General features: G+C 40.9%; 4 protein-coding genes and 1 long non-coding RNA gene across 5 annotated transcripts in view; all 5 read right to left on the bottom strand.

Annotated features, from left to right (window-relative positions):
- LOC116445983 (mucin-5AC-like) overlaps positions 1-36,730 on the bottom strand; it is a 61,627-nt gene extending 24,897 nt beyond the window's left edge. The window contains 11 exon segments of the mRNA XM_032113179.1: positions 284-394; positions 1,425-1,563; positions 2,385-2,502; positions 2,978-3,103; positions 4,035-4,251; positions 4,471-4,580; positions 5,472-5,562; positions 6,174-6,288; positions 6,695-6,956; positions 7,363-7,428; positions 36,706-36,730. Coding sequence (XP_031969070.1) covers positions 284-394; positions 1,425-1,563; positions 2,385-2,502; positions 2,978-3,103; positions 4,035-4,251; positions 4,471-4,580; positions 5,472-5,562; positions 6,174-6,288; positions 6,695-6,956; positions 7,363-7,428; positions 36,706-36,730 — 1,380 coding nt within the window.
- A 2,028-nt stretch (positions 36,731-38,758) lies between these two features.
- LOC116445982 (mucin-5AC-like) lies at positions 38,759-86,845 on the bottom strand. Its single transcript, XM_032113178.1, has 47 exons — positions 86,767-86,845; positions 86,034-86,295; positions 84,913-85,027; positions 84,365-84,455; positions 83,857-83,969; positions 83,146-83,362; positions 82,677-82,802; positions 81,973-82,090; positions 81,073-81,211; positions 79,614-79,724; positions 79,148-79,217; positions 78,235-78,372; positions 77,986-78,150; positions 77,157-77,251; positions 76,045-76,171; positions 75,221-75,476; positions 74,568-74,617; positions 73,829-73,929; positions 73,548-73,699; positions 72,907-73,045; positions 72,698-72,811; positions 72,239-72,418; positions 71,484-71,723; positions 70,744-70,900; positions 70,031-70,159; positions 69,559-69,700; positions 68,096-68,139; positions 67,795-68,001; positions 51,097-66,945; positions 50,705-50,928; positions 49,657-49,831; positions 49,230-49,480; positions 47,738-47,921; positions 47,134-47,332; positions 46,057-46,235; positions 45,756-45,825; positions 45,355-45,452; positions 44,976-45,007; positions 44,073-44,250; positions 43,295-43,399; positions 43,006-43,040; positions 42,516-42,638; positions 42,306-42,404; positions 41,524-41,652; positions 40,834-40,891; positions 40,123-40,228; positions 38,759-39,603 (listed from the first exon to the last, which is right to left on the bottom strand). The coding sequence occupies exons 1-47, from the start codon at positions 86,843-86,845 to the stop codon at positions 39,384-39,386; spliced, it is 22,191 nt and encodes a 7,396-aa protein (XP_031969069.1). The 3' UTR covers positions 38,759-39,383.
- Positions 86,846-95,972: 9,127 nt separating this feature from the next.
- On the bottom strand, positions 95,973-159,570 carry LOC116446187. Its single transcript, XR_004241078.1, has 4 exons — positions 159,439-159,570; positions 132,655-132,719; positions 97,294-97,492; positions 95,973-96,486 (listed from the first exon to the last, which is right to left on the bottom strand). It is a non-coding gene; the product is annotated as an uncharacterized LOC116446187 (long non-coding RNA).
- A 1,686-nt stretch (positions 159,571-161,256) lies between these two features.
- Positions 161,257-203,835, bottom strand: LOC116446186 (mucin-5B). The gene is made up of 48 exons (XM_032113540.1): positions 203,648-203,835; positions 201,743-201,998; positions 200,227-200,341; positions 198,816-198,903; positions 197,788-197,921; positions 197,161-197,386; positions 196,229-196,354; positions 195,403-195,520; positions 194,046-194,184; positions 193,347-193,448; positions 193,077-193,146; positions 192,714-192,851; positions 191,989-192,153; positions 191,048-191,142; positions 189,432-189,558; positions 186,147-186,399; positions 185,111-185,163; positions 184,626-184,726; positions 184,171-184,322; positions 182,282-182,420; positions 181,512-181,622; positions 180,887-181,066; positions 180,283-180,519; positions 179,262-179,418; positions 178,920-179,048; positions 178,406-178,490; positions 178,162-178,199; positions 176,910-177,065; positions 175,994-176,059; positions 175,576-175,668; positions 174,698-174,939; positions 174,007-174,184; positions 173,462-173,712; positions 172,852-173,035; positions 172,136-172,328; positions 171,304-171,482; positions 170,474-170,543; positions 170,205-170,326; positions 169,797-169,828; positions 169,189-169,366; positions 168,479-168,583; positions 167,804-167,844; positions 167,080-167,202; positions 166,068-166,163; positions 164,674-164,802; positions 163,722-163,761; positions 162,924-163,047; positions 161,257-162,361 (listed from the first exon to the last, which is right to left on the bottom strand). Exons 1-48 carry the CDS (start codon positions 203,727-203,729, stop codon positions 162,187-162,189), a joined length of 6,393 nt encoding a protein of 2,130 aa, XP_031969431.1. The 5' UTR covers positions 203,730-203,835; the 3' UTR covers positions 161,257-162,186.
- Positions 203,836-212,911: 9,076 nt separating this feature from the next.
- On the bottom strand, positions 212,912-271,978 carry MUC2 (mucin 2, oligomeric mucus/gel-forming). Its single transcript, XM_032113177.1, has 63 exons — positions 271,909-271,978; positions 270,046-270,310; positions 267,448-267,562; positions 267,210-267,300; positions 266,728-266,837; positions 266,281-266,497; positions 265,718-265,843; positions 264,914-265,031; positions 264,454-264,592; positions 263,823-263,933; positions 262,749-262,818; positions 262,249-262,386; positions 261,546-261,710; positions 260,886-260,980; positions 259,856-259,982; positions 258,930-259,185; positions 258,015-258,067; positions 257,634-257,743; positions 257,080-257,231; positions 256,509-256,647; positions 255,868-255,978; positions 255,383-255,562; positions 254,192-254,431; positions 253,117-253,273; positions 251,879-252,007; positions 249,943-250,093; positions 249,162-249,205; positions 248,378-248,593; positions 248,005-248,034; positions 247,150-247,644; positions 246,428-246,607; positions 245,216-245,371; positions 243,424-244,044; positions 242,212-242,367; positions 240,420-241,040; positions 239,208-239,363; positions 237,406-238,026; positions 236,619-236,759; positions 235,254-235,472; positions 233,761-233,904; positions 232,419-232,658; positions 231,192-231,347; positions 229,403-230,023; positions 228,573-228,752; positions 227,309-227,491; positions 225,347-226,245; positions 224,006-224,180; positions 223,197-223,444; positions 221,853-222,036; positions 221,526-221,730; positions 220,710-220,888; positions 220,010-220,079; positions 219,591-219,691; positions 219,396-219,427; positions 219,048-219,222; positions 218,349-218,453; positions 217,714-217,754; positions 216,975-217,097; positions 216,422-216,520; positions 215,638-215,766; positions 214,923-214,962; positions 214,514-214,643; positions 212,912-213,406 (listed from the first exon to the last, which is right to left on the bottom strand). Exons 1-63 carry the CDS (start codon positions 271,976-271,978, stop codon positions 213,151-213,153), a joined length of 12,006 nt encoding a protein of 4,001 aa, XP_031969068.1. The 3' UTR covers positions 212,912-213,150.
- Between the last annotated feature and the right edge of the window lie 16,380 nt (positions 271,979-288,358).

The raw sequence follows: 288,358 nt of genomic DNA, 5'->3' as shown, positions 1-288,358 counted from the left end.
ATTACTAACCTTGAAGCTCATGGGTTTTTTTCCATCTAATTGGCAGAGAAAATAGCTTTTTTCTGCTTTGTGAGTACAATATGCTTCTTAATGAAATTCCACAAAGCCAAATTTATGGCTGATCTGATTTTCATAAGGAAATCCACTTCTTTTCACTTGATTAAAAATATCATGTAGTCATCACATATGCTGAAAACCTGACAAAGAAATGAATCTCCCTGACTGATTAAGCCCTAGCTTCTTTTCTCCCCATATTTTTATTGTGCTTATTTTGCATTCTTACAGTTTGTCCTTTATTCATATTGAGGGTCACTGACTTTAAGCAGGTCTCAGTGTCAGTTAGGCCACACTTGAGTAGTTCTACCAGGATGGTAAATTTTTCATCTTTACAGTCCTGAAAAAAACCAAAGTCAAGTTATTTCACAGAAGATTAATTAAAGAAGTTTTCCCTATAACAGTTTCTCTCAATTCTGAAAACATATTTCTTTTTCTGGAGAAGATACAGACTCTAGCAAATTACAGACCTTCTTTGGCTGAAGATTCAGTTTTGCCCTGTTTAATTATTAGGAGCAAGAAATGTAGAATCTGGATTTTATTGATTGTATCCATATGGATATCAAGATGGAGATTGATATTCATATTTGGTGTTTTTATTCATGATGACTTCTAATGTTTGATTCAATTCTACTCTAACTCTCATCTTTCTGTAGCTAGTATCAATGCCAGACAAAAATTTCAGATAAGACATATTTCAGGTGAATCTTTTATTTCCTTTTACTGAATTGTGCAGATGGGGAAAAAAGAAAAAAACAACAAAGAGAAAAAGGCCCTAAAAGATCAAAATGTTTCACTTACACATGTCTGTGACTAAATATTTTAATTATAATTAATTTCCAATTTTTCTGAGTTATTTTTAAATGTTTAAAAATGTTTAAAAGCTAAAATATATCAGTTAACTTTAAGTGATTTTCTATATTTGAACTCCACAGAAATGAAAAAAAAAGTCTGTTTTATGATCTTTTTTTTTTTAAGAACAGTTAGTGTAATTTTTAGAGTTGTACCATTTGGCCAAATACCATATAATAGAGTAACGAGGCAAAAATTACGCAGCCCAGTAAGAAAGCTGGATTAGTTGTACTGAAGGTTGCACACTAAGCAAATTCTTTAAAAAGACAGTGCTCTTCAATCGCTCTCTCACAGAACTGGAAATTTTCCAGTGAGCACCACACACGGTTGCATGACATCCTAATAATTAACTGGTGACTGTCATTGGAATGGTAGCGTAGCAAATATCTGGCTAAGTGGCAGGGAATTTAATGTCTGTATATCAGAAGTCCTAAGTTTTGTAAGTGTTGGTTGAGATCATGTTTCTTTTCTATAAATGTATAAGGCTTTATGACCTAGAAGTATCTTCTGAGTCCCACCTTAGAGAGGACGTAAGTGCAGTCTCCATGGTGATCGTAATGCTTCTTATCATATGTGGAAATGTGGGAACCTCCCACTACAGAGCATGTTCCTGGGCATGACTTGTCTTGGCAACTCCACTGGCCTCCGTTACAGGTACTGGAAGGATAAAGTTAAGTGAATTCAGTCACAGTGGTCCAGAATAAGAGGATGTTCAGTGCTGTTAGATGCAGCTGCTTTGCTATTGCTTTTCCCTTCAAGCTGTGGTTTGAGATACAGAGAATCCAGGCTTAAGATTTTCCAAAATGTGGCGAACTTGTGATGCAATGCATTGAAAGCAATGACCCTGGTAACCATTATCCTTGCTTATTTAATTGTTTTCCTTCTTTGGACAGGTGAACTCTTCAAAACAGATTTTGGATAAAAAATCATTTGGGTTTTTTCAGCTAACATAAAGCACAATGACAATACCTTCTGGTTTGTTTTTCTTTGAATACAAATGTATAATTAATATATTATACATTAATATAAAAAACTGCTCCTGATGCAGACTGTGTCTATTTTCAAAGCTGATGTGGTAGAGCACAGGTACAGGATTAATAATTGTGAGCTTGTATTGTGTCATCCCTTGCTTTCTCCAGAGAAAATAAATACTTACAAATACATTAACAACTACAACTTCATTCCCTTTAGAGAATTCCAAATGTTTGAACAAAATAAACAAAGAAGAAGCATTTTAATGGACTGGTGAGAAATCTAAACATCGTAAATCCTTGCTTTGATCACCATGAGATAGAGAGCAAAGCTAGTTATGGCTGTTGCTAAATAAAACAAGTAGTGTTCTTTAGGGGTGCTTTGGAACTGTAGTGGTCAGTTAAATACACATATCAATTACCAGTGATGCAATTGCATATAATAAACTGTTAAACCAATTAAATATATGAGAGGAAATAATGAGTTAGAAAAGTAACAAAGGTTACCAGGTCTGGCATGGCTCTGAAAAAGAAGCTCCTGTAGCATAGGTTTTGCCATTGTAAATACAGGAGCACTCCTGCTGGGGAATGCAGCCAGAATTGTTGATGTCATCAAACACAGTCCCTAGATTAAAAAAAAAAAAAAAAAAAAGAAAGACAAAACCTTGATAAATTAAAGCGGCGTTTGTTGTACACCATTTTATTTGTTACAAATCCTAAATATCTTCTTAGTAAGAGACCTGCAGTTGTTGTGAGTGGACATACCAATGCTGAGGACAGCAGAACTAAGTCCGTCTGCTGAGTGAAGCATTCAACGTTTGTATGCTTAAATTCCACCTGCTCTGAAAGAGGGACCTGTTGTAGCACAGGTGGCTGGTTGAAAGATCTGTTTGCTGTTCTTTTTTCCTGCTTTCTGAATATTGCACATGTATTGGCAATTAACTCAGACATCTTTTCTCAGCTGACACATGGCAAATCCTTGTCACTTGCAGCTGTGAAAAATACAACTATATGAGGCTTAAATCCCATGGAATCTACCCAAATCCTACAGGTAAGCTCTTGTTCTTTGAGATCAGAGATGCAAGTACTTAAGAACTTGCCTGGGGGGCAGAAACAGCCATCAATACAGTGTTCTTCACAAAACAGAGATCGTTCAGGATTCCTGCATGTATCAGCGCAGGGGGAGTTGCACTCCTGGTACTGCATCTTGTAAGGACACTCCTTGGCTGAAATTTAAAGGAAGAGGTTTTTTGTTTTTCAGTCAGAAGTATTTCTAGTTCACTATACATGTAAATATTTGTATCCATTTAAGTTTTTCAGCTAGATTAAAAAAAAAACAAAAAACCAACACACCAAACTGGAAACCGACCCCTGGCTCTCAAAATTTGCAAGTTTAATTACCAGTTCCCTATTTTACAGTTGAGATGTGAATTCCATAACTCTGGCGCTGAACTTGCTAATGACTGGATTTCTGGGGACAGCAAGGTAATGACCCCAGAAAGCCAGCACGGTCTGTGTTTCTACTGAAGGCTCCCTTCCCCATGAACAGTTGTACTGCTAGTGAAATGTAAGACTTAAATTCCTAAGCTTTAGTATATTTGCATTTTGAGATACCATCAGAAGGACAAATAGTTCATCATGGACTTTTGTTTTGGAGCAAAATGCTGGTGACAGTATCAACAGCTATCCACCATAATTAAGTATATGTTTAAATCAATGCAAACTCATCAGTATCAAGCAAGAGGAGATAAATAGGTGATTAACCAGCCATACACCTGTGAAGATCCAATCAGTTAATTGAGAACAACAAATGCTGTAGCCACCACGAGGAAACATGAGTACAAGTAAGTGTGTCTGTATGTCTCATTCCTTCTTGTTTCCCTTTTATTTGCTTCCTTCACTCTACTAGTTCATTAAATTGCACTTTGACTCTTGTTAAAGTATCCATGTAAGTGTTTTGGTAGCGTTTAATTCAGTTTGCATTAAAATCCTTAGCTCTTTTGCTGAAGTCTTCATGCTGAAACTTATACATCAGAATTTTCTAAAGAATTCAATCTTGAACAGCCTGTAACTCTTCCTGCATCCTCAGTGTTATTTGAGAGCTTGTTGTTTGTTAGTTACTGAGCATAAAGTAAGGCTATCTCCAGTGATACTCACGGCAAAGTTTTGAGGTTCTCCAGTCCAGGGGCTGCCCACCAGCATGAGCACACTGCCGGGAGTACTCAGCAAAGGTGTCACAGATGCATGAGCTGTTTTTAGATTCTGCAGAGCTGCACAAGTCATTTTGGCAAGCCTTAATGTAATCTTTAACATCAACTAGGTCATTACACTCTGCAAATGCAGAGCTGGTCAATGTTTTCTGGCATATGTCATCCTTTGGAGAAAAAAAAAACCAAGTCCCAGTAAACAGAAAGAAGTTTGGGGGGTGGAGGGAGAGTTGGTATTGCTATTTTGTGTAATTATTATGTAACAGTCTTACAGCCCTCTTGAAGTTGTTATTGCCTGAGGGCTTCTTCGGTTGACCTGTATGAAGTTGTAGAAGGAAACAGATAAACTTGAAAGAAAAACAAAAGGATAATCAAAAGATCCTTACAAGATTATCAGTGCAGTTATATGTTGGGATAGAAGTGGTGTCCTCACAGCGTTCTGTTGGCCCATCCATTTTGTGCATATTCCCAAACTGCAAAGCTGTCATCTTAATATCTGTAGAAAAGAAGTTTAATAATGAAGGTTGGAGGCTTTTGTTCAAAGCAACTGCTTGTTATCTTTTTTTTCTCTCAAGAATTTGGGTGAAAACTGGCCAAGGCAGTTAGCTCCCTTAAGCCTTTGAATGTGATCATCACCCCTTCCAAAGGAAGCACTACATCACAGCCTCAATTTACTTTGTGCAGCACCCGGGAAAAAGTAAAGATTGGAAAACTATTCTCAGCCTATTACATCTAGATGCACACTAAGGTTTTTGCCAGAAAAATAACGAATTCTTTCTAGATTTAACTGAGCCAGTACAGGGCAGACGAAAAAAATCTAAACAGGGATCTGGACAATGGAGACTGCTGTAAAACAAGGTTTAGGAAAATGCTCAAGCTTGGAATAGTTAAAAGATAAGATCTTACAAAGGTTATGCAAACCAGCAAGGAAAGGTGGATTTACTGATTTTGAGAAAAAAATGAAACAAGGAATGCACTGTCTAGAAAATATAATTACCTTTTGTTTTATTTAATATATTTTTATATTTATTTATCTTATTGGTGGAAATCTGCTCATTTTTATGGAGTTACCTGATTAGTTATGCCAGCATGGTGTACAACAATGGCATACAAGAGATATGCACTCAGTTGTTAGCACCAGTACTATATTTAGTATAGTACTAAATATTATTAAATATTGTTATTAAATTTTTAAATATTGGTATGAAATATATTATTAATTCAAAGTATTAAATTACAGTCTGATCTCTACACTACACATTTTTAAAAAGGGATTGAATCATATCTTAGGTGTAAACCATTTAACAGGATGGGAAAGAGGAATGCTGATGATGTCAGAGCCTGTTGGAGACCCCATAAACCATTTTTTTAAATTTAAAACACTTACTGTTTGAAATAAACTCATTGTATATGGGAAAGCCATTGAAGTCACCACAAAGTCCACAAGTTTGATTGGCATATTTCTCATTCAATTCCAGCTAAAATAATGAATAGTAAGTTGATAGAAATTAGTATAAACATACTTAAGTATTTTCAAGACTGGAGAAAACACTTGCACCTGCTGTGTCTTAGTATTTTTTATCAGATCTGTGGAATTTTATCTAGCAATTTAATTCAAACTTGAGGGATAAAGAGTCAGCTTAGATTTGATTGCATGGTCCAAACTGTTGATACTATTGACACAGATTTCACTGTAGTATCTATATTGCTCTCAGCCACTTTCTATTGATTCTTCAGGAAGAAAAGCAAATCCACAGAAAAGCAGAAATGAAGGCCTAGGAGATTGAAATTCTACTAGAAATATATGTTTGAAGGGGTAATTGTGCCCTATAACAATACCAATATATAATGATATAGTGAAAGTGATTTTTCATCCTGTTTTAAGCAAGTGTTTGCTATCCATTGAGTATAAATCCATGTAAATTTTTTTAGGACTACCTGGATACAAGCCTTCTTAATTCTAAGAAAGAATTCCTCAACAGTATGAAATAAGAAGGCAGCAGCAGCCCCCTAAACAGGTAGGGACAGGCCTAATCAAATATTAGCTCTGGTCTCTGGAGGTGTAGGTGGGTTCAGGAGCAGCTCTTACCAGGATGCTGTCCTTTTCATTCCACAATAACACAACACCGATTTTGCTGCCAACTTTCACATAAATACTACTCTTCTCTGTTGTAATACCAGATTGACTATATGGCAGTTGAACTCTGGGAAAAAGCAGAAAAAATGCCAGTTAATTTCCGATCCACATGTTTGATAAGAAGAATGGAAAGTCTTGTGGTATCGGACATCTGTAGAGATTTTAAAATAGTTCCTTTTTGGGAAAGAGAAGCAATTACAAAATAAGATGGTCCAACATTATCAAATACAGCTCTAAATTTGGATGCAAGTTCTCAGAACATTCCATCCAAATTTTATTTTTGAGGCAATCCTTAAGGGAAGGATTGATTTTCTGTGACAGGATTTAATAGCATTTTATTAATTATTTGTGTTGGTAAAATTGTCAGATTTATTGAAGAACACATAATTGTTTCCCCCCAAACACACCAAAGTACTTGGCAAGTTTGGAAAAAAAGTCTGTGGATACCAAAGAAGTGTCATGAATGAACTTACCTATTGCCATCGATCATGACAGCATCCTTTGTTAGTTCCACCACGACACCTTCGAGTTTTATCATGATGCGGTTGATTGTTGGAGTGTTTTCCACCACTTCACGCCTAATCTGGATGTTGAAGTCCTCATAGGGAGCGTTGCAGTGGGAGGCAAAAACATAATTACAGAGCCCAGGGAAGGTGAATATGTCTCCATCAAAGGTCTTAAAGTGGAAGTTGCCCCATGTGCTGCACACACGGCCATTGTGAGCAGGATTGGAAGCTGTGAATTAAAACTGGCTGTTAAACAATGACTTAAAATCCCCAGCATTCGCATGGGGAGAATTAACTCATCCAAAGCTCCATTTTCTCACTGAATGTATTTTGCCTGCCTACCTCCGTTTGTTGTTTTCTGTCTAACCATGATATAGCTGTGTATTCATTCATCATTCATCTTTTATCTGTTACTCATATACCGCTATAAATGGTTAAAGTTATGTTCAGCTAGAGCTTAATTAGTCACCTTCATTTCAGCTAAGACAACATGTTTATTTCTTAATCGCCCTGTTTCTCCTCTGAATTATCCATGACTTCCTTTACCAGTGTCTTTCCCCAATTGTATTAAAGTCTTCTATCTATATCCCCTTAAACTGAACACTTACTGAACACATTTCATTTCCTTTACTTACGTGTTATTGCTAGATTTGTCAGCAGTGGTGGGATGATGTTCAAGTTAGCTGAAATTCTGAAAGAAGCTAGAAAAAAATAACAAATCAAAAACTAGTATAATAACACCAAAATTTGCAGCTAGGATAGACCCAGGAAGGACTAGTGTGTTAATATGCCAGATTCAAGGAAACAATGTTAAGCCTGTTTTATTTTACACTGGTTAGAAGTGCATACTAAAATTTGAACTCTGGATAGTTAAGTCATAATAAATTACTTTCAGCTGTGATGATCTGAATTTTTTACATTTTAATTTTGACCTTTTTATGAAACTGTGTTTCATTAGGATATTGGAATTCTTCAGAGACACTGAACAATACAAAGGGCTAAGCTGTACTAAATTAGCCTCTTACTGGTACAAAAACATAGTTACTTTCTCATTACACCTCCTCTTTCTAAGGAAGGAATAAAAAACTTAATTATCATCTTTTCTCTGTTTCATATTTTTCTCTTAAGGGGCTGAAACCCCTTCAAAGTGGCCACGAATTGGTTGTACAGGACACATACAAATCATTACATGGTAAAAGTCAGTGAGGATGGATGGTAACCTTGATTTCCCAACATCAGCCACTGATTTCACAGCAGGCCAAAGTGGTCTCACTTCCTCTTTTAAAAGGAACCAAACATCACTTTGGTTTTATATATACATGTTCATGCACATATGCATACAGTCTCTACAAACACATCTGTTTTCTTAGTTAACTATTATTATATAAATATAACCATACTCTGTGTGTACTTAGTAACTGGTGTCTAGTAAATGCATTACTATTCTTACAGAGAGATGCTTGTTAATACACATTTCTTTTTACCTGACACTACTGACAATATGCTAAGAAGGAGTTTGTTAAGGCATTTTTATTGTTCAGTATAGATGTAGCAAATAAATACAAAAATACAGTATAAACAAATGTACCATTTTGTTTCTGTAGAAGACCCCCAGAGAACTGACTTCCTATTTGGATTCCAATCTGACCTCCTGTGAGAAAAATGTGAAAAGCATTAAGGGTAATATCCTGTATCTGAACTTATAAAGCAAAGCACCCAGATCAAAGGACCCAGATACGTGTCTGTAAAACAAAGGGGGGAGTCCTTTAACATATCAGAGAAAATGAAACAGGCTCCCCAACAAAGCTAAAATGTAATTCTAGAAAGAGACGTTCTATTACAAATACATGAAGTTTGTAATCCAAATAACATACGTATATCTGCTTTCTTTGTTTCTCTCAAAATTCACTGCAAGAAATTCTAAAGACTGGATAACAGCCCTTACTTCACTGCTGCACTAGATCCCACTAATATGTGAAAAAATGCAGGAGGAATTCACAAAATGCAGGCAAGTCATTTATTAAAATTGTTGTGTAGAAGCTACGTTATAACAAAAGGCATGGAAGTGGTTAAAAGAATCAAGGCACTTCAAGGTTGATCCAACAATGGCTGCAGATATTTATGGCAGTTTCTTTAGTGTCTAAGCATAGCGCCTTTTCTCAGGCAGCAGATGGGAAGCCTCAATAAGGGATCTAGATTTGCTTTACCACTGGATACAAAAGGTACCTCTGAGGGACAGTACAAGGGCCATAGCCTGAGCAGTCACCCAGAAGTAACCAGATGAACCAGGTTCACTGTTCTACACATCTACTCACTCAGAGATGGTTCAAACTTACATCTTCTCAGCAGAAAACCTTAAGCATCATACTGTAAGTCTATTTGAGCAAGGGTTCTTACTGAAACACCTGAAGCAAAGACTTCTGAGAGACAAAAAATACTCTCCTGAATGCTTTGATTCCTAGAAAAAGACTGACCCTGATCTCCTGGGCTGACATTTTAAGGTCTTGGATTTTAGAAGTAAATATGTCAGGCACTTCCTGTAAAAGTTGAAGGGCTACAACTTTATTTTGTGAAGGACTGAATCCAGTTAGGATGTGGTAACTGTGCTTGTAACACATTGACTAATATGTACGTATAACCTGCCAAGTCTAAATCCTCCCAGGATTTAAGTGATGAAATTACTAGTATCCTTATCTGGATTATGTGAATGAGCACTGTAGGCATCTAGAGAATTTCTCAGTCGAAGCAGAACTGCCTATGGAGCTTACCCTAAGTTAGGCCCCTTTTTCCTTATACAATAGGTGAGAAGAGTTCACCAAGTCAGAACTGGATCCGTAAGACCCAACTCACTGAACTGAGAGCCGTATTGGTGGAAGAGGGGGAAATGCTGAAGTCAGGGATGTGCCATAAGCCCCAGCCCCCTTTGGTGCTTACATTCCCTGCTGAGCATTTTCTCCACTGAAGAACCTCAGCCCGTGTACCTTCATGAAAGCTGAACAACTGTCTTTGCCTTTAAAATAATTGGATTAGGAGCACCTTTTTTAAAAATATATATTTTTTAAATATAACGTCTGGCTGTACGCCGTGTAAGCAGATTTATTACTTGATCCCAGAGCTAAAGAATTCAAGTCCCCTATCCCAAAGAGGACCCCAAGAGACTGGCTTTGGAGGAGAGGGTTCTGGGCAGCCCCACCATGGGTAGAAGTTGCTGCAGTGTCTGCAGTTTCTTTCAGCTCTAAGGTTTTAATTCTTTTCCCATTTAACTTTGTGCTTGACTGCTAGTGATGTGCAAAGAAGCGATGCGGGACAGAGTTTAACCATTTTCCATATCCTTCTCATCTTTGAGCACCATAGATAATAACATGAAATAAAGGTATTCACGTCATTATAATTTATACTGATTATAATTGATGAAAATATAATTGGTGAAAAAAATTGATACTGATCAGGTTAGAGAAATGCCTCTTTAACTCTACATAATAGGCTGAACTTTGCTTTCACATCCATAGGAATCTCAGCAGGCACAGAATCATAGAAGGTTTGTTTATTCTAGTGTGGGAACCTTGGTAGCAGAGCAAAATAGATCTATACATGTATTTTGTTCTGTTAATTTTTCTCAAGGAAACAGCAGGAGCTTCTGTTTACTTAGCAAATACATCATTCCCAAGGAAATTCTACCTGCATTGGTTTGTTTAGCAATTACACAATGCCACGTTGTTTACTATTATAAAAATAAGTATCTCTCAGTTGTAAGATAATGTAGTATTTGATAATTTGGAAACTAATTAAATTATTAAGAATATTTGGATGTATTCTGCAAAGTCCATATCCAGCTGGTAATTATTGTTGTCATCAGTCTATAAAAGTTAATATTTGACACGAAATATAAAGGCAGGCACACAATGTTTGTGGAGATGGCATGGGATAGGACTAATATTCTTTAGTCTAGATATAGAAAATATTTTCCACAGGGTGTGATTCAAATAAAGAGGTGTTTGCTGAACACTGACTAATTACCACTCATTTTTCAAAACAGTTTATCAGATTAGCACTGCACAGGAGAAATAACTTTCTTGTTCCATGAATGGCTGAAAGCGCTTCTGACCAACATTGAGTAACTCTGGGCATAAGTTTATATTCTACAAGACCGTTGTGTTTTCAAGTACAATATAGATCAACTGGCCAGTGTTTTAGTGTTTATTTCGCAAACTATAAAGCAGCCTAAAATTATATTTGCACTTCTCAATGTTTTGAAAATGATATGCAAGATAAATTTACCTAGGCAATCTGCAGATTTTAAAATGTTAGCTGACAGGCCAGAAATTACTGTACATGAATGAGACCGACTTATCAAGCTGGTACTCCTGCAAGTAGTTCCAGTTTGATTAGTTCCATCAACTTAACAGGGTTACTTATACTAATAAAAACTGCCAAGACCAGCCCTGATGGATATAATATTGACAGGTGAAAAAACCCCATCCAAAATAATGCATTGTAGTGTCACACAAATCTCCCTGTCCTGTTCATACTCAATATCTGTAACTTATATAAATATTTTGCTTAGGGTATTATAAATGCTGCACAATTAGTTACTGAAAATCCTTGCCATACGAATATTCCCTCCCTGTTCCTTTTGCAAAAGAAGTTGCAAGAAATGTTGAGGAATCAGGAATTAGCCCCTGGTAGGTGATGAAATACTGAAAAAGATTGACCAGTGGTCTGATCTAGCAACTGGAAAATGTAGTGGTTTAGATTTCATAATAACCATAACATTCATAATGAATTCTAATACAAAATGCAACAGGAATAAAATGCTTTTTTAAGGCATAAGCAATACTGAGAAACTGACATTTTAAGACATGAATAAGAGTTCTTTTGGATTTGATCTTCATGGCTACTTTCCTTATGTAGTAACATACAGAAATTTGAGGCAATATTAAATTAAAACTGTCCAGTTAATAGACAGACACTTAATATTCCATGAAAATATATAAAGAAATCTTGTCAACCACCTCTTATATGAATCAATTAGTATAATTGTTTAAAATACATTACTAGGTCTAAACAGAGTATTTTTTCTTTTCCCAATAAAAAACTTCTTACCTATTTGATGGACACAGCAAACTGTTAACAGGAAAGCCCATTCTGGTAGCCATATCCCCCTGCCAAACCCCATCTTGAGTGGAGTTTGGCACAAGGATGTTGGGTCTAAACTTGATCAGGACCATAGTTCATATGTGCTTTGTCTCTCTTATATAGTCGGTGACTTTGGCTTCAATCCCAGATTGATTCAGAGAGCATAGAAAGGTGAGGTTTGGGGGATTTTAGCTAATGAACAGGTAAACAGAGGATGCTCTTCCTTCCTCAGAAACTGCCCAATGGTATTTGCATTTTGGGAGGAGTAAATACATTTACGTATGTACATTTTAAGGTTCAAACTAGTAAAGAAACGTAACATGATTGCAAAGAAAACGCAACTCCTCCTCCACAAATAACAGGTCCTGGAACAAATTTAATTTGGTGTTGCTTTACAGTTATGCAGATGGCTTGCAAGTTACTGTTCTAAGTTTTTCTGTACTGTAATTAATGCCAGGCAGGTCTTCTCATAGAAAATATCAGGAGTAATTTCAGCCAGCCAGCCAGTCTTATACCAGCTTTCTAGGACTATAAAGATTGATTATAGTCTGTGATCATTATGACATTGTTTCAGAATCATTCCTATTTAATTCCATTCACATCCACAGAGTTATGAGAACTACAAGTTAGAGAAACAGGCAATGAATCAAGTGTATAAGGCTTGCCAGTAAAGGTTTAACAGACCTTTTTTCCTCTGAACATTGGCTTTTTTGCAGTTTTACTGGATAATAATTTCAAAAGCAGGAACAAATGCATACTACAATAAGCACAGACAGTATTGCTACTTCTTGTCACTTTATCTTTTTTAGCTTGACACTGGAGGTAGGTAGGATGAGTTGCTCTGGGCAGATTTCTGTCTATTTCCTAGGTCAATAGATCTTACTTTAATATAGTAAAAGATGGACAAAACTATTCAATGTTAGTGAAACCATTCTTTTAAAACTGCTAGGTTTGGCAAAACCAATTCCCAGTCCAGCCCTTGGTATATACATCATTTTCCCTCAGCTCACCCTCAGTTTTAGCCTCCTCACAGTTTACCGGAGTGCAGGTAGCTGATGGATTAAAAAAAATCTCCATATAAAAAATGGAATGAAAGCTGTTGCTCTAGTGGGGGATTTAGCCAGAGGGACCTGGGAGATATAATCGGGGTAGGGGAGCCTCAGGAGTAAGGAGCAAAAAGCCCACAAAAACTGCAATGTGTGGAGAGGCAGAAAGGACTTTCTTTGGGTAAAACAGGACAGTTTTACATTCTATGTGTCTGTAAGATTCAGTTCAGCAGTCTCTGCTTGTGTTTATAATTTCTGCTGAAGTAGGGGAAGGATACCAATTCGGGAAGGTGTTCTAATTGTAAAATGGGATCACAGCCATAACCTAAGTCCCTTGGGTTCTTACCAAAATCCTACCCTGCAATTATACATTTTAAAATATTTCCGTAAAAGAGTAGGAGAGTATAATACAATATTCCATTCAGGTGTTACTGAACTGAATGGTGTCATTTTCTTTCATTATTTTTCCAGTTCAGCCCCTATTTCCACTTTCGTTTAGCTCTAAAGAGATGAGATCCTCACGCATTTAGTGTTATAAAATAAATTTGAAATAGTTTCTTTAAGGAGTGTTATCTGGATTTGATTTCTGGATTGAAATCGATGGAACCTTGCTATGGCAATATTGGGGTACTTAAGTCAACATTTTGGCCTGCTATAGCATGAAACATGTTCTCTGTCAAAATGTCCAGGATGTTTAATGAAGTTACATCTTCCTAATCAGTAGTAAGCTGTTTACACACTCTAGATCTGTATCTTTATGCTTCAGCAAACCAGGAGAAAAGAAAATACTGCATTTCCTGCCCATAGAACATTGTTTTATTCTGTGTCAGTACTCATATTGAATATAAATTCAACTGTACACAGAGAAGGCAAATGATTTCTTGTTTACGTGACGAGTTAGCTGCATTAAACAAATATACTCTAGTCTCACTTAAACAATTAGACGAGCCACCCAACAAACCTGGTTTTCAGCAGCCAACGTGCATATACCTTTAACAACAGGCTGTTTGTGATGGTTAGAAGGAGCAGAGGTTGCTTCACTCCTCAGTTACACCCCCCCTTGTATGAGGGGCATAACAGAAAGTCAGGATCTTCTTGTGCTACTTTGAAACATTTGGAGAGAGTTTCTTGTTTTCCCCTGGGTGTGTTAGAGCAAGGGAATACTGATAAAGGGATGAGCTTGCTGAGGGGCAATCAATGCTTTTCGTACTCATCTGGTAAAGGTGAGGAGGGTGTCTATACCTAGGATGACTAGGTGTGTCACTGGGGTCAATGCTGCTTTTCCTTTGTCTTGTCTCTTTTACTGGGATTGTTGCTAACAGAGTGCTAATATCAAACACTTCCATTTTCTTCTATGATAGTTTTTAATTTTCACTCTCATAACTCTTTGTGACCAAAGTAATGTGTGTTAGACTTGAATATGTTGTTCCACTAAGCATTTAGCAGTGCACAGAGAAGGCTGTCCCAGTTGTACTCAAAGGTGTTCTTGAAAAGATATTGCCCATGTACTTTTATCAAACCTTTTCATGTTCTGGAGTTCTTATGATTGCTGCTGCTCAGACTGAGATTTTTGATCCCTAGGGATGGTCAGACAGGTTCCAGTATTTAGCTTATCCAACCTTACAGCCTCTGTCTTCCCCCCTCTCCATGCCAAGGAGTGGATGAAATTGTTAATAACATAACAAGTGCAGAAGAAATTCAGGTCACTTGGTTAGGTGGCTTATGAAATTTTGAAAGCTATCAAGTTCTTTTTTTTTTTTTACTGGCTGCCAGGGGAATCAGGTCTGTAGATGAAAGCATCACAAAAATACAAGGGTTTAAGCAAACATATTCTTTGGTCACAAGAATGGTTGCTTCAAGTGGTTCATGTAGATAAAAGAAGTAGTTCAAGGACTTTTCAGTTTCCCAGACAATACAGTGAAAAGAGCTTCTTACATAGGTAGGGAGGAGCAAGCTCTCACCTACAGTTGTATGAGGGGAAAGAAACCCCAGAAGCAAGTTTTGCAGTGTTTTAATAATAGAAACTTAGCATACTGTTAATGTACATCAGGAATATGCTAAGGGACCACAGTTTTTGGTACTGGCTGGTACTAAAACAAAGCACTTTCATTTCCAAGAGGGAATTTTCAGGGAAATGTCAAAGGCATTATTTATTTCTTTCCTGCATTTTTGTCTGTTTTTCTCAGTTTTAATGTGTGTGAAAACCAGAATATTGTTATCTCAGCATCAACTCTAACTAATGGAAATTAATTCAGGATAGATCTGTAGAGATGACAGATACAAGTTATTGGAAAGTTATTGGAAGTCACTGGAAGTTAATTGCAACAGCCAAGGATATGGCTGACAAGCATTCTTCTCTCATTCTGATCTTGTATCAAAAATCTGTACCAATGGATTGATCACTCTTGTAACAGTGAACCACATAATTCTGAGGATGGATATAATACTTCCAATTTTACCTTTTTTTCTTGGTTTCTTTCACAGAAGTAGGGGCAAAACTTGAGACATTGATAATACTGGTTTAATCTAAAATTTCAAACACCAGATTAAATGTCAATATCATATATACTATAAATATCATCGTTTCAACCTGTAAGTAGATCATATAATATGAGGGTGGCAAAGCTAAGCATTCAGAATACCATTTAGGTAATGGTAGTAGTAAGCCTCTTAATGGAAGCCAAGTTCATTGGCCTTCTGGGTTGAAATTACAAGAGTAGAGTTAAGAACTTGTACTTCCTCACAAGTGTGATAAACCAGAGATAGCTGGGAGCTGGGTTTTGTGCCTGGGTTGGGTTTGTGCCCAGGCATTGTGCCTCAGATCTGTGAAGTCATTGCTTGCCATGTCAACTGGCAAAATGAAAGAATTGGATTGGTCAGAGAAGAGGCTATTGTGGTGTGGAAAGAAACATAACATAATGGCAGCCTGCAATTAACGTCAATGAAGTTGGTTTTAACTTAAGCAGAGGATCCGGCACACCCTTTCACCAAGCTCTGTAAAGGTTTAGTTCCTCTCCTCAGCTTGTCCTGCTCAAGCTTTTCTTGCCTGTCTCTGATAGCCTCAGTCATTCTTTCTTTCCATCAGTCTACAGGTTACTCCCCAGGGTTTTACTTTCCAGCCCTACCCAGGGATTCACTCTCCACCCTTTCTTTCAATGGCCTGTTAACTTCCCCACAATAAATTTATGCACTGCCACTGTGGAAGAGAATGGTGGATGTTCTCTGGCCATGGGCTCCTTTCCCTGGTTCTCATAATAGATGATACAGTCTGGATTTTTTAGTATAACCTGTCACACCACTTGAGATATCTCATAGAGGTTTCTCCAGGGAAAACAAGGCTGAAAATCATGTGGAGAGAAAGTTAAGCTCTAACAGTGAATGGCGGATGAGCTGTGTTATATATTGTTATCACTTTTTACTTTATTACAGTAATTTTAGAACTGGTTATGCAAGATACTCTGGAATGTGGAAGAAGACTGTCTATGGAGATTAGATTGTCTAAATGGGAAAAAAAGGTGAGAGCTAAGAGCAGTGCAGGTTAGAAGTAATGAAGTAACTTGCCTCATTTGTCAGCAGTATTAGTCAACATTCCGTAATTACAGAGTGACACATTAAGTGTGTGGTTGTGTTAAAGATCATCTAGTTCCAACCCCTCTGCTGTGGGACACCTTCCACTAGGCCAGGTTGTTCAAATCCCCATCCAACCTGGTTTTGAACACTTACACGGATGGCACATCCACAGATTCTCTCAGCAACCTGTTCCAGTGTTTTACCACCCTCACAGTAAAGAATTTCTTCCCTATATCTAGTCTAAACCTGCCCTCTTTCAGTCTGAAGCCATTCCCCCTCATCCTATCTCTTTCTGCCCTAGTAAAAGTCCCACTCCAGCTTTCTTGTAGGTCCATTTTAGGGACCAAAAGGCTTCTCTAAGATCTCTCCAGAGCCTTCTCTTCTCCAGGCTGAACAACCCCAGCTCTCTCGGTCTTTTCTCACAGCAGAAGTGCTCCAGCTTTCTGATCATCTTTGTAGCCCTTCCCTTGACCCATTCCAACAGGTCCATGTTCTTCTTATGCTGGAAGTCCCAGAGCTGGATGCAGTGCTCCAGATGAATCCCCTCCTTCGACCTGCTGGCCATGCTGCTTTTGATGCAGCCCAGGATACCATTGGCTTGACATCTGGAATGTCATCTGCCAACATCCCAAGTCCTTCTCCTCAGGGCTACTCTTGATCCACTGTCTGCCCAGAGATGTGGTGAATCACTTTTGCCATGTTGAATGTCCTTAAATTCATCATTGTATTGGTTTTGTGTGGCAAGGTTTTCATAGCAGGGGGACTGTAGGGGTGACTTCCCCTGCATTCCATAGAGCCAGTGCCAGCCAGCTCCAAGAAGGGCCTGCTGCTGGCCAAAACTGAGCCCATTGGTGATGGTGGTAATGACTTTGGAATGATGTATTTAAGAAGTGGAAATAAATTACTCCACAGAAGCAACAGCAGCCAGAGGAGTGAGAATATGTGAAACAGCTCTGCGGGAACCCAGGTCAGTGCAGAAGGAGGGGGGAGAAGTTGCTGGAGCAGAGATTCCCCTGTAGGCCGTGATGCAACCCAGGGTGAGGCATCTGTGCCCCTGCAGCCCATGGAAGTCCATGGAGGAGCAGAGATCCACCTGCAGCCCATGGAAGACCCCACACCAGAGCAGGTGGATGCCCAAAAAAGGCTGTGATCCTGTGGAAAACCTGTGCTGAAGGAGTCTCCTGGCAGGACCTGTGGAAGCATGTAGAGAAGAGTCCACAGTGGGGGAGGGATGAGCACGTGGCATACAGCCACAGCCAAGCCAGCACAATAGGGCACTTAATTCAGCTGAAAGCATCACTTTTCCATTGTATATGCTGCATGAAAGCTGGTAGATTTTTCACCCTCAGTATTTGCTTGGTTCTCACAGGATGTTAGAATGATGGTTATAGCTCTCATTTGGTTTGTCTGGCTGGATTTCAGATTTCAGTGTTCCTCATCTGCATAGTGCTGAGTACACCTTTCTGGACTAATATCACCACTAATGCTTTGTTATCTGTTTGGCACTATTGCGGGTTTGCCTTGCCTGTGCGTCTTTTCTTTGTATCATAAATTATTCTGTTGTATACTAATAACATACACTAGCTAAATCTGACCTTTTGAATCCATGGGGGGAGACTAAACACAATTTTTTTTTTTTTTTTCTTCTGTTTTTCTTCTCCACCATCTTGGCATAATTATTTCTTCTGTCCCAGTAATTGCATGTAGCCCCTCATTTTAATTACTTTTTATTTTCCCAAACCGGTCTTGAGTTTTTATTTGCATTTCTTTGCCTGCTTCAGGATCTGCTGTTGAACACATTTTAGTGTATTTTTCCTTGTGAGGCTTTTTCAGTGACACTTGATGAGTCACTTCTGCACATGTTCTTTGTAAAACTGTTCAGATCTGAACTTGCTCATTAGTAGTGCACGTATCCTCAAAGCTTGACAGACAAAGATTATGCCCATATTTGCTAGTAACTTTTATTTCAGTCTGAAGATTCAGGCTCTAAGTTTAATTCTTATCTGCAGTGCTGACTGAATTTAGAGGCTCAGCTGAACTTCTGTCTAAGGAGCCAAGCTTATCACACTGTATCTCCTTGGCAGTGGATGTCCTGGCTCCAAAATTTCATCACCCTTTTGTGCAAGATTATCCACCATGAGTTTAATTATTTTCTATAGTTTTGGAAAAAAAATTATATATGGTTTATGATTTTGATTCCTTCAAATTCTCGGGTACATGAACTGAAAACATACAATTTACAGATGACATATTTGTGGCTTGAAATTTTTTGGGGGGAGCTTTTAAGTCTTCATACAAGTCCTCATCTTGTAACACATCTAAATGCTGCAGTACCAGCCTTTTACTACTAATTCTGTTTCCATCTTTGTTTTCCTAACTCATTCCTATTTAAATTTCAGAGAACCTCTTTAGTTGTTAAAAATCACCATGAGACTGTTAAATGTGCTTCTTCCTGTTCAGGAACAAGGAATAAGAGTTCTAGTTTAATTCCCTTTCTTATATGTAGTCATCTTTCATCAAATACTTGCTAAAAGTAGGATTTCCCAAATCCCTAGGCATTGTCATGGACATAAGACATCACAAGAGCTGCCACTTCCATGAAGGAGAGGGACTGTGAGCTGTGGCTGTACTGCTCTGTTACAATGCTCTCCTTATTTTATCTGTCAAAACACTGGTGACTACCAGACATTGAGAAGGGAGCCCAGCCTGGCGCTGAGTACACCACCTGCTCTCTGAGGGTGTTCTGCACCCAGCAAACAGAGCAAGAGAGGCAAAGCAGGAATAGGGGTAAGCAAGCTTCTGCTTTCCACAGTTCATGGCATCAGCCTTTATTTTAAGACGAATCACAGGACAGCAAATTGCTGCCTGCCACTGCTGGGGTAAATAAAGCAGTTGAACTGATTTTTGAATAACTTACAACTCATTTAAAGTACTTGGTAAACAAAATCTGGTTATTTCTGCCTGTGGCTGAGTATGAACATGGATAGGACACAATTCAAAGTAAGAATCTTGGTGTTTCTTTGACTGCACTGCTTGTCTAATTTTAGTTGCAACACGAGGTTTCAGAGCAATAGATCTGTACAGATTGCTGTTATTATTTTACTGCTGAGGTGAGTTGCAATTTTAAGTATTGCTCTTTACAAACAGAAAGAACATGCAAAGCAACTCACACTTGGTTTAAATTGTCATTCTGCATATGGTATTTAGGGGCCAGTAAAAGCAGAATGTTGATTGATCTCAGGCAGTCAGTTTATTGTAGCTGAAATAACTACTTAAACCTCTTAACTCTATTCTTTTGAGCATCTAAAAAATGAGAAATATCAAGGTAGCTTATTAAATTGCATTGCATGTAGAAGTGTTGGAAATTTTCTATCTTAATGAAAAAAGGAAGATACAAATCTCTTCATTACAGTTTTCTTAGGGTATCTAAGACCATACTACATATTACCCATAGCTACAATGAGATAGTGTAGCTCATTGTCTATGTAGAGCATAGTATTTAAATTCATATACCCAGTGCCTTGCACTAAGATAAAGTGATTTAGGCAACTTGTTGTGCTCTACAAACTCATCTCCTGATGGGGTAGGGAAAGCAGTTGAACTGTTTCAAACCACTTGCAACTCGTTTGAAATACTTAGGAAATGAAAACTGAGCATTTCTGTTTATGTCCGAGTCTGGACATGGACGCAATTTACAGTAAGAATCTTGATGCATAATGCGAGAAATTTTAACAGAAAAACTATCAAAATAAATTTGCTTTAATTCAGAATCAAAGTAAAGGCGTTATCACTAGTGGGAATCTGGTAGGACTTTCGTCTCTTACAGAGGTGGATATGGCAGTCTGCTGACAGTCAGGAGTCCTTGGATTTGCTATCAACTTCATGATGTAGAATGCCAATGTGCAAAATTTCTCCATGTGTCTGATTTCCATCTCTAGCCCTGGCTAAATAATTTTATTATAAATGTGTGAAGAAGAAACTAACAAATTCTACATTTACATCCTGTTCTGACAGGAAATCAATGCTGGTTGCTCCTAGAGTAAAAAGACCTAATTATTGAAAATTTATAATTTTAAATGCAAACCCCTTTCCCCATATTTTGGTCTGCTGAGGGTGGGAATGGGGTCTTCTGCCTGCAATGACTTTGTTATACCCTGCCACTAGGAACAAAATAAAGTACAATTCATTTTGTCCTAATCTGAGCAAAGTAAGTAAAGCTCTCTTGTTTCACTCATGGAAGAGAAGTGTTTCACCTCTTGTGTTTCACTTCTTATGTTTCACCTCTTGGGACTCTTTTATTTAATAAAAGATATTTTTGGTTTAAAATAAACCCACCTTAATTGCGAAGGGTAAGGTGGTCTCAACCACAGACCTTGCTGTATACACACCTGGACAATCTAGTGGGTTTTTCCATTTAGTGCTACTTATTTCCTAACAAAATCCTGTACATATCAAGATCAAAGACAAGTAAGACTTTGGGAAAGAATTTCCAGTTTGGCCAGTCATGAAAGAACTGAACAAGCTCATTCTGTACATAAGAGACATTAGCTGTACCCAAAAAGATATCTGGCTCTAGAATTATTTACTAGGGTATTTGTGGATCAAACACATATGAAAGTTCTGAATGGAGCAAAACCTTTGGCATGCTATATTTTGAAACCAAGGAGAATTGAATAGAATGTCAAGAAACTCTCATGGTTGTTCTTTTGGGCGTACCTGCTAATTAGTCACTATTCTAGCTAATATTTGCTCAGAAAGTGAAAGGAATGTAAGTATATTTATGCATGTGTTTTAGTCAGTTCTACACCAAAACTTATTTTAAAAATAATTTTCCTCAGATCATTTTTTATTCAAAGGCCCTTGAAAGCTAATGCAGGAATGTTATTCCTATGGGCTTACAGGCAGGAAGATTATCTGAATTGTTTTAATGAATAATGCCTTAGGAGAAGAACTGCCTTTGGGTATTTTTTCTGTGGTCCAGAAATCCAGATAACAAAAGTCATGACAAAGTTCCATGCAAATTTATATTTTTCTTAAATTGTGCTAATTTGCTACAACATAAGAATTTGTAGTTGTATTTTAGTGATTAACCTCCTAGCTCTCTTCTATCGTCTATTCTCCACAGCTGGGTAAGAATTCAAGATATGCAGAACATTATTCACCTCCCACCGAAATCAATAATGAGACTTCTATGGAAGCTCATATAAATTTCATTAATCCCTTAATAATGTATATTTTGATAATGATTGTATCCTCTCCCATGCTGCCTTACTAAGTGGGCAAAGTGCTTCCTATCCCAAGGCAATGCATAATGCAATGTATAATCACAGCAGCTGAATGACTTCATATCTACTGCTATGAGTTAATATCTTGAACCAGCAGTTATACATTAGCTTGAACATAACTGACTCCATTTTTTATTTGCTCCTGAGTATTTCTTATATCTTCACTTCATAGCACTGCCAGATGCGATTACACAACATTTTCCATGCAAAGGCCCTCTTTCCAACTGTGAAGACTTTGTCAAAATTTTAAGACATTTTTAATGTTTTAAGTTGAAAATTTATAGATTTTTGATCCACTTGCGCGAAGTGTTTTTTGCAGGAGGAGGTGGAAATACTTTAATGAGAATGTAGCAAGAGTATAAATTGCTTGATATATCACATATTGCATCATCATGGAATTTGGTGGGGACTTGCTTATGTTTGAAAATCATGCCTTGCCAACTACATTTGAAAAGCCAAACACTTTTCCATTAGAACTGACCAGAAATCAAGTTATTCATACGACCGCTGATGCCATCCTAGGGTGTTACATTTAGCCCAGAGGGATCCTGGTATTTCTATTGTGTGGTAAAGCATTTAATGGATGCCAAATCAAACTCTTAACCTTTCTGTAATTCAGCAGGAAAGTAAACTAGACACTGGGAAACAGAATCAAACCCTTCTGATAAACATGTTTGCTTTGCTAATAAGTTTGAAGGGTTTTTTTTGCCCCAACACTAATGTAAGACAAGAACAGTAAGTAAGTTGATGTTGGTTTTAACCAGATGAGAACTTCTTCCACCCTGATCATTTAGTATAAGCATGACCATGGGGTACGTGAGAGAAAACGTCCATCCAAACCAATACCCCATCTGTGGCCATTCCAACATAGAATGCCAAGGAAAGAGCTAAGCAGGCACAAAATGATAATTCTGATGAATACCCTTGAATGCTCCACACACATGTGACTCAGGGGAGCTTGATCCTTTGAGACCACTGTCTCTATGGATTTCTTGTTGTTGGTTTTGTTGTTGTTATTGTTTTGTTTGTTGTTATAAAGGACATATGGATCATGGTTGCAGTCAGTAGAGAAGAAGCAAACAAAATGGAACTTAGAAGACCTTTAACTTCCCATAAAAGTTCTTTGGACTGACCAATTTCGTGCTCTTCATTACTTTCTGTCGCAGCTCAGCTGTTGCCAGCACACGAGTTCTCACTGCCCTTTTTTTTTTGTCTTTGCTATTGCTGTGTGCCAGCTTCCTCTTAGACAAGCAAAGGAGAGGTGGGAAGTGCAGCACTGCCTGGGAGAGAGGGGAAAAGAAGAAAGTGGGCCTTGGGGATCATACAGGGAGAATAGCTGGAATGAATGAGTGAGGAGGCAGAATGCAGAAAGGTGTCAGAGGGAAGTGGATACATGTGGATGAGTGAGAAAGCTGAGATTATGTGTGAGGTAGGAAATGAAAAAATGAATGAGATATATCACTATTTGGACCTCCAGATCCTGGAGACAAACTAAATGAAACACAATTAAAGATACTGGCTGGCCTTTGTGACTAAAAGAGTTAAACAACTTGGTATAAAGAATTCCTTTCTGTGCTGTTCTGGGCAAGCCATGAAAAGGACGTCATGCTTCTGAATTTTATTTGTCTTGGAGGTGGTGCACGGACATCCTTGTATCTCAGAATCTCCTTTAGGTGACATTGCTTGCTGGAGTGTAAGAAAAGTTTCTGTCACCAGTCAGCTTTGATCCCTCCCTCTCTTTGATGACTACTGTTCCCTCCATGAAAACTGTGACTACTGTCTGAAAACTAGCAGAGCAGGGAGAACATTACAGAAATAATTAGCAAAATCCTGGTTTTAAGCAGTTGTCTGTTTCCTTTAAGCTTCATAAACAGCACAGGTAACACTAGATGCTTATTACTGTTCCCTCTCTCCTCTCTTCCGTGTCTTTATGTTACCTTTTATCTCTAAGAATTCTCACGTTTCTTGTTTGTACAGTACAGCAGAGAGTAATTCTATGCTCTTCTTCTACAGGCACCACCATGGCTTAATAAATATCTGAATAAATAAAAATAGGACAATGCAGAGAGATGTAAACAAAATTAAACTCTAATCTAGTTTGGCAAAGCATGCATGTGCATATTTCAAAGAATTGAATCAGAGCATAGGATATTATGCTGCCTAGCATAGGAAAATCCTGGTCCATGTGAACGGAGTTCTTAGCTGTTACGGTAAAGCTAATGCCAAGCATGCAGTTAGTTTATTCTGAAAAGCCTGTGTTCTTAAATTACCTTTTTGAACAATATGTGGAATGGAATTGAGTTTTAAATAGAATCTGTCTTTACAGACATCAGTAATCCCAGTTGTTCCAACACAGCAATTCGTGAACTTAGAGTTTCATAAATTCTCAAGAATGTTGCTGTGTTGATACCTAAGAACCAGTACCCCACAGCCACGAAATGGTAATGTTCTTAATGAAATACAATCAGAAAACTATAAAAAAATACAACAGACAAGGGAGGGAGAAAAAAAGAAAAACAAAGAGGGAGAGAGAGTAGACAGACTAGGACTGCTGTTTCCTTGTTACTCATTCCTTCCTCTAAAGAAACGTTTCTCATGCTGCTGCATGATTTTCGCAGAAATACTTCAACTAAAACTCTGAATCCTTGTTCAGTTTCTATAGCCTTCACATGGCTTCCAGACAGACAGTCTTGATTACTTTTATTGATCTTTTCATCAAAGAGTACATTTTTGATGAGGATTTACTTTATCTACTAACAATTATTTTACAGGGCTCTGATCTGTCAGCATGTGCATTGTGTTGGGGTAGAGTCAAGACCATGCTTCAAGGATGTTTTTAGGCACCAAACGAAGGTAATACAACTCACCCACAATGGCAGTCTCTGTCTGACTGTTTGCTCTGTATAGATTCAGTTTGTGTGACGCTGTTAAATATCCAAGCCTTTGTCAAAATGAATAGGAGATTTATTACCAGAGATAAAATGACAACTACTCTCAACCTCTGCAGAACTCAAGGGCAAAGAAGGTTTTCCAGTTAGAAGGACTTTGTCCACTACCAGCAGCTAATGACATTACATGCTTGGATAAAAGTGGAGGACCCTGAAAACTCCTGCCATGAAACCTGATTCAGTAAAACAAGCAACCATCACAGCCCCAAACACACTAATGTTAGTAGCAGAGGGACCAATCTTTTCTGCTGGGAACAAGCTCTCGAGATCCAGGTCCCTTGCGGTTTACAGGTGAAATGCTGACCGCTTGTTTAGAGCTTTACTTGATTGTTGGCATATGTGCCTTATATGCAGTGCAGTGAAATGTACATGTAACACTACAGGAATTAAAAAACAGCTGTTGTACCTGGACAGTGAGTGGAAGTGAGTCCTACATGTCCCTTGTACATTTAGCAACATATATGTATGTCACAGTAGTAATATTGATTGTTTAGGCTGTTTATAGTGGAACAGAAGCCCAGGGAGAAAGCCAGACTTCAAACATATTTCTAAAATAATACAGGATTTTTCTTCAAGTGTCAATGATGCTAATGTTTTCCTGGAGCTGACTGTGGGCCAGATTTTGCCCTGTCTGTGCAAATCAAGTCTTCTGGCTTCAGCTGAACAGGCTAGGAGAGCAGGATTTGGTTGGATTACACCATTTCCTGAGGTAGATATACCTAAGAAATAACTCTCTCTAAACTGACTGGAGGTCTCCTGTGCCAAAAAGCTCGCATAATTTTTCTAATTATGCCAGCTGAGCCAATAAAACATTGCTTCTTCCTATAAACCTTATATTACGTCTGACTTTGATTTTAAGGGGCAGGGCTAGATAGATTTCAGTGCAGTAGGGGTACAATTAGCTCCACTGATAGTAAGAGAAAGAAACCTGTTTGAAATAAAAACAACAATAGACAACAAATCTGCATTTTCCCTGTAGATCTTTTCCCTTTTGGGACCCTTGGGCACTAACTGCAGAAAGTATTCTCAGTATGACAGATTATATATATATAAATGCAGATTGCTTAACACAGCTGAAGAATCTGAGTCACATCCTAGATGACACACAACCTTTTGGGAGAAAGGAACAAAATAACCTCTTGCCTCAAGCAAAACTCTCTGTTTGCTATTGCATTGTATAGAAGCTTAAGGTTGACAAGATAGACCAATGATCTTCTATGCAACTGCTGATCGGGGAATAAATCAAATGCACAGCTGTGAAAATTCCTATGTGATTCTGAAAGCAGCTCTTTGTATTTCCTGGAGACTAATAATGAAATTCCTTCAGAAAAGTGAAAGCTTATTAATTTAATTTAAAATATAAACACACACTCTGATTAAAAAAAAAAAAGTTTAAAATAGGTATTTCAAAACTTTAAAAAGTTGTATGTCAATAATCAGAATTAAAGTCGGTAGCCTACATGATGTAACAGAAGAAAGGCAATATAATCATAAGTACAAATATGCATTAAGATACATGATACAATGGATATTAAGAATGAAACAAAGAATAAATAACAAGACAGACATAGCCTCAAGGAATACAAGCTGGCATAGAATTGTTCTTTCAGTAGGGTGGAAAACAGGCTGTCCTTGTGTATGTTCTGTTGTTTCCTTACAAGCGACATGTTTGATCCTGACAGTCATTACTTTTCCAGTCAGGATACCTGAGTTCATTGGTATGACACATCAGATTCTCAGCACTGCCAGAATACAGTTTGGCACACTCTGTGGAGAGGAATACGTGCAGCTTTGAGTCTTTCCTGTATTGTCCTGACTCAGCCCACCATATAAACTAACAGAATCCTCAGGTTTGCCTGAAGATCCTGTGAACAGAGCAGGGATGTGCTCGCAGCAGAGACCAGGAGAGCATCTGCTAAGACACAAGTGGCTGTGAAAAGCAGCACCAATGCAACCAGGCAACCAGGGTCCACCAGCAAAACTTGCTGATGAAAACAAAGGGGTTGGAAAAACTACATACTTTCAAAAACCAGCTGGTTACATTTTTCTTTTTCTTCTCTTTTAACCTTTTAAGAAGATAAACCCATACCAAATCCTAGTGACGTTAGAAACTTGACTTTATGGAGAATGGTGGAGTAGTTTGCTTTGTTCACCTGTGTATAAATACCATGTGTATACCACCTGTATAAATACTGCATGGTGTGTGCTTTGCCACAGGGGATATGGGATGGAAAAAGGGCATTTCCATGCCCCGTCTGCAGGGGCTGACCCCAGGGCTGCAGCAGGGCCAGCACACCCCTCTTGGGGCCTCAGCGGTGTTGGGGATCTGTTTGCCAGCAGCACTTTTCAACCCTTTACATGTAATCTTGGGCAGGAGTCAGCAGGTTACCTCACTGAGGTGGATTAACCTGTGCTCCACTAAGTTATTTTGAGGTGGAAAACTTGTGATTTCATTTGCAGTGCCTGTTTGCAGTAGGGGATGGGCTCGTTCTGATCCAAATTCCTGTCTGGAAAAAAAAAAGGAAGGAACTATTAAAAGAAAGGCAAAAGCAAAGTCCCAGCCCTTTCAGGCACAATCTTGGTTGTTGTCCCAGTAGCAGAATTGCAGCAGAGTTGCCAAGTCCTCTCAGAAGGGGTTTCCCAAAGAAAAGGGTTTCCCATGCTGCAGGTAGATACCTTGCTGCCTTTTCCCTGGAGAAGAAGGGATGCTGGTGAATTGCTGTCCTTGGAGCAGTACGTGCCCTGTGTGTGTGGCACAGGTGCTGACAGCCCCCCTCTGCACGGGGGTGTACTGACAGAAATCACACTTGGCAGCCCCTTTCTCTGGGAGTCAGGCAACACCTCGCATTGGAGTAGACATTATCCTTAGGGGCTCTACCAGGAGCAAGGTTTTTCCTGCTACTGGTGCCCACATCCAGCAGGGTCCTGTGGGGTTAATCGGCTGTACCTGAAAATGCCCTGGTGAAGGGGGTCCTCCTCCTTATGTATTTCTCAATATTTCTTGGGAGGACACTCCTGGAGCTCAGTTAGTTTTGGGTTAGGCCCTGGGAAGGACACAACCTCCTTCTTCCTGGCCTCTCACAGCTCCTGTACTACCAATTTTTTTGCAGCATCTTCAACAGTTTGTGATAGCCATGGGGGTGTTTTGAGTGGGAAAAGCTCTCAGAAGAGTGGTTGTTCTCTTTCTTCCCTCCCAAAAAGCTCTTTCAGCATGGATGAACTGGTTGTGGCACATTCAGATAAATTTGTTTCATCCCATACTGATTACTCTGAGTCCTTGTAAAAGGAGCTTTCGAAGAGCAGTGTGGGGCACAATGTGGCTAGATTCTTTATTACTTAATGGTATTTGTGACTGAATTGTGTATGAGAAATTATTTGTAATGTATTACATTAATTATATCTTTGATACAAGCTTTTAAAAACCATAGTTTCCAGGATTGAAGTAATTTGCTACTGGGTGACTTTCTCATGGGCATATTATTTCTGAATCCTTAGCTTGGCCACATCAACAGATCAGATGAATCTCAATTAGCCTAAAGTGAATTGGCAACTGAAAGAAATAAACCTGACTTTAGAAAAATGGCTCTCTCTTTATCTTCTCTATCATAAATGCAAGAAAGATTGTGGTTCTCATGCTGTGCTTTGTGTGTAACTTCCAGCATACGAAGGCCTGGTGATCTTGTCACATGTGCTGGAAAAATCATGTAATAACACCAGCATGACCATACCAGAATGAATGAACCAAGGGTAAATTCTCTACATCTCTGGTAGTTTTTAACCCTTGTATGTTCCTCAGATGTGCTTCCTCAGTGGGGTGAGGTGTCCTTACTGAGGCATCTGGGATGCTCAGTGACTTTTTCAGTTGGGTGGATGAACTGTAAAAAAGAGTCTCTAAGCCATTTTTGTAGTTTCCTGGAAGTCTCAGAGATTAGTCACAGTGCATATTTGTATTTTTTCTGTCAGGTAAATCGAGATCCTGCTAGCATCATGTCCACTGTAGTTACATCAGTGTAATGCTGACAAGTTTTATCATGTGTCTTGCAGTGCAGGCTGGCCTTGATGGCCTTGTGGCTTAGGATCGCTGTTTTGTGTGAAATTCTGCTTCAGGAGCACTCCTTTGGTTCTGCAAAGCGCTTCTTTGGTACTGAGGAAGAAGAGCTCATGAGCTTTGTGAAGTTTGCAGGAGCTGAGTGGACTCAAACTGTTCTTTGCCCTTTCTCTGCAGTGTACTCCGAGCCTGGAGAGCTAAGAAGTGGCAGAGGAGAGTAGATCACATAATCTTTTAATCAGCTGAAGTCTTCCTTGTGCCAAATAAGTGACTGATGATTTAAAGCTCTTTTATAGTGCAGTTGTGTCAGAGGAGAATATAGCCCATACTGCTTACTACAAAAAACATCAACTCTATCCCAGCCAAAACCAGCACACAGTGACTAACAAACTTTACAATATTTTATTTTATAAAAGCCCAGATAATATTGGAAATCCAAATGTTGTTTAGGTTGAAAATTTACTTATGATGGAATCTCAACTGGGATTGAAATACTGTTTATTGAAATACTGTTCGGTAAAATCCTGTATAGTATTACTGAGGGATGGATAACATTGTTCCCATAGCTTCCTTGCTAAATGTAATGGTTAGGTCAAGTGTACTGTGACAACTTTATTATGAATGCTATAAAACTACTCCTTGCCATGAGGTATGTGAGGTAATGTTTTGCATTATCTTCAGTTGACCAAATTCAGTGCAATTACAATGCTCACTTCCTGCAAAATAGCAGATATCTGAATAATGGACCTTAATTACCATCAGAATGAGGTCATAAAGCACAAAACACTGATAGCAGAGCAAATGATAAAACTACATCAGGTAGAATAATCTCGTTCTCCAGAATACAGAGCAAACAGCAATTAATGTGAATAAGAAATTCAGTTCTGTTGTGGCAGGAGGTCATTCCCTGAAGGTGTTTATCATGCCTTTTCTGCAGATTTTCATGTTATGGCTGTGTTGCAGTTGGCAGCCGTGTGCTTCAGTAGCTGTGACATTGAGTAATGATAGAAAGCTCTGGTTTGGCCCTACAGCTCTCTAGAGATCAGTTAAACTGGAGTGAGAGTTTTTCATTGACTCCTTGCTGAGTGAGGGAACAGCTGCAGAGTTCAGAGAATCTGATATTCTCTGAAACAAAAGCCAGTTTCAAATTTGCCTTGGAATCATGCTTCTCTCAAATATTTTGGACTTTTTTTTCTTTTTTTTTTTTTTTTTTTTTTTTTTTTAGTCAGTGAATCCCAGTAACAATCTTGAAGATATCCTTGTAGATAGACTGGTGCAAATGCAGAAGCAGTGGTTAGTTTCAGAACTGGCTACTAAGACTCAAGCATTTTCATTTTGTGAGATTAAGTGTGCGAGATATCCATAATTACGCTATTTAAGAGCTCCATTTTTGACTGCCTGGACAGTCTTTTGCTTTCTTAAAACAGAAGGAGGCAAAAGTGGGATTTCATTTGTATGTATGGTTGTAACAGGAGGAGAGTAGTTAGAGGCAGGCAGAAAAAGTTTCTGTCTATTTAAGAAAACCCAAACCCAGTTATTTTAATAGTGGAAACATTTGCTGGTTACTTATTATCAAATTGTTGCAATAAATAGGAGTTATAATGAATGCCAAAAGAAATCTGAGACTCAAGAAGGAAGATAATTTTTGAAACAGTAAGGAGAAAAGGAAAATTTGACAATAATGACCACTGCATCCTCTGCAAAAATGTACTTCCTGTACATTTATAATTGTTTTATTCTTACATTAATAATGTTTGAATAGAATTAGTCTCCTTTTCTGTTGTAAAACTCTGTCTTAATCTGGCTTGTTGCAAGAGGGTGGCTTTTTGCAATGATTAGAACAAAACCTACTGAAGAAGTAAAAAGCTTCCTTCTTAGAGTTGGGTTTTACTATTATAAAGGGTGGCTTCCATTCTTGAGTTCTCTATTATCAGCCCAGCTCCTGAATTGTGCCACAAACAACCCTAAGTCCTTTGATAGCTGTTTTCAGAACATGATGTCGTTTAAACACTGTCTTGCTTTAAGAGGCAAATGAACTACTTGAAGTGGATTCCTAGCTGGAATCTGAATAGACATATAATTTCAGGTCAGAGTTTATATGTTGCTGATAATTACAAAGCATAATTGAAAAGTGATTATTAGTCATTTGTTATTTACACTGCAGAGTTTTAATTGTTGTGTGAAGAAGGAATAATTATAAGCTGGTAATGGAATAATTGAGCTACTTAACAAGAGACCTGAGTGGACAGCAAAGGCATGAATGCCCATTAATTCAATATTGAAATTAGATGCTAAACCTTTGAATGCTGGTGAGTTTTTTCAGCTGGAATAACTTCTAAGTGAATGATTTCTCTGCTGCAACTTATTTGTGTTCCAAAGATGATCAGGTAAGAAAAAATAATCAAGCAATATATGAACCAGTCTTGTTATGTTACGTGGAATGGATGCTTGTAGATTCAGCAGTTAAGTCAAGGGCAAAGTTCATCATCAGGATCTGAAAGTAAGGAATAGTTGTGTGGCTCACTTTGAAGTGCCTGGAAAGAAACCCTTTTGACAGCAAACCTGTTCATCCAGGCCTGTAAACTGTGAGCCCAGAGCCCTCTGGTGTTGCTGTCGGTGTAACAAACATTAACCATCTACACCAGCACAGTTCAGGGTGACCTGCAGGTGTTCTGACCTGTGTCAGGAAAGACCTGCCAAGCCAATCACTTTCTCCCACCCAATCATTTATTGACTCTATTATTTATCTATGGTTTTAAAAAATGATTAGTTATTTTTCAGAAGGGTAAGTGGTTTCATCTACCCTAATTTTTAGGGAGGTTTACTTTGGTGCTGTTACCCAGTCTGTGTCAGCAACAACTCAGAGCAAAGATAGGTCCTGTGTAAAGGAAAATTTAGGAAGACTGAAAGGCTGCTCAACTACATCCGTTGCAGTCCTCTGGTTTTCATTTACTCCATGTCTTGTTTCAACACCTTTCATTTTGTCCTTAATGCCCAAAGCATGTTGTCCCTCTGTCCTCCTTTTGAATTGAGGGTTCCCATTTGCTCTTTCCTAGCACTGGGACTGCATCTGTGCTAGAAATCCTTTCTTCTCCAAGGGTCTGCAGTACTTCCTGAGCCACAGGTTTGGTGTGCCTCCACAATTTACCTTGGCTTATGTGTCCCTTGCTTCCCGTCTCCCCATGCCAGGACTGAAGCCTGTCAATTCCCTTGCTTCTATTTCTGATTTTTCTTTTCTTCTTATGCCATCAAACTCTTCTGTCCCTGCCATTATCATGACATTATCACCTCTCAGTCTTCCCATGTGCCACATCTTCCCTTCTATTCTTCCTCATTGTGTTAGTTTTTTCTCTTTCCTGTATGAAGTAGCTGATGGTACAGACATATTACACAGAGAGATCTGCAGGAAAGAGGATATCCTCTGGAATGTTGAGATACAGGCTTTGTATGGAAAAACAACTAATGATCTTCAAGCTTTAAATTTATCATCACAATCAGGTGTATATTGATTGACAAATCTTTTTTCTGTATGCTTATGTTCTTTTATCATTTTTACGTTAGGTGTTAGTAAAGTAAGTTTCCCAATGCTACATGGTCCACATTTATGGTTTGATGGAATGGCAGGCCAAACTCTATCTCCGCAAATGAAAAAGTCTCCTCGTGGTAATTGTAAAGGAACATGGTTGGGTGCTGTCTGTAAGACTGAGGTGAAATTGCACCAAGATGTCACATTTTTGTATAATGCATGATTTGGAGTGACATGTCTGATTTTGTTTTTAATTCTGTTTTGAACTGGAGAATCAAATATTATGCAAAAATCCATTCTTACTGAGCCAAGGATTTCCAATTCTTGAGGTTCATAGGGTGTCTTAGGGAGAAATTTAGTCCACACCCCCCATTCCACTGCAGGATTCATGACGAATCGTGAAAGATCTGAAGAGACATTTTTCGGTATTGGCCAATTGTCTACTGATAAACCAACCACGCAGGTTGAAAATGGCTTTTCTGGACTTGAGTAAGTCAAACAAATGGTATCCAAGCCTGAGGCATTGGCTAAGGTTACCCAAACATTTTTGGTTGACTCCCGGGCAGGATCACGTTACTTAAGGCAAACAGTGAAATAATAGGGTACAAGTAGGATACCTGAAGTAGTTCCATGTTTTTCTTTGGTTTCTTTTCCCAGTCTCGTTTTGAGACAAGCCAATCATAAGGCACAAAAATTATTTCTTTTGCATTCAAGTCTGCAAATTTGGACCTCTGGATTCTCTTTAAAGTTCTCTCCAATTACTGTGGAGACGAGGACTATTTCCTCCTTTGTGACCTAATATAATTCTGAATCATAACATGTTCCACACCATGCACTTGTCAACAAGGCTTTACGATACCAACAATTCCCACACTACTATACCGGCACAAACCCCAAAGTTCACAGCTTCTGCATGTGGGACGAAAGATGTTTATCATCAGCTGCGGTCTTTTTTGCAGTTCCCGTCTATGTGCTTGCTTCTGTGCTTCCAGGGGCATCTGGGTATTCCTGTAGTTTGTAGGGCTTCATGTTTTTTGAAGGAATCCACTTTGGACCAGCACCTGTAGAGACACAAGCGTACCCTTTGCCCCAGGTTATTAGTGAGAATGGGCCTTCAGTTTTCCTGGTCTCTGGATTTCTGATCAAAACTAAAGGGTTTTCCTTTAACTTTGCTTGTGTGGTGTTGGAAAAATGTCTGATTATTGGCGGATTTGGTTCTGCAAAAGAGCTGTTTAAAAAATTTAAAACGTAGAGCGCTTTATTCAAGCGCGTTTGAGGAGTAGCCTCTGCCTCCCCCCTTTTTTGTTTATCCAAAAGGGATTTTAAAGTTTGCTGTGTTTTTTCAATGATTGCTTGCCCTGTAGGAGAATGAGGAACACCAAAGGAGTGACGTACACCCCAATTCATTAGGAATTTATGTAGCTCCTTTGCTATGTAAGCTGGACCATTGTCTGTTTTCATTTCTTGAGGCACATCTAATGATGCAAATGCTTGCAGGAAATGCTGACGTGCATGTTTCGCTGTTTCTCCTGTGTGCAAGGAAGTAAAAACTGCATTGGAAACCAAGAATTCTTGTTCGGACTCAGTTATTTATTATATCTTATCAGTAATACAGCTGCACAGGCTGTATTAATTACAGGCAAGGTAACAGGGTGGAAAATGGCCGTGAGTTCTAACTTCCAAGGCTTTTTAAAGTCTAAATTAACCAATGTCTTGGTTTGAAAGACAGGTGTCTGCTAAGGAAGGCAGGAGCCTCCCTTGGAATGGCAGATGCGACCCCCCTTCCCTCCAAGTTAATTTTGAAATCAAGGGGCTTTTAGGCAAAGATGTGGGAAATAGGAATAACAGTTCTTTACTATTATAACCAGTCAAACAAACAACAACAACTATGGCAGTAACAGCAAACAATCACAAACGCAGTCCCAGCCTTCTCGGCTGTCGGGCCCTTTCCCCTCGGGTGCAGTTCCGCTCGCAGCCGGCAGGGGCGCTGGCGGCTCCCGGTGAGCAGGGCAGGTGCGATGGTTCCCCCGCGGCTGCAGGGGGCGCTCCGGAGCGAGCTCGGGACACACGCGGCACCGGTGCCCCGGGATCCCGGGAAGGGATGGGACAAAGGCTTCACAAACCCCTGGGCAGCCAATCCCGGTGTCCGGCCAGACCCTCAGGAAGAGCAGGCTGGAACGGCAGGGACGAGTACAAATCCCGGATGGCAGATGAGATGTGTCCAAACGAGGAAACCCCCCGGAGGTCTGGGCAGGCAGGGTGAGTAGGGTTACAACGTAGCAAAGGCTCAAAACAGCGGCGGGAGCAGGGCAGCCATGGCCCAGCTCCCACCGGGGTAGGGAAGGCGGGCTTGGGATCCCAGGGTTTTCTCCAGCAGAAGAAAAAGCAGCCGACGAAACAGCCTCTCTCTCTGTCCAAGCGCTGGGGACCAACTGCCCACACACCCTGGTGAAACAAAAGAGTAGCCAGATGCACCCCACCACCATAACCACCCCTTTTGTCTTCTGAAGTACCCAGCCATTTGTCCCCCTAGCAACACGTATGGGGAAAATTCCTTTAACAGAAAAAAGATAACAAACCAGGAGAGCTCCTAAAACCCCAACAACCAATGATGAAATACCAAGTAATATGTTTTTATTTATAATCCAATTACTAACTTTTCATGTCCCGCAGTGCGGGACTTTTGACCCAATAGCATAAACCCTAGATTTTTGAAGAAGAAGGAGAAAGGGGAAAGGAAGGAGATCCACACCCAAATTCCTCCATATTGTAACCTATATCCCCTAAACCTAATTTTCTACATCTCTACATATTCCACCCAGTGATATAAGTTTTAATTACACAGCAACAACCTCAGTGTTATCACACAATTTAGGGAGCTTTTCCCAAGGTTTTGGGTCGAATACAGTGTACTTCTGAGGATCACTGCTTGTCAGCACTGAAAGGCTGAAATTCTCAGAATGCAGGGTTCCAACAAAGGAGTCCTCACGGAGCCCCGCCCCCCCTCCCCCTGGTCCACCTCTCATCTATCTCCTGGACAGCCTCAGGAACCCAATCATTCACTTGAGGCCAAAGGGAGCTGGTTACCGAAACTGGGTGAGGCATGCCTCCAGCTCCTCTTGCTGCGTGCTGAATCCAGACAGTGCAAGGATCCCAGACGAGTTCCCAATTTTCAGGAAAATTCATGTCCAAAAAAGGAGGCAGAGGAGTCCTGCTGCTTTATTCGAATAAAGGGAGAGAGTCCACTGGGGCACATGCCTGCAGGATTTCTCTCTTGCGCTCTTGGAGGGCGCAGGCCCTTTTTATCCCAAACTCCCGGCCGCATCTCACCCTCTTCCTTTCCCCAGTGGCTGAGGTACAGGGAAGGTACCCTGTTGGGGTTCTGCTACAGTGGGGATACTGTAACACACATACCAAACAAGGAGTCCTGTGGAAAAGAAATATATATGGACAGATTCTTGGTAGATGTTTCAGAGATGTTTATTTCTCCAGCCGCATGGCCGGGGCTCTGCCGAGGAACTCTCTCAATCACCGGACCCGAGGGTCCTTGCCCGCGCAGGGAAACACAAAACAACCAATGGGGAACGAGGCTGACCAGGGCCAGGGAAACCCCGTTTCTCCCGCCCCAGGGCCCCTCTCCCAGGGCTACATGGCAGGGGGAGGGACCCTGACAGGGTTCCTCCCCCCTGGTGTGGGGTCTGGGGGGAGGGGGACCCTGGGGTGGAGGCACGGGGTTTCCCTACTCCCTGGTCAGCCTCGTTCCCCATTGGTTGTTTCGTGTTTCCCTGCCCAGGAAGGACCCTGCTGGTCTGGTGATTGCCACAGTTCTTTGGCAGTCCCCGGCCATGCAGCTGGAAAAGAGACATCTCTGAAAAACATCTATCAAGAATTGGTCCTTGTATTTTTTCATGGGCCTTGTTGTCTTACGCATGTTACAAAAATCCCCACTGCAACAATGGTGGAGAATGTGGGCATAACAATCCCTTGGAGACAGTGCCTGTGAAATAACTAAACTTCTGAAGATCCCTGAAAATTCGTGAGTAAAAAACACTCAAGATCTCTCTTCTCGCCTTGGCTTGGCTGTTCTCTCTGGACTATGGAGGAATCGTGGGAAATGTGGCTGTCTAAGCTGCAGAAAGAAATGTATCTACAAGTTAAAGGAACCCTGGCACAACAAAACAGGAAACTTGCTCCGCGAGATCTAGAACATCTTTTTGACTGGCTTTTCAAAAATTTCTTTGATATTTCTTGAGACTTACTTTTTGATATTAATCCTCCTGGAATTGGTAACTTGAATTTTTGGTCTGAGATCTTGGGTGAGATAATAGCTCAATCAAAACATGCACTAGTGATAGAACTTCTCTGTGCATCTCCTGTAATCAGTGAAGCTCTTCAGGAGCATTTGCATGGTCCCATTACCTCTGTGGTGGAAGATGACCGTCATCACACGGCTGAGACTGCGCAGCGGCCATCCCAGGGGTGCGTGACTGCAGCCACAGGGTCTCCTCTACCCGTGCCAGTGGAGGTGCCTGCGCTGGATGTGCCCGGCCCCCTTGGGAGCCCGCACCTTATCGCGGACCCCATCCCTGACTTGGGGTCCCTGGCTGCGCGACCGCGAGTGAGGGAGCGACGCCGCAGGCGCTGTGGGTGCCGTGGGCCACGTGCAGCAGAGGGGCGGCCCCCACGAGCAGCCAGGAACCGGGGGTCGGCGTGGAAGCCCGCTCTGAGCACACGGCTCGGAGAGCTCTGTGGAGGGAGAAGCGGCGGTTTCCACAGCGACACGAGAAGCCGCGCAGCGCAGCACCGAGCCGAAGCAGTGCCGCTCAGAGGGCGCGGAGCAGCAGCAACGTGGGGGTCTGACTGAGACGTTGGAGTCGGCGAGGCAGCGGCTGCGCAGGACCAGCAGCCACGACACAGACACAAGCACGTAATAGAAGTTTTAGCTACGAACATCACAGGAACTGTGAAATGGTACAATGTCAAAAACAACTATGGATGTGACAACCAGGAAGATGTATTCATCCATAGAACTGCCATTAAAAGGAATAGGCCTGAAAAATACCTCCAAAGTGTAGGAGATGGAGAAGTTGTACAATTAGATATTGTCCAAGGAAGAAAAGGCCCACAGGCGGCCCACGTGACAGGGCCTGGGGGTATTCCAGTCAAAGGCAGCCGTTATGCACAAAATTATAAACAATATCCATCCCAGCAACCTCCCTACCTGCAGCCTTCTTTCCCCTTTTACCTATACCCAATATGAACCCTTTCCTAAGTTTACCCCATCTCCAATTTATCCCTAATCCATTTTTCACCCCATGGCTTCCCTATACAATTCCCTTTCCCCACAACTCCAATGCTGGGGGGGGGGGTGAAAAAGGGGAGGGAAGAAATTAACTATTTTTGTTTAGAGTTGCAACAGGTACAAATGGAAGAAACCCTCTCCTGCCTCAGTTTCCCCACAAAGCATGCTCAGAGAGTCTGGCCTCCCTTCTGCCAACCTTAAGATGTTCCAGAAAAAAAAAAAATCTGTTTGGACATTTAGAGACTCAGGAGGGTAGCTTGTTTTCTTTTGAAATTATTCTTGTTATCTTATGTTTATACAGTTGTTTTCAATGTTAAGTTTTAAATCTCTTTTTGTTAAGATAAAAGGGTGAAGTGTTGGGGTTCCTCGCCCCTAGCATGGGGTCCAGGGGAGGGGAACCCTGGGGTGGAGGCACAGGCTTTCCCTACTCCCTGGTTAATCTCATTCCCCATTGGTTGTTTTGTGCTCCCCTGCCCAGGAAGGACCCTGCTGGTCTGGTGATTGCCACAGTTCTTTGGCAGTCCCCAGCCATGTGGCTGGAGAAATAAACATCTCTGAAAAACATCTACCAAGCATCAGTCCTTATATTTTTTCACGGGCCGCACTGTCTTATGCATGTTGCAGAAATCCCCTCTGCAACAGTACCCCCTTCCTGAACCGCCTACTAATTGATAGCAGCTGAAGTGATGTGCTTGGAACACTCCCAAGTGTTTGCTTTTGAATGCTTTTCATTCAAAGCAGTATCAAAATGCTATAGGGGGTTAGGGACCACAGCCTACATTGACTTTTGACCTGGAACTATGTTTTATGGAGCCAGCAACTCTCACACAAGGGATTCACTCAAGAGTCAAAGCAGACATGCTGTGAAATGCTCAAAATTTATTAATCATAATTGCTTTTTTTTTCATAAGGGATAAAAATAAAATAATATTCAAAAACAAAAGAAAATATACCATACCCAGACAACATGACTAAGAAATAGGATAACATTAATTCTGAAAGAAATGACCCAAAAAAATCAGTTTCCAAAAAAAAATAATAAATAGCAGTGGTTCAACTTTTTAAAGCTTCCTAGTAAAGAATTTACATTTATTGTTATAATTATTATTATTATTATTATTATACTTCTGTTTAAAAAAATCCTTCATATGCCTGTGTTGGCAAATATATATATATATATATTTCTTCTGTAAACAGTTAACCACATAAAATAAAAAAAATCCATATTTTCATACAGCTACTATGCTGATGCTGTTATGTAAACAAAAAGTAGTGTGCAGCAGCTTCTCATAATAGGATTTTTTCCTTTTCCTCACAAAAACATGTAGGGAAGTATGTCCATCATAAATAGTTCAAAATAGTGAGGTTTATACTTTTGAAGAGATACAGCTTTCTACAGTCTAAGTTTTCCTCAACACAAAAAGAAATATATAGAAGCAGAGAGGTACAGTTTTCCTTGGGTTTTGTTTGTTTTGTGGATTTGTCTTTTGATTTTTCTCAGTGAACTGGAATGAAAATGTTATTAGAAGTCCAGAACTTCTCAGAAGACAAACAAACAGAAAATGTCAAGATGACATTCTCCTTTTACACTCAAGGTGTAAAAGAAAAGACAAAAAAAAATGAGAGATATACTGATAATGAAAACTGAAATTCTATAGACAGACATAGTGGGGATTTATGCAGAAAATATCATCTGTTCATCCAAAATTTTAGCTGCTCTTGACACTTTTGTATTTTTTGAAGTTTCTTTATTTAGTCTTACGCTCAGCCCTTTTTTGAGGGCTTCTTCCTAGTTCTAATTTTTGACATTCGCTTGTTCCTGAGAGGTCTTTATCTGCTGTGTCTCCTGCTGGGTGATGCACTCAGCATCCACACAGCTACATTTCTCCACATAGGTGTAGGAGTGATCAAGGGAGGTCCCATCACTGCATGTCAGAGTCACCTTTCTTTTGCTGGTCTTGATTTCCTGACAACACGAGCATTTGTGCACCATTGTGTTTGTAGTTTGAGAATATCTGATTGAAAAACCAATGAAAGAGAGAGATTCAGAGTTTATGTGAGAAATAACACTGCCCCTCCCACCCATTACAAAACATAACCACAAGTTGTGTGCTTGCATGTGGGACTATTACTCAATATTACCATTCTTACGGTATCGTGGCAAAATATAGCTAAATTGCTCCTCATTGTAAAAATTGATGACTCTAAGTCTTCATTAAGGCACAGAAAAAGTAAAAGAATTAATCCAGATCACATAGTGAGCCAGTCCAGTGAGAGCATAATGAGAAAAAAATAACCTCAGTTTTAAACGGGCAAAATCAAAATTTGTGTCTATTCACTGACACTGAACAGGCTGTTAAACACTGTGACTCTTGAGGTAATCAAGCTAGTACAACATCAAGTTAATTAACACAATGGAAACAGTTGACTGAGTGGATGTTGGACACACCAGAAAAACCACCTGTGATTTGCTTGATGTAACTGGTGTAAAGAGCAGAAGACAAGAGGCCACAATTATCTTTTATGCCACTTACCGTGAGTAAGCATCACAGCTACCTTCACAGTATGTTATCTCAACAGGTGCAGGAGATACACAGCCATTATAGTTGATGACAGTGGTAGTATTGTGCTTCTTACAAACTGAGGTCATCACAAAGCAAAGGAGAATAGGTTAAAATACATGTGCATATAAATAGATAGATGTGTATGGTAGTTTGTAACCAAAAACTAAGGTGGATGGAGCTGAAGTAGGAAATTCAGTCACAGCGCATTTTTCTTTTAATTGTTGAGAGCCAAATGAAGGCTCTTGCTGTTTGTGTTATCAGTGGATGAAACTTTCCCTTTTTCTTATGCAACTTGGTGCAGGATGCAGAAATAAAGAGCAGTTCTGTGGCAACTGCTCAAATCACACCCATCTCCCAGAACTGGCTTCCCTTTCCTCCTTAAAGAGGATGTATCTATGGAAATTGGAGAAGAGTCATAGCCCTCACCCTCCCACATAAAAGCCAGAATTCAACAGCAGGGGATGGGAAAGTTCACCATCTGTTTCTCAAGGACCTAAAATCCATACTGGAAACGTTCTGTTCCTTTCTTTTCCACCTGTTTCCTTTTTTACCCCAGTGAAGCAGTAAACCCAAATCTGGTCAGCTCATCTCTTCTGTCTATGTACCCATTGTGCAAAATGGGCTAATATACCTACTAAAGCACACATAATCAATACTTTTAACAAAATCATCATTACTTACGTTTTGGTATTCTTTGGCACACTAAACAGCAGCCATCTTCAGATAATCTGACATCATCCTTAAGTGGGAAAACATAAAAAGATAACTCAGGTTTCATATCTGCATACTAAAGCAGACTTTCCCTGCTTCCTAATTTTCTCTGGCACCAAAGACACTGGATTTTTTTGTATTGACATGGAATCTAATTCCAAGCAAGGCTAAATATTAAGGACACGTCACTAATATTAGTAAGTAGTAAGAGTTATTTGAAAGTTGAAATGGAGGAAACCCCTCAATTCAGTAGTATAATGCCAGCAAGCAATAAAGCTTGTGGCACATGTAGGGTAAAATATTGTGACCAAAGTCAGTACAGGTGAAGGATTATAACAGACAGGGTATCACAATTAATGAAGTAACTGACTTGCCAGAGCCTGGTTTTTGCTTCTAGGTCACTTGACACTTTTAGGAGTCCAAAATATTATGCTGTATCCTTTTCTCTAATGTCCAATACTCAGTGAGGATTGATGTATCACTCACTTTGAGTTGCTTTTCTGAGATAAAATTTGACTGGGACCAGGTTCTGAGAGGATAAAAGGAGAGCTACTTCCTGCATGATGCTTCTGCTAGTTATTTTCCTTGCACACGATGATCCTTCTATCACTGGTGTTAGGCACTGCAACCAAATATGAGAACTGGTAGAGCAGTACTTACTGGATCACACTCATCAAGGTTAATGGCAGGACAGTTTGTCTCTTTGACGACTTGAATGAACTGGTCAGCATGTTTTTCACATGTGTAAACAGTACAGTTATCACCAGATGGGTTCCAGTATTCTCCTTCCTGAAAGTAGTCAAAATTAAAGCAGATTAAAATCTTCTTATATAAAAATGAAACAAAACCCCCCCAATGTCTTATTTTTGCTGTGTATAGTAGTTTGATTATTCCAAACAACTTCCTTGAATTTCAGCTGATACTTATTTGCCATATTATCATACTGCCATTAAGTGGTTTTTATTAACCAAGTGAAGAGGGTTTATTTTTATCTGGATATAGATGTGCTTTTTGTGTGAATAGGGTAAGTACCTGGACTCATTTGCAAAGAATAATTTGCATTTCAATGGTTTTGTCATTACAATTTATGGATGTGTCAAAATGCCTCCACAGATAAAATTATCTTTTGAGCAAAATGGGTGCTACAGTTTCAGAACTGGAGGCAAACAGAAGTGCATTGCTTTCACCTGTGTATTTTCCTATGTTGATTTCTGAAAGCCATTGTTCAGTATCACGCAACAGTTGCTTCCAGAAGGCTCAGAACTGGTGTTTTGTGGCACAAGGTATTGTTTAAGCTGTGTGGAGACAGTCCAGTCCCTGCCTGAGTAAGCATTTGTCTAATATGAGAAAAGATGGAAGAAATAAATGTGACAAATAGAAGGAGAGGAAAGAATGAAAGACTAGTAGAGTTCCCCAAAAGTGAACTAAACCGGGGTAGTTACATGGAGCACGTGTGTAATGTTGTCTCCCACAGTCACTACACAAGCCGCTGCCTTGCAGGTGCCACAGCACTGTCCAGGTTCCACTGTATATTTATAGCCCTGTTTTGAAAGAAGTAGAGAGATAATGGCATTGAGTCAGGTCACTGATCCTAACTAGTAATTATTTGAGCTGAGTGGGGTAGGAGTTTCTGACAGCAGAATAGCACTCACCAGCGGGCAGTACGTGTCACAGATGACAGGCTCGCACGTGACCAGAGTGTGGTGAGGCCTTGAGGGAGAGGATTCAGAGCAGGTACATTCTTCACAGGGGCCTGATGGAATGGCAGCTCCAGGCTACAGGAAGTTGGAAAAACCCATTATTAAAAACAAGTTGCTCTATGTATGCATGTCACAGACAATACAAAGGTGACCTATGTATAGGTTAAGCTATCCATAAATACAATTTTGGTTGTTTTATTTAAGCTGAGTTTCTGGTTTGGTGATACCAATTTTAGAATAAAATTCTGCTCATATAGAAAGGAAAGCAGAAAATGCTTTTGCTTGTACAGAGGATGTTGATGTGCTAACTCTGGTTAAATAATGAATAATGTTTTATCTCAGGCCTTCCTACAAAATATGGACCATGATAGGTGTCTCAAAAACACTGCACTGTGAACTATGTGAAAGTGTATTTTTATAGTGAGCAACTCTGTGTACTTACTGCATAATAGGTTCCATTGACTTCACAGCCCTTTCCTGCAAGAAGGAAGAAGGAGGTGTAAGTTTTAAGAGGCAGAAATGCATGAAAAAACTTCTCATTTGTAGCTTTGTAGCTACAAAAAAACCCCCCAAAAACCAGTTTTGTAGGCCTGTGGCAGTGGCCTTAAAACACTCATTCACGACAAGGCCCAATATGGTAATACAGATAATTTGCATCTCTCTTATAAGGTTTTTGTAACTTAGAAAAATACAGCAGTAAATAGTACATGAAGAGGGTGCACAGTACTTACTGCATTCAAAGATAGGACAGCAGCTTCCAGGCTGCATTATTGTGATTATTTCCTGTCCCTCTAAGCACTGGGGTGTGATGTCAGGGCAGAGGCTTGTGTTGCAGTCTGTTTCAAGTAAGAATATAGAAAATATTAAGCTCAGAATTTTTAATTAAAGCAGTTTTGTTTTAAATGAACTTCTGAAGTTTTCCCATGGAGTAAATATGGTGTTTACACAAGATAGTTCAATGACTAATTCAAGCTATGTGCCCAGGTGTTTTCGATGTGAATGGGCTTTCCCATAACCTTTGTAAAACAAAACACTGGAACAGAGTGGTAATTGTTGGAAAGAGATCATTCCAAAGAGAAATTTGTACCAATGGGGAAATCTAATGACTTTCAGTGATTCTAGAACTTTCTTGAGCAACTTTTAAATATACAGGACTATTTTTTTAAAGTTAAGATAGTTTTCTTAATACTGGTCTTTGAAATAGAAAATGTTTTGAATGGTTTTTCGTATATTGTTTCAGATAGTGGAAGTATTAAAGGCTTTCAATGTTAAATTACAGATGTTCAGTTACTTTTCTGTGTCTAACTATATAAAATCTTTTAATCTTTGTATTTGTTATCTTCAGGCATTTAGTATATGCTCTGCAGCAAGAAGGCTTTAAAAAGTGGGATGAGGGAGAAAAGTATTATGACATCAATGCAAAGTATCAAAAAATGAGAAATGATTGCTGAAGTTTCCTAAAATTAATACAGCATATTCCCCATGATAAAGAACTAAGACAGCACTTACAGCACTCAGTCCTAGTACAGCATGGATCTTCTGGTATCGGTATCTGAACAGGCATGTAACCTGGTTCTTCACAAAATACTTGCTGTGCTGGAGGACATTTGTGTTTTGTACACTTCACCTTAAGAGTATTTTTGTCACAGACACATTCCTGGCAATCTTTTGTCCATTTTTCTCCTGGCTAAATAAAAAAGAAAAACATAGGCAAAGGAAAGAAAAAAATTAAAGACAAATCAAACCAAAATAACTTTATTTGCTTCTATTTGACGTATTCACGGATATAGTGATAACTGATAATATCAGCTTTTTCATATTTTAGATTTTATAAGAGACCCTCAAACTGCTTATTGGGGGAAGATATTGGAGGCCACTAAAGGTTCTGAGTTCACAAAGCTCTTACTTTCTATTTGTTAATAGTGTTAGTATGAGAGTTACAGGAGTTCTAAAGGAGAAGTGATGGAGTCTTGCATCCATTTTTGAATAAGAAATTATCATATGATATACTCATTTTCACATTAGGTTTCTGGTTTCTATGCAGCTGAGGAACTAAGAATGCAGACCATGAACATGATAAGCAACAGGTAAACTTTGTTATTCATCTCTCCCTTCATTTCTAGTAACTTTAGTGAGCCAAATTTGTGAAAATAAAATAAGCATATCTGCCTAACTTCCACTACTACCATCTCTCTCATTCTCTCTTTTTTAAAGGGTTTTTTTCTGTATGTGAGGTTATTGAAAGAATATTTTATCACTTACTGTTAAATTCCTTAGGGGTGCTCTAACACTCATTATTTTTAAGACTGAAAGTGAACAAACATTTGTGACAAAGCTTTGGTTTAGTGGAACACTAAATATCCTCTTGTTTCACTTGTCTGTGCTCATTAAGCCACACGGATTGATACTCACCCATCTAGACATTCCATTTGGTTCCCTGCAGACTGGAAAGAAAAAAACAAACGAATGGGTATTTACGCCACTGAAAACTGACAAAGTAGTACCTATGTGCAGTTTCAAATAGAAATACTGTGAAGATAAATCTAACAATAAAATGAGTATGGAGACTAATTTTGCTGAACTGTAGAGTTCTACCATCTTGGTGGGTCTCTCGTAAGGAGGATGATGGGAAAAAAGGTAATATTGATTATTATTCCATTTTTAGTTGAGGATGCTTAAAGAGGCTGATTTGCAATGGTCTGACCACATAGAAGATGACAATAGAACTCAGGCCTCCTGATTAACAATCCTGATCTCTATTTATTCCCCAAACTAGCTATGGATTACTTACAACACTCAGAGACACAGATGTTGCTCTCTGCACGCAAGAGTGTCATTCCTTCAGGACAGAAACAGCCTTCAGTTATTCCATAGCTAGGATGCTCATAGCTGGAATGGCAAGAATATAGGTGCTTGAGTATAATACTTCTGTGGTGAGGCAGAGGACAGAGCACCATATCACGTCAGATATGTGAGATACAAAACATTTGCGCTTTCTGAAGGGCAACAGGAAGCACATGTTCGTAGAGCTGATTGGTCTTTATAAATCTTGAATAAATTAGTGAAATTTGCAACACGTTTCATTATGAAATAACTCAAATTTATGAGGAAAGTAGATAGATAGTAATAGAATAAAAAAAGAGAAAAATATAATCAGGTGTTTCAGCATGGGTTTTTTTTGTTTTTCCATACCTTTGGTCACAGGTAACTGGATTAATGGGCCCACATGACTTGTATACCAAGCTTGATGGACAGCTGAATGCTATATGGAAAAAGACAAAAAAAAAAAAAAAGATTAAAAATTGACAGTTAGATGCATTTTCTTCAGCAAAAATGACTACAGCTTTGCCTTCTTCATCTGCAGCTTCTATGAGAGAGGACCCCACTGGATTTTTGTAGACAGTAACCAGGTATTAGATATAAGAAGTATTTAATGAATAAATCACTAATTTTTACAATTTATCACACGCATTTTGAGTCCTGCAATACTCACAGCATGTATTGTTGGTCTTTCCTCTCCAGTCAATGCAGACACCTCTAGCAGCACACTCTGTAGCATATATCTCCAAACTGGAACACTGCATGGATTCATCGTCTATGCGACATCCATCAAAAACACAGCCTTTGAAAAATGGTTCTGGTGGTATCACAGTATGACATGCTGCAAAAATCCTGCAGACAGTAAAGAACGCAACCCCCTTCTATATTAATGAGCCATTATATAAAGTCTGTTCCTGTCAGACAACACTTTCCAGTTAATAGCATGTGACTCTGCTTCAGAAAGGAAGGTATAATGAGAAACAAAACCCTAGTAATGGGTAATAAGCTGGGAGATACTCAGGAAAGATTAAGAAATCTGAAGTGCCTTTTTTTTTCCTAAAGAGGTTAATGGTTTTAGTATTTCTGTATGTGTACACAACTTTTTACAGTTTGACGCCAGAAATTTAGTGTGAAAGGCAACTGCACCAGATTGAGAAAAAAGGAATGAAAAAAGTAGAGATAGAAAATTCGTACATAAAATAGCTCCAAACTTACTTGATACTACAGAAAGCATGTATAAGAGGGCCTTTATAAGTAACTCATCTGAAAAAAGCTTTTGTCAGCCTACACAGGCATAGGAAATACTTCAGGAAACAAGCCTTTGCACTTTTGGAACTCCATGTTTTAGGTAAAATGTACAAAGAATGAAGGACATTTCTTGGCTGCTTGCATCTCCTCTTTTCACCTATTTGGTAACTAGGTTCTCAATGGTTTGTACTGAAAGCCCACTTCAAATTTAGAGTTCAGTCTTTGCTTAATGAGCATACTCTGGAAGTATTGCATCCAGGGAGTATTGATTTTAGTGCTTGCTGCATCCCTGATTTTCTGACTTTACCTTCCCTTGCTCAGTTATCTTTGGCATGCAAGTCATTAAGGCAGAGTAGTTTCTTTTGCAAAGGCCTTCTACTATATATATTTGGTCATTAAGCTGACATTTTCAGCTATTATCACATGCTAAGGCTATAGCTGTTATTCTTCTTGTAAGATACTGAGACAGTTTTGCCTAGAAAAAATGAATTTGTTTTCTTACTTGCTCAAGATAAGTTTGCAGAGCGGAGGCGTTTGACATTGTGGCTTTGGTGGAGGTGTGGTTATAACTGGTGGTACTGGTACTCCATGGCATGTCTTGTTGTTGTCAACAATCCAGTGATGAGCCATTTGGGGACAGGAGGAAATGATCTTACCACTTGGCAAGCGGCATTCATCTGCTTTATTATTTGTACATGTTCCTGGAAGAGACAAGCTAGGTAAGTCTCATAAGCCACATCAGAGATGTACAATACATTCCTGTGCTGATAAGTTTAGATGTGATGTGCTCATGAAATGCATATTTTGCCTTGCTTCATAGGGAGCGCTTTCTCTAGTTATATGAACTTTAGGTTATGGAAAAACAAACAAATATAAAACCCCAGCCCCAAAGCAAAAAAATAAAAAAACAAAAACCCAAACTGTTTGGTTGCTGAAATAATGAACTTTTGACATCCTACAGAAGTTAGAGCAGAAATGTACTCATTTCCATTTACTGCTGTTTAAAAATTTCTGTCAGTTGTGAGACTGCATAGCTGGAGTGAGTGAGCATAACCAAGATATGGGTGGGGAAAGAGAACTCCCTCCAATCTGTATATTCTTCTTACCACATTGTCCTTCAGTGTTGTTGCCAAATTTGCTGTGTGGGAGTTTCACAGAGAAAATCAGACCACTAAAGGTGATGACAGCACCAATTTCTTCTATTTCAACAATCATATTGATGCCAAGAGTGGAGAAAGAAATGCCATCTTTTTTGAAGCCTGGTTCAACAATCTTTTTGTTGAAGTACATCTGAATGCAGAGTTAAAAAAAAACAAAACAAAACACCACTTCAGAATAAGCACTGCTTCTGCCTGACTGTTTAAATATTTTCTAATCTTCATAATTAGGCATAACTCCATATTGTTGTGCCTCACATCCAATGCCCATTGGCATCTCAATGGCAGCATTTATTTGCATTGATATCTTGGTTTGTTATCGCTATATTGCTAAAATGCGATAATAATCTAAGTGGCCTCTACATACTGTGGTTGTGCTGATTATATGCTAATGCATAGTATTCTATGCACATAAACCCAAGTATTTTCTTTGTATCCCTCATGATTATGTGTATTGGAAACATTTTTTGTATGAAAATGGGTGGTAGTTTTCTTTAGGTACAGAAACATCCCTGCCATTATTATGTAATGACTGTGCCAGATAATCACACCATCCCTATATTACATAGTAATTGGCATTGGAAGAGCTGTCTGAATTCAAAATGAAGTCAGATGTCATTAATGCCAGTTTTATGTAGTGATCATATTTATTTGTTTATCATTTCAATTTGTAGCCAGTATCTTATATGATCTAATAAAGGTAAACATATATGCATAAATTTTTTTTTTGTCAGAAGTTATTCTGCAACTCTCTTCTCATGGAATTGGGTTAAAGCTTGAATTAAAATTGTCAGTTACTGTTTCTTTCACAGGGAATCACTGGAACCAACATGCCTTTCTGACTGAGAGTTTGGCCTGGCACTGTAAGACAAGAGTGCCTATTCTGACAAACTTTCCTCCCTTTCTATAGATTCTCTAATCAACTCATAGATTCTCCAGTGTGGGAGTGGGACTGACTTTTCATTTCCACTGGTTTGCCAACACTATTTTGGGTCATGAAGGTGAGGTGACAGTCTAAGTCACCCATTTTCTTCAGCTATACCTTTCTTCACAGTAGGAAACTGAAGGGGGAATCATGTCAGGGCTGTTTGGTGCCTGAAGTTCCCTATGCAGAGAAAGTAGTCCTTAGTCATCCAGCAGATAAGGGATACATATCCATCTTCCCCTCAAGAGAAGAATCCTGCTTGAAATTTGCATTTGTGTTTCTTCAAAACTGTGTTTGTTTACATAAGTGAATGGCACAATGTACCAGTTTTCATGAAATACGAATTTTGTTCTTAGCATCCAGGGCAATATTTCTTTTTCCTGCTAATGATACCCTCTGCCCTGATCACCTCCATGATGTTGCTATTCTAACATACTATCTAGTTCAGCATCACTAGCATCAGTAAAGCTTACAGACCCTATTTCTTTTTTGCAGAAAATAGAAAAAAAAATTTACCACATTGGTCATGACATCATTCATGAGTTGACGAGTCAGCACCACTTCTGCAGATTTGTAGAAAATAATAATGGATTTAGGGCAGGAGAGTCCATCTTTTGAATCGCAGTAATAGTTGTCAATATAAACACGGAAGTTGTCATATCTAGGGACAATCTGTTTCACCAGGACATAAGTGCAGTTTTCAAGGAAGGTATAATAGATTCCATCAAAAGTAATGTAATGAGGATCACCCCATCCACTACACACACCTGGTACAGAGAAAATATTTGGAAGATTAAGATGAGAAGTTATGTAGAAGAAAATTTAAAAACTGAAGATACTGCGATTTATAGAGTAACCCTAAGAAATGAAAATGCCCATATAATCTGTGTAAAGCTTGGCTTTTTTTCCCAAAAATGTTATTCCTGAATCTATTGGTGCTTACATTGACACTCATATCGGTAACAGCATCCATTTTCATCAGGTACCAGCACTGGTGGATATTTGTTTGCACAGGTAATTTCCTTTACAGGTGGGCAGTATGTCGGTACTACACTTATATCGTTGTCTCCATTACAGACGACTTCTGTACAGTTGGATAATTTGAATCTTTCTCCAGGCTGCAAAATGAAGAAAAAGTTTTTGTCACAAAATTCTGCTAACAGGTATAACCTTTACTCCTCTTTTTAGATTTATGATATAGTGTTTCCAGCAATGGTGGTGTTGGAAAGGAAATCAGTATGTGTTACTACTCTTCAATTTGTGGTGCTAATGATTTCTAATGGCAACTAGAGGTATTCAAAATTCTGACCATGTTATGGGGGATATAAAATGCCTAGTTTTCTAAATCTGAAAAAAAGACCAAAAGGAAAACATTCACTGATAGCAAAAAGTTGCCAATACTCTACAGGATTAATACGTTTAATGCTAAAAGAAGGTGGAAACCTTAACTAAACTTTTTTCTTATGCATGAGGAGCTCTTCTGGGGCTTGAGGGAATAAGGTTTAGGTTACAGGAAGTGATTTCCATTATGCTATGTATAGCCTATATAGTATATACTATGTGTCAACAGAGAACATGACAATAAAAAAAAAGTTTGAAGAAATATAGATAAAAGGGCAGAAGAACAGAAAAGAACACAAGCCTTCACTGTATCTTAAACACTTCTGTTTAGTGAAAAAATACGATCCACAAGAAAATTCCTTGTATTGTGTCAGTGAGAAGATACCTTACATATGCAAGGCATCAAAAAGACTCTTACTAAAAATAAAGTAACAAGAAAAGAATATTGTAACTTGCTTTATCAGTATAAAAAAGTGAAATTCCAAAAAAGGAAAATTCAAATAGTGTGTCGTACATATTGCCCATCATTAGCACAATAACTAAGATAATCAGCACAAGTAAGGTTTAAAGACTGCAAACTGTTCCAATCTGGTACCACCCAAACAATGATACTATTTCAACAGTCAAAAAATAACACAGAAAATACATACTTGTAATGGAGGATAAATAGTGGAAACACAACCATGAAAAATAGCACTTGTAGAAGTGGGAGGCAGAGGAACTGATGTTGTTACAGAAGACCACTCAGACGATGTAGTGGCTGGTGAAGTAGTGATGGTACAATTCACAGTGTATCGTTCAATACTACATGTTGGGCTACAGATGGCATAAAACCGACATCCTTCACTATCCATTCTGTTATAAATCAGGTCACCTGTGGAATAAGTAACATGTATGAATATTTAAAAAAACAAAACACCACTTTTAATAGAAGAAAGTAAAAAAAAAAAAAAAAAACAGGTAAAAAACAAAAGGAAGTGAGGAATAAAAAAAGGGGAGATATAGGAAATAAATAAAGAGGCTAAAAATCATATAAACTAACCGGGTGAAAAAACAGCATCACCAATCTTGCAGAAACAGGGAGTAGATAAAATAAGAGGCGGAGATGTGGTAAAGAAAGGTTCACTTTGGGTAATGAGGGTGGAGGTGCTGGTGGTGGTCGAGGGAATGGAGGTTACGCAGTTGTAGTTGGGGCTGCAGCAGAGCACGCGGATCTTGTAGTTGAGGCACATCTTGAATTTGCCCATCTGGTCCTCGTTCTTGCACACCAGTCCAAAGTGGACGTCGCACTGCACGACCTGTCCGACCTCTTGGATGGCAACGTCGGGGTAGTCCTCTGCCCGGCACTCGATCTGCTTTGGCTGCTGGCAGACTCGCTTGCCGGCGGCGCGGATGTGCTGGTAGGTTTCAAAGTCTCCCTGGTTGGGCCCCGAGGAGGGGAAGTCGACGTCGAACCACTCGCTCCAGCTGCACACTTCGGGTTCACAAGGGGGGGAGACGGGGGGCGTGGTGGTGGAGGATGTGGTAGGCAGCGTTGGCGTGGGGCTGGTGGTGCTGGTGGAAGTGCTGATGATTTCTGTTGAGGTGGGAGATGTAGTGCTGGAGATGTAGGGCGTGGAGGTGGAGGTGGTCACCGTGGTGGAGGACGGCATGGTTGTGCTCGTGGTGCTGTTGGTGGGGCTGGTGGTGGTCGAGGGGGTGGGGGTTACGCAGCTGTAGTTGGGGCTGCAGCAGAGCACGCGGATCTTGTAGTTGAGGCACATCTTGAATTTGCCCGTCTGGTCCTCGTTCTTGCACACCAGTCCAAAGTGGACGTCGCACTGCACGACCTGTCCGACCTCTTGGATGGCAACGTCGGGGTAGTCCTCTGCCCGGCACTCGATCTGCTTTGGCTGCTGGCAGACTCGCTTGCCGGCGGCGCGGATGTGCTGGTAGGTTTCAAAGTCTCCCTGGTTGGGCCCCGAGGAGGGGAAGTCGACGTCGAACCACTCGCTCCAGCTGCACACTTCGGGTTCACAAGGGGGGGAGACGGGGGGCGTGGTGGTGGAGGATGTGGTAGGCAGCGTTGGCGTGGGGCTGGTGGTGCTGGTGGAAGTGCTGATGATTTCTGTTGAGGTGGGAGATGTAGTGCTGGAGATGTAGGGCGTGGAGGTGGAGGTGGTCACCGTGGTGGAGGACGGCATGGTTGTGCTCGTGGTGCTGGTGGTGGGGCTGGTGGTGGTCGAGGGGGTGGGGGTTACGCAGCTGTAGTTGGGGCTGCAGCAGAGCACGCGGATCTTGTAGTTGAGGCACATCTTGAATTTGCCCGTCTGGTCCTCGTTCTTGCACACCAGTCCAAAGTGGACGTCGCACTGCACGACCTGTCCGACCTCTTGGATGGCAACGTCGGGGTAGTCCTCTGCCCGGCACTCGATCTGCTTTGGCTGCTGGCAGACTCGCTTGCCGGCGGCGCGGATGTGCTGGTAGGTTTCAAAGTCTCCCTGGTTGGGCCCCGAGGAGGGGAAGTCGACGTCGAACCACTCGCTCCAGCTGCACACTTCGGGTTCACAAGGGGGGGAGACGGGGGGCGTGGTGGTGGAGGATGTGGTAGGTGGCGTTAGCGTGGGGCTGGTGGTGCTGGTGGAAGTGCTGATGATTTCTGTTGAGGTGGGAGATGTAGTGCTGGAGATGTAGGGCGTGGAGGTGGAGGTGGTCACCGTGGTGGAGGACGGCATGGTTGTGCTCGTGGTGCTGGTGGTGGTCGAGGGGGTGGGGGTTACGCAGCTGTAGTTGGGGCTGCAGCAGAGCACGCGGATCTTGTAGTTGAGGCACATCTTGAATTTGCCCGTCTGGTCCTCGTTCTTGCACACCAGTCCAAAGTGGACGTCGCACTGCACGACCTGTCCGACCTCTTGGATGGCAACGTCGGGGTAGTCCTCTGCCCGGCACTCGATCTGCTTTGGCTGCTGGCAGACTCGCTTGCCGGCGGCGCGAATGTGCTGGTAGGTTTCAAAGTCTCCCTGGTTGGGCCCCGAGGAGGGGAAGTCGACGTCGAACCACTCGCTCCAGCTGCACACTTCGGGTTCACAAGGGGGGGAGACGGGGGGCGTGGTGGTGGAGGATGTGGTAGGCGGCGTTGGCGTGGGGCTGGTGGTGCTGGTGGAAGTGCTGATGATTTCTGTTGAGGTGGGAGATGTAGTGCTGGAGATGTAGGGCGTGGAGGTGGAAGTGGTCACCGTGGTGGAGGACGGCATGGTTGTGCTCGTGGTGCTGGTGGTGGGGCTGGTGGTGGTCGAGGGGGTGGGGGTTACGCAGCTGTAGTTGGGGCTGCAGCAGAGCACGCGGATCTTGTAGTTGAGGCACATCTTGAATTTGCCCGTCTGGTCCTCGTTCTTGCACACCAGTCCAAAGTGGACGTCGCACTGCACGACCTGTCCGACCTCTTGGATGGCAACGTCGGGGTAGTCCTCTGCCCGGCACTCGATCTGCTTTGGCTGCTGGCAGACTCGCTTGCCGGCAGCGCGGATGTGCTGGTAGGTTTCAAAGTCTCCCTGGTTGGGCCCCGAGGAGGGGAAGTCGACGTCGAACCACTCGCTCCAGCTGCACACTTCGGGTTCACAAGGGGGGGAGACGGGGGGCGTGGTGGTGGAGGATGTGGTAGGCAGCGTTGGCGTGGGGCTGGTGGTGCTGGTGGAAGTGCTGATGATTTCTGTTGAGGTGGGAGATGTAGTGCTGGAGATGTAGGGCGTGGAGGTGGAGGTGGTCACCGTGGTGGAGGACGGCATGGTTGTGCTCGTGGTGCTGGTGGTGGGGCTGGTGGGGGTCGTGGGGGTGGGGGTTACGCAGCTGTAGTTGGGGCTGCAGCAGAGCACGCGGATCTTGTAGTTGAGGCACATCTTGAATTTGCCCGTCTGGTCCTCGTTCTTGCACACCAGTCCAAAGTGGACGTCGCACTGCACGACCTGTCCGACCTCTTGGATGGCAACGTCGGGGTAGTCCTCTGCCCGGCACTCGATCTGCTTTGGCTGCTGGCAGACTCGCTTGCCGGCGGCGCGGATGTGCTGGTAGGTTTCAAAGTCTCCCTGGTTGGGCCCCGAGGAGGGGAAGTCGACGTCGAACCACTCGCTCCAGCTGCACACTTCGGGTTCACAAGGGGGGGAGACGGGGGGCGTGGTGGTGGAGGATGTGGTAGGCGGCGTTGGCGTGGGGCTGGTGGTGCTGGTGGAAGTGCTGATGATTTCTGTTGAGGTGGGAGATGTAGTGCTGGAGATGTAGGGCGTGGAGGTGGAGGTGGTCACCGTGGTGGAGGACGGCATGGTTGTGCTCGTGGTGCTGGTGGTGGGGCTGGTGGTGGTCGAGGGGGTGGGGGTTACGCAGCTGTAGTTGGGGCTGCAGCAGAGCACGCGGATCTTGTAGTTGAAGCACATCTTGAATTTGCCCGTCTGGTCCTCGTTCTTGCACACCAGTCCAAAGTGGACGTCGCACTGCACGACCTGTCCGACCTCTTGGATGGCAACGTCGGGGTAGTCCTCTGCCCGGCACTCGATCTGCTTTGGCTGCTGGCAGACTCGCTTGCCGGCGGCGCGGATGTGCTGGTAGGTTTCAAAGTCTCCCTGGTTGGGCCCCGAGGAGGGGAAGTCGACGTCGAACCACTCGCTCCAGCTGCACACTTCGGGTTCACAAGGGGGGGAGACGGGGGGCGTGGTGGTGGAGGATGTGGTAGGCGGCGTTGGCGTGGGGCTGGTGGTGCTGGTGGAAGTGCTGATGATTTCTGTTGAGGTGGGAGATGTAGTGCTGGAGATGTAGGGCGTGGAGGTGGAGGTGGTCACCGTGGTGGAGGACGGCATGGTTGTGCTCGTGGTGCTGGTGGTGGGGCTGGTGGTGGTCGAGGGGGTGGGGGTTACGCAGCTGTAGTTGGGGCTGCAGCAGAGCACGCGGATCTTGTAGTTGAGGCACATCTTGAATTTGCCCGTCTGGTCCTCGTTCTTGCACACCAGTCCAAAGTGGACGTCGCACTGCACGACCTGTCCGACCTCTTGGATGGCAACGTCGGGGTAGTCCTCTGCCCGGCACTCGATCTGCTTTGGCTGCTGGCAGACTCGCTTGCCGGCGGCGCGGATGTGCTGGTAGGTTTCAAAGTCTCCCTGGTTGGGCCCCGAGGAGGGGAAGTCGACGTCGAACCACTCGCTCCAGCTGCACACTTCGGGTTCACACGGGGGGGAGACGGGGGGCGTGGTGGTGGAGGATGTGGTAGGCGGCGTTGGCGTGGGGCTGGTGGTGCTGGTGGAAGTGCTGATGATTTCTGTTGAGGTGGGAGATGTAGTGCTGGAGATGTAGGGCGTGGAGGTGGAGGTGGTCACCGTGGTGGAGGACGGCATGGTTGTGCTCGTGGTGCTGGTGGTGGGGCGGGTGGTGGTCGTGGGGGTGGGGGTTACGCAGCTGTAGTTGGGGCTGCAGCAGAGCACGCGGATCTTGTAGTTGAGGCACATCTTGAATTTGCCCGTCTGGTCCTCGTTCTTGCACACCAGTCCAAAGTGGACGTCGCACTGCACGACCTGTCCGACCTCTTGGATGGCAACGTCGGGGTAGTCCTCTGCCCGGCACTCGATCTGCTTTGGCTGCTGGCAGACTCGCTTGCCGGCGGCGCGGATGTGCTGGTAGGTTTCAAAGTCTCCCTGGTTGGGCCCCGAGGAGGGGAAGTCGACGTCGAACCACTCGCTCCAGCTGCACACTTCGGGTTCACACGGGGGGGAGACGGGGGGCGTGGTGGTGGAGGATGTGGTAGGCGGCGTTGGCGTGGGGCTGGTGGTGCTGGTGGAAGTGCTGATGATTTCTGTTGAGGTGGGAGATGTAGTGCTGGAGATGTAGGGCGTGGAGGTGGAGGTGGTCACCGTGGTGGAGGACGGCATGGTTGTGCTCGTGGTGCTGGTGGTGGGGCTGGTGGTGGTCGAGGGGGTGGGGGTTACGCAGCTGTAGTTGGGGCTGCAGCAGAGCACGCGGATCTTGTAGTTGAGGCACATCTTGAATTTGCCCGTCTGGTCCTCGTTCTTGCACACCAGTCCAAAGTGGACGTCGCACTGCACGACCTGTCCGACCTCTTGGATGGCAACGTCGGGGTAGTCCTCTGCCCGGCACTCGATCTGCTTTGGCTGCTGGCAGACTCGCTTGCCGGCGGCGCGGATGTGCTGGTAGGTTTCAAAGTCTCCCTGGTTGGGCCCCGAGGAGGGGAAGTCGACGTCGAACCACTCGCTCCAGCTGCACACTTCGGGTTCACACGGGGGGGAGACGGGGGGCGTGGTGGTGGAGGATGTGGTAGGCGGCGTTGGCGTGGGGCTGGTGGTGCTGGTGGAAGTGCTGATGATTTCTGTTGAGGTGGGAGATGTAGTGCTGGAGATGTAGGGCGTGGAGGTGGAGGTGGTCACCGTGGTGGAGGACGGCATGGTTGTGCTCGTGGTGCTGGTGGTGGGGCTGGTGGTGGTCGAGGGGGTGGGGGTTACGCAGCTGTAGTTGGGGCTGCAGCAGAGCACGCGGATCTTGTAGTTGAGGCACATCTTGAATTTGCCCGTCTGGTCCTCGTTCTTGCACACCAGTCCAAAGTGGACGTCGCACTGCACGACCTGTCCGACCTCTTGGATGGCAACGTCGGGGTAGTCCTCTGCCCGGCACTCGATCTGCTTTGGCTGCTGGCAGACTCGCTTGCCGGCGGCGCGGATGTGCTGGTAGGTTTCAAAGTCTCCCTGGTTGGGCCCCGAGGAGGGGAAGTCGACGTCGAACCACTCGCTCCAGCTGCACACTTCGGGTTCACACGGGGGGGAGACGGGGGGCGTGGTGGTGGAGGATGTGGTAGGCGGCGTTGGCGTGGGGCTGGTGGTGCTGGTGGAAGTGCTGATGATTTCTGTTGAGGTGGGAGATGTAGTGCTGGAGATGTAGGGCGTGGAGGTGGAGGTGGTCACCGTGGTGGAGGACGGCATGGTTGTGCTCGTGGTGCTGGTGGTGGGGCTGGTGGTGGTCGAGGGGGTGGGGGTTACGCAGCTGTAGTTGGGGCTGCAGCAGAGCACGCGGATCTTGTAGTTGAGGCACATCTTGAATTTGCCCGTCTGGTCCTCGTTCTTGCACACCAGTCCAAAGTGGACGTCGCACTGCACGACCTGTCCGACCTCTTGGATGGCAACGTCGGGGTAGTCCTCTGCCCGGCACTCGATCTGCTTTGGCTGCTGGCAGACTCGCTTGCCGGCGGCGCGGATGTGCTGGTAGGTTTCAAAGTCTCCCTGGTTGGGCCCCGAGGAGGGGAAGTCGACGTCGAACCACTCGCTCCAGCTGCACACTTCGGGTTCACACGGGGGGGAGACGGGGGGCGTGGTGGTGGAGGATGTGGTAGGCGGCGTTGGCGTGGGGCTGGTGGTGCTGGTGGAAGTGCTGATGATTTCTGTTGAGGTGGGAGATGTAGTGCTGGAGATGTAGGGCGTGGAGGTGGAGGTGGTCACCGTGGTGGAGGACGGCATGGTTGTGCTCGTGGTGCTGGTGGTGGGGCTGGTGGTGGTCGTGGGGGTGGGGGTTACGCAGCTGTAGTTGGGGCTGCAGCAGAGCACGCGGATCTTGTAGTTGAGGCACATCTTGAATTTGCCCGTCTGGTCCTCGTTCTTGCACACCAGTCCAAAGTGGACGTCGCACTGCACGACCTGTCCGACCTCTTGGATGGCAACGTCGGGGTAGTCCTCTGCCCGGCACTCGATCTGCTTTGGCTGCTGGCAGACTCGCTTGCCGGCGGCGCGGATGTGCTGGTAGGTTTCAAAGTCTCCCTGGTTGGGCCCCGAGGAGGGGAAGTCGACGTCGAACCACTCGCTCCAGCTGCACACTTCGGGTTCACACGGGGGGGAGACGGGGGGCGTGGTGGTGGAGGATGTGGTAGGCGGCGTTGGCGTGGGGCTGGTGGTGCTGGTGGAAGTGCTGATGATTTCTGTTGAGGTGGGAGATGTAGTGCTGGAGATGTAGGGCGTGGAGGTGGAGGTGGTCACCGTGGTGGAGGACGGCATGGTTGTGCTCGTGGTGCTGGTGGTGGGGCTGGTGGTGGTCGAGGGGGTGGGGGTTACGCAGCTGTAGTTGGGGCTGCAGCAGAGCACGCGGATCTTGTAGTTGAGGCACATCTTGAATTTGCCCGTCTGGTCCTCGTTCTTGCACACCAGTCCAAAGTGGACGTCGCACTGCACGACCTGTCCGACCTCTTGGATGGCAACGTCGGGGTAGTCCTCTGCCCGGCACTCGATCTGCTTTGGCTGCTGGCAGACTCGCTTGCCGGCGGCGCGAATGTGCTGGTAGGTTTCAAAGTCTCCCTGGTTGGGCCCCGAGGAGGGGAAGTCGACGTCGAACCACTCGCTCCAGCTGCACACTTCGGGTTCACAAGGGGGGGAGACGGGGGGCGTGGTGGTGGAGGATGTGGTAGGCGGCGTTGGCGTGGGGCTGGTGGTGCTGGTGGAAGTGCTGATGATTTCTGTTGAGGTGGGAGATGTAGTGCTGGAGATGTAGGGCGTGGAGGGGGCGGTGGTCACGGTGGTGGAGGACGGCATGGTTGTGCTCGTGGTGCTGGTGGTGGGGCTGGTGGTGGTCGAGGGGGTGGGGGTTACGCAGCTGTAGTTGGGGCTGCAGCAGAGCACGCGGATCTTGTAGTTGAGGCACATCTTGAATTTGCCCGTCTGGTCCTCGTTCTTGCACACCAGTCCAAAGTGGACGTCGCACTGCACGACCTGTCCGACCTCTTGGATGGCAACGTCGGGGTAGTCCTCTGCCCGGCACTCGATCTGCTTTGGCTGCTGGCAGACTCGCTTGCCGGCGGCGCGGATGTGCTGGTAGGTTTCAAAGTCTCCCTGGTTGGGCCCCGAGGAGGGGAAGTCGACGTCGAACCACTCGCTCCAGCTGCACACTTCGGGTTCACAAGGGGGGGAGACGGGGGGCGTGGTGGTGGAGGATGTGGTAGGCGGCGTTGGCGTGGGGCTGGTGGTGCTGGTGGAAGTGCTGATGATTTCTGTTGAGGTGGGAGATGTAGTGCTGGAGATGTAGGGCGTGGAGGTGGAGGTGGTCACCGTGGTGGAGGACGGCATGGTTGTGCTCGTGGTGCTGGTGGTGGGGCTGGTGGTGGTCGAGGGGGTGGGGGTTACGCAGCTGTAGTTGGGGCTGCAGCAGAGCACGCGGATCTTGTAGTTGAAGCACATCTTGAATTTGCCCGTCTGGTCCTCGTTCTTGCACACCAGTCCAAAGTGGACGTCGCACTGCACGACCTGTCCGACCTCTTGGATGGCAACGTCGGGGTAGTCCTCTGCCCGGCACTCGATCTGCTTTGGCTGCTGGCAGACTCGCTTGCCGGCGGCGCGGATGTGCTGGTAGGTTTCAAAGTCTCCCTGGTTGGGCCCCGAGGAGGGGAAGTCGACGTCGAACCACTCGCTCCAGCTGCACACTTCGGGTTCACACGGGGGGGAGACGGGGGGCGTGGTGGTGGAGGATGTGGTAGGCGGCGTTGGCGTGGGGCTGGTGGTGCTGGTGGAAGTGCTGATGATTTCTGTTGAGGTGGGAGATGTAGTGCTGGAGATGTAGGGCGTGGAGGTGGAGGTGGTCACCGTGGTGGAGGACGGCATGGTTGTGCTCGTGGTGCTGGTGGGGGGGCTGGTGGTGGTCGAGGGGGTGGGGGTTACGCAGCTGTAGTTGGGGCTGCAGCAGAGCACGCGGATCTTGTAGTTGAGGCACATCTTGAATTTGCCCGTCTGGTCCTCGTTCTTGCACACCAGTCCAAAGTGGACGTCGCACTGCACGACCTGTCCGACCTCTTGGATGGCAACGTCGGGGTAGTCCTCTGCCCGGCACTCGATCTGCTTTGGCTGCTGGCAGACTCGCTTGCCGGCGGCGCGGATGTGCTGGTAGGTTTCAAAGTCTCCCTGGTTGGGCCCCGAGGAGGGGAAGTCGACGTCGAACCACTCGCTCCAGCTGCACACTTCGGGTTCACACGGGGGGGAGACGGGGGGCGTGGTGGTGGAGGATGTGGTAGGCGGCGTTGGCGTGGGGCTGGTGGTGCTGGTGGAAGTGCTGATGATTTCTGTTGAGGTGGGAGATGTAGTGCTGGAGATGTAGGGCGTGGAGGTGGAGGTGGTCACCGTGGTGGAGGACGGCATGGTTGTGCTCGTGGTGCTGGTGGTGGGGCTGGTGGTGGTCGAGGGGGTGGGGGTTACGCAGCTGTAGTTGGGGCTGCAGCAGAGCACGCGGATCTTGTAGTTGAGGCACATCTTGAATTTGCCCGTCTGGTCCTCGTTCTTGCACACCAGTCCAAAGTGGACGTCGCACTGCACGACCTGTCCGACCTCTTGGATGGCAACGTCGGGGTAGTCCTCTGCCCGGCACTCGATCTGCTTTGGCTGCTGGCAGACTCGCTTGCCGGCGGCGCGAATGTGCTGGTAGGTTTCAAAGTCTCCCTGGTTGGGCCCCGAGGAGGGGAAGTCGACGTCGAACCACTCGCTCCAGCTGCACACTTCGGGTTCACACGGGGGGGAGACGGGGGGCGTGGTGGTGGAGGATGTGGTAGGCGGCGTTGGCGTGGGGCTGGTGGTGCTGGTGGAAGTGCTGATGATTTCTGTTGAGGTGGGAGATGTAGTGCTGGAGATGTAGGGCGTGGAGGTGGAGGTGGTCACCGTGGTGGAGGACGGCATGGTTGTGCTCGTGGTGCTGGTGGTGGGGCTGGTGGTGGTCGAGGGGGTGGGGGTTACGCAGCTGTAGTTGGGGCTGCAGCAGAGCACGCGGATCTTGTAGTTGAGGCACATCTTGAATTTGCCCGTCTGGTCCTCGTTCTTGCACACCAGTCCAAAGTGGACGTCGCACTGCACGACCTGTCCGACCTCTTGGATGGCAACGTCGGGGTAGTCCTCTGCCCGGCACTCGATCTGCTTTGGCTGCTGGCAGACTCGCTTGCCGGCGGCGCGGATGTGCTGGTAGGTTTCAAAGTCTCCCTGGTTGGGCCCCGAGGAGGGGAAGTCGACGTCGAACCACTCGCTCCAGCTGCACACTTCGGGTTCACACGGGGGGGAGACGGGGGGCGTGGTGGTGGAGGATGTGGTAGGCGGCGTTGGCGTGGGGCTGGTGGTGCTGGTGGAAGTGCTGATGATTTCTGTTGAGGTGGGAGATGTAGTGCTGGAGATGTAGGGCGTGGAGGTGGAGGTGGTCACCGTGGTGGAGGACGGCATGGTTGTGCTCGTGGTGCTGGTGGTGGGGCTGGTGGTGGTCGTGGGGGTGGGGGTTACGCAGCTGTAGTTGGGGCTGCAGCAGAGCACGCGGATCTTGTAGTTGAGGCACATCTTGAATTTGCCCGTCTGGTCCTCGTTCTTGCACACCAGTCCAAAGTGGACGTCGCACTGCACGACCTGTCCGACCTCTTGGATGGCAACGTCGGGGTAGTCCTCTGCCCGGCACTCGATCTGCTTTGGCTGCTGGCAGACTCGCTTGCCGGCGGCGCGGATGTGCTGGTAGGTTTCAAAGTCTCCCTGGTTGGGCCCCGAGGAGGGGAAGTCGACGTCGAACCACTCGCTCCAGCTGCACACTTCGGGTTCACAAGGGGGGGAGACGGGGGGCGTGGTGGTGGAGGATGTGGTAGGCGGCGTTGGCGTGGGGCTGGTGGTGCTGGTGGAAGTGCTGATGATTTCTGTTGAGGTGGGAGATGTAGTGCTGGAGATGTAGGGCGTGGAGGTGGAGGTGGTCACCGTGGTGGAGGACGGCATGGTTGTGCTCGTGGTGCTGGTGGTGGGGCTGGTGGTGGTCGAGGGGGTGGGGGTTACGCAGCTGTAGTTGGGGCTGCAGCAGAGCACGCGGATCTTGTAGTTGAAGCACATCTTGAATTTGCCCGTCTGGTCCTCGTTCTTGCACACCAGTCCAAAGTGGACGTCGCACTGCACGACCTGTCCGACCTCTTGGATGGCAACGTCGGGGTAGTCCTCTGCCCGGCACTCGATCTGCTTTGGCTGCTGGCAGACTCGCTTGCCGGCGGCGCGAATGTGCTGGTAGGTTTCAAAGTCTCCCTGGTTGGGCCCCGAGGAGGGGAAGTCGACGTCGAACCACTCGCTCCAGCTGCACACTTCGGGTTCACAAGGGGGGGAGACAGGGGGCGTGGTGGTGGAGGATGTGGTAGGCGGCGTTGGCGTGGGGCTGGTGGTGCTGGTGGAAGTGCTGATGATTTCTGTTGAGGTGGGAGATGTAGTGCTGGAGATGTAGGGCGTGGAGGTGGAGGTGGTCACCGTGGTGGAGGACGGCTGGGTTGTGCTCGTGGTGCTGGTGGTGGGGCTGGTGGTGGTCGTGGGGGTGGGGGTTACGCAGCTGTAGTTGGGGCTGCAGCAGAGCACGCGGATCTTGTAGTTGAGGCACATCTTGAATTTGCCCGTCTGGTCCTCGTTCTTGCACACCAGTCCAAAGTGGACGTCGCACTGCACGACCTGTCCGACCTCTTGGATGGCAACGTCGGGGTAGTCCTCTGCCCGGCACTCGATCTGCTTTGGCTGCTGGCAGACTCGCTTGCCGGCGGCGCGGATGTGCTGGTAGGTTTCAAAGTCTCCCTGGTTGGGCCCCGAGGAGGGGAAGTCGACGTCGAACCACTCGCTCCCGCTGCACACTTCGGGTTCACACGGGGGGGAGACGGGGGGCGTGGTGGTGGAGGATGTGGTAGGCGGCGTTGGCGTGGGGCTGGTGGTGCTGGTGGAAGTGCTGATGATTTCTGTTGAGGTGGGAGATGTAGTGCTGGAGATGTAGGGCGTGGAGGTGGAGGTGGTCACCGTGGTGGAGGACGGCATGGTTGTGCTCGTGGTGCTGGTGGTGGGGCTGGTGGTGGTCGAGGGGGTGGGGGTTACGCAGCTGTAGTTGGGGCTGCAGCAGAGCACGCGGATCTTGTAGTTGAGGCACATCTTGAATTTGCCCGTCTGGTCCTCGTTCTTGCACACCAGTCCAAAGTGGACGTCGCACTGCACGACCTGTCCGACCTCTTGGATGGCAACGTCGGGGTAGTCCTCTGCCCGGCACTCGATCTGCTTTGGCTGCTGGCAGACTCGCTTGCCGGCGGCGCGGATGTGCTGGTAGGTTTCAAAGTCTCCCTGGTTGGGCCCCGAGGAGGGGAAGTCGACGTCGAACCACTCGCTCCAGCTGCACACTTCGGGTTCACAAGGGGGGGAGACGGGGGGCGTGGTGGTGGAGGATGTGGTAGGCAGCGTTGGCGTGGGGCTGGTGGTGCTGGTGGAAGTGCTGATGATTTCTGTTGAGGTGGGAGATGTAGTGCTGGAGATGTAGGGCGTGGAGGTGGAGGTGGTCACCGTGGTGGAGGACGGCATGGTTGTGCTCGTGGTGCTGGTGGTGGGGCTGGTGGTGGTCGAGGGGGTGGGGGTTACGCAGCTGTAGTTGGGGCTGCAGCAGAGCACGCGGATCTCGTAGTTGAGGCACATCTTGAATTTGCCCGTCTGGTCCTCGTTCTTGCACACCAGTCCAAAGTGGACGTCGCACTGCACGACCTGTCCGACCTCTTGGATGGCAACGTCGGGGTAGTCCTCTGCCCGGCACTCGATCTGCTTTGGCTGCTGGCAGACTCGCTTGCCGGCGGCGCGGATGTGCTGGTAGGTTTCAAAGTCTCCCTGGTTGGGCCCCGAGGAGGGGAAGTCGACGTCGAACCACTCGCTCCAGCTGCACACTTCGGGTTCACAAGGGGGGGAGACGGGGGGCGTGGTGGTGGAGGATGTGGTAGGCGGCGTTGGCGTGGGGCTGGTGGTGCTGGTGGAAGTGCTGATGATTTCTGTTGAGGTGGGAGATGTAGTGCTGGAGATGTAGGGCGTGGAGGTGGAGGTGGTCACCGTGGTGGAGGACGGCATGGTTGTGCTCGTGGTGCTGGTGGTGGGGCTGGTGGTGGTCGAGGGGGTGGGGGTTACGCAGCTGTAGTTGGGGCTGCAGCAGAGCACGCGGATCTTGTAGTTGAGGCACATCTTGAATTTGCCCGTCTGGTCCTCGTTCTTGCACACCAGTCCAAAGTGGACGTCGCACTGCACGACCTGTCCGACCTCTTGGATGGCAACGTCGGGGTAGTCCTCTGCCCGGCACTCGATCTGCTTTGGCTGCTGGCAGACTCGCTTGCCGGCGGCGCGGATGTGCTGGTAGGTTTCAAAGTCTCCCTGGTTGGGCCCCGAGGAGGGGAAGTCGACGTCGAACCACTCGCTCCAGCTGCACACTTCGGGTTCACACGGGGGGGAGACGGGGGGCGTGGTGGTGGAGGATGTGGTAGGCGGCGTTGGCGTGGGGCTGGTGGTGCTGGTGGAAGTGCTGATGATTTCTGTTGAGGTGGGAGATGTAGTGCTGGAGATGTAGGGCGTGGAGGTGGAGGTGGTCACGGTGGTGGAGGACGGCATGGTTGTGCTCGTGGTGCTGGTGGTGGGGCTGGTGGTGGTCGAGGGGGTGGGGGTTACGCAGCTGTAGTTGGGGCTGCAGCAGAGCACGCGGATCTTGTAGTTGAGGCACATCTTGAATTTGCCCGTCTGGTCCTCGTTCTTGCACACCAGTCCAAAGTGGACGTCGCACTGCACGACCTGTCCGACCTCTTGGATGGCAACGTCGGGGTAGTCCTCTGCCCGGCACTCGATCTGCTTTGGCTGCTGGCAGACTCGCTTGCCGGCGGCGCGGATGTGCTGGTAGGTTTCAAAGTCTCCCTGGTTGGGCCCCGAGGAGGGGAAGTCGACGTCGAACCACTCGCTCCAGCTGCACACTTCGGGTTCACACGGGGGGGAGACGGGGGGCGTGGTGGTGGAGGATGTGGTAGGCGGCGTTGGCGTGGGGCTGGTGGTGCTGGTGGAAGTGCTGATGATTTCTGTTGAGGTGGGAGATGTAGTGCTGGAGATGTAGGGCGTGGAGGTGGAGGTGGTCACCGTGGTGGAGGACGGCATGGTTGTGCTCGTGGTGCTGGTGGTGGGGCTGGTGGTGGTCGAGGGGGTGGGGGTTACGCAGCTGTAGTTGGGGCTGCAGCAGAGCACGCGGATCTTGTAGTTGAGGCACATCTTGAATTTGCCCGTCTGGTCCTCGTTCTTGCACACCAGTCCAAAGTGGACGTCGCACTGCACGACCTGTCCGACCTCTTGGATGGCAACGTCGGGGTAGTCCTCTGCCCGGCACTCGATCTGCTTTGGCTGCTGGCAGACTCGCTTGCCGGCAGCGCGGATGTGCTGGTAGGTTTCAAAGTCTCCCTGGTTGGGCCCCGAGGAGGGGAAGTCGACGTCGAACCACTCGCTCCAGCTGCACACTTCGGGTTCACAAGGGGGGGAGATGGGGGGCGTGGTGGTGGAGGATGTGGTAGGCGGCATTGGCGTGGGGCTGGTGGTGCTGGTGGAAGTGCTGATGATTTCTGTTGAGGTGGGAGATGTAGTGCTGGAGATGTAGGGCGTGGAGGTGGAGGTGGTCACCGTGGTGGAGGACGGCATGGTTGTGCTCGTGGTGCTGGTGGTGGGGCTGGTGGTGGTCGAGGGGGTGGGGGTTACGCAGCTGTAGTTGGGGCTGCAGCAGAGCACGCGGATCTTGTAGTTGAGGCACATCTTGAATTTGCCCGTCTGGTCCTCGTTCTTGCACACCAGTCCAAAGTGGACGTCGCACTGCACGACCTGTCCGACCTCTTGGATGGCAACGTCGGGGTAGTCCTCTGCCCGGCACTCGATCTGCTTTGGCTGCTGGCAGACTCGCTTGCCGGCGGCGCGGATGTGCTGGTAGGTTTCAAAGTCTCCCTGGTTGGGCCCCGAGGAGGGGAAGTCGACGTCGAACCACTCGCTCCAGCTGCACACTTCGGGTTCACAGGTGGTTTTTGAATATGTTGTAGTTTTTACTGTTGTGCTGCTGATCATTGTAGAAGTTGTTTCTTTTTGAGGTTTCGTAGTTGGTTTTAATGTTGTTCTTGTATGGATGTAGTCCGTTTTTGGTTGGACTGTTGATTTACTTGTTGTCTTGTGTTTTGTTTGGAGATATGGTGTCGTTGATACTGTTCTGAATGATGTACTTGAAAGCAGTGTAGTTGGTTGTGTTGTTGTACTAAGATTTTCAGTGGTTGTTCCACATGGTACTGTTTTATTTCTGCAGCATTTAAATCTTATTTCATAATTATAGCAGATGGGTGGCAGCTGATCTTTATTGTAACATTTTAACCCTTCTTCTTTGTTACACATTATGTGTTGCTCCAGTAGAGGATATGGTGTATTAGGGAACCTCACTGCTCTGCATTCCACATCCTCTCTCTTGTCGCAGACTTTGTACCCGTTTTTTTTAATGTTTTCAATCGTATCAAAATCTCCATCATTGTAACCTGATCCTGGATAACTGACATCATACCATCTTGACCAGTAACATTCTTCTTTAAAACAAGGAGGAGTTGTTAAAGGAGATGTGGTGACTGGTGCTGTCATTTTGGTTGTGGTTGTTGTTTCTTCAGTAGTTGAATGCATGAATGTTGTACTTTCAGAAGTTGTAGTAACTGAGTATGTTGTTTCAGTAGATGTTTCTGTCAGAGTTGTAGCTGGAGTTGTGACCGGGGTTGATGTGCTGAAAGGCGTTGTTGATGAGCATGGTACAAAGACACAGCAGAGGATTCTGATTTCGTAATTGTTGCACATTGTTGAAATTTGATCCTTGTTGTAACATATAAGCCCTTGTGTTGTACTGCATTCTACTTTTTGGCCAAGGTCTTTCAGTGGTATATCAGGAAACTTTTCTGCTCTGCATTCTACAGCCCGTGGGGCTTTACAGACTTCATAACCTTTCGCTCGTAAATCATCAAAAGTTTCAAAATCTCCCCCATCATAGCCAGGGGTTTGTAGACTCCCGTCATACCATTCTGACCACTCACAGACTTCATGAACACATACTGATGTAGTTGGTGACACTGAAGGAAAAAAGGAAGAGATCACAAAACTAAGAATAAATTCCTGCAGATACTATCTTGTTTTGTTATTTTAAATGGACTGACCATTTTCCTAATGTAATTTTTCTTTCATTATGGTCCTGTAGTGCATCAGTTTATTATATGTATAATTTAGTATGTTGTAGAACCAAAAATCCATCACCCAGCTATTTAATGTACTGACATGCTTGGAACTGCCATCCTCAAAGAGAATACTAATTATGTGTTACAAGGTGCTGAAATAAGGCTCGGGTCTAATTTACACACTCTGGGAAAAAAACAAGTCTCACTTGTTTTGCATTTGGTTCAGGGTATTTCCTTTGGTTGTATCTTTCTGCAGTATATACTAGTCTCACTGGAATGTATTGAAATCAGTGGAAAGAGTAATGCTTAGCATATGCATCAAGATCCGTAGCTACCTTTTTCTTCCAAATCAGTTTACTCCTCATTGCACTGTCTTTGCTCCTCTATTTCAAGCATCCCTACTCTTTCTATTTTAGCTCTCATCTTAAGAAACCATTAACTGGTTGAAGAGCTTTTGCAGGTGAACTCTCATTATGAAATAGATAGAAAATAGCTACTGAATTCCAGCAATGCTGATATTTTCTGTGATTTCAAAATTTATGTATTTCATACTGAATACTGATTTCCTAAAACAACATTTGCCCAGAATAACTAGAGATTCCCAACCTGAAGGATGCTGTACAGGAATTTAAAAAATGAAAATTTCCTTATCTCAATGCCAATATCTGAGCAATCCACTTAGTACTGTAAAATATATTTTACTCACTAATCAAGAGAATACACTCTTATGGGCTACAAAGGATATACCTGTGGAAGTAGTGGAAGGTGGTGTAGAGCTGAAGTGAAATGTCGTTGCTGTTGTGGGTGATGTTGAGACTAGACATTCATGGATAAACCTTTGAAGCGTTCCATTGGGACCACAGATTGCAACAATACACCATCCTGTTCCATCTGTCGTGTTGTAGATCACATCGTTGTAGTTGTATTTCTGCCCCTCATAAATACAGATGCATTCTGTAGATCAAAACAAGATGTTATTCCTTGCTATCTGAAACACAGAGTACCTTAAATGTGTCTTATTTATATAGAAACAACTTCATCAACGTACCATGTTCATCATATCTGCATTTTTTGCCATGAATTGTGCATTCGCTGAAAAAGAAAAGGAGATTATGAATGTGGGCATATTGGTTCGTGACATAACTTTTTTGTTTCAATTTTCCTTCTATCAATCCTTTGCTATTCATTGTGTGTTTAAATGTAAAATAACCCTAGATATTCAGTTTTGCCATACAAAATCAGGCTAGGTATCTTCACATATTTCTCTGGCAAGAAAGGTAGCTCTTCCTTGAGCCAGCATATAAAACATGCAGCATCTCTACCAGTGCTTTTGGGAACAAGGCAAAAGGTGTGAGATGGGTGATTTGAAATATTCTTATCCCATCGATAAGTCCACTTATTTTTTGGAAGGGCAGGTGCAGTAAATGTATCATTTACATTTCAAAGGATATATACAACAGATCACTACCACAGATGTTGAGGTAATCTACACAGTGAATTTCCATTAGACTTCCAAAATATGCAAGAATAAGTCTGGTTTTAAGGGCAATTTATCTATTATCTGTTAAGAACTGGATCTTGATGTATTTATTTACAGGGAATAAGGGCATCTATACACTGAACAAACTGAAATATAGATTTGCATTTAATGGGTTAGGTTTAGTGCTGCTAGACACAGACAATATAAATATAGGTACATTTCTGCATTTTAAAATGTGTTAAGACTTTAATGAAAAAATAAGGTTTGCTTCTTCTCAGAAATACAGCATAGCTCAAGAACTATTGGAATTTATCCAAAGGCTGTGTTACTTAATAATGTAATGAATCATTTGCATTAGAATTTAGTATTTAATGCTGTTAACTTTGCCTAGATGATGTAGGCAAAGGCGTCTATGAAGTACAAAACCTGCCACAGAAGTTGGTTTAGCTCCAATGGGCTTTGACTTAAGATTTTTGCTATTCAAATTGTACTGCTTACCATATTTAAGTGTAGCTACTTTAAAGGTTTCTTAAGACAACTGCTTCACAATTGGTTTTGCTAACTCTGTACTTAAGGCTTACAGAAGGCTTAGCAGCACTTGCCATCAGCAATGCATGAGAATACATGCTGACAGTTGCAACTATGCAAGTACCAGTGCAATAACAGAAACAAGCTCAAAACAATGTAGATGAGTTGGCTGCTAACTTGTAATGTAGTTTAGGTATATCTTATTAAAAATTCTCAGACTATTCCCTAACTAAAATTATTTTAGTTTGTTTTCACTTCATTTAATAATAATGATAATAACTTCAAAGTACTTTAATAAATATACAAAATAAGTAGCAAATTAATCTCTTGATGATAAAATGCTTCACCATGTTATCATTTAATTTCCTGTGAAGGGAAGAAAATGAGTCATTGTTCATCAGCCTCTGACTCGCCTAGCTGCCATTGGTAAACAACAAATTTACTGTGTGATGAATTATGTTCCACACTTTTAAACTCAATTTTTAAAAATTTCCTAATCCTACCATGATTCACAGTTCTGCTTTGAAGGCATCTCCATTCCTGGTTTGTAATTTTTTCCATCTTCATAACAACCACAATTAGAAACACAAGTCATGGTTTCTTCATCAAAATAGGGCTTATTCTTTGGACATTGTGGATAGCAGCCTGAAATAAAAAGAGAGTCAAGTTGACACTAGGCCTTTCATAAGTATAAATAACTCTACACTCATATCTGCTTCTCCCAAAATGCCCCATATGGGAAGTGGAATTTCAGACCCTCTTACTGCTATTCCTTTGATTGCACATTACGCTTTGGAGCATTTTGTCCTCATCTTCACTCCAAACAAGTACATAATCCATTAGGGAATACAATACGAATTAGAAAATTTCTTCTTATAATTTCTAGTGCAAACATGTCATACACTAATATAAATTTTGTTCATCATACTGCATCATAATCTTTCAAGTAGGAAGAGATATGCATATTATGTTTACCTTCCAAACCCCTCATCTCATGAAGGCATTTTCCACTTGGATTATTGCAGGTCTTCATACAAGGTGCTCCACATGGCTTGTAGTGCCACTCACATTCCCCTTGTGGATTGTAGTAATCACAGAACAGAGCTAGAAGAAAAAATGTCAGAAAAATATCTTTGATGTTTTAGCTCTATACTGTTTCGGTTTTGCTAGGTAAAAATCCAATGGGATCAGCATAATCACATGGGTAATGAACAATATATTTTGCAAACACCATACAATTGTTCCATTTCTAAAACCTTTTGACACCAATAAATATATTCATCGTAAAACAGCATTGCACATTAAACATGAAAAATCAGTTGATTAAATCACTGATCTTAGCTAGCATGCACTAATATTTATTTATATGGAGCCTCAAGACAGGTGGCAGTGTAATAAAATATATTTTACTGGTTGTGTATCATGATTGTCAATTTAATTAGACACTAATCACACTGCTTGTAAAGTTATTACCTGTGGTTTCATTTTACTAAGATAGATTGTCTTCCAGTGATTTACCCAACTGCTTTGTTGGGTTTTTTTGGGTTTTGTTTGTTTGTTTTTTAAGCATACAGCTGTGCCTCTTAGAAATACAATTTTATCCTTCCTTTCTTGTTCTACTTTGCTTCCTTTTTTTCCTTCTGTTTTCTTTCCCTCTGAACCCCTTAAAGTAGTGGGTTGAAACTCACGACAAATGGATGGGGTTCTCCATGATATGCAGATGTCCATCTCATTACATGCTTGAGCATAGGCAGCTACTGCTGTGCAGAAGCATTCACAGTCTCCTCCAGTGTCGCAGGCACAAGCATCATCCACACATGCTTGGTAATACTCATTTGGTTCAACCTGATGGAGAAAACATTTAAGTTTTCATGCCCTTGTCCTCTTTGCACTGTCCTAAAATAGCTGAATAAGATATGTGAAACTCATAGGTCTGTATGTGAGAAAGCTAAGAAAGGAAGAAATCATGAAAATGCTTTGAAAAAAATCAAGAGGAAAATGTAGAGTAAAGCTATTGCTAGTAAGCTGTAAAATTGTTTGATGTTGAAGATACAGTTGCAAAATACTGGTAATTACTACAAGCTAACACAGAGTCATACATATTGGGTGGCTGATATTTATGTTAGTAGAAAATGATGCCATTAGAAAATAAACATATCTTAAGATTTATCTATTGTTGTTCCTTCTACTAAAAAGAAACAAACAAAACCAACCAACCAAAACTATCAATTTCTTTAGTGTACTTGTTCAAGACAAAAGCTGAGAAAATGAAGGTGAAAATATTTCTATATAGTCTCTCTATGCAGGAATTTGGTCTAACTTCACTTTGTCAAGCATGACAAAGTATTTTAGAGTATTTTTTAATCTGTCTCACAAAAAATGCTGTAATCATTTTGTCAAGAACTTAAGACTAAATTTTTTGTCATACCTGTGAGTGACACTTTGCAAACACTTCACTGGTAATGATGCTGCATTGCTTCTGTGCCCAGGCTTTCCTGTATGGGTTTGCAGTACATGGATCCTGTGTACGATTGGCATTCGGGCAACTAGAAGACACTTTCCAGCTATTGGCAAACTCCAGTACATTTCCTACCACAGACTGACTGCGAGTAGTGAAGTCATTATTTCCATTGCCATCATAGTTTCCACAAAGTCCACAGACATGTCCCTGCATCAGGATAAGCAAACAAAATGACAAAGATCAGTAAAGTACAATTTCTTAGTATCCGTGAGTAACGGACCTCAGGATGAAACTTATGTAACCATCTTAAATAAGATTATTTATGCCTCTTTAGTATTGTGTTGGACAATGTTCGTAAAACTCTTTTCATGAGGAGATGTCTCAAAACTGTTTTTAGGAAGAAGGAATACAGGGATAGGAAGCAGAGTAGACTGATGGTACTAATCTATTTAGTTTTAGCTGATCCTGAATATATCTCTTCAGTGAGGATTTTTCATGAAGAAAGCTACTGATAAAGTTGCTGTTATGTCATTGCTGAATAATGTAATTTAAGGAAAACACATAGTACACAATTTAAGTCAACAGAACAAGGATAATAATATGCAATTTCTGCTCTTTTGGTTACAGTCTTCTGGTTTAAAGCCTAAATTTCCACCCTCTTTGAGAGATAATATGAATGTTTCAGAATTCATTTTATTCATGTTTTCACTTTTAAAGTATACCTGAAAGCTGGGACTAAGTTTGATGAATATACTGGTTTTCTTGTCCCACATGAGTATCAGACCAACAGTAGTGTCAACCACCAGGTAGATGCCCATGGAACGGATTTGGAATGGCATTTTTCCTCCAGGTGTCCTCTGGATGACATCAGAGTGTCCATCACTGAGTACTAGCTCATAGTTCTAAGACAGGACAAGAAAAAGTTAGCAGCCAATCTAAACAGTCACCTATTTTGTATAGTTCTATATGTTGACAGTAATTTACTGAAATAATATTATCATGAAAAGGATCCTATTCAACAACCTCACATTAAGAAATTTCTCTGTAGATGTCCCTCCTTTGCTTTCTAGAGCAGAGAGCAAAACAGTCTAGTGACATTTTCATTGTCTCGGAGGCCACTTCTTCTATGCAGTCTATCTGGGACACCTTGTTCCATCCTTCTGGCTTAAAGAAGTACTTACACCCAGGAAAACTTTAATAGACTTAGAGCAGGTAGTTCCTGTAGTGCCACATGGAATGTTCTCAGTGATGACACTGAAGGTTCCCTGATTCATAGCTTGTTGACCACAGTAGTTCTGAAACGGGAATGATATTCACTATTAACTATGTTACGTGTTTATAAGTAAAATGCAGGGGACTTAGAGCAAAAATCTGGGCAGGGCTCTGTTACCTGGACCAGAACATATTCACAGTCTCCTTCAAAATCAAAGCGTTTGCCATCAAAGGTGGTATAATGCCCATCTCCATAAACAGAACATGTTTCCAGGCAGGGTTCCTCAGAGCATTGCCATTTTCTGTTTCTGCATGTGCTACCCAAGACAAAAAGCACTCCAAATGTAAAAACTAGACACACACACAATATAAATATAGGTACATTTCTGCATTTTAAAATGCGTTAAGACTTTAATGAAAAAATAAGGTTTGCTTCTTCTCAAAAATGCAGCATAGCTCAAGAACTATTGGAATTTATCCAAAGGCTGTGTTACTTAATGTAATGAATCATAGAAAACACCTTTCCAAATCCTGTTGGAACTATTGAAATGGAAGGATTTCCTTGGAAGAAAAAAAGATTTTTTGACTTGAATGAATATGACAACATCAAAACCATGGTGTTTTTCTGACCACTTGCAATTTCTGGGCTGTGCCATTGAGAAAAATAGAGCTTGCTTTTTAGGTACTAGGTGGATTGTTTCATGTAGGATTCTTTCCTAGAAATCTTGATACCACTAGAGTGAAATGATGTTATTTGCCAAGAGCTTAAACTGTCCCATTTTAGATGCTCCAAAATATTATTTTTCAATATGCTCTTACCAGGTGTTACAGCCAACTCTGATTGATTCTCCTGGACTGTAGGAATTCCCATTGTGAATACATGGACAGTCTTCTGGAGCTATACAGCCACCTTTGCCATCCAACACTTGATCATGAGGGCATACACAGCCAGAGACACAGTGAGTTTTGTACTGTAAGGACCATAAAGAAAACGTGTCGTGAAACATTTCCCTGCTGGAAGAGTCCAGCTGCAGCTGGTAATTGTAAAAGAGATCCTGATTAATATGCTTTCAACTAGGTATAAAGAAATCTATACTTACACATTCCATATCTAGAGTCTGACAGCTCTTCTGGCATCCTGCTCCTACCACATTTGCAGTGGCATTGCCACAGTCAACATAAACCATGGGAGGCATACAGACTGAAAGAGAGAAAAGCCATAAGAAATTTGAGATCAACCATGCACTTGTATCTTTGTGATTCCTTAAGGTAGACTGAAGAAAAAGAAACGGAAATAACTCCTTTGTGAGTTATGTGTACCTTAATGTGATTCATTTAGCAAGAAAGAGAAACCGAATATTGTTTTGATCTCGTATTCACCTGGTTTTTGTGCTTGTGCTTGAACTACTCAATAAAACTAGTTTTTAGCTAGCTTCATGAAACACTTCCTTTCAGAAAAACAGAACAAAACAAGATAACAAAGATCTTGGTTTACTTGTTTGGTTTTGTTTTTTTTTTTCCTGTTTGGTTGCTTTGGGTTTTTTTGCTTTTACTTTTTAATTAAAATGTGAAGCATTTTCCCCTCACATTCAGTGAGGTGACCAAGTATCCTTTTACCCTGCGTAACCCAGGGAGTTCTAACTTGTTTCAGCCACTTGAAAGGTATGACAGTGTTTCTTTATATTTTAATAATATCCTCTACGTTACAGAAGTCCTCAGTTAATTTTGTTGGTTGATTTCAGACTTGTACAATTTGCATCATTATAATAAGAGAAGAAAGAACTGAAAAGGCTGAAGATGGAAAGGAAGAGTTAAAGAAAATCTTAAGTGATATTTTACCTGGTTCAGGCTTCTCTCCAATGCAGCTCAGCTTTCCATTGGCACAAGTGCTATAAAACAAAGGAATAGATATTTAACTTTTTCTTGTTAAGTTTCAGCCTATTTCCTAATGAACTTAAAATTATGAAAAATTACTGTGTGATAAAACAAATAAAATGTGTCCTTTGTCAAATAGTTTATACATTTCAAAAATATTTTATATTCGAGAAGAACAAAATAAAAGCAGATTCTATATAAATAAATGTTTGCTCTGTCTATTTGCCTGGTTTAAAACTGTCCTTCAGAATAGTTCTGATTCCCATCATAATGGGAATAATCTGTAATGGGATTATCAGGCATCTTTCACCATGGAACAGTCATGGCTAAGAAGAGTATGTGTGGAGGCAGAGGAAGAAGGGAGGCAGAGAGAAAGGTGCAGGGTAGGAATTCAGCTGTTAACAAAGGCTGACCCACCACAGGACTGTTGAATGCCTGTAATTGTTTATGTACAATCTTCCAAACATGGGTAGCCCTAAGAATTTTTAAAGAAGCTGTGATTTTTTAATTGAAATTTTTAGGTACAGAAATTAATTTGATTACATTTCATAACAACTATATAGCTTCATGACTTCCTATAGCCAATCTCTTTTCTTTTTTTTTTACAAGTCTCTTACCAGACAACGCCATTATCGTGAACAACTTCTCCAGAAGACAGAGGCATTCCTTTGTAATAACAAGGACAGCTGGAAGCAGGCACACATTTGCCACTCTCATCCATGTAGGTTCCATTTACGCAGGTGCAGCCATCAACTGGGACAAACTTGATACTGCATGTGACATCAGGCTCACTCAGAGACCGGCAGGTGGGTTGACAGGAATCGACATTGTAGGTGTACTTCAAAGACTTTGGACACAAGGTGGTGTATTTTGCTTGAGAGTAAAAAGGTGAGTTACATTTGTAGGTCATTCAAGAATCAATATAGGTATAAAGCATTTGAGATAAAGTATATATGATAAGCATGGCATTGTATGTACATGTACTTTACTGATATCCACAGTAGTGTAATATTTTTTGTACTGCTAGAGCAAAATTTTCCCCTATAAATGTGTCACAAAGACAAATGTTTTGTCCAAGTTAAAAAAAGAACAAATTTCAGTTATATTAAGGCATAGTGTGTTTTTTTCCTCATTGCTATTTTTGTACTTTTTGTCAAAGTAAATTGAGAAACACCCTACTTATTTTATTCCTATTGCAAGGGTATTGCTCTCCAGGTTATTTCTGATGGTTCTGAGCAAGTAAACTAACAAAGCCTCTTCTTAATATTTCTCCCTGTTTGTTGTTTGTCTTTTATGGTGCTCCTTTCCTCCTCAGCTTCTTGAAAGTCAATGCTATACTTAAACTCCAGTTTAACACAATTTACTGTGGGAGTCCCTGAGAGGTGCTGTGTGGGGCCTTCCAGGTGATCATGTTCAAAAGACAAAGGGATGTAAAACTTACTGCAGGCTTTGCTCCTCCATCCATTGAGGAGAACTCCTTTAGCAGCACAGGCTCTGACATAGCTGGAAAGGGCAGCACACATGCAGTCCTCACTCTTCTCACAGTTACACGTGTCAAACATACAGTTCTAGGAACAGAGGATGACATGTGATCATCAGATTGTCATGTAAAGCCATGGCACTGCATTTTTTTTTAAGAGCATTATGTTCATTAGAGGTTTAAGTGAGTGTAATCCACACGTGTAAGTAAATATATGCCTGGTTTTCATTAAGCTCTTTCAAAAAAGATTATTTGTGTGAAGAAAGAGTAATTAGAGGTTCACTATTTTGAAGTATTTTCTTCTTTTTCTTCCTTTTTTTATTTTTTCAGGTGTTAGCAGTTTTCTAACTGCTTCCAATTTGTTGTCACTGTGCTATATATATATTTAGAGTAAGTGGAGGTTATTTGATACCACCCAGCTTTTGGAGCTCATGCTTAAGAGCCTGGGCTCTCTGCAGCAGAGGAACAAAGAAAACAAGAAGTTATTTGATGTGTTTCTATGCAGGGCAGGGATACTACAATATTGTAATTCCAGATGATGTTTATTGAACAATCTTACAGATTTCCAGTAACAGGAAGATTTTGTAAAGTACCCAGGGACTCTGTTACAGGGCTTCACCACCCTGAATTCCTGGAACATTTACATTCACATCTTATCTAAATCTCATTGCTGCTTTTTACACACATTTCTTGCCTTGTCCTTGCATATATGCAAAAGCCTTCTGGGAGAACTTCAGAGGAATTAAAGTGCCAGTTAAGATTCTCACTAAAGCTTTAATTATATCTCTCAGAAGGGACAATTTTTATCCTTTGACAGGGAACCCAAAACTTAAATTAAACTTCTAACTTAGTCTTTAGGTTTGTTCCTAAAAATAGATGTAGGAGGAATACACCTGTAAGTTTATCTTCCAGGGAGTGGAAAGAAAGATAGCTTTACAAAGGAGCAAATTTCTTGGCTTGTAAAGGACTATTATGAATGCGTCTCCTCACAATTGGCAAGGTATTCTCTCAGGTGTTAGTATCAGAAATCTGAGTCTTTTTCTCCTAAATGGGGTAGAGTTAGAGCCAAATACCTTCTGGTAAACTTCTGGATTCACTGTTGAGTGACATTCAGCAAAAGGTCCCATGGTATCAGCGAGCAGTCCACACCAGTGCTGAGCATACTGGTCTGTGAATTGAAAACATGGTAAGGATTTCTAGGGCACTTCATTTTTCAAAACTCTTGTCTCTACGTAACTATATGTCCTCCAGGGAAATTGCAGAGGCCTAACTTTACAGTATAATTAAGCTCTGCATTTGCTGAAGCACACAGTCTTTCACTTCCTCTAGGCCAAAATATGAACTCATCATAAACTGAATATTCTCTAATTCACGATAATTGTCATGGAATAAACTAAGGTATCCTTAACTGAATTTTAAAAAAGAAGGTTCACACTGTAAATTAAAACTATGCTAGCTCATCTCAGAAAACAGAAGATTAGCTTATGAATACTCAAGAATTATATATTTTGTTGGCTGAAATGCAGCTTGAATGCTTTGAATCTCTGAACTGTAAGCCTGGTTCTTAGTTTAACAGTGGAAGGGCCACAACTATCAGTGGGGCTATGCACAGCTTTTTTTTCCTGTATGACAATCAGTCCTTTCCAGGGATGAATCCCTAATATGCCATATGGTTCCAGTTTTCCCTAAGTAAGTTGACTTGCTGTCTTGATGCAAAGGAATATATCTAAAGATCCCAAATATTTTGCTAGTTGTTATTTATTAATTGAAGACTTCTAGTATCAACTGAGAAAAATTGTGTGTGTGCAAATAGTTCTGTTCTTTCGGCTAAGTGCTTGTTGGTTGATCAGCTCATTCCTTCTTTGCATCCTAAAGGAGGATAGAAGAGGTTGCTGAGCTTACCATTTTGTATGCTGACAGTACAGGGGTCCTCAAAGGTATTTTTGGCATCAGGACAATCAGCCCGAGTTTTCCAAGTATTGCCAAAGGCAGCTGAAGTGCCCTCTATCACACCACTGGTGGTTTTGAAATCATCTGTCTGTACATCATTGAAGTTTCCACAGAGACCTAGAAGGAAGCAGATGGTCTGTGCAAGTCTCCTACAGGATGACAGGTACTGGTGAAGGCAGTTGTTATGACAAGGTTACTTACCACAGGTCTGCCCTTTATGTGATGGGTCTAAGTCTATAAAAACTTGCATTGAAGGCACGAGTTGAACCTGTAGCTGAAGACCAAATGTTGTTTGCAGAATTATGAAGAAAGATGAAGGCCTAAAGATGGTGACATTTGCTAGGGATATAAGAACAAAATAGTTACAATTTCATTCAAGATGAGCAATTGAATTAATTGTTCATTATAGGAACAATATAGTAGAGTAATTCTACAGCTGTATTTGATATGATCCTAATTTCTGAAGAACTGGAGGGAAAAAGATCTTTATAGGATTTCAAATCCAGCACCAAAACAATCTAACTAAACACCTAAGCAACAAATGTGTACTAAACCTCCACTTTCTGTCAGGTGTTTTAAAATGAGGGAAGAACACACACTTCTGTTATTATTTAAGAGGTTGCCTTTGATGAAAATGCTATAGCACTATTTAATTAAAGACTCCAGCCTGGACCTATTCTGTCCTTTCATGGTTTACTTTGTGTTCAGGTGCAGTAGTGTTTGAGAAGAACTGGCATGTGAGAAGCTTCAGTGATGAGTGCGCTTTGAGAAAAAGGACAGGGGGAACACAGGGAATTAAATTACTTGAGATATTGGAGTCCAGTTGCATGTCAGAATTTTTCTTTCCTCTCTTATGGCAATGTTTGGATCTGAAAGCATGCAATAACACTATTTGCTTGAACTAATTAGATATTGCTAAATTTAAACCATGATTTGCTAGAATTATTAGTGTTGAATAGGCAAACCCTATTACATAAAAATGGGGGATGGTGCTCTATGGCAGTACTCTGGATTTGCTGCAGTATAAGCAGAGGTAGAATTTGGCTTTAGTTTAACTCATGTAATAACATCTTAAAGTAAAAATGAGAAACAGTAGTTCTTCAAAGGAACTTACCTGCTGAGAATGGTAACTGTGTGTAGATCATATTCACAAATACACTCCCAGAAGGCTGGATCACAATGTTCTGTCCACAAGAAAAGACAATTATTATCAAGCAGATAAGAGAAAACATTTGGAAAGTATTTTAATCTAATACTGTTCAAGATAAAGGTAAAGAAAATGGAGGGAGACTATGATGATGTTTTGATTCCTGTACTATTTCTTTAATCTTTATTACTGTGTTCCACTGACTGTCTAAGAAAGCAAAAACCAGACATTATCTAAATAACAGAAAGTTACTAAGATCTTGTCTTCTAATGCACTTACTTTATTCTTAATTTTTCTTCTAATAATGTTCAAATGAGATAAAATAAAAAGTCAGTGCAGATTTCTTGTCTGTGCTGTTATGTGTCCTTTGCCTTGTCTATTAATCTTAGAGAAAATCCCTGCAGAATGCCAGGTGTGTACGTTTGCTGCTCACCGTTTGTCCTCCGTTTAGGCTGATGGCTACACCCTTGAGGCATGTCTCAGTGTCAGTCAGGCCACACTTGTGGATATCCCCCAACACTGTGAATTCATTGCTGTCACAGAGCTTGAAGAAGAAAACAAAAGATATTGTTAAAAGGATTTGCTATATTGAAATATTGTTATCTCAAAAAGGTTTACACTCAAATGGAATTCCTAGCAAAGTTAGTCTTTTAAAAATACTGTTTATTTACTTTCTTCTGCTCTTATGGTCTAACATATATGTCTAGAGTCACCAAGTAAGCTGGCATTCATGCAGTCTGCACACTGGAAGCTATACATTGCTTCTGGCATTCAGGGGCAAGTAAGACACATTAATCTGAACATTAAAATTTCCTCATGCTTTAGTAAGACTAGTTCCTAATGTGTAGGTAATACTTGTTTAATATGCTAGAGCAGAAGGAAGTGTGCCTTTCTTGCCCACTGGTTATGAAGATTACTAGGGAGAGGAAAGATTGTTTCCAGTGTCTTCTGCACTGAATAGATAATTCAAGACCCTGGTGATCTGACATTCTTTTAACAGGTAAGAAATACGCATTTAAATATCCTCTCATAGGAGAAAATTAAACTAAAATTATTATTCAGGAAGTTACTGCATAAAGGTTCAGATTTTGACTTGGTTCTGATTTTCAGAGGACTGTGTTCTGTGAGCCATCTTCAAAGTGTGCCTAACAGCCAAAACACAACAGGGAAAGACTCAGAAGGCTGTGGTTCTGAACATGTCTTATTGCTTTTTTGGCATAATGAAGACTAAATTGAAGACAGCTGAGATGCAGAATTGCAGACATCTGGAAATTCAATATTAAATTCTGGGCTTTTTGAAATTTTGTGTACAAATTAAGGGTTTTTCCTCTACATCCAGAGATCCTGAGAATCTAATTTTACATGTTGATGCCAAAAAGAGGAGTTTAATGTTTAAGTCTGACCTATGCTGCCATTGAGGATCAAGGCTGTGCTTGTGAATATTATCCAAAAGTTTTATTGATTTAGTCTAATCTATTTCTAAGTTCTCATTCTAATTCATTTCTAAGGTTTTATGCTTCTTTTCTTGGTAACATTCAGATTGATCTTGTCAAGAACAGATTTTATTTAATATTAAGTCTTTATGAAAATAGTTTACCTTAGTCATCCAGTAAAAATAAACAATGAATATACCTAGGGTTATGAAATCTAACAAAAACTCAGTGCAATTCCTAAACAATGATCAAAGAACTCAAAACTACTACAATATTATTTAGTAGAACCCTAACAGAAAAATCCATTTAGGGATGTTAATGCTCTAACCATGTTAACCCTCAATCCATATCAGCCCTCTGAGGTTCAGAAAATTGATGTGATTGCCAGTAGTTTTCATCAAACAATATTATATATAATAAAAACATTTTTCTTTAGCAAGGATTGTGACTCATTTTTACCTTGGTTAGGACATAACTACAGTCTCCAAAGAAGGAATAGTATTTCTCATCAAATGTTGAAATGTGGGAACCTCCTTCAATACTGCAAGTCCCGGGGCACGACTGAGTGACACAAGACCATTCACCTCCAATACAGGTACTGAAATGAAGGAGGCATTCAATAACATTGGGTAATGCAAGCATAAATGAAATAAAATGACAATGAGGGCAGATGATGCCTCAGTTTTCCTCTTGAAGCACTGATTATACTGCCAAAGAGATCAGTATTGCTTTGAAATCTCAGAATAATATGGGGCAGGCACATTTATATTACTGATAGTTCTTTATATATATTGCTGTTCATTTCCAGTCTTTGGACAGAATTCAGTCCGTGTGAACCTATCATCCATGTTAAATATGTTAAGTATTTCTTGGAAAATAAATAAATAATTAGAAAGGTACATTTGCATACACTTATGCATTAATACTTCAGCAACTACAGGGATATTAAAAATATCCCTATATATTTGTCAAACATGCCTCTCAAATGTGACATCCCACTCTAAATGCAACATGCCCCTGAATGTCATGTCCTCCATAGTATTTATATGAGCATCTTAGCATTACACTGTAGTACTTCAAAGGATATAACACTAATTCACATCTTTAAACACCTCTGGTATTTGACTTTGATTATCTTCCCTCATTTGTAGGTCTTGAAATTGAAGCACCTATTGAAAAACTCAGTTTTCTTGTAAGTGTGAAGGGAAAATAGACATGAAAGTATCCTCTAAAGCAGAGTAATCAAGGAACTTCAATCAGTAAATAGTTCCACATTTGCTTTTTAAGGGAAAATTAGTAAATATTCAGCTGATGCACAAAAAAACCCAACCCAACTCAAAAGGTGAGAAAATATATTACCATGATCTGCATTTAGATGCGAAGGAGGCTCCAGGAGCATAAGTTTCACCTTCATAGGTACAGTGGCATTCTCCACGGGGAATGCAGCCAGCACCATTAACATCATCAAATACCATTCCTAGGAAAAGAAAGGGTCTATTAGTTACTCTGTGCACTGCAGAACCTGCCTTTGAACACGTATCTAGCAGATGCCTGAGACTGTCCCATTTCTTCTGTACTTTAAAATAATAGGATACAAGCTATGTAGAGATTGAAGTGCTATATTCCATTGAAGTCTATCTAAAAATCTTTGCATGATCAAAAGGGATCTCTAGGAAAATACCTTTCTGCTATGGACTTCATTAGAATGGAATTAGGATTAAAAATATTAGGTAATGAGGTGGAATAGATGAACCATTTGTAAGACTGCCCAGGGACATATCTGTCCAGTAAATATTTCTATGCCCAAAGACAGGAGATTGCCTTAGAGATGCTCTCTCTCTATATATGTATATCTATATAAAGCACATTTGTTGTTTAAAAGGAGGCATATTTAGTAATTTGAATAGAAATAGTGCATTCAGGGAAGAAATGTAGCTATTACTTCAATGATAATAACACTGATGATGTGATGGGAAAGATCCAGAATACAAAAGTTGTTAAATGTGTACAGGTAAGTATTCTAGGGGGTTTGGCTATGAGAAAAGGGCAGGAAATGAGCTTGCCTGGAGCACAGACGCAGCCATCTGTACAGTGATCTTCACAAAGTGCAGATCGTTCCGGGTTGCTGCACGTGTCAGAGCAGGGAGAGCCACACTCATGGTATTGCATGTTGAACGGACACGATTTAGCTAAAAGCAGAAAGAGTATTATAAAGCTGACTTTTTGTTTGAAAGGTTGAGAAAACAGTATTTGCAATTTAGGTTGTTTTGTGTCAAGATATAATGGGGTATCCTGATGTTTCAGTGGAGGCTGAAACATTCTGGATTTTCTGATTTATATTGAAAACCCTTTGTAAGGCAAAATCCCTAAACTTCCATATTTCTAGTGTCTTGCATATGATCAGGCTAAAATGGATTTCACGATAATTGCATGCACTTTTAAATGACTTCTTCAGGAAAAACCCTCACATATTTGAAGTTTGCTAGATGTGGGTAATAAGCACAGGTGGAGGCCCCTTCCCGAGATACTCACGGCACAGTTCTGAGGTTCTCCAGTTCAGGGGCTGTCCACCTGCATGAGCACACTGACGGGAGTACTCAGCAAAGGTGTTGCACATGCAGAAGTCAGCCATAGAGCTGTCACAGTGGCATAAGTCTTGTATGCAAGTGTCAATGTAGTCCTGAACATTCACAAGCATGTTACAACTCGTAAATGCTTTGCTGGTTAATACTGTCTCACAGATAGAGGCCTAGGAAGAAAAACAGAGAAGGTAAACAAAGTGTTAAGAAAATATGCAACAAATGATTTAAGGCACAGAGCAGAACAAATCAGAGATTGATCTGGTCCCAAAACCCATACAACAGTAGCCATAAGCAGATATGTAAAGAAAAATACAAAAATAGGGCAAAACCACATGGAGTGGTTAATCCTTTGATTAACTCTAGTAGCTTCCATATCCTTAGTTACTGTCACCTCAGGTGACTTCCTAAGCACTATGCAATTTCTTTATATTAAGACATCCTCAGTAATTTTCAGGAAAAATATGCAGTCTTCTCATAGGAGAATGCAAATTTTTGGCATTCACTTTAGCAAAGAATAAAATATGAAATTTAGAATATTTTTCTTTTGAGACCTACAGTTGAGTCATATTCATGCTCTACTTTTCCCCCCCTCCTAAAAATTTTCCCCAAAGACAGAGCATGTATTTCACACTGAGAAAAATTTTGAGAGAGAGGTTCTTACAAATTCTCTTGAGCAGTTCATCAGAGAAGTAGGAGGAATAGGATCATCACACTGTTCTGTGGGTCCATCCATCTTCTGCCTATTACCAAACTGTATGGGAGTCAGTTTTGTCTCTGTAAAAACCAGTTCAAATATTAGAACAATGCTTACCAAATTTTGCATGGAGGTATTTTCTTTTGTGACACAACCTGCTACGATGTGAACAGTGATTACCAAAAAATATCACTATAATATGAAAGGTAAAAGATGATGAATGAGGTATATAAAGAACTGGATCCTAGCTATTGAAAACAAGTAGAAATTTTTATGTGGCAGGTCTTAAAACATCTAACAGGGATGGAAGCATTCTAATACATCTCAAAGCCCTGACTTTGAACAACTGACATCATAGGAATACATGAAGAAGTATCCCTAGCTTCGCAGTTAACACAACCCACAACCTATACTACAGCATATTGTAAGAAGGAAAACCAGGCACCAACACTTAATAATGCTTTTAATGACTTACTCCCTGAAATAAATTCATTGCTGACTGGAATTCCGTTGAAGTCCCCACAAAGTCCACAAGTTTGATTGGCGTATTTCTTATCTAGTTCCACCTAAGAAAAATGAGGAAGGAGGTTTATAGAAATGGTAGTCTTGATAGTTAGGAGCACAGCCTATACCAGTATTACTTGTGTACTCAAAATTTGAGATATGGTCACTGTGCAGACTGTTGTGTGATAACAAGGTAGGCACCACTGGAATAGTCAGTGATGACTAAGAAAAGCTCACTCATCCTAGCCCTGGGTTGTGAACATCCCTGGGTTTGCTAGACCTGGAATCTGAGGAGTGCTTCACTGTGAGGTAGGAACATTATAATTCGGCATCTATTGATTCTGAACTGAGCTTGGTGGGGGGGGGAAAGGGAAACTGAGAGAAGACTGGAAGACAGAACAATTCACTAAAAACGGACACAAATCCAAAAGTAACTAATGCCTGCCTGGCAGTAACACTGCAAAGGTGTAAACAGACTATTTATACAGATTTTTTGCTGTGTTTTTGATGTTTTCTTACCAGGAGGGCATCATGTCCATTCCAAAGGAAGGTCAGTCCCAACTTGGCAGAAACTTTCAAATAGTTGTTACTTCTCTCTATCAAGACTCCCATATGGCTGTAGGGCATCTGGACCCTGGGGAAAGATCACCATAAGTCAGCAGGGGTAGGGACAGAATATCCATTGGATGTCCACAATGAGATCCTTTCTCATTCTCTTTGAGAATTTTCAACATGTATCTGTGAGGAAATTAGAGCAATAACTACTACAGACAACACCGGTTTGCAGCATTTTGTCCATTTCCTATGCAATTGCCTCTCATCATGCAAACAGATCAGCCTTGCTTTTCCTGTAGCCCCTTTTGGCTTTCTCCATTAAGGGCGTTCTGCTGCGTAAAATATTAGCATATATCTATGGCTGTAAAAGTGCTGGGAGGCTCTGTTTTGCAGGCAGTGTGCTTCAGGATATTGCTGTGTGCTCCTTGAAGAATTTGATAATAAAAGGATGGACTCCAGGGTTTCTGTGACATGAGTGCCATTCAGGAAGCTGTACCCAATAAAACTTTTAGACTAACTCACTGTACATAGCTGCCATAACAGACAGCTCACTGTGGGATAGCTGCCAAATATTTACCTGGCCTTTTGGGCAGGTTTTACCCCTATGCCAAAGCCAGTGCTACAACTGCTACATAGATAGCAAGTTTCCAGAACAGACAATTTAAAATTAACTCAGGTATGAGCTGCAGTCACTGCTTTACCACACACTGTTCAGTGCAAGGACAAAAGCTATCAAAAACTCCTCTCAGGGATTCTGCTGTGGTAAAATTAATAGAAAGCAGTAACTTCAAGGGTCTAAAAACCTAACACTTTTACTGAATGCAGCTTATAGACTTAATTGCACACATACATACACTATTGTAGCAGTGGGACAGCATATTGGATATAGCTCATCTGAACAAAAGAGACACAGGGATAATCTGCAGAAGCGGCAGGTAGCTCGCTGTCAAGCCCTCCTTTTTTTTTTTTTTGCTATTACTTCAGGAAGGACCTGAGTCCCCCCACTGCTTGGGAGCAATGTGAGATCAGATGAGGGAAAGGGATGCTTGCTCAAAGAGCCCACTGGGAACAAGGCAGGAACATACAATTTGTTGTCGAGCCGGACAGAGCCGCGGGTCAGTTCGATCACTACTCCTTCGAGCTTCATGATGACATGAGTGATCACAGTAGCATTTTCCACCATTGCACGCCTAATCTGGATGTTGAAGTCCTCGTAGGAAGACTTGCAGTTGGATGCAAAGATGTAATTGCAGACCCCAGGGAAGTAAAAGATGTCCCCATCAAAGGTCTTGAAGTGGAAGTTACCCCATGTGCTGCACACACGGCCATTGTGAAAGGGGTTGCCAGCTGTGGATTCAAAATAAGCAGTAAGTTTCCTGTAATTTTTTGTAACACCCCCCCCCTTTTGATGCTTTATCTCTCCTGCTTCTTTCACTAGCCTCTGTCCAAATAGCCCGTCTTCTTTTTTCTATTTTGTCCAACTTTTTTCCCCCCATTATTTATTTATTTAGTTCAGTTGCTTTTTGTGTTTAATCAGTTTTGCATAGGAATATAGGGCCTCAGATCAAAAGAGACCTCCTGGGTCACTAGAACCAGTGCTCTAGTTCTGATGACTTCCATATCCTATTGTCTTGGGATGATTTTATGCTGTATATCCCCTATCGCCTGTAATTTTTGGACATTCCTCCAAATTTGTCTCAAACCAGGACACCTATAAATCCTTTCCTAAATGTATGAAGTCCTAAAGTCTCACCATAAAACCATTTTAAAGCTTGTTTAAAACTAGCTGATACTCCTGCTTGGGAAGGCCACTCATACCCACAATCTGAATGGCTGGAAGACTTTTGCCAACATCTTCCAAAACATGTTCCTGTCCCATGTATGCCTGGTTGTTCATGTGCCAAAATTACACTTCATCTTGAAGGGGTTCCACCTTCCCTGCTCCTCCTCCCACCCATTACAGAAATCTCTTCTTTCTTTTCAGTCTTCCTTTCCTTACAAGCAGACTCTTCAATCTCCCTGATTATCTTCCCAGTCCCTTTCCATGTCTTCCACACTTACACTCACCCTGCTTGAATTGTACCCTATTCCCTAGATAAGGTGTCTTGACAGTTTTCAGCACACTAGTATTTTCCTCTCTTTATGGAAATATATATAACACTGGGGAAAAACATGTACAATAGGTATGCATGTATAAATAAATGTATTAAAAATTTTTTTACAGCTGCATCATAGAACAATGGGTCAAAAGCACTGGATTCACATTTAGATTATCCACGCTACCTGATGAATTAATTTCTGTTAATTTTTTGGTTTATGATGCTAAAGGATCTTACACAATTTATTGATTTTTTCAGTCACTCCATGCTCTGTGTCATTAACAAGAGCACAGGTATCTGAGCCATGACATTTGGTTAACTTACCCTTTACTTTCAGTGTGTTTTGAAAAGGTGGAATGATAGTTACTCCTTGGGATTTGAAAGCTGGTAGAAAATAGAAAGAAGAAAAAATGACTCGGTTTAATCTTTTTTGAAGTCCTAAAACATGGACAGAGATTGCCTCATCTTTTTAGTGATTAATATTTCCTACTAAAGGTTACACTCCAGGAGAAAGTTTCCACAAGGTTTTATTGGTGGTTTTTACACAATGCTTTGTGTTCTTTCTATCAATTTCACTAACAGCTACATTGCAAAGGCTGTAGTACTTTCTTCCATTGTTTGTTCAAGACTCCCATCTGATGCTGGTCCTGATGTTCTAAACTCAAAAGGAGCAGTATGGTCCTCAGAGCACTGTATTTTAATAGTGATTGCAACAGCTATTTTAAAATAGTTTGGGGCACATATTTTGCAGGGCAGACTTAACGATCAATTATTTCAGCCTGTCATCATTAATATACCAGTCAGCTTTGGATCCTTCCAACCTTATTTTACTCTGTACAGTTATGTGTCATGCATGATCTTGTAGTACTTAATTCTTCTAATGTTTAAGGTACTTAAACCTTATTTACTCTCTTGTGAGTGATGCAGTCATCTTGACACAGTGTAAAAAAAATGTGCCTTTTATTACCTGCTATCAAGTACCTTGGTGATACATATGTAAACACACACCTCTTCTGAAAATACACTTTTAGATATAAGTTATGTACCTTTCGTGAAGTTAAAGATTAGATAGCTGTATCATATTAGTAGAGCAGATCCACTGGGCCAGATATCAGAGGTAGTTCTCAAGCTTAGAACAGTCAGACTGGCTGAGAACTGTATATATTGTACAGAGAACTTCTCTTTTAATGTGTGTGGTATATTTTAACTAGGAATAAAAATAACCTAGTGATCTTACTATTCATCACCTTTATTTGGAACAAAACCTCAGCAAGAGATCAGCATAAAAATACTTACGTTTTTGTCGCTGCAGGAGAGATGGAGAAACATACTCTGACTTTGTTGGTCGTTCACCACCCTGGGCTTGAACTGCATCAAGAAGAGTAGTAAAGGAAATGTGAATGTCTAATTTTCTTGAGTTCTCTCATAATTTCTCAATTATATATGTTTAAACACACAACACTCAGTATATCAAAAATCAGCGAATATATGTTTATGTATAGGAGGTCAGAAATGCAGGACCTGTGCTACATGCAACCATGATGGCCGAACACCACTCCTTCAGCCTTTTCCTTTTTTGTTTTTTAATTTTTTGGGTAATAAATTACTGCAGAGAAGCCATCAAAAACACACCTGTGGTGATTTGAGCAGGTCCTTATTCTGTCACAGTATACCCCTGTATTCTCTTAGAAGCTTTTCAAACAAAGGACCTAAATTTCTTAGGTTTTGTGATCACTCTTTGCTTTAAGCATCAGTAAAACCTTTTTTTCTAGCTAGATGGCTTTAAAATAGGTCCCTTTTGTACAGGAAGAATTCACTTTCAGGGTCAGAGGACTGATCTTTGTCAAAGCCAAAGTTACTCTGCACTTTACAGTTTCAAACACTCTTTGTAATAAGCCACAGAAGGAAAATAAATGCAGAAGCCACACCACACAGAAGAAAATAGGTCTTTCCGATAGACACATTTGTGCCTGTTGTTTTTGCCCCAAAGCAAGTAACCATTTTTCATCCCATTCCACTGCAGCATCAGGATAGGAACACATACATTATCTGCAGGGGCCAGAGGGGCTTTCAGTGCACTACTTAGTGAGAGTTCATCAGAGGGCAGGTTAAGGTGAAGACTATTCTGGCCAGAGAAAACTGCAAGGGCAAGTTCACCCCTTGCTGCACCCCACGAGGGCAGTCCATGAGCAGGACCACTAGAGGGGCTAAGGCTGAAAGCAGAGCTGTAGGGAGCTCTACAAGTCCCCTCCTGGGGAAAGGGCTGCAGCTGGGGTTAGAAGGATGTGTATCCACTTTTAAGGTAGGAACCATTCAGTGCTTCTGGGCTCCTTCACTGCCCATCCTCAGAGAGCTTTTTGCTTCTCTCTCCATGCACTGTGTGGCTCCACTCTGTCTCATGCCTTATGCATTGCAGATCCCTGCTGCCATTGCATGTGGTAATGCTACAGCTAGTCCTGTCACGGGCTATTCTTTGACACTACCACTTCTTAATATAAGTTACTATGAACTACCTAGGAGTAGGAAAAATATGAAACCATACAATAGGATCTGCACTTGAGATCAAAATGCATTTAAAAGTAACATTGTTGTTACCTTAAACTTCAAGGGAAATTATCAGGTGAAAAAAAGAGTAATAATAAAAAAAAAATTAAAGAGATTTCCATCCGTGACTATTAAATGTCCACAGAATATTTACAGTGGTTGCATTTGTTTTCAGCCCTGTGTGCTAAGCTTTTATGCAACCTCATAAGCAAGAGTAAATGAGTTTTTTAAATCTATTGTCTGATGGTTTTCAAGCAAAACCCTCCCTTTTTGAAATATTCTATCATCAGATGATAGACAGTGTCTTTAATAATGCATGCAGACCTACTCCTCCACTGACTTGTTCCCTTCTAGAGGTACCTTTGCACTTCTTGGTTTGTACATTTAGAAATGCTATACCACCTTGAAATGGATATTTAAAGCTAAATGCAAATGTTGAGGCATTTTTGTAGAAATGTAAGTTCTGAGGGAGCTCCACTTAATGCAGTGGAGCTGTTCCAGATTTCAAGTGGAGAAAAAAAGGATGACAGTTTCAAAAGAGTTAATTTCCTCTTCTTAGGAAGGGAAGTATTTTAAGCAGAAAATAAAAACTTGCATGAAGGTAACAGGTTCATTAACTTCACAAAGCCAAGAAAAAAAAGTTTCAAACTCCAAAGCAAGTTATAAATTCTTTAAAACAGTAAAAATACCAAGCAAGTGAATCTTCCTACCTTTGATCTGTATGAAGACCAGGGCTAGTATTGATATCCATAGTGGCATTTGTGTCCCACCACCTTCACCCATCTTCTGGAAGTCCGGTAAAAACTACCGAACAACCTACCTCTGAGGAAATACCTGTCTGCTCCCAAGTCTTATATACTGAGAGAGCAGATTTTTGGCTCAGTTCCCAGATTGTTTCACAAGGCTCTTAAAAGGTGGGGCTTCAGACATTTTCCTTTTCCTTTGCAGGTGCAGAGGTAAATAGAGGATGCTCTGACTTTCCCTCAGGTGTTTACACTCTAGGAGGAGTCTTCTTTCCACAGGTCTTTTTGATGAAGTGTCAAGAAGTGAGCAAGAAGAATTTTTGCTTAGGTTTAGTCTTCCTAAATTCTTGTTTATTGTGGGATAAATAGAGTTTAAGAGACTTCTGGGTGACTTTTGAACAGGAAGTTTGAGTGAATTACTTCACTTTTTAAAATTTTTCTCCCTAGGGCAAGTTATAATAATTAGCTTCTCAAAAAAAAAAAAAAAAAAACCTCAAAGAACCTGATATAATTTTTTTTAATGAGTTTGCACCTGTCTATGTAACTAATTTGTTTGTGAAAATGGAGAAATCAAATGCTGTTCAAGGTTAGCATTTATCCCACTGGCCAGGCACAAGACAGGTATACACAATGAAAATCCTTCCATGTTGGCAAGTCAGTAAAATGGCCCTTTACTTGAGGGACTCCTCTTCTCAAATGGGCAATTTTAGGGTTATTTCAGCTGTTTCCCTTCCGAGTAAACATGATTTCAGCATTAAAAATTAGTCGGATTCTACCTATGATGGAAAAAAATATTCCATGTGATTTCTAACCCTAGAGACATTAAAAGACAGATATGCAAGAATATTCTTTGGAATATTCCTTATCTTAGGAGCAATGAGAGAGTGAAGAACGCTTTTTGAATATATTAAAATAGTTATTTACAGCTATATTACTTTGGGGAATTAACCTTTTATAGTGTTTTATCCCAAGGTGTAGAGAAATACAGCCTTTCAGTAAGAGAGCAGATCCCATAATCCCACATGTGGTCAAACAGTTCCTGCGAGGGAGAAGATACTGGGATTGTTTCCTTATTCTTTGGAGTCATAACTATGTTTAAAATGGAATGAAGTCTAGTCATTAGAGAGGGACATTAGAGGAACATTGAAAGGATAGTGAAATACTTGTATAGGTTGCCTAGGAACACTGTCCAATTTCCATCACTAGAGGTTTATAAGAACAGGTTAGTAAAACACCTACATAAGAATGGTCTGAGTGCTGTTGACAGTGCCCTGGGGCAAGGGAACAGACTAAATGTCTATTTGAAATTCTCTCAAATATAATTTTCTATTATGTTTTATGAAAAATTATCATGGAATCATAGAATCCTAGAATGGTTTGTGTTGGGAGGAACCTTAAAGATTATCCAGTTCCAACCTCCTTGCCACAGACAGGGACACCTTCCAGTAGACCAGGTTGCTCAGAGCCCCATCAAACCTGGTCTTGGAGCATCCACAACATCTCTGGGCAACCTGTTCCAGTATCTCACTCGCCTCACAGAAAGGAATTTCTTCCTAATATCTAATAAAAACCTACTGGTAGGTTTGAGGAAGTAACTTTAACACTAAGAGAGAAATAAAAGGCACATTTTTTTTTTGTAAGCAGCAAAAAAAAGCAAGAAAATATGCTGGCTGTCCTGAACATTTTAAAAGTACAACTATTTAAATAAAGGTGACATAAAAAAACTAAATTGGAAGTTTTGAGAAAAGTAATTGTTCAGTTTTAGTCATGAGTTATACCTCTGGCAACTTCATTGATGTGCAAGTCTGTAGAATTTACCTTAGCATTATTTAACAAGGAAAGAAGGCATCTACAAGATACTTGTATATACGGAAATACATGCAGTGAAAATTTAAGGAAGTATCATTGTCTCTAATGGTTATCATCAAAGTTCCAGGATGAAGATCTAGAAAAAATAAAAAATTTTAATGGATTTAAATGGTACATAATTGAAGTACTGATAGTATGGTAAACTCAGGTGGGTAACACACATAAGCTTATTATGAGATTATGTTGGCAAGAAGAAAAATATACTTTATGAATCATCATATTGCTTACCACTAAAAATCAATTCACATGAACAGTTGCTATGCTGTGGTTTCATATACATTTCCTGCAACTGTGATCTCTGAGACATCCCAGTCTAAGGTTTACAGTTCAGTTTAACCCCTTTAACTGAGGTTTAGGGCACCATCAGAAGTGGTTCCCTATATTTCTATTTGTGACCGAAATTTTCTAATTTCATATATGTCCTAATCAATAATCCTTACACTAATAAGTGGTTAATTCATTGACTAATTGTCTTGCCTTATTAAATTCATGATCTTGTGTTATTTCTTCTCAGAAATTGCTGTAAAATGTGTCAAAATGTATGAGTCTTGCAAAAATAATCTCAAATATTTATGATAGACTGATTTAGTAATATTATTAATTGTTCAAAGAAATAATTCCTCTTCAGATTGTATTTTGCCTCCACTCACTGAATGGACATACACAGGTGACAGGGGAGAGTATTTTTTAAAAATGAGTTGGGAGTAACATGTCTGATTTTTGTACCTACTTATGATCAAATCCATACATTTGACTGCATAAACAGAAATATTAGTATGTTAGAAGAATTTATGGATGTACCTATTTTTAACTTTTTTAACCCAAAATAAAAGATTTTGCCATTGCCTTTGATCTGAAAACCCTGACATTTCTTTCTATAGCTTCTCTTCCTTTTTCACAGGATCATATTCCTACTCTCTGCATCTGCAATATTAAATTGAATGAAATATTTCAGTAAAAGAGTTGTTAGCATTTTCAGATCCATTCTTTTTAACCCTCCGTGATCAAATGCTACATGGTGGTGATGTTATTTACACATCTTACTCATGATTTCTGAATCTTATTCTTCTTAAGATAAAATGAAACCATCATATCTTCATAGATTCTCACTGTAGGATGCAAATAAAATGTCAAAGCAAATTTGGTTAACTCTTGGGTGCAATAATGACTGAAATCAGTGTCTCCATTTATAGTTTAAAAAGAGAATGATGAACTCATAGAGACATGTAAAAGATTGTCTAGTCCACCTGGTGCCATACTGGAGTAGGGAAGGATGAAAACCTGTGTAATTGACAGGAATTACAGCACTTCCTCTGTGTCAGTGCTAAAATGCAAGTTAACAAGGAGCTGTCTGCTGGACTCTGGCTGGTCATTTGGCCACTTCTGAAGCCACGTTTAAGCTCCAGAACGATGCTGGGACACTTGGCATTGAATTCAGCTGAAGTACCATTCTGATTGTCCCTAAATTTTGACCTGTGCCAATTCAAATGCATGACTTTTATCTGAAAGCTTCTATGGAAAAGTGAGGCAACTGATCAATTTCAGCTTAAAAGCTGTTCATTAACATTATAGGTGTCCTCTTAATTATGTGAAGATGAACTACATTTCAAACAGCTGCAGTAAGTGTTTCATAGTATGATACAATATAGTCTATCTAAAGTAAAGCTATAGTTAAAGACTAAAATAGGGATACAAATCCTTTAATGTTCTTTACTAGATCTTAGACAAATACAGAGCCATTGATTCATTCCTTTACTTCCAAATGCTTAGATAAAACTCATTGATTGAAAATCAAGTCACATTAATAACTGAGATTTTAAGCCATTTCATTACTATGAGTAGGTCTCCTTCAGTCTTTTAGCGTGTACATTGCCCAGGACCAACACATAATGTTTTAACCTCCAATGCAATCTTCTATGTTTCACTATAAAACAAGTAACATGTAACATGATTAGGATCTATTTCTGGTCTGTTCATTCCAAAGGTTGAAGTGTCATTTAGAAGAACCCAAGGAAAGCATAACATTTTAAATCAGGCATAGGAGACTGACTAGCTGCAACACAAGAGGCTGGTTAACACTAATGTGACTAGGAAGTAAAGATATTGAGTCCAATATCTCTCATTTTATTTAACCATTATCCTCTGGGAAGCAAATCAGTCAGAGAACAACTAAGGGTACCATATTAAGACATTCCACTTATGGAAAGTTAGTAAAGATACTGTGGAGATTAGTAAAGAGAAAAACAAAGTGCACCCTGTACCATAACAAGTACGAACATAGGGGCCAGAGAAGGGTTTCCATGTTGTCCAAACACATCCTGGATATTTCTATGTATAAAGGGGATAAACACTTAAGCCTCTTTACAGTTTGTAAACACAGACACCACAACCGTGCAAGCCAATATTTGCAATTGGTATTACAGACTAAAAAATAGATGTACACACACATACTTGAGGACGTATTTACATTGTGCAGTGGTGCGTGTCGCAGAGATCCTTCTGCTAGCAGCAGCCAAGGTAAATTCATAATAGGAAATAGTGTCACTGCACTGACATGAAGTTGCACCCAAGAGAATTTGCTTTTCTCTGAGGCACTGACACTGCAACGTTGTGTTTGGGATCAGAGCCTTACCTAGAGCTATACCATGCCACAGGGTCATAGCAGCACTGTATAAAGCCAGCTAAAAGCTGGGGTCTGTTGTGTAGTGCCTTAGTGACCCAAATAAAAAAATCAGTCTTTAGAAGCGATTGGTGTTTGCAGGCTCTGAGAAATAAATGGTATAACTAGTCAAAAAGTGGGTGAAATGGAGGTCTATGCTGAGCAGTATCTATAAACCCCCAAAGGAACCTGTTGGTGATGCACAACCTCAAAAAAATCTGTGTTAGTATCCTCTGGTGGACACAATTCTGCTGAATAACACTTTGTTTGTTTGTTTGCTTGCTTGTAATAATATAAACTACAGACTGTGTATAAGTGGAAACAGATATATATATATACACTATTACCACTAATGAGTTTTGTCAGAAGTTCTATTATTAGTGGAAGATGTATGGTTCTTTCTCCAATGGACCCTTGAGAATACACCCTTACCTTAAATCTGCAGCAGACTTTCTTATTCCAAAAAAATGCATGGAGGAGATAATTAAATGCACACAAGGAAGGACAAACATGGAAAAAGAAACAAAATCCTTTGGTCCGTGTATTATTCAAGACTCAGAGAAATTAACTAAATTTATAGCAGTGGTATAAAAGTTAGCAGAGACCTCTTTAGTATTTCAGTTCAAATATTGCCATTCACATTAATAATGTAAGATTCTGTTCTGTCATCCTCCTTGAAGGGAGAACATGTTGCATGGGGGTATCTCTGGATGTGTGTTCAATCTCTATTGTAAAGTAACTTTTAAAAGTTCCTCTTCTGTATTTAGCATTTCAGCTCACAAACTTGGATAATGGTACAGCATAAAAACTTAGACTAATGGAAGATGTTGAACAAATGCAGGGAGGCACAAATTAGCCACAAATTGATTTCATTTAGAAATTTGGATAAGGTTTATAAACATCAAAGGACTGCTATAATTTCTTTAAGACCTTATTGCAGTGGCAGGGATCATAATCACTCTGGAGACAAACCTGATGCTCACATGTAGTTATTAATATGAGGCTTTATTGTGTTCATAGTTTGTACCTATAGTTTTATTTTTATTTTAGAAAATTTTATGCCAAGCTTATATTTATTTTCATAAAGTGTTATTAAGTTTGCAATGTCAAAGCACTAAGAGGTATTGATGTTAAGACAATCAGTGCAGTTCCATGTGATAGTTTTAAATGACATGGATGAAATATTAGGTTTCTTAGAGGGTTCTTGCTTTTTTTAGTCAGAGCTTAGATAATGTCTTTTCAGTCATTTGTTCGATTATTTTTACCTATGTGTCCTAACACTTTGTTACTGTGTGTTATTCAATCCTCGCTGAATACAGAGCCAGCAATTTCCTCAGTCACTTTCCTGTGGTGCCCATCACTGGAGTCCCTGAGAAGTTCATCACTAGTAGTGTATTGCTTTTGAAAATGTATTTTTAAGTACTTGGGATATATTATCTTTGTTTTACATATTGCTAAATAAGGCATAGTAATTTTGGGGGCAAATGGTCTAAAACCCCTAGGATTAATTTTCAAAATACTGAACTTTATTTTGGTAGTTGCATGTTTAGTGTGTGGTCTTCAGATAGAACTGTGAAGGTCCTACAGTTCTGCAGCTGAGATGTTGAAGTGTCCAGCATAGCATCTAGAAGAAAACAAATCACCAGGTGTAAAAATTCCAGTTTAAACAGATATGCACAGTATCAAAAAAGTGCTATTGAAAATAAGGGAGAATCTGAATCCATTTCTACATGGTGCCATCTGTGTGCCATTTTCACTCAGAAGTGGTCAAATTCTCCAGATAGCGAGAGAGGACTGTGGACAACCATCATGCTCCCAGTGTGCTCTCACTGAACCTCGAATCCGGGTTCACCTACCTGCAGCAGGTGCCTGATGTGCACACAGTCCAGTGGAGAGCAGCAGGATCCAATCACAGACTCGGGGTTGTGTAATACTGCGTACGCACAAAGATGGCACATTGCAACTTCTGATAGCCTGCACTCCCTGCTCACGTAAGTAACCCTTCCTCTGTCACTCTGAGTAGGGAGAGGAGAACTACTCATGAGAAATTCTCATGGGCTCTGTGTTGTAAATTATCACAGGCCGTGGGTTTTAGATATATTCTCTAAATATGCATCATGGAGGTGACTAATTGGTCTTGCATGGTTTGCTAAGCTGAGCTGTCAGCCTCCTTATCACTTTGCAATGCTGAAGTATGATATAAAACAAGAATGCTGTCAAACTTGAGCAGCTAGACTTGTACTGTATTGAACATTCAATACGTCAATGGATGAATTGTCTGTTGATCTCTTTTATAGTCAGTTTTCGGCTTTATTGATCTGAGAACCATGAAAATCCTTATCTGCTTTGGTCCGTTGCTGCAAATGGCTGAAAACTGGTGTTGCATGTTCATGTTTTGAAAATAAGAATTGTATGGACTGAAATTTCTTACCATGAATGGAAATGTCTTGCAGTTAGGGAGTCTGCCTTTTTCTGTTGCCATCATCAAGCAAACTTTATCCATGGTAGTTTGACTGTCAGTTTTCAGTAGGAGATTGATGTTGTAAGCTAGTAGTGATTGTTGCAGCTGTTCTCTAATTCTGAGTGTACATATTCTAACTCTTCACCTCCTTCTAGTGCTAACAATATTTCTGATGAAATGAAGGGAGAGTCTGAATTATTAGTTATAAATTGAACAGAGAGAATCACACGTAGATGTCATATCTGAAACTGATTTTTGTGAGCTGCTGATTAGGGAAGTAAGAACACTGTCTATAATCATGCCAGATGTGTGTGTTAGTTCTAGTATGTGCTTATGGGCTGATGCCTTTATACAAGTATGGAGAGCTATGACTCCTTTTATACAACACAATAAGGCACAGTTATCTCTTGTTTATATTGCTCTTAATAAATTAGGAATGTTGTTAAAGTTTCTGGAAAGAATTTTGGACACTACAGATAGAAAACACTGTACTAGATCAATTAAAATATGCAGTAATGAATGCATCAAATGCAGATCTGAACTGACAAGCTTATAATCTCTATGCAGTGGATGCTGAAGAGATTTGAAGAAAGCTTGTCCATTGTTGAACTAATTACATGACCATGAAAATGGATGGCAAAAATATTTCTGTAAAAAGCTGATTCTTGGAAATTGAAGGTGAAGTAGAGTGTCTTACTGAAATTGATCTCAGATTAATATTGACACAAAGGGCTGTTTTCCACTATCAGCCTTATCAATGCAGTAACATTTTTGATAGAGAAAATATTGTCATGAAATGAGGAGACTTTTTTTTGTATCTTCACAAGAATAAACAAATAAATTAGTCTCTACAATCTAAGAAAGAAATAGAAGAGTTTGACATATGTTTCATAGCAGGCAGTGGGCTCTTAAGCAAACACAAGTCTTCTGAAACAAACACAATCCAGAAGGCGGTTCATCTCATTTTGCGTTTCTGTCCAACAAGAACAGAAACAGGAAAAGTAAGTTTGCTCTTATGGTGTGGATCCTGAAGTTTTGGAACTCCTTTGTATGCTCATTTGTTCTCTCTGAATCATTCTTGCAAACAGGTGGGGAGCGCTTTCTTTTCTTGCAGGTTTTGGATTGAATTCAAGGCTCCAGGAAACCCAAGTCTCTTATGCTGGTATAATTTCAAAGCACTTCAGCATAACTCAGTTGGGCTGGACAGAAGGAAACCTGCATGTGAGTCCCATGCTTTGTCAATGATATTCCAAACACCACATTTCTTGACTCAAAGCCATCAGGTGATTATTTTTGTTGAATCAGATTCCTCTATATCCCAGACTATGCTCTCACACACATTTTATCCTGTACTTTCTTCATGTAACTTACCAATTTACATTTAGGGCAAATCATTTAGGCAAACATCCCTTCTTGGCTCAGACATTCCCAATGGCAGAGTATTGCCTGCATCTGTTGAAAAGCTGTTTTAGTTGTTATATACTCAACACTGCTAAATGACAGAGTCTTACTTTCTAAGAGAAGACTCTAGGGGGGAAAGCCTACACTACATGCATCGGCAGCTGAAGCATTTCCCAGCTGAACACTAGGTTGGTTTGCTGAAAGATTTATGTCAAAAATTAGTTAAAATCAGTTTGACAGCCTTGTTTTTCATGCAGAGTTTCAGTTCCCAGAAAATCAGTCCTGTTTCATCCCACACAAGTTAAGGTGGATCAGATTAAGAAAGAATACTGACTATAGGTAAAAAAAGTGAGAGAAGCCTTTCACTGTGTTAGGAATTGTTTGGGCTGCAAGTAGCCAAAAGTGTTTTGACCACATTGGAGCTGTAAAACAGTCACTTCAGCCTGTTCTCTAGTCTTTGTGGTGTATTTCAACTTTGCTGTAATTGCTGCATATCAAAAGGCTTCAACGATTTTTTCTTTTACCATTTCTGTAACACTTAGTAATTACCAAGCTGTTTATGCACATCATAGCTTGAAGCTCCATCAAGCCAGACCCTCGTTTGAACCAGCTTGTCATGGCTCACATTAATTCACTACATTTACACTGATTAGGGAGGCTGAGGAAATACAAGATGTTTCCTTAGCGCAATCATGTTCCCTTCTAGTGGTTCCAAGCTGAATTGTAAGTATCACTAGGAGTTCATAATACAAATTTTGTACATTTTCTCTCATGTAACATTATAATATCATAGATTCTTACGTAGTAAAAAGAGGTTCCACTGTATCTGACCTATAAAATCTTGATATTCAATTAAACTTTTTCCACTGAAGGATCCCTTTGCAGATAATCACAAAACTTTTTATGCTGTTCTAAAAGCAAGGCCTTTTGTCAGTATACTCTCAACTCTTATGGAAGTAATGATTATCTCTGTGTTGTGCAATCCACTAAATCCAGTGGTCCTGGGAGATGATCCACCTTGATAAGCAATGTACTTTGACAATCTACTTTTACAGAAGCTAGGGGAAAATTCCTTGGGCTCAGAATGTGCATTTTTTTTAACTTCTAAAGTGAGGAAAGCAGGCTTGGGTTACTTTCCTTTTTTCCTTTCTTTCTTTTTCATGTGTGTGTTTTAAGTAAAAATGGGTATGTCTTAGGGTCCTAGCTTAGAAGTTTAAAAATCAGAGGAATTGAAGGGATGATGGTTAGTGCTGGTTCCCACCTTGGTAAATAAAGGGATAGCGTAGAAATGCCTGAAAAAGCTGGTCAGAGCCAGAATGGTACGAGTAGGTAAATAAATGGGTCTAAGGACGCTTTCCCTGTATAAAGAGCACTGGCTGTTTTACACTGTGCAGTTACAACATGTAAGATTAGCCAGGACAAATCCTATTGAAATCTTAAATACACAACAAGCCTAGCCACTGTCTAGGGCAGTGTACAACAGAGCTCAGTATTTAATAACAATGTCAGGTTAAGTGCTAAGAAAGGGTGGAAGCCAGAGCTATGGCACTGGTGAGGATTTTAAGTGCCTGCACTCTGTGCATGAGTTCAATCACTCCTGCCTCAGCCATCCCCTGAAAACAAGTCATTTAAAACTCAGAGCCACATTTCATAGTGTCAAGATAGTATTTGTTGAAACACTGAAAGTCAGAAACAATGCTTTTGTTGGCAGCCTTCTTGTTGTGTGCTTATTCAAAGCAGGGAAGAAATGGTGTGATACAGAGCATTGGAGAAACAGCTCCAGACAGATCTCCCCTGCATTACCTTTTCTCTTCATTCCAATAACTACAAAGAATAAAACTACTCATGATGGAAGCGACACGACGCTGTGTCCTGGTGGGTGTGCAGTGAATCTTCTTGTCCCCCTCTCACGGGAATGTTGGGAGATTAAGGAGGAAAAGTGGAAGGAATGGTAATTGTTGGAAGTATCCTGTACACTGGTAATGCTGCATCTTAAACTTGGCCACAATCCCAAACCAGATTTGCTTACAGCACACCGTTTCTTGAAGGCATTGCAACTCTGGTTAAGGTGAGCTAAAAGAGAACCATCTGGAAATGGAAGTGAGAGGGGCTGAGCTGAACAGGAGGTGTTATGGACAGACTGCTTCCTTCATGTGTCCCTACCCTCACCTGCAAGATCATTGAGCTTAAGGAGAAGGTTTACCCTCTACAATTAATAATGTATTTAGAGAGTTTTGCAGCTATCCAGATTAGTGCCAATTGGTCCTTACATCCTCAACACCTGGAGTCTGACTAGCATATCCTTGGCTGCATTATTTGAGAACAGCCATAAGTCTTTTCCTATTGCTAGCAGGAAATGTAACCATCATAAGAGCCACTGGTAGTTACAAATTGAAGTCTGATTTGAGAATCTCTCTTATAAGGATGAAAAACTGCAGTAAAAATTCCTGGCAACTGGCATGTGAAAGAATGTGCAGCAATGCTCTGGAAGCATAAGACTTGCAAGCCTACCTCATGTTAAACAGGAAGTTAAAGGATGCTGTTTTACAGACCTGCTAACTGGATATTATAGCAAACTGTATGCCACTTGCCTGGCTGGCTTCTGGCATCTATTTCCCTCTGTAACTTGTCAATATTTGTTGCCCATCCAAGGTTGATATTATCAAGAAGTGGTAATATTAAAATCATGAACGAAACATTGAATGGATTTATGTCCACAACAGATACTGATTTCTATGTTTACACAAAGAACTAGCATGATTTGGGATATTAGTATAATATATAATAATAACTTGCTACATTAATTTAATAAACTATTAATTTATAGAATTCTTATCTTAGAAGTTTCCCATTCTGTTAGGTATTAGTGCAAAATCTGTGCTGTTAGAACGTCAGTATTTTCTATTGGAGTGAAAAGCAGATTTTTATCATGACAGTATTTTTAAACAAAATACTGAGAAGTACACAGCCATAGAGAATACACAACATTGCCAAAAAGTTGTTCTGTCTGGCACCAAAACACTAAATTAACTTCAAGTCAAGCATCTGTGAAAACAAAGAATAGTCTGTTCAACCCATTATCTAGGAGAACACGAACTACAGCGAAGAATACCATGTTGTAGTTGGTTTCCACCCAGAAGTACATGCTTAATACTAAGTTGTGCTCTGCAGAAAGGTGTCTGAAAGAAAATTTGTCATGTCCAGTAAGAACAAAGTAGAGAGCTCCCACTTTTTTTTATCTGAGATTAATTCACAGTTTTCTCTTTATAGTAACCATACCACCCATAACCATACAGGTCCCAAATTTGGAATTCTTGTTCAGCCAAAATGTCTCATATGAAGACTACAAGATTAAATTCATTTGTTTCTGCAATGACTGCAAAAACCAAAATTTCACTTTCACTCGGAGTGGTCTCCTGGTTCACTAATGTGGATAGAAGAGTCATTTATTCCTGGTGGGTGTTGTTGTGTACTAAGGAGTTTAAATATACTGAGCTGAGCACTAGCCTGCACGTATGAGGAGCATGCCAGTTTACACAGGGTTTCTGCAGGTGTCAGACAGCACATTTTCCACAATGGAAGAGACAAATATTACTGTATCTGTCACAGGTCCTTGGAAACAACCCTGAATACCAAGGGCATCACTCTTGGCTGACTAAACAAGGAGAAACACACCTGAAAGGGCATGTTCTTATTGAGAGCTATGGTGCAGCAACAGGAGGAAATAAGCAGAGTCTTCAGAAATCTGTGTTACCCTGCATGTCCCAGGTTTTTCCATACTTACATTCACTAAGATCAACATATTTCAGTCAGGAAATTTAACTCTATTTTAAACAAAACCACTGACGTCAGGTTAAAACCCGGATTCTGAAGTATACTCTGTCTTTATCTGTAGTAGAACCTTCAACGGAACTAATGAAATATATTGACCCTATAGTCCCTGTAATTATTTATATCAAACATCTGTGCAATTATCCTGTGGTTTCTGATTGTTTGCTTGGCTGTTTGAGATCATGGATACCTGCAGTGTGCAACATCCTGTTGACAAGATCATTTTCACATCTTGGAAATGTAGTACTTTAAATTCTGAAAATACTCAAATTCCGTCCCAGTGAAATTCAGTCCAAACCAAGCCTTGGTTCCAAGTCCCATTGCCCACTTATTTGGCAGGGATTTGGCTGATTACTCCTGACTATGCCTGCTAGCAGGGCTACAGGGAGGCAACAAGACTCCATGGCTGAGGAAAGGCAGAGTCTCTCTTTAGCTCTTTTTCTGCGCTGGCAAGTAGTGAAGTAGAGATTCAAGGAGCAAAGCTAATGTGAGAATGGAGTGAGGATGCTGAGGCAGTTTGGATGAAAGACTCCTTTGGGGCACAGAGGGGGAGAAGGCCATTTTTCTAGTTAGTTGAGTCCGAAAATAAGGGAGGAAGATTTTGACCCTTCTCTTACTTAATCATAATTAATTATTTGCAAATACCAGTTAAAGAGGAAATTCTGCATTTGCATGAACTTAATAACTGATGGTTGTGGTCAGACGTACTTATTCTGACAATTATTTGTTTCAACAAACAGCTTCCAGATCACTTGTTTGTATCTGCCATTTTTGGGAGTTATAAAATATGTCTACTTTTATTTCCCAGAATCACAGAACCAATTAGATTGGAAAATACCTCTGAGATCACTGAGTCCAAGCTGCTCATTTGTTTTTCCATATTTGTTCAAGGTGCCAGCTGGGAAGTGGCTTCTGGTAAGTTTAGAATGTAACACCTACCCTACCGTAGGAAAAACATGATGTTACATTTCTAACATGATTCTTACATTGGGGAAATGATTGAAAGGGATGGTTTTCACACTATGATGCTGTTTTGGGATTATGTAGGATAGTCAGGCTTAATGCTGTTCAAGAGGAAAACAGGACTCATTGGTTCAAGATCCAACCCAAAAGAAAAGGAGGAGTCCAGCAGAGATTTCCAAGTAAAAAGGTGAATTGCCTGAAAATGCTACATATGTCCACTCAGTTAAGGACAGGAATGCTGGAGTACTTAGTGTTTCAACTCTGTCTCTTGCTTTGTGTAGCAACAAGTAGTGCAAAGCATTGGAAGGAGAGCTCTAATCACACATATGTGAGGCAACAAGAAAAACTGCCTCAAGGTACATCAGCCCTGCAGATCTGTTGCTGAAGGAGAAAAAAAACCCATCTGGGTCTCAAATAAGATGAATGGAATATCAAACCTTAGATAAATGCTGTTTTCATATGAAAGCATAGAAATGCAATTTTTCACATGAATGGTGGGAAGAAAGTAGTTTTTTTCAGAACTCTTAAGATTTCTCATTTCATCTGCTCTTTGATTATCTAGGTGAAGTAAAGAAAGCAGCGTCTTGGACCAGCTAATACTGCCTTTTTGTGCCAGGTCAGACCCTCTGGCTCCCTGTGAAGTTGTTTCCTGAGACATTTGCTGATTTCGCTTAATATATCTTTTGATAACCAGATTTCCAGAGATATCTGACCACTGCTCTTCAGCCACCCAGACAACAGACAGTAACCTTTGCAAAGCTGCTGCCTCTGAAGCCATCACTGGATTTTTACAGAGTGACTTAGAGGAAATTCTGTTGCCAGTATTTAATTTGTTTTTATATTATGTAATAATGTAAGACTTAAAAATAAGATAAAGATATTAATAGCATACATTAATCCTTTGGGAAGACTGAAAAAGTCTCTTTTAAAGGAAAAAAAAATTAAGTAAGTCAAACTAGGATCGGAGGTAAAGTTCAGTTAAACTTCAGTTAAAACTAAAGTGAGTTAGACCTGGTGGACTAATTATTAGCCAGCTCAGTTTTTTTATAAATGGGCATAAACCTACTGACTTTGATTTATAAGCACATAGCATTAGGTTTGCATTCAGCCTGTTCTGTAGAAGGGAATGCTCATTATATCACTGTATAGACAATTTTTAAACTAGATATAATGCTGTAAGTTGGACAGGAATCCTTTATCCCAAACTCAGTGTATGTGAACATCTAGCTAATAAAAGATCTGTATGTCTAGTAAATGATGTCCCTAAACAGGGGATCAAATTGGTCCCTTAAATGACATTTCAGAACAGAGGTTGTGCTACACTTCAGTCTCACACTTAAACTCTCTAAATACTTAAGTTAAAGCAAGGATTCTAGCTGGGTATCTATTCTTTCTTACCTATCCATGAAAATTTAGTTTAGCCTAATGAGAATAACATCTGTTACTTGAACACCCTTGGCAGTCCTACAGTCTTCTAATACTGTTCTGGTACAAACTCTCCCTAAACCCCCAAAAATTTGACATAAATTTAAATAAATATTTGCATCAAATGTCACATAGGAAGCCATTGTTTGGATAGACCTAACTGGAAAATTTCTATTCTGCTACAAAAAATTAACAGAAGTAAATACTTGGGTACTGTGAGCCAGCCCTCTTCCACTTACTTCAATGTAGCTTGATTGAATTATGATTTGGGTTCATGACGTGCTATAAGAGAGGAAAAGAGATGTTAAACTGGAATTCTCTGCCCTCCACTGGGGTGACTCAGATGTACACTTGAACATTAAAGCTGAAACCATAATTTACATCTTCCAAACGCCTGAGAAAGTTTGGATCTGGATCACACTCTTTTGCCTCTGGTTACCAACTGGGCTTTGCCTGTCCCACATTGCTGGCAGGCAAAGGTCTGTTAATTTATAATACATGGCTCAGACCATATGGCTAGTAAAAATGAAATGTTGGGAATTTAGGGGAGATGGTCCAGTACAGGAACAATGACTTAAGAAAAATAAAGGAGTTGGATGACCTAAAGCCAGTCTTGAGAAGGTTACTGTGGAAGGTGGTATGAAGTCATGAACATATAAAGAGAAGCTGAACTGCTGACCTTATATATATTTGTAAGTACAAATATCTTGGTCTCAGACCAAACCTCTGCTCTGCTAGGTGTGTGATTTTGGGGCAAAATATTTCCACAGTGGTCTGCAACAAAGGAACAAAACAACACACAGTAAAACAGGCACACAAGTAATAATGTATAGGAAAAAAGTAAAAAGTGTGGAAGCAGGATATAGTGCAACATGCACAGAGTGCAACTCTTTGAGTAAATATTAGCAAAGAATTACTGCAGATATTCATCCAGGTCAAGGAAAGTGGATATGTGTGTGAAATCAGCTGATCTGTTCAGCCACTACACACCTGTTCTCTTGGAGACATTCCATGGACTGGAAGGACCAAGTGCAAGACTGAAATGCCAGAACACCCTGCCACAGCCCGTTCTGCTGGGCTCACAGCATTGCATAAGGCGATCATAAAAGGAGAACTTCATGAAACTGTGTGCAAGATGGAAATACCCTGCAGGAAAAACGTCTGCCCCCTCTAAACATTTACCTTCAAGATGTTATAGTTAAGGCTGGGACTAGGTCAAGGAAGGAAATGAGCTGCATTTTAAACCTCTGTACCCTCCAGTTATTTGTGTTCAGTCAGTCACCCACAGCTAATGTTTCTCCTTCTTTTATCTCTGTTATGACAGACTTGAGCAACACAAGACACACCATTTGTAGAAATAGCTCTTTAGGGCATGAAGAGGTCCATGAGAACCTCCTTCAAGATGTATCCACTGTATGGTGGAGCTGATGGCAGAGGCTCTCAGTCACTGCTTACACCGACAGCCACCATATATTGCTACTTCAGCAGTCATGGCAACAGAAAGCAGTGTTCATAGCAGAGAATGGTCTTGATAATGACCCTTTTAAATTATTTTTTTCCAACAATGCCCTTAAGAGCAGATTTGACAGTGCCACACACAGATCACCAGTTCCCAACCAGTTTGCAGAACCAATAGGAAAGAGGAGATTTGCAGCAGAAAACAATCACATCATAAACACTGCTGGTCTTCTCATTGTAGTCTGGGAAGTTTACCCCAGGCTTCCATGCATTTACGCTGTGTTTTGAGGATGAGAACAGTGGGAAGAGTGTTGGGCTGAGGGGAAGACAGCCAGGACATGCGAGGGAGCAAGGAAGAAGTGACTTGGGCTGGTAGGAGCAAGAGGAAAGAGAAGAACATGGTAGCAATGAAAAAGGCTGGAAACTAGCTGGTTTTATATTGGGGTGGGAAAGGAGACGTTCACCAGTGACCAGTCAGCTCAGATAAAACCTTTTGATAGTAAAGACTGATTACAAAAATGGCTCATAAAGAAATAACTCGTCTCCACCTGTATACAGAGATACAGGCAGAAGTCACCTTTAAGTGTATGGGATCCTTGTTCTGCTCGGTGGCATTCTGAAATTATGTATCAGTTCTAGGATTAAATAAGGATCCCCGTTCCATGTCAACACAGGTCTTTATTTTGCTATTAATCCTGTGCGCATGCAGATGGGTAATGGATCATACAGATCTCCGGGAGGAAGCTGAGATGGTTTACCTCTTTGGAATCTGCAGCAATCCCCAAGTAATGCTCCCAGGAACAAAAAGATGCTAGACCGTAACAGATGTAACACTCTCCAGTTAATTATTTCTGAAGTCCTTGTGATTTCATAGCTGGAAAACTAGAAGAGTTTCTCAGAGTTTAGAGTCTCATAGCCAGCAGCTCCTACCAAAATTCAGATCTGGAGCCCAAAGCTATTGGATAAACCAGTTTTACCTTCCTGAGCATGCAGGGCTGTGTTGTATTTCTGTGTTTGCTGTGCAGAGGAGCAGAAGAAACACTTCAGCCCATTACCTGGCACAGCATCCAGTGACAGGTTCCTGCCATCCTGGAGGTTGTGGAGCTCACCCATAACAGCTCCCCATCTGGGCAAAGTTTGGATTTTATGCATGCACCCAGTGAGGAGGGAAAGCTGCATCAAAAAGCTGCAGCCAAAACCAGAAGAGATATGATGCCAGAGCAGCATGGACACCTCATAGATAATTACAATGGGATGAAGTATAGAGGAAAAAAGGGTCAGCTATTTCTCAGAAACTGGTAAACCATTTTTAACATCTAATAAAACAAAAGCAAACGCATTTACTCTTCCCTCTGACACAATAATGTGTGAGCTCATATTATCTACCTGGCCAATAAAAATATTACTAGTGTGTAGAATATTAAAGAGTAGTACTTCCCTTTAAAGAGAACATAGAAACAATATAAAAAAAGTAGAATACACATATATGAAACCCATAAATATTACAATAAAGGGCTTGAGATAGGTATATGTATATCAGAAGAAATCAAGCAAGAAGCTCTTAAAAAGGGGACTTGGAGGAGGAAAAAATGTCAGGCACTAGCTGAGAAAACATCAAGCAGAAAATTGCCTGTTTTAAAATAAATTAGAAAGAGAAAATCATGATTTTTAAAGGAAAAATTCACACTGTGGAAGGAAAAAGGGTAAAAAGAGAAGTAATATAGTTTAATTTGAAATAAATTCCTTATGGGAACAAGCCTAATGGAGGTGGTTTGTGAAAGACATTATTTTCATGCTAACAGGAAGCACAGAACTACTAGAAGCAAATATATAAAATAATGTTCAGGAGTAAAGATGATAGCTACAATTATGATTCTTTTTCCTTTACAGACTTTCAAAATCCCTCATTCCTCCAACCCTTTGAGCTGATTAAGTTTGAAGTACAAAGCTGTTTGAGGTTTGGGGGTTTTTTTAATATTCAATGCTATTATAATTTAGTGCAAGTACATGACAGTGATATGAATGCCCACTGCTGGTTGCTCTCTCTGTGTAACATTAAAAATGGACTTCAACACCTACTTGGAACTTAAATTCTCAACCTGCTGCTCATTTCATGTGCCTTGTAAGAGCCAAATCCCCTGGCTTTACTTTTGAGTTTGAACATGTGTTGTTCAAGGAAGCTTTTAGTTTGAGAGCATCTCTGGAAGTCCACTTTATAGGTTCAAAAGAATGAATATTCTCTGTCAAGTCCAACTGGAGTTTCCCTCCCCATCAGTGGAATATACTATTCCTGCACTAGGATATGAACACAAAAAATTCCTTTCAGTCAGGAAACCTCACCATTTTCTGTCTGAGCTGAACACTGAACAAGGAACTTCAAAAGAACCTAAACTCTCCCAGTGACTGGAACACCCTGATGTAATGATTCAACAGAGTCTTGGCTTCCATGACAGCTTAATAAGATAGGTGCTTTAGATTATTTTTCAGGTATGATAGAAAAATGTACAATCCTTCGTTCACCTCTGTAACACTTTCCCCTTTATTCACTTTGAAGTAGGAACCACTGCTGCAAGAAAATTCATACAGTGAGCAGAAAACCACCTTTCCACCAGATATGTAGCAAAGATATGTAAGCGGTGTCAAATTAACATTTTCAGTACATTCTCCTCCCTGATCTTTTAGATGTTTATGAAAATGAGAATGGAAAGAAAAAAGTAGTTTTTCTTGAGGTTTTTTCTTTTCATTTCCTTTGGAGTTGTGTTTCTTGAAAGTGCATTCACATTAGCTCACAAAGCCATTTTTATCTTTAAAACTATTTCAGATGGGAAATCTTTTGATTGTGTTATTGCATAGTAAACTAAAAAAAAAGTAAGAGAAGCAGAATCTTTTCTTGCCCTGCATTTATTTTATGTCTTTTGATCTTGTCTCTCTCCTGGTGATGTTATTACTCTGAAACCTGTGGTAAAATGCCAGGGTGAGAAAGAAGCTTAGCTCTTTGAAATGATTGTGGTTAAATTTGTGTTAAGCCCTCTGTGATCTGATAATGACAAATCTAACATGTAAACCTTTGCAGAGACATATACATTCAGGTAATCCATGTATTCACAGACTTGAACAAATATTGACAGAAGCAACTTCATACTTCTGTGAGTAATGACCCACCACAGTGATGACAGATCACAGCCCTAACCAGAACTTGTTCATGAAAACACTGGATGTACAGAGCTTGGCTCCATTTCTCCAGCAGTATAATGTGTTTTCCTCTTTTGCATTAAAATTGATCAAGACAAAGGAATGACACTGATCTTCCTGGGTCAGGTGTCAGAAGCTACTTCTGCATGCTGCTTTTTAATGGTGTTTGCTACAGAATGGTGTAACTTCAGGTGGAGCTCTGACACATGTTCCAGTCAGACTCTAGGTGGGCTGGATGATGTTCTGGGGGTGCCTCTCTCCACTCTCAATAGAGGAGGACCATGAAACTCAGTGCTGGATTTAAGACACCCAGTTAAGTGCATTTCACACTCTGAGTTTTTCACCACCTTGGATTCTATTTTGGCTAGGATGCTACAGGCTGTGTGAGAGGTTTTGTTAGATCAGTGTAAACCAGCATGCCCACCTGAAAACTGCTTTTTGCAAAATAAGCCATCCAGTTTTATAGATGTGACATGAATAGTAGAGATATACTACATTGTGGAATTACTATTATTGCATTTTTGCTATACAGAGAAGTTTAAAAATGTAGCAGTTATATTTTTGTAATAGCAATGGTCTGAAGATATTTGTAATGTAAATCTTTTGGGTAATGACCTTAAAAACAGGCGTAAGTATAAAAACTCTTAGGTTTAATAGGTTACTCTTTAGCTGGTAGCAGTTTGGATACTTGCACTTTCCTAAACTGCTTATAATATCACCCTGCTTTCAATTGACTTTTCATTCTAGAGTTCTGTCCCCAAAAATGGATGTTGAGTCCAAGATAAACCATATCATCATGGTTCAACAGAGGAAAAGAAAGGGAAACTGTTTTGTTATTTTCAGAAGAGAAACTGCCCTGCTACATGCTCACCAAGTACTCCTCCCTCAGTACATTTTGCCTGCCTGCTCGATGAGGAACCACAGGCTTTAGTGTTATCTGACTCTCCAAAGAGTGTATTTTGTAGGTGTGATGCCAATGTGCAGCTGTGCACATCTCAAAGCACGGGCCTTCTTGGTATATTCTGATCAATACAAGGGTTGCTACTGGAAGAACTGGTCAGGAATATTATGCCAGGATAAATTTGCTAAAAAGATCTTTCTAGTGACCAGTGAGCTCGAAAAAAGAACCATCTCTCCACATCTATCTCTTCCCCCCAGCGAAAGAAGCAGCTTTCCATCTACTTCCTTGGCAGGCTCATTTTTGGCCTGCAAAGGTCCTTAATGTCAAAACCAGTAAGGAAAGACACTGCAGGTTGATTTTCTCCCCTCTATATTTTCTCTTTCTTTTCTCATCCAGATTTTGGGTGAACATTTCCTCCAGGTGCATATTACCTTTTTCTTTTCCTTTTAAAAACAGGGAAGGTATGCCTGGTTTTAATACATCTCTAATTATATTCCATTGCTTGCTAAAGCAAAGTTATAACTTTCATGATGACAGTGAATCAATTTTTCTACCCCGTGCAGGGTGGATATGAAGGCTAATGTCCTACCAATGCCATTGACTCAAGGTTGCTAAAGGAAGTCTTATGAAGGAAAGTCTTCTCTTATCACTTGGCATTTCTGACTCGCTAATCTGATTTCAAAGAAAAATTGTTTATAGGAGTTCCTGGTTCAGATCCTCCTCCTTGCTAAAGTTGATGTCAAAGCATGTGCAACAGTAACTGGATGAGCAAGTCAAGCTTGTTGAGTTCAGATCCAGAAATGCTAACAATTTACTGATTTAGCAGCTCTCAGATGCCAGTTAATAACCAGAGAAATAGGAACCCATTCAAAGTTATTGGGTCAGACAATCGGACTTCTTCCTGTACTGGTGCCAAAACTGAAGACTGGATGATGTCTCAACAAATCTCTGGGTCAGTTATTGTTTTTATTTTATGTCCTTGGCTACATGAACTAATAAACAAACAGCCTGCATTTTCTCCCTGTTCAAACCCTCCCTTTACTTCCCATTGCTACTTACATGATTTTACTACCCACCCTGTGTCTCTTGCAGCATAGTCTGACCAAGCAGGTGCGATGGTGAACGAGGAATGCCACTAAAGTTACTTTTTGTGTGCCCATTCAGCCCCTTCCAGATAGGTGAGTATCAGCAGTGATAGCCTGTAATCAAACACATCATACTCGCTTGGCAAAATCATGGGAGTGAGCACAAGCTACCTGGTACCCTTCACATGATCAAATGACAGAGAAGGTGCTGAACCCACCACACTGAACATAATTGTTTGCATTTTTCAGATGTTTTCCTTGTGCCCCAAATCAAGCTTTCAGTTCAGGTTTTAAAAGTTTGTATTCCTGACAACATATAAAATGTAGTACAGGAACTGTGGTCACAAAATAAAAGACAGATGTTTTATGTGTTTTCTGTTTTCTGTATATGTCTTTTAACCAGCTGTATAAAGTCATCTCTCTGACATGTTGAGTCAACTTGTTCAAGTATTGATTTGGTGAAGTCAGTAATTAAGAGCCCATTCTTATTTAGTTCTAAATAGCAAAGGCTTCTCTCTCATGATACTTTTAGGGACTCTACTGGTGATCCACCTGGGCATGCCCACCAACAGAAAGTTCCCATCGCTCCAGGTTCGCAGAGAAGGGGACATGTTTTGGGACACCACAAGATTCAATTCTGCATGGCTGGTGTCAGCACTCAGAGCCCATGGGGTCACTTGTTCAGCTTGTCTGCACCCATGGCCAGTGGCAAACCAACATTCCTCAACGGTAATGTGGACTGCACATCAGTTCTCTGGGAAAAAAAAAAAGAAAGGTGTCCACAGAAGTGGGCCACTTGCATCCTGTTGGCACAGTCCACATTCAAGGTTGTTCCTATTTGGCTCCATTCCCTTGAGGAGACGAGGAGCAGCTGTGCAGGAAGTAAGTGATAGCCATACCACCTAATGCTTAATGTACAAACAAGTGGCAAGCTGCACAGCCTTGATAAAGGCAGGCATGGTAGTGCTGGAGTCGATTTACATCACCTGCATGATCCCATAACCCAAATAGGGGCTGCCACAACTGGAAGGCAAGCTGGAGATGTCCCATAGCTGGGATCTATCTCCACAGCAGCCAATATTGCAGAGGTTTGTGAATGAAAACTCAAAACATCCGTCTCTTAGGCAGCCGCCCTGCAGATTAAAAAATAAAAGGGGGCTGTTCTTGTCTGAAAAAAGAGGTATTCCAGTTTTCTACCAAAATATTAAAATATTTAACTTACCTTAATTTCATTATAAAAAGTCTTTAAGCCCTTTTCCACTGATTATTCTAAAAGAATTACATATGGGGTTGTTTATTGATTTTTCCATTTTCTGCTTATCAAAGACTGGAACACTGACTTTTATTATTTTATTGATATAAGAGAAGGGAAAAGGTATTGTTTGTCAGCTTGCTTTTTGTGAATATTTATAATTTCATTTTACAAGCCTTGTTGATGTAGATGCAATTTATTTATGTTTTCATGGGATAAATATAGAAGACCATGGATACTATTGCAGTTCTGTCAAGGGCTACAGAAGGAGTTTCTCAGACTGTACAAGAAGTGGGCTTGTACTTGTGATGAGAATTAAAGCTCAGCAAGTGTGAGCCATTCATATACCTGCCCAACTCAAAGGGGATTTCAAAGCCCATGGAAACTCAAATGTTTCATGAACAGAGCAGATGTCTCACTTATGAGACATGAGTGACTCTCTGTCATGAGCTCATGGTCTCACTGAACTGATGTTCCTCAGCATTTTATCTTCTTGCATCTGGAAGCAATGGGGACTCCCAGGCACAGCCCGATTTAGGACGTCCTTTAGACCTCAGATGCAGGATTTAGTTACTTGAACACAGAGCAAATGAAAAAGACTTGTGCCCCTTTAAATGTTCTGGGATACTTGAGCGTCCTGAACAGAGAATTTGTGTCCTTCTACCTCTGTGTGCACAGACAGTGCCAGATACTTGCAAAGGACACTGTGTGCCTGTGTTTTTGTAGCTGCATCCCCAGGGGAGAATAGCAGGATGCCAAGTTTGATGCTGTAAATATTCCCCAGGAGGAGCTTGATTCCTTACATTAACTTCAGAGGGAATATGGTCCTTCACCACAGATGTCTGTGCTGAATTCTGAAGCTGACTTTTGTGACCTTCACTGCTGCTGCAGAACAGGCCAGCTGGGAAAAGGGAGCTAGCCTAGAACCTGGTGATGGCTACAACTGTGCAACCGAGCCAGACTCAACACTGCTAAGGCCTTCAGCAATGGTTTTACCCCTGCAAGGGTTATTAACACAGGCTTCTGGTCAGGCAATGAGCTCAGAATTTACCTAAAATTCTCCAAAACCACACCCCTTGCTTTCCTGCTGGCATAAAGATGCTATCAAAAAAAATCTGTGGGTTGAGTACCTCTCCAGTGGAATCTTCTGCATACAGCTTGAGTAACTTACCTAAAACATCTAGCTGCATTCACCTCCTTGCAAACCTGGGAATTAGGTCATTCTACGTGACTATCAAGAGCTGCCTTTCTGGAAGGAAATGTTGCGGTTTGATGAGAGTTGTCTAATAGGAAGCCACTGAACTGCAGCACAGGTTGAATAGTACTCCACAGCAGCTAGGAGATGGTGAGTTGCACACAGTGGAGCTAAGGCTCGGATTTGCCTCAGTGTTGGAAGAAATAAGACTTTACATTTCAATATTAATTGTCTACGCTATTCACTATCTGCCCTTCATTACCAGGATAAACCCACGTAACCAGAGATTATCCAATTCTCATCTGGAAAACACACTGTATTTATTATCTCATATACATCAACTAAGTAAACTAATCTTCTTTAAAATTTATTACTACACTGGTCTTTAGTAGACAAAGTTACTCTGGTACAACGAACTCCTGTGCATATAGATACATCATGAAACACAGCATCAATTTACAGCTTTGCTTAAGTGCCTTTGTAAGGACAGTGAAGCTTTCAAATCTAAGAAGCAACATTCAAATTAAACTTTCAGCTTCTTAGTTGAGTAACCCTTTTTTTTATTGCACACAACCTTTCTAATCAGTAATGTCAGTGCCCATTTGAGCAGTGCTCTACTACCTGATCTCTTGAGGGCAGCATGCACAGAATGGGTCTAGCAGCAGTGAGGTGATAGTTGGGATTTTTTCTTGTCTAGGAGGGTAGAAATTTGTTCCGTGTTACCTTAAGCTGTTCAAACTCAGTAGCAAGAAGATCTTTGTTTCTCCTTCTCCTAAGACTATTTAGATTCTCTGATAATACAGTTACGGATCTGAGGCACCTATGTTAAGTGTGAAAGCTTTCTTTGCAGCCTGTTGGCTCCAGGGTATGGGACAGTCTTTTGCAGTTTTTCACCTTATTTGAAGCTAAAGCTTCACATCATTTTATAAGGTACACTGGAAGGATTTTTTTTCTTGCAAAATTTTAATGGACATGATTTGTTTAATCTTTAAGACTTATGAATTTCCCATATGAGATTATGCTTCCTGTTCTTCTGGTCATTCTTGTTGCAATACTGCTCAGAAGCATTTTCCAGCTACAGTTGCTCTTTTGTTGCTATCAGAATGAAGTAATTTCTCCGTCGGACATAATGTTTAATGCTTTCTCCATCGGGCATAATGTTTAATGCCATTTCTGGCATAGGACAAAACACTGCACTTGATGCAGCTGACCAGAGTATTGTGTTAAGTAACTAAGAGGGAAGAAAGGTGAGAGAAGCCACAGTCTCAGCATGCCTGGTAAACCAACTATTGATGGTTTGCAACAGGACAGTGAAGCTGAGTCTCTGTGTGCTCTGTGGGCCAGGGATGCTGTACAGTGAAACCCAGCACACCTTAACAACAAACTGGGCACTTCTGCCCTCCAAGTTGACATTCAAACCTGAAGGATGAGCATCCAAATACCACTACTAATGCATTAGACACTGATAAGTTGGACTTGGTGATCCCTATGGGTCCCTTCCAACTTCAGCTATTCCATAGGAAAAATGCCCTTTCTTTCTGCCTTCTACATTTGATTAATTCTATGTTTAAAAGCATTATTAGCAACTTGAAAATGAAACAAAATATTTCTAAGATGTACACAAGATGCTTTGATCAGCTTAAAAGTTTTTGGTTTGGTTTAAAAATTAATTTCAGAAACAAAATTTTTTCCATGCTGAGCTCATGATCAGCTCTTTTAATAGAGTGCATTGTTTTCTAGGGCTTAAAACATTAGCAACAGGATGAGGGCACTAGTATGGAAGGATTTTTCAGGGATGGACTGTGCTAGGATTCTCCTAAGAGTTAGCCAAATTCCTTGGGTTTGTTTATGGATTCATTTTCTCTTAATTTATAGGAAAAGAAGGAAAAATAAAGAAAGTTAAGAAGGCACTGGTTTTCATGCAAGACTACAACACCGAAGAGTTAGGTACCTAAGAGTGGAAGAAAATCAAAGCTAAAGGCTTGCCAAAAGTTATACAAGAATTCAGGTGTGAATCCTGGAATCATCACAGAGATCTCCAAAACAAGAAATCCACTTCTGACTGGCAGCTATTCTTAAGGTAAAAATTTTGTAAAACTGCAAAATACTCAATTCAAAGTGCTCATTTTTCTTTACTTAATATGAGTTCATTGCCAGCTTAACTACACAGAGCTCAGTGCTCAGAGAATGCATTCCACTTAGCTAAATTAAAATCTTAGTTGAGGCAATTGAAAATGAAAAATTGGGCCCTCGGTTCAAAACCTCCCACAGCATTGCCAAGGCAACAATATCAAATCATGATAAGCAGAATTATTCTAAACAGTGGGCACAGCTTAAAATGAGGTTACAACAGCTTTTTCTGAAGGTTGAAGGAAGACACAACACTTAGTAGTTACCTGTAAGTAAACAGCCCCTACACTACCTGCAATATCTTTAGCCTCTATAATGCATACCACGGCCTTTGTGCTAGATATCCTATTGACTCTGTGTGACTCACTTTTTATGACCTCACCAATGAGATAACACCCTCATTCGATAAAAGACTGTATCAATTAAGAAAAGCCCTACTGCCTGATAACCTGATTAAGAGCTGAGTACTCAGGGTGGTGGTGGTCTAATCAATTCTGGCTTCTTGTTGAGCAGCTTTATGGAATTATCCAGCCTTTGGCAAACTTTTGTATGATGCTTACTGCACCTAAAGATAAATTACTCTTTATTTGTTCAATTTGCTGCAAGGTGGGGCCCATCTGCTTGTAGGAATCAGTTCTCTTAAGACTTGGTGTCAGAGAGTTCATTTTTCATTTGAGTGTCCCTAGGGCTTTCATATTTTTCCCATTTTTAGAAGCCAAAAAAAGAAAAAAAAAGTAATGTAGATACTTCAGTTTCAAGATCACAGATGTACATGCTGGTTTATAGGTTCTCTGACCAGCAACATCAATTATTTATATAAAATTTGAGAAAAATCCCCAAATAGGGGCTGGAGGCAAAGTTTTCCTTGTCTACATAATCCTGTAACAGTAGATCATAAAATACATGCATTCAATATTACCACAACATGGCCAAACCCTTCCTTCCCTCTGTGTAACTACTGTCACACATCACTATCACAAAGTAATGGAAAACTTGATACTGTTAGGGCTTACATTCCCTTTTCCATGGGTGGAAACACCTATGGGAAAATGCCATGTAGTTTACTTTATAGTTTGGTTCTCCTTTTGTTGCTCCCCTTTGGATTCTAATCTTTCACTAAGAGGGCCGTTAACAAAGTGCTGGGTAGGAAGGAGATGTGTCCCTTTCTTCTGTTTCAGTTTGAACAAGAAAAATGTCTGATAGCGCTGGTGTAGATAGCAGTGAGGTCTTGCTCCTTGGTAACCAGCAATGTTTTCTGCTGGCAGCAGGAGCTCCAGGCAGTGCTGGGAGCCCTTGGTGGAGCACTGGGGCGCAGGGTAAGTCTGCCTCCACCCTGTCTAGCATGCAGACAAACCAGAAAGCACTGTGCTATTCTTTTTTCATTTGTTTGTTTTGGCAGTTTGGGGTTTTCTTAGAGATTCAAGCCTATCAGTTTAAGACCTGTTGCTCAGCTGTTAGAGCTGACTTTTACCATTAGGATGACTACAGTTTTACTTCATGAGCTGAGATGAAGTTTCCTCTGGTAGCAACCTTTCACAACTTTAGATCTAGGTGATTCTCCCCCTCTATTCTCATGAGACCCTACATGGAGTGCTGTGTCCAGGTTTGGGGACCTCAGCTCAAGAAAGACATGGACCTGTTGGAACGAGTGCAGAGCAGAGACACTAAGTTGATCACAGGATTGGAACACCTCTCCTAGGAACACATGCTGAGAGAGATGGGGCTGTTCAGCCTGGAGAAGAGAAGGCTTTGGGAAGAGCTAAGAGCACCTTCCGGTACTTTAAAGGGGCATACAAGAAAGCTGGAGAGGGACTTTCTATATAAGCAGATAATTGCAGGACAAGGACAATGGTTTTAAACTAAAAGAGGGTAGGTTTAGGTTAGATGTTAGGGGGAAATTCTTTACTCAGAGAGTGGTGAAGTACAGGAACAGGTTGCCCAGAGAGGTTGGGTTGCCCCATCCCTGGAAGTGTTCAAGACCAGGTCAGATGGGACTTGGAGCAACCTGGTCCAGTGAGTGGTATCTCTGCCCATGGCTGTAACTAGATGATCTTTAAGGTCCCTTCCAATCAAACCCATTCTATGATTCTATATTTTATTCCTCTGGGATATCTCAGCCATGCCTTACAATTAGCAGTTTAGAAACTTTCTGGAACATGAAAGATAGCAAGTAAATAAATCATTAGGTATTTATGCACCAGACTATGCACAGGACCTGGGGGAAATGCCATAACGATGTGTCCTGCCCAGGATTGTACCAGGATGCAAGGACATATGGCAAGGAGACAATCCCATGCAGTTAGGACCAGGCACCAGGCATCTTGGAGATTATACTGATCATATCACATCATACCATATCATATCTAATAGACATATGTAATTATATTCACATATATGGAAGGGCATGGAGGAATGTACTGGCAAGTACTGTAAAGAGGAAGACTTCCCCAATTAGCATGGTTACACTGATTAATTTATCATTCAGGTGTATCACGGTTCTGCATGAATCACAAGCTGCTTAATAGTGCATTGAAATGCAGTCCTGAGCCATGACTGGTAGAAGATGTGCTATCTGATTTATCCTGGGCAAAATGTCCAGGGGGGTGGTAGCACATTAAGTTAGGTGAGCCATCCAGGGCATACATTTCACTTGTTATCAGCTGTGTGTGACAAACTAACCCCAGAGACATTCCAGTGTAAACTGAACTAGAATAATTCCAGACATAAAGACTTTCTATTTGCAAGAAGTAAGTATCAGGGAAGAGTTGGCATAGGACCTTGTTAGCAAGCAATGAGGGTCAATGTACATTTATAGGGAAAGCAGCAAACGGAAATCACAGACAACAGAGACCATTTTATTGGTTCTAAATTAAGCAGTAGGGAAAGGTTAATCAAAAGTAGAGGGCTGGAGTCCAGAAGCTGTGGAGATCACTACAAAACTATACACACTCTGTTCTTATCCTGCAGTTTTTTTCTCCTACAAATGCTTTCACTTTTTTTTTCTTCCTCTGAAGTAATATGCCAGCTGTGCAAATGTTTGACCCTGTGAACATTCAAAAATTGATTTTGCTTTCTGGCTTTGCTGAGGACAAGCCAACCCCTGTCTGCAGAAACAGTGTTTTCCAGAAGCAGCAGTGAGTACATACAGACGTGCTCTTTGCTAAGGGCACTTGTCAAAGCCTTATGAATGTGTCCAGGAAAGAAATATTCCTGGTCAGTCAAAACACTCAAACCTTTACCATTAGGAGTTAGTAGAAAAGATCCATTCTTTAAATAATTACCATATCACTTAGTTACATAGTTATGCAGTATATATATAGCACTATATATAGTGCGTTCCCTAGAGTAAACATCTGTCTGTTCCCCAGAATGCTTTCTGGATCTTTGGCCAATTTTAATCAAATCTGGCAGATGAATAGATGTCTCAAGTTTATGTAAGTTTCTGTAAAGCTAGAGAAATTAGTAGCCAGGTAAAAGAAAGAAACTTTATTAGGATATCTCTGTTAAAGTCCTTCCACTTCAGGAAAAGCTTCAATATTAATTTACCCCTTATTGCACAGGGAACCAGCATGTGAGCTGAACATTAAAATGTTTATATGCTGGAAACAAGGCTTCATTGCCCCACACATTCTAAAACATCTGACCTGATGGGTGGGTTTTGTGATGTCTAGTAAGAAGAATATACTGACTGAAAGCTGGCACATTCATAATTCCTTAGCTTGAAGGAATAACATTAGCATAGTTCAATTAAAATTCCATTTAGTGTAATTCAGCTAAAGTTTCAGTGGACCAAGAAGACAAAACCCTCTGGGAAATGAGTTTTTACTAGGTCCAATGCTTGTGGAACTACTGTGCAAAAATTTTTTTGCTCTGGAACTGAATGAATCCACTGTGGTTATCCCTCATAGCACATTACTGGTCTGAGAGGGATGAATGACTCCCCTTTTAGCTGTAAAATTAGAGGTACTTTTTTAGAGAAGGTTGGAAAAAACCTCTAACATCAGCAAGTCCAACTGTGAACTCACCACCACCACCATGTTCAACACTAAACCATGTCCTCCAGTGCCATATTCACAAGTTTTTTGAACGCTTCCAGAGATGTTGACTCCACCACTTCCCTGGGCATCCTGTTCCTATGCTTGACAACCCTTGCTGTGAAGAAACTTTTCCTAATATCTAATCTAAACACCCCCTGGCGCAGCTTGAGGCCATTTCCTCTCCTCCTTTTATGTAATCATGTACTTTCCAATTGCTGTGAGTCATGAAGGCATTTTCAGCTCTACTGCCCTTTCTTCCCCATTTTTTGTTACCTCTGAGCCTGAGAGCATCCTGGTTGTCTGAAGTGGCTCTTTTTCTCTCTTTTGCCAACTGTGCACACCAGGATAATATTTTTGCTTGTCTGACTTTGAGAGCTTTGCTCACCTTCCTACTTTCAGGTCTTTTTCCTGGTACTTTTGCTGAACTGCTATTCCTCCTTTGTAAATTCAGCCTGAACTTTATGTTTTTCTCTTTTTTTTGGCTAACTGTTGTTAATTCTTAATTTCAAAATTGTTTCTTCAGTATTCAGTAAGTTCTTCTGCAGTTTTCTCCTTGGGTCACAAGGTTGGGACCTTTGCACAGAAGTTTGGTCTTTATTTGTGCAAGTCTCGATGCTTATGGTAGAGAAGGAACAGCATAGAGGTTCTTTCAGCCCCTGCTGATCTCCCAGGCAGCTTTTCTCAGGTAAATCCATGAGCATAACTACCACGACCTTCATCCAAGCAAAAACCTGCACAACACAGTGCTGTTCACAAAGGTCCCGCATCAGCCCTCCTTGTCTCCCTGCAAACTGGGGGTCTCCCTTCCTTGCTGGAGTTGTCTACAGCCATCCAGACAGTATTTTGTCTTTGTCACAGCCCAATCCCGTGGGTGATCTCTGGTCAGTCTTTAGCCTTGTACATGTTACTGCCTGAAAGTCACATTGACCAGCATTTTCAGGAAATAGGGACTGCTCTGTCTTCCTCCTAGTGTGTACAGGAAATTATATTCCTCTCTGTCTGGAGTTTAGGCTTGAATGCCTGTAGGCAAAGAGGATTTATTTCCTCAGTCAAATTTTTGATGGGGAGTGGGCAGGAAGCAAGCATTTCTGTCTGCATGTCAGGTGGAAAAGGCAGCAAACAGGCACACCTTCTCAAATGCACCATTTCCCTGGAGAAACTGGGAAAGTAGGCTGGGGAATTTTAGATTTTCATGCAATACTCTTTTCATTTGTGTTGTTCCTGGTATGACTCCTACATTTTCCCCTTTACTCCCTTCTCCTTAATCCACATGCAAAAGTGAAAGAAAATCTGTTCATGAATGATTTATCAAAGTGCTACGCAAGACTCAGTTCTTCTGGTGGATTTGTCAAGTAATGTGACACGTTGTATTATACTACATGAGTTATTGGTCTTTGTCCAGTGCTCCTGGGGGGGGCAGGGAGGGGATGTTGGGTTGCTCTACCAGGAGTGTAAGTTTTACTGTACACTGACATGGGGATTCAAGAGTCTCTTCCTGGTTCTGCAAAGCTGTGCATTTGTAAAGGACACCTTCACCTTCAGAAGCCAAGAAGGAAGCCTCTAGTTGTGTTTCATTCACAACAAAAGGGGAAATAATGCAATTTATTTGTTTTCATTTAGCTGGGGGACTATTTCAATTCTGCAACTTCAACATGGGTGATGTTCAGCTCTATCTCCTTCAGTTCTCTTCTCAGTCTCCAGTAAACTTATTAGTGTTCCAGGAGATCTTTCCAGATATGGTGTCCTGATTTTCTTTCAGAAGCAGAGCTCCCTTGTCATTAGCACAGTAGAGAGCATATAGTCTGACAGCCTGTGGTGTTCAGAGGAGGGAAGGGGCAAATGGGGGGAATGGCCAGGGGTTGTTGATCTTCCTGCTTTAGGAGAAAAGGCATGGAACAAAGCTTTCTGGGGAACAGCTAACTGAGGACAAATAGGGAAATTCAGAGGCAGCTCAAAAGTTAAGAAAGCTGTTTCAAAACAGATTTGAATTGAAAGAAAAAGCCAAAACCTGGAGTGTCTGGATTGTGTATTTCTCTTCCCAGAGCAGCTTCAAAATTCTGAAGTTTACAGTTTCAAAGAATGAGTCACAGATCCCTCTACACACTTGGCTTCTTAAAATTGATCATGTTTCCTTCCATTTTCCTTTTTTTTTGGATTTTTTATAAGCTATGGCCTTTGTGAAAAAGGGTTTTTTCCTAAAAAAAAGGATTGAGAAAGGTAAACGAAAGTGTTAGTCTGGCTTTCCAAGAAAAGGACTGTCTACTTATCAAAAAATTAGGAAAGTCAATAGTGAAATGAGTTTTACTTTAAGTAAAAGAGTTTCTGGTAGGAGGTGATTAATGCCATTTATCTTCTTAATGTAGTGAAGCCCAAGATTGTATTTGTCTTACTGACTTATACATAGCTGATGCCTCCCTGCTTTTGTATTCCAGGTGACTCACTTATTAAATAGTAATGTCCTTATTTATATTACTCCTCTTAACATTTTATTTATCTGGAAGTTTGTTTAAGTGGGCAGCACATGCAAGTTACTAAGCAGAAAATAAGTTCAACAAATGAAAACTGCAAAAATTACATGAAAGAAGTAAAAAGAAAGAAAGAGATATAAAACAGGAGTTAATATCCAGCACGCCTATGTGGATGCAATTCTGTAGCCTTTATCCAGTTGTCCTCTGACTTCATGTGTTTTGCCATAGTGAAATATGGGTTTCCTTAGTACACAGGAATCCTTGAGGTCCTTCCAGGCCTGTATGGCCTCGCTACCTCATTCCTGTCTAAAAGGCAGACAAAATGGGCATGTCTTGAAGGAGGCACCTGAACAGGATATATCTGCGATTGTTGTCAGCAACCCTCTTTTTCACTAGGCTTACCTTGATTTTTAGCTATTGGAGGATATGGTCCACTAACTCCCTGATTTTAAATGTTTCACGGAGATATGCTCCATGTCAAAGTTTAACTCCCCACTGAGAGGTTTTGTCAGGGTTTGCTGCTGATGGAGAAACTATGTAATAGGAAAGTACAGCCTCTTTCCTGGTTCTAAGACTATTAAGGTAAGTTTTAACCATGGCTATAAGAGGAAGAGATGTACAGGATCTAGTAAATATTGCATCTGTCTTAGAAGTTGTCTTGACTAAAGAAATAGTCTGTAACACTGAGGCAAGCAAGGGGAGTAACTCTGCCATCAAATGTGCTCACAAGGCCATTCAGTTAAAGCATGTTGAAGTGTGACTGGACTATGTCTAGATGGGCAGAAAGAGACCAACTATTTATACTGGAACTTGGGAATATAAGCGTCCCCGAAGAAACATTAGGAAGGTAGAATTTAAGGTAAATATAGGCGGAAAAGGAGAAATGTAAATGAGATTTCCAACCTATATTCCAAAAAATATGAAGATTTCAATGGACTGGATTTTTTTTGTTAGACTATTTTTTCAAGATGGATTTTCATTTTCTCACTATTTTTTTCTTTTTAATCTCAGTGTCTTGATAGACTTGGACCTGTGTTTGTAATAAATTCTAGCCACAAAGATCCTATATGTTAGTTTGCATACTACATTAATTTCAGTCTATATGGATTTGATCTGCATATTTTTAAGGCAATAGATTATGAAAGGGAATAATTTTTATCCATTAGCTCTCTAAATAAGGCATTGTTCAGATTTAAAGAAAACTGCTAGTGTCTCAAGGAGAAAGGAACCCTAAACTGAATCCAGAGTTAATTTCAGAGCTCACAGAGATTTCCTTCTTCACAGGGATTCAGTCTTCTACAGACTGGAATGGCCTGTCTCTCCTACCTACACTCTGACCTCTCTGGATCTTCTTCCCTCTCTGCACAGTTCATTCCTCTAGGGTACAAAATAACCTCTCCTCTTGGAATAAAAGGAGTTGGTGTTGGCAGACTCCACACACAGTTTTCTCAAGTGCTGGCAGTCCAGGAAACCCTGGATTTGCGATTTTTTGGGAGTTGCTGTGAAGCAGTTACGGTAGGAGAACATTAAGAACACAATTACAAAGAGGTGCGTCATACTAATTCCGGCAGCCAAGCCTGCAAATCCTGTAAATTGTCTTTGGCACCAACAGGTCAAGTAGTGCCTTCCAAGGAAAGTGCAAGAAACCTCACAACAAACAACAGAAAGGAGTATCTCACCATACTGTGGATATAGCTGGCACACAGCTGACCTATGTAAAGGAGCTTCAGTGACTTTCCAAACAGAGGAAAAGACATAGATTTGAAGAAAATCCAAATGAGCAGTAGAGACACAGGGGTGACGAGCTTGCAGCAGGGGTTGGTAATTCTGGGGAAGGTCAGGATGAGGAGTGAGGAGGGATGGAAGTGCAGCATGCTCTGCATAAACCTCTGTTTGAACCTCTAATGAACCAAGGGGACCCCTGATATTTTACCCCGGGCCTAGACTGAGCTACCTTTGTCAGTCTCAGAAATAATTCTGCACTGTAGTGAACTAAACCTCTAGACTGGGACTAATACCTCATAATACTAATACTTTCCTGTAAGTAAACACGTTGGGTCAAAAGCACAGATATGCTACTGTTCATGTAAATGACATTTTATCAGTTTGCTTAAGTGCTGACTTTGCTTATAAAACACTTGAATTTACTGTATAATACAGTCAACTTTGAGAAACAGCTTGTAAATAAATGTTTCTGATGAAGACTGATAAGTCACTGAGCCACAAAACCATTTCTGTTTGCCAGTTAAGATTCAGTAGCCTGAAGAAAAAGTAGATAAGGAAAGATGTTTGTTCTCTACAAATAGCTTCTTTTTATTATTGGTAGTTCACACATGTTTAAGATAAATGCCAGATGAACAGGGATAGTTTTTAATTCTTTCTACACAGTACCCAAGGAAGGGAAACAATGACTTTAAGATTTTGTGCTGAGTTTTTAACTGTATCACTTATATAAGAAAATGTTCCTGATGTGCGGAAACCAGAAGCTTTTTTCTTTTTAATGCAAGATCCGAGAATCTCAGAAGAAGCCTTGAACATGATTATTTTCATTATGTAGTGCCTAGTTTGTTCATGGTTTTATTTTCAGTTGTTCTTATTACTCAGAAAGAACATTATAAATGAGAAAACAAGTAGTGCATTGAAGTAGGACCCAACAGTGCACACGCAGTGGTACCCAGCCTACAATCAGCACATTCATTGTCGAGACATCAGGGTTCTCAACATCTTGCATGAATCACCGGATAAACTGACATCCGTTTCCCTAGAGGCATGTCTACCCTGCTGTCACTCCAGCAGCAGCAAAGTGCAGGCATACCACAAAACCTGTGCCAAATGAATCTCAAATAGCCCATGCTGCTGCAGCTGATTTATGAAAGTATCTATTTTATTTTTTACATAAGATAAAATCTCTAAGGATACATGCTGTCACACTTAGGAAGACTCACTTAAGCTGAGCCATCTGAAAACATTTCTGGCCTTATGGTTTCATGTATATCTCCTTTAGTCCAGAGAGGAAGATGGGCAGCTCTAGAAAATCATTCCCCTCTCTTGGGGTGAGCTGGACAGAGGAAGTGAGGTATTTATGAAGTCTTATATGCTCAAACTTCAGATCCCCAAAGTCAGGTAAAAAGAGCCTTCCGCAATGTGGTTGCTCTGCACTTCTATCCATTTACTGTGCACTCACACATCCTTCCAAATCAGGACTAAATTGGTTTTTCATGTGACATGAGCCCAAAAAGGCCCCCCTTGGTGTCCTCACTGAAGATCCTTTAACAGTTCTGCAAAGAATAAATTCTGATGCAATACTGGAGACATGCACATCTGAAATAAGAACTGTGTCACACTCTAATACATCAGTACATGAGTGTGGAAGGCAGTCAGCTGGTCTTGGAGAGCTATTTATTCACTGTATTAAACTCCTAACTCTAATGGCCATAGAGCTGTGCAAACAGAAACCAGTAAGTGTTCAGGAGGCCTTGCTAAGAGCTGCACAATTGCTCAAACAGACAAAAGAAGGTGTGAGCCTTGAACGTGAGAATAAAATAAGTATATTGTGGTTTACCTTAATATCAGAACAGTCACATGGCTGCCTTTCAAGGAATAATACAAGAAATTAATCTTGCAGTACATTCATGTGGTAAGATTGAAATCTTTATAAATTGCACAGCAAAGATATTTTAGGATCAAATATCCTTTTAAGTCCAGCAGTATTTTTCAAGACACTCACAAAGTTAATATTTGACATTATGTTTCTAGTGATATTAGTACTATAAGTGGTGTAATTATAATGTTAACCAATAAAATACAGAACCAATACAAACCCCTACAACACAACTAATCAAATAATTCTTCCTTTCCCATACCTGCTATTCTGGCTTCTCTTAAGCAAAAAACTTTGAATATGAGCGGAAAAAAGGTTGTGACATGATGTTACTACTGAAAGATTCTAGAGTATGAGAAATGCTTTAAATAGTTCCTATTACACTGTAATAAATATTGTGATTATATTGAAATATGATTTTAAAAACTGTTCTTTAACTCACCCATCATTAACATCACATGAATATATTTCTGTATCATTGACTTTAAATAGCTTGTATAGTCTGGAAGTTTTATTTAAATATGTAGCTTTTACTCCACATTTCCCATGTTGATAATCTCTGACTTTTGCTAAAGTCAAGCCTTCCTGATCTTCCCTAATTTTCAATATGTACTGACACTGTGACCTTTAGCATGCACTTTAACATATGTGGGCTTTCATGACAATTGTTATTGGCTGTGTGCAGGTAAAATGTTTAACTTGGGAAGTTTAACATGTACAACTTAACTCTGTTTTTTGAGAAACTCATGATCAAGAACTCCAATCCAGAAATAAACCCTGACCATTTTAAAATAAATAGAATAGTATATTGTTTGCATGTAAATCTGAAACCCTTTGAAGGGATCCATCAGTGCCAGAGAACTGGCTGGGGAAATCCTGCTCCAGGTTTAGAAGCCCAAAAGTTGCTAAGTGAAAATGGCACTCTTGGATGTCATTTTAGTGAGTTACTGTGGCATCCTGGGAAAAGGCTACTATTTTAAAAACATCATGTGCTAGCTTAAGAACTAAAGTTTTCCTTGCATTCTCAACTTTTTCTTCTTTTGATCAATTTGGTCAAAAGCTTTCGTTTCATTCTTCATTAGCATTAACAGTTACACTGCAATTACTGATGTAATTATGTATTTTCAGTACTTGGAGGTCTTAAATCTGTAACTAGGTGTATATATAGTATATACCAATTTCAAGTATTTGGGTTCTGGTGACAGCCGTAGGTAAATATTCCTGGTTTCATTATATTTGTTGAAAACCAGACAGAAAGGAGCAAAGCAGTGAACAATATTATTCAAAGTTATTACACAGACTACCTACACTTGAAAGAAAATATAGACCTGCTACTGTCACATTCTATCATTCTATATGCTGGTCCTTTCCCTGCAGTCCTCCTTTTTGATATAATTTTTGGAGTTGTACGACCTAAGAAACAGAGCTATGCTGTCCATGTGGTCATTTCCTTCCTTTTGTTACCACTGGATGGAAGTCCAAGGAAAATTTTTATTGCTGTGTCAGCAGTGACCACCAGTTCCCAGTGAGATGCACTCCTAATGTTAGCAAAGTGACCACTTGTAACATTCAAAATGTTCACATGGACATAGAAAAAAAAAAAGCCACTTGGCAATTGCACAAGATCTTTTTTTGTCTTACTAGAAAGGCTGTTACGTATTGACCAGAAAAACTCATTCCTCCCTTTCTATTAATCGTAATCTAACACCCCAGCAATACATGTCCTTAGGTAATAGGTTCAGCACCTCTGCAGAACTTCATCCTTGAGACCTGCTACAATTCTTTTAAGTCAAAATCCCAAATCAAGGCAATGATAAGACAGTTTTAAAATAATGTTACTTCTGTACTCTAGAGCATTGGCAGGGTAAAGCTGTAGCTTTTATTTAAACAACCTAAATACTTCTAATTGATTTTCAATTGAAACAGTCCCAGACAGCAGAACTTGAAATGGCATCAGCTTGCAGCTCCCACACGAAAGGTGCTTTGCCTTCTACATTGCCGAAACAAATGAGGAATGGAAGGTATTTGTTGAAGAAGGGATGAGAAGAGTGTGTTTCATCCGTGGGTCGTGTTTGCTTGTGTCACACGAGGCTGAAGTGGATGCTGGGAGAGAGATGTCATATTACAGACAAAATATAGCAGTTAATCATTGTCACTGTGAGTCAAGGTACTGTCTGGAAACAAGGAGAGTCTGGAACAGATGCACCCACCAGGTGTACAAAGCACACGGCACAGAGCTGACTGCAGGCATCCTTTACTGGGCAGTCTCATTCCTTCTCTCTCCAGGAAGGGTTTTTGCACCATTCCTTTGTGCCACAAGGCAGTTGATCCTGCAGGGATGGGGAAGCTCACTTGGTCATCTTCCAGGTAAGAGGACCCTTTGTATAGGTCAATGAAATTCATTGCCCAAGAGTGTACAAAGAGCTGGTGTGGGAGAAAAGCTTGCGGATCCATCTTACACAGGCAAAGAAAAACCTTCCATTGCTATCTTGCTTCCCTGCTCCTCACCCCTGCTGCTCTGCATGAGAGCCTTAAGCTTGCTGAGAAAACTGGGTATCAGCACCACACCTCACTGCTCAGCAGCTGCCACCCCTGTCTTGCTGCAGAACCTGCTGGAAAATACAGATTGCTGAAAGCCACAGGGCCTTTCTGGAGATTCAGCTGCACTATGGGCATTTTTGCTTCTCTACCTCTAAGGTCTTTTCCTACCCCAGGTTGTGGTGTTCCATTTCACTTATGTACTGGGCTTGGGAACAGAAGGAGGAACAGAAAAGCAGAATACTGAACAAATGTACATTTAACTGAGTGTAAAACCCCACTGATTCCAACTGTCTACTGTACTGAATAACTCTTTTTTTCTTATTGCTTCAGGTTTTTATGTTGCAGTTAAGGGCATCCAGTGATGTACCATGGATCCATCTGCCTATTCATCTGCTGCTCCCAGACAACACTTGTAGCTGGTAGATGATTTCCATGGAATCTGGCAGGTATGTGATCCCAGAGGCCCCAGATTCTTGCAATCCCATGAAGCAACACTGTTTCTATTAAAAGAATGGCTAATACTGATCTGTAAGCTCAACCCTTGCTATCTTATCAGAGAAGCCAGGTCTTCTTGTTCCACATCTTATGGAACATGTTGGTTTTTCCCTCATGACCTTGCTTATTTTACTGAATTTTACATATATGTAAAATACATGGGTTTGATTGGTTGGTTTTGTTTCATGTTTGCTTTGTCTGTACACAGAAGTCACACACTTTTACCTGAACAGAAAATGTAGCATGGTTACAATGTGGGTGTTATACATGTAGAGTGTTCATGGTGTTTATTAAGGTGTTTATATAAGGGGAGCTACTCACAACAGAATGCAGTGCCTCCATCCTGCTGTAATTGTGGTCACACTGGGGACTGTACTAATGCAGGAAAGACAAACCATGCCACAGGAGAATATGGCCCATTCGTTTTCTTAACTGAAGTGATGAGCATTTCTCCACATGAACGGGCCCACAAGCTAGATAAACTGATTATTTATAAAAAGGGCAAATTATTTTACACACTTATGAATAATCAATTTTCACTTATGTAGATATTGCAGTAAAGTTCACTTGGGCAGTCACCAGCTGTATATCTTGGATTTTTATCTGTATTGTATCTTTAATATATACTTTTTATTGGGTGAACATATTTCCCATAATCCAAGAAAACTGGATTACCATCAGTGTAGTCTGTGTTTCAGATTCCATGCGATGAAGCCATCATCACATTATAGACTTTTGGATATTTGTCAGAAACCAGATGAGCCGTATTCAGACCTGGCGATCCATTGAGCTGGAAGTGCAGAAGGGAAATACAGCTTCTCCCTTGCTTCTCTGGCCAAGCATGACATTTAAAGGCTGTCATGCAGAGAGACTATCTTCCCTTTGGCACAGTGTTTATGCCCTTGACTCCCTAGTACCAAGAGACATTGTACCCATGCGTGGAGGAACAAAACCATGAGGCTAAAGGTGCCTTAAAAAAAGGCAGGGGGTGAATGTGTGGATCTTTATCTTTAGTAACCATAACAAAGCTCCCTACATTGTGTTGCGTATTTTTACGTTAACAATATTGAATGAAAAGGGTATGACGTAAAGAAGCACCTCCCAAAAGATCTGCAACTATGATAACAGTTTATGGATATGGCTAATATTTCTAGAATGCAATTAATTAGACAAAGGAAAAGAGGTGGACTTCATTTTATGCCCTGTTTGATATCTGCAGAGTTTGCATCAGATGCCTATGCTTCCTTTTGCAATGCCTGGTCAGAAACAGGCTCTCTCAGACTATTATTCACACAAATGATTCATAGCATTGTACTGAAAGGAAGGTGGATGAACTATATCATAGAAGTTGTGGTCTCAGGCCTCATGGAAAAGAGGTTCTGTACAGAGTGCAGTACTGCCAGACCCTCTCAAAGATTATACAATCTCATTAGACTTTTGTCCTGTTTCTGTACAATCCAAGAAACTGGAATGAGCTGAAGCAGATAATTTATATGGAATTACCTAGTTTTTTTCTGATGATTTCTATTTCTTTTTTGATGATTAACCATATACAGTAAAATATTATTTTCACAATAGGTAAATCAAGCTTCCTCGGTGTTTGTGGACATACTCACATCTCCTTATATTTTTGACTAATTGAATAAAATCTTTATCATACTTTTGAGATTATCTCCAAAGGGGCTTAAACTGCTACTTCTTCAAACAGCAGTTTCTCCAGGGTAGTAGCCTTCTCTGGGTGTGTTTCAGACTCCTGGATTTCATCTAGGTCTTCACAGATGTTGATTAACATTGACAGAAAAGAGAAACTCCTCTAACATAGATAATACTTCAGCATTCATTAACTTTAAAAAAAGAAACTTGTCTGTTTGAATCCCTTTCTATCTTCCTGATACACAGCTAACAGGTCAATCTGTGTACAAATGTAGAGAGAGCAGCTGCTGGCTCCTTCTGGTTTGGTAACATATTAAAGGCGCTGATCAATAAATAGCTGTGTAGCCAACAAATCAGGCAGGTGCAATCAGTTCACTGAGGTCAATGCACAGTAACTGGTTTTGGAGAAGGTGCCACTCAAGTAACTAAAGGTCTGAGGAACTGGGATATACAAATACATCTCCCTTGGGCCAAACACAAGCAGGCACAAAATTAATAGTGAAAACAGATCAGGATGGTTGCAGAGGAGGTTCCATCCAGTTACTTTTATCTGAGAAATAAAAATGAACAGACAAAAACCCCCAAACAAGAAAAGATCTTCCAAACTGAGGCAAATAAATAGATAAATAAATAAAACAATTATAGGAGCAATTTGCCGAGGTGAAATAGGAACTGGTTGTTATAAGAAGATCTCAAACCAGTAAAAGATTGCCCTTATGGATGTAAATCTAATGGGATGTCCCCATAAAGCACTCAGAAGTGTACCAGACACGTATCAAAACCTGTTGAGCCACTCCAGTACAGTCACGTAAAGCTCATTTACAGTATCTCATCTGTGATTAGATTATGATATGTCAATGTTTCCATGAATCTTGTTGTCTAGGTAAAAACAGTGAACCAGCAGCAAGGCCTCAGTAAATACTCATAGAGATTATATGGCAGTGTGTATTGGTCAAAATGAATGCCAGTAATAGAGATTACAAAAAGGTCTTTAGAACGTAGTTTTGACTATATTGCTCTTTTTTCTTCCGGGGTCTCTAAGGTTTAATTACTTAATATAGTGAGGTAATATCTTTTATCTTCAAGATTATCTCTACATTCCTAGGTATACTTTTACTGTGTCGGTGGTACTTAAAAAATTTGGAACATTACTGCACTCTTAAGAGTAATTTGCCACGTAGCTGGTTGGTTTTTTCTAGTAAATAAGCAGATAAAATATGAGGAGTTTTGACTTCTAAACTAGCAAAAATCAGACAAGCAAGACAGAAGTGACCACTGGTTCATATCAGCTGAAAAATCAGCAATGTGCGTACAAAATCATGTACTTTCTCATTTGTTCCTATGGAAAATACAGCAAAATCTTAGGCATGGTGATAGTCTTGATAAAAATGTCAATAAAATCAGTGGAAACACGCCACTTCACCTCACCGTGTTTTCAATCTGAGCCACTATGATAACTTTAAACCCACAAGGTTATTGAAGGGATTCTGCAGGTACAGAGACGTGAGAGCAAGACTTGAATATAGCAAAGATTTCTGATATTTTCCTTCTTTAGTTTCCAATGCCGGTGAGTACAACATCTGTGTGTCCTTTACTTACCGGATACAGTCTTGTAGTACAAGCTCAGCCATTTTGCATGTTAATGACATCTTTCAGAGACCCTAAATGTGTGGCATAAACAATTCAGTAGGTGACTTACCCACCTTTTATCCCAGCATAGACCACTGTTTCCCATCCATCATGCATAAAACTAGAAGATAGCCTTTTCCTGAAAGAAAAATTGTACAAATAAAAATTGATGATCCGAGGTAAATTCAGAAAGGAGAATTAGAACCACCACTAATCCTATGGTGGTCTGATTACAGCTTGGAGGAATGTTCATGGCCAGAAATCTTGCTTTAAATTTTCAACTAAACAGACTACATCAATTATCCTCTGTTCTGAGTGTTTCTCTGTGCTCTGCTTTCCTATAGATGGAAATCACCTGTCCACACTGGATTCATAAAACAGCTTGTGAAGTCGCAGCGCATAAAAGGCCCTGAATGACTGGGCTGGTGTTATTACTGGGGAGGTGTCCTTGCTGGAAATGCAGAGAATGATGCAAGCTAGATAGCTGATACTTTTATTTCAGTAGTTTTCGTTCTCATTCTGGTTCATTTTTACCCTAGCTGTCTAGCATTACAAATTAGCAAGATTAAGGGAAGTGAAAAACCAGCATTTTTTTTCTCTGTCTGTGTCAATAGTACAGGTTATTACCTGGGAAAAATTTCTGGAGGAAGACAGCACCTTGCTGCTTTGCCTAAACCTTAATCACTGCAAATACTGGGGTGACCCACTGAAAGCATTCAGTGAAGAATCTGTGTACGTGTGCTCTTACGGTTTCGCATAGTTTTGCTCTGTCAGTAAGGCTGCAGCTGTAGTTGAAGTTACGCTGTCCTTAATGTTGGCCTTGGGCCCCTATCTGCCTTTCACCTCAGCCCTGAGGTTTTTTACTTGACCCCACAGTGCAGCCTGACTGAGATCTGGTCACCTCTGGGTACCAGACTGACCCATCTGCTGCTGACTTTCCAGCCAGTGTCTGTGTAGTTGGAGTCAGCCCACGTGTACAACTGAACAGAGAAAGCTGGTGGACAGGAATTGCACAATTCCTTGTTCCTGGTTCCTGATCTCCCAGCATACCATCTCTCACATTCTATGTGGAGTGGAGAAACGTCTGGAGGAGAACCAAGCACCTGCAGAGATGTTCCTCACAGAAATGGATATGAGATGTCAAGGAGAGGCCCCTTTGGCATCACCTGGCCTTTGGCAGGAATCCTTGGTGCTGACTTAAAAAATGCATGGATATGCATTTCAGTGCAGGACACAGGATAGATACAGGATACAGAATATGGGATACAGGACCTGATGTAAAGGTGGGAGGCTGGCTGGTAGAAGGCAAAACAAACCAGCTCTGAACATCAGCAGAGACAATTTCTAAGTGATCTTCACTCTTTGACAATTGCAAAAAGGCTGCGCATTGAAGTCAGGTTCTAATCTACTTCCAAAATGGGACTGAATAGTTCGGGCACACAGATTGGAGTCTTGTGTTCATAAATCAGTGCGCGCATCCTCAAAGAACATAGTAAAAAAAACCAACTCTAGGGCACATACGGTCTTTTCAAACGTGGCAGAGGAAGCAGCATCCTGTTGTCAGTGGTGCAAAATGAGAGAATTTGGTGAGCAGCAGCTCCTGGAGTTGATGGAAATGTGGCCTGCTGGAAGATATGTTACCAAGAAAGCTGTGGAGGTACATGGAAAATTTAAAACAATAAACAAAACTGATGAAGGTAGTGGAAAGACTCCTTGGGAATGTGATAGGTTTTGAAAGAAGACAACAAACGGTTTCTTTCATGATGTCCCTTCTTTTTTTTTTTTTTTTCTGAAAAAAGAGAGTGGAGCAGGTGGGGACACTTACAGATTTTGCCTGTCTTTTCCAGTATTCCTTGCTTTTAACTCCCAGGCTCCCTGAATTCCTATTGTTCTAGAGTCAAACCAGGCCTGCGACAGTATTAGCTTATGCCCTGCATTTCGATGAATCAGCAGGCTATTCAAACATCTGCTCATGTAACTCCTAATCCAAAGTTACAAGTGATATTGCCACAAGTTAAAATTTGCATTTGGATAATGCCTTTCATTCAAAAGGATTCCTAAGAGAATTTTCCAGTACCTGTATGCCAGTAACATCATCATTCCAACAGAATAATGAGGCCAGAGCAGCACATCAGATAATTTCTCATGCCTTGGGCAGAAATGTGCAGAGATGCAAACTGCATGGCTCAGAAACCTCTCAAGAATTTCCATCTATCTAAAATTTCATAGCAGGGGAGATATCACAGCCAAAATGGTGCTTAAAGGGAAGTAAAAGCTTAAAGGACATATTGACAGCGGATGTCCTCATCAAGATTAACCCTCTGTATTTAGCCACTGTTACTGCTGCAAATAAGTTTTGTGCTTTATCAGCTTGACCGCAAAGGTTAATTAAACTTCTTTCTGGATTTGATACCTTTCCAAGAACATGAAGAAAATGATTTGTAGAGGCTAGCCAGTTTGCTACAGGTAATGTTCCTATGCATTAAAAAAAAAGACAAATCAGACCACAGTGAACCTATCAGAAATCTGTCTAGAAAACAGGGAATAGGTTCCACTTGCATAAAATTTCCTCATGTCAAAGAGACTATATGCTTAAAGTCAGGCTTGGCATTACTATTTCATGACAAGCCTCAGAGTCTTCTGGTGCCTGTCTTAAAGCAAACATAGCTGATGTTGAAAGATCACACAAAAATCCCAACTTTCCATTCAATGCAGTGATAGCAGGATAAAGCTCTGAAGTCAATACGGAGCTGTCAATAAAATAAAGAGTGCTATGTAGTCAGAAGACCTTGTGGAAATGTTGGAGCAGATGTCTGCTTGTCACTACTGCTGCATAAGGGAGATGGCATAAATTCCAAATGTCACTGTGCCCTACTGTATTTTATTTCCTGAAAACAGTTACCTTGCCTCTTGAATATCCCATTAAAGGCAAAAATCTGAAATACTGCTTTCCTAGAGGAAACTCACCTGGAGGTCATAAATCAAGAAAACATTAAAAACCCAGCCTAGACAGAGCCTATCTCTTTAAAGACATCCTATAATGAGGAACAGAGCAAAGGATACAGAAAAGGATGGGATGTAGGCTTTTCTGTGTACATCAACTTTGCTGAATCACACCAGTATCACCCCAATTCCAATTAAAATCTTTTCTTTGCATACAAAGAAGTGTCACAACACCCTCTGAATCTTCGGCTAAATAAATTATCCTCTTTTAACTTACTTAAATTAACTACTTCATAATTCTGACTTCTTCTGAGTAACAGATATTCAAGAAAAGTCACATGCTAAAATACATGTATTTTACATAAAAATATAGGAAGACTGAGCAGATCAGACAAGTCAAAGACCAGTGAAAAAAAACTCATTGTGTGTACAAGTGCCTTTATGCACAAATTTGGTTTTCTCTTCATATAAACAGAGATTTTGCACAAGGGACTGTCTCAATCTCTTATTATACAGAAAAACTATGAACATGATGTTTTAGTACAAGAAGGAATTACGTACATTTATAATGTTAGAAGATACTCAATATCACTGTCTAGATTGTCACTTCCCTTCAGTAATTTTTGTCCAGAGAGGTGCAGCAAGACAAGACATTTCTGATTTCATGTGTAGTCAGAAAACACCTACATGAAGTAAACCAATCTTTTTTTCTTTCTGGACAATGACTGAAAATCAGAAATTTTGCTGGTTGTCTTCACATCAATGGCATTAACCGAGAGCACTTGAGAGCACGTGGGGATTTGTTTGGGGGTTTTTTTGTTGTGGTTTGTTTTTTTTGTGGTTTGTTTGTTTCTGTCTTAACCTACACCAAAACGATGAGTGTTTATTTCTGACTTTTGACTCTGGGTAGTTTTTGTCTATTTGTTTTGTTCATGGACCTGCCAGTGCAATAAGCCAAATGCAACTGAACACTTCCACTTCCAAAGTGACTGAAATCCAGATCTGATTTACTTTATGACTTGAGCTCTTCCTTATCTTGTTGCAGGCAGCAGCTGGAGAGTTAGCTCTCTGATGAGACACTGCAGCAAACATTCAGTGTTTTATATAGATTCTCCCTGACTTATCCTTTGGTTTCCATGGAGATCTATATGATCCTCATAGCTACCAAGTCTAGTTCTCTTCAGTGTGTGTAGGACAGACCTACAGGTTAACCCACACAACTTCTATCCATTCAACTATACGTATATTAGGGAAGAGTTAAACAAATCAACATAGTATTAATTTAAAACATTTGTACTTTTTGGGTGAGAAGTTCAAAGATGATGTCCACACGTCAGGTAGCTTCCTCTTAAAAAAGGGAAGCTACGGAACACCACTAAGCTCTGTTACTCTGCTGTGCCGGGACCGCCAGATAACGAGTTACTTGTTTTTCCAACATGAAAAGTTACTTTGTTACCTTGTTAAAAGAATGTATTTTTTAGATAGAAACCATTTATTTTTCACACTGGGAGTCATAATGGTATTCTGCTTTTTACCAGGTACCATTGCAGAAGATCTAGTAGAAATTTGGAGCAAATGTGGTGGTGTTTAGGAGTAGCATAATTTTAACCAAACTACTCAGTAAATAAAGAATACTAAAGGCAAAATCACTCAAAGGTCATGAACTGAGCTAATATCGAAAACGTTAATGAAAATGCCATTGAAGCGTTTTTTGTCTTGAAAAGGAGAAAAAAGGGAAATACTTTGCAAGACCATCTTAAAGAAAATTACATTTTAAATCAAGAAAATAAATATTTCAACAAGGTAAAAATACCTCTTAGAGAAACAAAACATAGTATATTTTTGTGTCTCTAAGCTGTTATTTTTACTTGCTGAAGCATTTTAAATTGTTATAATTAACGTAAGTATTGCAATAATTATAACTGCATGTAAGTTATAATGCAATTATAACTAATGCAAGTTAGAGCACTTTTAGTAGCTCTAACACACATTAATTTTTAGTTATGTTTTATGTTATGGAGAAATATTTATATAAAATATAAGAACTATATTTAATACTAAGAGTAGCATGTGTATGTTTGTATGCTTGCATTTGAGGGCATTTAAATAAATTGAAACTATAATACTATAACACATAAAGTGAAAACTGAGAAAAAAATACTTTTTGCCCTTCTACCACATCAAAGAACTTATTTTAAATCCACCTGGATGTTGCATATCCAGCTTATATTATGTTGGACTCTCAGCAGCAAAACTTGTCAGCTGTGCTGCTTATAAACTTTCATGGTTCAGAAGGTGTTGACAAAAGACAAATTACTGAAGAGGGACTCTGTCCATTTGTCAAGGAAAGCTGAAGGATGAAGATACAAGACTTTAGCTGAAACCAAGCGAATAATACTCTGCATGGACAGCTGTTTTAGTAATTTGATTTTATGGCAAGCAAGCAGTGTTTTCTTTAATGGGATTTATTAAGATTTATTTAACACAGCCTACCTTCTGCTTCCCTGGAAGTGTCAATATTGCTAAAGCCTAATATTGAACAGACTTTACTACTCTCTTAACTGGCACTTTCCTGATCTTTGGTATTCACATAACCTGATAAGGCACCACCGAGGCATGGAACTTTCTGTAAATGCTTTATCTTTTCTCTCTTGTAATCTTGCTGTGTTTGAGATACATTCTGAAACTTGTTTATTGGTTTCATACAAATCTGCTATTTGCTCTTTGCTGTAATAAAAAACATCTGTGTTTTCCTGTTGGAAACTCAAGGAAAACCTTCTTGCACAGTTACTGCGTTTCTGAGAGCCTTAACGGGAATGCACAGGCATTTGGTGATTTCCTAAATGTGCTATTTTTCCTACATGATCAAGGTCATCATATTTTTTGCCAGATCTTTAATATCAATTTATTGCTTAGATTTTGTCTGTCCCATTTTCCCCCCAGCGCAAAGTGCGCGCGCACACACACACACAGGCAGAGTGGCCTTACCCCTGAGGTAAACTACACTGCCCTTCAGACTAATCAGCATCCCCTCCATTTTTTGAATTAAATCTGCAAAATACAATATCATCCTGAAATTTAATCTTTTCAGATTTTGTTCAATTCTATGCACTCCTTAACATCTGTAGGACTCGAACTTTTAACCCATTTATTTCGACTCATTCATTAACCCATTCACACATTTATGTTATCCATTCTTTCAGCCCATTCATAACCCATTTACTTCACATAGCCTTAGGGTAACAGCTGTTCCAGCAGATCTTAGGGTACCTTTTCTTTTGTATTGCTACCTTCTATGAACTTCAATAGAAAATAGGATTGTGCCCGTTAGATAAAGAGAGATACTCTGGATACAGTTTTCAGCTACTCTGTAATGAGGGTTTTGCTGTTTTACCTTCCCCATCTTTGTGGAGTTGTTAGTCCTGCTCCATAGTGATGCTGTGACAGCTCCAGCACAAATTGAGACTGATATGAAGTAAGAAGCACCTTAGCCTTTAGGTTAATGGTTTTATAAAAATATTTGGAGAAATAATTTGGAACTAAATGGGCATTATTATCATGAGGAATGAGCATCTCAGTTCGCCTTAGCTAGCTCATCTGTCCCTGTTAAGCCATTGATATAATTGGCTTTCAAATTGCTTCCATGACAAGTCTCATTTGGCTGTAAACTGGATTGTTTTGAATCTGAGGAAGAGAACCTGTAAACATAAAATCAATGACTGCTGGCCATTCCAGTGGTGTCACATTTTTGTCAGGAGCCTGTTTATATCAGATTTTTAACCATCCTGACAAAAAAAACCGTATGATTTATGGTCCTTTAACCCTGAGACTTGTCACGTAAGTAGCTACTGTGAAGCAAACAAAATGCTGTGCATTTTAACTACTTAGGCTTTGGGGAAGGGTTCCCTCCGGGAAAATGCAGCCTCCTCAAGCTACAATAGATCACGTTTCCTTCACTCCTGTTTCTCTAAAGCACGTGCCTGATGGATATTGATATAACAGTTGACCATTGTCCCTATTCTTACTCATCTCTAATCACTCTGGATCTGCTTCATCGATTTAGTCAAAGCAGACAGTTTAACACAGACTTGAGCAAATTTGTCTTACATAGGTGGCAGTGTCTCAGCGAAGGAAATCTTCTTGTCAAAGTACAGCTATGCAAACGTACAACCATTGTTCACTACCGTGGAAATGTTATCTGACTATTCCCTTTTATTTATCTATGACTTCATCTCCCCTTAAGTAAAGTGATTTATATTTACCAGTGAGCATTTAATTTTGCATAACAATTTGGGGAACATATAAAACTATACGAGCATTTTCTTAAGTTCTTCTTAATCAGGATGTCTTTAATCTAAGAAACAAAGTCAAGCAAAGAAGTGCTCTTCTGAAACAGTGGCTGAAAAAAATCAACAAAATCCGAACATGTAAAGATGGTGGGTTATATACTGTTTTAGAAGTCCAACAGTTTAGTAGTACCCTATACTAATATTTCCCAAAGCTGATAGGAAAATCTGAACCATAAAGAATGGTTTCATTTCCCTGGATCTCGTAATACTTAAAGGCTTTGTGAAAGGCTGGGAAACAGGTAGAGGATAAAAAAAAAGTAGGATAAAAATCCAGCAGCTGAATTTAGTGGTTGGATCATATATTTTAAAATAGGATTAGCCTTCATTAAGGGACACTTCATAGAGTAGCATGAAATACAGTATGAAGATACTTAACGTCCAGGCAACACCAACAAAGTAACCTAGGAAGTATAAGCTTAAGATGATGAATGGGATGGAGAGAGAGTTGGGAAGGAAATTCACAATGCAAAGTTCTTCATGGGATACAAAGAGGCTGGATGAACTGATGATAACCCCTGACATTTTGCAAAAATAAATATTCTTTATAATTCATTTCAGTCATGCTACAGGAAGTTCCTATGTGTTTACAAGCACTTCCACTGTTCACCAGTCATGGTTAAGTACAGACATGGAGGAATTTGGTCTTTATCATACTGAGGAATGTGTGGCTCTCTGCTGCTGAGCTGTTCTTGCAGTTCTGCTGAAGAAGGTCCTTTGACTTCCTATAGCCCCTGAACAGGGCTTCCCTCCTGGTACCCTGCATTACATGTAACTACAACATTACTCTAGAGTCAGCTGATACACAAAATCACCAGAGGTAGTGAAGATGACAGAAGGGATCATAATCCAGCTGTAGTCAGTGATGATCTTCCCCTTGACTTCTCTGCCCTTGAAGTCTGAGGCTTTGTATTGAATGGACTGCTTCACTCAGGATGCTGAAACCACCCCCAGATACTGAAATATGGTCCTTCCTGGAAGCTCATGTCTGCCGGTTGGAGCCGTCTCCCATGAAATGCCACTGATCGCAAGAGCACACATGACAAGGGTGGTGCTAGGACTGGGCAGCTTTGCAGGGCTAAGAGTTGGAATCAATTACTGCCTTCAGAAATCAAAGTAATATTTAACTTGACATTTGATGGCAGCACAACTGAACTCTGCTTCCCCAAGGTTATGGAAAGTTTCCTTGATCATGAAGTTACTAGTGGTTTTATGCTGTTGTTCCAATCATCCCTGAGAGTCCACAATCTCCAAGCAGACCAATCACAGGATTTGCTATATTTGATGGAATGTAATTGTAGGTTAGGCTGTGAGCTTTGCGGACAAGAGGGTTTACAAAGCATTCAGGTTCTCCAAGGAGCACACTGAAGGACTTTCAAAGTATCTGGACAATAAATTGCAGGATAAAGACTGGTCAAATCTGGGGCATATTCCTGATGGGATCTCTCTCCATATCAGACCACCAACAGATTTTTAATGGGTTACAGGTAGGGAGGCTGAGAAACACTTTGTGCTCAAAGGCTGGAGCCCTGATAAGTATCTTTAAATGAGTATTCACGGCAAATTCTAGTTTTAATGGATGTCAAAAGATTACCTGGCAATAAAAGAAGCCCTTAAATGCATTCAGTCTGATGTGGTTACCTAAGTGAAATACTTAATTTAGAACCAGAGTCAGTGGAGAATAACACAAGATTTGTGTCTCTAATTGGCTGAACTGCCTTGGTGGGGTGTTGACTTGGTGGGCAACTAAAGACCTTAACGTGCTAATGCACTTAAATGGATGGAATTAGATAGTATAAGCCCAAAGTGACATTTGGGGTACTCAGGGTGCGACCTCATCTATACAGACTAAAACTTAAAGAGGATCCTAGGAACCAAAATCTAATTTGATGACCTCCTGCCTCTCCATCATACAGTGTAGTGCTACACCAACCAAACCTGTGCCCCAGCTCTTCCTCTTAGGTACCCACCGCATGTAAAAATAGGAGAAAATGGAGCAAGAATCTACCTGTTAAAATACACCTGGCTCCACAAAATTTGTGACCAATGTCGATATTATGTCAACCTATGATTACACAAGGTAGGCCAAGCAGCATGTTGTATTTTCTCATTAAATGAAGTTAAAATAGTGTTTCTGTGGAACTGAACTGCCAAGTACCTTCATGAAGAGTGCAAGCACTTAGAAATAATCTTAGGTACCTTTGGGAAGAAGCAGTCATCTACGGAAGACAAGGCAGGGGGTGGGAGAGAAAAGAGACTGAGAATGAGATCTTCCGATCCATAAGCACATGAAGACACTGTCATGTATTGTTTCCCACTGGGAGATCTGCATAACACTTTTACTGGTAATCTTTCTTCTTCCTGGACTCATCTCTTATTCTAGAGGTTGAGTTCTTCTCACAGACAGTTCTGCATAGTAGCTAACATTGTACAGACCAACTGGATAACAACTTTGTCAGAAGAAGGATTTAACAGGATAACACAGCGACTAACCACTTTTAGTGATTCACTGTTAAGATTGCTTTTTCTATGTGTAATTCAGGGTGCTTTGGTTACCCTTCCTGACACTCGCCCCTTTCAGCTTTGGTCAGTCACAACCTACTGTCTTCCAGAGTTAGCAGAGCAGGAGGACTCAGGCTTACGCATATCCATCCATCCAGCACACTTCTCTCTTCCCATTGCTACAGCTCCAGGATCAGGTGTTAAAACACCACAACTCCAATCACAAGTGTTAAGTCTTCCCTGAATGGTACATCAGGAGGAAGACTAAATAACCTGGGAAGTTTCAGTTTACTTGGAATTGTTTGGAGTAAATTGCTAAGAATTTTTTTCTAAAGGTGTGACCAGGTTCTACCAATCCCAACTGCCTATAGCAGGAAAGGTTTTAACTTTCTTTTCTGTGTACAAACCATTAATCCAGAAAACAATGTCTCAATTCTTAACATCTCTCCCTCCTCTCAAGTTGCCTGTTACCATTTACTCTTCATTAACTCTTCCAGCTCTACAAATGCCGTAATCCTGGGGCTGTAACATTTCTGCTGTGAGCATGGGCTGTGAGGCCACGTGCTGCTCCTGCAATTGCATCACAAGCACATGATATAGGAAAGAATGAGTAGAGGAATGAAGATAAGCAGTGGGAGAGGCAATTCAAAAGTTTAGGTTCTGCAATGCAAAGCCACATCCTCCTATTTTCTCTTTTAGACAAGTTCAGAACGCAGAATTTGAACGCCTTAAAGTTTGATTAGGTTTGGTTCCAGCATCTGGCTTGAAAAACACCTGAAGTCCCTCTGGTTTGCTTGAGAGAACAGGCTCTGGCCTTAGGCATAAAGAACAGTTTGTATGCACCTAGGATCTATGTTTATTTAGTAACTGAAGATGGTGTGCAGTGAAAGCTATTCTAATTATTCTCCCTTTGAACTTCATGAGTTTTAAATCTTCTCCTTCACTTTCCTAGAGGTAAATCCCAGATGATATGAAAAACCAGTATCTATCTCGTTCCAGAATCCTTATTCTTTTGCAAAAATGGAAGGGACCAAAATAAAAACAGGAATAGCCACTAGAGAATCATAATCTGGGGGGAATGGGTGTGTCTTACATCATGTAAGGGTAACAACCATGCATGAAGTTAGTTAGGAAGGGCACTGGACCCTGACGAGCCTTTCACTTACAGTGTAGTTCTAAACATCCTTGCACAGGCCTTATTACACCAAAGATGAACAGGTCCCAACCAGGGCAGGGTCTTAACTCAAGAAGCAAATTTCAGCATCTCTTTCAATTTAGGACTAAATTCCACTGACATCACATAAAGGCTCATTCAACTGAGAACCACAAAAGTGATATTTCAAGCTTTTTGTTTTCTCCATTTATATTTCAGTGACTCTGCTATTTTTGCTCTGGTTTTCCTTTGAAAAGAATGTTACAGAAAATGGCAGCTCTGGTTATCAGCTGTGCTGATGCTGTTCTTGGCAATGAATGCAGGGAGACTGGAAAATGATTTTGTTGATGGAATTTCCTCAATACCTTTGGCATTAGACACAATGGAGTGAACATGACTTTGACGTAATAAATTCATTGGGATATTTGTTTAAGACCAACCCTCCATGACTCGAACAAACCTCAGTCAAGAGGGTATGGGCTAGAAGCTCAGTAATTACCTTTTTTAAAGGAAAAATCTTGGGGTTTTTTCTGAAATTTACTTGGCTTTAGAATCTATAAAGGGAACATTGACAAAGAGTTTTTAATTATTGGGACAGACACGGTCCATCAAACACTCAATAGTTCTGATACAGTAACAGCAAAAATGTAATCAGCTTCCTGGTACCATGTGTTTTGAAGTCACAGACCTGCGTGCTGTGACCCTTTCAGAAATGGAGACATTCCTCTGTAAATGCAACATGAGGGTTTTTGTTTGGATTTAAATATCTCTCTATGTCCTCCTCTTACCTCCTGCTGCCTGCACTAAGCAGGAAAGGCAGCTACAATTCTCATTTCAAGAGACCAGCATAAAGAACTATGAGCTAGCAACTGGTCCAAGATCAGACTAAATGATGACTAAAATTTAATGATAACCAATTTTCACTTACTTTCCTTTTCCTGAAAATGGCTAGAGTTTGGAGCAGTGGAATTTTCCAAAAGCAGAACAAAAATCCCCCAAATGTGTGTGAGCGGTCTTACAATACTGAATGTCTGAGGATAGCAAAAGGAGCACGAGCAAGTAAATTCTGTCCATTCAGAAGCCTCAATCAAGCTCAAATAAAATTTATTTGGAGGGCAGTGTGTTAATGATTAAAAGAACAGCTGCAATAAAAATCCTGTACTTGCTGCAGTGAAGAGGCACAACCTTTAGTTCCCCAAGAAGCTGGACTTTGATGACACCCCAGAAAGACTGGCCAGACCTGTCCAGGTCACACAGGGCCCACAGCATCCCACCGCACATGCGCCCCCTCAAACTGGAATACCACGTCCGTGCCTCTCTGTTCTTCCCTACTCTGGCCTCCTCATGTTGCTTGATCCACACCTCTCCAAGGAAGAAGACACTTGTTTAGACAGGAGAAATTCCCCAAGTTTCCCAGTGGCCACAAGTCCCACAAGATGTGAGCCAGTGTACAGCCAGCAGGTCCATGCCTCAGCTGCAGCTGTTCCACAGCAATTTCTATCTGCAGGCACCTGGGCTGGGGGACACACAAAGTACCAAATAAAAAAAAGGTGGGGGATGAGTCTTCATGCATGTTGTGAAGTTGGTAGCCAGATGTAATTTGGTGAGGGATAGAGATGGCCTACAGGACTCCCAGAATGTTAGCATTCCAAGTAGTGCTTGTACTGCTTACACCTGGAGCTGCCAGAAATTAATCCACGGCCTGGAAGAAGGTCCTCGGAAAATATTCAACAGTTTTCAGCTTCCACTTCCTTCCCTTCCTCTCCACTAAACACTCCTGCCTCATGCAAACAAGGCAGCTGGGATGCAGGAATCATTCTCAGAGTGCTCCCAACTGGCCAGGGAAAGGAGATCAGGCAATCTATGTAGGCTTTTGCAAAATCATTCAGGGTGCATTCCCCTCCCCTCCTCCCACCACGTTGATTTTTGTGCTATTTAAAGACAAAATGTGTTGACAAGTCTTAGCAAAACTGACTGGGATAGCTGTAAATCCAGAGCACCCATTGGGCTGGAGATCCTGCAGAGCAGATGGTGATGCTGGTGGTGGTGATGAAAAAGCAGTGGTGGAGATCTTTCACTCCTTCTGGGAGAGAGGATGTGCCAAGAACATGTAATTGAGGGACAAAGGATAAAACTAGTAATAACATTTCCATCTACCTGGGAAGTTTAGGGGCAAATGCACTCAGCATAGGGCCCAAATGCATCAGGCTGGGCACCACCTATTTCTCTGATAGGTGCACTCAGTGAAAACACTGGGCTGCTTTTTTTTTTTTTTTTTTACTTGCAGCAAGTAAAAAAATTAACCAGATGCAGTAGAACGGAAAAAATGCCAACACTGCTTTAAAAGGTTGTAGGACATGGAATAAAGGGGGTTTCCCCTTGGCACACATGTGTTAGGAGCATTATGTAACCTTGTTTTGTAAGAAGCACCCTGATCTCCTGGCACTGAAAAAGACCCACGTATGTTGACTGCAAAAACGGGAAAGTCAGGAATGTATTATAAAGGAATGAGTCTTGCCAAAGTAAGCAAAGTGCAAACATCCCACACTTCCCAAATTATCTTTCTTTCCTACTTAATGCACTGTAAATGAAATTCAGTTGGACTTTGACATTGTGGACTGGATTCAATCCCATTTATATTGTGCATAGATAGGAACTGATGATAAAATTGTATTGTTTGAACAAATAGCTCACTTCCTTTGCAATAATTCTTACAATTGTTAACATATTAATAATTATAATAATGTGTTGCATTTATAATAGAGCCTTTCTTCACCAAGAATCCTAATGCTCTTATGAAATAAAAGGATTGTACTGTGTGTACGCTATCTTAACTGAAAACATATCCGACATCACAGCTCTGCCTGTAAATCATGCTTTAAAACATAAGGAGATTAACTTTCCTACCAATCTACTGCATTTTCAGTGCTTTTTTATTGTTAAACATGGTTCTGCTCGTTCCTCCACAGATGCTTTCCACCAAAATGAATGTGTGAGAAATCTGCAGAATTAGGCAACCTTCCCAGGGGAACACTACAATTGTTTTCACTGCTGCAGGCATTCTGGTTAATTTTGATTACCCTCGATTTTCAAGATAACAAGTAAAAAAACAGTGGTGAAAAAGAGACTCCTTAATGAACAAAATTAGTATTTCAGTGGTTCTCTTCAGCCATTACTGCTGACAATCTTGATGTGCAGAAATACAAGGTAAGGCCTCATTGCCCAGTCTTGAGTGAAGCAGGAAGGTGCATGCTGGTTTTAGTCAAGACACATATGTGAGGTCAACCCTGAGAAAAACACTCTTAAAAGCAGATGCTGCTGCTTAATATTATTAGACTATACATCCTGGAAACCTAGGTCAGATATCTCAATTAAAAAAAAAAAAAAAAAACAACAAGAAAACCTTACATCTTCATGTAGATGAACTAATGAAAGTCCTTTTAATTCTTGATTCAATGATTCAATAAACTCAGACAGCCTTGCAAGGCTCATATCAATACAAATGTAATATGAATGACTCCTCTTTCTCTTACTGCTGAAGCATCAAACACAGGTGCTTTGGAGGAATTTGCTGGACACTGGAAAGCAAAATGCTTTCCACCATGTATGGCCTATAGTCACTGTAAATAGAGAGTGTCCCTTCACTGCCTTCACTGCCTCAGCTTTTCTGAGTGACGAGAATAAGAACACAGGATCAGTACTACCCTGAGAATGCTGAGAAATTATTAATCTTTTTCTCTCATAGGATCTTTGAGTCTGTTATTATTATTAATATTGCATTTAGCCAATACAGATAGTAGAAGTAGTCAATATTGGCACTGCTCACAAGCCCAGTGTCAAGATTTAATCAATTTCTAGTCTTATTGGTGTAGATATTTTTCTGGTCTAAGAGTTAAGTTTGCTAGTTATACCTAGTTATACATATTCACCATTTTAATCGTATGCAAAGATCAGAAAACGGGAAAAAGGGGAAGAATGTCAACCACTCATGCTTGAAAAAAATGTTAGAGGAAGAAGTCAAACTGCATTTCTAAAAAAACCCCAGTCTGGAAACTGTTTTTCCAGTAAAAATAAAACAAACAAAACCAAACCCAAACCTCGTGTTGGCCAAGAATGGAAAATGACCATTCCTTAGGTAAATGTTTGAATAGTAAAAAGAATGAGGGAAAGATGGTGACAGCTAAAATGTTTTGTGCATGTGTGATACAACAAGCTTTCTTTACAAGACAGGTGTAATAGCAGTGCAAGCCGTAGGAATGCCCTGCCCTGTGAGTCAACAGGCTGACAACACGGCATTTATTTGCCAGTTTAGAACAAGAAGCGGCAAATGGTTTGGCTACAGGAGATGGAACTACAGGGCTAAACAAACTAGAAGTATGGGTAAACAAACTAGAAGTATGCATGCTGGAACTGATCCAGGATGCCGGGGTGTTAGCATTTTGAGCTCTATGAAAAATACTATAAATACTGTATTGGTCACAAATGAGGCAGAATTTTAAATGTTGTCCAAGACTGCAAATTACTCACAGGCCTATACAGACCTAACAGCAGCAAACACTGTTTCAATTATTATCAGCTCTTGTGGGTTATCAGAAAGGATGTGGGTTTGTGATTGATGCTCTGTAGGGCCAATTGCACAACCCTAGTCTTCCAACCCTTCCTGCCTCTTTCGAACACCTCATTCCAGGACTTACACCCCATCTGACTCTCTAATCCCAGTACTTTGTAGATGAAGGCAAATGTGGGGAAAAAAGTTTACTGAAGCTGTAAAGAGTGTCTTATTCTGAATTGGTTTTGTGTACAGACCTCTCACTTCCCAGATAAGAACAATTACCAGGAAGCCAATCAATGAGAAGCAGCACAGTTTAAATTCATACACACACCCTTAATCCAAATTCACTTCCATAAGCAGATAAGCTTTCTCTAAGTTCACTAATCAACCAGCACAAGTGGAGACAGCAAAATGGGAGGTGTGGTTTCACTTACAATAAATTTAGTTTATTTTCTAGGATTTACATTTAATTTAAGTCAAAAGTAGAGTGAGAAAATTGCTCCCACGTTAATTTACATCAGAAATATTTCTTTTTTAACAGGCCAATGTTTGCTGATAAGGTCAGTCAAAAAATAAACTAACAACCAAGGCATAAAATGGCTGCAAAATTATCATATACTTGTACCGCTCAGGACATTGGGTGATGTGCAATACATTTGATATGCTCAGAGCTAAACTCTGCAGTGCCTGCTGTAACGCTTGCCTCTGCAGAGACTCACCCTTGGTGAGTTATCAAAAGAAGCTAAATTCTTCTGAAAAACCAAGGAATCTTTAGTAGCATCAGGATGAAAAAACATGAGTGCAGCTAGTTTTAGTTTATTTCTTAGGAGGTTTGTTGCACAGGAGCATTTCTGAGTTACGAACCTGAGTTACAACTTCAGAAGGAGGAGATGGGTCCATTGCCTTTGCAACTAAGTTGCTTCTTTAATTCTGGGTCATTTTTACAGGAAAACAGTCTACCCTAGGAGACCTGGGTTTGCCTCTTTACTGCTTTATTATCATCTCCAATGAACGCATTGAAAGCCTTTTGCAGCCCTACCTTTTTGCAGTGCTGGCCCCTGTGATCTCCCACCATACGTGCTTTGAGAAACAGGCTGCAAGACTTCTCCACACCCCATCTCCAGATGCAGATCATCTGCTGCTCCCCAGGTAGCTCCTGTCACACTAACATTGCCAATTTACCAAACTCATACATTCATTCATCTTTGTCATGGAACTCACTGGTATGTGATGAAAAAGACTCAGGGCTGGACATGTAAAGGAAGAATGAAGATTCTAGTGCCTTTGAAGCTCTTCAAAAGCACTTGCTCAGTCACAGAACATATAAATTTTGTCAAGTAGTGCTTTGTCCTGCTTTCAGAAATGCAGTGACTTTAAATTGTAGCTGCTTCCTTGTAATTAACTAGGCACAAAAGCTGAACCCATGGAAATTGTACAGTAAACACTACTGCTTACTGGCATATGGGAAAGAACAATGAGGGCTCAGACTCCCAAGCTACAACATAAGAGCAGCACAATATATTGTATTTTGGGGTGATTCCATTGTGCTGGCATGTGATTTAGGGAGAAATATTTGCTTTTGCCAACACAGAAACATTTTCTCCTGCCATTATGTTAGGGCCCCTTTTCACCTCTCCTGTGTGGAGTATTTGCCAGTTAAGCAGGAGGTTGGCTGTGCTGCAGCACACTTGTGGAAAGCAATTAAATGATTTATTACCCCTATTGAAAATGGGTTTTGGAAAGCAAACATTGTTCAGTGCAGTATCACCACTAGTGACACACAGCAGTTTGCTTCTCTAATGTTTTCCTTTACGACCTCACGAAACATGGCAGAATACCACTGAAGTAACACTTGGTCCCACAGGATGTGTAATCCTGAGGAGAAAATGTGACTGAGATAGGACAAAGGAAGTGCAGTCAACTTTTCTGCAGTATGAACACCAAAGAGAGTCTGAATTTGTGACAGTGAATTTCAACCATGTGATTCATGAAACAGTCAGTCTTACAAGCCTCCACAGCTCCCTGCCAGGCATAGCAATAAAAGCCAGTTTGATTTAACTTCAAGCTTTGAGATTGGCACATTCGTGATGAAGAAGGAGTCACAGATACAAAAAGGGGACATTCAGCAACATTACTGTAATTATAATAGAAATTATAAAGCTAGTGCTAAAAAGACAGTGTGGGAGCTGAGTAAGGAACACTAGTTGAGGACAGAAACTATGTTAAGTGCTCAGTCTGGCTAAGGTCCTGAACATGCCACTGCAGTTGTGATTTATGTCAAATCATGTACTGAAAGCAAGAGGACGAAGTTTAATTTGGCTCTCTGGACAGAAATACACCAACGGTCAGGAACATGTTGTTCAAACAGGCAATATGGACTTCAATGTGCACTGAAAGTATCAAGGTGGCCTCTTGACTCATGCCACTAAAATTCATGCATCTGGTTTACATATGAAATTTAGTATGACTCTCCAAGTGGAAAAGAGTTCTGAGATCACCAGATTCCTTTCTGATATCCAGAAACAATCATATCAGGTAATCTCTCATAAATTTATTGACCTCTAGCTTAAACCAAATAGGTTTTTTGCCTTTGCCATTTCCTAAGAAAAAATGTTACAGGGCCTTATACATTTGATGGCTTAAAAAATATGCCTTATTTCACATTAAGGAATACAAAGCAAATGGTTCTGTAAAACCTGTTGATTGTTCTACCATTCTTGTATTGACTTTCTGGATATAGACGATACGTGCATAAAAATATGCAAATGGACCGCTTACCTTCCATCTGTGAAAGCTGTCAGCAACAGATCTATTTGGTTCTCTATAAACATTCATTTTTACAGGCACATTACAGAAGGACTATGGTTTTAAGTAGGGATTAGGAGCACTATAATACAAACCACATGAAATAACAGGATCAGTATACAATCAAACGAATGTTGTACTAATAAATCTAAAGCTTTACTGTAAACAGAAGAATAACTCTCTCTTCCCTCCATTTCTTTATTGTCTCACTAGAGTTCTGCTGACTTCAGTGAATTTTGTTCTGCCTTATATTGGCTTAAGTAAAAGCAGTAACACCTGCAACAACAACACAGGATTGTTTCAAATTGACTTAAAGGGTAACAATCAGCAGTGCTTGATGAGTGATACTTTCTCACTATATATATATGTTATGCTAAAACTGATGTAAAGCTATCCACAATAAGATGTTCAATAACTGATGCTGTAAATGTATTGACAGAATATCATATCAATGTGAGGGTAATAGACTGGTGCAAGCAGACAGGGGGAAATGATTATCAAAATACATTTAGGAAATCATAAATTCTATCTACAGAAATAAAAGACCATTTCAGAATTGTTAAGTGTATCCATAGTGATTATAAATAAAAGTCTTATAATGCTAAATATTCTGATATTTAATGAAATGGAAGACCATCACGTTATCTTCAGAACTGGCTTTAAAAAGAATTTTTACCATGTTTCCCTTGAATCCAAAAATAATTTCCAGTAAATCAGGAAAATGTTAACCTAGGATTGACATATGGTCAAACTGTGGTGCTTTTTTCTTAAAATGTAATCTTTGTGGATGCAGTTTAGTCTAATATTCTATCAAAACATGAGAAAACATCTCAGTACTTTTAGGTGTAAAATAGACTTTTGACTTTTAATTTGCTCTGTTAATAGCTTCATTGTTTTAATTCTGATCTTTAGATATTGCAAAGGAAAGATTAAGACCTACCAGAGTGAATGAACTGGCACTTTATAAAGTTTCATTTCTGGAATGCTTACAATATTCTTGGTATTTATCAAAAGCCAGAGCACAAAAAATATTTTGAATACAGCATCATAGCAATCTAAGTTAAAGAGTTTTTGAAAAATCATTTTACGGGTTTTTTCACCTTGCCAATTTGTCATATTTTAAAATATTGCAAAAATTTCAGACCAAGGTTACTTTCTGACACAGTATTGCAAACCTATGCTCAAAGAAATCCAGGATTTATGTAAGAAAAAAAAAAGAAAAAAAAGATGCCATGCTCAGTGTTTGTAGCGGGCCCTGGAGTAACAACATCACTGAATGAGAAAGACAGACTTGCAAAATGGTTTCTGTTCCAGTGATGTAATTATGCACAAGAATTTATAACAGCAGAAATTACTATAACTTGCAGTTACTTTGCTAATATTTTGTGGCACAAAAGCCCAGGGTATGGCTCTGCAAAAAGGTTGAGACCAGCTGCAAGGTAAACAACTAGAAAGCGAGTTGGTGTGTCCTGGCAGGTTAGAGCCACAAGCCCAGAAAACAAGCAAGGAGGATTTTTGGTGGTGGCAGGAGGTATGGAGTAGCTTCCTCAGCCTAAAAGGGGCGCAGAACACTGCCATGTTTTTCACTGGTGTTTGCATTTATTAAAAAACAAACAAACAAAAACCCAAAGAAACTATTACAGATTTTCAGTTTGGTGAAAATAACTGCTGTTTGTTGCATGTTCTGGCAAAGAGTGTGTCTCTGGAGAGGAGAAAAACACGTAGAATCATACATTCATAGAGTGGCTTGGGTTGGAAGGGACCTTCAAAGATGATCTTGTCCAATTCCCCTGTAAGGGCATCTTTCACTACACCAGGTGGCACAAAGTGCTGTCTAACCTGACTTTGAACACTGCTGGTGATGGGGCATCCACAACTTCCTCAGGTAACTTGTTTTGATGTCTCACCACTGCTATTAAAAATATATATATTCTTTATCTCCAATTTAAACCTAATCTCTTTCAATTTAAAACTGTTGTCCCTTATCATGTCACTACAGTCCCTGGTAAAAACTCTTTCTATATCTTTCTTATCAGCCTCCTTTATATACTGAAAGGTTGCCGTAAGGTCTCCCTGGAGCCTTCTCTTCTCCAGACCAAACAAACTCACCTGTCAGCCTCTCTTCATAGGAGAGGTGCTCCAGCCCTCTGGAACTAACAGGTCTGTGTCTTTCTTGTGCTGGGGACTCCAAAGCAGGATGCAGCACTCCAGGTGGGCTCTCACCAGAGTGGATGGAGTAGTGGGGGAGAATCACCTCCCTCAGCCTGCTGGTCACACCTCTTTTGATGCAGCCCAGGATGCAGTCGGCTGGCTGGGCTGCAAGGGCACATTGCCACCTCACTTCCAAGTTTACATCCTCCAGTATCATTGAGTCCTTCTCTGCAGGGATAACTCACCATTAATTAACCACACAGTTTTCACAGATACCAGGAATTGCCCAGTACTTGTTGCAGCCTGAAGTAATCCCTCTCAAGGAAGGGGAGATGGCTCCTTTCCTGAGAGTGAATGCACAGATTTATCTGGGGGAAGATGTGGGAGGGCAAATGTGTACGGAGAGGGTATGAGAGACAGGAGCTGAGCTTGCAACAGGAGTGTAGACTGGGAGAGAAGGAGCAGGGCTTCCCTGCATCTGAGGGCAGACTCAAAGCCAGATCCGAGAGGTGAGAGAGAGAAGGAGCCTTCCCAGGGACCCTGAAGAGACCTGGCAATGCAGAGGTGCTGGCAGGGGCTGGACTGGGGGAAAGCACCTACTCTTCGTAACACAGCTGACAGGAGACCTATTTAATCAAACCTTTTAAAATCAGATTTGCCCCAGAGCTCTGCACTCCCTCTCAGGGTCATCCTGCTGCAGATTATTATTCTGCACTCTAGTAAAATCCAGTTGGAAGATTTCTGGTGGGTTTTTTTATTGCTTTTTTTTTTTTTTTTTTTTGCAAGGGAGAGCCCTTTCTTCTTTAAAAACATTCCACTTCAGTGAACTGGCTGCCTAGGGATCCTGTCACACCACGTTTCTGTCACATCATAACACCACTTTCAACATTTTCTTGTATCAAATGACAGGATGGGATTTTCAGAGAAAGCAAAGGCTTTTCTCACTTTTAGATTCTGCTGGTGTAAGCATATATTCCACTCTAAAGGACAGTACTGACCCATCTCAGGGCTCGAGCTGTAGTGCAGATGGGATACAAAACTAATTTAGTTTTCTTTCAAAGAAAGTTGTGCACATGAAGCAGGACCTGCTGGTCCAGTCAGAATTCATTAGCAACAAAGATTACATGTTTCAATGTTTGCTCCCTTGTTTTGACTGCGGGAACAAGGAGAAACAGTTCTTAATTACTAATAATCCCTTGCATGCATTATTAACAGACTATTTTGTTCAAATAGTTGGAGCCTGCAGCGTTTTACAAGCTCCATGTACAGAGTAATTCATCTTTGCTGATGATAATGAAAAACTTTGTTATTTTTTATTTTGTTGGAAGAATCTTTCTCAGGCAAGGCAGCCCACTTTACGAGGGAAATAAAAACAAAAAATGTAGTTCAGTTTTAAAGTTGCAATAAAAAGCTGTGGTAAAAAAAAAAAAAGATTCCTGAATTATCACATATTTATAAAATAGAAGGTAGAAGAGAATCAGGCCCAAAGCTATTAGAAACTAGGGAATTCAAAGTGATAAAGTAGCATTGAAATAGAACTGTATTACGGAATCCTTCAGTATCCACCAGCAAGGATGATATTACACAACGTTGTAGAACTGTTCATCAGATAAAATAACAACTCATTTTTATAGAACAGACAATTTTGTTATCAGAAGTGCTATGCCATCCCACAACAAATATCAGTCAGGTAGCCCCAGAACAGAGTGGTGCCCATGGTGCAAAGAAGCTCCTTTCACTGAGTCATATTCTGCAGGGAAAAATCAACATCAAAAGCAAGCAGCTTAATTCACTAGTTATTAATAAAAACATGTCAGGAGAGTTGAGCACACTAGTGAGCATTGCTCTGCAAGCAAAATATGAGACTGCTGGGAAACCTTTGTTTGCTTTTTTCAACTTCATTGGGGTTTATTTTTCAGATTTTTTCAAGTCATTGAGCTTGAGGGAAAGGTGAACTAATAGGCATAGCTTCTCCTTCTGGCAGAATCTTCGCATGACCAGTAATTGAATAATTATTCCATTAGGAAAGTGTAGATGTAGGATGAGAATGTGTTTGAAACGGATTTTCCTTTTATAATGGCTATAAGGGTAATTATTATGATTTACTATCAACAGCACAACATAGGACACAAAAATGTCACCTAAACAACTATTTGCTCCTGGAAAGGCACAGGTGTCTCTAGGAAGATGTCCAGTCCGATTCTTTGGTGATGGAGAAGAAAAAACATCCACAGGAGCTACAAGAGCTATCCTGGTTCTCAGTAAACAGACTCCAGACAAGAACTTCTCCATACAGACCAGAATTGCAGGCTATAAAAATTCTTCAAAGGATTTTCCAAACTACTTATTTAGGAATAGTGTGATGAATTATAGCACTCCCTTAAAGTTTTCCTGGATCAACACCGAAGAAAGAGGAATTTACAGCATATATCACATACCCAGGAAATCATTTCCATACCTAACCTGAAGTCTGAAAAAGCAGAAAGCATCATCAAGAGCAAACAGAAAGTTTAAGTAGGCATGCTAGAACTAAACTGGGGTGCTTGGGGATGTTAAAGTTTGTGCACTGGTCCTTGAGAGAAACAGCCCTTGGGGAAAGGCTAATTCCAGGCCGTAAAGTAGCAGCTGGTATGGTTACAGTGCACTTTAGTAGCCTTTTGTTTATAGAACAATGCTCACTGCAGGTCAGATTGTTTTTACGGCATTACAGGAAATAGATCAGTCAATACAGAACAATGTCCAGATATGTAAAGAACTGAAGTCAAGATGCTGTAAAGGAGTGGAAATGGACTTGCCTCAAGATTCTCTTTGAAAAGTGGTGTAGGAAGAGGTGGTGACATGAAACAAATCATTTCAGAGCTGGAACACGAAAGGGTTTAGGCACGTCTTCAGAGACCTTCATACACTGAAGCTGAATTTAACTTAAAAAACACGTAGGAATGACACCAAATTCACTGCTAATTTAGCCCAATTTTAAGCTCCCTTTGATTTGCTGGAGTCATGCTAAGGGACATTAATGTAGGTCAAAATATCACTCATTCAGTGTCAGAGTTGAGAATGAGACCAGTTACTAAGGACTACATTTAAAACACAAAAAAAAGAGCAAAGGGAAAATTCAGAATATGATGATAAATGTTAAAAGCAAGTGAGATTAAGCCCTTTACAAAGAAGCTATTATAAGCTATGGAACTGTTCTCAGCATTAGTCTTAGCAAAAATCAGGGTGAAAGAGTTTTTCACTGGAGGTACTGGTGGTTGAGATGTTCAAAGTAGGATATAGGGTTGGCAGAATTTGCAGTAAATAGCTGGTTCTTCCTGTTAGGAATATATAACATTGGCATTTGGAATCAAATCCTTACATTGCTTAAAGGATTTAGATGAGGTAGGGCTGTACTTACCTCAGACTAGGAAGTCAAAAGAAGGAGAGGTAGGGAGACTTCCAGAGGAGGGCTGGGCTGAGGTAAGATGCATAGCAGCTTTCAGTAACGACACAGCAAGAGTACAGTGCTTCAAGTCCTGATTTATACAGACTTTTTTAGATAAATGAGATGAAGCTGCCTACTCAGTCTTTCTTGGTTTCTGGACTGGATGCTCTGGAGAATCTGTAGTTAAATAATTTTCTTTCCAACAAGAAGGATAGTTTAAAAACAGGCCTTTGCAGAAATCAAGCTCGAGTGAAACAGGGATATCTGTGACCTGAAGTGTCAATCCACGGTTACAGGAAGCCACTGGACAGACTGCATTTGAAATTTAAAACCATCATGAAATTAAAGGCAGGGAGTATCAATTAAACTGCTTTACAGACTACTGATGGAAATTGGGCCTTCACATTTTTTAGACAAAAGAGCTTAGGAAATTTCAACGTTATTGTGGCTTCATAATCAGACTCTGGCCTACTCCTGACAGAAAGCCAATTACCCAGGCAGGCCTCCAATCATGTTGCTTTCCTGAGAGAGGCATTTCGATTGTCAAAGGATTAAATGGATGTGAGAATGGCCTTGTACAAGGTAAACTGAGACTCTATTGTTGCCCTAAAGATACTGAATAATCAAATCCTTTGAAGTGTAAAAACAAGAAAGATTTTCACAACTGATACCTTTGTCTTGGTGTCTCTGGAAAATTGTCACAGTTCTTTCTCCTAAAGGATGTTTGGGATGCCAGATAGGTAGCAAATACCATGTTGTATATCACTGCAGGAAGGCTTTATGAACTTAAATGTTACAATCATATAAAAGAAACAATCATATAAAAGAAACAAAAGTCCTACTTTGTCCTTATCTTAGATCAGGAGGGAAATATAAACAAGGCCAAGAACATGTCTTTGAATATATGAATCTGTAGAAGCATCAGGCACAGCTTTCAGACCACTCAATCCATATTCTCCCCCTGTACCTAAAAGATGATCCATCGAATTTGCCTGATTCTTTTCTTTTCTGGTTCATTACTAATCAGATAACTTTCCTGAGTGATATTTAGACAATTTTTTTTTCACGTCTACCTTGCAACTTTCCAATTGTTAAGCCAGTACACTGAAACAAAGTAGGTGCAGCATTCTTTTAAACAACCCCTGCTGTATCAGAGGGCATTTACAGTTCACAGTCTTTGTTCTCAGCTCGAGATTCCAGATATCAGAATAGATTGATATTGATAAAGCACACCATAGATAACACTACAGTTCAGATTCCACAGCCAGAGGATTGCTCAGTGGAGAACTAGGTCAAAGAATAGCACCTCTTCCCAAATAAAAATTCAGAGTACAACCTGAATTTTCTTCTCCTCCTTGCAAATGCTAATAACTGATAACAAAAGCAAAAAAAAAAAAAAAAAAAATTTAGCTAGACTGTATCAAAGTAGTGTTGTGAACTGGTCTTTTCAGGCCTCAAACCAACAGGCAAGTCAGCGTTCATCTTATAAGGGTAACCCAGACTCAGGGAACACCAGTAAAATGATAGTGTCTTAGGACTTGTTCACCTGACATGAGGCAGTATCTCTGACAAATATTTATTTTAGCAATATGTGATAGTACTTCCTGGTGTGTTGGCTCAGAACTGTTCAGCAAGTTGGGAGTACCATCCTCACATGATAAGGAAAGAACAGCTACAGGCTGAAACCAGCTGAGCCCTGGCCCAACTGGCTCAGCTGAGCACTGGTTCTCCTGGGGTTACCCTACTGAAGTTTATGCTGGTGTAAAGAATTCATGCAAAAGGAAGAAACAGTACTTGGAGTCACGCCACTGATTTTTCTTGAGTTACGCCAGGGAAATGTTTGACTTGCAGAGACCAGTCAGTAACTGGAAGAGATGGCCTTGGGCTACAGAGGAAGGCTTCACCCTGCATACGTGAGAAGCAGGCACACAGCAACAGCAGCAGTATCATGGCCAAATCAAGCTCTCACAGGCAAGGTCACCTGTGTTTAGCTTTGCCCATTCTTGTAGGGAGCTTGTGGCAACAGCCTAAAGAAGGACACATAGACTTTAGCCGCAGTCCAGTTTGCTCTGTGTAAGCAGCAGTGCTTCTGCTGCATGCAGAGGCACAGGCACTGAGCAAGGAGGGCCAGCGTGTCAGCGGCTTGATCAAGCAGCCTCCAGGCTGATTTTTGGTGTTGTGGTGGGTGGGGAGATGTTTGAGCCATTGACTTGAGTATTGTGTGTAGTTCTGGTCACCACAATATAAGAAAGGTATTAAGCTATTAGAGAGGTGTGAGGAGCCAATTTACTTATTTGTCTCAACACTGATTATCAGAGACATCTGGGGGATGAGTTGCACATATGCGATGTCCAGGAGGCAGCTAGGAGGAAAGCCTTGTCTCCGGGGGAACTTTGCCGGGCAACCAGCCCATGTCTCACATGGGACAGTCAGTCAGTACGGGAACACCAGAGCCACCGCACCCTCCAGCGAGGCTTCTCCAGTCAGAGGGCGAAAGGCCTCCGCCAACGGGCTGCCATGGAAGGTTGGGCTGGGCCAATGGTCTCTTGTGAGCAGGCGGACGTTGGGAGGGTCCGCGGGGGCATAAAAAGTAACTGCGTCACACGCTCCGGGGGATTTCGGGGCTTTTGGGCCTTCTATTTTTTTGACTCGGCGATTTTTCGAACTTGCTTTTTGAGTGTGGGCTTTTAGCCTGGGGCTTTTTTGACACCGTACTACTGCTTTGGCTCCATCCTGCTGAGGTTTGCTTTTTGCCCTGGTCCCAGCCTGCCTTTTGGCTCTCCTGCCCTCGCTGGCTCTTGCTCGCCCTCGTGTCTGTCCTGTCTCCCTGTACCCCTGACCGACGCCCTGCCTGGTTCGTCTCTGCGTCCTTGCCTGAGCCACTTGCGTCTAACCCTGTCCGCCTCCGAGCCAGCCCACCTCTGCCATCCTCAGCGCGACCCTGTCCCGGTGTGCGGACCTCGTGCCCGAGCGCCTCCTCACCTCGTGTCCGGCCGCCCGTCGCCGCGGGAGCCGTCCCCAGGCAGGCAGCGCGCACAGCCCCCGCCTCGCGAACGTCAGCGGCACTCCCTGACCTCCCGTGGTAACGCTCCCTTCTCCTCTCTGTCTCCCTCCCCCCCCCCATCCTTTCCCATTTTCCTAAGTCTTGCTTTGTCTTTTCTAGCCCTCTTTAGTAGGGTAACTCCTTTTTATTTTGTTTTTTCATTACCAATAAACCGTTCTCACATACAGTGTTTGTCTCTCACTTGACTTAATTTCGTTCCTGATCATGTATTTTTAAAAGAACTCCTCGCAGTTCCCCACAGTGGAACGGGACAAGAGGGTTCAAAGGAGGACAAGAAAGATGGTGAAAGGCCTTGAGAGGAAGCTGTATGAGCAGGGGCTGAGGGCACTTGGTCTGTTCAGCCTGGAGGAGACTGAGGGGAGGCCTCCTTGCAGTTACAGCTTCCTCGTGAGGGGAAGAGGAGGGACAGACACTGATCTCTTCTCTGACCAGTGGCAGAACCCAAGGGAATGGCCTGAAGTTATGTCAGGGGAAGTTAAGGTTGGATATTAGAAAAAGGCTCTTCACCCAGAGGGTGGCTGGGCACTGGAACAGGCTCCCCAGGGAAGTGGTCACAGCACCAAACCTGACAGAGTTCTAGAAGTGTTTGGACAATGCTCTCAGACACATGGTGTGACTCCTGGGGATGTCCTGTACATGGCCAGGAGCTGGATTCCATGATCCTTGTGGGTCCCTTCCAACTCAGCATATTCTGTGATTCTCTAATATTTTCTGACTGTCTTTTAGCTGAAGAAGCTGAAGTTCTCATTAAATAGGCTTTACCTTACTGGCAGCTAAGTAAAACTCCACACCTGGAAACAGAGGACCAAGGAGTTCCCTTTAAAACCTAGCCATCAGGGCTCTTTAGTATCACATAGGCCAGTTAGATGCTGGACTGAGTAAATGGAGTGCCAGGTGTAACTGAGAACGAAGAAGGAGCATGTGAGATTTCACATGATCAAAAGCAGCCTGGAGATGGATATATGCCTTTGGTTCGAGCATTTCACTTGCCTGAAAAGCAAAATGCATGCCAAAAATGAGCAAGAAAGCATGCTTTTAAATCAATGCCATTCTCAGCTTCTGTATAAAGTCTCATCATTGCTATAAGAGACAGAAGAATAGAAATCTCAAGACAGCTGGTATGATTAGATCATAGTTTATTTCCTTCTCCCACCTGAAGATAATGCACAGATGCAAAAGGTTTCTGATCCTGTTCCTGCTAAGTCATCTTGCTGACAGTTATTGATTTGCAGGGTTGGTTGGCAGGTTGATTTGCATGAGTGTGTATATGACTGCTTACAGAGTCTGCTTACTATTCTGATGACAAAAGCACTCAACAATGACCTCTTCCCCCTCAGGAAAACACAAGGAGGAAAGAAAGGAATGTGCTTTTTTTTTGTGCACTGTTCTTGCATTGGAAAAGCATTTGTGCACTTGATTTGTATCAATAAAAACAGTTTTCTGGACTAATGTGAAATTTATACGTGAGCCTCAGTGAAGCAATTGTGCCTTCCAAGGGAGCTACATTGCACTGACAGTTAACTGAATTATGTGGAGGTTCCTATAACTTACAATCAAAGTCAAGGATCCCCACAATTTTAAGATCAGTAACACCATAATGAAACAGTACATATCAAAGTAACCTGACATCTGCTGAAAAGATTTATTATGAAAAAGAAGCAAAGATTCCCTGGGGCTAAAGAGCTATAACACCTTAAAAATGGAAAGCTAAAATATAATGGATTTCATATCTACTTGGTCAGTTCCAAAGCATTTCCTTCAAAACAATTCCCAAAAAGCTTTCACAGCAGGCTGCAGGACACTAAGAAAGTCACAGTCTTCAGTTCTCTTTCAGGTCACAAAAAACCAAATTGCTCAAATAACAGAACCCTCTGCCTTCCTTGTGTACTCTCAAGGTATTGTTGGATCATTTTGATCCGTGTCCACATGAAATACTGTCACCAATACCACTGGACATGGCAGCTGGGAGTCAATTACTTGTAACACGAACCATAGTCATGTAACCAGTAGTGAGACTGAACACAAATAAAAACCCCAGTGAGATAAGGACTCCCAATAAGGGTACAAATATATTAATTTTGTAGAGTACATGTAAGAACCATGTTTTTACACTCCCTGATACAGTGCTCACTGTGAAGAAGGGAAAAAAGTACCTTGACTTCCTCCAGTGACCCAGAGTCACAGCCCAAGTAGATTCAGGACCACTGGGGAGAAGAACAGAAATGTGGCCCTGAGCCAAGTCCTGCCTTTGCCTGAACCGCAGCTGTGGAAGTGATTACTGTTTCTCTTCTAAGGGAAATGAAGTGATACATGTGGTTATGGTTTAAAAATGTGCACTTTCTTCAGGCAGGACTTTTGAAAGGCATCAGTTGTCTCTAGAGTGTCTTGTAATAACCTTGGTTTATACACCAGTGTGGGATTAAAGACATCAGCCACTTTGCCCCTTTAGCAGCATCACTGAAACAGGAGAGCAAGACCTCTTTGAAATGCAGTTTATTCTACAAACATTTAGAGTAAAATCTTAGCTAATTTCCATAACTGCATATAATACCAGAAAGAAAAAGCGCTACTATGGTCATTTGAAGGTTACTCACAGCTATTTTCTGAACTACTCACTTGCTAGGGAAGGATTAAATGGGAGATGAAATGTTTCCTTTAGTTTATACTCATGTTATCCTTTTTGGGCATTTTGTTTCCACACATCCACATTCATCTACGTACACATAGGTGAACTGGACTGTTTTATGGTCCGAGCAAACCAGTTCCACCTTCACTTTGTGACTTCTTTTTTCATGGCAGCAAGTGCATTTGTGTTCCATTTCACTGGCCTCAAAAGAATACCTATAGAAATGAGATTTTTCATATCAGTCTGCTGCCTGTTGTCTTCCCAACCTGATCCATATTTGCGGCTCCAAATGCGTGTACTACTAAGGAACAAAATTTCCTATCTATTTTTCTGCTTATTCATAACAGCCTTTCCTCAGGATGCTATTGGCTATGCAGGGCCAGATCCTTTGACACCAGTGGGGAAAATCCCAGTAACTTCAGTGGATTTTGGATTAGGCCCATTCTAGCAAGACAGAGAAGAGCAATTCATGCAGAGAGCAAAGAGGAGGAAAAAACTCCAGTAAACACCAGAGCAGTTCAAAAATCATACAAGGACATGTTTAAGAGCATGTTTAATAAATTTAGCTGATGTCTTTCCCAAGGGATCTATTTTCCTGACTAAGATAAGGCACTCTATGAGGCTGAAGCCATTCCTAATGAGTGCTCTTTTGCACACACAGTTTCCCAACTGGGTCCTTTCAAACAGCAGGAAGGGGACAAACAGCTGCAGGCCACTGGTGACAAGAACCCAGGAAGACTAGGCACAGAGGAGGACAGAAAAAGGCTTCCTACTTACACAGAGTAGGTACTGCACATCCCTTCACAAAAGGGCACTGGGACAGGAGCAGCTGACTTGCAGTTGTCATGGATGATGTACTGCTCCTTCACATTGCGTTTGCATTTGTGTGGCAGGTCAATACCTGGCAGAAGAACACTTCTGTTAGACTTCTTCACACTGGGGAACAAATGTTTTGAAAGGTATTTGCTAGTAAACCAAGGATAGTTCATCCTAGTAAAACTTTTCACAGTTCAAATGCACAACCAAAACCACAAATGAGAGTGCAAAGAGACATTAATTCAGCCAAACGATTCCCCACTGGTCAATGTGCTTTTCCATTTGTGGACTAGTTTTAGCAGGTAAAGATACTGTTGAATCAAGACCTAAAGGAGACATGAAGGTTTTAGGTTTTTCTAAAATGGCTATAAATCACATTTGTGGCTCTATAACAATATAGGATTTCTGAGTAGATGCTACAGAAAAAAAAAACCCAAACCTTTGTTTCTGTGCAATTTTGCAGGTGCAATAATACATAGAATGTTTTCTAAAAGTTTTCTTATCAGGAGTATAGTTCAAGCTAACAGTACTTCAGTTATTTGAAAGCACAGAAAAGGAAATTTAAAAATGTTAGTGTTCCCTTTGAAGAATGAGGCAGATTTTTAGTCTTGGCTATGAGGTACAGAACAGTTCTGCTGCTGTAAAACTGTCTTTCAGTCTGTGGAAACTGCAGGCTCTCAGTGCATGCAGAAACAGGGCTGCAAGCAGGGAAGGACCAAACAGTATTGGAGCAGAGAATCAGTGATTTAATGCACTCACATGTCTTACAACAGCCATCTGAAGACACCTCAACTGTCCCCTGTATTGAAAGTAACCAGAACAGTCAGTTCAGATGCATGTAGTGCTAAGCAGAAAGTAGCAATGATGAGAGTTCAGTTACAGTCCCTCATTTCTAATCCACACAAATTCCTCATCAGACCTATTTGTGTACCAATTATATATAAAGCTCCTTGGGGGGGAAAAAAACAAAAAACAAAAAACCAAAAAAACAAACAAAAAAAAATTAATCTAGCAAGGAAGGGAGTGAATTTTCTTAGGATTATATATCATTCACAAGCCAGGTAAGATGCCCTGTAATACATGCCTAATCTTTAGTTCCTATTGAAGCCAGCATAAAAACCCCAGTCTCAGAGAATCACAGCTGCCCCTGGAATTGAACAGCCTGACCTGTGCAGAGCCTGCCCCAGAGCTAATTCAAGTACATGGCTGTCCTAGTCCCTGCTTTGATCTGCTGTGAAGTCCCAAAATGCTTCTGAAAGTTACTGAAAACCACCAATAGCTGAAAGCCTGGATATGAATGTTACCCCTTGCTCGTTCATGTTCCACTTCCTCACTTAATGGTACACCATATGTCAGAAGACACTGTGTTCATCAGTCCCCCAAGGATTCATGGTGAATTACCACTTGTTTAATGGCATTTTATAATGCTGATGTTTCTCAAGTGATAAAAGATTCCCCTTCGCTATTGCCCCAATACCCTTCTCTTTCAAGTTCTAGTGCTTATCCCACAACAGTGTAAATTGTGTGGGCTTGTTTGCAAATATTTTTGCTTTACTTCCACGTGACACATGGCTGAAAAAGCACATTTCCTTCAAAGAAGGATGATCATACCAGAAAGATCAAGAAATACTCATTCAAAACAGCAAAGATAACTCCCAGGCCAGCATCAGGGCTTGTTCCAGAAGCCTTTTTCTGGCTGTAAAATACTTACTGGCACACAGTTTGCTTCTTCAAATGGTAGGCAGACCTTTATTGTACTAGTCAAGGAAAACTGGCCTGCTGATTCAGTGCATGTGTACTGAGTACAGTTGTCATATGGATCTTTATAACTCTTTCCAACCTGATAAAAACAGGGAAAAAAAAGAAAAGGGAAAAAAAAGCCAGTGGAGTATAGCAATAAAATTAGAAAACTGAAACAGTAATAAAGTCAATGAACTGTCAAAGACTGGGTTGTTCATACCACTCTGAAAGGGCTGAGATGCCTGCAACTCACATCTACAAATTATGTACCAAGCTCACCCACTACCAGTCTATGCAAAATCACTTCTGTGGCCACCCAGAGGGAAGGAATGAAAGAATGCCAGAATGAGCATAAAGGTATTAACAGAAATGCCAGAAAGTAGGTGTGTTAATGTTTGTGGGCTAAAATATATACAAAAGAAAAATAACTCTTTCAAAGGGTTTCAACAGTTTTCTTTTTTTAATAGATGGAAGAAAATTAAAAAGAGTGAAAGAGAACAAAAGTCTTTGCAATAGAGGTTAATGGATAACTGCAAAGCCTACTCATGGAGAGATAAAAATTATATATTGGAATAGGAAAATATAGCTTGTAAGATAAATCATCAAGGAATAAAAGGATGAAATAAAAAAGATGAACACAAGAGCTATCAGAGAAGCAATAGCATGTAAGGCAAGTCACTGGTTGAAACAGTATCATTAACCATACCCAGGAGTAGCAGGCTGTAGTAAAACCAGAGAGTTAGAATCATGGAATCACAGAATCATTAAGGGTGGAAAAGACCTCCAAGATCATCAAGCCCTTCCTTTAAAGGCTCAGCTCATGTCTACACAATGCTATATTCACAGGACATGATGTATTAGCTGTATTAGCTGTGTGTGTTACCAAGTCGCACTGCGCTCCAGCAGCTGTGTCACTTGATTTCTGCCTCAGCAAATACAGAACCACTGGCAGCACAGTTATATCAGCTTGCTCACACTGTCTATCTCTGTATCTTCAGGGCAAAATAATGAAACTGCTTCAGATGGGAGCAGTGTGATGTGAAGCCAGCACATGTATCTCTGCAAGAGCAGCATTATATAATGTCACCATCCCTTCCAAAGTCTTTCTTGCTATTTCATGTCAGGAGAAGTGGAGGTAACATGATTTCCATTCCTGCCAGAGAATATAATTGTCAACATAGTAGTGCCTGTGAGATGCACACAGCAGGGAACAGCTACAGGTAACATCTACATTTACTTTGGAAACACAGATATTTTTACATCTCCTCGAGGTCTTCCCAGCCTTGAAATGCATGACACTGGTTGAAAAGATGCTGAGGTCTTTTTGATAATTCAGGCTTGAGTGCACAGCAAGGGAATGCTTACCTCAATGGTCACATTGCCAAATGGAAAATTTGCCACACATGCCACTTGCTGGCACTGGCTGCAGCATTGACCCTTCTCTTCCACATAGCGAAAACCCTGTAGGAATAAGGTTTCCATTTATCCATGTTAACCAATGTCTTGTTCCTGAAGCATCTTTGGATCAAAGATACACTGAAGATGGCAGAGGAAATGAGCCAACCTTCTGGTTTCAATTCTGTTCTCTTTAGAAATCTGTTGGAACCATTTTAAGCCTGACAATCAAAGCTGGTTATTTTTCTGCCTTATTGAATAGTGACTTCTGGGTACTTCAGTTGCCATGAAGACCCTTTCACTGACTATTCTTCAGGCTAACACACAAAACAGGTCAAAAAAATTAATTTAGCACATGATTACTTGCACAATCTGGCACCACCACTTGGTCTGATATCATTATCTGCAAGAACTGTTGCTGTCAGACCTGTGAAGATTTTCTGTGCTGTCTTTTAGGTATCCATTGGTCTCCTGGTGGGTGTGGCTGGCTTCAGGATAAAGTATAATGAAAGGTTTTGTCCATTTTTAACATTGGTTGTGCATTTGACCTTATCTGGGCATGAATGGAAAGGCAACCACCCTCCTTATATTCAGGAACAGACTGAACAACTTGAATGCTGATTCTCACAAGTACTGAGAAGTAGCTGAGTACTCCGCACCCACAAGTCCTGAAAGTGTCTGGAAACATATAAACCACTGTGCAGTTTCCTCACAATCTTCATTTTTGAGCTGACAATGGGCAACACCAACAGAATGACACAAACATCTTTCAGCAGTCAGACTTCAACAGGTTTGCAATCATTTCCCCTCAGGGCACCTTTCCAAGGGTGACCTCTTAAATTTGCTAGAGCAAAAATAACCAGCACCCTAAAAAGGACTTACAAAACAATTAATAGAAGAGTCTGCTATGTTGCACTGAGAAAGCAGTTACTGTCCCTGTTTCAACTCAACAGCCATTGTCTGTGGTCAAGGAGGTGCTGACCTGCTGACAGGTGGTTTGGCATTGCACTGGAAGGCACTGGATGCGGTTGGTCTGTGTCACAGGATCCTGCTCATCCATGCACACACAGTTCTCGCAAGAGCTTTTAGGCACCATTGCCCCTGGCTGGAAATATAGAGGAGAGAGAAAACCATGACAAGAATTCAGAGGGTTCTGAAATAAATGTTCCCCTGGACTGTCAAAAAAATTAATGTCTATGAGATTTATTTTTGGAAGAATTTCCTGAAATTATTGTACTTCCAGATCTCTAAAACCTTACCAGCAGTATCACAAAATGAACACAAGGCTGACACTCCCAAGTGTATCAATGATGTTAAATGATTTTTTAAATAAATTCTAAGCCTCTATTTTTGCTCAGTTTGACCAAGCAATAATCTTACAACATTCAAAGAGATTTAAAATTTGTGTTCAATCACAATTTTGACCCATCAACTCTAAAGCATAGGCAAGATCTCTTTTAGTAAGCAAGTTACTGGTCTCTGGCATTACCTGTTCACTAACCTATTCCAGAATCACAGATTGCTTGGGGTTGGGAGGGACCTCTGCAAATCACCTAGTCCAATGCCCATTTCCAGTAGTACATAAGACTACTGGCAGGGAAGAATCTAATCCTGCTTTTTGTATGAGTGTTGACAACAAAAACTTCAGAGAATTCTGACTCAGGCAGCATTAACTCATAGGAAGAAGTGTCTGTAAGAAGACCTACCTTAAATTCAACTCCTTCAGAAATACATACTCCTTTTGGTACTGTAAGAAAAAAATTTAAAAGGTTGTGCTAGGAATGATGCAGTTACTGTTCTCATCTCTGAATTGTGAGTGATTTAGAGAAGTCAAAGCGTAGAGCTGAACTTAATAGCACACATGAAAAGAGGAAAAAAAAGCAACTAGTACTGGTACTAGTTGTTATTCAGAAGCTCACATGTAGCATCTGCTTAGATGTTATGTTTCAAGTGGGGATAATTCTACATGCTGGTATTTTCCGTAAGGTAAAATCTATTTGCCTCATGGTTTTTTTACCCATACTTGAAATTACTTGACCTTTTCTTTATTGTTAACCACTGTGCTGGTAACAAAGCCAATGGGCTTATGTGTGTGAATCTGGAAATATAATTTGGCAGCAGAGCTTCTGGATGGGTTCAGTTTAACCATCATTCCGTATGTGGTCAATAACTTACACTCACTGAATACTGGCTACAGAAAACCTGCACCAGTTACTCCAATTCCAAAAAAAAAAAAAAAAAAAAGAAAAAAAAAAGGAAAGAAAAAAAAAGCTGAATTGTAAAGGCTGAGAAAGGAAGAAGCTACCACCTCTGATTTTAACTCATTTAGAAAAATCAAATACCTCAAGGAATAAAACCCCTTAAGGAAATGAAGTACTTACTACAGGAGAAGATAGGGCAACAACCATCCTCAGACATAGCAACTACTGGCTGGAAACCTAAGTCACATCCTGTTTTGTTGATAATGCAGGTTTTTATATCACATTCTGCAATAGACAGCAGAGATAAAATAAGCCAAAGCATCCCATCCAGCAGCATTACCTGCAGACAAAGCTTGAAAAAAAACATCCTATCACTATCACCAGGGTCCCCTATCCTTTGTCTTGAAATAGATACTGGGAATGGCCAGGGTTAGGAGCAGGCTACTCCTGTGCTATGGTGGGCATTTGGGACTGGGAGGGTGGAAATGCAAAGTTGAGCGCAAACATGTATCAGGAACCTCCATAGGAAGCCTTAGGGAAGCCTGGAAGATGAACACATCCTCCCTTATTGGGTGGATCTCTGTGGAGAGATCACCCTCCCATCTCAGAAAGACAAGAGCCAAAGGATCCTGTGGAGCACCTGGTGATCCCAATGATCCACAGGGGATTTTCCAGTGTAAGTATCTGCCAGGTCATGGCACTAATTTAGAGTACAAATTGCACCAGAGGAATTCTCTTCTGATAGCAAGAGCTCCTGGCATGTAGATGGAAGAAGTTACCACTCCAATGTGCCTATGTGAATCTGGTACCTGTGGGGCACCACATCTCCCTTGGGGATTACTGCTGAAGGCACATGATGCCACATGATGACATGTGAATGATCCACTCACCACAGACTGTCTCTGTGCAGCACGGGTCTTCCAGACGTGGTTTTATTTTGCGTACAAAGCCTTCTTTTGTGCAGTTGATAGGTGGAGATTTAGCACAAGGGCGGGGGAAGCAAGAGATGTTCAAGGTCGCTTCATCACAAGTACAGTATTGACAGTCATGCTCCCAAGCCTCTCTAGGCTATAAAAATAAGAGGGATAGCAGTTCAGTGAGCAAAACCTGGAAGCATTATATCAATGAATGCCTGCTGCAAGACAGTGTAGGGCTGAGTCGACCTAATTTATTGTGTAGGAAAATTGCAGTTCAAATCCCAGAGGGAGAAGAAGGGAACAGTAAGAAAAAATTCCATTATTTGCCACCTTCCTTTGCAGGTTTATGTGTTTCCAGGAGGAAAGCCTGATGATTCTACCAGGAAACTGATTCCCAACAACTACTTCTGTGTCTGTGCCTCAAGTGATTAAACAAGTTCTGGAGTTAATAAAATCTTCTTGATTTTCTCCCCACTGTCATTGTAGTTCACTTAGAATGAAAAGAAACAACTCATGGTCATTTTTGTAGGAGGTCACAGAACCCAGATACAGTATAAAGACAGTATTTTCCTTTCTTTTACCTGTTTCACTGAGCCATCTTGTGCAGTGCAACCTATAAAATGAATTAGATGTTATTTTAAAGGTAACTGAATCAGGGAAAACAACAGAAGCAGGAAAACAGGAACAGAAGGAAAGTATTGAAATCTGAGAATCAGCCACAAAAAAAAAGAGAAATTCAGAGTGCAAAGTCACAGGTTGTAAACCCAAAAACTTCTTAAACATGCTACTCTTTGTTCTTTTGAAAGTTGCACCTTCTGCATGCAAGAGCAGGCAGAAACTCTCAATCTGGAATGCTTCCAGCCTCACTAGAACAGGTCAGTAACAAGGTCTCCCCCATTTCCTCTGTACCCAAAACAACCCCCTTAACATGCACTTCTAGTCAGGCTCTTAACCCCACTCCCCATAGCACCATTTATACTATTTCTTACCACAAACAGACACACAAATGCCATCATGATCATTCAGCAGAATTTTTCCATCAGGACAGTAGCATCCTTCAACCAACAGCGATGTGATATTTTGGGAGGGAAGGGTGTCCATAACAACTCCTCTACAGAATTAGGATATAAATGAGAATGAATGAGAGGCAAAACTGTAGCCCAGGGCAATCAAGACACCTAAATCCCAAGGGAATGTCAACTTCAAACTTCCCTGCCAGTTTTCACATTATGGACTTGAAAAACTTGAAATGACCCACCTGCTGAAGCAAGTGTTTCTTTTTGCTTCCCCGCATGGCTTGTACACCTGATCCTGAGGACAGCTGGCCTCTGTGGAGCATTGCAACATACAAGTTAAAAAGCCCAGACCCATGTGTACCCTCCGATGCAGGGACACGAAGGGACAAAGCGTCCAGGCTACCGCAGCAACCTCCCGGGTGTGCACAGCCGGGCAAGGGGGTCCCTGCAGCTCCAGCAAGAGGGGGCGACGGGGCCAGCAACGTGCAAGTGACAAGACCAGCAGTGCTCACTCCGACTCGTGGGGTGCCCCGAGCAGGGCAAAGCAGGCAGAGAGAAGCAGTGGGTTGCCATCTAGTGTCCAAGCGCTGGGGAACACATGGGACTCCTCGGCTGAGCTACTGTGGGCCTGGTTCCCTCTTGCCCTAGTTCTGGACTGGATCAACCTCTTTGGTTTGTTCCTGCTTTTTCTCAGGTCCAGAGCAGCAGGTGAGGACAGAGCAGACCAGACTTGCTTCACTCTAGGGGGTGTTTTCCAGGCTCACCACACTGCCCATTCCCAGGCTCACCACATTCCCATTCCCAGGCTCACTGCACTCTCATTCCCAGGCTCACCGCCGTCCCATTCCCAGGCTCACCGCAGTCCCATTTCCAGGCTCACCGCACTGCCCGTTCCCAGGCTCACCGCACTGCCCGTTCCCAGGCTCACCGCAGTCCCATTTCCAGGCTCACCACACTGCCCATTCCCAGGCTCACCGCAGCCCCATTCCCAGGCTCACCGCACTGCCCATTCCCAGGCTCACCGCACAGCCCCATTCCCAGGCTCACCGCACAGCCCCATTCCCAGGCTCACCGCACTGCCCGCTCGCCAGCCTCCTCCAGTCCACGCAGACCCCGTGGAGCCCGCACAGGGACGCGTAGGTCTGCATGCTCTGGCACTCCGTGCTGGGGTGCTCCTCCAAGCACCCGCTGGCCACACATGCCTCGTAGTAGGGCTGAGGGGGGACCACACCATGGCACTCTGTCAGGGTCCTTCACCAAACAAGGAGAAAAACCTTGGGATACTTCCAAGGAAGAATTCAACTCCGAGCCAAACCATCCCCCCTGCCCCAGGCAAAGCCTCAAGGTACAACTACAAATTGTTCTCAGAGGCAATACACCCACACAACTTAATAAAGTATGAGCGTTATCTGCCGTTCTTTACAATGCTTTGAAAGGAAACAATATTATGTTGGACTGCTACCTGCAAAGGCTCCTACACAGCTCATAGCTATAAGTCTATATGCTGATATTTTTATGTTAGCATGTTTGAAAATCCTGCTTTAAACCACAAAATTATTTTTAAAACAGACACACACATTTTCTAACTATTTTTTTACTGCATTCCATATCATTCAGAGCTTTCAGGTACTGAATTATAGCTAGTTCCCACTTGGCCTCTCTAGAACTGACAGGCAGAGGGAGTGCAAAGAAGCAGACTCTATTAAAGGAGAACTGATTTTGCTGATGCAGCTGAAAAATATCTGCCAAGCTTAAGAACACACACATCAGTTCACTGCGCCCAGTTTTACAAGGTATGCAAGACTTTATATTTTCTTCATATCCTAGAATCAGTTCACCCAAGACATTTAGTGAAGCACAAAATTATCTTGTGAACTTATTTTTACTTTTGGGGGTTGTCTTACCAGATGATTTTACACAGATTAGAAGGCACACAATGCTGATGATACTCAATCTTTGATGGTCGTGAGACACCAGGATTACAGAATCTGTTGGTAGGATGTGGGACTTTCCAATCTAATGCCATCTCTTTGAAGGACTCAACAACCTCACCATTCCTCTTCATAGCATCATCAGACTTCTGGTTGGTGCAGGTACCTGATAGCAATATAAAAGTGACCGTTCAAGGACAATTGATGCTGATGAAGCTTCTTTTAGAGAAAACCTGGGGGAAAGTTCTCCTCCTTGTGCAAAGGGAGCAACATGTGGGATCCTGGTAAGTTCACAAGAATAGTTTCTAGGAAGAGAAGGCTCAAAGAAACAGTTTGCCAGCTACTCATGAAAACCAGAATTGATGTGTTGGTTGATAGATTTCTCCTGGCGGTCAGAGTAACTGAGATGCACAGGACTCTCCAGATTTCCTACATTTCTATATGAAGTAGATATGATGAAAAGGAAGGGCTTAGAAAAATTCTGTGTCCATCCACCAACAGACTCTGAACAGAATGAAAGGATATGACTTAAAACTCCATTTCCTGATAGTGTCTTTCCATTAAATAAATTTATTAACATTTGTGAGAAATAGTGAAGTTGCAAGCATTTAGAGATTTTACAAGGTAATGAGAGAAAGAAGGAGGAAAATTCGCTGCATTGATTTTTGTCAGCTGATGAGGACACTCACCACAGAGTCCCATGGTATTGTTATAAAACTTGCTGAAAGGGAGTTTTATGTAAAATGCAAGTCGACTGTAGGAGATGTAAACCTCTAATTGAGGTATTTCAATTATGGTGTAAAGGCCAGAACTGGTTATCCTGATACCATTCTTGGAAATGTCTGGGACAACTTTCTTATCATCAAACAAAATCTAAAAAGAAAAGAAACAAAAGGTTTTTATGGACACTCTTTCATTGAGTAAGGTACATGATTAGTGCAACTGGAAAGCAGGGCAGCAGAAATTCAGACCTTAGGTGAACCAAATCATGTCTGTCACCGGCAGTGTATTAAGCAGTTGTCTAATATTCCTTTTTAATATGTTGCAATTTATATTTGGATACTCATATCAGGACAAAACCCACAATTTTCAGTTATGTGATAATTTCCCAGAATTTTAGTATATACAGATTTTTATTGACACAAAGCAAAAAAGAAAGCGAAGAAGCAAAGTAATTGCATTTCTTACCCATTCCATATTTTACAAGCTTAATTCTTTGTTGTGACAGGGCATTTAACAGTACAGTAATATAACTACAGCAAAATAATACTGAGAATTCATTTTAGCACAATACTTTACCAAGTTTGTTTCTTTTCCAAGTTCCATTGCCTGTGTCAGAGTAACAACAGAGTTGGAGTAAAAAATGATAAGGGACATTGAACAAATTGCTCCACGAGTGGCAGCACAGTAGTAGTTGTCTATGTGAATCCAGAAGTTGTGAGAGTCAGGATGAATTGACTTCACAAGGACATAGGTGCAGTTTTCTTTAAAATGGTAGTATGCTCCATCAAAAGTCACATAATGCTCGTTTCCCCATCCACTGCAAATACCTAGAAGACAGAATGACAGGCTTCAAGTTTGGCTTTACCGAGCTTCCTGTAAGTGCAAGCTGGTTTTAACCTTTTTACTCACTTCCAGTCAGAGATGAAATATCCAGTTTGATACAGAAAAATTACCCTAGCAAGGACATCTGCTTTCAACAGCTGAAATTTCAGATGGCATTTCTATTGCATTGTATCTTACTGAATTGATATGAACATAATATAGGTGTTGACCAGATAGACTTATCTTTTTGAGGCCCTGCTGAACATAACATAAATTTCAGGAATTCTCCTGCAACTTACACTGACACTCAGAGACTTCACAGCAACCAGTTTCATCAGAGTGATTCGTGAACGGGAAACCATTGACACAGAGTTTCAGTTGCTGAGGTGGGCAAGTCACGACAGACAATTTGACGTTGTTTCCTTCTCCCAGGCAAGTGGCAGTATGGCAGTTTCCAAAATTCCATGTTTCATTAAACTATCAATGAAAAAAAAAAAAAAAAAAGAGGAGAGGCAAATAACAAAGTAATGTAATAAAAGCTTTAAAATCACACACAGCAAAACATTCCATCCAGTTAATTGTCTAGCATGGCAATATTTGGTGTCTATTCTGGCTCTGGAAACCAGGCAATATGAACCATATAGGAATCAACAGAGCCTTGATATCTACTTTTTTTGGTATATATATTAAGGTCCTGACCACTTCTGGTGGTGGGACACTGCAAGATGTGGCTTCCTAGTCTTTGTTCAGCTTAGGTAGCTCTGCCAACATACAATCATTTAGGTGTTTCAGGTGAACAGAAGAATCTTCAGCTTATTCTTTCAGTGGTGGTTTCTGGCATACTTCTAAATCATCTAATTCAGCCACACCTACAGTCCAGCTGTAGTGCTGGATACCAGCATCAGAGGAGAACACCAAATCTTGGCTGCAGGCAATGCATGAATGGTGGAATGATGAATGATGAAACACATATTCTTCAAAGGCTCTCACCTTTCTGGGAGGGATGAGTGCAAGACAGTCACTCTCAGAAGTCCTTGTGGGAGCAGGAACTTGGTTTGTTACACCAGGAGCAGGTGTTGGTGGACAGGCTTCAGAATGTGGATCACATATCTTGATGGTCTGAGTATGACCAGTTTTACACTCTGCCCAAATTAATTGAATCTGACATGATTTATTGCAGACAGAGTAAGCACAATGACCTGATATGTTCACTGGCAGAGAAACATTTTCTCCTGCAAGGGCAAAACCCAAGTGTTAGTCCAAGGCCTGATCACAGAGCAGCTGCATACTCAGCCCTGCATTTTACTATCTGGGTCTGTACCCAAAAGCCATGCTCAGGGCACTGTCTGTGTACAGCTCCTGGAATTCAGGGGCTGAACTGGAGAGCAGTTAATCCAAATGGCTGAGGGCTAATCTGAAATTCTGCTCTTAGATATATTAGAGGGAATTGAAAATGAGTACAAGAAGAGACAATACTGAATACATCATGGAGTGCATCTGGTCTTCACAAACACCAGGAGGTAGGGGAAGCAGGAGATACTAATAGATGAAGAAGGGTCTTTCCTCCCCCATTTTTGGATTATTACTGTGAGTTACAAGCTCATGTTCAGCAGTTTGGGATTCACAGCTCTGCTGACGTCAGCAACTGCTATAAGTTTCCTTACACCAGGGGTGTTCAAACCAGAACAAAGTTATTGCATGTGGGACAGTTGCAGTTCTGAAGGTGTTAGCTACAGTTCAAAGATGTAACAACTTCTGGTAATGTCTAACTGTGACAGGCAGAATGAGCACTTGCTGAAGCACTTTCATCTATCAGTACATCTTTCCATGTCAATGGTGCAGAAAAAAAAAATCGCATGGTTTCTTACCCATTTGTATCAATTGTCCATTGTCATTGCAGAAGCAGGGAGCGGCTACCTCTGATGAGGGAGGTGCAGATGTTACATATTGCATATGTGGTTCTGCAGGAAATCAAATCAATTTATATTAAAATCCTCCACTACTCTACTTTCAAGCTCTATGACATCTCTTACATTCTCTACAACCGCTAAAAAGAGAAAAAAAAAAATCTATTTTTTTGCCCCTACTACATTCTGTATACATCCACACTCAAACCATCCTCTGTACTTATAAACACTCTCTCTATTACACGGTATGGTGCTGTAATAGTACACACACACACTCCCACTTGTATGTATTTTTTTTTCTATATAGAATACAATAAAAACCCCTTCTACTGTCACTTATTCATTCCAATTTAACATTTCTAGTCCTGCAGTACTTCACCTGACTTTGGAGAGGTGATTTCCAGTGGCACTCCATTTGGATTTTTAATACTTTCTTTTAAAGAAACTGTTGGTTTAAATAGAGACAGATCAATGCTTAGACATTACCAGTAGACATTTTACTATGCCACCTACAGTCTGCTTTCAATAATCCTTCCTTTTCTAGGTATTACTCCACTGTACTTATTCCACTTGTTAACATTTTCAGTAAATACCAAACACACAGGCTCACCATCAAGTATTTAGCTCTTCCAATCACATGAGTAGAGAAGCTAACTTTTACTTTTCCTTGTTGCTCCTGTATAATTTGCTACCAGGATAATAAATTTTTTTTTAGCCACTTATTTTTATTTGTAATAATCATGTGGCAAATTTCCCACTCTCTTTTATGTCTTTTTGCTTCCTATTTTCTGCTTTTTCACATTCCATTCACTATGGAAAATCCCTTTTGAACAGGAGTTAACTGCCAGGAAGCTTTATTTTCATATTCCAGTGACCCATATGAGACTCACTTATTCCAATGCAAAAAACAGTACAATAAGAACCATAGTCTGTTATAGATGATAAGATGGAAAAAAACAAGATTTAGAAATATGAAATATTGAGACTAACAACACCAGAGTGTCAAATGTGATATGCTCAAGCTTATTGTAAAAGTTGTAGTGAAAAATCTCTGAATCTTTCTATTGTCTCTTAGCCTCACTGACAGTAAGGTCAGCAAGAATCTCTAAAAGTTACACTTTTGGTCCTCCCCACAAGACCCACAAGCTCTGATCCCTCAGTTTTGAAACTTCAAAAGTCTTAAATTCTGTTCTTATCCTAGACATGCAGTAGGAGTCTTTTTCCAAGATGGATAAATCTTATTACCATTACAGACTTCCAAAGAGTCACCACCAAGCCTCTTATCAATCTAGTACCTTTTGCTGGTGTAGGTGGAGTTCTGCAGGGGGTTAGGGTTTTAATGATCTGTCCATTAGGGCCACAGACAGCTTCACCACACTCGGTCGCATACACGTGGCTGTACACAGTTTCATTTAAGGTATAGGTCTTCCCATTGTGGCAGCAAAGGCAAACTGAGGCACCAAAAGAGAAAATGCCATGGCAACAGAGAACACTTGCAATATAAATACAAATGAAAAGCAAGCTAAACACTGCATTTACCCTTCTGAAGCTCACACAGCATCAAACATTAATTACCCGGCTGAAAAACTTTCTCAGTTTCTACTTGAGAAGCTGCGCTGGGAGTCTGTCTCATTTATTTAAAGTGTGTTGGATTTTTCTGGTTGCTGGTGTTTCTTGGAGTCAGCTTGCATAGAGGAATAACTGGTTGGTAAAAGCATGAGAACTGGTACTGCCCTAACCTAGCATGGAGCACAGGAGAACTCCCCCTGGGCAGGGAATGTGACTGGGATTACTGTCTTTCTGAATTACAAAACACTGGCTCAGGAGGTGTTGCACAACTGTTTCCTTCTGTGAATGAGGAGCATGCAGTGGTACAAAATTTCATTTAAATATATGAGAAACTCTCCAGATTTTGGAGACTGTATATGTGAGAACCAAAGGAAGTGTATCTACTACTGTAACAAAATCAGCAAAATTGAAAATGTGTTGTCTACTGGGTCATCCTGCATTTTGGGATGTGATTTCTCCCAGATATGGGAATGAACTGATACTCTACCTTAGCCAAATGTGTCCTTTAGGCACACAAACATGTATCTATCTAATAAGCTGTCTTAGCTTATTTTATGAAATTACTGGTCAAGAAACGGCACTTCTACAAAATTTTCCTTGTTCTAAAAGTACTTATTAAGAGAGATACCACAAATGGCCTGCTACAGACTGACTATCTATCAATCAATCAATCTATCTATCTATCTATCTATCTTCACTGACTATCAAGGAAAAGTGGAAAAGTGGAGAAGTAGTATTTTCCTGCATAAGATGAATCCCACATATCATACCTCTCTCCTTCCTCCATATGATTATCCTTTAGATAGTTCTTGGGGTCAAAGGCTGCATTTTTCTTATCAAACTGTATCTGCACTGCTGTGCATCCACCTATTAAACCACCTATCTGGACTCCTATTATCAATACATTTGCAGTAATGTGATGTTGGGTTGTTTCAGTCCTGCCATCACTCAGTGCTTGGTGAGAGTGGTGAAAGTTACCTTTGGAGTCTTCAGTGCATAGTTTCTCTTTGGGGTCACTGAAGAGAAAGAGTAAAAAAGAATTGTTTTATTGAAATGAATTAGTACATGGAATAACAATGTCTGCAATTGTACCTACTTTTACAAAAAAGCTTACTCCTGGAGGATTTAATGGTAATTGCCACTGCCTATAAACATTAACAAGACACTTCCTAGTTTGTCCTTTCCGGCCCTATTCTACCTTTCTTACCATCAACTGACCTACCATGAAGTGCAATTGAGGAGGGAGACACACTCCCTGCTCTCCTCATCAAAATACGGCTTGTCAGGACTACACTCTGGGTAACAGCCTGGAAAATTAAACAAAGCATTCTTAGCCTGGGTTACACAGATACAGGAAGGTACATAAATACCTCTACCAAATACAGATTTGATCCCCAAATGAATGTGATTCCAGTATGAATGTTCTTTTTACTACCGATTATTTCCCAAGTCCTCTTTTTACCTCTCTCCCCAAAGTTTTAATTTACTCCGTTTGTCAACAGATAATTATTCTTTGCAAATTTATATTGAATGGTGTTTTATCTCTCCATATATTTAAAGGCAACAGGCAAATGGTGCTATGAATGGCACCATCACACGGGGAATTAGCAAGGCATGGTCAATGAGCTTCTGCGACAGATGGGATAACCTTTCAGTCACCTGGATGCTTAAGACGTTTCAAATCAGACTAGCAGCTGCGACTCCCATAAACTGCATTAAAGTCAAGGAGGAACTACCTTCTAAACTGTACAGCAAGTTCCCACATTTCCCTTGTGGGTTCCTGCAGGTCCTTAGACAAGGGGCTCCACAGGGTTTATAGAACCACTCATGTTTATCAGGTGGATTGTAATAATCGCAGAACACAGCTGGAACAGAAGAATAAAAAACCTTTAGGCCTCAGACACGGGGCAGGGACTATTTTTAAATCTTGTTTAAAAGATTTTAATAAGATAAACATGATAAAAAGAGCTTGTTCAGTCACATATGCATAGTGTTTTAAGTGTTCTGCTCTTCTTTATCCCGTGTGCCTGAGCACAAGGAGCAGTGCTTTCTGTGTGCGTTTTCAGCACAGTACTTACGGCAAATGGCAGGGGTTCTCCAGTTGATACAGACACCAGCTCTGCTGCAGCTCCTCGAGTAAGCAGCAACTGAGGTACAAAAGCACTCACAGTCTCCCACACTGTCACAGCCACAGAAGTCAGACACACAAGATTCATAATATGGAATTGGGTTCACCTGTCAAAACAGTGACAGATCTGTCACCACAGCTGTATCTGCTGCACTGCGCTTAATGAGGGAAAGGGCTCTGAATTTCTGTCATGCACTGGCAGTTTGTCACAGACTGGGATTGTCATGAGGGAGCCATGATCTTTTACAACAGGTAGTTTTCTATTTTCACCTGCCTGGTAGAACTGGACTCCAAATCTTCCCATTCTCATATGTGTAATGCTGCCACTTACACTCAAAATGTCTTCCCAGTGACTGAACTACTTTGTTTTGGCTTAGCACAACTACACAGCATGTTCACTCTCCAGCTGAGAGACAGTGGTTAAATGAGTATAAAAGTAAATCCTTTTTCCACTGAACTTCATGTCTCTTGTGTTTTTACCATTGCCAACATAAACTAACCAAGGAAATTAAGCCAAGTTTGTTTTTAAAATTGTTTATTAAAGTGCAGTAAAGCTTTGTACAGACATTCTAATTAAGAAGAGTAGCTTTTTTTCTGTTTATGTTAATTGAATTTGTGACTAAAATAAACCAAATAATTGGTTTCTTTAGATAACTTGAATGAACTTCCCAAGGATGACCATACAAACAGTCCTAGACTAACTTATCTCTACATTTCACAGATACCTAACTTTCTGCTTCTGGTGGTCAACTATTATGCTCTTTATCTTCAGTTGTTCAAAACAGGCACTGCTGTTTCCTCAATACTGGGCAACAGGATTTAACTGGCATAGCTGTGAAGTGAGGTTTTGAGAGAGGTAGCCTTGTACTAGTGTGTAGTAGCCTAGAATAGTAAAAATATGCTGCAAATGTGCTGCAAAATAGCAACAAATATCGAGTGGGAAATTACTGAGGATGAGAGAACAGGATTACCTTACTGTGACAGGCTTCAAAGATGTTACTCTTAATGATGCTGCAATGCTTCTGTCCCAGGGCAGACTTGAAAGGCTGATCTGCACACAGGTCCGTCATGTTTATATTTGAGCAGGTGCTTGTTATTTTCCAGCTGTTTCCAAACTCCTGGATGCTCATCTCCATGGACTGCCCTCTGGTTGTGAAGTCATTCCTTGAGCGGCCATCAAAGTCCCCACAAAGACCACAGACTTTTCCCTGTGTAATTTGTGTAGGCACAGTAAATGGTTTGGTTATTTTGAGTGCAGCTCTCTCTTTGACAGAAATAAACTATAGAACCTGTAAAGGCAAAATAGCTGCAAGTTTCTAAATAGACATTAAAAAATGGCTTAGAAAAAGCTGGTCTTCAAGTGACAAAAACTCTCTTAATGTGTTTCCAATACTTCTAGTCCCAAATATTTTGGAGTGTTTCATACTGACTGAACAGTGCAAGATATGGCCTGCTTGCTGCTTCTTCTTGCCCACTAAACCAAACTTTTTTTGAAGCCCTGTTTTTCTGGGGCTCCAGTTCTGGATGCACAACTCTGAGTTTGAAATCATAACTGCCAGTCCATCCCATGCTTACCTGGAAAGATGGTGCGACATGAACAACAACAGTAGTCTTTTGGTCCCACATGAAGTTCATCCCTTGATTAGTTTCAATTACAATATAACCTCCTCTGAGGTCCACTTTGTAATTTTTCTCAGCTCCTGGATCAGTGGCTATCTCCTGAATTCTTCCTTCCAAGAGCCTTATTTCACTGCTCTACAAAGGAACACATACATTGCATGGAAGGAAATCAAACAGAAAACTTAGTGCAACAGCACTGGCACTCTGCCTCTTGTTCTTTGTCTTATTTTTCTGTCATCTTCACACTCTGTCTTGGTTCACTGCCAGATGTGTGAGCCACAGTCACAGATGCCCAGAGCCTACTGTCACAGATGCAAACACACACACACACACACACAAATGCACATGCATGGAGTGCTGTTGACTCCTTGCATCTTTCCCCTCATCCACAGAAGTGTTCAATCTATGTTAACATCAAATACCTAAACCTTTCCCAAATTCCCTGCCTTTGCTTGCTGGCTGTTTGACTTCCTTATAGGTACTCTCTAGCAGCAACTGAGCTGGAATCTAAGAAGATGATACAATAATTACTAGAAAATCAAGACTACAGCTCCTTAGTTATAGCCAGTTCTAGACAAACCTCAAAAATCAATGTGATCTTTAGGGAGCAGATGGAGTGTGACTTCCCACAGGCGTTGTTCTGAATCACAATCCGGAAGGTGCCAGCATCCATGTTATTAGGGCAAAAATCCTTAGAAAAACAGATAACATTCTATTAGATCTTGTCAGGCACCTAGACCAGTCATAAGCATTTTCAGGAGCTCTAAATGAATGACTCACTGATCTGACTTCTTTATTCACCAAAACTCTAGGAATTTTAGAAGAATCTGGTGGAAGATGACCTGGTGGCAGGTTCATACTTGACGAGGATTTTCAAAAACCAAAACTAAGGGCTTGTCATGGCAGCAGTCCAAAAAGGTAAAAATGTGTTTTATTAAAATTAGCAAAACCAACTGTAATTTGGGGATGACAAAATGTCACACTGAGTGCTGTCCCATTACATGCAATTATTATGCATGAGGCTCACACGTTAACCTCTGTGTTCTTCTGTCACAACAAAAATAATGTCAGTCTTGGGTGGCTGAGAAAAACACTTCTCAACACCACACCAATTCCTTTCCCTTGAAAATGATGAACACAGTGCCCTCTTGTGTCACTTCTGAGGGTCAGTTTGCTTTGTTTTACGTGGAAAATCTCACTGTATCAGCTCTAGGTACAAGAGGAGGGGAGCAGGCTCTGCTCATCAGTGTTGGCATTTTTGCATAGGAATGCCTTTTAATTACCCAGACGGGAGCCTACAGTGTAAGCTGTGAAAAGCATATGGATGGGAAAGTGAAAATAAATTGATACCTGAGCTAGGATATAGTCACAGTCTCCCAGGAAATCAAACTTCTCCCCATCAAAGCTCATGTAATGCCCGTTTCCATACACAGTGCAGGTTCCCTTGCAGGGATTGTCCGTGCAGTTCCACTGCCTTTTGTTGCAGGTGCTGGGAGGCAAAATGCAAAGAATCACAATGTTTGCATGAAACATGGGCTTTCCTTAACCCCAAACAGGAGCAGAATAATTAAAAGTCTTCTTGCTTGCAGTGCCTTTTCAACTGTTCTGAGATCATGCCATGATATGACACATCAATCAGAAAGGTCATGTTTACTACCCAGACACACTTATTCTGTTATTTCCTTCAAATAGATTTTAAATAATTGAGTCCTGGCAGCAGACAGTGGGGGTTTAGGAGACAAATTCAAGGTGAAGAACTGAATGTTTCAACCATTTCTGAATAATAATCTGTGAGGAATCATGTTGCAGTTCTGTTACAGTCATGTGAACAAATATTACCTCTGTCTTTCCTGGAGTTTGGCTGAGGTGGAGAGAATTTTTTCCCTCAGCAGCCCTCATGGTGCTGTGCTTTGCATTGGCACCTAGAAAGGTGTTGGTAACACCCCGGTGTTTTGGCTACTGCTGAGCAGCACTTCCACAGCATCACTGCTGTCTCTGCAGCATTCTCCCCCTCACCAGTAGGCTGGGGGGGGACAAGGTTTTGGAAGGGGACAGAGACAGGATAGCTGTCCCCAAATGGCCAAAGGGATATTCCAAACCATGTGATGTCTGCTCAGCAGTAAAAGCTAAGGGAATGGGGTGGCTGGGGTGGGAACAGAGTGGCAATAGTTATATTTGTTTTCTGAAGCCCTACTCCTTAGAAAGTGGGCTGGACATCACCTGCTGATGGGAAGTAGGGAATAAATATTTTCCTTTTCTTCTGCACACAGTCTTTGCTTTTGCTTTGTTAAACCATCTTTATTTCAACCCATGAGTTTTTTCCGTCTTATTTTGTCCTCAGCCTTGTTCTGCTTAGGAAAGTATTGATAGAACAGCTAGGTGGCCACCTAATGTCCAGCCAAAGTCAACCCACAACACTTTGACAAACCTTACCTCTAGTTCAGGAGGACTGTATACAGAAAATTTAGTTGTTACAGCCCTGATGCAGAGACTGCATTTTCTTTCCCATGTGTGTCCTCTTTTCATAAGAAAACTAAGCCCTCACTGCAATAAAACTTCTTAATAGCAACTTCTGTGATAGCAACAACTGCTTATCAGGTTTTGACTTCACATGTTAAACTTGATTGCCTGTACCAATGGTGCTTAGACCAAAGTGTTTCTAGCTCTTATTTTCTGTGCATCCATTTGGCAGAACTATATAGTCTCATCCTTGTTAAATAATGGATAAAGATTCAATGCATTTTACCCACCATGATCAGTAATAACAGTGAAATCTATGGCAGCATTATTGGATCCAGAAATTGGAGCAACTGGAGTATTAATTTATCCTGAGAACTATGCATCTGGAAGCACTGCAAGTCTCAAGGGAGGACCATTGCAATTCCTCTTTGAACAAATTCAGTCGTTTTTCAGGGTTCAGCTGTGTGCAACAGACACAGACTCAATCCCCCTTATTGAATGGGCAGCTGCAGACCAGCCAGGGTAAGGCTGGTGTTTCTGAAGCTGGTGGGAAAGCAGAAAAGGATGGAAATCGTTTGACAGAAGATAGTAGTTCTTGTTCTCCCCAAGTGCAGGCTCATGCAGCATGGTGCAGAGAAACACTTCCCCTTTTATTTTTACTAGCAGCCCAATGGCTGTCACGATGAAGAGGAAGGCTTCAAAGCACAGGCTGCCCCACGGGTGCATTATGGACTGACAATTTTAACTGTTACAAAGCAAACCTCCCTGGGATAACATACCATGTGTTGCAGTCCACTTTGATGGTTTCCCCAGGTTTATAAAAGTGTCCTCCATGGACACATGGGCATTGATCTTTGGGAATACATCCTCCGCTGCCATCCAATACCAGTCCATCAGGACACATGCAGCCAGAAACACATTCTGTGACATACTGCACGTTTGAAGACACAAGAAAAGACAATTTGTTAGTGCACAGAAAGAACAGGGAACCAGCAGAGGTGTGCTAGCTCTGGATGCCAAAGTTTTGGATTTTTTAAAAAACTCCTTAATTGCAAGCTAGTGGCAATCATGCTACAAATATCTCATGGATACAGTGTTAGCTACAGCTGCTGTGTTATCAGTGAAGCAGTTGGTGTGTGCCCAGCATAGCATGTTCCCATCAGTGCTTGATAAGGGCAATCCTACATGCCCAGCCACGCTGTCCTGTGCCTCTGCTGGGAGGTGAATTCCTTACACAGTGCATGTCCTGCGTCTTGCAGCTTTTCTGACACTCTGATCCAGTCGCTCCGGGACCTGCAGAGCTGCAGTTGAAGTAATACATAGGAGCTGGGCAATCTGCAGTAGGAGAAAACATTTCAGGAAGGTAATTTAGAGAGAGCAATAAGGATGCCATCAGCAATTGCAAAACCAGCCAGAGGATTTCAGAGAGAAGCAGGTGTCTATCATTTAAAGTTTCTAATAGTTTTGCTTCTGCCCAATAACAGTGCAAGGAGAAGAAGGCAGATAACTTAAAAGTTTTGGGAAATATCCTCATCTTCTAAAGAGTCTAGCAAGTCTGGTGACATTTTACAAAGACAAATGTTATCAATAACTAACACATTTCAGGGAGAATTAAAAAATGTGCAGAATACTAAAATGTTACAGAAAGTGAGAGATAACACAGAAAAACATTATAAATACTGGCTGACACCATAATGCCATTATTTAACAAAATCTCACCTTTTACCAAGACAGTTTCTCCAATGCAGTCTAATCTTCCTTGAATGCATTTGCTAAAGAGATTCCATAAAACAAAACACATCAGCTCTTTGCACGTTTCTCCCTCACTAGAGAGAAAGGCAGTGCAAAGCTTCACTTGTCACATGAATAACAAATTCCTATCAAAATGAATATTTGGTACAGCTATCAGTTTCACAGACATGAATTATCATACCCAGAAGGAAGATTAAAAGACCCAGCTCTTAAATACTCTTCCTTCATCTGCCACAGGTTTATTGTGTGTTTTCCCTAAATCAAGTTTTTTCTAAGCATCCATTTTCCACTCCATGAGATAAGACTAATACTTTCTTATATAAGAGATCTCTTAAATTACTAAATGAATATGTGATTACAAAATAGGCTAGAATCCTCAGCTGGAAGACAGACAGAGAATATATAAACATCTAAAGATATTAAAATAGCCTTCCCCTGGCAGTGGTTTGCATTGCTGCCCTAAGCTAGTTGAAAATGCAAACAATGACAATTGTTTTTCACTGCAAATGCAAGTTAATTGTGTCATTTTTAGTACCTCCCCCAAATTTTTCTCTCTTTAAAAAAAAAACAGTTTAAAAACTGAAATTTGGGTGGTTTTTTCCCGGACCATTTTTATTTTTTAAATAGTCTGCAGGATGGTGTGGTGGTTTTCACTTCCTGTTTTCATTCCGAAGCCTGAAACTCCTCCAAGCCTTCTGTGTTCTAGAAAGCTTGCTCCCACTGTTTATGGATATTTTTTTACAGAACAATGAACTTTGCGTAGAGACAGATTACAAATATTGATCTACTTAATGTTTTCAGGTTCCTGTTTGCTAGCATAAACATAGGATCTTAACCTTTGTTGTGGCTGCACTTCCTGCCAGGCGAAGACACAATCTAGGAGAAATTTGTCATGATTCCTAACTGAAAAATGATGCCATTCATGGATTGGGGCAGAGACTTCCCCTGCAAGCCCTGATGTCCCCAGGCACCGAGCAGCCTTTGCGTCATCAGAGCAACTCACCACATGAGTTTGTCCTCTTGGAAGGAGTTGCCAGGCTGAACAATCTTGCCTTTGTAGTAGCAGGGACAGTCATCTGGAGCTACACATTCCTCCTCATCGTTCAGGTAGGTGCCTGCAGGGCAAGCACAGCCCTCCATAGGCGCGATCTGAACCTTGCACAGCGGGTCAGGTTCATCCAGCGAGCGGCAAGACTGGTTACAGTGCTTCACACTATAGTTATAAACCATAGTCTCAGGACACTCCTCAGAGGGATCTTTGCAAGAGAAATAAAAGGGATGTATGGCCTTCTTTGTGCAATCATCGCTCATGATTTTAATATGTCTTTCTGCACACTGGTAGCCATAAACGTGCTTTTATCAAACCACCAGACCTTGTCTCCCAGGGATCTGGGGGAATCTACTTGCATAGCCTGAACTATATGACACTGAATACTGAAATACTCAGCAGGGTGAATCTTTTTGTAACTTCCACAATTTACATTTCTATCTTATGCCAAGAACTGAAACCAATAACTTCTGACTTGTTAAAATTTTATTTTCTGACCTTTACTGATTTCTTTGGCTGGGAATAACTTAAGAAATGACCGTATTTAGTAAGAGAAAAATTTTGACATTAAATGGCAGTGACAAGGAACTCTGCTAATCATTTGATGCTACCAAAGAAAGGGTGTTTCAGTTCTCACAGATGTCTTGAGGAAAACTCTTGTCGTCATCCTCTGGGGAAATGAGAAACAACAGTTTCTAAGATCTCTGGATGAACCAAACAGGTAAATACCAAAATCTAAAGAGCTCAACTAACCCTGTAAGACAGTAAAAATCTGGTTTATTTTCACAGGCTGACAGTATGCACCACCACCAAAGCTGTGTCATAAAATCTGCAGTACTGCAGATCCATTGGGATGACATCAAATTTTGTCAGGGAACATCACCCACATTAAGGCTGCATTTTTCAAGAAAGTCTGGTATCCAGATTCCTTTGAAATTCAATGAGAACTGGAGATCTAGTCATCTTGGGCCTCTTTCCAATTCTGCAGATTTAACCCCACAGCTGTTTTTCAGACATACACAAATGCACTAGAAGGTCCAGGGGAGCTGATCATGGGCACCTGTGCTAATCAGCCTTGCAGTAATGCTAAGAACTTATCAGCAATAGGTTCCATGCTTAAATAAAACTCTCTATGGTTTTCCAGTCCATGACCGTGGCACACTTTCTTAGATTAGTTAGTGTGCTAGGCTTGTGTACACATTCAAAACCAGCACCTGTACCACAATAAACCAGTTGGACTTCTGGTCCTAGCTGGAGCAAACACATGTAAATCAGGCAAGCCATATTCTATTTTATAGGCATTCTTGAAGATACAGCAAGTGGTATTTGTAAGTCAAAATAGGCCAAATAAAAAAGATATTAATAAAGATGTTGAATATGAATTTACATGTGTCTCAATTGTTAGCTATTAATACAACAAAATAATGTGTCTACTTTCTCCCTTTAAATTTTCATAGAGGAAGAAGATCACTTTTGATTAAAGTAAGATCTGGTAAGAGAAAGGTTACTTGATTGTAGTGCTCATGGTCACAGGAGTGACACACATCTTAGATGACAAATCACAACTGGAGGCATGAGTGCAGAGAACACGAGCATTCCAAAGATACCTTCAAGCTAGCTTGCACAGGGAGCACTAGAAAAGCAGTGCCATGGCTTAGCAAAGACTGCTCGCCCCAGTGATCTGCTGGGCGACCAGCAACTCCAGTGGTGGTTCATGCTTCTGCTAAAGAGTGTGTAACAGGTGAGCACAGTTAGCTAGCAGGGTTTGCTTGTTTCACACACTCTACTGACTGCAGTGCAGACATCTGCTTAGGATACAGCCTGCCTTGGATGCTGCCTGCAGAGTGGCTGCAGCTTCAGGAGCTGGAACAGTTTTTCCAACCCCCGCAATGGGACAGAACACAGAGTGAACATTGTGGCCCATTTATTCTTTCACTCATGAACAGTTCAACCTTCACTCTTATCACAGTCATGTTCCCAAAAGATTATTTCTTCTTAAATAAGTCCTAAAATGATTGTGCTGATTAAGCCCTTAGCATTTTTTCTCAAGGTTACTGCACTATTTGAGTCAATATTACCTCCTGTGCCTTAAGAACACAGATTTCAGCCAAACCTATGCTGTGAACTAGTCTTGATTTGCCATAAAAAATGTCAGTAATTCTGTGTTGGGAACAAAGCTTTCAATAAACAGTGGCTGTGTCTAGTGCATAACTCTGCAGGGTTCTAGGACAATTTACTGTGGACTATACTGTGTTCCTTTGAATTATTTCAGCACAGGTTTGTGAAATTGTTCTTACCACAGTCTTAAATGCTTTTGAAAATGCATCATCCTAGTTACATTGTTTGCCTCTATTAACTTACCCAGCTGGCCTCTAAGTCAGGCAATTAAATTGATCATAGCTGCATCAAGCTCCAAAATCATAATCACTGTTATGTTGTCTATTCAGATGTGCTATTAGTCAAGAAACCCATACATCTATTTTCATGTTGATACAGGAAAATCTCACTTGAACTATCTGACCATCAATGACAAACTGGAAATTTTGAAGCAAAATTCAGAATCCAAGATAGTGAGTTTTATTCTCAGGTCTTATGCCATCTTATAATAAATTCTGGCAATGCCAAAGGAAAATACATACATATGTGGACTCTGAACTCAGGATTTGGTGACAATGTGTATGTCCAGGAAACTTCTGTTCATTTTTTAGATAATCCTGAGCTGAAAATGCCTTTAAAGATTTTCACATTCTCAGATATCACCAATATATATTTATTAAAATACATTAATATTTTCCTGCAAGATGCAAAAATGCAGTTACTGAGAGTGATGTCATTTGTATTGTCTGAGACAAGAGGACTGAATATACTGTAAAAAAGATATTGGAATTAAAATACATGGGGAAGCCCATGTGTTCAAAAGTAAACTAATTGCTAACTAAACCTAAACTAAAACTAACCCTAACTTCTGGTTTGATTTGACTAATATGCCTTCTACTGTTTTGCTTCTCTGAGTACTGAATTCACCTAAGATTTTACACAAGGAACATGCACTGTAAGAGCATTAAGCGACCATTAACTGATTTTGGCAGGATGAAGAATTTTATAGAATAAATGCTTATTTTTCTTTTTCAGAGACTCTCTAACTTGATGACTAAAGACAAAAGATACTGACTGCCACAAACAGGGCTATACTGAAGCTGTTCCCCCATATCCCTGCCCAAGGAATTTCAGTTCACATACCACAGACACCCTGCCTCCAGCCCTGCAGGGACATGCCTGCTGAAGCACAGTCTCTGGAGTAAGTAGAGAGCACACTGCACAGTGCAACTTCACTCTTCTCAGCATTGCAGGTGTCATACATGCATTTCTAAAGGACAGAAAAGGATGTGGGTATTATTATGTCCAGCTCATGGAAGAAACAGAGAAACATGTAGCAATTCAAAAGCAGTCAACCAGTATCTTTTTAAAAAGGTATCATTACCAATGAAAATATCTCTAAGAGAAAATGTATGCTAATAAATACTAGGGAAATGTGAGAAATAGCAAATCAGTTACAGAAACTGCAATGATATTATGTCTAGCACTCATTAATAGATGAATAATAAGAAAGATGAGGGCACCTATAGTTCATTAAAACACTAAGAAATGTCTATACCAGCCTCCCATGAAGATGTACAGTCTAGGACCTATATTGTCAAAATATATCAGATGAAAATATTGCACAGTGATGACTGGCACTTGTGTACCTATCTAGTGAGCAAATAAGATACACCCAATTACATGACAGGTGCATGACAGCAGATGGTTTCTAGAGAGCCACTCATATGTAATGACATTTTAAGAACTAGTTACATAAGTATGGCTGGGATTTAAAGCTTCAGTTCTTTTTACTGTGTGAGCTGTACAAAAGAGCACAGACACAGCCAGTCACTCTAGAGCAGTAGGATCATACTGCATAGACAGTGACTTATCCTGCCATTACTGATGTTGTGGAAGAGGCTTTCATGAATCATAGTTTAAAATCTGATGAGATCAGCAGGAGTAACAGACATATCTATAAGAAACTGGTTATTACTTTTCCTTAATTGAAAATTGCAAAATCCTATTTTCTTTATAGTTTACATGAATTCTCAAGTATGTGTATTTTCCTCTGGGAGAGGTAACACATAAGCCATATTTGTAAAGGTATCTGAAGACATACTACATTCTAGGCAAAAATTTCGGGCTCAGGTATTTTCTCAGTAATTTGTATCACACACACACACACCCTGAATGAACTTTCTGTGTTTTTGCAGGAACTTCTTTACCATCCACATAAATGTGGCAACTCTCTAGCTCAACCAGCTTCCTCAGAGCATTATAGAGCTGTACACCAAGAGAACAGCTTCAGGCATTCAAAACACAAGGAGACCAACACAATTCCACGGTAATAAATGAGATATAAACAATGTAAATACATAGTCTCTCCCCAGATGGGAGTTTTGAACCAAGTCAGAGGAAATCTATGGCGCTGGTAAAACTCTCAGCTCAATTTGACACAGAAACACTGATTCTGCTCGTCAAAGAGTGAACAGTTTTCACTCTTTGAAACTTTGAAATCTTGAACTGATTTTTTTCATTTTGCTTCTGGGTCATGCAACAGATGCTAGTGATGACAGTCAATTATTTACACAGCTGTAGCCAAAAAGGCCCATCTTGGCACAAACTCTCATTTTATAATTTTTCTAATCAGCATCACTGAATTTCTTTGTGACCAGTCACTACCGTAACCTATTTCAATCCCCTAGGCCAGACTACCTTCATGGGGGATCAGTCTCTGGACTAGATTAAACGACCCATTTGGACCAGTGCCTTACCTTGATGTACACAGAAGGGTCTACAACAGAATGGCAGGCAGCAAACACACTGCTTGTATTGGACAGAAGAGCACACCAGTGCTGAGCAAATTTTTCTGAAGTGGGAAAAAATATCATTGTCCATAGTCACTTAAACCACATTACTGTCTGAATCAATATTCTTATCAGGTATCACATTGTACTAGAATGTCCTGAAGTGTTTAGATAATGCTGGATGGAAATACAAGTCATTAACATGTTAGAGGAATAAGTGTAGTTGGATGGACCTAGGATCTTCCTAGAAGAAAGGTTTCACCTTCCAAGTATTAACATTATTACTGCAGCTGGATTTGCAGAACATATACAAAACCTCCCCATTTTCACTGTTTTTCATCAAAATTTCCTAATTTTTTACAGTCAGGTAATTCCTTATAGTCAAGGGATAATATCAAGTATGTAATAATCAATGAGCTGTGTGGCTATGAGCTGCAGCTTTAATTACATGTGGCAGTACCTAGGAGAGGTCAGTCCAAATCCTATATATATACAAATCCAGTCAAAGTGAGAAATCAGAGAGGACACCTAGTATAGTGCAATGCTTGCTTAACTCAGCACTGATGATAACTTCTTTCTCTGGACCTCAGCACAGCTGTAGCAACCTAGACTGGATGAAGAACTTGCCCAAATATTGGCAACCAAGTATGCTCTGCCTTAAATTTCTCTCACTGATGCTGTGTGTGCTTTTCAAGTCATCAGTGAATGTGTTCGCTCTTTCTCCAGTAGGGCTGTCTTTTTGTTTTGAAAGCAAAGCTATCCTCTTAAAGACCTTCAGAACACAATGTTTTCTCTCTAGTAATAACCTCAGAGGGTTTTGATGCTTATGAGATTTCTAAAGCTTTTTTGATTATCCATCATATGAAAATTATTTCGCACTGATAAACCAGGGATGAAAAGCCTGGTACCTTTATCCACACTGTTTGAACAAGGATCTTCAAAGCTGTCCTCAACATCAAAACAGCTGGCTCTAGTTTTCCACGAGTTACCAAAAGCAGAAGCTGAATCTTCCACTGCTCCAGTGACTGTTCTGAAGTCATCAGTCTGGATGTTATTGAAATTGCCACAAAGACCTTGTGTGGGAGGCAAAAAAAGAAAAAGGCAAAAGAAAAGAAGAAATCGCTAGATGCATGAAAAAAAGAATGGCTTCTAGATGAACACTCTTAGGTCGATAATGCACCTTGCCTGAGAGAAACCCATTTTCCTTCAGAGACTTCCTGATGTTCCCACAAATCAGATAGGACCCTGTATTTAGAGTGTAATTCTTATTTTTCTGCATTACAGTAGCACTTAGTGATAGCACAGGGATTGGAACTGCTTAAATGTGCTTCAGTAAACACTGGCAGACAGAGAATATCATCTCCAAAGGCTTAAAAACAAAGGAAATGGCAAGAGAAAAACAAAATGGGTCAGAGAGACAGGGTGTAATCCCATTGTGCATATAGGAAACAGAAGCACAAAATCTTAAATGGTGTCAACAGGAGATTGGTGGCAAAACCAAGAACATAGTCTGCATTTCACAAATCTCTGATGAAGGCCTGTTTAAACAGATGGAGTCTAAAATATCTGCACACACTAAACACCACAGAGATTTTCTTCAGCACATTGAAGGGTTTAGCCTTTTGTGTCCTACCAGATGTGCGATTCTGAAAAGAATGATCGACTGTTATGGAGAGCTGCATTACGGGTTTCATTTGCACTCGAATCTGCACTCCAGCTGAGCTCAAGATTTTGATGAAAAATGTAGATTGTCTGAAGATGGTGATGCCATCTAAAGAAGAGAAAAAGAAAAAATGTTGTATGCACTTGCAAATCTTTATGAAGCTGAGTAAACAGGAACTTCCATTTGCTGGTGCATCCAGTAACACAGGGATTCCCAAGGAATCCCAGACCTACTATCCACCTAAAAATGAGTAGGGTCATGTTCTTTCAGAGAAATGAGAGGAAATCCCTCTGCAAATGCTACACTGTGGAAAGTGTGAAGAAGGGCGTTTACCTTTGTTTACAGGCAGCTTCACAATGAAATTGTTCATATAGATATTTCCACAGGAACATATTTTTATAGTCTGCAGGGAAAAGGAAAAAAGCCCATAGCAGTGAATGCATATGATGTGAGACAGACAAGAGCAACCTGGCAAGATTCATTAAGCATTAAGGAGTAATGTCTTCAAAACCTCATCCCCTCGCAGTGTCCAGACACCATACAGGAATGTAGGGAAGATAAAAGTGACCTACTATGTATCACTAATTAAAGTCAGTTACTCACAGTTCTTCCTAGTGTGACCAATACATTCTTTAGGCAAGTCATTGTCCTTGAAGTCCCACACTGAACGATCTCCCCAATCACCACAACTGTGTCATCAGTGTTCTGAGAAGACATGAAAAAGGTATGTGCAGACATTGTTAGCATGTTACAGGATGGGAGCTAGAAGAGAAAAAGGTGTCACTGAAAGGCTAAGATGGAGCAATAAAAGAACTGGGGTATTTGATCTCTAACTGCAAACTGTTAATTTCATTGCCAAAATGAATAATTTTCACTAATTTTTCTTTGCACTCTAACTTCCTTGTTATCAGCCTGTGTGGATTTCATTTGCAAGCATTCACAAGGAATTCAATTTTTTTGCAGAAATTTTGGCTCATCCACTTCCTTCTGACAGGCACATGTGAAGAAAACTTCAGAAGAAATGCTTGAATCAATGCTAATACATCCATTAAGAACATTATTTAATTAAAAAAAAATAGTTACAACTGTGTTGAAGCTGCAAAATGTTGAAGCTAAGCATTAGCAATTGACTTCCAATCCATTTCAAATTCAAAAATTTACGGGGTTTAAGACTGAGCATGTGTTGAAGTGCTTTGCTGGATTGGTGCCATTTAGTTAAATTAAGTCATATAAAGCTCCAGCATAGTTTAACGCCTCGTGTTACTCAGGAGATTTAGGAGTGAAAAGAGAAGTTGCTCATACCTTAGCTAAGACATAATGACAGTTGCCATGAAAGTTGAATCTCTTATTATCGAATGTTGTTATATGGAATCCTCCATCTATGTGGCAACTTCCAGAGCAGGGCAGAGAGATACAGCTCCAGTGGCCTCCTTTGCAAGTACTGTGCAAAACCCAAAAAGCAGCAGTTAGAATAAACACAGGTTCAAGGGAGCAAAGGTGATACATCATTTGAATCTGCACAGATGCAGCCTCTTTGTCTTTTTAGCTCGTTATCTTGGCTTTTTATAAAAACCCAGTGGGTGGAAGCCTTTATATTAGGCCCTTAAAGTGTGATGGTTGAATTCATCTCAGTGAGAAAGTTAACTGCACTGGGCTTTGAGCTGGCTCCCTCACAGACACACTGGGATGGGAAAGCAAGAAATGGTTTTCAGAGCCTAAAATGTTTACTTGACTTTTTTTAAAGAAAGAAAGAACCCCTTCAAGCAGGATCTTGCAATATCTTGTGCTACTGATGCAACTGTTCAGCAGATAATTGTGGAGGACCTGGGATAATGAGCAATTCTCACACCTGTGCACACAAGAAGAAAACAGCCCAGCTACGTAGGCTTGGGCTTCGAGAGATGTAAGTGAGGATGTGGCAAGATGGGAACTACCCAAAGCCCATTAAGTTCAATTACTCAAAATTTCTGGCATTTGAGGAGCATTTCCTCAAAATGCAGATAATATTAATCCAAAGGGGTTTGTAGAACATTTGGCCATGCACCATACCACATTTCATTTCTCCCTATAGTAAAGCTTTAACCGATGGTCAAAAAATGATGTTATGTCACAGGAGCTCAGATAACACATACAAAGTAAGAAATAAAACTGTTTTGAGAGTAATATACCTAAGGTCTTATCACCTTTCACTAGTGCAGAATGGAGATGGGTTCAAGCTGGCAGGTTTTTTTCTAAATCAAGTCATTCTTAAGGATCAGGACTTCTGAGATCTGGCCTTTAAGTAGCCTTGTGGAGATCCAGATGTTGTTGGAAATGTCACTTATTAACATGGTATGACTTCTCACCTCACTCTAGTGGCCCAACTCTCTGAATTAATCACTGAAGAGTCTCATTTTTCTACATTCTGAAATGCTGAGCTCAGTTTTCACAAGCAGTTTCAAGTGAGGGTGGGTAATAACTATGTGTGGTTGAGGAATACCTCTAAGTTTTCCTACACTGTTGAAATTCAGAGCAAGGTTTTGAATAGTTATTTAAGACAAATGCCAGGAAAAGATTTAGAAAAAAAAAAAAAAAAAGGAGGAAAGTACAGAATGCAACTCATCAATGTATTGAAATAAATTCTTCTGCCTTGTTAGTGCAATCAAGACCACAACAGTACCAGTTCTGGCAGGGAGTGGAATAAGTTCCTCCAGATGAGTAGACTTTGCCTTGAAATGTACAGGGGCAGCTGTCTCTGGGGATGCACTTCTTGCTGCTGAGGTCATCAAGGATTGTTCCTGTTCAGACACACTGGCTAGTTAATATTTCTTTGCTGAGTCTGGGAAACACCAGCAAGGAAGATTAGAGTAAGGAAAAAATTCTGGAGTATTCAGCATTTCTTAAAATGAATGGGACACTTTTAAAGGAAAACGCCACACCAGGCCCTTTCAGATGTTAATGGATAGGAAATATTTCTCAAAAGAGTTCAAATGAAAGCAATGCAAAACTCAACATTTCCTGTTATGAATTTTTTCACTGTGAGCAGGATTATCAAGTGCCAGATTGCAAGGGTGTGAGCCAGTTTTCATCCTTTTCTAATAGTGAATCTAACAGAAATCAGAACCTCATCTTAGACTATTTCATGTGCAAATTTACACATGCACATACCTTGAAATGCATTTATGTTCTGTGCCACTTAAACTACAGCAAGATTTAGTGTCATAGCAGGGAGGCCTCTCAACAGACAACTTCATCTGCATGCTTACTGTCTAGAGAACACCTCTTCTCTTTCCACATCTGCACCATATTTTTCCTGTCTAGTCCTTAGAAGTCTTTCCCTCTCCTCCTCCAGTGTCAGGTTCTTGAATCTTTAGAGATCTGGCTCTTCCAAGAAGAATGTTGTTAAATTATGCTAGAAGAAACAGTTTATTTGTTGTGTGAAAGGGAACAACCTCCCTTTTTGTCCCTTGATGTGTGAGATCATGGGCAGAAGTGAGCTGCCTTACCAGGAGGACAGAAACAGCCATCTGTACATGGGGCTTTACAAATCTTGCTCCTTTCTGGATCTGCACATGTGTCAGCACAGGAGTTTCCACATTCCATGTACTCCATATTGTTTGGGCATTCCTGATCTGCAAGACCAAACCAAAATGGAGTATGTTAATGATGTATTTATAAGATCTCTCGAATTGTTGTGTCACTACCCAACTCCTTCTTCCTCCTTTCCTCCATATCTTGTTTCCAAGCCCTTCTATCCAGATATGTCATGTTTGTTTAACCTCTTAAAGGAACTTTTTATGGCCACTTTTACTTTATCTTTTGGACAAAACTGTGCTTCTGGGAAATATGAGCTATTTCACATTACTAGCTTAAGGTTGGCTGAGGTCATAATACAAGCAAAGAACACCAGAATCATTTGGGGAGTCATAACAGTTTATTTTTGCCTGAAGCATCAGTCCTTCTGGCATTAATTTGCTATCCCAATCCACACCAGCAGTCTGGGTGAACTACCTGTAGCATTCCCCCTGGATTTACACAGATTTCCTGCTCAGTAACTGGACTACTGAGTATGAAAACACAGGGTGATGTAAGTACAAACATATTGCACTTCTCAGTAACTACTTCTGTCTAGTTGTCAACATGTTGAAACAAGGCTCTTTATGAGTTAACTGTACATGGTAAATTTCAAAAAAAAAAAAAAAAACAGGAGAAAACCTAGTGGTAAGAAGGAGGTGGGCAATATCAAAGTATAGTTCTGATTTAAGAGCAAAATCAAGTTAAATTTGTAGAAGCTTTTCCATTAACAATGTTTCTGCCAAAGTACTTTCACAGATTGATTCAAGGTAGTTACCAGAGCTCCTAGCTCTGCTCTGCTGGGATCAGAATACCTGTGTAAATGTCTAACCTGAAAGAAATCTCCAGAGCAGCAGCTACTTACAGCAGAGTTCTTTGGTCCTCCATTCCCCAGGGTCTCCCTTCCTCAGGACACAGTCTCGAGAGTATTGATTTAAAGTGCTGCATATGCAGCTGGAAACCAAATCAGAGTGAGAAGAATTAACTGCACAGTGGCACATATCCTCAGCACAGGTCTCTATGTAGTCATCAAAGGCAACCACTCTGGGGCAGTTTCCAAAACGGGACATAAGTTTCTTGCATTGTTTTTTCTGTTAAAAAAAAAAAAAAAAAAAAGGGAAAGAAAAGCAATACTTGACATTTTACCACCTTTTAGGTTTTTGAATATATACCCCAAGTCTTGATGACACAATTCCAGGGTCATAGAATACTTCAGGCTGAAAGGGATCTCAGGAGATTATCCAGTCTAGCTTTCTGCCACGAGGTCCTTTGCCTTGGACTGGAAGCTGTCATTCAGTCAGGCATTTTCCCACTATCTATTTCTTTAACACTGTAATAGGATATTCTTTCATCTATAAGATCATAATTTTGCTCAAATTCATGTGTAGAGTTGTGAAAAATTCAGTTTAGTGCATGCTCTAAGACTTGTTTTAACAGTCTCTTCAACACTGTAGGTCGGGGGGGCTTGTACTTCTTGGTCCCACACACTTACATATATGCTGCATCTATTGTCTTTCCTCCTGGGATGTCTTCCAGTGTGGTCATCTGGGCTCACATCAGCACACTTTTGTGATGGATCCTCTACTTTGTGGAAGTTCCCAAACTGTCTTGGATGCATTTTATACCCTGCAAAAATCCCCAGATGCATTTCAGTAACTTCCTGCAATTCTTTAGATCAGTTAATGGGCTATAAAAATGCACTTCCTCTTTGGGCTCAAAGGCAGTATGCACTTCATGAAATGCCCAAACTTAACCAGCATCCATACTATAGAGGATGACAGCCTGATACAACTTCTGTTGAGCTAGAGTCAGGAACCTGGGACAATTGTATCAAGGCCTGCTGTCAGCATGGACATTTAAAATCACACGAGACTCTTGACCTTTCTGTTGCTTCTCATAATTTCCAAAGACTTCTCTTTGTTATGGGTGTGTTTGATCTTACACACTTTTCTGTTTGCATGTGTAATAGTCATGCAGGTATTACATAATGGGATGCTGTTATAACTTTGGCTTAAGTCCTGCATCTGATATTCCAGGATGAAGGTTTCTTTCCACCCATACAACCTGCTGCAGGATTATAGCCTTAGCCATTTGCAATATCTGAAGGTGTCAGTGGATGGCACCACAGTTTCTTCAAAGATACTTTGTGTTTTCTCTGAAGCTTTCTCTTCATTATAGAGGCAAAAATAATCACACGTAGAATGATTCAAATGGAAGAACAGAAAATGCACTCGCGCATTTCCTTAAAGTATGTTATTGTCAATGGGGATCCTGGCAATGTTGCTGCATGATAGCCAAGCAATTAATTTGGATCAAAAAGGTTGGAGGCTCTTACAAATATGAAAAGAGCAGAAAATTTCAAATCATCTCAGAACCTCTTGAAATACATCTACCATATATGGAAATGTTCATGTGCCTGTCAGGAGATCTGAAACCCTGCTCAGAGGAAACAGATACCAAGTTTCATGTCATGTATAAGGAGGTCTGTTCTGGATGGAATATGCTGTATTTATGACCTACCATCCAAAATCAAATCATTCTTCTGATTGCCATCATAGTTCCCACATAGACCACATATTTTCTCTTTATATGTTTCTTCCAGGTCCAACTACGAAAGAGGAAACACAGAGTTTAAAGGCTTTTCCCCACATCAGCAGCACTTGTTACAAAGTGATTCACAGCAGGAGAGCACAGTGGCAGAAGTTCTCATTCCCACTTTGTAAGCAGTCTCCTTTTCTCCTACAAATCTCTCATAAAACTTATCTGCAGACAGATTGAATTCAAATGGGAAGATAATCGTCCAGCAATTGTCGCTCCTACCCACTAAAGAGGTAACTGAAGCATGTTGAATACTGGACTAAGCCCTGGACTGGTGTCTCCCAGTATAGAGACACTGGTATACAGACATTTGGTACACCTTGCAGGGTACCGCAGCTCCTCTCTGGGCAGGTCGGATAACTGTGCTCTAATGCTGGATGCTAGAAAGAAGCAACTTCTGGTTAAGTTTTAGCCATATCTAATGGGTTTTCTAGTTCACAGGGTGAATGGAAAATTATATAGCTCTTCTAGGGGTGGGTCTGCCCAGCATTATTTGTTTTGCCCATACTTAGTGGAAGTAAACAGCCAGGTTAGCACACTATTGCCTTTCTAGATAAAACTATTGCACCTTATCACTCCTACATGCTTGGGGGACACTATTGGTGCCACTCAGGTCCACTAAAAAAGGCAGTGCTTTTGCTACAGTTGTGTCCACTCTACAGTAATGTACAGGTACTGCCTCTAATACTTTATGTTTAATTAGTATACAGGAAGAGAGAAAGAAAATACTTCAATAAATCAGAATTCCAATATCACATGATTACTTCCTGATATTTTTTCTCTCTATTCACCTTTTACCCTCCCTCCATCTCTCTGAATGACAAAACATGACACACAACTTGCATTTAGTTAATTCTCTGATTGTGAAGGATAAGTGTTCACACAGAAAAGTGTAAATGCACTGTTGCAGAAGAGAATATTGTAAGGTACATGTTTAGAGGAGAATTCCCACATAGCATGGCTTTGGAATGAAAGAGGCCAAGATCTGAATTGGTCACAAAGATTAGTGTCCCACACAAGATGTGCACAAGACAGAGTAGCAAGAGCTGGCAGGCTGTGTTGCTGCTGCTGCCCCATGGAGCAGGGAACTAACTGCAGATGTATTATATCCAGGTTTTGTCACATAAAATTAGCTGGAAAGGCCATGGGGTTGTGCCTCCATGCCCCTGCCTCATTAAACTATTACCTAGCTTGGTATTTGTCTATCAGCTTATGGATAGAGTGATACCTCCCTCCCACAATTTCATATATCAACACAGTGCCTGCATCCAGCCCTGCTTTTCATCACTGATGAGATTCACCAGGAGGAAAATAACTAACTGGCTGTTCATACTAGGAGAGTGTCAGCCCAGTTCCACTTGAGTGTCAGGCCCAGCTTCGAAGTGACTTGGAAGTAAGTACAGGTGTCCTCAATCAGGATGCTCTTCAAGCTGAAAGGCATGGCAATCCTGGAAATTCGAGGGAACAAAACAGATTGCAGCGAAAAAAAGAGTGATGAAATCCTCACAAATATATAGGAAGGAAAACTAGAGTTAAAAGGAACTAAGACATGGGAACGCTCTTTGCAAGGTCAGCCTTCATCTACACAATGCTTTACATCGTCCACTGTGTCCTTTTACCAACCTTAACCCACAACACAACGTATTTTGTCTCTTGTCAATACTACATCAGCCACCTGACTGATAGAAAGCAGCCAAACCCAAGGACCTAAGCCAAAGGTTTATAAACAGCAAGATGCCAATATTGGAAAATGGCCCTCCACATGAGGACACTGCAGGTTATCATCATCCTTCCAGGACTTCTTTGACGGTTGGGATTCACAAACAGCTCTGTTGTTACTCATGTACTGATACAACTCAGACCTACATTACTTTTCCATCTTACCAAGACAATTACCATTCATTTTGCAACAGCCTAGAAACTTAGAAATTCAGAAAATGGCTAGAAGATAGGAGATTTCTTGCCCCTTTGATTTAGGAACAACATATGGGCTTTGGTGCTATAATTGCATGGAGTGGTGCTATTTTATATTTGGTTGTTTCTAGAAGGCTGTCAAGACAGTCCATATGTTTGCAATTTTCTCTCCAAAAAGATTGTGAGGGGTTTTCCCAGAGTTGAAGGTTGCCTAGGCCCTTCATAATTATATGCTAGGAGCAGGACTCTGCACTTCTCATGGGGACTGCCCTTGACATCGTGCCCAACTTTCAGCTATTGTTGCATATGATTTTTACTTATGGAATATTTTTACCCTTCTCTTTGTAGTTTCTATTGTGGTTCATTTCGAATTGGAATTAAAGGTGTGGGGTTTGACTTTTAAAAATTCTGCCTTTTTTTGTAAGAAGATCCCAGGGCAAGTTGTGATCTGCAAAGCAGTGCAATTTTCTAGACTAATCTATCTGGAAACAGAAAACTATTCCTAAAAGAACCATCTGTTCCTGAACAGCAACATACAACAGTAGGGTTAGTACCACAGAAATAATGTTTTGAGAAAAAGAAAAACCACTGAGCTTCTACAAAATCAAAACTTTTTTATAAATAAAATGTTGGGGTTTATGTACTTTCTTCCATCCCTCCCTCTCAAATCAAAGCGACATCAAGGAAACCTTAAAATACCTTCTGTTTTCATAGCATACACATTGCTCTCTGCTTAACTTGTTGGTGTTGGTCCCTGGGAGATGTAGTTTTGTTTAAATACTTCTTGCCTCCTCCACCACTACGAGGGGGACTCTTCACAATACCCTGTTCAAAGAGCTGTGAACACCTCATACACAGCCACTGCTTTCCAGCCAGACCACCCAACACATAGCGATAAAAATGCAGCACAAAACAACAGTACAGTCTTTACTCACTTCTTCCCATTCACTGTGATTCCTGTCTCCTTCACCTCCAGGACCACTCCATCAATGGTGACAGTGAAGTAGATCAGGAAGCTGCTCTTGGCACTGCGCCTGATCTGAATGTTAAAGTCCTGGTAGCTGTCATTGCAGTGTGAAGCGAAGATGTATGTGCAGGTTCCAGGAAAAGTAAACTTTACATGGTCAAATGTATGGAAGTGGAAATTCCCCCAGGTGGCACATTCACTCCTACTGACAGTAGAGACCTGGACTAAAGGAAAAATCATAGTAGGGGAGCTTAGAAATTCTCCCCATATGAGGCGCTTACCCTTTTGTGGTTGAAAAACATTAAAGGGGCAATTTTCAAAGGCAAAAATGATAACTCCTGGAAGATACAAGCCTGTGGGAAGAAGTTTCATCTCACTGAACTTTTGAAGTCCATGACTTTTGAAGTCCAGAGATACCTGCAATGTGAGCAGATTAGCCCAGTCTTCTTTGAAGTTAACAGTGAGAAGCAGAAGAGGTTCAGCTTTCTCATCTTACATATTTACCTAGCAAGAAGATGCTGAAAACCACAGGCATCGCTCTGTTGTCTAGAAAGGCTGTGTCTATATTTATGCTGTAGACATATTTACACTGTAGATATCTAAAGTGAAGTGAGGAGAGTCCCATTCTGGATGTATAAATCTCATTTAACTCAGGCAAGACTTTGGTCCAAAGTCTTGTATTGAGTCCTTTGCAGGAGAAATCACAGGTGGCATGACTTTACAGCAAAGTGGCAGCTGCTAGTCTCAGTGGTTGAGGCCGCTACCAGCTTCAGCTGTTGGCTAAGAGATACTTGGTTTTTCTTCTCAACCAAAACTCACTTTTTGTACCTCTGTCAAAGGTATAGATACATACTCTAAGTGCATGTAAGATATTACTTCAGAAAGCAGTTTTCACACCACTGAGCTTCACAAAGAAAACATGAATCACCTTGAATTAAATTACGTACGCTTGCTACTAAATGCTTTTAACATTTCTTCTAGGCCCATCTGAAATAGTGACAAATGAAAATGGGAAAATTCTTTGTGTTGTTCAGGTAGCATGTTTAGGAATATCAACATAGCAACATCCACAACAGATCAAATCAAAACCAGTTATTAATTTATTCAGTGAACACTAAAATATTATTAAATATTCCTGCCTAAGAATCAGCAGGGGAGAACTGAGAAATTCAGATCCTTATGTTATAAATGTGCAGCCCAAACTCAAGTGCCCAGTAAGTCCTTGTAGAAACAGCTTTTTAAGGGGACTGCTACTTGTCATAGGTGGTTGCAGCACTGGAGTAGGGCAATTTAGCACTTTTCTACACAGTAGAGAGGGCAAGTGAGAAAGTTTGGCTATTATGGAAGTGAAATTGCTGTAATTACTCAGGCAGCAATAACTGGTACATCAACTGTTTGTGTATTAAGCAGTTGGGAAAAGCATAAGACATTAAAAATCAAACCAGGAGCTAGCAGTACAGCAGACTATAAAAAATGTGATTACTGCTAATTCAGCATTTCATACTGGTCAATCAAGCCTAGCTGGTGATATGGTAAGTACTTCTATGGAGAATATGTGTGAAATGTGTTGAAAAGGGTGTCACCATATTTTTGTTTGGGTTTTTTTTTGGTGCAAACTGCATTCAGAGGGTCTCCTCATTAAGGTTAGTCACTTAGGATATAAAAGAGTTGATACACTACCTAGTAATGAAAGAAAAAAGTAAAATACTTAAATGGTTGACAATAAGGATTAAAATGTACAATGTTTAACAGTATCTGGCATGTCTACAGCCCTTACATGAATATGTTACACATTTTCATTTGTCAACTCTGTTTCTCACCTATGGAGAGCAATATGAAAGCGAGTAATGCAAGAATTAGATTCTTTTCTTACCTATCTGAACTGGTTCTTTGCCCTTGCAAAAACTCCAAATTAGGCAGAAGATCCAAAATGATCTCCTGGTTTTTATTTCCATCTTGCCATGAAGTCGTAACTTGAAAATCCTTTCAGGGAAGTGTTTTTTCTTGGCTTATAGGCAGATTTTTATAGTCCAGGAGTTTGGCATGAGAACAAAACATTGATGGCAGGGTCCCTGAAAGGTGGAGCTTCATTAAAATTTCTTTCAGCCATTCATTATTAGCACCCAGAAACCTCCTCTCTGTCAGACAGGACAGGTATCCAGTTCTTTCTTGCTTTATGGGGACAGAGAGCTGTCTGTTTCTAATTTCCTCTTTTGAAAATAGGTCCCCTCACCTTCCTCCTGTAGTTGTTATTTCTTTGGCAGCAATAGTTTTTCTTTTTTATGACATCTGATTAGTTACAAGCAATCACTGACCTCTTTCAGAGTTTTTCTCTGTTTTGCACATCAGCAGAGTCCCCCAGCACAAGAAAATGTGTTTGTTCCCTCTACTAGCTTTAATGGCAACTTCTAAACAGAGCAAAAAGTATTATCAGGTCAAGGCATAATGCATGGCTTATTTAGAACAAAATCTTTTGGCAGGAGGGCACTGTCCTTTAAGAAGTATATCCAAAATATCTTACAAAAAGAGGACAGATTTACTGCTTCAATAGACCAGGAAAAAAATCAAAAGTGCAAAAATTCTCACCTCAACTGTACAAATGGAATTTAATCACACCAGTCATGGGGAGTTAATTTATTCTTAATGCACACAGAGGTGGCGGATTCCCCAAACATTGTGCCCAAGGGAGCAGTGCCCAAGTCTCGTCACAGTGTAGACCACAGTTCATTCCTGCACCACCTAAATTATGCTGCTGCAAAAGGGTCCCTTGGTGTTCTCAAAGTACTTTAATACCCTACCATACCCATAAAAAAATCCAGTGGGCTCAGTCATGAGCTCCACAGTCCATTGTAGGACATCCTGTCAGAGATTTTGATTTCAGTAATTTTAGAGTCCCTTCTAGAGATTTACTTGCTTTGTTGACACAAACTGAGCTTGCATTTCTTCACCTCATCCGTGCTGTTGGGGAACTGCTCCTGAAAAGAGAGGAAGCTTCTCACCTAGTCCCAGCAAAGCAAACACGGATAACAGACATTCCCACACTTCTAGCTGCTCCTTTTGGGAATACACTAAAGCTAGAGTGATTGCCAGAAGTAAGTGGGCACAAATACAGTTTAAGGTGGACATAGGTTTCCCCCTTGTTGCAAGGCCTCAGGTCAAGCCTGCCCATGCACTGGGGAATATGAATGCCTTTTATCTGGTTGGTGGGCAGCAAGCAGGCCCTTGGGAACAGGGTCTTGCTCACTGCTTTACCAAACTTTGTGCTATTGCCAAAGTGGAGTGTCCCAAAGCTGGCCCACTGCTCCCTTCAGCTGCTGCCCTACACAGGTACAAGGTGCTTTGCAGAATTGCAGGTGACAGCATCTGCCAGGTGAAGATTTGCTGTTGCCCTTGCTCTAAAGAAAACCCTGCAGCAGCATGTGAGAGCATTGTGCAGGACATGAAACATGAGTTTGTGTTACCCCTTTGCCACTGTCCATGTCCCATTAATTCCATTGTCAGTCGCACTTGAGGCAGGGCACTACTGGAAGGTAAAGTCTGTTCTTGAAGCCCTGCCATTTTGGCCAGAATACAGAACCAACAGTCTTTATGGCACTGGTGATGGAAGTCATGGACTGCTGCTGCTTCTCCTTTTAATCACAACGCATCTTCCCTCCTGGTCTCTGTCCAAATCCAAAGTAATCTAGGAGAATATCTAGCAGATAAACCTAACCAGGAGAATATAACATTGGAGATATGAGGATGATCTGAAATTGAGTACAGTGCAATAGCAACACTCAGATTCAGCAGATTCTCATGATAATTTTCAAACTGAGTTCTTGTTCAGGCCACAGGACAGGGCTAATGGCAGGTGTGGGGAAGGGCTGTGAAGCCTGGGAGGAAAAGCACATAGGTCAGTAGACCACAGATACAGACTAAGAAAGCTTAGTTGGACGTAAAAGTGGATAACTGAAAGATATTAATTTTCCAAAATCGAAGTTAGTGTCAAAATCCAAATGCAGAACTCCGCTGAGATAAAGTCAATGTTTTTTCAATCACTATCCTCTTCCTTTCCAATTCCCACCCAGGCAATCAAAGCAGCTATTTCATTCATTTTGGTATGAGAGTAGAAGGAAGAATCAGATTCTAGGAGTATGATTCCTAACTCTGGAGGAAAACCCCTTTATTCCCACTGAGCTGCACAAAAGCAGCAGGAACCATGTATTAACCACTTGCCAAAGATACCCTTCAGGTTGGACTAGTCCTTTGATGACATACTGGTGTTGACCTCTGCAGCTTCCAGTCCTTCGTGTTCTACACATGGGGTGATTCAAGGGAATGCAAGGATGGGCAGAAGGAATGAGCTAAGGCATGATTTCCCCCTGTAAGCCCCACTTAGCACTCAGGGGCCTGGGAAGAACATGAACAGCACCTGTTAAAACTGTTCAAGGAAGAGAGAGAATAAAAAAAGATTCACTGAACCAACATCCACTTATGCTCTACTCAGCAGAGACAGTCCTATCAGTCATCTGGGATCCTCCCCTGAGAAAAGCAAGAGCAAAATTCTACTCAGAGAAACAGGAAACCCAGTGCTCTTGTTCTGTACCTAGCCATTTTCTTACCTCTGCTTGTCTGCTCTGTCATTTGTGCCATTCCTTTGCCATTTCTTGGGGAGGAGAGTTTCTGTCAATGACTAACCAGAGCTGCTGCTTCTGGCTTCTCCACAGATACTGCGGGCTACACTCCTTAGAAATCACTGGTTGCTTCAATCTTCTGCAATGATTTCAGGGCTATTGACAGGGGAAGGATGTTCGCATTCAAATGAAGTTTTTATATTCAAGCGTGGAAACACTGAGGTTTTCTGAAGAAATACATGGAAGCTTTCAGAAGGAAATGCAGACTGACAGGGAGCTTACAGACTGTGTTGATCACTTACCACTGAATCATTGCTATTGGCACGCAAGTTATAACTATTCCCCCTGCAGTGACATACTGGGATTAATAACTCTTCCCTTTATTGGACCCTGCAGGATAAGAGGCCTTCCCTCTTCTGCAGCTGTATTAGCGAGAAGAACAATTCCTCTTGGCCCCTTTACAGCCCATTTCATGGATCATTTGCCATTAAAGGGTATGTAATTTTAGTAAATACAATAGGTAAATATTAACTCAGCTTCTTTATCACCACTGGCTCACCGAAGATAAGCCATCATGAAGCTGATATAATACACCAGTGACTCACAAAAGTACTTTTTTTGCTACAAACTTGGTAAAAGACACACTCGAATAGGAGACATCTGGTGCATTAATGCCCTTCATAGCCAGCTGCTGTACTGAAGTCTAGCAGTTGCATTTGTATCATATCCTTCAGTCAAAAGGTGATTCCATACATACTGTAAAGAGTTATGGCTATCCTGGGTCAGTCCAAGCACTGGGGAGGTTTAGCTTGGAAATCCTCTAACAATCCAGTTCATTTCAGGCAAAACTGGTACTGCTTCTTGAAATGAGTATCCACTATAAGATGGTGCTTTACAAGCACTGTCTGGATAATAACTCTAGAGAAATTATGTGTGCTTTGTAAAAAAAATAATGTTAGCTAGGAAAACATTACATTTGGTGTCAGGCACTTTGTGCCAATAATCCACATGATAAAAAACATCCGAAGTGAATTTGGCAAAATACTTTACAAAACTGGTAGTTATAACAATCACTTGTATATTCTAAATTGCCAGTAGAATTAAAGAACAACATGAGTTATCCTTTTTAATCCTTTGCATGATATCATAGAATTTAGGAAAGTTACTTTAAAGATTTATTTGATCCATCCGATTTTTATCTACCACACAGTTTGAAACAGATGTCATTAAGTATAAGGTAGTCTGTAGCAAGTAGTGGGAAAGGAGGGAATGGGTATCTGTCATTAATTGTCCATTAAAATACATGAAGAATGCCTTCAGTATTTTAATTTTGGTAGGAGGTGGTTGGATGTTTTCTTACATTTTGCCTTAGAATGGACAAAAAGCTCCTTAACCTCTCATCCTGCCATAGGGCTCCTTGACTTTTCATGAACAAATCAAGGAGATTAGTTATTCCTGTTTGCAAGGAATGAGTTCAGCTGCTCTTTTTTGTTTTTCTTTAAGAAGATGTAGATCTTTCAAAATCCATGTACAAGGAGTAATGACATGGCTGATTGGTGTTCGTGCACACAGGTCTCTTTGACCTATTGGCACTTCCTCACGTAAGAGAGACTCCTTGCATAGAAAATCATCTCATCAGGAGGTTGGGCCCTTGAGATTTTCTACTTGAAAGGTTTTTCTTTAAACAACCTTCCTGGTGGAAAAATATGGGGTAGCAGAACAAAGGGAAGCATATGAATTTTCTGGTTTAATAATTAGAATTTTATGGGGTTTTGGCTAGAGCAGATTCTACCTCTTTCTTAAAAAAGCAGTTTCTTATTTCCTAGGTGCCAAGATAATTCAGAAGAAACCACTGCGTGCTTAATACTGAAGTCTCTATAACCTTGAAATTACATGAAATTACATACCCAGTAACCATGTCCAGCAGGACTGAAGGTTACTGCAAGCCGAAAGAAAAGCTAAGACATGAGGCAGAGAACAAGTTAAGGTGGGAAGCTACGCAACATTAGCTGTGGCTGGGGTTTTTTTTTCTAAATTGGACTTAAACTGTGTCCCTGTTAATCCAGTCTAAAACTCTGTCAGACTATTTCTACTGGACTCCTGAGACTGAGATCCTTCCAGCATGAACTATTTATTAATATGAAAATATTTTGTGGTAGCAGCTAAGTTCTCTGTCATTCAAGTTTCAGAGATTGACCTGCCTTGAACAAAGCAGCCACTAAAACTAAAGCAGTTTTGTAGGTGGCTGAATACCAATTTTCTTCTAAATTTGAATGTTTACCCAGAGAGAGGAAAACCAAGGCAAAGGGGACAGTTTTCCCAGGCCTCTGCTTAGCATGTTGTGGAAGGTAGAATTAGCCACCCAAGAACTACCTGCCCTTACAGCTTGCTCAGACTCCCTGTATTTTTAAGGAGAACAATGGTCATACAGATTCCATAGATTCTGCCAAAAAAGGGCAAGAAGTGCTCAGCTACACTAGTCCAAAGGGACAGGCTATTGAAATTTAACTGCTGTGTCAGGTCACAGGCACTGTGTAAAGCCACATTCCTTGACCACTGTTCCTGTTGCCTTTTGTTACTGCTTAAAAGAAAACTGCATGGAGCACGGGTGCTCCTTCTCAGCACCAGCTCTGCCATACTTTCTCTCTGCTTGAGTTTTCTCAAAGTCTTGGGGTAATGAAAGCATCACAATGGTGGGTTTAAATGTTCTAGAGACTAGGCTGTGAAAAGAATTCAAGCATTTCACATAAGAAAGCTGAAAAACTGGAACATTAAAGGAACATTTGAACATAACAGATTTTAGAAGGGTGACACTGAAAAAGAACTTACTGGCTTTTCCATATTAGTGATGGAAATACGGCTTAGGTAGCCTGCTTGGACCTGTTTGGACCTTAGTCTGGGAGGTTGCCAGTTAAGAACACAGCTGTTTGTGGTAGCCTGAAAAGATTGAGTTAATTTTGCAAATTGGGCCCTGGAAGAGGGCTGCTCAACTTTAAGAACTTGTTTTGCCTTAAAATACCCCCATGCCCCTCAAAGCTTCTGCTGGGAGATGAAATTTCAGAATTTGTATATCAATGTTACAGTTATTTAAATGTATTTCAGTTTTTGTCAGACCTAAAATTCACAAGAATTTTCTTTCCTATGATCTCAGAGTTTTTAATTCTATTTCTGCCTTTTCCCGGTGTCTGAGTTTGCTTTTCTAGACAAGTGCAACAGTGTATAACAAGCACAGTAACTGCACGATTATTTACTTAGGGCTTTGCCTTTGCTGAAGTCCTTTCACTGGGGTTTATGTGCAGAGTTGCATGTGCTCAGTTCAGTGAAGTGTAGTTTAGCAAAGTACACTCAAACGGTAAACATACTGAAAATTTTATCTTACCCTTCCTCTCCCACAGCACAAAATAATACTATTATAGAACATAGATCAGAAAGCAAGGTAGTTATTAGATCAAAAACCCCTACCTTATATTATTTTTGGAAGAATTCTTCTTGGTTTGCATGTGGCTTTTTCCCTCTTTCTGAATCCCATCTGCCTCACCTCAGATAGCAGCAGTGATTTTTCCATATTCCTAACAAGTATTTTCCTTTCTGTCCCTAGTGTTCTCAAAACACTTGTCCAGTAATGCTTCATAAAACAACTGTGCTCACTTTATCAGCAAATCTTCCATTAACTCATTTTTGAATGCGGATGGGATTTCTCACTGTGTTGCTGAAGAGTCCCTGTGAACAACACTGAGTTTCCAGTGCATCTCCAGGTAACTACAAGGAAATAGTTTGAGATTTGAACTATCTTGGAGAAGAAGACTACAACTGGGAATGAAACCCATGTGTTCTTGGGCAGCAGGAGCTGGGACCTTGGGTTTTGGTGCCTTCAAAGGCTATTTGGTTGGAAGTCCTACTTGTCTTCCAAGAAGGCTTCCCCATTTTTCAAGGCAAAACTAGAACTGTTAAGTACTGGGAGAGGAAGAAAAAGAAACAAACCAAAAAGAAACTCCTTCCCACCCGTGAAAGTGGGAGGCTAGACAGAAAGTCTAGAGGAGATGAACACAGGACTCAGGCATGGAGACAAGATGTGGGCTCTTGTTACTGCTCCCTTTTTGCTACAGTCCAGGAGACAAGGCAATTCCTGGAGAGTAGAGTCATTCTTTGAGGATAGAGACAAGCCCATTCCTTTCCAGCACTAATATTTTTTATGAAGCTGCCAGGGTCCTGCCTGGAAGACAATGGGAGCAGAAGGTTCCACAATCTCCTGAGTCCCTAATGGGCTGACATCACCCTTTCAGAGAGGGTGATGAGAGATATTTCTTCAGTTTTTTCCTGGGTTTTCCAGAACTTGTGGCCTGCAGACCCAATAGCTCTTGCTTAAGGAACAAAATGCTTCCTGGGATGAGACAATACAGATCTCAATTTAATTCCAAGATTGTTGTGGAGGGGAGCAAAAGTGCTGCTCACTGCCACTACTACTCTTTGTAGGGATACACAGTTAAGGCTTCTTTCCTTTCTTTCTCTCCCAAGTACTATTGGTGGATTTCTCCACTGGAGAAAGTTTAATCTGTTTGATTTTGTCATCTAGTTCCACTGGAAACGCAGGTGCAAACTGAACCACAAAGTTCTGAGGTGACTAAGAGTGCAGAAAGGGGTGGAGGTTTGACATGTACAGTGTGACCTGTAACGGCCAAGCACTTGTAAGTAAGAGTTCTGTGACAGCGTGTGCTTGTGAACCTGCTTATGGGCAGCACTGACCCGGCACCAAAACTGAGAGGGCTGCCATAACCCAGAGCACTGTGACAAACAACACCTCATGGGTGCATGTAAATTTCTGTCAGGATAATTCCTGTCCACTGCTTACTAAGAGCATCTAAATGTCTGTGGGGAGAGATCAGCATTCATTCTTCTGAGATAAAACCCTCTACGTGATGAAACAGAAACTCCCTTTCAAGGCAGCTTGCTTTTTGGGTATGAAGTGACTTTACATTCTTAGCCATAGACTGCCCTGCAGTGGTGAAGGCGAAATCTGCAGCCTTACTGACTTTAATCCAGGATCTTTAAACTTTCTCATTAAAAAGTAGTTTGCCCATCACTAGAAGGGACAGAAGGCGCCTGTGCTACAGACCAAATGAAAATTAAATGAAGTAAGGAAGATTTTATATTTCAATGTAAATACAGTGTGCAGCAAAATGCCACTTCTGCCTAGTAATATTTTATCTCTTTTTCATAGGAAACAAGGCAGATTTGATCACACCATGTATCCATCTCTGGAATTTATTTGCTGACTTCAGCCAAATTTAACTGCAAAAATGAAAATCTCAAGGACAGCTAAATTTCAACAGATTTTGAGGAAAGCCGTTTTTGCAAAAGGCTCAAGGAAACATGGTTCCAGTGTCAGCACAGAAATTGTTGGATAACAAAGAATCCACAGAGGAGAGTGACTTTGTAAGTGACCTGGGAGAAAACTCTCAGTCACATCTTGCAATGAACATAGAGATAGAAATCCTTAGAAACCCATAATAAAGCAGAAACTGGGCTTCATTAGTTCTGCAGCTTGCTCTGTAAACTGACAAAACTTCCTTCTTGTTAGATCAGCTACCTCTCCAGCTCCAGAGAAATCTGCTCTTCAATCATAGTATTGTAATGCTGAAAAAAATCGGGAGTTTCACTTTCTGAACATTCTTATCAGTCTTATAAAAAGGCAAAAATTTTATCTGCCTTTTAAGCTGCAGCACAATTGATAGGCTACTAGTAGCGAAAAATGGTGCCACCAATCCTTTAGGTAGCAAAGATGCCAGTATTGAGGTTGGCTATTGCCAATAAAGATTTCATTAATGGAGACAAAATAAAACCAAAAGCATTTTTTTTCACTACAACAGGTGTGGTTTGACCTCATTGTACTCTAGGATGATTCAAGAGAAATGAACATCTTCCAGTTACCTCCTTCAGCTCCCCTTACAATAAGATAAACAGGCACTCCTTTAGATATGTCCTTTGTTGTGAGACAAATTAATATCAAAAACGGCTATTGTTTTCCATTTTCTGCAGAGGAAGCCTAGGATTACTAGCTCAGTGATGGGCATCTGTTTTGCAAATGTTGGAATTTGGAGAGCTCTTACTACAGGAGTAACTATACATCCTGAAAGCACTGTGAGTGAACTTCACATGGCTGAGGAACTACAGTTTTAGTGAAAATACATAATTGCGATGAACTGAGACAGTTCTAACATGCAGAGCCCTGCTAAAATAACATCTGTTGCTGAACTAGAAGTTTCTCCAAGTCATCTGAATCATTGCATGATGATTATTCATTTTTGGCTTTGTTCTGGCAGACATCATCATCTTCTCTCCCACCTTACAGACTGGGTCTTCTGAACAGCACAATCTTATCAGTTTTTAAGGAGCCAGGAGTAGATATCCCAAAAATTTAGGAAATCACTTGACTTCCTATAACTTGTAAAAGAACTTTTCTTCTCTCTTCAAACTCAAACTCATCAAGAGAGTACAAGAATAAGTACAAAAGCCATGCTTTTTGAAATGTGCTTTTAATCAGTCAGAGAAAATAAGCAGATTTGAAAAGGACCCAAGAGGCTGTGCACTTGGAAGAATACAAATTTGTGTTCTTATTTTGTGCACAAATAAATAGGGCACTGGTCAAATTATTCAGAGAACAAACAGGATACAGTTACTGGAAAAAGTAAAGTTCAAAAGTAGTCAAGGAAGTTCAGAATGGTTCATAGTCCTTTCAGTTAATGATGCCAGGGGTTTTTTGCCTTCATTTTGATGTTAAGCTGATGGCTCTCTTGATCCGGTTCAGAGTGCTCGCCTTGTCATTTTCTTCATTGTTCTGCAGCTCATTGAGTTTTGGGTTTCTGCATTCAGTGTCTTGACAGCTGCAGCTCTCCACGTAGATGTACTTATGTGACATTGAGTGCCCACCAGGGCATTTCAGTACCACGTGCTTCTCAGTGGTGCTTGTTTCTCTGCAGCAGGAGCAGCTGTGATCCATAGAATTGGCCTCAGCAGAATATCTGTTAACACCGAAAATGGCAACGTTACTCTGTGCCAGAAGCCAACAGGAGAGGGTGAAAGCAGGTACAGAACTCCTGTGAGAAGAGCCACAGCTGTGCCTAACGGAAGTGCTAAGCTCATCTGACAGAACAGTGATTAAAAAATGTATATCCCAATCAGGGCAGTGTTAAGAGGAAGGGGAAGCAGCAGCTCTTTCTGTTTCCATCTCACAGCAAAGTATTTTTTGCAGCTTTGTGTTCATCAGCTTCCTAAGCACCTTTCCTGAGCTGAAGAACCTGTCAGTATCAGGCCATAAACTGTGACAAGATCCATCTTTTTCTTGTATTTGTGTGTAGAAGCAACCACAGCAAGACCCTAAGATGATCAGGAATTTCAAACTACTAATAAACTCCCTAGATAATCAGAGTTCCATGTGATACTAAAGATCAGTTTTCATCCATGTAAGGTGCACTGTGGCAGACTCAGTGATAGGCAGTAAGTGACAGTTTCTTTGGTGAGCTAGAGTTCTGTTTTTCCAGTGTTTTAGTAGCTCACTACCAAGTGTCCTACTAACCACTTCCTTATAGCCACTTTTTTGTATATTCTCTCATTTCAGAGAAAAATGTACAATCAAAATACTAACACCATACATAAAGCATTCATTTTCTCATTTCTTTACTGTATAAAAATCATGTATGTTTGAATCTTCCTTTAAAAAGAAGTGTATGTGCATTTCATTTTAGATGTTAACTTTTGAGAAGCAGCTTTTCCACTTAAAATCTTGAAGTCTGGCTGCTCTCTGGGCTCATTCCCATTACAGGAAATAATCCATGTTCTTCTGTGATGATTCCTAGCCAAGGTGGTCTGACACAAAACCAGCTCTTAATGGATGAATAGGCCTTATCACAGCTGTCTGAATCCCTAGGCAATTTAATACACTTTTCTGCTTTGTATTAAGACAAATCAACCAGTCAGTCACAGATTCCATGACTTTATGTCCGTGATTTGGGGAGCAGATAGTTCCAGGTCTTCTACCATTCTGTAGTCTACCTATTTATTGTTCCTTTTATATAAACAAGCTCAGTGCCACCAGGACTTAAATCTCGTTGTCTTGTGAGTTTACTTACAGCGAGAAGGTTCCACATGTTCCTTCACATTCCGACAACTCAACTCTGTCCACGGAGCGGCAGCCTTTGTAGATGATAAAGTCTTTTCTCTGGCGCACAGAGCACGGTGTTTGGCTGTCCACAGGGGCACCTACACGGAAAGAGCAGAAAATTCTTTCAGTGAAATAGCTCCAGAAGTCCCTCACACCTCAGAATTCCCTGGGCTTCCCTAGCGCACTGAAAGAATTGCCTTAAGTGGTCTTTCTGCTTCACTTGAAACTTCTCCAGAGTGATCAGACAGTGAAGGCTTGGAATGACAAATATAAATTAAAAAGTATCTATTTAAATACAAATATATCTGGAAAATGCGTTGATTTAAGAAGACAATTCATTCTCTGTATTGTTGATTCAGATACACTGGCATACTTACAGGTTTTGCAACAACCGTTAGGTAAGAATGAAATAGTTCCCTGAAAGAGAAAAGAAACAGAAAAACATTACATTATTTTATTTTTCTATGTTAAATAGGCATTAAGGTCAAAAACTGAGGAGAGCAGTTCCTCAGTGGCTGGAAATAACCTGTGAAAAGTGTAGCATTGATCTAAATAAGCAAAGAAAACAGTCTCTTCCTGATTTGAAATCTATCAGTTTACAAAGGATTGTGAAAATAAAAACAATTCTTTGAAGGAAGTCTACAGTTAACATAATGCAACTTTTCCTCAGAAACATTTCCAACAAATGCTTTCTGAGTCCTCTGTATTTGAATGGGGACTGTGCATGGTGTTACTGGCGGCCTACTGACTGAACAGCTTGTGTTTCTGTAACATTCAAGGAAACTGCTTCTTGCTGAGACAGGACCCCAAACAAAGCAGTTAGCAAAGATTCAGTATCTTGGTGCTGACCAGTATTTTGGCTACTGAGAGACAGCTATGACTTATAAGCCTTGAATTGTCACCCAGGTATCTTATTTTATACACTCTATAGGGCTGTGCATGGATGCATCTGGAACTTTCACCCTTAGGACTGAGAAAATATCATGAAAGGTTATCAGAGCTAAATTTTACTTTTGTTGTTAGTTAGATGGCTGAACTAAACTGAAGTAATCTATGTATCAAGTAGAGAGTGAATTTTCCATTTTTACTTACAGGTTTGCAGCTCTCCTCATTGAATGCTGGACAGGTAATCTCAGATGTGGAAGCGATAAGCTGGTTGTGGACATCTACACAGCTATAAATGGTGCAGTTGTTGCGAGGATCATTTTTAAAGTCTCCAGGCTGCAAGTGAAATGCAAAGCATAGTAAAGAAAGCTGAAGGGAGCTCAGACAGAAATTTTCTTGCCCTCTGATAATGACTTTCATCTTGTTTCCCAGTCAATTATTTTTAGGTTAACAGCCACTTGAGATACAGATCATGACATGGATTGCAATATGCCATACATGGGGAAAATCTTCACTTTTACATGGGATTTTCCTTGAGAAAGAAAAATGTCTCTAAAGTACATAGCGTACTTTAACAAAATCATCCATGCCCATGGATTTTGCCTTCAAAAAGCTAGACTGTTTTACGATAATTAAGAACAACCCTAAATCTTCATCCTACAAGAGCAACAGAATTGTTTCATATGCAGGCTTTAATAGTGTTTTTCAGCATACAGAAATAAAATGACATAGAAAAGCTTCCAGACACTGGAAGAAAACCCCTTCCAATGGTATTGGATTTCTCATTCCAAGATGGGCCTTCCAGATAATTTTATTTCATTATACCTACCTTCAGGTCAAAAAATTGTAGCTAGGTTTTGCTTTAGATGAGATTTTGATCTTTCAGGTGGAAACTTACACTAAAGCCTTGTCTCTGGCAAGGAGATGTTCCCTTTCTGAAAGAGGGAACTTTACAGATTTGGTGGAGACATAAGACATAGAGCATACTTACACTCAAGATGAGTTCAGAATTGTCTGCTGTGTGTATAATGCACTTGGTCTGCACACATTTTCCACAGCATTCACCTTTCACTGGTTTAAGTTCATAGCCCTAGAAATTAAAATTAGTTAAAAACAAGGCACGATGATAGATGAATTTTTGAGAAATAAATGAGAACATACTAATCCATTAATTGATTACACTTCAAAGTGCACTCTAGATTTGTGGCTTTCTATGTTCCAAACCAACAGAAGACAAGTAATAAAAGCAGGTTATAAATGGAATAAATTAATGCACTACAATAAATATGCATAATAATTAAATACCACTCCACAACATGGTCTACAGAAATTTCCCAGCTAATCCTGCCATTGTGAACTGAATGCTTTCAGTAACACAGTCAATCTCAGGCAGTAGATTGCTCAAAGAACAGTTGATATCAATGCTGGAGTTGGTCTCTGGGTTTCAACTCCCTGTCCTTTGCTTAATACCACTCATTGATCAAACAGATTTTCACATATATGGGTATTTTGGGGTCTTTTGTTTCTTTAAGCTTGCCACTTACTGGTTGACAGTATGTGTTGCAGGGGACATGTTCACAGGAGATGATATTCAGTTGAGTGCTGATGTTAACATCATTTGTGCAGAAGCAATTCTGACACTTGTCAACAAAGACTGAGGAGTTGGGCTACAAATTTTAAGGAAAAGAATCACATATTAAGGAGATAGTATGTGTTTGACAGACATCTATTAATTTTTTAAAAATCTATAAATCTAGCAATGGAAAAGGAAAAAATCATAAAGACAACTGGATAGCTATTTGCCTAGCCATTTATGGAGACAACATTGTAAATACCGAATGTATGTCTTTACTGAAGTCCTGTATAGCAATGAGAAACTCTGATATTAAAAGAACAGGTACAATTACTAGACCCAAGAGAATTTATTAGAAATCTAGGTTTGGTTAGAATAATACTTACTTACATATCTTTTAATTTTTGAAAACGGGGTCTTAAAACTGCAGTAATGTGCTGACAGTAAATGTGGACTGACTTTTTTAAATGCCAGAACACTTAACCCAAATTCCTCTCTGATACTGACATACATGCAGCCCTTCAATTTCTTTCCTACACAGGAAACTTCAGAAAAGATTTAGGCTTTGTGAAATTGATAAACTCCTGACAGAAATTAGACAATTTCTAAAATACTGATTTTACTGGATAAACTTCTTCATAGCACTTCTGATCAAGTATACTAACTGGTCTTTAAAGCATTTTTAGAAGACTATTGAAACAGAAACTTACCAAGAACTCAGCATTCCCGTGTACGCAAACCCCCTTGGGAACTGTTAATAAGCAAGGAATTAGATATTTAGACAGGAAAAAAGAATAAAAAATGTCTTTATCCCACTCTAACCAAACTAATTTCTTCCACAATGAATCACAATTCATATGATTACTCCCCAGTTCTGGTAGCAGACAGGACATGTATAAATTATAAAAATTAACGCTGCATGTGCAAAAAGGGACGAAGATTCATCCCAGTATGTGCAGTCCAGTTCATAACCAAGAATGTCCACTTAACAGATACAAGTACTTCCTTGTTTCAGTTACCAAGAACTGTAAATCTGTCTTCTACTGGAGATGCTTCTAGGGACTTTTTGCTAGATTAAGCTGAGATCAGCATCCCAGTTAATTCTGTAGCTGTTCTTACGTGTAATTATAATCAGGAAAATTGAACTTGAGCCACCTGAGCTATATCCCATTTCCTAGCTGTCATAACTATATCACTAATAACCAATTTTAATAGTAATGAATTTGTAGAATCTGTGTTTAATACCTCTTTCCATAGGCTATTGCATACAGTCTTATTAAGTGTCATGCTAAATTATGTAATAAATATAAGGCTAATAATTGTAATGTATTTCCAAGGGACTTACCACATTGGTACACAGGACAGCACTGACCACTGGGAATATAAGAATGAACTTCAAATCCCAGTGAGCACTTGGGGGCTTTAGCTGTGCAGAAGCTTGTATTGCATTCTAAGAAAAAAAAAAAGAAAAAAAAATAAGCCAGAAAGTACACTAAATCACAGCTAGTAGAAATAAGCACCTATCACAGCATTTAGGATGAACTTTCCATTGCTAGGAAACAGTCCAGATTCTCTTCAAAGAAACAAACTGCAGATAGGAAACACATTTTTTCTTTGTAAATCTAGGCACTGGATATGGGGTACTGTATTAATTTATTAATTGTTTTCTACTGTGCAATTATCCTGTGTTAATAAAGTATCACCATTATATGCATCTCTCCAGGATTTTAGGCAATTGCTGGAAAATAAAAATTGACAGAGAATTCAATAATCTATCTGCATTTTGCTTAAATAAAATGTGGCCCTGAACTCAGAACTATAGCTTGAGTTATGTTGAGTGCCATAACTGTAAATTCAGTTATACTGAATCATTGCAATATTAAAATGTATTTTCCCTAGCACTGGGACAGTTGATTTTAAAAAGCATGAGGAAAGATACTATTTTGTGACTTCCTGCAGATCTCTGGTACTAAGGTAGTGCAGCCTCTTTTCCTTTCTATTTCCAAGAGGTATAGAAAGACTAGAAACAAAAGTATAAACTCACTGCAAGTGAAAAGAGGGCAGCAGGGGTCTTTAGGATTGACTTCCTGGATCTCATAGAAGCCTTCTCCATCACAAGTGACCTTCTTTTGGTCACATTCATGAGGCTCACATACAATGCCATGTTCACCTTCCAGGCAAATACAGTCCTGACAGTCCATTGTAAACCTTTCTCCAAACTGTCATTGAAAAACAATAAAATGAGTGATTTCATGGTAACCAATTAAAAGGAACAGGAGTAAAATCAGGAGCACAAAGTTGGGAGATGACAAAACAAGATCGCACCGTGGAGACCACTCTCCTCTCCCCACCCAAGCTTCTACTTGAAATACAAAAGCATACAGCATCATACCTCTCTCGGTATCATATCCACTCCAACACAGCCTGGGAAAATACAAAAAAAATTTCCATTACCAGTCACATAACAGGAGGCATCTCTACTATACATCGTATGAGCACTGCATACAGTCAAATCTACGTTGCATAAACAAGAAGGAAACAACGAAGAGGAAACAAACATACATCCAAGGGAAGCAGTAAAACTCACCACAGGTTTTCACGCAGACATCCACACCGGAGTCATACAGCATGGTTCCATTAGGACAGAAACAGCCTTCTGCTTGTTTAGTTGATGTGTCATTCTGTCCTCTGTGAGACAAAATGTTCAGAGGAACACCATTAACCTCGTAGGCACATACAGCAGGATTATGCTAAATAACCTTTCACTGAAAATACAGTGGCAAGTGATCTGCTCATTCGTGATTGGGGATTGTCGGTGTTTGTGTTTGATAAAGCCAAACACCAGAAACAGTTCAGGCACACAGATTTAAGATCAACAGAACAGTGCTAATAAATTTGACAGTCAGTTTAAGACATGAGAGGAGGTTGATTTTGCTCATTCACCTGAGCATTAGATATGACTGAACAGTTGTACAAGCTATAACTAACTGTGAAGGAATTTTTTACCTTGATTTGCAAGTCATCTCTTTAATAGGACCACATGCTCTGTACTCTTTACCTGGGGGACATTCATGAGCTGAAATGGAAAAACAAAAAGGAGGAACAGCTCAGTGACAATATAATATAAAAGCCCCATGGCCTTATGCTAAGAACTTAAACACTGGTTGCTCCTTTTCCTATGTATCTATGGCAATCTTGAGAAGCAAAGAGAAAAAAATCCCAGATATCTGACTCATGTCTCTAACTGGAATAATTTTGTGCAATTTAGCCATATAGTACTGTAGTTTACACTGAGGTGATAAAGCCAAGAGTCTACATCTTGATTACAATTTTTTCCCATTATTTCAGTCTCTTTTGCACAAGTTCTCAAAGGGGAATGTGTTCCTACCCTTTGTGCTCTTACTACAGATGAAAACTAATGCACCAAATAGAGAGTGATCTGCTGATGCCTGCAAAGCACAGAACTGCCTACATACAAAAAAGTATGTACTGATACAGATGTTTCTGGCACAGTCAATACATGTATATTTTTGCAGGTCCATTTAACATTTCCATGGTTAAAAATGTTACCTGCAAAATTACTTAAGGAAACCAGCTGGTGTGATTTGTTGGTGTCTTCATTACTCTGAAAGCAGTATGACATTACTGCTGAAACAGTTCCACGTGATCTTCCTTAACATTTCAAGAAGAATGGCCAGATACTTACAGCATACACCGTTGGTGTGCTTTCTCCAGTCAATGCATGCACCTTGATCAGCACAGGTGGCAGCATAGATCTGCAGACTTGAGCATTCCAGGTCTAGGTTGGGAAGTACACAGCTATCAAAAACACATGCTGCATAGTACTTGTCAGGCTGGACAAGTGCATGGCACGGCTCGAACACACTAGAAACAGAAATATTTATCATTATTAGTTACTGAATGATCCATACATTTTTCAATGTGCTTAACACGTTATGATGTGGCAACAGTGGATGTGGGAGATTAAGAACACGTGGATGTGGACTATTGATGAGAGATTTGTGCTAAGAGCACTTATCCAGATTGTAATCTTTCAACATATCTTAAAGTATTCTTCCTTCACCTACAAAACACTTAGACATCAACATTTTGAGTCCAGGAGCTGTATATTATTGGGTGCAACCATGTGTTATCCCTTTAAAGAGATTTTGATTTTTTTTCTTTTTCAGTTCTGACATGGTGCTCTAAAAAATAAGATCTCTGTTTTCAGTTGGACTCTGTTTTCTGCTAAGTAAACGTGGGAAAAGGCAAGAACATGAAACAGGGGAGAGCAGAGAGTGTAGAAGAACGTGGGAACATAAACAAAGGTTAATGTGGCAACCAGAGGGTTGAAAGAAACTGTCAGCAAAAAATAAAAACCAGGAAAAGTAAAAGAGTGGAAGCAACCATAGAGATACAAGAAAAGGAGCAATAGTTAGAAAAACTTTTCACTGATGAATTAATCCTAAAATTTCCATTTAAATCAAAGACCAAAGGCTTGCAAAACCAAGAGGAATGTTACCTTCCCAAAAGAAGTTCGCAGATGGAAGATTCTTTGCAAGGCTGTGTTGGTGTTGTGCTAGGTGAACCTGTAGGAACTAGGCCTGGAGAGCACTGTGGTTTGGAAGGATCAACAACTTGCCAATGATCTGCCATGATTTCACAGTTTTCTGCAATGTTTCCATCTGGCAACATGCAGTCATCTGCGGTGTTGTTATTGCAAGTACCTAAGGGTGGTAAGGTGAGAAAGAATTCACTCACAGATTTGCTAGGAAATTCCATTAATCTTTGCAGCAGGGCTGTCATCGTGGTTTTCTGAGAGTCCAAAAATTAGAAGAGTAAGCCTTACCACACTGTCCCTGGGTGTTGTTGCCAAACAGACTGTAGGGCATTCTGATAGAAAAGGACAAGCCGTTGTAAGTCACATTCATTTTCAGCTCAGGAATTTCCACAACACGATTTATGCCTGACTCATAGATGCTCACACCAAACTTCTTGTAAGGCAAAGCCACAAGCTGGTTGTTTACCGTCACCTAATAAATAAAGAAAAATAGAAAAGAGGCATATGTTTAGTTTGACTTTTCAAAACAGTTGACTGTTCCTTTGCTTTGCAGAGAGAATGCAAAGGTAAATAATATCCTTTTAATTTGTAACAAGTGTTCCTGTGTTTCCTTTGTTACTGGAAAGTCAAACTTTTCTTCTCTGAGCCACAGAAAACCTATCAACCTCGGACAAATGAGGCTGAAAATTCAAGGTTTAAACCAGATAAATCCTAACATTCAGCAGACTTATTAGAGTGACTATGGCATCAAGGACTCCTCATGAAAGTGGAATATAAAATTCTCTTAAATTCTTATGGTATAACGTTTTAGGCACAAAGGGAACATTTTCTTGGCATAAAGAGAACATGCTTGTAGGAAAATTAAATAAAAGAAATAAGACTGAAACTGTATTATTTACTTAAATACAGTAGCCATGATATACCTGTGAAACTAACACTACTACTTATACTCAGCAATGGGAGATTTCTTTGCTTTAGAGAAAAAAAAGAGATCTAAATGTTGTAAATTTTCAACAATATGTTGCAACCTAACTTGTAATATTCTCACACAGTAATGTACAAAAATAAACCAAACAAACAGCACAAAGCTATAAAAAGCCCCAAACACTTCTCACCAATTTTGAAGCCCAAAACCTGTGACATCACATTTATTAATGGAATACACATATAGGTGTCTTATTCTGAAAAATTAAAAAGGCCACACAAGTCAAAGCTACTAATGGTACTTTTAAAAAATGCTTCAGGCCAGCACTTTATTGTTATGTCTACCTTACATTATCTCCTCCCATTCCACATTGTTCTCCTTTGTTACATTAATGTTAATTATAAATTAACTTATTTTATATCCTTGCCTCTTAGCAATTTGTCCACATTTGTGTATTTAGGAGAGATCTACAAAGATTTGAGATTAAAAAGACAAGAAGTCGTAGAATTTTTCCCCCATATTCAGAGTCAAAAAATGCTTTGCAGTAGTCCTTTGAAGTCCTTCGAAGCAGTCCAATTTTATAATCTAAACTGTTACTGAATCTAAAAGACAGATTAATTTTTTCCCCAAACTTTGTGAATATAATTATCCTGTTGATGCAGTATTAATATCTGAATCAAGAAATCAATGGTAACATTCTCTAGTACCTCTACTTGTAGAGTATTTGGTTGTGCTGTTCTCAGCCTCACTTCCTGAGTCTCGTGTCTCACGATGAGTGTTCGAGGACAGGACACTACATCCCGTGCATCACAATAGTAGTTATCAATGTAGACACCAAAGTTGTCAACTTTCTTATTGATCTCTTCCACAAGGACATATGTACAATTCCCTTGAAAGCTGTAGTATAATCCATCAAAAGTCATGTAATGGGGATCTCCCCAGCCAGTGCAGTAGCCTAAAAAAACATACAGCTAAGTTAGGCTCTTATGGCAACATATCAAATCATACCAGACTACAAGCAAAATCTGTAGGTATGGGAAACATCTCACTGAACTTTGGGCATTTTAATTTTAATGAAGTGCATATGTCAATGCATGAGCTCATTAGCTAGAAGTCATCAATAAAAACCACTTCCACTTTCAATGCACAGTTCATCTGACATTAATGGCAGACAGCTGAGAATAAGATTAACTGTACCATAGATATATCTTTACCAATCATCTGAACAAAGAATATATACAGGCTTCTAGCCTATAGATGTCTCCATCTGGACATTTAAATCCTACTTTGGGAGACCAATTTACTCTATTAACACATCAGTTATGTAGAGATAATGGCAACTTAACCAAATCCCTCAATTAGCTAAAAAGAATCAGCAAAGCATTCTAAACTAACCAACATTAGAAGACTGGGTCACAGTCTTCTGCACGATACTTGTTCCCTGATAAATATTATTGGTCTTGACAGTAGTATTGTTCCCTCAGGAGATTAAATATTCAACAAAATATATACTTACAATCACACTCCCAGTGCCAACAGCATCCATCCTCATCAATGACTGGCACAGGAGAAAGTCCATTGGCGCATGTGGGTTTTGGAGGTGGATTGCAGATTACTGGAATCACCTGGACAACGTTGTCTTCTACACATATTGCCTTAATGCATTCACAGAGCCACCATGAGTCACCTTCCTGTGTTTGAAAAGAGAGGAGAAGGGAGGAGACAGAGACAAACCTTAGGAAGCAATGAGACTAACAACAGTTATGCCTGAATATCTTCTGCCAGTTTTTAAAATGCCGTATGTTTATTGACAATTCTTTCCCCACCAGAAATCTGAAAATAGGATGGAAGTGCATCAGTCAGCACTATCTGGATCTGCAAGATGAGCTAGGAAAACTGAGAGCTGCTAAGTGAAAAGCATTGCTTACAAAAGTCGAGCCAGTAAACTGATATGGGAATCACCTTTTCTATTTTCAGCTGTCTAAAACTGAGATGTCTGATCTAATCTCATCACCTAGACACCCTCTCTAATCAACAGTGAAAGATGCTGATCAATATGAATGGCCAATATATGATCAATTCCCTTCCATGAATGCCTAGAACAGATTAACAGCTAAAGCTACAGTGAACACCAACTGTTCAGGGAGAAATGTCCAAGGTGATTACGTGTATACATTGTGATTGTATGCATTTTTTTATATCTTCTACCAGTTTTTCAGCCATGAATGATTTTTATTCCTGCAGACCTACTGAGCAAGTTGGGAGGCATCTGAGCTGTGAGGAGGCTTTAGAAATGTACAGAACACTAACTTGTCTGTGTCAGAGGTGGAGGGTTCAAAAAAAAAAAAAGAACTCTGAGTCAAATTTCACAAGCATTTAAATGCAGTGATCTGTTTCACAGTCCTCTCCTGAAACCAGACTGTGAACAAGCATGACTCATTCCAAACTCAGACAAATGCAGCCCTGTGGATTTTTGTTGGGCTGCAGTGTAAACACACAAACTTTTACCCACTCTGGACTTATTCAAAAGCAGAAATAGAAAAGACAGCTTAGCACCACTTAGGTCTTAGTTTCCTCTTCATCAGAGCTATACTACAATAAAGACAAAAACTGAATTGTGATCTAGCTCCTTGCAGAAAGCCCTTTAAAAGCTATCCTTGAAGAGCTAATAGCAGTATATAAGCTATCAACCCAAATATCATTGGAAGTCCTGCTGATACCCAAGAAAACTAAAGAAATAGAACAGACTGATACTTCCTTTCCTTTCCACATTAATGCCTACTCTGTATCTTACTAACATTGAAGTTATGCGTCTAGTCTCCATCCAAAGCAGAATGAAAGCACAAAATCTACTCACCTCATAAGATTCATTAGGGAAAATAGTACAAGTTTTTTTAGGAGTGGTTGGTATTAGACCTGTAGTTGAACTTGAGCCATTAACTGGAGGAGTTGCACTGTGTGTAGAACTTCCTGTAGTGGTGACTGCAGTTGATGTTGCAGTAGGCCCAGATGTAGTAGTTGAGCCAGGGGGAAGGGGTTTGAAGGTGGTGGAGGTGGTGGTTGCATTGATTGTGATAAAACTGCTAGAGGTGGTTCCTGAAGTGGTGGTAAAGCTTTCTGTTTGAGTAGTACCAGAGGTGGTGGTGAACACAGGGCTGGTTGATACAGATGGCAGAGATACAGTAGAGCTGGCCGTAGACTCTAGAGAGGATGGTCCTGAAGTCGTGGTGCTAGTGACAGCAGGTGATGTTGTTGGAGTAGTAACAGTTGCAGAGGTTGTCATTGGGGTACTTATTTCCGTTCCTACTGTGGTGGTGTGGGGAGTGGACACTGAGGGTGTGGGGCCTGAAGTGGTGGTCTTGGTGGTCGATCCTGTTCCAGGGAATGGGGTTGTTGATACTGACGATGGTGTGACAGGAGTGCTGCTTGGTCCTGAGGTTGTGGTGGTATGTAATCCTGTTGGAGGGCTTGGGAACCTGGTGGTAGTGGTCTCATGGACAGGTGTTTCTGTTACTGGTGTGGTGCTGGTGGATCTTGAGGGTGTGGGGCCTGAAGTGGTGGTCTTGGTGGTCGATCCTGTTTCAGTGACTTCAGAGGTGGTAGCTGTCACTGGGCTTGTTGACACTGGTGATGTTGACTGTTGACTAGTGGTGCTTGCAGTAAACACTGTACTTATTTCTGTCGTTCTTGTTGTTGGCAGTGGGGTAGCTGAAGGAGTAACTGGAGTGCCTGTCTCTGATTCTGGTGTTGTACCCTCTTTAAGACAGGGAGAAAACAGAGTATTTTAAGCAGGGAAATTGCATTTTCTTCCTAATGTCATCTCATTTTCTACTAAGCATAAGTAGTTCAACAAGCCTAAGCATAGGGTCTTTAGATAGAAATAAAACAGAAATTGTTTTATTAACAGTTTTTGCATCACTGAGGGATTATTAACAAAATTTCCTACATCTTGCATAGGAGACGTTGATATAAACACTTAGTCAACAATTAGTGTCAGAGGGAACACCTTCTGCAATGTTAAAACTTTATACTGCAGAGAAGAGTTCAGCAGTCCTAGATCCAGGGGAATCCACTGAGTAGATCAGTGAACTCTGGTTAATTATGTATTGCTGTCATACTATATTCTATGGAAAGACCATTATTCCCTGTGCTGCTTCATGTGGCATGTTCATACCATCCTTGATTATGCTCAGAGTCATTTGATTCTACAGAAACCGAGCAGTTGCTGGAGTAGTATGTGTTCCATTTCTAATGCCCAAGCCTCTAAGACTACTCACCCACAAGCTATTTTGGGATGCTATGAACCCCAAATTCACTTTTCTGCTTTTTCACATGGCCAGTTTTCATTATGGTTGCTAATGGAGACTCCTTTAAAATAGTTTTTTTATTAGGATGTTAAAAAGTGCTCATGATTCTCACAGGCCAGCCTCAGAGCCATCTGTTTGTGCTTTTATAGTATGGTGTAAGTGACACATGGTAGAGAGAGAAGCACTGTGTACATAATAGGAGTGAGTAACAATACTAGAGGAATTAAGATGCACTGGTTCTGCCCACACAGCCCACAAGGACAGTCCTTCAACGAAAACTTTCACAGTTGGGTGAGGACAGGCAAACTCCTTCATGTACTTCACGTACTTTAACAGACGCAGATGAACTGGGACAGTAGGGGATATGACATTGCTGCTGAAAGCTGCTGGGATATTTTTGAAATATAATCAAAACTACATTAGTGCAGAGTATAGAAACTAAAATACATGTTAAGCTGCCAATAAACCCTGCTTTCTAAAATGAACAAAGGACATGAAACCCTGGGACTTACTTATTGGTTCTTTGGATGGAACTTCTGCGGGTCTGGTGATAATACTTCCATGAGTTGAGATGGTTGTTAGTGATCCAGTAACAGTGGTCGTTGTGCTCGTAGGGCTGGTGGTGGTGGTGCGAGTCTCCGGTGGCGAGGGAGTGGTTGTCGATTTTGGTGTGCTCAGTGTGGATGGAGGTGTGCCTGTTGGAAAGAGCAGGGACAGAGAAAACAGACAAAGGCACAAAGGCATGAGTGCAGCTCAATAGGAACTTGACAGAAGCTGTGCATGAGGCAGCTGCCAGACATAGACAGGTCAGCCCACCCTTAGCACAGCAAAGGTCCATAGCACCAGCCCTCCCTTTCTGCCCCAGAAAGGTGACTACTTGACATCCATGCACAGAGACAGTCATGGCCCTCCTTTCCTAGTGAAGAGATTAGGCATGGTGCTGGAAGGTGCTTCTCAACAAATCAGAGAGACCTATCAATAGGTAAGGAATGAGGAGGAGCAATGCTTTCAATCTGGCTGGGGCTTTTTATCTCTGCCTCATTACCTAGAACACCTCACTAAATCCTGGAGTAAGAGCTGCAAGCAGAATATGTGGTCCAGTAATGAAACATGTACAGGAATATCTTTCTGTCTGATTGACATGTGGTTTTCCCAATGTCAACCTGATAAAGGACATCCCAGCATACAAGTGGATCTGGTCACCCAAAGGCCACAATTCACAGCAAGATGTAGTAAGCAGAGTGAAACTTCTCCCAAAAGCCTGGCAGGGGAATCCTTCCTTCCTCCCTCTATCTATAATCTCTGAAAACCATTAGCATAGACAGGGCAAAGGAGTAGGAGAGAAAGGGAAGAACGTCTGTAAAGCTGTTCCCAAAGAGTGCCGAAAATTCTAATGTCACTAACATAAGACCCACTCCAAGTGCACATCCTGAGTCCAGTGACTACATTCTGTCCAGCTAAAGGATGAGGTCCAACAGTAGCAAAGCAAGATTTCCCACCAGTTCAGCATCTGTCTAAGCTGGGCACTAGGATGAAAAGCCTCCTTGGAGACTGTTCAATCAGGGAAGCCAAGACCATCTCCTCATGACCTCAGAATTCTTGTTCCTTTTGAAACAGCCAGACCAAAAGGCCAGCTTTGGGCACAAGACATTTCCTGGAATGCCCAGTAGTTATCGACCCCATCCTCAGTCCCGGAGAGCCTCAAATGGCAGTGCTCACAGACCTTCATTACAACCACAGGAAGGGAACATAGGAGAGCACAAAAAATAAAAGTACCTGGAGTTGGTAGGCTGGTGGTGTATGTTGGTGTTGGTGAGAATATGCTTGAAGTAGTTGAGGTGGGTGTTGGTGATCCAGTAACAGTTGTTGTTGTGCTCAGAGGGCTGGTGGTGGTGGTGCGAGTCTCTGGTGACCAGGGAGTGGTTGGTGATTTTGGTGTGCTTGGTGTAGGTGGGGCTGTTAAAAAGAGCAGGGACAGAGAAAACAGACAAAGGCACAAAGGCATGAGTGCAACTCAATAGGAACTGAACAGAAGCTGTGCATGAGGCAGCTGCCACAGACATAGACAGGTCAGCCCACCCTCAGCACAGCAAAGATCCCTAGCACCAGCCCTTCCTTTCTGGCCTCAGAAAGCAGAATATTTGAAATCCATCCACACAGGGTCATGGCCCTCCTTGCCTGGTGAAGACACTGGGGATGGTGCTGGAAGGTGCTTCTCACAAAATCAGGGAGACCTACCTATAGGGAAGAGATGAGGAGGAGTAATGCTTTCCATCTACCAGGGACTTTCCATCTCTGCCTCATTACCCAAACACCTTGCTAACTCATGGAGTGAGAGCTGAGATGGCAATCTGTGGTCAGGGAAGGATGTATGTACAGTACCAAGAGGATCAATATCTTGATAGGAGAGGAGGACATAGACCCCTGTATCCTTGCTCCTTTTGAAACAACCAGCCCAAGGGTGACCTTTGGGCAAAGGCCATTTCAGGGGACACACAGCAATTAGTCCAATCTCAGATCGCATACAGAGGCACAAATGGAGGTGCTCACAGACCTTCAATACCCCACAGCAAGGAAACACATGAGAGCACAGATAAGAGGAGTACCTGGAGTTGGTAGGGTGGTGGTGTATGTTGGCGTGGGCGTGGATGTGCTTGAAGTAGTTGAAATGGGTGTTGTTGAGACAGGAACAGTTGTTGTTGTCTGTGGGGTGCTGCTGGTAGGGGTGGTGGTGCTGGGGGGCATCGGGGTGGTGGTGGTGGTGGTGGGGGTGGTAGGGGTGGTACTGCTGGGAGTCTCCTCTGCTGTTGGCGTTGGAGCAGTTGTTGATATTGTTGTAGAGGACACAGCGCTCGTTGTGGATGAAGGTGTGGAAGTTGAGGTGCTCGTGGTGCTTGGAGTTGGAAGACACTCTGGTTTGTTGGGGGTGCAGCAGATACTGATCTCGTAGTTGAGGCAGACTGGCATCGGTATTATACCTCCTATCTGCTGATCTTTATTGTTACAGATGAGCCCTACGTTAACATTACATTCCACTTTCTGCCCTAAATCTGCAATGGAAGTGTTAGGGAATTTCTCTGCTCGGCATGAAATATTCTCAGCTTTCGCACAGACCCAGGAGGGGTCGTTCTTCAAAATGTTCTCAAAGGTTTCGTAGTCACCACTGTTCCTGTCAGAACTATCTGGGTAACTCACATCGATCCAGTCCGTCCAGATGCAGTCACAGCCTGGGAGGTGACAACAAGATGGACAGTTAGAAACAGACAGGTCAGAGGTGACAATCCAGGGCACCAGCACATACACAGGTGGTGCTCTGGGCACCCCCTGCACCCAACGGTGCCCCTCAGACACTCAGCCAACACTGGCCACAAGAAAGCTCAGTGGTGTGGCCAGGCCTCCCCTTCTTGGCCCTACAAACCACTCCAGGCCCAAATTGGGACGCAGGCACTGATGAGTTACGTATGTGCCCCCCACAGATGGGTCACATAGCTTTGTATGGACTCTCGTGTGCAAAAAACCACCCACATAAAACCCACACAGGAGGCAGAGACCAACTAAGCAGAGACTCCTGCCACTCTCAGCTTCCTGGGCCATGCACACCACCTCACTATCTCACGGAGAACTCAACCACTGGGATGGCACCCAACCACAGGGGAAGCAGGCACAGGACGCACGCTGCTGACAAAGCCTCAGCTGCTTCCCAGCAGCACACAGATAAGTGGAGACAAGCGCCAATGGGAACACTGGTAGAATCCAGCTGCCCCAGAGCCTGTGTCCGTGGAAAGGGACAATCTGCATTCTGAAACTTTTCCCCAAACTCTGCCAGCGAAAGCCTTGGAAGCGTCCTACAGCCCAAACCCCTGATAAGTAGCAGCAATGGCCACAGAGACAAAACAGGACAGGAAGGGAAGAAAATTTGCACAGCTGTGCCCAAACAGAGCCTGAAATGCTACTGCCACAAACTTTAGCCCCACTCCAACTGCACTCCATGGGTCCAGTGACTACATTCTGCCCAGCTGAAGGACACTGTCCAATAGCAGCAAAAGCAACATTCCCATCACTTCAGCATCTGTCTAAGCTGGGAATCAGCTCAAAATACCCCCTTGAAGCACTGTTGAGTCAGGAAAGACAAGGCCTTCTCTCAGGGACCTCTAAATCCTTGTTCCTTCTAAACAGCCAGCCTGAAGACTGGTTTGGGCCACAGGACTTTTCCTGGGGTGACCAGAAGTTACACCCATCCTTGATCCCATACAGAGACACATATGGAGGTGTTCATGGGCCTTCACTACTCCCACAGCAAGGCCACAAATGACAACAGAATCAGAGAATTTTTTGTCCATTCTGCACTTGGGGGCACAGGGGTTTTGGTGAGAATTATTACTTTTGGGAACATACTTTCAGGAGTTGGGGTGGGTGTTGGTGATCCAGTAACAGTGGTCGTTGTGCTCGTAGGGCTGCTGCTGGTGGTGGTGGTGGTGGTTGTGGTGGGAGTCTCCGGTGATGTGGAAGTGGTTGTCAATTCTTGTGTAGGGGGTGCTGTGCTCGGTGTGCCTGTTGGAAAGAGCAGGGACAGAGAAAACAAAGGCACAAAGGCATGAGTGCAACTCAATAGGAACTGAACAGAAGCTGTGCATGAGGCAGCTGCCAGACATAGACAGATCAGCCCACCCTTAGCACATGAAAGATCGGTATCAGTAGCCCTTCCTTTCTGGACTCAGAAAGCAGAACCCTTGACATCCATGCACAGAGATGGTCATGTCCCTCCTTTCCTTATGAAGAGACTGGGGTTGATTCTGGAAAGTGCTTCTCACAAAGTCAGGGAGACCAAGCAAGAGATGAGGCGTAATAATGTTTTGGATCTGGCTAGGGCTTTCTATCTCTGCCTCAATACCTGAACACCTCACTAAATCCTGTGGTAAGAGCTGAGAGGGAAATGTATGTTTCGAGAGTGAAGCACACACAGGAATATGTTCCTTCCTCATTATCATAAGAGTCCACTGATTCGATGTCAGCCCTGTGAGGGGCTTCCCAGAGGACTAGTGCATATCATCAGCCAAAGACCAGACTTCACAGGAAGTGACATTCTGCAGAGTGAAATGATTCCCAAAAGCCTGTCACAGGAATCCTTGCTTCCTACATCTATAAACACTGGCATCCACTAGCACTGACATGGAAAAGGAGAAGAAAGTGGTAAAGAAAGTCTGTAATATTTTTCCCAGAAAGCACCTGAAATTACAGTGCCACAAGAATAATACCCACTGCAATTGCACATCTTAAGTCCAGTGACTACATTCCTGCCAGATGAAAGACAAGGTCAAACAAGAACACAAGATTTCCCATCAATTTAGCATCTCTCTCTAAGTCCAACGGGAGTACTAGCATGAAATACCTTTTTGGACCCTTGTTGAGTAACAGAAGCCTAGAGCTTCTCACCAGGACCCCTGAATTCTCATCACTTTTGAAACAGCCAGCTCAAGCGCCAGCTTTGGGCAAAGGACATTTCATGGGATGCACAGAAGTTATACCCAACCCCAATTCCACACTGAGGCACAAATGGAGGTGCTAACAGATCTTCATTACTCCCAAAGCAAGGGGATACAAGATCACACAAGGCAGAAGTACCTGGAGTTGATAGGGTCGTCGTATATTCCGATATGGGTGTGGACGTGCTTGAAGTAGTTGAGGAGGTTGTTGATGAGCCAGTAACAGTCGTTGTTGTCTTTGCGGTGCTGATGCTGGTGGTGGTGCTGGGTGGCATCGTGGTGCTGCCAGTGATGATGGGAACTTCAGTGGGTGTTGGAGTGGGAGTGGTTGTCAATTCTGATGTAGGGGATGCTGTGTTTGGAGTCTTAGTAGGTGGGGCTGTTAGAAACAGCAGGGACAGAGAAAACAAAGGCACAAAGGCATGAGTGGGACTCAATAGGAACTGAACAGAAGCTGTGCATGAGGCAGCTGCCACAGACATAGGTCAGCCCACCCTCAGTACAGCAAAGATCCCTAGCACCAGCCCTTCCTTTCTGGCCTCAGAAAGCAGAATCTTTGACATCCATGCACAGAGACGGTCATGGCCCTCCTCTCCAAGCAAAGAGACTGGGGATGGTGCTGGAAAATGCTTCCCACCAAACCAGAGAGATCTAGCAATAGGTAAGAGATGAGGAGAAATAATGCTTTCAGTCTGGTTGGGGCTTTCTATCTCTGCCTCATCACCTGAACACCTTGCTAAATCCTGGGGTAAGAGCTGAGATGGGAAGCTGTGATCAGGGAAGAAGCATGCACATGACTATGTTCCTGCCTGATTGGCATGTGATTCCCCTTTGTTTCAATGTCATCCTCATGCAGGGCTTCCCTGGGCACTAGCGGATCTCACTAGGTGAAGTGTCAGCCAAAGACCAAAAGTTCACAGCAAGGGGCAGTCTGCAGAGTGAAAGTGTTCCCAAAAAGGCTGGCAGAAGAATCCTTCCTTCTTACATGTCTAACAGCTGACTAACACTGAGAGGGCATAGGAGGAGGAGAAAGGGAGGAAAGTCTACACAGCTGAACCCAAACAGAGCCTGAAATGCCACTGCCACAAGACCAAGTCCCACTCCAATTGCACTCCATGGGTCCAGTGACTACATTCTGGCCAGCTGAAGGACACGTTCCAACAGCTGCAAAAGCAACATTCCCATCACTTCAGTATCTGTTGAGTCAGGAAAGACAAGACCTTTTCCCAGGGGCCTCTAAATCCTTGTTCCTTATGAAATAGCCAGCCCAAGGACCAGATTTGGCCACAGGACTTTTCCTGGGGTGCCCAAAAGTTACACCCATCCTTGATCCCATACAGAGACACATATGGAGGTGTTCATGGGCCTTCACTACTCCCACAGCAAGGCCACAAATGACAACAGAATCAGAGAATTTTTTGTCCATTCTGTACTTGGGGGCACAGGGGTTTTGGTGAGAATTATTACTTTTGGGAACATACTTTCAGGAGTTGGGGTGGGTGTTGGTGATCCAGTAACAGTGGTCGTTGTGCTCGTAGGGCTGCTGCTGGTGGTGGTGGTGCGAGTCTCCGGTGATGTGGAAGTGGTTGTCAATTCTTGTGTAGGGGGTGCTGTGCTCGGTGTGCCTGTTGGAAAGAGCAGGGACAGAGAAAACAGACAAAGGCACAAAGGCATGAGTGCAACTCAATAGGAACTTGACAGAAGCTGTGCATGAGGCAGCTGCCAGACATAGACAGGTCAGCCCACCCTTAGCATAACAAAGGTCCATAGCACCAGCCTTTCCTTTCTGGCCCCAGAAAGGAGACTCTTTGAAATCCGTGCACTGAGACAGTCATGGCCCTCCTTTCCTAGTGAAAATACTAGGGATGGTGCTGGAAGATGCCTCTCACCAAATCAGAGAGACCCACCAGTAGGGAAGAGATGAAGAGGAGTAATGCTTTTCATCTGGCTGGGGCTTTTTATCTCTGCCTCATTACCTAGAAGCCCTGAGTAAATCCTGGGGTATGAGCTGAGATGCAAAATTCTGGTAAGGGAAGGAAGCATGCCCAGGAATGAGAGCACAAACAGGACAGGACAAGTGGACATAGTCTCAAGCTGTGCCATTGGAGGTTTAAGTTGGACATTAGGGGGCATTTCTCCACAGAACAAATTATTAGACACTGCAATGGACTGTCTAGAGAGGGCAGAGCCACAGTGCCTGGTGGCTTTTAAGACAAAACTGGATGTGGCACTTAGTGCCATGGTCTAGTTGACACAGTGGTGTTCAGGCAAAGGTTGGACTTGATGATCTCAGAGATCTTTCCCAACCTAACTGATTCTGTGAATATATTCCTGCCTGATTGTCATGTGATGTCCCTGTGGTTCAATGAAGGCCTGATGAATGACTTCCCTGGGCACTAGTGAATCTCATCAAAGACCACAGTTCACAGCAAGGGGCAGTCTGCAGAGAGAAATTGTTCCCAAAAGCCTGGCAGGGGAATCCTTCCTTCCAACATCTATTACAACTGACTACTGTTAGCACTGACAGGACAAAGAAGGAGAAAGGGAAAAAACTTGCCACAGCTGTGTCTAAATAGAGCCTGATATGCCACTGCCACTAGACCAGGCCCCACTCCAACTGAACTCCATGGCTCCAGTGTTTCCATTCTGGCCAGCAGAAGGATGAGGTCCAAAAGCAGTAAAAGCAACATTTCTCATCAGTTCAGCATCCTTCTAAGCTGGGCACCAGCATGAAATGAGTCCTTGTAGTCCTGTTGAATCAGGGAAGCCAAGACCTTCTCCCCATGACCCCTGTTCTTCTTGTTTCTTATGAAACATCCAGCCCAAAACACCAGGTCTGGAACAGGCCATTTCCTGGAATACCCGGGAATTATACCCATCCCTGATCTCATACAGAGGCAAAAAAGGAGGTGCTTATGGACCTTGATTACTCCAGTAGTGAGGGAACATGTGAGAGCACAAAATGTAGAAGTACCTGGAGTTGGTAGGGTGGTGGTGTATGTTGGTGTGGGTGTGGATGTGCTTGGAGTAGTTGACACGGGTGTTGGTGATCCAGTAACAGTCGTCGTGCTCGGGGTGCTGATGCTGGTGGTGGTGCTGGGGGGTACCGTGGTGCTGCCAGTGATGATGGGAGTCTCTGGTGATGAGGGAGTGGTTGTCAGTTCTGGTGTAGGGGGTGCTGTGCTCGGTGTGCCTGTTAGAAAGAGCACGGACAGAGAAAACAGACAAAGGCACAAAGGTATGAGTGCAACTCAATAGGAACTGAACAGAAGCTGCACATGAGGCAGCTGCCACAGACATAAACAGGTCAGCCCACCCTTAGCATAGCAAAGATCCCTAGCATCAGCCTTCACTTTCTGGCCCCAGAAAGCAGAATCCTTGACATCCATGCACAGAGAGGGTCATGGTCCTCCTCTCCTAGCTAGGAGACTGGGAATGGTGATGGAAGGTGCTCCTTACAAAGTCAGAATGACCTATCAATAGGTAAGAAATGAGGAGCTGTAATGCTTTTGAACTTGCTGGGGCTTTCTATCTCTGCCTCATTACCTGAACCCCTCACTAAACCCTGGAGCAAGACCTGAGATGGGAATGTGTGGTAAAGGAAGGAAGCATACACAGGAATATCTTGCTGCAGGTTTGTCATGTGATTTTCCAATGTCAGCCTGAGAAAGGGCTTCCCACTACAGTAGTGAATGTGATCAGCTAAAGACCACAGTTCACAGCAAAGGGTACTATGCAGAGTGAAACTGTTCCCAAAAGCCTCTCAGAAGAATCCTTCCTTCTTACATCTATAGTAGCTGAACAGCATTAACAGTGAAAGGGCAAAGGAGGAGTAGAAAGCGGGGAAACTATACATGGTTGGGCCCAAATAGAGCCTGAAATGCAAGTGTCACAAAAACAAGTCCCACACCTATTGCCCTCCATGGGTGCAGCGACCCTAGTCTGGCCAGCTGAAGGAGTAGGACCAACAGCAGTAAAAGCAAGATTTCCATCAGTTCAGAATCCACATAAGATGAGGCACTATCTTATATGGAGGAAAAACCTCCCTGGAGACCTGTTGAATCAGGGAAGACAAAACCTTCTCCCTAAGACCCTTAAATAGTTGTTCCTTCTGAAATAGCCAGACCAAAAGGCCAGCTTTGGGCACATGACATTTCCTAGGATCCCCAGAAGTTACACACATCCTTGATACCACACAGAGCCACAAACTGAGGTACTCTCAGACCTTCATTATTCCAAATGCAAGGCCAGAAATGACAACAGAGCCAGAGAATTATTTGTTGCTTCTGTAGTTAGATGCAGAGGAATTTGGTGGGAATCACTAATGCTGAGAACATACTTCCATGAGTTGAGATGGTTGTTGGTGATCCAGTAACAGTTGTCGTGCTCAGAGGGCTGGTGGTGGAGGGGGGGCTGGGAGTCTCTGGTGATGTGGAAGTGGTTGGCAACTCTGGTGTAGGGGGTGCTGTACTCGGAGTACCTGTTACAAATAGCAAGGACAGAGAAAACAAAGGCACAAAGGCATGAGTGCAACTCAATAGGAACTGAACAGAAGCTGTGCATGAGGCAGCTGCCACAGACATAGACAGGTCAGCCCACCCTCAGCACAGCAAAGATCCCTAGCACCAGCCCTTCCTTTCTGGCCTCAGAAAGCAGAATATTTGAAATCCATCCACACAGGGTCATGGCCCTCCTTGCCTGGTGAAGACACTGGGGATGGTGCTGGAAGGTGCTTCTCACAAAATCAGGGAGACCTACCTATAGGGAAGAGATGAGGAGGAGTAATGCTTTCCATCTACCAGGGACTTTCCATCTCTGCCTCATTACCCAAACACCTTGCTAACTCATGGAGTGAGAGCTGAGATGGCAATCTGTGGTCAGGGAAGGATGTATGTACAGTACCAAGAGGATCAATATCTTGATAGGAGAGGAGGACATAGACCCCTGTATCCTTGCTCCTTTTGAAACAACCAGCCCAAGGGTGACCTTTGGGCAAAGGCCATTTCAGGGGACACACAGCAATTAGTCCAATCTCAGATCGCATACAGAGGCACAAATGGAGGTGCTCACAGACCTTCAATACCCCACAGCAAGGAAACACATGAGAGCACAGATAAGAGGAGTACCTGGAGTTGGTAGGGTGGTGGTGTATGTTGGCGTGGGCGTGGATGTGCTTGAAGTAGTTGAAATGGGTGTTGTTGAGACAGGAACAGTTGTTGTTGTCTGTGGGGTGCTGCTGGTAGGGGTGGTGGTGCTGGGGGGCATCGGGGTGGTGGTGGTGGTGGTGGGGGTGGTAGGGGTGGTACTGCTGGGAGTCTCCTCTGCTGTTGGCGTTGGAGCAGTTGTTGATATTGTTGTAGAGGACACAGCGCTCGTTGTGGATGAAGGTGTGGAAGTTGAGGTGCTCGTGGTGCTTGGAGTTGGAAGACACTCTGGTTTGTTGGGGGTGCAGCAGATACTGATCTCGTAGTTGAGGCAGACTGGCATCGGTATTATACCTCCTATCTGCTGATCTTTATTGTTACAGATGAGCCCTACGTTAACATTACATTCCACTTTCTGCCCTAAATCTGCAATGGAAGTGTTAGGGAATTTCTCTGCTCGGCATGAAATATTCTCAGCTTTCGCACAGACCCAGGAGGGGTCGTTCTTCAAAATGTTCTCAAAGGTTTCGTAGTCACCACTGTTCCTGTCAGAACTATCTGGGTAACTCACATCGATCCAGTCCGTCCAGATGCAGTCACAGCCTGGGAGGTGACAACAAGATGGACAGTTAGAAACAGACAGGTCAGAGGTGACAATCCAGGGCACCAGCACATACACAGGTGGTGCTCTGGGCACCCCCTGCACCCAACGGTGCCCCTCAGACACTGCTACTGCACTCAGCCAACACTGGCCACAAGAAAGCTCAGTGGTGTGGCCAGGCCTCCCCTTCTTGGCCCTACAAACCACTCCAGGCCCAAATTGGGACGCAGGCACTGATGAGTTACGTATGTGCCCCCCACAGATGGGTCACATAGCTTTGTATGGACTCTCGTGTGCAAAAAAAACCACCCACATAAAACCCACACAGGAGGCAGAGACCAACTAAGCAGAGACTCCTGCCACTCTCAGCTTCCTGGGCCATGCACACCACCTCACTATCTCACGGAGAACTCAACCACTGGGATGGCACCCAACCACAGGGGAAGCAGGCACAGGACGCACGCTGCTGACAAAGCCTCAGCTGCTTCCCAGCAGCACACAGATAGGTGGAGACAAGCGCCAATGGGAACACTGGTAGAATCCAGCTGCCCCAGAGCCTGTGTCCGTGGAAAGGGACAATCTGCATTCTGAAACTTTTCCCCAAACTCTGCCAGCGAAAGCCTTGGAAGCGTCCTACAGCCCAAACCCCTGATAAGTAGCAGCAATGGCCACAGAGACAAAACAGGACAGGAAGGGAAGAAAATTTGCACAGCTGTGCCCAAACAGAGCCTGAAATGCTACTGCCACAAACTTTAGCCCCACTCCAACTGCACTCCATGGGTCCAGTGACTACATTCTGCCCAGCTGAAGGACACTGTCCAATAGCAGCAAAAGCAACATTCCCATCACTTCAGCATCTGTCTAAGCTGGGAATCAGCTCAAAATACCCCCTTGAAGCACTGTTGAGTCAGGAAAGACAAGGCCTTCTCTCAGGGACCTCTAAATCCTTGTTCCTTCTAAACAGCCAGCCTGAAGACTGGTTTGGGCCACAGGACTTTTCCTGGGGTGACCAGAAGTTACACCCATCCTTGATCCCATACAGAGACACATATGGAGGTGTTCATGGGCCTTCACTACTCCCACAGCAAGGCCACAAATGACAACAGAATCAGAGAATTTTTTGTCCATTCTGCACTTGGGGGCACAGGGGTTTTGGTGAGAATTATTACTTTTGGGAACATACTTTCAGGAGTTGGGGTGGGTGTTGGTGATCCAGTAACAGTGGTCGTTGTGCTCGTAGGGCTGCTGCTGGTGGTGGTGGTGGTGGTTGTGGTGGGAGTCTCCGGTGATGTGGAAGTGGTTGTCAATTCTTGTGTAGGGGGTGCTGTGCTCGGTGTGCCTGTTGGAAAGAGCAGGGACAGAGAAAACAGACAAAGGCACAAAGGCATGAGTGCAACTCAATAGGAACTTGACAGAAGCTGTGCATGAGGCAGCTGCCAGACATAGACAGGTCAGCCCACCCTTAGCACATGAAAGATCGGTATCAGTAGCCCTTCCTTTCTGGACTCAGAAAGCAGAATCCTTGAAATCCAGTCACAGAAAAAGTGATGGCCCACCTCTCCTAGCAAAAAGACTGGGGATGGTTCTGGAAGGTGCTTCTCACAAAATCAGAGAGACCTACCAATAGGAAAGAGATTAGGAGGAGTAATGCTTTCAATCTGGCTGGAGCTTTCTATCTCTGCCTCATTACCCAAACACTTCACAAATCCCTGAAGCAAGGGCTGCGACGGCAATCCGTGGTCAGAGATGGAACTGTGAAGAGGTATAAGTTCCTGCCTGACTGTCATGAAATTTCCCTGTGGTGGAATGTCAGCCTGATGAAGGGCTTCCCAGAGCTCTAGCAGATGGCATCAGCAAAAGTCTACAGTTCATAGCAAGTGGCATTCTTCAGCACAAAACTGTTTCCAAAAGTCTCCCAAGGTAATCGTTGCTTCTAAGATCTAGAACCACTGGCATCCACTTGCACTGACATGGCAAAGGAGGAGGAGAAAGGGAAGAAAGTCTGCCCAGCTGTTCCTAGCATGAGAGTGTCACAGACTATAGTCCCACTCCAATTGCTCTCCATGCATGGGTCCAGTGACTACATTCTGGCCAGCTGAAGGACACAGTCCAACAGCAGCAAAAGCAACATTTCCCATCTGTTTAGCATCTGTCTAAGCTGGGCACCAGCATGAAATTTCTCATGTTGAGTCAGGGAAGACAAGACCTTCACCCTAGGACTCCTAAATCCTTGTTCTTCAAAATCAGCCAGTCAAAAGGCCAGCTTTTGGCACAGCCACTTCAGGGGATGCACAGTAATTACTCCCATCTGCAATCCCATGGGGACACACTAAAGAAGGCACCCTCATTTCCTGTATAGGAAAGGAACACATGAGAGCACAGATCGGAGATGTACCTGGAGTTGGTAGGGTGGTGGTGTATGTTGGCGTGGGCGTGGATGTGCTTGAAGTAGTTGAAATGGGTGTTGTTGAGACAGGAACAGTTGTTGTTGTCTGTGGGGTGCTGCTGGTAGGGGTGGTGGTGCTGGGGGGCATCGGGGTGGTGGTGGCGGTGGTGGGGGTGGTAGGGGTGGTACTGCTGGGAGTCTCCTCTGCTGTTGGCGTTGGAGCAGTTGTTGATATTGTTGTAGAGGACACAGCGCTCGTTGTGGATGAAGGTGTGGAAGTTGAGGTGCTCGTGGTGCTTGGAGTTGGAAGACACTCTGGTTTGTTGGGGGTGCAGCAGATACTGATCTCGTAGTTGAGGCAGACTGGCATCGGTATTATACCTCCTATCTGCTGATCTTTATTGTTACAGATGAGCCCTACGTTAACATTACATTCCACTTTCTGCCCTAAATCTGCAATGGAAGTGTTAGGGAATTTCTCTGCTCGGCATGAAATATTCTCAGCTTTCGCACAGACCCAGGAGGGGTCGTTCTTCAAAATGTTCTCAAAGGTTTCGTAGTCACCACTGTTCCTGTCAGAACTATCTGGGTAACTCACATCGATCCAGTCCGTCCAGATGCAGTCACAGCCTGGGAGGTGACAACAAGATGGACAGTTAGAAACAGACAGGTCAGAGGTGACAATCCAGGGCACCAGCACATACACAGGTGGTGCTCTGGGCACCCCCTGCACCCAACGGTGCCCCTCAGACACTCAGCCAACACTGGCCACAAGAAAGCTCAGTGGTGTGGCCAGGCCTCCCCTTCTTGGCCCTACAAACCACTCCAGGCCCAAATTGGGACGCAGGCACTGATGAGTTACGTATGTGCCCCCCACAGATGGGTCACATAGCTTTGTATGGACTCTCGTGTGCAAAAAAAAACCACCCACATAAAACCCACACAGGAGGCAGAGACCAACTAAGCAGAGACTCCTGCCACTCTCAGCTTCCTGGGCCATGCACACCACCTCACTATCTCACGGAGAACTCAACCACTGGGATGGCACCCAACCACAGGGGAAGCAGGCACAGGACGCACGCTGCTGACAAAGCCTCAGCTGCTTCCCAGCAGCACACAGATAGGTGGAGACAAGCGCCAATGGGAACACTGGTAGAATCCAGCTGCCCCAGAGCCTGTGTCCGTGGAAAGGGACAATCTGCATTCTGAAACTTTTCCCCAAACTCTGCCAGCGAAAGCCTTGGAAGCGTCCTACAGCCCAAACCCCTGATAAGTAGCAGCAATGGCCACAGAGACAAAACAGGACAGGAAGGGAAGAAAATTTGCACAGCTGTGCCCAAACAGAGCCTGAAATGCTACTGCCACAAACTTTAGCCCCACTCCAACTGCACTCCATGGGTCCAGTGACTACATTCTGCCCAGCTGAAGGACACTGTCCAATAGCAGCAAAAGCAACATTCCCATCACTTCAGCATCTGTCTAAGCTGGGAATCAGCTCAAAATACCCCCTTGAAGCACTGTTGAGTCAGGAAAGACAAGGCCTTCTCTCAGGGACCTCTAAATCCTTGTTCCTTCTAAACAGCCAGCCTGAAGACTGGTTTGGGCCACAGGACTTTTCCTGGGGTGACCAGAAGTTACACCCATCCTTGATCCCATACAGAGACACATATGGAGGTGTTCATGGGCCTTCACTACTCCCACAGCAAGGCCACAAATGACAACAGAATCAGAGAATTTTTTGTCCATTCTGCACTTGGGGGCACAGGGGTTTTGGTGAGAATTATTACTTTTGGGAACATACTTTCAGGAGTTGGGGTGGGTGTTGGTGATCCAGTAACAGTGGTCGTTGTGCTCGTAGGGCTGCTGCTGGTGGTGGTGGTGGTGGTTGTGGTGGGAGTCTCCGGTGATGTGGAAGTGGTTGTCAATTCTTGTGTAGGGGGTGCTGTGCTCGGTGTGCCTGTTGGAAAGAGCAGGGACAGAGAAAACAGACAAAGGCACAAAGGCATGAGTGCAACTCAATAGGAACTTGACAGAAGCTGTGCATGAGGCAGCTGCCAGACATAGACAGGTCAGCCCACCCTTAGCACATGAAAGATCGGTATCAGTAGCCCTTCCTTTCTGGACTCAGAAAGCAGAATCCTTGAAATCCAGTCACAGAAAAAGTGATGGCCCACCTCTCCTAGCAAAAAGACTGGGGATGGTTCTGGAAGGTGCTTCTCACAAAATCAGAGAGACCTACCAATAGGAAAGAGATTAGGAGGAGTAATGCTTTCAATCTGGCTGGAGCTTTCTATCTCTGCCTCATTACCCAAACACCTCACAAATCCCTGAAGCAAGGGCTGTGACGGCAATCCGTGGTCAGAGATGGAACTGTGAAGAGGTATAAGTTCCTGCCTCACTGTCATGAAATTTCCCTGTGGTGGAATGTCAGCCTGATGAAGGGCTTCCCAGAGCTCTAGCAGATGGCATCAGCAAAAGTCTACAGTTCATAGCAAGTGGCATTCTTCAGCACAAAACTGTTTCCAAAAGTCTCCCAAGGTAATCGTTGCTTCTAAGATCTAGAACCACTGGCATCCACTTGCACTGACATGGCAAAGGAGGAGGAGAAAGGGAAGAAAGTCTGCCCAGCTGTTCCTAGCATGAGAGTGTCACAGACTATAGTCCCACTCCAATTGCTCTCCATGCATGGGTCCAGTGACTACATTCTGGCCAGCTGAAGGACACAGTCCAACAGCAGCAAAAGCAACATTTCCCATCTGTTTAGCATCTGTCTAAGCTGGGCACCAGCATGAAATTTCTCATGTTGAGTCAGGGAAGACAAGACCTTCACCCTAGGACTCCTAAACCCTTGTTCTTCAAAATCAGCCAGTCAAAAGGCCAGCTTTTGGCACAGCCACTTCAGGGGATGCACAGTAATTACTCCCATCTGCAATCCCATGGGGACACACTAAAGAAGGCACCCTCATTTCTTGTATAGGAAAGGAACACATGAGAGCACAGATCGGAGATGTACCTGGAGTTGGTAGGGTGGTGGTGTATGTTGGCGTGGGCGTGGATGTGCTTGAAGTAGTTGAAATGGGTGTTGTTGAGACAGGAACAGTTGTTGTTGTCTGTGGGGTGCTGCTGGTAGGGGTGGTGGTGCTGGGGGGCATCGGGGTGGTGGTGGTGGTGGTGGGGGTGGTAGGGGTGGTACTGCTGGGAGTCTCCTCTGCTGTTGGCGTTGGAGCAGTTGTTGATATTGTTGTAGAGGACACAGCGCTCGTTGTGGATGAAGGTGTGGATGTTGAGGTGCTCGTGGTGCTTGGAGTTGGAAGACACTCTGGTTTGTTGGGGGTGCAGCAGATACTGATCTCGTAGTTGAGGCAGACTGGCATCGGTATTATACCTCCTATCTGCTGATCTTTATTGTTACAGATGAGCCCTACGTTAACATTACATTCCACTTTCTGCCCTAAATCTGCAATGGAAGTGTTAGGGAATTTCTCTGCTCGGCATGAAATATTCTCAGCTTTCGCACAGACCCAGGAGGGGTCGTTCTTCAAAATGTTCTCAAAGGTTTCGTAGTCACCACTGTTCCTGTCAGAACTATCTGGGTAACTCACATCGATCCAGTCCGTCCAGATGCAGTCACAGCCTGGGAGGTGACAACAAGATGGACAGTTAGAAACAGACAGGTCAGAGGTGACAATCCAGGGCACCAGCACATACACAGGTGGTGCTCTGGGCACCCCCTGCACCCAACGGTGCCCCTCAGACACTCAGCCAACACTGGCCACAAGAAAGCTCAGTGGTGTGGCCAGGCCTCCCCTTCTTGGCCCTACAAACCACTCCAGGCCCAAATTGGGACGCAGGCACTGATGAGTTACGTATGTGCCCCCCACAGATGGGTCACATAGCTTTGTATGGACTCTCGTGTGCAAAAAAAAACCACCCACATAAAACCCACACAGGAGGCAGAGACCAACTAAGCAGAGACTCCTGCCACTCTCAGCTTCCTGGGCCATGCACACCACCTCACTATCTCACGGAGAACTCAACCACTGGGATGGCACCCAACCACAGGGGAAGCAGGCACAGGACGCACGCTGCTGACAAAGCCTCAGCTGCTTCCCAGCAGCACACAGATAGGTGGAGACAAGCGCCAATGGGAACACTGGTAGAATCCAGCTGCCCCAGAGCCTGTGTCCGTGGAAAGGGACAATCTGCATTCTGAAACTTTTCCCCAAACTCTGCCAGCGAAAGCCTTGGAAGCGTCCTACAGCCCAAACCCCTGATAAGTAGCAGCAATGGCCACAGAGACAAAACAGGACAGGAAGGGAAGAAAATTTGCACAGCTGTGCCCAAACAGAGCCTGAAATGCTACTGCCACAAACTTTAGCCCCACTCCAACTGCACTCCATGGGTCCAGTGACTACATTCTGCCCAGCTGAAGGACACTGTCCAATAGCAGCAAAAGCAACATTCCCATCACTTCAGCATCTGTCTAAGCTGGGAATCAGCTCAAAATACCCCCTTGAAGCACTGTTGAGTCAGGAAAGACAAGGCCTTCTCTCAGGGACCTCTAAATCCTTGTTCCTTCTAAACAGCCAGCCTGAAGACTGGTTTGGGCCACAGGACTTTTCCTGGGGTGACCAGAAGTTACACCCATCCTTGATCCCATACAGAGACACATATGGAGGTGTTCATGGGCCTTCACTACTCCCACAGCAAGGCCACAAATGACAACAGAATCAGAGAATTTTTTGTCCATTCTGTACTTGGGGGCACAGGGGTTTTGGTGAGAATTATTACTTTTGGGAACATACTTTCAGGAGTTGGGGTGGGTGTTGGTGATCCAGTAACAGTGGTCGTTGTGCTCGTAGGGCTGCTGCTGGTGGTGGTGGTGGTGGTTGTGGTGGGAGTCTCCGGTGATGTGGAAGTGGTTGTCAATTCTTGTGTAGGGGGTGCTGTGCTCGGTGTGCCTGTTGGAAAGAGCAGGGACAGAGAAAACAGACAAAGGCACAAAGGCATGAGTGCAACTCAATAGGAACTTGACAGAAGCTGTGCATGAGGCAGCTGCCAGACATAGACAGGTCAGCCCACCCTTAGCACATGAAAGATCGGTATCAGTAGCCCTTCCTTTCTGGACTCAGAAAGCAGAATCCTTGAAATCCAGTCACAGAAAAAGTGATGGCCCACCTCTCCTAGCAAAAAGACTGGGGATGGTTCTGGAAGGTGCTTCTCACAAAATCAGAGAGACCTACCAATAGGAAAGAGATTAGGAGGAGTAATGCTTTCAATCTGGCTGGAGCTTTCTATCTCTGCCTCATTACCCAAACACTTCACAAATCCCTGAAGCAAGGGCTGTGACGGCAATCCGTGGTCAGAGATGGAACTGTGAAGAGGTATAAGTTCCTGCCTCACTGTCATGAAATTTCCCTGTGGTGGAATGTCAGCCTGATGAAGGGCTTCCCAGAGCTCTAGCAGATGGCATCAGCAAAAGTCTACAGTTCATAGCAAGTGGCATTCTTCAGCACAAAACTGTTTCCAAAAGTCTCCCAAGGTAATCGTTGCTTCTAAGATCTAGAACCACTGGCATCCACTTGCACTGACATGGCAAAGGAGGAGGAGAAAGGGAAGAAAGTCTGCCCAGCTGTTCCTAGCATGAGAGTGTCACAGACTATAGTCCCACTCCAATTGCTCTCCATGCATGGGTCCAGTGACTACATTCTGGCCAGCTGAAGGACACAGTCCAACAGCAGCAAAAGCAACATTTCCCATCTGTTTAGCATCTGTCTAAGCTGGGCACCAGCATGAAATTTCTCATGTTGAGTCAGGGAAGACAAGACCTTCACCCTAGGACTCCTAAATCCTTGTTCTTCAAAATCAGCCAGTCAAAAGGCCAGCTTTTGGCACAGCCACTTCAGAGGATGCACAGTAATTACTCCCATCTGCAATCCCATGGGGACACACTAAAGAAGGCACCCTCATTTCTTGTATAGGAAAGGAACACATGAGAGCACAGATCAGAGATGTACCTGGAGTTGGTAGGGTGGTGGTGTATGTTGGCGTGGGTGTGGATGTGCTTGAAGTAGTTGAAATGGGTGTTGTTGAGACAGGAACAGTCGTCGTTGTCTGTGGAGTGCTGCTGGTAGTTGTGGGAGTCTCTGGTGACCAGGGAGTGGTTGGCGATTTTGGTGTGCTTGGTGTAGGTGGGGCTGTTAGAAAGAGCAGGGACAGAGAAAACAGACAAAGGCACAAAGGCATGAGTGCAACTCAATAGGAACTGAACAGAAGCTGTGCATGAGGCAGCTGCCAGACATAGACAGGTCAGCCCACCCTTAGCACAGCAAAGGTCCATAGAACCAGCCCTTCCTTTCTGGCCCCAGAAAGCAGAATCCTTGACATCCATGCACAGAGATAGTCATGGCCCTCCTTTCCTAGTGAAGAGATTAGGCATGGTGCTGGATGGTGCCTCTGACAAAATCAGAAAGATCATGTCAGCCTGAAGAAGGAAGCCTGCACAGCCCTGCCCCGAAAATGCCTCTAGCAACAGGAGTTTGAAGCATGGCCTCTCTTTTCTCACGCAGCAGGTCCTTCTGGGAGTATTGTCTCCAGCAGAAACTTAAAACTCCAAATCCTCCTAAGTAAGACTTCCTTCCAGATCAACGTTTTCTATGCCTGTGACCTGCCTTTAGTAGCCAGCACTTTATTTCTCCAATCACAAAGTAAGATGACAGAGTATTTTTCTGTTAAATACCTGTAGATGTTGAAGTTACTGGAGAGGGAACCGATGGTGTATGCTCACTTGTTGTGGAATGGATGTGTACGGGCGGGGTGGTAATTTCTGTTGAAGTCCTGGTTGTAGTGGTGGTGGGTACTGTTGTCTTGGTGGTGGTTGAAGCTGGAGTGTGTGGTACAGTAGGTGTAATTGTAGGCCCACAAGGAATTTCCTGCCACTCACAACAGTTTACTCTGATTTCATAATTATAGCAAAGCTGCCACATAGTAACATCTTGCTCATCATTTTTACAGATTAATCCATATGTAACATTACACTCTACTTTCTGACCAAGGTCATCTAAGCTCACATCAGGTTTATCCTTAGCCCTGCATTCTATTTGTTCAGGAGCTGTACATATTTTGTTTCCATGGTTTCTTATTTCATCATATGTTTCATAGTCACCACCACCTTCTTCAGGTTTACTAACATCAAACCACTCAGTCCAATCACAGATTAGTCCAAAGCATGGAGCTGCAAGAAAAGACAGAGATTTCAGAGTTTACAGAGAACATCCTGAGAAGATCCATTTTTTATTTTCCTCCATTCAGGTCTAGAGAAGTGCATTGCAATTTGTCATCTTTCCAAAGAAAAGAGTTCTAAAATCAGTTCTGTATTACCAGGTCTTCATACTGGAAGTTTTGCATCAAAGTAAAATCACCAAGTGGAAGCCTTTAAAGGTCCTTCTCTCTATACTAATGACACTTTTGAAATTATAAAAAACTATTCATTTTTGTTTAAAATATGTTTTTCTGTAATAATTGTCTTTAATTTACTCTTCTTTAAATATTCATTTGACATTTTTAACAACTTTGGTTTGTATTTATAACTTACTTGTAGTTTCTGGATGGCTTGTAGTGGTAACTGAAATAGAAAAAAACGAGATTATCATTTCAAAAGAAATAAAATAGTATATTTTTTTCTGACACTCTTGACAATACTTCTACTATCCCATTAGGATATTGAAAAGCTAGCATGGTTTTTCAGAAATAGGAAGGCACCCTGTACATTTATACTTAAAATTTCTTTCATAAGAAATAAATCAACTCAAAATGCTAAAAGTCTTTCTTAGTGTGGTGTGATAAAACAATCCATAAACATTGCTCTATCTGTGTCAACTATAATCCCATATGATTGTACATTCTGTATTTAAAATACTTTCCTTAAAGAAAGCAATTTTTAGATCACATCTGTATTAATGATTTACCTGTGGTGGTGGTGATGGTGGTGGTGGTGGTAAGAGTACTGGAAGGGAAGGAGGTTGAAATGGTTGTAGGTGAAGATGTTGGACAAGGATAGACACCACCAGGAACTACAGAACCATTTTCTGCACAAATGTACGTTATACACATGTCGCCATCCTGTACTTGTCCCACAACAGCACCCACTTCATAACTCGTTCCATTGATGACACAAGGACACCCTGCAAGAAAGAGCTTTACTGTGCAATTTTTCTACTACCATGTAAGAGGCAGAGGCAAAATACTTATGGACAAGAGAGCATTTACATGAGTCATGCATGTTTTTCAGAGATGTACCTGGAACTTAGATCTACTATATTGTGCTAATTTATCTTTAGATTTAAAGCAATGTTAGAACATATTTAATCAAGTCCTGCATAAAATGCCTGGTGGTACAGACTTAGAAAGTAGGTTTTAAAATGTTCTGAGAAAAATAATAATTGCAATTTACTATCTGACACTTTTTATATAATAACTACATGTTCAGGAAGTGCAACCTCTTGTAGCAAAATCCATTCGTTTGGATATGGGACATGGGGAGAAAGAATGAAGGGACATGAGAAAAAGGTTGAGCCAGAAGTACTAACAGCAAGGTTCAACAAAAGTGCTGCCGAATTTTCTTCAGTCACAACTTCCACTAGCACAGGAAAGAATTATTCTAAATCAATACTAAGTCTATTGTAGAGTCAGACATAGCAGCTCTATGCATTTTTTTCTTTTTGTTTCCAGAAAAACCCAAACGTTATTTACCTGGGAGTGGTTTACACTCTATGGATCCTGAGGGGACACAGATACTAAAAGAAAAATTTTCAAAAATTAGAATGTTGCTGATGTTTTATGACACCAGTTAGCAGAGTCAAGAGCACAGAAACATAGATATTTATCATCTGATCTTCATTCACACTACTGGAGAGTTTTCTGGGCATATTTTCTAGTATTACCCACCATTTTTCTTTTAAACTAAGTCACTACTTTTAGTACAACATCTTAAAACTGCCATGAAACACTTTGTGTTGCAAGTTGCAATACTGCAGTAACAACTGTTTTGCAGAGTGAACTTACAGCTAGATCAGATTATTCTCTGGTCACCATGTGGAGCCAGAGGTGTAAGTGCTATCATTGCTAACACTCTAAGCATGAACAGTTGGGGCTCAACTATCTCTTTTAGGGCAAGAGTATTTCAGATTACAGTGATTTTGAAGTCCCAGTTCTAAGTGAGAATGCAAGGCAGAGTAGCCCCTCTCTTCCCAAAGAGTTGTGAGAATCTACAGGTTGTTTTAGAAGTTAATCCAGGTTTCATGCCATTATATAATTTATGACAGTTGACAGGTATAATTAGTGAATTTGCTAATACACTTATTGTAATAACACTACCAACCTGAAATCTGGATTATTATGGGTTTGGAAAATTATGAAATTCAAGAATATACCAGCTCTTCAGCTGAAGTTGCATCTGAGGCCCAGTAAAATAAACGAGGGGCTCAGCATACACAAATTATTTCCTGAATTAATGCAAGTAATTTTTATATACCATATTGTACAGTTCTCTTTTGTGGGTACTTCTTGCCCAGGGGGTATATGGATTCCACCTTCAATGTAACACCCACATTCATCTTCAGTCACACATTCCTTTGTCTCTTCATTATAAATAGGCTTGTCCATAGGGCATCTGGGGTAGCAACCTATTGATGACAGGTAGAACAGAATACAGGATGAAGAAAAAGTATAAAAAGTTAACTCAGTGATATGCTACCTTCTGAAGGTAAATTATTCTCACTGAATCAAGCATAGTGAAAGAAATCTAAAACTTCCCACTCAAATCAATCTGTGGACAATTAGTCTTTCCAAAAGACTTAAACAGTTCTCATTGATAATACTGGGGTGAGGAGGATTAAGTAAGAGGTTTTTTTATGAAAACTAGTGATGTTTTTTTTTCTTAGTTCAATACCTTGGAGAAATCCCTAATTTATACTCCTTTCCATGGGCAGCTAGTAATTTTAAGACAAAGAAACACCCCAATTCTTGTACAGATCACTATATCAAGAAAACTTTCATGAGGAATATGGAAGCAGATTCACTAACAAACGTTTTTCACTACATTTCTTGGAACATTAGACCTTGTTTATATACCTTATATACACCAAGTATCTCTATCTCAAACAAATAATTTATCTGTGCTTTTCCTTACCCTCGGGCAGTGATCCAAACTTCACTGCAAGGGATTAATCGACTGTCAATTCTCATTCCACTTCTCATGTAAATACACTTAAAAATATTATTCTGTTATTCCTATTATATCTCCTTCCTCCAAATAAACTCCTATTAAGTCCAATTATTAATGACATGAAGTCCTGTTTATACTGTACTGGAGTTCTAAATAGCCTTTAAACTGAAGCACCACGTAATTAACTGGTACTTAAAAGTCACTTTATACTGCCAGACTGTACTTAAGATGTCCTCACAAAAATAGGTGTGCTCTGTATTTCTATTGAAATTAAACAAAAATAATTCAGAAAGACAATTGGATATACAATAATCTGCCTTTTGACACTTCCCAAGCCTTTCTAATAATATAAGGCAATTTATTTTAAAACACAGAGGTTTATTGGGTTTTTAAAAAATATTTTGGTTCGGGATTTTTGTTGATTTTTTAGTAGGGGTTTTTGGTGGTGTTTTGCTTTGTTTTGTTTCTCTTGAGTTTCGGTTTGTTTGAGTTTTTTCTTTTAATTTTTTTACCAGAAGTTCAAAGCAAAGTCAAACTCAAGGCATTTCTTGCCAACCCCTAAACTGGAGATAAGTGCTTCCAGTCCAGACCAAAAAGGCTATATGGCTGAAAATATGGCTTTTTTCTCCAGCTTTACCATGTGGTAAACCAGAAAATACTTGTAAAGTCTTTCAGATTCTTGGATCATTGCAGTCCCTTTCATGTGAAATTCCTGTTCCATTATCAACCACAAGGACTGTCACCTACTAATTTCGCATCTACAAATGAAATAGAATCTCCATTAAGAATCTGATCTATAGCAGCATCAGTATGTCTGCTATGAAAGATATTTATCTTCCAGGTAGGTGAATGTTGCACATTAATCTAGTAAAGGCAAGATGATCTGATGCATAAAAAATGATAACTTTAAAAACCCCCAACTATCAGTGACTTGCTTCTTTGCCATATCAAAGATTTTCCTTTTGAAACACTTTAGCATGGGATTCAAAATAACCATGATGTAATTATATTGCATGTTTTGGGATATTATCCAAGCAGAGACCTAGTTTTATGTAACTATCACCCATTGACGTTAATAAATAATAAATTACATTATAGGAAACGTTTATGTAAGACTGGAGGCAAATTCAACACATCGGATTTAGGAACACCTCATCAAATTCACTGACTAGTCCATAATTATTAAAAGATACCTGAACAAAGTTATACAAAGCACAATATAAAATGGCAAGGAATTTATTACCTTCCAGTAATGGTATTGTAAAGTTGGTGCTGACATTATTGATCATCCTGCAGGTTGTGATATTACTGCCACAAGGCTCATAGTGCCAGTCACACTCATTGCGAGGGTTGTAGTAGTCACAGAATATCGCTGATGAGAAAAGAGAGAAGCTGGTTAAAAACAAGGTTGCCAGAATGCAGTTCTGAGCAGGCCTTTAAAGGTACAAGCTACATGAGTCTACAAGTTAAGCCAGCCAAATTTCTCTGGAGGTACAAGACCTGGACTTTTGCCTACTCTGCTTAAACTTACGATACATCAAAACACTGTTGCCCAAAATTTTCATTCTAAATATTCCAGCCATTGAGTAAAAATGCTTCAAATCATAAAGAAAAAAATTTAAAAAAATTATTTTGGTTTAAAATTAAGGGTATATTTCTGAGAGTATTTTTCTTCCATAGCTACTAGCAAACTCCTAAATATTTTTCCATTTTATACAAAATAGTTCCATCTTGCTGTATCAAATAGCTGAGAGTCCAAGAGGAAGCATATGAGACATTACGAATACAACTTAAATTCAGCTTAGACAGTTACAGAGAGAGGAAGAAGCTTTTGTAACTAATATATCAGAGATGAATGAAACTTAAAATTTTTTTCCACTGGCTTCTTACACTTAAAAACTCAAATTAGTCCAAATTCTGAATCTGACTGAATTTTTAAAATTAAAAAATTATTAATTTCTGCTACTTAGAATCTCAAAATTTTGACTTGAGCAAATTTTGGGCAATATTAATTTAAATGTTATTTACATTAATTTATGACGTACTGGTATGAGTATTAGCACCACTAATAGACACTACTTAACATACACAACACTGATTAGGTTCAGTGCTACAGCACAGGAGGGTTATATACTTTTTGCTAAAATCAAACTCTGAATAATTTGAAGAACTGAGAGAGAAGAAAGATAGCAGAGGAAGAGAAAAGAAAAGAAGAGAAGAGAAGAGAAGAGAAGAGAAGAGAAGAGAAGAGAAGAGAAGAGAAGAGAAGAGAAGAGAAGAGAAGAGAAAAGAGAAGAGCCAGGCTGAATAAAAGACAACTGAAATATACAAATTTACTAGCCCTGTTTTTTCCCTGATATGCTGAGAAAATAGATTTCACTGAGTAGCCAGCATGACCTTGCAGTGACTCTACTAATGATTTATTTGACTGGCTTTCTGACAGCAGCTAGAAAGGTACAGTTGTGTTTATCTGTTACTCACGGCAGATATCAGGAGTTCTCCAGAAAACACAGGCCTCAGCCTTGATACACTCCTGGGCATATGCAGCAACTGCAGAGCAGAAGCACTCGCAATCTCCACCGCTGTCACAAGAGCAGGCATCATGAACACAAGCTTCATAGAAAGGAAGTGGGTTCACCTGTCAGGGGAAGAAGTGATGCCTCAGTTCATCTCCAAATTAGTTTTCAAACTAATACATTTGAGGGCTCTTGATATATGGGAATTAAGCTGGGCAGGAATGAGCCTAAGAGTGTCTAAGAGTTACCAAATCACAAACAAACATTTGCAGGCTTGAAGCTGCTCAATATATTTTAGGGAATAATAGACTTAAAATAATACAGCTCCTTCAAAAGTTGTTATGACTGAAAAAAAAAAGTTAGAGTCCTTGGCAGTGCCCACATTTTCTAACAGAGTTCCATTTTAGTGCTCTCAAAACCAAGTTGAATTGATGCCAGTGAAATCTTATCTTTCAGTAAGCTCTGCCAACCAAATGGTGAACAATGTTAGAAAGACTACATTCATAGCAAATAGGAAGCATATAATTTTGTGCCTGTCAGTTTTTGGAGTTTATCCAATGACATATTAAAAAAAGCTTTTTTTTTTTTGTTTTGTTTGAGACTGCAAGAGGAGAAACTTAGACTGGATTTTTGCTGCTGAAGTAAACCACATGGAAATTAATTAAATTAATACTTGTTTGTGACTTTTCCACCATGAGTTAAGAAAGAACTATTGTTAGTATTACTGTACTTCAGAAAAGAGACGAGAAATGAAGAGGAGTGCTCTCTGTGTGCTGTACTCTGGAAGCTGTGGGCTGTCACAGTGTTTGCTGCGGCAATTTGGAGGCACAGTACCAGCAGCTGTCTGTCTAAACTATGTGATGTCGGTGGTCTCCAAAAAGATCCTTTCATGGGTTGAATGTTACAAGAAGTAGTAGCCTCTTCAACAGCCACCTTTCAAGTTTAGTATGAATTTCCATCAGGAGATGGGTCTGATGATTAAGTACTTATATTACCAGAAATTCACTGCGCTGTCCCATCACCTACTGTCTTCTACAAACCTTGGAGTGACAAATTTTGAAGACTTCGCTCTGGATGATGCTGCATTCTTTCTCTGCCCAGGACTTCCGGTGTGGTTTCAGATCACAGGGCTTAATCTCTTCCGTGACATCTGGGCACATGGGAGACTGTTTCCAGGAATTTCCAAACTCCAGAGGATTAGACTCCTGCAGTCCACTCCTTGTTGTAAAGTCATTGTTTGCCTTGTCATCAAAGTTGCCACACAGACCACACACTTTGCCCTGGAAAATAAAATTGAGTTTTTAAATATACCATGGAAGTGAGAAACAGGCTCTGGTAAAGTAAGAGCAAAACATTGACATGAAAAATGACAAATGACTGTCTGTGTAAATGATGACTTTCCTCTTTATTGTCAAATCACTTGTACAGAAAATAAATCTTTATTTCTCCATCTTCAGAAAACTATTCAGCTGCCATATCTTCCCTCCCTGAAGTCAATTATATCTAGTGTATTTCCATATCTCTGTCATCATATCTAACTTAAAACATTAAAGGGTGCCCAAGCCTCTTACAGCTGAGAAGATTCAATTAATTCTCCATTCTTCTCAATTTATCATAACTCACCTATTAATATAAGCCTGAGGTAATTCATTTTTGCTCAAAGCTGTTTTTATTAAAAGTTTTTAACATAATGAGCACCGTTTCTTCATTCACGGAAAAGAAATGTCAGGGACCCATTTTTCTTGAAAGAAAATGTATCAATCTGCCCTCAACAGTGAATTTTTGGTAGTGTTATTTAAGGTCCACCAGTCCCCTCACAAAATGGTATGTCACTGTTTGTACAATGCCTCAAGCAGTACCATGGCCATACATTGCATAGGGAGTTTGGTTTTAACAGAGGGCTGAGATTGCATGGGGGTTTCCAAGCACATATGCGGTCAGTCCCTATTTCCTAAATTACTCTGGATGATTGACTATCAATACTCACAAACCCAAGAGTGCCTGAGATGTTTATCTCTATTGCAATAACATCCTATGCATTCTGTGCAATGCATTATGATAGACTGCAAGAAACCCCAGAAGCACTTCTGCAAGCTGTGATAGTAATAATGCAAGCTAATCATCAGTGCACAGAGGATATAGGAATTAGACATGGAGTCAGAATAAAAGAACATTTATGTTTCCTTGTCTATTCATAATACTACTTCAGAAAAAGACAGACAGGCACTAACTTTGTAATCAGGGCTCAGCTTGATGAAAACAGTAGTCTTCTTGTCCCAGATCAGCATCACACCATTGCTAGCCTCAATCACCAGGTACAGGCCGACTGTCCTGTTCCAATACTGTACATCATCACCAACATCTCGCTGAATTTCTTTGTAGTCTTTGTTCTCCAATTTCAGTTCAGTTTTCTGAAAGATAAAAAGGGAAGTATTGTAACACTAACTTCTATGATGAGACAAAATATTAGACACTTGTAACAATGCAACTCATTCTGAAACCAATAGCTCAAACTCTGGGACAACTTCCAAGATGGCAGAGAGTGGTGTAGCACTTCTGTTTGAGAGAGCTTTCATCACTTGAGAACCTACAGCTTTACAGAATAATTTGATAGGGCCTCTGATGTTTGTTACAGGTGCTTTTAGGGGAGTGACTTTGGAGCATTATTTTTTTGGTAATACTTGATTACTGAAATGTACTGACTATCATTACTCACCCCTAGGAACATTTTGATAGCCTTTGAGCAGGTGACTCCTGTAGTTCCACAAGGGACATTCTCTGTGATGATACTGAATGAGCCGCTGGAATTTTTGTCACCACAAAAGTCCTATTGAAAAAGAGAAAAAAAAGAACATGACAAAATTAGGTAGAATATTTCATTTTAGTTAAATCTCATAATAATTGCAATAATTTAAATCTTCACAATGTATAAATAGTTACTGCTTCTTCAAATGTGAGACCCTACATAAATATATTTTTACAGAGTCATATACACATACATATAAACAGTAAATACAGTCTCAGCCTGGAAAAAAGAGTGGGACAATAAAACAAAATGAGGAACATATCTTTAAATATGTTTGAAGTTTCTAGGCTTAGAATTTGGATTTATTTCACAAATGATAGTTAGCTCTCACTATAATATAGTTCTGTTGCATATAATTTATGATATCTATATCTGAAAAAAAAAAAGCCACAGCTTGCCTGCACTGAAAATTTATCACACAACTTATCCTGGCAGAATGTGTGAACACCTCAGGAACAGTGATGGCAGGCAATAAGGAACGACAAAACCAAAGAGGAAAGTAGATTTTCAAGGCAATCAAATTCCATTTCAGCCCTCCTGATGAGCATTACCTGAGTAGCCACATATTCACAGCTACCATCAAAGTCATAGAATTTCCCATCGAAAGTGTTGTAATGGCCACTTCCATATATCATACAAGTCCCATAGCACACGTTATCAGTGCATTTCCAAGTCCCTTTCTGGCAGGTACTAGAAAAGAGCAGAAAAGTTGAATTTTTGGATTTCATCAAGAGTGTGCAGCTTGAAAAACTGCAGAACAAACCAATATAATATGATATCATGTGATAATGTGCAAAATACCCAAGCCTCAACTTCAATTGTTTATCCTGTTTTTAAGCCTGTAATGTTTTTACTCCGTTCAGCTACAATCTTTAGATCTGATAGTATTTGTGTTTAAAAAATGAGTGAGTTTTCCCAACAAGAGGTGCCCACTGAAAACAGAGGTAACTACTACCCCCATATTTTCAGCAGAATCCGTATTTTCTCAGATAGCAATAAGTATTCCTAAAAATTGATGCTACTTCCAGTTTTTGCAGCCACTGTAGTACATAACCGTAGACAGGAACTATTAATATGCTGCATGGAATATATTCTAGAAGATAATATAAAATTATAACTCACCAGGTGTTGCAGTCCACTTTTATCTTCTCTCCAGAAGAATACCAGTCATTATTATGACTGCATGGGCAGTTCTTTTGTTCAACACAGCCTCCTCTGCCATCATCAAATAGACCTTGAGGACACACACAGCCTGAGACACACTCTGTCTGGAACTAAGGAATATAAGGAGAAATGGTTACCTTAGGATAAAGCACTGCATCTTAATTCCACTTCTTCACAAGCACTCTTTAAAAACTGCATTTGCAACCACACAGCCTAATATTGATTAGTTTTATAAGGCTCTTTTTTAATAGGTTTCTAATATTTTTCTTTTCTTTTTCACTTGGAAATTATGACTCTACTGAAGACACAGTAAAAGGAAAGAGGAGAGGGAAACCATAAGGGGAATCATAATGAAAATGGCAACAGATTAGTATCATTGAGGGGAAAAAAAGGGTAGCTTAAACCAAAGAGAAATAAACTGTTAGTTACAACTGTATTTGCTGTGTAGCACCATGTCATATAAAGAATACAGAATAAAGAAAGCATGACACAAAGAGAAGCTGAATACATACATGATCAATTTGAGGAGTATGACAGCTAAGTTGTACAGGTGTTTGTGAAGTCCACTTCGAGGATGCATTGCAGTCAAAGTATGTCTTGTTAGAAGAACATTCTTTTTCACCTGAAAGGTACATTGTTGCTTTAGATCAATCAAGAAAAGGCAAAAGAATGTGAGTGCAAGGTGGTAGTTTCTGAGAGAGAAATCTCAGTCTATCCTTATGAAAAAAATAGGCTCAGTGAAGAGAGAACAAAGTGAAAATGTGCTACTGTTTTACATAAAGAGAAAAAAAACACACAAAATAAGTAAGTGGAAAATTCAAAAGGGAAGTAGGTTTGGGTTGAGAGGTTGGTTATGGGTTTTATTCTAGTTTTGTTTATAGAATGTCACTTACTTCTCATTCTTATTTTCACTGAAGTGCACTGGATCTTTGCATTTCGGCAAACACTAGAAAAGTGAAGTAAGTAGAAATTAAAAAAAAAAAAAGCAAGTTCAATATCTGCAATTTAAGTCTAATGATTTGTTTATATAAATTTGAGAGTATTTATCAAAGATGTCCTGCATAATTTCTACTGAAATTTCAAGGTCAATTCTATTGAATCACACTCATGAACTTTTCGTTGGAGAAAAAGTGTAGCAAGATTTTAGGCATAACACACAGAAAAGGTTATGTTTTAAGGAATGACAGCTATTCTATAAATCCTTAATACTATGTTTTATGACAACTCAGGAAATAGATAATAATGAAACAAATAATGATAATTTAAGTCAAAGCCTCCATTTGGATACACAGTGTATTTTCATGCCTATTCAACTCATATGCTGCAAATTTGTTGACTTACATGCTTCTTCTGCTGGATGAGAGAAGGCATTTCACTGTTTATGGCAAAATATAACAGAATCATGAATGTTGTTTTCAAAAGCCTATGACACAGTAAATATATATCAAGGGGACCTTCCTCCAGTGGAAAACACAAACAATCTGTGTCCACTAGAAAAGGAAACAGGATGTCTAGCTGGCCTTTTATCTTCCTTTCACCCTTCTGTTTAACAAAGCCTTATTAACAGTGAAGCTTCAGAATAATATTTATCTGTGAAGGCCAGTACTCACACCTCCAAAGCAAGCTGCTCTTCCCAATTATTGATAAATTGCATTGCAACAGGATTATGCTTTGCTCAGCACGGAGATGTTGTGAAATGCATTACAAATACTCATTAAAGTACAAAAAAAGCTAAGCACCTTGCACCTAATAAGCAATTTTTTTTAAGGGCTTTTTCCCCACAAACAAAAAGCCAAAATAAAACATACCAGCGTTCTCCATCTTTTGTGAAATACTGGCCAGGTTCCAGGTATGATCCCTTGTAATAACATGGGCACTGGGAGATGGGCACACACTCATCCTGGTTATCCAAGTATGTATTGGGTGGGCAGCCACAGCCATCCACAGGAGCAAAGTCTTGCAAGCAATACTTTTCGCCATCAGCAAGGGAACGACAGGTTTGCTGGCACTTTGTAAGATTGTAAAGGAAGACTTGATTTCCTGGGCAAGAAGATGCTTCGCTACCTGGAGGGAAAAAACCCAGACTGATAAATAAGGGATGCAGGATGGACAATTTGGCCTTGACATTTCCATTTTGATTTCTTTGGCTGTGCCAAATGTAATGATAAAAACATTCCCTTAGGTCTGATTAAAGTACAAAAATATCAGAAGTCACAAGTAACACTGACCTAACTTTACCTTTAAGTTCAACTTTAAGTTGAAGACTTATTTTTAACTGCTACTAATAGTTTCTATTTTCATACCCCTACTTGTTTCACATACTGATAATCAGATAGAGAGCACAAGACAATAAACTCCTAATCTCAAACATACTGAACTGTTGATGAAAAGCAAGAATAATGAGAAACAAAGACATTGATAAACAAATGAATGGTAAAAGCCTTGATGGCTGGGATTCCATTAGTAAATGGAATGATATTAGCTAAACTGAGGAAAGAAGGTGAAAGTTAAAAATATTGCCTTCTACTTTTAAGTCTGTCATGGTCAAATTATATCTGAAGAATATAACATGAATTAATAAACATTATAAGCATTGTCTCTTTTAGGTCCATTAGATATTTCTAAGGTACTCCAAATCCCATAACATTGAGATCACTGACAACCAAATCCAGAGAGAGCCTGCTTACTTCTCATGGTTAATTTTTTCCACAGGGATTACTGATCCACTACTTACTGCAGACACTCTTTCTCCAGCCTCCCAGTATAATCCCTTTGAAAGCACAGGCTCTTGAGTAAGAGGACAGGGCAGCACACAAACATTCCTCATTGTCTTCACAGAGGCAGGTGTCATATTTACATTTCTGAAAAAAAGAACAAAAGGGTCAATTAGTCCACAGGAAATCAATGGGCAATTGCAACTTGGTTGCTACAAAACGTCCTGTCTGCTTTTCCTGATGTTGTTTGTACTAATTCCCATGACCAGAGAACAATGGAAGGAACGGACAAAGACCAGAGACTTAAAGTGCTGCTTCATGTCATACACAATGAAAATATTTGGATGCTTATTTTAACCTAAGCCAAGCCTCTAGAACCTTTAAAAAGTAGCCAGCTTCCCAAGAACAGCTTTTTCAAAGGATACTGATACCATTCGTTCTCGGTTACTAATTAGAAATGCAGAGATCCACAAAAACTATAAATCATAAAGGCAAAATATTAACCAAGTCTATGACGACCTTCACATCATTTGAGTTCACACTGACTTCCAAGTATAAGCAATGATTTTGGAATTCCTTTTCCTCAGGTAAGCCTCACGTACCGCTCAACAGAGGTGAGCATGGGGGAAAAAAATTCATGGAGATTCTGGCATGAAAATGATTTGGTGTTACATTCTAACAAATACATGGAAACATTTTTCCCCCAACTTTATAGAAACTGATGTTTAAGGGTACGCTTAAACGGTGCACATCTGCATCTCTTGAATCTTCTTTTCAATCCAAATATCCAAGCCAATAAAAAAATACATTAAACAAAAAACGCAAGAAAAAAAAAACACAAATGTACATTTTTCTTCAGCAGCAGCCCATAAGGATCTCATCATGGGAGGTACTTTGGATGCTATGCTGCTTGAATCAGTCAGTACAAAAACTTCAGCAGCTCTTATGGACAAGCTACTCAGAGATGTCTCAAATGTTCAAACAACAATAAATGTCTACAGTTAACCATCTGAAATAATGCAGTACTAAAAGAGTGCAAAATTACAATACCTTATAGTATTCTGTAGGATCAATGACTAAGTGACATCTTGCAAAAGGACCCTTTGGGTTTCTCAGCAACGAACACCAATGCTCAGCGTAATTTGCTGCAAAAAGAAAAAGAAATTCATCACATTTCCTTATCTTTCTTGTGCCATGTCTAGTTATGCTGATACATAAATGCAGTGCAGCAATACAAATGAGAGAACCGTGTGCATTTTGGGGAGCAGAGAAACTACATGCAATCACCATACATGTATTTCTATTCCTTGATTCACAGACATGCAATCATAAAATCAAAATTTGCACTGTACTTTTGCAACATGTTTACATGAAATTGTGACAGCTCTTTCCATTTGGGGACCATAAAGCTAAGTTAAACATAAAGATAACTAACTAGGACATACAAGCTGTCTTTGCAGATAATACAAGTTAATGACTGTTTTTCCCAATCTTCCACCTTAGGATTCTTTTACAATCACCCCTTAAACTTCAATTTGATGGGATATCAATGCTTGTATGTATGCATACTTGCGGATACTAATTAATTTGACAGTCCTATAAAAAGTCTTCAATACCCCACTACAACTCTTACATGACTGTTGCAGTAATGCACAGCAGACACTTCTCATCCTGGCAGAAGCCAACCATCTGACTTATTAATGTGCTTACCACTTTCAATGCTGAGACTGCAGGGGTCTTCCAGCTTTTCTGCCTGGTCTGTGCAGGTGGACTGGGCTTTCCACGTGTTAGCAAAAGCAGATCCTGTAGCCTCAATCAGCCCGCTGGTTGTTCTAAAGTCATCACCTTCCATTCCATTGAAGTTTCCACAAAGACCTATTCAAAAATAAGGTAAAAATTTTATACAATCAGTACTTATTCTCATACTAAAAGGTCAAAGGAAAGGGACAACTGATCACAAACACTAGAAACAGCTGATTATTCCACATCAATATTAATGCATACTATAAATACTGAAGTTTTGGAAGCCTTGCTTTTAATCTTTAACATCTTCAAGAACAGTCATCATGAAGATATCTATGCTTCAGGAGATTACTACCCTAACCTGTATTTTTTATGCTTTCTGATGATATTGAAACCACAAAAGGCACCAAAAACCAGGCTTTGTGGATAGTTAAAAATCGAACTGAGTACAAAAATAAGGAATATTCTAAGAAACACCTGTGTACTGGCACCAGAGTGACAGGTCATTTCAATATCAAAAAATAAAAACACATTTCTAGTTTGCTTGAGTCGACTTTCTTTCAGTTTTCTCCTCTTGAATCAACAAGTAGCATGAATCATCACTCATATAAAGAATACATGACTATTCAGCTGTGAAACAGCATGGCTTTGCTTCCCCTTTCCCACTTGCCTTGAAGTTTTCCTTTAACTGATTGATCCACAGTCACAAACAGCTGCATAACTCGAAATAGCTGGATCTGCATCTGAAGCCCAAAAGAAGTTTGTACAACAAAGTAGTTGGAAGATGGCTTGAATATCGAGAAGCTGGCTGAAAAACAAAACATGAACTGTTGTAGTAAACACAGACACACAGGCTGCCAAAAGAAACACTTCTTACCAGATTCTAATGTATCACCTGTCATGAAAACTCTGAGACCAGGATCAAATTAATAGTTTTTCCCATTAAAAGCCACTGGCCAACTAGATAAGATGCTGATCCTCACTAACTTAACAAGCTGATTATCTGAAATGACTGATCTCTGGGATCAAAACCAAATGGGCATGCCCACAACATGTAGCCAGATTTGGAAAGTGCTAAATACCTCTCTTCCACTTTTGCCTCTAAAAAAATACACCCCTACATGAGAAGTCAGGTGTGTGACACTTGATATTCCAGGCTGTGTCCCTTACCTGACACATGAGGCACATTCACTGTCATCTCATTCAGTAGCACACTGCCATCTGATCTGAAAACCACCACCTGTGTAATGGCAAATGGAATCAATGAGCTTCCAGGGACTGAGGAAAATAAACTAATATGAAGAAAATTATCAGGAAGGACATTTTACATGTTTAGACTGTGTCTAGAACTCCAAACTTTCGAAAGGAAGAATCTGTCTGAAAATTGAATGTGGCAGCAGCCCTATAGGGTACAAGTAAGGTTTTGTCCTGCTATCTACTGTTTCTCTTACAGCTGCCTACAAGAATTCATAGCAGTAAAGAAATGCAAAATTCATTTATATTGGGCACTTTGGTTTCAGCAAATAAAAGAAAATATTAGCTCTTCAGGATCTGTAGCAAGTTGTTATTCCTTATTAAAGCACATGCCATAGCTTCTGTAAAATGGTTTAGCATGATTCTGGTAAGAAATGGTAAGAAAGCAGTTTATTAAATTTCCTCATAAAATGCTAGTCTGTACATATAGAAACATAAAATTACTGGATTTTGATTTGGTTTTCTTATGTTCTAGTTATACTGGCAAGGACATGGAAGCCCATAAGTATGTGAGGGAAATCATGTGTATATGTAGGTAAATTACGTATAGATACAGTCTATGTATTTTCATAAACAAAGAGAATACTAAAATGAATATTTGAGAAGGTTGGATTGTACCAGCATTCAAAAACAGGATTTCTTCTGAAAAAGACTCAATTAGATCTATAAAATTATATCTGAATAAAGTAAAATACTATGAGGGGAAGAAGAATGGTACTCTTGCTTCGAGACATGTGGAATCCTGTGAGAATAATCATATCAAAGCAGAGGAAGGAAGAGGGGGTAATGCCAGCTATTTTGAATCTCATCTTTTCTTAAGTTTAGGTCTGTTTTGAATTTTTGAGGCAGAAACCTGAGTTGTTCTTCAGCTTGTCTGAGGTGCCTTATCTGTCCATAATGATGACTCCAGAAGAAATAAGTATTTACCCACAGTAAGGGAAATATGCTAATTTTCAAAATATGTAGCAGAATCCACAGAACAACACTTACATTTTTTTTGTTATCCACTAACAGCACAACAGTCTTCAAGCAGGTCTGTTTGTCTGTGGAGCCACAGGGAGCCAGTTCTGCCAGAAGACCATAACTCTCCTTTGCAGTACCCTATAATCACAGGGAAATAAATGTCACTTAGTCAAATTAAAAATCTCATGAGATGATTTCCACAACAAAGACTAAATTCATCAGTTACAACAGCTTTCCTAGCTCAACCAGATTTTCGTCATTCTCTAGAACAGACACCAGGTATTTTAGGGACACATGAATGAAGCAGCTGCCTACCTTTTTTCCCTACCTGACTTTGACACTCAGAAATTGCTATTACAGAAGTGGCCAAGAACTTCTAATCCTGAGACCTTTTGATTTCTTATATACAAAGGACTCCACTGGATAATGACAGCATAGGTAGTCTTCTATCTCACTGCTTTAATCACCCATTGCAGTAAGTCCCAGGCTTCCCCCTAAGGCTATTATAGCTAATCCTGAATTTTCTAGTACAACTTTCAGCATTTCTGCTTCCCTCACCCTATGGAAGTGGAATAGAACAGTAACTCCCAGCTGATACATATCAGCCCACGGACCCTTGTTTTACTCTACAAGAGAACAGTCCCACAGCACACAGTACCTTGGCCAACACATAATAGCAGTCTCCATGGAAGGTGTATTTCTTCCCATCAAAGGTGGTAATATGGGAACCTCCTTCCACTGAGCATATGCCTGGACAGGGTAAATCTTTGCAGGTCCATCTGCCTGAATTACAGGTGCTATAAAAGACAAATAATACAAAAAATGCTTGTAGTTATTACAGGAGCTGAGAGCACTGAAAGTATCTGTATACCTAGCAGACATCAAGATATCCCCAGGTGTTTTAAAACTGTATGCTTGATCATTTCCTTGAGATTTTCCCTCTGACATATGCCATAGAATCAAGAAAACTTTTCAGAAATTTTGTTCTATAGACATGCAACATAAACATTAAATTCAGAGTGTTTTCAGTACATCTCCAAAGACCAAGTGGGAATTTGAAAAATGCAGACCCATTTACAATCACTCAAAGAAAGGTGTATAACAACCAGGATCCTTACCATTCTTCACATTCTTTGGAAATGCTTTCTCCAGGTGCATATGTCTTTCCACCAAGTTTGCAGTGGCACTGGCTAACAGGGATGCAGCCTTTTTCACTGATATCATCATACACAGTTCCTATAAAATACAGCATTAACTACTCCAGCTCTTTTCCAAATAATCAATTTCCACAGAGGAAAAACTCTAATTTGTCACACAGGCTGAGTTTATCAAAATTATGAAGAATACTACTTCTGCTTTTTGTAATAAAAGACACATGGAAAGCACTTTTATTCAGCTTTGAAAATCCAAGTCTGTTCATTTATATAACTATACACAGATAAAAAGGTTATTGCAAGCAGATAGGAACAATCTCAAAATGTCACATATTTAGATTTTTAGTCCTTTTTGGCATACTGTGAAGACTATCACTATAATCTTCTTTCCTAAGGTTGAAAGCAAGCCTGAGAATTTCACTCACTCTCCCTCACTGCCACTCTCTGGGCAAATGATGTCCATTGCCTCAGAACTATTCAACCTAAAAAGCATGATTTACTTTATAGTATCAGAAGCCCACTTGCTGAGAATTAAAAAACAGGTTTATTACCTGTCATTGTGTTAATATGTTTGAACTATAAAATAATTAATTCATTAGGTATTACCTCCTTAGAAAATTTTACAATTATATTCCCCCAGGGGGGAAAACAATGAGTAGCACTAGTCATTTCTAACATATAATTTGACTGCATGTACTATTTTAGTATGACTTCCTTAGCCAGGGCTCTTAGTTTTGTCCCACTTGCAACAGCTGGAATAACACTTGCCTTCAGGGCAGAAACAGCCATCCATGTAGTGCTCCTCACAAAGGCTGCTGATCTCCAAGTGTGAGCAAGTATCCATGCAGGGTGAGCTGCTTTCTCTATAGACCATGGTAGCAGGACAGGTCTTGGCTGAAAGAATAAGAAAGACACCAGGAGTTACTTCAGTGTTAAGTCCACCATTTCTCAGAAACCACAGATCATACACCCTACTCCCTTCAAGTCAGTGGTGTCTCAAGCCAGACTCCACATGGCAAAGCATGTCCATCTGTTTCTGAACTGTTTTCCCTGGTTTTTACATTTACTTCTTTTGGTTTCAAATAGATCAAATTATTCCCATCTCCTGCAGCATCAGATCTCAGTTTTTTAATGGGAACAGAATTTGCTGAAAAAGATTTCTTAATAGCAAGAATAATAGAAGAACAGGGAGAATTTAATATTTTTTTGCACTACTGGTATGAAATTTATGATACATGCCAACAGTTTTGTAAAGAAGCAATGAATTTAAATTTCATAGTGCTACATCCATGAAACATTTGGATCTTTGTAAAATTTGTGTAGCTGCTTACGGCAAAAGTTCTGTGTTCTCCATTCTCCCGGGCGGCCGCCTGCGTGCGAACACTGGCGGGAATACTCGGAGATGGTGCTGCAGAGGCAGAAGGAGTCCTCCTTCCCATTACAGGCACACATGTCCTGCATGCAGGCTTGGATGTACATTTCCAAATTAAGACGTAGCCGACAATCAGCAAATGCGGGGGAAGTCAGCAACCTCTGACACTCATCACGCTGAGGAGGAAGAGGAATAACGTTTAAGAAATTTGCAAGCATGTGAGCTTCTGGACATTTCCTATCTTGCAAAAAACCCTGTTTTCTTCTGAACAGCTATTCAAGAAAGGAAGAAGTAACCATTTATCCTGGAAGGGACAGTCCTCCCAGCTCCTGGCAACTAACTCCCCATGGCACAAGGGTGTCTCCATGTGCCCATGCAAATGAAGTTCACCACAAGAAATACTTACATGCTTATTACAGCTTGGAAGAGCCTGAGTTTCATCTGGATCTTCACATTTGGCATTGGGTTTGCTGATCTTCTGCAAATTCCCATATGTAATTGAGTTGTAGCTTACATCTATGAGAAAAAAAAAGAGAACTTGCTGAGCCCCAAAAATTGACAAGGAGCATCTGATTCCTGGACCTCTACTGATCAAGGGAAACAGTTACCATGGCATCAAATAGGCCTGTTAGACACAGGTATCTGCTCTGAATGATGTCTAACTGTGCTTAAAAATGCAAAGGGGAAATAGGAAAAGAAGGCTAGTAAAGAACAAAAAGATTAATCTGGAGTAGAATAAACTTAGACCAGGAATGCAGGAATGTAATGTTTAGTCTGAGGCAATCACAGAAACCTCTCAAGTGAAATTTGCTCTCCTGTGATGTTTCTATGCACAGTGTTTGTCAGCCTATCTTCTGTGACAACTGTCAGTATGGTGGGAGGACTCACCTCCATCGATGAACTCATTGTAGATTGGAATTCCATTGTAATCCCCACAGAGACCACAGGTATGGTTATTAAATTTGTTGTCCAGCTCCACCTAAATAATGAAAAGAAAAAGCACAAAAGAATTATTTTTTTCTTCCTTTTTTCCCCTCTTTTTTTTTTTTTCTTTTTCCTACTGAGATAGAGAAATATCCCAGGAAACCCAGGAAATACCAATTAAAAATATTTTGAACATACATACCATCAGGGCATCCTGCTGGTTCCACATCAGAACCATGCCTAATTTGGCATAAATCTTGGTGTAAATCTCACCACTCTCAATGAGGACACCAGAGCTGTAGTAAGGTGTCTTCACACTAGGAAGAAAATCACAGACTTTGCATTAGTTAGGAAACACAAGGGCTGACATGAATGTCTGTAATAAGCCAAGTACCCCAAGGAACAGAGAAACTAGTCTGACTACCTCATCCTAACTGCACAGGATGCCTTGTTTTAATGAGGCATAAAGTCCTCTGTCTCTGACACTTGGGACAATAACTCATTGCAAAAACTCATTTAAAAGGCAAAGCAATTTTGGAGGAAAAGCCTACCTAACACTTCAGGCTCTTTAATTTTAAAAAATCAAAATGTCAGATGTCTTCAAATTAATCAAAGGAAAATCCATCATCATTGTGGTATTAACAGAGGATATGCACTCACTAATAATTTATGTCAATGAAAGAAGCTACAACATGAATGAAAGCTTTTCTTTACCAAAATATCTCATAGCCATTTCAGAGAGAATGAATGTTCCATTGCTAGGAACTGCCTCCTTAAGAGAGAGTTCAGAAAGCACAGGCAGATATAGGGACTGTCAACAAAATTTTGAAAAGAAAGGAGCATGTTAAGAGGAATTCAGTAGTTCTGTCAGTAGTTAGTTACTTAGTTTACAGTGGACAGGACTGAGCTTGTTAATGGTGACAGAAGACACTGCAGAGGGCTGAGCATAGATATTTTTGTGTGATAACAATTCAGTTCATCAGATCTCTTCCCAGTTTTTTTAGGTCTGTCTTACAAGTCAAACTGAATGGCTGAATTTCATTCAGCAATAAAGGGATTGTGGCAGGCAGCCTCATCCTATAAAATCTAGAGAACTAGAGTCTGTTCAAACAGAAGTAATGTAAACTGGAATCCAGTCAAAATAACTGGTTAATTTTCTACAGATTTGTCAATGTAATTGCTATCCATCAGGATTCATGCATGTGTATGCACATCTCTTAACTAGTCTCTTGACTTTATCTCCTAATTTCCTGTCACTGGGGTTTTTTCAATTATTTACCTCCAGGCATTTTTAACATGGCCAAATGACTTACACATCTAAATACCAGGTGCAAACTCACAGATTATTATTTCTACTTTTGACTGCATCCTTCATCAATAAACAATGAAGTCTTGAGAAATCATGTTTCTTGAGAGGGACCATAAAATGTTGGATGTCTTTTCAGCTTTCCGCTATCATGGCATGGAATATTTATCTCTTTTTCTAATAGTAGGACATTCAATCAATCTGTGCATCAGGTACCTGAAGGTTAATCCATACACTTTTCTACTTTACAGTTTTCACTTGGGTACTGTGAAATGCTATTTTATATGACAACTGACCATTTATCATTTCAAGATCAATATGGAAACTTAAAAAGTTCTACAAAAAAATAAAATCCCCATGTAGCAAAAACCTGTTCAGAAGGGATCTGTGGTTTTATCAACACTATCTAAGACAAAAAAAGGCTTGGTTTAAGAGAAACAGTTTTAAAAGGATTTCTAACTTGTTTTTCATGGAGTTCTTTTTAAGACTTGAGTACACAATAAAGAGTTTTTTCAATTTGAGGCAAGAATGCATTTTTTATAACTTTCTGTCATTTTGTTATGCATTCCGGTATGACCTTTGCAAATTAAATGTTGCTTTCAACCTTTGAACATGTTTTCATTACAGCAGCTTCCAAACTTTAGAGCAAAAGCTGAATTCTGGGCACAACTGTGGCCTACAAAGACAATTTAAAGTTCTCTTTTTTTTTCAATTATGCTAAAACATAGTAATTAACTCATGAGTTGCTTCACTTGCTTCAGAGTATAAATGCACACACTAAAAGGATATGCTAATGATAGGAAAGACTAGGTTAAGATATATACTTAGCATCAGTAATAGTGTCAGACTTGTCTCTTGTGTAACCATGTTACAGGAGGAGAAAAATAACACTGCTTAGTGTGAAAAAGTACATATTGCCACAGATAAATTAGTGTAAATTTTGACCTGTCTTGTATCTGTTAAACTCCCTTGAGGAATAGCCTTAAAGAGTCTTAAGATCTTAAGTCTCAGATCTTAAAGAGTTATTTACGAAGACCAGAAAAAATCCACCTGTCTTCTGTCACAAAATAAGAGGAAAAGACCCCAGAGAAATGCATTTCCTTTTCAAGGATTTGCTAGACCATCTGCTCAGGTAAACCCAAGGTGATACCATGAAACAAATGAAGATATGTCATTTTAAGCCAGTAAAAGATCTGGCTCATGAGCTGCACTGTTTCCTGCACAACTGGAAGAACAATTCACTCAAACCTATTCCTGACTTGCATTTAAATAATCCCTGATGCCAGTGTAGAAATGACAATTAATACTAAAGCCCCTCCCCAAAGCAATTTTAATGCTGAATTTCAAAAGGCTTTTTGTTTGTTTGTTTGTTTGTGGAAATGCTTTGCAGCAGTTTCCACAATGGTATACAGACAGTTGTGTAAATAATCAATTGATCCTGCTTTTATCTTCCAGCACATTTCTCTGAAATATCCTTATACTGAAGGAACTTACATCCGCCCATCCACCACAACCAGGTTTGGTTTGAGGTAGACCATAATATCCTTGATTTTCATCAGAATATACTGGATCTCAGGGTGGCCATTGCTGTTGAGAGCACGCTGGATGTGGACAGAGAATTCCCTGTAAGCTTCTCGGCAGTCAGAAACAAAATTATACTCGCAAATGCCAGGGAATTGGTAGACGTCTCCATCAAAAGTTTTGAAATGGTTGTTTCCCCAAGTGCTGCAGACATAGTGGCCATGGTTTCTTGTCCTTCCTGTTAAATGATGAAAAAGAAATAGAGATGAAAAGAAGTGCAATAAACAATCTAGTGTGATAAAAGGTAAGTGTTCCATTTTACAGTAGAAACCACTTGCAATTATGTGCACAGTGATTCCATAGATTCGAAGCCTGATCAAGTATCTCCCAGTTCAGCAGAAAATATGCAAATCTCTAATGGAAAAAAAGAAATTAATAAATAATTCTGAGATCAGGGTATATCTTATAATCCTCACTGAGGTGAAGGAACTTACCTGCATGAGGTGGGGAAACTTAATACTGACCACTAACAAGTTGGTACATCAGTGAATGGAGCTTCTGTGCCAAGCACATGATTTTATTCTGAATCACATTATTATTTGTATCAATATTAATTATTTCCAAGAACTATCACCTTCTCTGATGAAACATGTACTAGAAACAAAACAGGTAGGAAACCCAGAAAGTACTACCTACTCTGGAAGGCAAATAGCTTAAAGGTTATGAAAGTGCTTGTGCACAACAGGAGATTTCACGGAATTATTTGTTTTCCTAAAAGCAGTAGTGATTTCTACTGCAAAACAGAAATTTTTCAGAAGACAGGTCAGAAAATAACCATGGTACGAGGGAAAAGAAGTCTTTGCAATAGCAAAATATGAAGATGATTTTTTCCTTTTCCTGCCATCTATACCAACAAATAATACAAATTAACACAATATCTGGTAAATGTCCAGATACTGTAGATTAGGATGAGCATCCTTGGGAATCTTGGTATGTCTCTCATCTTCACAAGGTTTTCTTGCAGCATTTAACATGAGAAAGCAAAACTGCTAAGGAAACCTTTAGGTTACTGTACTTTGATGGTACCAATCATACCAGATACATCCAGGCAAGCTGGAACACTTTCCTCCCCAGAAGGAAGGCTGCACAGAGATCCTCCCAGAGCTCACAACTGGGAGACCAAATGCAAGGTAATGCTTTCCACCCAGTCCTGAATTCAAGATGCAGCAGACCAAGCTCAATAGCCCAAACCTGATTGCTGGATAAAATTCATCACCTGTTCCCCTAAAAAGCAGTTTTCAGTAAGAGTGCTCCATTCCATCACTTCAAAGTTGATAGTAAATACAGTAAGTTAGAGCTCTTAGATTAATAATGTCCTAAACGACAAAATTAGCTTTTTTCAATGTTATTACATTTATTTTCGAAGAACAATTTATGTTTTTCCAAAGTAACAGTAGACACAATCATCCCCTTCTTTCATTGCTTTAACAATGAACCTCTCTAACTCCTACAGTTGCTTTCTGCCAAGTAGTTGCCATACCTAGTAAAGACTCAATGCATGGAAACAAAAGTAACATTGAAAATATTTTCCAAGCACATCAAACTAGAAATCAATGCAGTAGATATAGGCACTAATCTCTCCAAAAGAAAGTAGTATCTACCGATTTTGTCTGAGCCATGCAGCCTCAATATTTGAAAGCTTAAGCAATTTAAGGCATCCTAAAACTCTAGAGCATTATCTAAATGCACTGCCTCATTCTAGCTCCCCAGCGCTATTTTAATTCTTTCCCTCTTGTCCAGGAGGCAATCTGCTACCTTTTCATCTCTAGAGCTTACCTTTTTTTATTTCACTAGCTGAAGAAAGAGCCAGCCAGAGTAGAAGGAGGCTGGCCGCTCTTAGCCCCATGGTGGCTAAGGTGGGTGAATGGGAGCTCCACTGAAAGCTCAGCTTTTTATAATACCCACTGAGGCAATTAATTCTATCACAGGGGAGGAGACTCAAAAGGAGGAGGCAAGAGGAGGGGTAAAAAACAGGTACAATATTTACAGAAGATAAGAAGTAAACAGACAATTATTTTTCACCATAAATGAAGGAATTCAGCATACAGGAAACGGTATAATATTGATTTAGTAATCGTGCAAACTTTTATTGCTCTATTTCATCTACAGGATGCTGTGCTTTTAAATCCTTCAAATGCTCACGCCAAGTTTAACCTTCAGTAACTCCTATAAACAAATAATGAATTTTTGGGGTGGCTGAACAAAGAAATTCCTTGAAGAACTTTTAAGGGAAGACCCTAAAATAAAGGCTTCAAAACCAGAGAAGTTTTCATTTTTCCATCAACACATAGAATGATTTCTGTAAAAATTAAGCGATGCTTGTGAAGCTCCTTGTAGTTAACAGTAACCCTTACAAATAAAAACGGCACATCATGCGTTGTAAAATAATTTTGCAGGCAATTATTGAATTCCTTAAATTTGTAAAGCTCTTGGGAACATCTAAACCAAAATACTGCCCATACTGCATATTGTGCCCAAAATATAATTGAGACAGGGTTGCAAGGTAAGTTCAAGGAATTTACAGTAAAAGAGGTGCTCTTTCAAACACTGTCATGGCACAACAGAAAATCCACCAAAGTTGTAGATTCTCACATCATATTAAGCCTTAGAGAAAAAGTTTTTAAAAAAGGGAAAACGGGAAAACACTACTGTCCTTAATCCCCCTAAATATTCCTGCTCATTCTTGCTTCCTTTCTACCTAAATGATAAATTTACAGTCTGCTGTCCCACATCAGATCCTACAAAAGCTATAGGGTCAGGTTTGCTTCATGCAGAGAAAGATGGAGAGGGTCCTTGGGAGAAGAAGAAAGAAAACAGAAAACAGAACTGGGAACCAGTTCAGAATGCTGCTTCAGAAATACAAGATTTCCACATGCACTTTATTTTGTGGTGAAAAGTTCCTTTGAGAGGGTGTTTTTGCAACTCTCTTCAGAAGACAAAACACAGGCTCCTTTAGGCAAAGGAGATCTTTTAACACATCTGCTTCATAGCAGTAGCAGGGTTTACTTCTTAAAGCTCCCATACCAGGCTCTAGATCTCCTCATCAAAAGATTTTCGATGCAGAGTCCAGAAATCTCTAATCCTCTTGATCGTTTAGAGTATTTCTTACTTTCATTGATCATATTACAAGTAGAACTTTTATGTTTTTCTAAACATCAAGGAGACTTTTTACTTAGCCCTTTTAACTGCTCTAGTCAACTAGAAACATCCTTTTAACATAAAAGCATATTCTTTAGCTGCTATTTTCATTGATTTAATAATTTTATCTCAACTATAGCCTAGATTCTATCTGAACATCTTCTTTTTTTCCCTCCATACATCTCAAAAGGTTTTAGATTTTCTCCTTTCTTTATTTGAGAATACAAATTTGTACTTTTCTTACCCTTACATAGTGTATCACACAACAATCCTGACTGAAATTGAGTAGTAGCCTATTTCTCCCTTATGAATCTATCATTGGAAGAATATAATTTTATTTTCCTTCTTGGAAAATAAAAATAAACCGAGTAATAATCAGTTAGAACCAACCATTCATAAAAAACAAAGAAACACGGTCTACACAGATCTTTCCTCAGTGGCTATTTTAGCAGACCTAACTTCTTACGATACCTCAGAGACATCTCCCAACTTGGCATTTTCTGCTTTTTATGCCACCAAAACTCTTAGTTTGGAATTTTTTAAAAAAAATACTTAGGAGATTCCCAAAGGACAGTATTTTGTGCTTTTCTTTTCCTCCCTATGTTTTTCTAGGTAGTCTCCTGTCTAGACCTGCCTCAGTAAAAAAGAGTTTCCATGGCTTAATTCCTATACAGTCTTTGCAAACTGTAACAGCAACTCCATGTACACAGCAAACCTGACCCCTTTTTAGATTAAATTGGATGTGTATGCTGACAGGTGTAAGTTGGAAACCTGCATATTTTCCATTCAGGTTTCTTTGCCACAAAACTTCTAGATCTGGAACCAGTCTCATCCATTTCTTGGGACTGGGAAAGATAATCATCCTTCAGCTGAAGTTGCACCATTCCTCAGTTCAATATGCTGGTATTTTTACAATTTTAATATCTTCAGTGCAGGAGAAGAGCTATTTTTAGCCAAGCACCTCTAAATTTTAGTGATTGATTTACTCTGCTCCAGCTTTGTCCTGCCTGTACAGGGAGCATGATTCCTTCTTGAGCTATGAAGTTACACAGGACTACTTTCCTTCTGTGGTCTTTGCTTCTCAGAGTGACCAACAACTTCCCACTGTCCCTTCTTCTGACATATAAGTGGCTTGCTGTGACATCCCAAACTGCAGAATAAGGGACATCAACATGTCTTTAAGCACTGAGACCATTCTTACAGAATTTGCACTTGAGCTTACACGGCTGTGATGATCTGAAGAGAAGTAAATACAGATCCTTATCTTCCAAAGTATTCCTAGCTATTTGTACTTTTGCTAGCATTAGAAGGTCTCCTAAACTATACTGTCTCTGTTTCCTTATTGCCAGAAGGGTAATGATCCTGTCTACCAGCTGCTTTATATGTCTTTCAGAAATAATCAGTCTTTCAGGTAGACATCATAGCCTGGTTTATTTCTTGCTCAGCTACCTTAGAACTTTTTGCACTACACATTTTAATCCAGAAGAACCTTACTGGTAATGCACAGATAACATCCATATGTATGCATTAATTTATCTACCATAAATTGTTTGACAACCTGAAGTAATCTATCATTTTGTAATAAAGGTAATTCCACTTTATTATTTATTATTATTTATTATTATTTATTATTTATTATTATCATTTTTGCCCTAAGCTTACATAAGTTATCTTGATCTGAGCTGACCTTTCTGTAGAACTTCATGCCATTCCTTCCTTCTAGTCACCTTAATCAGAATTCACCTTCGTATTTCCAATATCAGGTGTTAGGTGCTTCTATTACCAAAGATATTACTTATAATTCTGCATGTTATCACTGTGCAAGTGGCACCAGAACTAGTGATGAGAAGAAGGATTTTCATACTTAGGTTCCACAGCTGAGTTTTAACAGAGATGTTTTTTTAAAAGTTCCTGAAGCCATGAGTAGCAATACAGCTTCCCATAAGCTTTCACTATGTGTCTGACCTAGGAGCCCCAACATCAGTGCTACAAAAGTCATTGCTAAAATCCAAAATGTAAAAAAGAAAAGTTGGTTGCATGGCAGCTGTGTTTGTTATAGCAGCAGATGCAGAAAGAGAGATAAAAGATGTGTTTTGAGTCATAGTTATGTCAATGCATTGTTTCCCTATGCTGAAACTTTTACGAGACTATTTCCAATCGTTCCATCAGCATAGCTAACCTTTAATGTTCATTTACTTGCAATGTAAATTTATTTTGCAATATATTTGTTGTTAACAAGACAATCTACATGGAAGATTACCTTCATTCTGAATCACACTGCAGAAGAAAAGGGCCTATATATAATTTATATAACATTAAGATAAAATTCAGCAGAGACCTGACTGGGTTTATTGTTTTAGGAAGAATAAACAATTTTCCAAGAATTTGGGGTCTGTTTCTATCAGTTAGCACACCAAGAGGAAATCTAATTGCAGTCTTACCACAGCAATCACAGGACAAGAACCTCAAAAAGTACAATGACACTTGGGGACTGAGTTCTTTCCCATATCTGCTTTTGTAGTCCTGACTTGTTGATCACAGGCTGCCAAACCAAGAAGCAATGTTCTATCAGTAATGTTGTTCTGGAGAAGTGGCCATAGGAGTTTGTTCTGCTACTCTTCTGCCTGCCAGAATTTCACCAGAGGACACAAAGCCTTACACATGACCATACAACTGCACAATATACACATCACTCCTTTTGTTTCAAGCACAGAGATGGGTTCTCAGAACTCCTTTGGCAGCCATTCTAAAATAGCTTTGGTAAAAACTAGTCAGATTATGAATTCAGAGATGTATCATACACAATCACTTTACTTCTTTGACTGAGACATTTAAGCCCTCTATGGCACACCTTGACAAAAACTTAAGCAACAGAGACAGGCAGCAGAAGGCTGACAAGTGCATCAAAGAGTGTTAAAAGATTAATCCAAAATTATCAACACAAAAGGAGCCAATATTTAGATGAGTGTAAAACTGATAGAGAATTACTGAAATTATTAATTATTTTTATATAATTAAAGAATTAGAAAAAAGTGGCAAAAAGCATGCCTATATCTAATCCATTGCTCTCTCAAACTTCCTAATGGGGAGCCATTACTTATTATTTTTATGGAAAGAACTTTAACACACAGAATGTCCACTTAAATGTATTCAACAGTCAAGGTTTTATTTAAGGTAGTGTTACAAAAAACCACATAATTTTGATTGAGCCTGGGTCCCTTCTGGAATCAGGCTAGTATCATGCAATTAACTATCCTATCATTTTACCCTAAGGGATTCGGTATCTGATTGCACTAATCTCAGCTCTATTTCTAATTTCATCACTGTGACCTTGAGCAGCCTTTGGGTTATGGGCATTACTTTTCATTCCAACAAATACAATAGTGTAAGTTATCTGCTGGTGCTGGCTGGAGTATAACGTTCTCACACCTTCTTTAAGTAGTTTGGCATAGAAATTTTAAGAATAGCCTCCATTTTCCACTCATAGTACTTTCTTCTGTGGAAGACAGCAGCTCGTCCTCTGAAACTAAAGTTACAAAACATTTCCTTCTCTTCCAGTCAGGTGCAAGTGGGGATAAACATGTGACACACAATTACTGAAGATTAGGAAGGGATGTAGGAAATAATAACTTCGACTAGTAAGCTTTCCTACTGACACTTCGCTTCTAGAAAATTTTAGTCTGCAAAAAGCCTCAGGACAGCAGCCTCTATATCAATACACAAGGAAAAATACTTGACGATTTAAAATAATATTAGAATAGTTCTCCTTTGCTCAAGCATCTGTGGGATTTACTACAGGGAAATGGACTGAGCCAAGAAGAAATGGCATGGAAAAGGCATCAAGAGAATTACACTTCACACACCTTACTCTGGTAATACACATACCATGCTCTGGTAATTTTACCCCAGGGAAGTGGGATTTTTCAAATCTTTTATTTTCTCTGTAGGAAAAACTGGGAAAAGAAATATTGGCAAAATGCGCTTTTTTTCCTCTGACCTCTGGAGAGGACTTTTTTCTGAAAATACAGCTCACTAAGATGCTAGAAAATATTCCAGACAAAACTTGAGTACCTAAACCTGTACTCTCTCAATGAAGCTCACATATGTAGGAGAGATTAGAGTGAATTTGAACAAGAAACAAAGTGAGCATACTTATTTTAATTGCCGATTTCCTCTACTAATATTTTCTACCACCTTCTTGTCTCAGAATTCCTATTGACACTGAAGGTGGAACTGAAGTAAATTTGCATTTACTTAATATTTTTATACAGGAAATCAGACTCACTGTCACAAAAAAATTGGAGAGCAAACCCTTCACTCTCTCTTTCCTTTTTGCAGCAGCATATTGATACTGCCTCCAAGTCAACATTTGCTATGAGTTATCTTTTAGCTTTCAAAACAAGAATTTTTGAAAGACACTCCAAATATTACTGCTCAACACAGTATATTCTTGTATTTTTCAGCATGGCCAGCCTAGTCACTTGGCTGATAGATTAAACTTTTCCCATTTTTCCCAACTCTTAATGGAATGGCTTTGTTTATGGCACATGGTCAATAGCTCTACTGAAGTGACAGATTTTCATAAGTTTAAGATTTAATATCAAATAGCTGAGATAAACAATATTCTGAGCCGTGGTAAAGCTATGGTGATGGTTCCACAGGACATTATGAAAAGTTAAGTTCACTTGAAGTAAAAATTGCTAAGAATCTTTAGTCTTCCTCTTCTTAGCACAAATATTACAAGCCTGCTGGTATAATTTGCTGTGCTTGCAAAAGTATAGCAAACTTGCAACAGTTATGGTAAAGTTTAACTTTTTTTCTGTTATGTAAGTCAGCAGTTACGTAGTTAATAGTGCCTTCTGTATTGTAGGTGAGGGAATAACTACGTCAAACGCGAGAATATGTCTGACTTGTATCCAAGTCTTCCAGCTGCCAAGCACATTTCCTAACATTACTTTATAACTGACATTTGAATAATCAAAAAGACAATATCGTCAATACAGCACTTTATCACAGCAACATTGTGAATATAACAATGAATATTGAAGAACACTCTGAGAGCTGATGAATTAGACAACCTGAGAAAAATTTTCCTTTACACACTTCCATGATATTTTGCACTATTTGTGTTTGTTTTCTATGCACTTTCAAAATTCGAATCAGATTACTCTCAAGGTGTCTTTTGAAAGGGGAGAAAAGGAAAGCAAAACTAAAAAATACTTTGGAGCATTCCTTCATGCTTCTCCTTTTCAGTTGCTGCTTTTTCAAATGTCAGCTCTCAGAAGTCAATCATCTGCACTATAAAATGCCAATAGTGAGATTGATAGTCCATGCCATCCACTCCATTACATCTACTAGGTCTACCTACATTCAAATTTTGTAAGGGCTGGGTAAAAAATGTTTGGAAAAAAAATCTGATTACAGCTTCAAATTGTGGGTAATTAATGTTCAAAAGAACTGTTACCCAGAGCACCAGAGTATCTGAGTTTTGATATATGCACCTCCACAAAATTCCTGTCCCAATATGTATAGCACATCCAGTATTCTGAGCAAGGAGATGCCTGCACCAGGCAAAAGGAAAATCTTTAAAAAAAAATCAGCCTGGAGAAGAGAAAACTCTGGAAAGACCTTAAAGCACCTTCCAGTACTGAAAGGGAACCTACAAGAAAGCTGGAGAGTGACTTTTTACAAGGGCGTATAGTGATAGGACAAGAATGAATGACTTTAAGCTGAAGGAGGGTAGACTTAGATTAGATATTAGAAAGAAATTCATTATTTTGAGGGGGGTGAGAAACTGGGTGAGAAACTGGGGCAGGTTGCCCAGGTAAGCTGTGGATTCCCCATCTCTGAACATGTTCCAAGCCAGGTTAAATGGCAACCTTTGAGCAACCTGGTCTAGTGGGAATTGTCCCTGCCCAAGGTAGGGGGGTTATAAGTAAATGATATCTAAGGTCCCTTCCAACCCAAACCATTCTATGATTCTATAATTTCCTGTGAGAATTCAGTTAGACTAGATGTTTATTGTAGGTCCCTTATAACTGCTCAATTCTGTTATAATACCTGAATCCCTGAGTTCCAAGGCTCTCTCCGCATTTTGAAACACTTCAGTTTTGCACAGAATACTTTCTTTTTTCACTTTTCTAAAGACCAGGAAAGCAGGGGTAAGCATGACTCTACAATGCAGAAATTAGAGGCAATTACTGATGAGAAAAGGGAGGAGAGACATGATCTCATTTAATCCAAACATTTGATAGAAAATACAGCTCATGGGAATAGAAACTTTGGTATGGATGTAAGCCCAAATTTTTAAGGTTACTTACAATTTTGTTTCTCATATTATGCAAAGAGAAAAATTATAAAAAGAAAAAAGCTGAGTTCTTATCATTTCCTAGAAAGGAAGACTTAGCTGAACATACCACAACAGAACACTGCTGATGTGAATGAGCATGAAGAACATGGATAACAGAGTACAATCCCCTTTCTTTACCCAGTCTGAAGAACAGTTATTTTTCTGGCAATGCTTACGTAGGTTAGAAACATTATAGAGGAAAAAGTATTTCATAACAACTCTGTAAGAGATGTTTGCTGTAGACAAATACCTTAATAAAAATGTTAAATCAAAAGCAGATTCAGCAGATAAGTGATAATATCTTCTCTGTACTTTCCCAAGACAGAGACCAGACTAAAGTTCCCAGTTCAGAACAGTACTTCACCAACGTTGCATTAAGTGTTGCTGTAGTCTGGCAAACCTGTAATTATTCAGAAAGAATCTTTATTTTTCCCGCTGTGATGGGTTCAGCTTGGCTGACTGCAAACCCTCAGCCAGCAGCTCTCACTCCCCCTCCTTAACAGGATGTTTCTCCCTCCTAAGTGCTACACAGCATTTTATCCTTTTTTAAACATAATTCCAAATACATAAATATATTTCCAAGCCACCAGCGTGGCTGATGGGCTCAGCTGTCTGCTGTGGTAGGTCTGGAGCCAGCTGGCAGTGGCTGTGTCTGGCACAGGGCTGTCCAAATCTTTTCCTACAGAGGCCCCCCTGTAGCTCCCTTGCTACCAAAATCTTACCATGTAAAACCACACACCTGTACATAAATTAATACAGAAATATTTCTTTACCAGCTCAGAGGGCCATATGATTAATAAAAGATCTTTTTCTAGTATTTTATCCCAGACTGAACATGCTTGTCTGTAAACTAACAATGCAAATTGGTATTTACTCTGAAGGTGTTGAATCCAAACGCTAAACACTTGTCTGACAAGAGGGAGATGTTCTTCTGTAAATCACCCATCATTCAGAAAAGATGCTTAAATCAATAAAAATGATAAAAAAATGGTCAGACTTTAATATAGATTTATTACAAAGTGCTCAACGTAGCTCAGGATATTACAGAAATGGAAAGACTGAGACAGGCACGTGAGCTCTTGAAGAAGACTATTATAATAAAATAAAATGTAAATTTTATTAAATTTCTGGGCATCACCTGATAAATTATTGTCTTCTGTTACTGTTACAAGCATTTGGGAGTAAACTTTTCCTTTTCTTTGCAAGAAATTTATGGGAATACAGATATGTCAAAGCAAAGCCTGTTCTTCAACTCTTTCATTTCATCCCTAAATTTAGTGGGGTTTTTTTTGGTTTTGTCATCCAAGGAATGTTTCAGATTAAGTCATCCAAATCAAAGCAAAAAATATTCCTGAATTGACTGATGTTGTACTGGATTTTATTTTGCTACTACTTATACAAATGACAGTATTTATTATACACAAACCTATATCAAACGCACAGAATATGAACAGAAATACAGACTACAAAACATGGATTATCTGAGTTTTAATAGGAGCTGCTGTGTAGCCGTCCTAGAAAAAACTTCTTTGGTTGAAACTGCCATTTTCATGTCATGACCCTGGACTTGTTAGGTCTCTCTCATGTAAGCTAGTATGTGAAACTGAGCCAAAATAAACTGCAAACACAAAAAGAATAATTTTTAACTGAGGGGACAGTGTTCTTGAAAAGTGCATTCACTTCATCCTATATTGGGATGACTAAATGACATTTTCACGAAAGGTGCAGGCAATAATTCAGTAATTTGGAACTAACAGAATTTAGTTTTATGAAGCTAAACAGTATTTATATAATCCTGTTATCTTGACTCCGATTATATAAATAATATTAAAGTAGGCCAGCAAACAAGGCACACCTGGATGAACTTGGAAGTGATTGATGCTTAACTTAGGTCATTTACCTTCATAATAAACACTCTAATTGACTAAGGAGGTGTATCCTCTTTGTGTGATTACTGAGAAACTCCCATACAATCTGGCAACTCCCATTTCACAAAGTAAATGTAAAAAATATAAAAGGAGTCTGATGTGAACAGAAGATTAGTGCATACTACTGAGTCATGAGCATGAGTTAGGTAAGACTGCATGCACAGTCTACATGAGACTTAAGAAAAAGCTTTCTAGTTTGATTAGTTGGAAGAAAGCAAAATAGTGACAAGAATACATAGTGAAAATTGAAAGAATAGAAGACTTCCGTTTCTAACTCTCTACACATTCCATATCAGGTATTTGCATTCAATCCAAGACTTGTATGTCAGAATAAGAATTGCCTAAATACTGTCATTTCGATTAAAAAAAAAAAAAGCTCTTAATATCTTTCATTGCCATGATTCATATTTTCATTTATTACTACCCCCGTGTAGTAATTAAATGCATCTCACAAAAGCTACTTCCTGTCTGGAACTCTGTCAATACAAAAATCAATAAATAACATGAGTAAAAATTTGTGAAAGAACAGTAAAAATCAAAAGCTATTAAAAAAAAAAAAAAAAGAAAAAAGAAAAAGAAGTTCAGTACTGTAAAATACCATGATCCAACAGGAAAGCAGGACAACCTTACATGTAATGGTTACTTGGCAAGACAAAATGCCAGCACTTCAAATGCATCCCTCCCTTTTTTTCTTCTTCCTCCAGCTTTATATTGATGAGCACCAAGCCATATAGTCTGGAATATCCATTTGGTCAGCTGGGGTGAGCTGTCCTGGCTGTGTCCCCTCACAACTCTTCATGCACCCCCAGCCTCCTCGCTGATGGGATGAGGAGCATAAAAGACCTGGACTCTGTGTAACCCCTGCTCAGGGATAACTAAAACATCCCTGTGTTATCAACTGTTTTCAGCACAGATCCTAAACACAGCCCCATGCCAGCTACTATCAAGAAAATTCAGTCTATCCCAGCCAAAACCAGCACAATTTCCTGGGAATCTTTATCCTGATTCTGTGGAAAACCTAATGAAAAGATTCACAAGATCATGAGCATTGCTTGTCACAAACATATTTCTGTGAGACACAGCCTGATCTCTCTATGCCTCCCCAGTTCCATGACTGAGTTTGCAACCTTCTCTGTAACACCTTCATAGGGGCACAGTGTTGGAAAGGACAATCAGATCTAGAGCATCTACACGCCCAACACCTCTATCCATGTGTTACACACCAAAATCAGTAAGTTGACAAAGCTTTCTGATACAAGTTAAAAGCTTGTCTTTGTGGGATGTAAATTGTTCAGCTACTGAAACAGCAGGGTCAAAGAGGCATTTTTAGCTACATTATCAACTTTTTTTTAACGTTACTTTTTTGCTGGGTAGATTCTCAAATTATACAGCAATATATTTATAGCAATCTTTATTTATTTTTCTTTAATTGCTAGGGGATGGGGTTGTTTGGGGAGACTTTTTTGTTTTGTTTTTCTTGCCTGGATGCCATGATGATTTTTTGCCTTTTCTTTTATACCCCTTTTATACACTTTTTTATAGCTTTTGTATTCTCAGTATTATTTGTATTATTTGTATTCTTAGACTTATTTGTCAAGCTAGGAGACTAAACATCTTAGAAGCCTTGTAGCTAGGGATCAGAAAGCCCCAGACACCAAGGTCCTCTCCAGAACACATTTTGTAAACTAAGATAGAACCATCCAGGGGAAGGCTCCTTGGGGAGGGGGGCTCACTCAAGCCTCTCATTGAGGAATCTTTGATAGACATGCTAATTAGTAAGACCTGTAATGTTATACCTGATCTATTGTGGATGTGCATTGCGGTGTGCTTTTCGGCGCATTCCACCTGGACGTGGTGAACCTAAGGATCCTTAAAATAATACAGAGGTAAAATCCCTTTTTCCCATCTAAGCATGTTTGATTCTTGATTTTAAGACCAGGAAAAGGCATCAGCCCATGTACATTAGCTAAGAACAAGATTTTCAATAAGGCAGAGACTACCAGAGCTACAATGCTGGAAATCTGAGTATCAAGCACAGAGAACTGGGTTGGCAACATGTTTTTGTGGAGACTTGTCTGCTATAGGTAGGAATGGAGATATGAGATGCTTTAATAGTGCTTTAATGTACATAATTCAACACCTATAGGATTAATAAAACCCCTAATATCAGATTAATATTTAACTCTAAAAATGAGAAATGCCCATGAACAAATAAAATAAGGCATGATCTCATAGCTGATTGCAGGCACCATATTAAAGACTCAAATAGTTGAAGAGTGCAAACTAAAACAGACCTAAAAGGACTAGGAATGAGAACAAAAACCAGCATGGCCAAACACAGCACTAAGAGAGGCAAAATAACATATCAGTAAAAAACTAAAGAAAAAGGAGATTTTATAATAAATTGATAAACTGAACAGTAAACAAACTTCCAAGACTGGATGGCATTCCTCAAGTGTTCTAAAGAAGCTCAAGAACAAAACTGCTAAATTTCAACAGTACTTGGAGGACAAGCTTCCATGGGTAGTCACCTCCTGGATTATCAACTTTTCTAGACATTTAAACAAAGTGTAGGAAAGTCATTTGTCACAACAGACAGAAATAACTGATGGGCTCTGTCAAGGTTTAACAGCGGTGAACTGTGAAGTTACACAATTTGTTAAGAGCCAAGATTATCCAGGAGAGCCAAAATTAAACTGAAAGAGAACTGCAGAACAGTTCACAGCCTACAATGTTGAGAAGGAAAAAAAAAAATAAATGAAAGTCAGTGACTACCTGTATAAAATGTGAATTCAAAAAAAAGAATTCCAGTGTGTCCATGCTGTCTTCCCATCCTTCCTTCTTATACACTGTCTTCTTATAGACTGTCTTCCTTCCTACAGACACATAAAGGGCACAGTGTTAGTTATCAGTTGTCAGGAAAAATATCTTGAAACCAACATGACAAGTATCAAATAATACCACCTAAGTGACCAGTCACATTCAAAATGTTCATATAGTGCTATTAAAGGCTATATTCTATATTGCATTCATGGAGGGACCACTACATTTAAAAAAAACAAAAAACAAAAACCAACAAAACTCTCATTCTGGTCATTCCATTCCAAGAAGCATATTTTCTTACTATAAAAGGTCAGAACGCTCACCTGTAAAGTTCTAGTGATGATCTATTAACCACTTATAAGGACCTTGGATGTCTTCAGATGCCTCTCATTAGTTGATTATGAACAGCTATAGACACGGATGACTACAGCTGTCTGTATTCTCCTACACCACTTTTTCCATTGCCAAGTGTATATTTTACATAAGAAGTGCCACTGAGTGTGGGTTACACCATTAAAAATCAGTGATTTTCAGAACTAGACCCAGAACTAGATGATGGTGGTAGGAATATGAATGTATATGAAAGGAAATGTGTATGAGTGTAAGCATTGGAAGAAGTGGCAGAACCAAGATTGAAAGAACAGCCCAAAATTATGACTGAGAACACAGTTTCCAAGACAGTGCTACCAGGGATAAAGTGGAATTGTGTCGTTTACATCCAGAAAAAAAGGGCCTGAACTCTGCTAAGACCACAGCACAGATGACTTGACAGTGGAAGACCTGCATCCTGAAATCAGGAGGATGGAAATAAGTAGTACCACATATTCCATTCCTTTTCTGTTAGTTCAGCAAGGAAACAGATTAAAGACGTATAACTTCAATGGGGGAAAACAGACAATAAGCAGTAATCAGATCTAAGATTTCAGAAAGCTGAAATAAGCCATATTCTGTGGCAAATGATTGTGTCTTAACAGCCAGAGTCTACAAGAGGATACACAGATCTGTAAAAAGTAGATTGTCACCGCCAATCAAGGAAAAATAGTAAATGCAATGGACATTGACAGCAATGTCTCTTGTCCTCTACTTTGCACACCAACAATCCTGGCCAAACCTGGTAAAGCTTGGCAACCCAAGCTCAATGCTTGCAGATATGTGGGTGTGAAAGGGCAATTCAGTGAAATTCAGGAGAGAAGGAATGAAGAGGATAAAATAAACTAATTTAGAAGTTTCGTAAATAAGAATCCCTCTTCTTTCCCAAAAGATTCCACATATAGTTTTATTACAAATATTTTCTTACAGGGGATATGCCAGTGATTACTAACTGATTGGGCAGGGTGGGGAAGGGCATGAGTTATGAAGGTCATTTTTATATTTGATACAGAAGCAGAAAGAGAAGCATAATCGTGCACATCCTCCATATTATTTATTTACTACCTAAAGCTAAACTACCCCTTCAGATTCAGTTTTGAGTTTCTTATGCTCACTGTGTTTTTCTCATACTTGGAATATGCTTCCTAGAATAAACATTTGAACCCCTTACTTGAGGTGCTGAAGAAGCAGCCAAGTGGGGCATAGTTCCCTTTGGGCATTAATTCTGATAAATCTTATCTAATATACACCTTTCACTTCTGATTAAGAGTTTATAAATATGGTGCAATTTACTTCTACTTACTGGCAGCTCTGACTTGCAGGACAAACAAACATACAGTTAACGACTGACTATCAAGAGAAAGAGGAAATCAAGCAGGTTTATGCCTAATAAATCTCACTAATCATATGCTACTGAACATCCTCTGAATATACAACCACCAACATATCCACTTAAAGTTACTTTTTATTGCAAATTATTTATACATTCCTGTCCTCCTTGTTACATATCCCCTACCTTTTGCCCTGGCCATGGTGCTGAACACTAACACGAGCTTGGGCAAATCATGGACTCATAGAATGGGTGGGTTGGAAGAGACTTCAAAGATCATATACTTCTAATCCCCCTGCCATGGACAGGAATACCTTTCATTGGACAAGGTTACTTAGAGCCCCATCCAGCCTTGCCTTGAATACCTCCAGGGATGGGAAGTCCCCAGCCTACCTAAGCAACCTGTTTCAGTGCCTCACCGCCCTCATAGTAAAAATTCTTTCCTAATATGTAATACAAACCTACCCTCCTTCAAGTCAAGGCTATTCCCTCTTGTTCTATCACTACATGCTCTTGTGAATAGTCCTACTCCAGTCTTCTTCCAAGGCCCTTTTACATACTGGAAGGCTGCTATCAGGTGAGCACAGTCCAGTCCCATAGTTGTATCTGGCTTGAGAACTCACAGACAAGGTGAATACTGTCCAGAAAGAATCTCTAGTCAGCAAATCATTTTTTCAAACTCCCTTAAAAGGTTTTTGTATGTTGGGGGTGGGGGTGGTTTTTCTTCCGAGGTGTGTGTTTTCAAGAGTCCATTTCAGCATCTTTGAAAAAAAAATTGTGATAAAATAAAGAACCAGTTCTTTTGAACATCTAACTGTTGTGTATATATACTGCTAAGCAGACACACACTCTGTTCTCACAGCCTTATCTTCTTTCTCTCCGTCTCCTGACTACTTCCTCCGCTTCTGCCTCTTCCTATGCTGCATGAATAATCAAAAGAGTACTGACCTCCTCCTAACATGTAACCAACATCTTCCCTAAAGTAGTATGGGATTTTGTGCCTACAGCTACTACAGTGATTCCCATTAGCACAGTGATTTCTGCTCAGTTGTAAACAACGTTCAGTGCAGGAAAAAAAAAGTCTGAATTTCTTTTTGATATTTAAAGAAGAAACATATTATCTAGGAAGGGAAAAATACACCAATATTCAGCACTTTCTCCCAGGATTTGACTTGTGAAATAGAAGCCCCAGTTAGCTCCACAATTAGAACACTAACTAATCCTCTCACTCTGAAGGCTTAACTACTTATTTCTGTCTCTTCCATCTTCGCAGCGAGATGTTACATAATACATGGGTACCTGGTAGGTTTCTTTTACAGAGTTCATTTCTTAGACAAGACTTGTCCTCTCACCTCTATTTACCTACTTTATTTAAATTCATCCTTTTTACAAACCAGACTGCTTATGTACACAATCTTATAGACACTGGTGCTAGATCCTTCTTACCTAAGAGTTACTCCAAACTGTTGGAAAAAAAGACTGTCTGACAAATAAAAGCCACTTTAAGAAAGACTGAATATAAAACTACATTTGATCAATTAAAAAACATATTTTTATTTCCTGTCAAAGAATACAGACAAATGTGATTGAAAGGTATACTGTAATTTATCTGAATGCGGAGGCACATAGCTCTATTTATCATCTCTGCTTTTTGCTGAAGTTACTTTCTGAAGTATACTTTTTATTTTCTTAAATCTAGATGCAAGTTACTCAAATGATGGCATTTCCAGAAGCTCCCAACTCCAGAGAAAATTTGTATTCCATTTCTTGACATCTATAGGCTTTGGGTAAGTGTGAGCAAGTGTTAAATTTCCCTTGGTAACTATCTACAGCTCTAATTTTTCCTTATTCATGAGTTAATCATGGTGGTACAATGAATAGTTATGCCTTTCTTAAATGTATAGCCATCTTTAGGGTGTAATAAACATACATGTTTTGACAGTAGCAAATAACATATATTGTTAATAACTGCAGTGCAGTAGATTTTCAGGGACAATCTAATATTCCCCATCAAAAGGTAGAGGGAATAAGATAATGAATGAACTACAACAGGATAATTATTATGAGAAAAAACCCCAAACATATATGACATATAGACTGACCCATTTGGTACCATTAATATAGAGTATCTTCTAGCACTTTATACTGATCTCAATTTTTAAAGCAACAATTGAGTGGCAGGCAGAGTTTAAGAGGCAATAACTAAGAGCACATCGTTACAGCTTAGTCTTTTCCTCTAATATGCCATCTTAAAGTCATAGTTAATTCACCACACACCCAGTTTGAAAA

The sequence above is a fragment of the Corvus moneduloides genome, chromosome 6, assembly GCF_009650955.1.
Source record: "Corvus moneduloides isolate bCorMon1 chromosome 6, bCorMon1.pri, whole genome shotgun sequence".
In the NCBI taxonomy this organism is placed as follows: Eukaryota; Metazoa; Chordata; class Aves; order Passeriformes; family Corvidae; genus Corvus; species Corvus moneduloides.
Note: the sequence above shows the minus strand (reverse complement) of the source record. Positions and strands in the feature narration are given on the sequence as shown.

Coding starts and splice junctions, on each gene's coding strand:
- LOC116446186 (XM_032113540.1), bottom strand. CDS start 203,729: ATGGAAATAAAAACCAGGAGATCATTTTGGATCTTCTGCCTAATTTGG. Junction 191,143..191,988: donor TTCAAACAGTGTGGATAAAG/GTACCAGGCTTT, acceptor TTCCCACTTCAG/AAAAATTTGCTCAGCACTGG. Junction 164,803..166,067: donor TTGGCAATGTGACCATTGAG/GTAAGCATTCCC, acceptor TGTTTTTATCAG/GTTGGAAAGAGTTATAAAGA.
- LOC116445982 (XM_032113178.1), bottom strand. CDS start 86,845: ATGAACAACCAGGCATACATGGGACAGGAACATGTTTTGGAAGATGTT. Junction 70,160..70,743: donor GAGAACCCCATCCATTTGTC/GTGAGTTTCAAC, acceptor TTTTTCTTCTAG/CTCTGTTCTGTGATTACTAC. Junction 49,832..50,704: donor CTATTTATCCTCCATTACAA/GTATGTATTTTC, acceptor TTCATTTTGCAG/CCTGGAGAAAGATTCAAATT.
- MUC2 (XM_032113177.1), bottom strand. CDS start 271,978: ATGGGGCTAAGAGCGGCCAGCCTCCTTCTACTCTGGCTGGCTCTTTCT. Junction 241,041..242,211: donor ACCCACCCCAACTCCTGAAA/GTATGTTCCCAA, acceptor GTCACCTCCCAG/GCTGTGACTGCATCTGGACG. Junction 233,905..235,253: donor CACCACCCTACCAACTCCAG/GTACTTCTACAT, acceptor TCTTTCCAACAG/GCACACCGAGCACAGCACCC.